General features: G+C 40.3%; 2 long non-coding RNA genes across 3 annotated transcripts; one reads left to right on the top strand and one right to left on the bottom strand.

The window, feature by feature from the left end:
• Window positions 1-101984: 101984 nt before the first annotated feature.
• On the bottom strand, window positions 101985-236629 carry LOC129634749 (uncharacterized). Its single transcript, XR_008705865.1, has 3 exons — window positions 235708-236629; window positions 129488-129664; window positions 101985-102888 (listed from the first exon to the last, which is right to left on the bottom strand). It is a non-coding gene; the product is annotated as an uncharacterized LOC129634749 (long non-coding RNA).
• Window positions 236630-245130: 8501 nt separating this feature from the next.
• Window positions 245131-249392, top strand: LOC129635305 (uncharacterized). Of its 2 annotated transcripts, XR_008706215.1 has the most exons (4): window positions 245131-245262; window positions 246243-246365; window positions 247753-247902; window positions 248231-249392. It is a non-coding gene; the product is annotated as an uncharacterized LOC129635305 (long non-coding RNA). The 2 variants fall into 2 exon arrangements; XR_008706214.1 differs by lacking the exon at window positions 248231-249392 and having other exon boundaries at window positions 247753-248113.
• Window positions 249393-288358: the final 38966 nt, after the last annotated feature.

The raw sequence follows: 288358 nt of genomic DNA, 5'->3' as shown, positions 1-288358 counted from the left end.
TTATGTAGTAACCTAAATGGAAAAAGAATGTGAAAAAGAATAGATACATGTATATGTATAACTGAATCACTTTGCTGTACACCTGAAACTTACACAACATTGTAAATCAACTATGGTTTAATTCAAGATAAATTTTTTTAATCATTCAATTTTATTTGATTCCACAGGTTTGACAACATTTCCAGCATCACTCTCCATCCCTTTATAACTGTAGTATCACGTGATAGCCAGTCCTTAATTGGCTTGTTTTCTTTCTTTTCTCATTAAAATAGATGCTCCATAAGGACAAAGACTTCACCTCTTTAGTTAATCATGTATCTCCATCCCTAGAAGATTGCCTGGCACACAATGGATTCCCAATAAAGCAACAATGAATGAATATGTAAATGAATCAATATCATATCCATCATTTTATGGGTGTGAGACTGAGGCTGAAAGCTTTAACTTAGTAAGTCCTGTGGCTCTGAGGTGGACTCTCCATTCATCTGATCAGCAAGTCATATCTCTGCTGAATTTGGCCAGTAGTGGAACCAAACAGTCTGTCTGGTGACTGGTAGTTCTGAGTTTTAGAAAGTTCTCCTTTATCCTGTGCTGACAGCTCTCTCCCTCTGCAAAAATGCAGTGTCTCCAAGTTGAAAGGGGCTTCAGGTAAAGATCCCAGTGCCTGAGCACCCAGCAGTTCCTGTTTGCCTGAAATGTCATGCTGGAGGCAGCATTTAATTCAGATGAGAAGTGACACCCACATCCTGATGCCTCAGCTGCCAGCAAAGGGCCAGTGACAACTTCCATTACACAGAAGGGTGAGCCAGGTGTCCTAGAAAAACTCCAGCTCTTCAAATCCCGTCTCCCTAATTAGATTCTCTCTGCAGAGTTAGCCAGATCCCTTCCTCTGTGTCAGGTCCTAAATTCTACTTTAAAATTGTGCTGCTTCAGTGCTGCAGTGTTGGAAAGAAAGAGCTTTCAGTGGGGACTGGAGGAATAGCAGTGACAGGAAGCACCACGGGAAAGCACTTGGGAGAGGGAAAAAGGAATATTGAAATGCACCCACTCCCATACTTAGCAGAAGATGTGTTGTTTTAAGACACTAATTTGTGGGAAGTGTTCAACCTTACCAAGTACATAATTTTGAGATTTGGGAGAAAAATAATTCTATCACGTCTTTTTTTTTTTTTTTTTTTTTTTTTTGCCTCATGGCATAATGGTTTTTTTTTTTTTTTAATTATTAGAGTATAGTTGCTTTACAATGTTGTGTTAGTTTCTGCTGTCCAGCAAAGTAAATCGGTTATACATATACGTATATTCCCTCTTTTTTAGATTTCCCTTCCATTTAGGTCACCACAGAGCATTCAGCAGAGTTCCCTGTGCTATAAAGTAGGTTCTCACTGGTTATCCATTCTATTATTATTATTTTTTAGTTACCTACTTTATATAGTATCAATAGTGTATATATGTCAATCCCATTCTTCCAATTCATCTGCCTCACCCCTAACGCCCTGGTAACCATAAGTTTGTTCTCTACTTCTGTGTCTCTATTTCTGCTTTGAAAAAGTTCATCTGTACCATTATTCTGGATTCCACATAGAAGCAATATTATATGATATTTGTGTTTCTCTTTCCAACTTACTTCACTCCATATGACAATCTCTAGGTCCATCCATGTCTCTGAAAATGGGGCTATGTTGTTCCTTTCTGTGACTGAGTAATGTTCCATTGTATATATGTGACACTTCTTTATCCATTCTTCTGTTGACTGGCATTTCGGTTACTTCCATCCTTGGCTATTGCAGTACATAGTGCTGCAATGACTTCAGACTATACTGCAAAGCTACAGTAGACAAAACAGTATGATACTAGCCCAAAAAACAGAAATATAGATCAACAGAGCAGGACAGAAAACAGAGATAAAACCAAGTACCTATGGTCACCTAATCTATGACAAAGGAGTCAAGAATATACAATGAGGAAAAGACAGTCTCTTCAACAAGTGCTTCTGGGAAAACTGGATAGCTACAAGTAAAAGAATGAAATTAGAACCCTCCTAACACCATACACAAAAATAAACTCAAAATGGATTAAATACCTACATGTAAGGACAGATACTATAAATCTTTTAGAAGAAAACAGGCAGAACACTTTCTGACATAAATTGCAGCAAGACATTTTTTGACCCACCTCCTAGAGTAGTGAAAATAAAAACAAAAATAAATGGGACCTAATTAAACTTAAAAGCTTTTACACAGCAAAGGAAAGCAAAAACAAAATGAAAAGACAACCCTCAGAATGGGACAAGAAATTGATCTCCATCACTTCTTGGGTTCTGGAGGATGCTCAGATGTTTGACTTTAGAAAAGCTTTAAATGAAGCTGTTATTTTAATTCTAGTCATCTAGGCTTTTTTTTCTTGTCCTGGTTCTGAGAACTGTGTGCCAGTAGTTGGAAAGATGTGTTCCCAGGTACATGAGGCATGCATCACAGAAAGAGCTACATATCTGCAGATAAGAAGGGATGGCAGCAAAGACCTTTGAGACAGTCACAAAGAAAAGCTGTACTTCTTTTGGCCTTTTTCACAGATGTTACAACACTGACATCCAAATTGTATATTTGTGTGTTTGCCTGCATGTAGGTTGGAGCAGCTACAAATCAAAAACAATTTAGGAAAAAAATAAATCAACAGTTGTTATGAGTTCAGAGTAGAAATAATACTTCCATGCTGAACAGTATGTTTTACATGAAGACAGATGTAAGACACTCATGTCACTCTAATATGCATCTAGAAGTCAAGACATATGATGTGGCAATGAGACATAATTTTTGAAATTGAGAAAAAAAATCTCAGAAAACCTGGGCCATATAGGAATGCCTTCTGTATGCAGAAATCCTCAGCAAACACAAAGAGCTCCTGTATTTCCAATCAGTCACTTCCAGTGAGCGAAGGTTTTTTTTTTTTTTTTAGCCATGTGTAAGTTCTCAGGAGGGGGAGATTCAGACATAAAAGGAATGTGCAGTAAATTACAGAAGTGATGCCGATGCAGGTAACCATAGGACATGGTCTAGTGATGAATGTGTTGTGAACCGCCACAGAGAAATTAGACCAGAACTTCCCAAGGGGAGAGATTATATGTTACTGTTAAGTGGTGACTGATGACTCATAATATAAGCCTATAAAAATCATTTTAATGTAATTAATTTAAGGAATGGAAAAGGAAGGTGCCCTGAGGGATATGCGAGTTACACGAGTGAAGGAGGCTTTTCCATGCACTTAGGTGTGAGGAGATCTAGCGTGGTGTTTGAATGCCAAGGATGGGAGTGGGTATCAGAGGAACAGGGCATATAAACAACAAAGCAGGCCTCCATGGAGAGAGTTTGAGTTGCCGGGCTGAGGACTCAAGCCCAGATGTAGGGGGTGCTGCAGGAGGCACTGAGGGCCTCTGATCAACAGAGCATAGGAAAAGCCTGTGTTGGGAAGGTACCCAAATCGCATTTATAGAGACCAGTTTCTGATTCCTCTGCCTGTTTCTGCCAAGTGAGGAAAAGACCTCTTTCTTGGAAGAGGTGACATTTGATCTGATACTGTGGTGAGCAGAGAAGATAAACATGAGATCAAGGAGAACAGAGACAAGTAAGGCAAGAAATACCTAGTCTGCATTCTCTTCAGTAAACTTTCAGTCAAGCCCAGGTTAATCCTCCAACATTGGAGTTGTGGCTATAAACACACTAAAATGGAAATAACTGCTTATGAGACAGAAGCAGCCTCTGGGGCTCCAGCCCTCAGCCCACTCAAATGCCTTGGATCCAAGCAAGAATCTGTCACCCTTTCCCTTAAAGTTCTTTGGTGGGAGATAAAAGAATGTTTTAAAATACCAATGACTCCTATGACAAAATTCAGATATAGGTTCAAATTAAAGCATCACTTTAGTTCCACGTACAGGAGGTGTGAATCACTGGGGCCCTGTGTTGCTCCCTTCTGACAAGGACCAATTCTATATTTCCATTTTAGGAAAATAAAGCTCTTCAAACTTTAAGAAAGGTTTAAAAGTGTTCCTTAAGAACAATCCAGGGTCTTCCCTTTTCAGCTGTATCAGTATCAAATGTCAAGTTCATCTCCTGGTGCTTATGCTTAGCAAGTCATTAGCGAGAAGATATCACACCTACTCACACCGTAATAATAGACTATCGTTTTTTACTGATGCGGTGTCACCTCGGCATATTAGCTTCCATTTTTATTCAAGGGCAAAAGTTAAGCACACATTCATATTTGAAATTAAAATACTTTTTAATGTAAGAAATGTATTGTATGAAGGAAATGTATCTTCGTCATGGTCAACAGGAAGCGAAATCTATGTGCAAGGAGCACATGAGGAGAGAACATATGTGTTGAAATCCTTTCTCCATCTCCTACCTTGCAGGTGGCATTAGCCAAGTCCTGGGGACGTTTCTGAGTCTCTGAAGCCTCACATAAGGACAGGCATCATCTGTCTCCCATGATTCACTCACTGTGGAACAGATTAAGGAGAAATTTCATGAAAAGCTCTTTCATAGTCACCTAGTAGATTTTCAAGAAAAGTGGGATACATCTGATCCATTATACCCACTACCTAGACCTGGAATGTGAAGTCAAGTGGGCCTTAGAAAGCATCACTACAAACAGAGCTAGTAGAGGTGATGGAATTCCAGTTGAGCTATTTCAAATCCTGAAAGATGATGCTGTGAAAGTGCTTCACTCAATATGCCAGCAAATTTGGAAACTTTGGAAGATTTCCAGTCAGCAGTGGCCACAGGACTGGAAAAGGTCAGTTTTCATTCCAATCCCAAAGAAAAGCAATGCCAAAGAATGCTCAAACTACCGCACCATTGCACTCATGTCACACGCTAGTAAAGTAATGCTCAAAATTCTCCAAGCCATGTTTCAGCAATACATGAACCGTGAACTTCCAGATGTTCAAGCTGGTTTTAGAAAAGGCAGAGGAACCAGAGATCAAATTGTCAACATCCACTGGATCATGGAAAAAGCAAGAGAGTTCCAGAAAAACATCTATTTCTGCTTTATTGACTATGCCAAAGCCTTTGACTGTGTGGATCACAATAAACTGGAAAATTCTGAAAGAGATGGGAATACTAGACCACCTGATCTGCCTCTTGAGAAATCTGTATGTAGGTCAGGAAGCAATAGTTAGCACTGGACATGGAACAACAGACTGGGTCCAAATAGGAAAAGGAGTACATCAAGGCTGTATATTGTCACCCTGCTTATTTAACTTATATGCTGTGTACATCATGAGAAACGCTGGGCTGGAAGAAGTGCAAGCTGGAATCAAGATTTCTGGGAGAAATATCAATAACCTCAGATAAGCGGATGACAGCACCCTTATGGCAGAAAGTGAAGAGGAACTAAAAAGCCTCTTGATGAAAGTAAAAGAGGAGAGTGAAAAAGTTGGCTTAAAGCTCAACATTCAGAAAACGAAGATCATGGCATCTGGTCCCATCACTTCATGGGAAATAGATGGAGAAACAGTGGAAACAGTGTCAGACTTTATTTTTCTGGGCTCCAAAATCACTGCAGATTGTGACTGCAGCCATGAAATTAAAAGACGCTTACTCCTTGGAAGAAAAGTTATGACCAACCTAGATAGCATATTCAAAAGCAGAGACATTACTTTGCCAACAAAGGTCCGTCTAGTCAAGGCTATGGTTTTTCCTGTGGTCATGTATGGATGTGAGAGTTGGACTGTGAAGAAAGCTGAGCACTGAAGAATTGATGCTTTTGAACTGTGGTGTTGGAGAAGACTCTTGAGAGTCCCTTGGACTGCAAGGAGATCCAAGCAGTCCATTCTGAAGGAGATCAGCCCTGGGATTTCTTTGAAAGGAATGATGCTGAAGCTGAAACTCCAGTACTCTGGCCACCTCATACAAAGATTTGACTCATTGGAAGAGACTCTGATTCTGGGAGGGATTAGGGGCAGGAGGAGAAGGGGACGACAGAGGATGAGATGGCTGGATGGCATCACTGACTCGATGGACGTGAGTCTGAGTGAACTCCAGGTGTTGGTGATGGAGAGGGAGGCCTGGCGTGCTGCGATTCATGGGGTTGCAAAGAGTCGGACACGACTGAGCAACTGAACTGACTGAACTGAGACTCTTTAAACTATGTACAAAACAGAAAAGGTAAAAATGCCTGTGATCACACAATTTATGTAATCCATGTGGATACATTTTCTAATTAAAACATGTCATGGTCAAGTTTGGAAAATTCAAATAATGTAGAAAAATACAAGTAGTGAAACAATGTGTCCTTCTCCACATTCCACATCCCAGTGTTTAAAGTCACCATGATAACAGACCCATGTGGTTCTTCCAAGACAATTTTTTTGTGCATGCACCAATGTACATTTGACTATGAATATACAGATAATTGTTCATATATGCAACAGATAATAGTGTACATCTTTGTTTATTGTACTCAACAATACATTTTAAAGATTTTTTCCATAAAACATATATACATATATACTTCCTGGGTGGCGCTAGCAGTAAAGAACCTGCCTGCCAGCGCAGGAGAAATAAGAGGCATGGGTTCAGTCTCTGGGTCGGGAAGGTGGGCATAGCAACCCACTCCAGTATTTTTGCTTAGAGAATCCCATGGACAAAGAAGCCTGGTGGGATTCACTCCATAGGGTTACACAAAGTTGGACACAACTGAAGCAACTTAGCTTGCATATATGTGTGTGTGTGTGTATATATATATATATATATATATATATATATACTCTTGCTATATTTTCAGGGCTATAAAATAATTTATTTAATATTTATTTAGATTTTAAAATACATTTATTTTATTTGACAATTTCTTCTTTTCTGTTATTCATTATATCATAAACAAAGCTATGGTGAACATTCTAGTTCCAGTAACATGGCCAACTCTTCCAGGAACAAATAAAGAAACTTGAATTGCTGAATCTAAGCACTAAGCTTTTTAATTGCTTCTGAAGAGAAATAATTCCTCATCTTTTCAGTAACAATATTATAAAATTCAAAAGTTTTTCCAGTTGAATAAATGAAAAAGTTTATCTCATTTGCTTTTGTATCAATGTCTTTAATTAGGAGTATTTTTAGCATATTTTAATTTTTTTAAATTTATTTAGTTGAAAAGCATTTAAGATACTTTCCCATTTATTAATTGTACCAGATTTGTATAGTACTTTTAGAGAGTCTTAGTAAAATACATGTTGCAAAATTTATTCTCTAGTTTCTCATTTATATTTTGATTTTGTGATGCTCTTAACATGCAGAGTTCAAAGATTTTATGTGGTTACTTTTGTTATTATTTGAATTTAAACCAAGAATTCTGGGTCTTATATAGAATACTTAGTCTACTTCAAGGTAATATATCAATTCAGTCATCCTTAATTTTAGCATTTTTGTGGTCTATTTTTCAGGTTAAAATGTGTCAAACTGAAAATAATTTTGGTAGAAAGTTAGAAATTCAACTTTAAAATATACTACCACAAACAATTAGAAAATCCAGGAGCACTTTTAAGTAATAAAATTTATAAATAATGACAAGCCTTCAGCAAGTACAATGGTTTTCTATTTACTTAACTATTAAGTGTGTGTTTAACAGAATTACAATTTTTTCTTCATATAAATTATTTTTGTTAAATATATAAAAAAGCATTGTTTATATGTGTGCATGAGTGCTCAGTAGCTCATCATGTCTGACTCTTTGTGACCCCATGGACTGCAGCCTGACAGGCACCGCTGCCAATGGAATTTTCAGGCAAGACTACTGGAGTGGGTTGTCATTTCTTCCTCCAGGGGATCTTTCTGGACCAGGGATCAAACCTGCATCTCCTGCATTGGCTGGCAGATTCTTTACCGCTGTGCTATTGTTTATATAAGTGACTGCTAAGTGCATAATTTGTATTTATTTTATCTTTGCTACATTGCTCACATAGACACTGTCTGAAAAAATGCTTTTTTAGCATTTATGTAGACAATATTATGTTCTTTTCTTTTATGACACATTCATATGGTGAATTATATTTATTACTGTCTTCACCAATCAGAGTACAGTTGTAGATAATGGAAACCAATGTTGTGATTTCAAGCAAAAATATTCAAAACCAGGAGACCAGGTCTGAGTTGGTCTGCTGATCCTCTCAGAGTAATTATGCAGAACTGACCCTCAAAAGCAGCTGCTGCCTTAGCCATTCCAGGCAGCAAGAGAAATTGAAAACCTCTGAGCCTGCAGCTGGCTTCAGAATCACATTACCTTAGCAGCGACCCTGTAATCAGAATGCTGCCTCTACTCCTGGTGACTTGAGAGAATCACCGTTGAAGCTGAGATATAGATCAAAGGTGGCTCTAGCATTAAAGAAATCTGCCAGAGATGCAGGAGATGTGGGTTCGATCCCTGGGTCAGGAAGATCCCCTGGAGGTGGAATTGGCAACCCACTCACAGGAAATATCTAGTATGCAAACAGACAAGAGAAGCACAGGAAAGACAGAGGCTCTTTCCTTCTCAATGATAAGGACTATATCTCATCATTTTAATTTCCTAGGCTTTTAGAATTGCCATGGTGGGCACTCACTCACACTTTCTGTATGTGTAATGTAGTATTAATCATATCCTTAAAATTATCTTGGACCAATCTGGCATCTTTTATCTCCAAACTGCCATTCACAACTCACACTACTCCATATTCTACAATCCTTCTACAATGCCATTGTATCTAAACATTTGATTTACCAGCCATGCTGTGAATGGGGTAGGGTTAGTTTTGTCTTAATTTGTGAGCTTTTATCCAAGAAGTTCAATTTTAAAAGGTCAGAGTGATTCCCTGCAAGCAGTCAAGATGGGCAGTCTGAAGATGGGCAGAAATCTGAAGATGCCTGGAGATGATTCCAAAGTGCTGGTTTTGGCCATGCTCTTCCCTTCCTCTCAAATATCCTGCATCCTAGTCTCTGTCTTTCCTGTCTCAGCTCTGTGCCCCTGCCTGTGCACAATCTCTTGTGATTTTTGACACCCAAGGAATAGAATCTATAGCTTCTGAAGCTCAATGTCAGCTGTGTGCCTCCTGTGTCCTGTTGTTGACTCAACCATGACTCTTTATAAGTTTGCGCATCTCTCTGATAGTTGATGATGCTAGCGGTAAAGAACTGGCTCAGGTGGCACTGAGCTAAAGTACTAAAGTACCCACCTGCCAGTGCAGGAGATGTTAAGAGACTTGGGTTTGACCCCTGGGTCCAGAAGATCCCCTAGAGGAGGGCATAGCAACCCTCTCCAGTGCTCTTGCCTGGAGAATCCCAGGGACAGAGGAGCCTGGCAGGCTCCATGGGGTTGCAAAGTGTCGGAAATGACTAAAGCAACCTAGCACACATGCACTGATAGTTAATAAATTCCTCATAGGCAATATGAATCCCTCCACAAAAATTCTGACTTTACATCTTGCATACAAAAGACAATACATGATGAAATTCAGACAGTAAGTGATAAAATTAATGGAATGCAACTTTTCCACAACAGACTCTTACAGGTATGGCACCCTCTATCCACCAATTTTATTTCACTAAAATTTGATAGTAAATATAAAAGCATCCTCCCAAGAGCTATAATTTTCAGTTAAAGAAGATTGTACTACATGAATTTTAATCATTAGTAACTTTTCTAGTTTGCAACATTAATTGAATTATTGATGGTAATTGTAACTGAAACAGCATCAAATTCTGTACATTTAGTTATATCACGCTTGCTATTTCCAGTGTGAATGCAAAACTAAGTGTCAGAAACACATTTTTGAGAGAGTTCAGTGATTTCTCTGCCCAGTAACACGTCACAGGTTTGGAAATCTGGATGGTATTATGTTCCTCTTTCCCAGAAGTGTGTTTTGAACTTGTTTCACAGAATCTGATAGAATGTCAAAATGGTCAAGGGATTAACACATGTTTAGCAGTTGTGACCCAATCTATTTCACTGCTTCACTCTTATTGTTTTTTTTTTTTTTTAGTGGACCAAAAGATTTTTTTGAGATAGTGAGAAAAATATTGCTCTGTTCAGAGCTTCTTCCTGACCTACACTGCAGCATAATGTCTGAACCATTTGAGGATGATTTTTGTAAGCCAGTCACCTAATAGAAAATATCCGCTGGTTGACTTTCATAGCATAGTACAAAACACTTTCCTTCTTTTTAATTTTCAGTCAGTGTAAATTACTGCAAATAATTTACAATCAGAAAGATTAATGTACTTATATTTAAAAGGTTGTTGGTCAAGAAAGCCTGCCCCAGACCGTGTAGCAGACACAGTGGTCATTACCAATGCCTTCCTGCAGCCAGATCTTTGCATCATCTGGTGAGATTATTACAAACACCCACCTGCCACAACAGGATGGTCAGCATCAAAGAACACACATGCTTGGAACACACAATACAGGTATTTTTTTTCTTATTTTCCCTTATCTTTTTAACTGCCTTTCTCAAGTCTTTTTTTTTTCCTTATCCACTTTTCAATTCTCAACCTAATTTTTCTATTTCCTATTTCCTTCCCACCTAATACTCTAAGTCTGTCCCCAAGTATAAATTTTACCATTAATCTTTTCATGCATCTAACTTTTTATCAAAGCTTTCTTTTGTTATGGAACCGAACGTGGGTCTGCTTTCCCAAGCAAAGCCCAGCTACTGACCCCAGATTGTTGTGAAGGAAAATACAGTTTGTTGCAAGGCACAGGGCAAGGAGAACAGGCAGCTCAGAAGACTCAACTCCCTGATGGCTTTCAGGGAAGAGTTTTAAAGACAGTAAAAAGGAGAGTATCATGGGGTGTGTGACCAGCTTGTGCACAGTTCTCTGATGGTGAGGTAACAGGATGATATTTCTGGAATCTTGAAATCATCAACCTTCTGGTTCTAACTGATTTGGGTTCTATGTGCTGGTGGTCACCATGTAGTTAACTTCTTCCATCTGGTTAGGGGTTTTAGTATCTGCAAAACAACTCAACATATGGCTCAGGATATCATCTAGAGCCCTTGAGGAGGAACTAAAGGTTTCTGACTTTGTCTTATGGCTAAACTATAACTTTGTCTTGCTTGGCTGTTTTCCTTTGCTTCTGCATTTTTTTTTTTTTCTCATTTATCTGATTAAATTTGCTCTTTGGAACTTGGCAAAGGTCTAGGAGACTAAAACTCTTTTACAAACAAAGTTGGGGTACTGGAATGTTTGTCCCTGAGAAGACCCTGCAAGGTCCTGCTCAATTTCATTTTCAGCCAGTGGGATGTTACTGATCTAATGGATATGATTCAAACAAGCTCGCACGAGGGGAGAGGATCCATCTCTGTGTCCTTCAAACTGGTAGCTACCTGAGGGCATGGGTTGGACAGCCTTGTCTGATTATTTCTATATTTCCAAGGCAGATTGGCAAGGATTGTATCAGGAAGATCTTATAAGCCAACCCAAGAAGAGTTGGCTTTCTGGAGTGCTAGAGTGAATATGTGAGTGCTAAGTCATTCAGTTGTGTCTGACTCTTTGTGAGCCCATGGACTGTAGCCTGCCAGGCTCCTCTGTCCATAGAATTTTCCAGGCAAGAACACTGAAGTGGGTTGCCATTTCCTCCTCTAGGGTATTCCTGACCCAGGAATCCTACACGAATCTCTTCTGTCTCCTGCAGTGGCAGGCCTGTTAAACAAATGTGTCATATCAGATTTATATTTAGAAGTCTTTTTACATCTTGAGGGCTTCCCTGGTGGCTCAAATGGTAAAGAATCCGCCTGCAATGCGGGAGACCTGGGTTCGATCCCTGAGTTGGGAAGATCCCCTGGAGGAGGGCAAGGCAACCCACTCCAGTATTCTTGCCTGGAGAATCCCCATGGACAGAGGAGCCTGGCAGGCTACAGTCCATGGGCTCACAAAGAGTCAGACCTGACTGAGTAACTAAGCACAGCACATTATGTTACTAATGTTCAGGTAAATTAAGGGTGTTGTAGTGCAAAGGTAGATATAAAAACACTGTTTAAAATATATTTTCATTAAAGAAAAAATAATTGTCAAATCTCAATTGTCAAATTGACTGAGGCAATAGTGGTCAGAATGAGGATGTGGGGAGACAGGACTTGCTACTGGTTGATTTGGGTATGGGAATGAGAGTGCCAGAGGCTCCTTGAGACGACCATGTAAGTGAAATTGCTGGACAAGTAGAGAGAAGGGACTTCTGGTTTCCTGTGGAATTAACAGTTCAGAAGAACCTGGGACTGACCCTAATTCCCCAACCAGGCACACATGATGGTCGTGCTATATTAACAATAATAAGACACAGTCATGGTGGGACCATCCTTAAAACAGAGTGAAGTTGAGGTTACTCTACAACCACAAAGATAGTTAAACACCTCCCTGTTCCACCTAAAACTGAAACACAGCAGTAAAGCAACTTGCCCAAGACGGCACAGCTAACAAGGGGTAGTGCCGACATCCATGCATGGGCATTTCGACTCCATATGCTTTCCTGCCTAGCCACCACTCCGAGGTACCTGTCACATCAGTGAGAGCCATGATACAGAGCTCACGGACAGGTTTTCAGAACGCATGGGAGGGACGCCTAAGCCAGCCTGTCACTGATGCACGTGAAAGGCAGATAGTCAAGAAAGCAGTGAGGTGCTCCCCTATTATTCCTCTACAAATTAGAGAGGCCATGATGTCTTATAACACTAAAAAATCTTCCCTGTAATGAAGAACTTCCCTTGCTTGACTCTTCTTGTTTAAATGACAGGTCAAAACCTTTCCATTCTCGCTAATGGTTGCAGATTCAATCGACCCAAGGACTTCTGGATAATGATGAGATGCCAGACTCAGTCCGCCCGAGGCACTGCCTGGAGGTTTTAGCTGCCAGGCCATCCTTTAATAACTGGGACAGCAGGCGCATTTTGGTTATTTTTAACCTGCCATCTTGACTCATTTTAAACCTTTTTAATCAGGAGAAGTTTCCCTAAGTGTTATAGTGTTCTAAAAATGCAAGCAGAAAGACAGGAGTAGGGGTATGCTAGGGCATGGGTGGACAGGCTTGTTTCCAGCAGAGAAGGGAACTCTGACCCACGTGAGGGCAAGAAATAATGAGAACTTACAGATTTCAAAGAGTAAAAAGTTAAGTGCCAGCCAAGAGCTGTTTAACTTTCCCATGATTTCTGCAGGTTTAATGAGAGGCCGAAAAGAGAAAGACATTGCAAATGTCTGTAAGTGGATGTCAAGAGCGAGGGTGGGCTTGTATCTCTGAGGCATTCCAGACTGATTCTCTTACATCCACCACTTCTCTTCGATGGGACGACGTGAGGTAGGTACTCCTGGCTTTGAGAGTTCTGCCTCCACTCAGTCTGAATAACAGGCAAAGCACTGTTCCAGACTTGGAATACAGGGGATGGTCTCTGATCCAGAGAGATGTATCTGGAAAGAGGAACACATAAAACAATGACAGGCAAAGACCCCCTTCTGTGATTCATTCATTTGTTCACTCACTAATTCATTCAAATATATATTGAATGTCTGCATTGTGCAGATCACTGGAACACAGATCAATGAATCACCAACCCTGTCTTCAGGAGGCTCCCAACCAGATGGGGAAGAACAATGTGTAAACAGATAATCACAAGACATGGTGGGAGATTGAAAACTCAAGGGTTAGGACAGGACAGAGAAGGGGTGATGAAACCAGCCTCGGCAAGGTAGGGTTCCTTCCCACAGGGAGGGAGCCTTAATGCATCATTCAAGCTGGATACAGTTGGCTGAAGAAAGACAGAAACTATTCCGGAAAGAGAAAGTAGATTGCAGAAAGGCACTTTCAGGGAACTTTCAGGAACTTAATAAAAATGCAGGGCTGGATTTTGTTTCCAACCAAGATTCATACCAGTGAGAATGTAATCTAAATGAATTGCCTCCATATCATTCACTGCACCTTTCAGGAATTCCTTATACCTGATGTGCTGCTGCTTCCTATGGAAATTGTTATTTATTTGGTTTCCCAAAAGCAATAATTTCTCAGGGATGTCTTATATAGGGTTTTCTACAAAATCATGTGTGTATGTGTGTTTAAGTAAAATACCAACATGAAGAAAGATGAAAAGAGAAAGAAAAAGAGATGCAGAGAGGCTAACATTTTTTGGGTATCTAATGTGAACTGTATGCAGAAATCTGTATGCAGGTCAAGAAGCAACAGTTAGAACTGGACATGAAACAACAGACTGGTTCCAAATCAGGAAAGGAGTACATCAAGGCTGTATATTGTCACCCTGCTTATTTGACTTATATGCAGAGTACATCATGAGAACTGCTGGACTGGATTAAGCACAAGCTGGAAGCAAGACTGCCAGGAGAAATATCAAGAACCTCAGATATGCAGACACCACCACCCTTATGGCAGAAAGCAAAGAGGAACTAAAGAGCCTCTTGATGAAAGTGAAAGAGGAGAGTGAAACAGCTGGCTTAAAACTCAACATTCAGAAAACGAAGATCATGGCATCTGGTCCCATCACTTCATGGCAAATAGATTGGGAATCAATGGAAACAGTGACAGACTTTATCTTTTTGGGCTCCAAAATCACTGCAGATGGTGACTGCAGCCATGAAATTAAAAGATGCTTGCTCTTTTCTTCAGAGCTTGGAAGAAAAGTTATGATCAACCTAGACAGCATATTAAAAAGCAGAGACATTACTTTACCAACAAAGGTCAGTCTAGTCAAAGCTATGGTTTTTCCAGTAGTCATGTATGGATGTGAGAGTTGGACTATAAAGAAAGCTGAGCACTGGAGAATTGATGCTTTAGAACTGTGGTGTTGGAGAAGACTCTTGAGAGTCCCTTGGACTGCAAGGAGATCCAACCAGTCTATCCTAAAGGAAATCAGTCCTGAATATTCATTGGAAGGACTGATGCTGAAGCTGAATCTCCAATACTTTGGCCACCTGACGTGAAGAACTGTCTCATTGGAAAAGGCCCTGATGCTGGAAAAGATTGAAGATGGGAGGAGAAGGGGACGACAGAGGATGAGATGGTTGGATGGCATCACTGATGGCAATGGACATGAGTTTGAGCTCTGGGAATTGGTGACGGACAGGGAAGCCTGGCATGCTGCAGTCACTGAGTGACTGAACTGAACTGAACTGAATGTGAACTGTGATCCTGAAAGTTTAAAAAATTATAAATACTTGTAATTTTATTAACACATTAGTGTCCCACAAAGTTAGCTCATATAAAACCAATTTGACTTAGTATAACAGACATAACAATAGAAACATGTTTAAAGTATAAAGATTATTCACAGGAATGACAGAGAGTAAGAAGGGAAGGTATTTAGGTTGGATTTTACCAGGAGGAATACAGAAATGAAATGTGGAGAGATATGGGGATATGCATGGACAAAGAAATTTGTTAGCCCAATGAGGTTCATTAAATGCAGAGTAAGACAGGAAAACTTAGAGTTGGAGGCAAGAGCCAGATTTTTAAAAAGTTTACATATCATGAAAAGCCATGTAGACTTTAATATAACTTTGATAGCTATATTGATGGGCTAGGAATTGAATCATATGCAACTGGGAAGAATACAGTCTTGAACAGGTGAAAAATAAGTGGGAAAGGGGTGCGAGATGAGAGGAGAGGACACCAACTCAAAGGCCATGTCAACAGTTCAGGTAAGATTTGGTGAAGGTCTGGTGTAAAAGAATGGCCAGGAAAGATGAGTAGATCATAGATTTAGAAGACATTTGAGTGGATAGAATTGAAAAAGTCTTACTGACCAGTAGGGTGTGAGAGACAGAAAACAGAGAAAGGGATGTCCCTGCTGGCCCAGTGGCTTAAACTCCAAGCTCCCAAATCAGGGGGCCTTGTTTTATCCTTGGTCAGGGAACTAGATGCCACATGTCCCATCTAAGACCTCAGTTCAGTCAGTCAGTTCAGTCGCTCAGTCATGTCCGACTCTTTGTGACCCCATGAATCACAGCACGCCAGGCCTCCCTGTCCATCACCAACTCCCGGAGTTCACTCAAACTCATGTCCATCAAGTTGGTGATGCCATCCAGCCATCTCATCCTCTGTTGTCCCCTTCTCCTCCTGCCCCCAATCCCTCTCAGAATCAGAGTCTTTTCCAATGAGTCAACTCTTCGCATGAGGTGGCTGAAGTATTGGAGTTTCAACTTTAGCATCATTCCTTCCAAAGAAATCCCAGGGCTGATCTCCTTCAGAATGGACTGGTTGGATCTCCTTGCAGTCCAAGGAACTCTCAAGAGTCTTCTCCAACACCACAGTTCAAAAGCATCAATTCTTCGGCGCTCAGCTTTCTTCACAGTCCAACTCTCACATCCATACATGACCACTGGAAAAACCATAGCCTTGACTAGATGGACCTTTGTTGGCAAAGTAATGTCTCTGCTTTTGAATATGCTATTGAGGTTGGTCATAACTTTCCTTCCAAGGAGTAAGTGTCTTTTAATTTCTGGCACAGCCAAATAAATCTTAAAACAAATATTTAAAAAAGAAAATAGAGACAAAGTGAAACTATTTTATAATCACCTCTCCCCCTCTCTCCCCCTCCTTTTTTTTTTTTAACAAGAACAGTGAGATGGAGAGAAGCTAATTGTTTTGCTTTATGTCATATAATTATTAATACTAAGTGGACAACTTGGGATTCAAACTAGGTCTCACTGACCAGAATCATGCTCTCTCCCAGGTGTTTGGTGAGATTACTGCTCTGGAGTTAGTGAGTAGGAACAGAGTGAAGGAAAAAACCATAAACATCCATGCTCATCAGACCATTTGAAGAATATAGGGCAGATAAAAATCACAAAGAGTCAAATGGGAAGGGAAGAGGTGCCCAGAGCTGGCCCATTAGTTTTATTATCCATGTTTACAGTTTGGGTTTCTTGGAATTACCCACCAGTGGCTTCACAAATCTTTTCTGGTTTGATCCTCTTCATCCTTTGATGCTCATCACAGTGACATGGAAAATGAAATATAATTAGAAGTAACTCACACTAATTATAACTGCTTTGGCTATACTAAATATTAAGAGTGGCATCATCTTTTTCCTGCCATGAGAACCATCTGTCCTCTCCTGTCCCTCCTCCCTTTCCATGTCCAGGAATGTTTAACCCATCAAAGAAGCGTTCCTGCTAAGCAAAATGTCATTTGAGAATTCTTTCTATCAAAATGCTGCTGCTAAGTCACTTCAGTCGTGTCCGACTCCGTGCGACCCCATAGACGGCAGCCCACCAGGCTCCCCCGTCCCTGGGACTCTCCAGGCAAGAACACTGGAGTGGGTTGCCATTTCCTTCCCCAGTGCATGAAAGTGAACAGTGTAAGGGAAGTCGCTCAGTCATGTCTGACCCTCAGAAACCCCATGGACTGCAGCCTACCAGGCTCCTCCATCCATGGGATTTTCCAGGCAAGAGTACTGGAGTGGGGTGCCATTGCCTTCTCCATTCTATCAATATAAGAAAATGAAATAAGAGGTGAGTGTAAGTTATAAATGAAGACCCTTTAAAGCTCACACATATTTCTATGCAACAAAATGAAGTCATTAATCCATGAGGACTTCATCCATTTATCTCTCTGCTCTATTCTCATTTCATAAACACAAATTTTCTGTTACATTCCCAATACATTTGTTGGAAGAGGGGGGTGAGAGATGAATTAAATGAACACCCACTCGATAATTCCTGACCTTTCCTTTAGCATGACAGTTTTATCAGTCAAGCAGAGAGATAATATGATGAGGATAAAAAGCTAATATTCTCTCCTGGTGAAAAAGAATCAATGACACTTTCACCCACAGCTTTATTGAAAAATGGATGATAATGGCTCAAGCACACCTACCAGAGTGAGCTGCTTGAAGCTACATTTAGCAAACTTCTTAGAAGATGAAATATAACTGAAATTGTAGGGAGGCCCTCAAAAGAGGTGCAGGGATATTTCTCAAAGTCAATGCAATAAACCCATTTCCCCCAAGCCTATGGAGGAGCAATGAAGTGCCGTTTATGGAAAGGAAGAATGAAGGTTGTAAATTGTTTGAGCTCACTGCATTTCACAGTGAAACATTCTTGTTTGGTAATCCTAACAGTTTTAGCCCTTGGGGAAACCTCATTCAACTTCTGGACTATGGCTATTAGACTGGGGAGAAGAGAGAAATGCAGTCACCTATAGACTCATTGGGGCTTCCCTCATAGCTCAGTTGGTAATGAATCTGCCTGCACTGCAGGAGACCCAGGTTCAATTCCTGGATTGGGAAGATACCCTGGAGAAGGCAATGGCAATCCACTCCAGTATTCTTTCCTGGAAAATCCCATGGACAGAGGAGCCTGGCGGGCCACAGTCCATGGGGCCACAAGAGTCGGACACGACTTAGCAACTAAACCACCACCACCACCATAGGACTCATTGGAAAAGACCCTGATGCTGGGAAAGATAGAAGGCAGGAGGAGAAGGGGATGACAGAAGATGAAATGGTTGGATGGCATCACCAACTTGATGGACATGAGCTTGAGTAAGCTCCAGGAGTTGGTGATGGACAAGGAAGCCTGGTGTGTTGTGGTCCATGGGGTTGCAGAGAGTCGGACACGACTGAGTGACTGAACTGAACTGATTATCATTGTTGAAAACTAAATTTTAAAGATTTATGTATATTATAAGAGGATATTTCTTCCTCCAGGGAAAAGAGTCAAGAGCATACTTTCTTTCTTCCTTCAAGATGCCTAATTAATTCACCTCCAGGAGTATTCATCTCATCGGTCAGAATGCAAAACATTGGTTGGGCTACATTCTTGTGTTATAAATAAAACTATTCTGTAACTTTTTTCTTGCTGCTAAAAACATGTAGGATCTGCAAAGTGTCTTAATTTAGGGAGGGGAATGGTTAAACTGGGGCTTCCCAGGTGGTGCTAGTGGCAAAGAATCCACCTGCCAATGCAGGAGACGTGGGTTTGATCCCTATGTCAGGACGATCCCCTGGAGGAGAGAATGGCAACCCCCTCCAGTATTCTTTCCTGGAGAATCCGATGGACAGAGGAGCCTGGCAGGCTACAGCCCATAGGGCTTCAAAGAGATGACATGACTGAAGCCACTTGTTTAAATAGCACACATGGTTAAATAGAGCTTCCACTTGTGTTCTTCCAGATTGCTGGAGATCTGTATTGGAGTTTGGGTCTAAAGACTTAGTAACATTAAACATTTAGACTAATTTCCTTATCTTCTTATGACTGTTCAGAAACTATATTGGCTGGGTCATAGGGTCTCACCTTCATTATTTCCAATCGGTTCTCATTTGTTGATAAAGTGTAAATCTAGGCAGTCCTATCTCTCTTCCTAAGTTTCTCTCCCCTCTTATTAGATTTCTGTATTGTAAGGGGGTGTCTCTGGCCACCCCAACTTCATGAGATTAGGAAGAACCCCAAAGTCTGACCTTCAGTGAAAAGTATGTGAAAAAGAAGGAACAAAGCAATCCTCAGAGTTTCTAACACCTCTAGATACAAGGGATGTGCACCTGTCATGTTCTGCTCAGGACCAGCTACATAATTTTCAGGGCCCAGTGCAGAGCAAAAACACAAAGCCCCTTGGTTCAAAAATGATTCAGGATCTCTAGATGGTGGCAGTAGAGCCTTAAGCCCTGCATTCATGGGTCACACGCCCACGAGGCATGGATCAGCTTCACCTGCAGCCTTGACCTTCACCAAGTCTCCTCTACTGTGTGTAGGCTAAAGGGATTGGAGGATTTTGGACTCATCATGGAATTTGTAGACAGTCCCTAACACTCCACTGTTCTGTGTTCTTGTTCCCATGATCAGCCAGAATTGAGGCTGTTTGGGGGAGGGGAAGATATTAGTAGGTTATCATAAAAAGTAAGTATATTTTATTAAATTGTTCTTACATTCTCCCCCTGCTCTTGTGCATCTACCTGGGACCAATGACACACACAGCTCACGTCTTTGTAAGTTCATGAATATAACTCTGACATTGACTCCAAAAACTTGAGGAATCAATAGGCTCATGTCTCCCTCTAAATTTGGTGCATGGTCATACTCCATACTAGGTAAAAAAAAAAAAAAAAAAAAAAAAAATCACCTCTTATTCCATTTTCTGTTGCAAATTTGATTTATGTCATTAAGTCATGTTATTTATATTAGTAATTGCTAAATATTGGGTTGGCCAGAAAGTTCATTTGGGGGTTTTCCATACCATTTTACAAAAAATGAACATTTGGCCGATCCAATATAATATCCTTAGAATATGATGGATTTTCCATCACCTCACAACATATAACACAGTAAGGGCCATCTGTTATCAATTCAATCCATTGTCCTGATAAAGAAAGTAATATACTCTATGCACAGACTACATAACTCATCCAAGCCAGTCCTGACTCCACCTGTGCCGTGACCTGGATCACAGGCCTCATCTTCACTAGAGCCTCCTTTGTCTGAATCTGATGCTGCTGCTTTAATTTTACTCCAAAATGGGCTACCCTATTTCTATCTTTTCCATCTTCCACATGCTCCCAATGACCCAGTGAGTTTTCGTAACACCAATTCTTTGTTCACCCCTCCATATCCTAAATTGAGACCCAGAACAAATGTGATAAGCACAGGACCTAACAACCTAAATCCATATAAACCACCAGAGAGCAAGTAATACACGTGAACATCTTTAAACACCTCACCCTACATCAAGCAAAAGACCTACTAGAGAGATTTTGGATACATTCTCATTTATGATAACAAAACAAGAGCAACCTTTCACACTGCTGTTGCTTAACATAATATATCTCATATTATGACATCTCATATAGTCAATATTGACTATAACATTTGTAGTCAATGCTATATATCTGAAAACACAGCAGAAATGTCAAATTTGGAAAGTAAGGGGTAAAATTCTCATTATTAGCTGATGATATGATCTTCTACATAAAAAAAACTCAATAGAATAAACAGTATCAAAACTAATAGAAGAATTCATTACTATTGCCAGATGTAATCAACATAGAATAAACAATTCTCTATTCCAACAAAACTCACTCAGAAGACAAGATAGAAAATATGATATTATTTAACAAAAAAGCTGTAACCATCAAGAAGTATTATAATAACATGTGAAAAGATACAGAATCTCATTAAAAACCATGAAAATTCACATAAAAGCACAAACAAGAGAGAGAATCAAGAAAAATTCTGCAAAGATAGCAAAGCTGGATGTCTTGACTAGGTTAGTAGTTACACAGATTTATTCATTTTTCTTTTTTTTAATATAAATTTATTGAATGCACATTTGAAATCTGTACTTTATATTGTTAGCTAATTATACCTAGATAAAAAATGAGAAAAAAGATACAATATTAAACCTTTGAGTTTATGAAAGATGACAAAGGCAGATAATATTCAGACCTGGCAAAGTTGTGAACAAGAACTACTATGTACTACTGGCAGTAATGTGAACTAACATAGCTATTCTGAAAACAATTCTGGGAAAATCAAATGACTTTACTTGTGCATATATATTAACCCAGATATCTCTCACCTGGATATGTAGTTAAATAAATACTCTAAGAGATCTATAAGAATGCTTTTAGATGGATGTTTAATATAATAGTGTTAATTTTTCATAGCAGAACACTGGAAGCCCCCAAGTTTAAATCAGTTAAGGAATGAAAAAATAAAATGTCGTGAATTTATGTCACAGAAAACCAGTAGTTAGAAATATGACCGGGAAAACAGTAAGATGAATAGATGTTAAATACAGTTGAAGTTTTTCTAAATAAGCAGAGGTGATTTATAGCATAATACCAAAACAAACTTTTGAAACAAACACAAACTAATATTCTTCTTACTCAAGACATGCATGCATATTTACAAACACATGTCAGACACATCAAAGTTGATGCTCATAGTTAGACTGGGGATCAGGAATGAAGGCAGGAGGAAAGTAAATAAAAACAGAGAGGGAACTTGACTAAGCAAATAATAATAATGGAACTGAGGAGAATGAAAAACACCCTTTTGTACCCGAGTTCCCACAAAAGAGAAATATAACATGAAGGAATAGGGTCAATGCAAAACGCGGGCCCAATTTGTCCTAGACTTCAAGTCCATAATCTTTCCATTTTAACAGGCCAATTTGCTGAAGTATTTTACAGTGTGCCATGGTTCCTAAAACTGTCACCTGTTTGGCTTAGGGAATTAGTATCCCATTTATCTACAATGTCTCTGTGTGGCTATATTTTATATGACAGAACCAACAGAGCCAGGATGCTGTAATAGAAGAAAAAAAAAAAAAATCACTGAGCTAGGAGTAGGAAACCCTCTCTATAACCAACTGCCTTTTGAGCAAGTCTTTTAACATCTGGAAAGATGTTGTCTTTAAAAAGATGCTCTTCCAGACTTTCTCTTCTAAAATATCTTTATATCCAGAAATAAAAACCTGGGAAAATCCAGCAAAACCATTCTTAACGTTCACACCCATATACTAGCATATGAACCCTCTGCTGCTGCTAAGTCACTTCAGTCGTGTCTGACTCTGTGTGACCCCACCAGGCTCCCCTATCCCTGGGATTCTCCAGGCAAGAACACTGGAGTGGGTATATGAACCCCCAGTTTTACCCAAAGTCAAGACACTACTTAGAATATGAAAGAAAAAAGTGTAAGTCTTGTCTGACTCTTTGTGACCCCATGGACTGTACCTGTCAGGCTCCTCCATCCATGGGATTTTCCAGGCAAGACTACTGGAGTGGGTTGCCATTTCCTTCTCCAGGGGATTTTCCCAATCCAGGGATCAAACCTGGGTCTCCTGCATTGCAGGCAGACTCTTTACCGTCTGAGCCACAAGGGAAGCTATTTAGGATATGAAAATATACAAAATTTCATCCTAAGAAGTTAAGAAATCCAGCATAAGAGAATGAGAGAAAGGGATTTTTAAAATATAAATCAGATTAATCTTGAATCCCTGTCAAAGTGACTCATCGAATAAAGTAATTTCAAGATCACAAAAAGATTTGTTGCTATTAATTTCTCTAGCCAAACATTCATTGATTTATTCTTTTAAGAACAAAAATCTCCTAAGGGCCAGGCACAGTTGAGAATTCAACATTGCAAAGACTCTGCCCTCATGGATTTTACAAGTCTAATGGGAAAGAATAACTAATCCAATTATTATACAAGTAACAAACAGTTAATTCACTGTGAAGCATGCTATGGATAAGGTTTTATAAGAGTACAAATGATCAGGTTCTTACCTATTTGGAATGACATCAGAGAAAACTTCCCTTATGACAGAGGCATTTAAGTTGAGGCCTATGGGGGAAGTATAAGTTGGCTGATTGAAAGGATTGCATAGTAAAGGGAGAAATGTTCCAGAGAGAAATATCAGACAGAAAGGAAAAGGTCATGCAGTTAAGAGTATTAGAAAACATTGTAAAGAAAATGGGAAACAGTTAAAGGACTGTTAGGAAGGGAGTTGATATGATTAGGTTTGCATAGTTCAAACATTTCTCTGGCTGTTGTATGGAGAGTAAATGCTATCTACAGAGTGTTTTGTAGAAGGAAAGAATGAGTGTGAAGAGATAGTTACTGAAGTCCCTTTTAGATACAATAGGATATATTAGAGATCATGGCAGTAGCAATGGAGAAGGTAAGAAGTTTATGGATTTAAAATATCTCTAGAAAGTGGGATTTACCTGACCTGGGTATTGCCTTGCTATACCCAGAAAAGAGAACAGAAGAGAGAAATTAGGAATGATTTCCAGGTTTCTTGGAATTGGGTGGATTCATTCAGTGAGATTAGATAAGACTGGAAGGAGACAAATTTAATGTCAATAGTAATGTGGCTCTTAGGAGCAGAAACATATCAAATGTAGCTAAAGTGCAAATTATAGAAACAAAGGATTCATAAGGATGCTATCCACCAACCCACTAACAATAAAGCCTGATGGAAGCAGTGACAGATTTTCTCTTCTTGGGTTCTAAAATCACTGTGGATGGTGACTAGAGTCATGAATTTAGAAGACGCTTGCTTCTTGGAAGAAAAACTATGACAAACCTAGACAGTGTATTAAAAAGCAAAGACATCGCTTTGCTGACAAAGGTCCACATAGTCAAATCTTTGGTCTTTCCAGTAGTCATTTACAGATGTGAAAGTAGGGCCATAAGGAAGGCAGAGCACCAAAGAATTGATGTTTTCGAACTATGGTGCTGGAGAAGACTCTTGAGAGTTCCTTTGACAGCAAGGAGATCAAACCAATCAATCTTAAAGGAAATCAGTCCTGAATATTCATTGGAAGGACTGATGCTGAAGCTGAAGCTCCAATACTTTTGCAACCTGATACAAACAGCCAACTCATTGGAAAAGACCTTGATGCTGGGAAAGATTGAGGGCAAAAGGAAAAGGTGGCGACAGGGGATGGCATCACCAACTCAATTGAGATGAATTTGGGCAAAGTCTAGGAGATAGTGAGGGACAGGGAGGCCTGACATGCTGCAGTTCATGGGATTGCAAAGAGTCAGACATGACTTAGTGACTGAACAACAACAACCACCAAAACAGTAACCCATTCCCCTCTCCTTCAGTATGGTGTTCCACACCCACATTCCGGGGACTCTCTGTAACTCCTCCTGTGTAGGTGAACCTGCATGCTTCTTGTCTTCTTTCTGTAGATTTCCCTCATCTTAGCACAACCAAGACTGCCACCTATGTTGATCTGCATATTTCTGTCCACTTAAGTCCATCTTTCCCTCTCCCTCCAATACTCTTATGCAATATAATTCATGTTTTATGGCCAGACAAGAAAAAATCTAAACATAAAACTTCTCTGCCCTTTGGCCTCCTCTCCCTCCTCTAGCTTGCATTGTGTGTCTACATCACACATGGACCAAATCTCCCCCAGTGGCAGGAATATCTGCTCAACCATAAAGAACAACATTCTCCCAGTGTCGACAAGACAACTCCTTAAAAGATAACATTCCTTCTAGATCTTGTACGGGGCCAGAGGACCCTCTAGGGTGATGCTTACATCTGGACTGTGTAAATGGTCAATAATAAACTTACATAACTGTGCCATTATTTCTAACTGGCAAAAGAATTCTGAGTTTTCTGAGATGCTCTTCCCAGTTTATAATCCTCAAAGTCAGCACACCTAGTTTTTCAATTCTTTCTTTGATCAACTAGTTTTTTTTGTTGACACTAAGTAACCTTAGCGTTCCCCAGGCTATCTGTCCTTTCTCAAGGTTTCAGTCATCTCCATGAGGAAATACATATAAATGCTCTCCAACAGGTCTGCATTTCCAGAGACCCAGGGGAAAATATGAGTCAGCAAAGTCTAATGCGAGTATTGTTTGACTGTTGAAGTAAATGAGTCACACTGTCCTTTAACAAAAATATTTTTAATATGGCAGTTTCCTAGTGGGAATGAGACATGGTCATTTATATACAATGGTGCTACTTTAGGAAGATCACAGTTACAATGGACATCCCTCTGAAAAGCGGCTTCTCTTGGGCCAAATATTAATTCTGTGGAACAGATCTTCAACAGCAGTAAGTCCCTTCTTATAATGAGATCTCGACTTCCACTTTTCAGTCAAGTCTCCTGGCTGGCTATTATACATGATCCATTGAGTTAGTGCCTACTGGTCTATGAGCCTGTCATAATGCAAGCAGCATTACTTTCTCAAACCTGAAATCTAATTTGTTTTAAAGTAGTTTCATTTTTTTTCCATAACAGAAGGATTTCTTTCTTTAGAAACGATGGTTCTTGTTGCAATGAAATTGTCTGCTAAACAACATAACCCATTAGATTTGCATGAGTCAATGATACGGAAGGCTGCATTTTCTCATTCTCCTAAGTGGATGAATCCTGAATATGGTTGAAAATGAAAGTCGCTCAGTTGTGTCAGACTCTTTGTGACCCCATGGAACTGTAGCCTGCCAGCCTCCTCTGTCCATGGAATTCTCCAGGCCAGAATACTGGAGTGGGTAGCCATTCCTTTCTCCAGAGGATCTTCCCAACCCAGGGATTGAACTCAGGTCTCCTGCATTGCAGGTGAATTCTTTACTGACTGAGCCACCAGGGAAGCCCCTGATTATGGTTAGTCTGACTCTATCTTATCGATTTTAATTCTTACATTTTCCTCATATGTGTATAGTTAACACTGATTATTTATTTAGCAGCATAATATAGGTAAATGAATTTTTACCTCTATATTATGGAGGGTGAACTTCTAATGGACATTAATATATAGTGAAAGACTGAATAGTGATTACGATTCCCAATAGAGAAGAGAAAAATGTATTGGTTAATAGTCTCCTGTTTATACCTCAGATAGTAAATAAAATGTGTTAGTTTTACAGCTCATGATTTGATTATAGGAATTACCAGATAAAAATGATGACAAAGCATCTGAATATGTGTTGAAGCTAAAGATATAATCACTTGCAGAGCCACAAATGCAGCTGCCTTTGCTAGAATACAGGCCTCATCTCTCAGGAGATGTGGCCCACAACTAAGGCCTAAAATGGGCAACGCTGAGTCCCAAAGGAGAAAACAGAAAATAACAATATCTGGGTAATAAAGCAGATGAAGAACTGACCTTTGGTCCATTTTGGCTCACTTGGAACCTCATCTAAAACCTCTTCTTTCTTACCAAGCAGGCTAACATTCCTCCCTATTTATGATTTTCTTTCCCCTGAGCACAAAAATGCTCAGTCTTCTCCTAACTTGAGAACAAAACAACAAACAACAAGAACTTCCTTGGTGGTCCAGTGATTAAGAATCTGCCTTCCAATGCAGAGGACATGGGTTCAATCCCTGGTCAGGGAATTAAGATCCCACAGGACACAGGACAACTAAGCTCTCGTGCCACAATTAGAGAGACCTGAGTGCTGCAACTAAGACCCTGCACAGCTCCAGAATGAATAAATAAATTGACAAACAACAAAAATCCCTCCAATGATTCCTCACCCACCTACCTCAGCTCCGTCTTTCCCTCCACAGTTAAGCCTATGTTAAGAAACCCTTCCTCCTCACTCTCCTACCCATGAACTTAAGCTACAGCAAAGATTTTGTCACCACTGAAACTATTCTTATCAACTGTGTTTATGACTCATGTGGTTATATCTTATCATTCAACCCAGATGGGAGTAAAAAGGGAAATTATTAATAATTAATCATCAACTTGGACTGCCCTGAACAAAGAGGGCATAAGGTCATGACACACCTCCTAGTAGTAAAATCTGATGGACTGATTCAGATCAGATCAGATCAGATCCGTTGCACATGAATCGTGTCCAACTCTTTGCAACCCCATGTATCGCAGCACGCCAGGCCTCCCTGTCCATCATCAACTCCCGGAGTTCACTCAGACTCATGTCCATCGAGTCAGTGATGCCATCCAGCCATCTCATCCTCTGTTGTCCCCTTCTCCTCCTGCCCACAATCCCTCCCAGCATCAGAGTGTTTTCCAATGAGTCAACTCTTCGCATGAGGTGGCCAAAGTACTGGACTTTCAGCTTTAGCATCATTCCTTCCAAAGAAATCCCAGGGCTGATCTCCTTCAGAATGGACTGGTTGGATCTCCTTGCAGTCCAAGGGACTCTCAAGAGTCTTCTCCAACACCACAGTTCAAAAGCATCAATTCTTCAGCGCTCAGCTTTCTTCACAGTCCAACTCTCACATCCATACATAACCACTGGAAAAACCATAGCCTTGACTAGACGAACCTTTGTTGGCAAAGTAATGTCTCTGCTTTGGAATATGCTATCTAGGTTGGTCATAACTTTCCTTCCAAGGAGTAAGCGTCTTTTAATTTCATGGCTGCAGTCACCATCTGTAGTGATTTTGGAGCCCAGAAAAATAAAGTCTGACACTGTTTTCACTGTTTCCCCATCTATTTCCCATGAAGTGGTGGGACCGGGTCTCTGCAAATACTGAATTTGTTGGCTGTCACCTCTGTAGTTCTGTCTTCCTTTATCTTAGGAGACAATCCAGTATTCTGGATTTCCTCCCAACTGTGTTGTTGTCTTCCTGCAGGATTGTTTTGGATTCTTTTTTTTTTCTTTCCATTTCTTCAGTGTTTCTGTTCCTAAGGCATTGTGCTAGTCACTCAGTCATGTTTGACTCTTTGTGACCCCATGAACTATAACCCGCCAGGCTCCTCTCCATGGGATTCTCCAGGTAAGAATACTGGAGTGGGTAGCCATTCTCTTCTCCAGGGATCTTCCCAATCCAGGGATCTAACTCAAGTCTCCCACAATGCGAGTGGATTCTTTACTGTCTGAGCCACCAGGGAAGCCCTCCTAAGGTATTGGCCCTGGAAAATTTCTCAGTCTCTTACTGCAGAAATTCTGGGGTATCCTCATTCACTCTCACAGCTTCAATTTTAGTGTATGTCAATAACTCCTATATCTATTTCCAGGTGTCTCTTTTTCTCTGGGTTCCAGAATCACATCCACATCCCCAACTGGCATTTACTTTTTGATGACCCACAGTCATATCAAAATTAGTTGATTAAATCTAAAGTCATCTCCAAAGAGAATAGATTTGTGGCTGCCAAGAAGGAGAAAGCACAGTGGGGAGGAAAGGATTGGGAGTTTGGGATTAGCAGAGGCAAACGCTATATATAGGATAGATAAACAATAAGGTCCTACTGTATAGCACAGGGAACTATATTCAGTATCCTGTGATAAACCATATGGAAAAGACTATATATATATATATATATATATATATATACACTTAAGCTGAATTACTTTGCTGTACAGCAGAAATTAACACAACATTGCAAATCAACTATGCTTCAATAAAATTAAAAAAAAATTAATATCTCCCATCCAAAAAAATTCATCCTACTGTGTTCCAGAGTTTGTGAAAGATATTATTCAACCACTTATGTTCTCAGGCCATAAATCTGAATGACAGCTGTATTAGTCAGGGTGATTACATTATAACTGCTATAAAAATTATACAAGTTAAAATTTTGAAGTTCACAGCACACACACACACGCACATACACTCTCATGCTATTTCTCATTCACATGAAAGTTCATATAGAGCAGCAGAGTCTCTGTTCCATGCATTTATTTGGGGATGCAGGCTGCTTTTATCTATTGGATCTGCTGTTCTCTAAATGTGGTTCCAAGGTCATCCTGACATCATCCAGTCAACTAACTGGGAATCAAAGACAGCCTGGAGAAAGCGTGCACTCTTTAACTCCTTTACCCACAAATCACTTCCATTTACAGTCCACTGCCAAGGATTTTTCATGAGGCTCCATCCTACTGCAGGATAATTAAAAACATCAATTAACTCTATGGGAAGAAAGACGAACAGGCTTAGTGAGCATCAAGCCTGTGTCACCATACCATCTTGCTCTCTCCTCCTTCTTTACCATATATATAATCATTTACCAGGTCCTGTGCATTATGTCTCTGTAAAACCTTAAAGACATTGCTATTTTCTATTCTACACTGCCAGTTCTTAAGATTCTCAAAACTCTTACCATGACGCTGCAATTGCCCACGCTTTACTCTTTGTTGGTACAACGCTGATCTTACAAAGTTTGAACTGATCCTATCATTATCCTGGTTGGAATCCTGAGACCTGAAAATAAAATTCTAACTCCCCAGGCTGGAGTAAAACTATCTTCATATTTCTCATAAGGTGCTGCACAAAAGTACTCAAGCCAGTCCAAAATTCCTATCAGACTCTGTGACTTGAACATCTTAATCTCTTCCTATGTCTTGACATGTTTAGCCACCATTCATCCATTCTATGTCCAATGTCACTTTCTCAAGGAAGGCATCTCTGAATTTTCCACTGACTCCTGGGTTAGACTCCCCATGCCATACAATTTCTCCAGTCATGTTTCTCTATAAATTATGACATTTCATTCATTTATAGTTGATCATAAGTGTTTATTTGGTTTTGATCTAGAATATGGCATGTAAAAAAAAGTGACAAAAGAACTAGATGAATGAATTAATCATTAAGAAAGAAGAACAGGGACTTGGCTGGTGGTCTGGTGGCTAAGACTCTGAGCTCCCAGTGCATGGGGACCAGGTTCTATTCCTGGTCAGTGACCTAGATCCCACACGCCACCACAGAGAGTTCACATGCCACAACTAAAGATCCTGTGTGTCACAACAAAGACCCAGTACAGCCAAATAAATACTACAAGAAAGAAAGAAGAACAGTTGGCCCTTTGGCCATTTTACCTCAATAGACTTTGATTTAACTTTACTTTGCCTCTACTAAAATTCAATAACCAGAAAACAAACAAATTATCAAATGCAGGATCCTGATTATCTATAAGAAAAGAACACAAAGAATCAGGGTATTTTTTAAAATGATTAAATGAATTCACTGAGTGACAAATTAATATTTTTTAGTTAGTTTAGTATCTTTTGATTCAAAGTTCTTTCTGACTATTCTATAACCAAATCATCTCTTTAAAAATCTTTATTTATTTATTTATTGCTTGTTTAAGCTCCCACCACCTATTTCCTGGTTTATCCTGTTAACCTATCTCTTTGCCTTCTCTTTTGTCCTAAATGAGTCCAATATGCATGCTGCTGCTAAGTCGCTTCAGTCGTGTCCAACTCTGTGTGACCCCATAGATGGCAGCCCACCAGGCTCCCCCGTCCCTGGGATTCTCCAGGCAAGAACACTGGAGTGGGTTGCCATTTTCTTCTCCAATCCATGAAAGTGAAAAGTGAAAGTGAACTCACTCAGTCGTGTCTGACTCTTCGCAACCCCATGGACTGCAGCCCACCAGGCTCCTCCACCCATGGGATTTTCCAGGAAAGAGTACTGGAATGGGCTGCCAATATGCATACTATTGCTAAAACTCTCCCAGGCATCACTTGAATCTTATCACTGTCACCCTCCCAATCAGTTATCATTACTGTTTACCTGAAGGATATATTGCCTCAAAGACAGAGCTCCATTCCTCTAGACTAGATGTTTGAAGGCATCCTAAACTGACCCTGTCTTTTATATCCATCAGTTCAGTTGAGTTGCTCAGTTGTGTCCGACTCTGCAATCGCATGGTCTGCAGCAGGCCAACCTTCCCTGTCCATCACCAATCCCACAGCTTACTCAGACTCATGTCCATCGAGTCAGTAATGCCATCCAACAATCTCATCCTCTGTCATCCCCTTCTCCTCCCACCTTCAATCTTTCCCAGCATCAGGGTCTTTTCTAGTGAGTCAGTTCTTCGTATGAGGTGGCCAGAGTATTGGACCTTCAGCTTTAGCTTCAGCATCAGTCCTTCCAGTGAGTATCCAGGATTGATTTTCCTTTAGGATTGACTAGTTGGATTTCCTTGCATTCCAAGGGACTCTCAAAAGTCTTCTCTAACACCCCAGCTTAACAGCATCGATTATTTGGCACTCAGCTTTCTTTATAGCCCAACTCTCACAGGCATACATGACTACTGGAAAAACCATAGCTTTGACTAGATGAACCTTTGCAGGCAAAGTAATGTCTCTGCTTTTGAATATGCTGTCTAGGTTGATCATAGCTTTTCTCCCAAGGAGCAAGCATCTTTTAATTTCATGCCTGCAGTCACCATCTGAAGTAATTTTCAGTTCAATTCAGTTCAGTCGCTCAGTCGTGTCCGACTCTTTGTGACCCCATGAATCGCAGCACGCCAGGCCTCCCTGTCCATCACCATCTCCTGGAGTTCACTCAAACTCATGTCCATCAAGTCAGTGATGCCATCCAGCCATCTCATCCTCTGTCATCCCCTTCTCCTCCTGCCCCCAAACCCTCTCAGCATCAGAGTCTTTTCCAATGAGTCAACTCTTTGCATGAGGTGGCCAAAGTACTGCAGTTTCAGCTTTAGCATCATTCCTTCCAAAGAACACCCATGACTGATCTCCTTTAGAATGGACTGGTTGGATCTCCTTGCAGTCCAAGGGACTCTCAAGAGTCTTCTCCAACACCACAGTTCAAAAGCATCAATTCTTCGGCACTCAGCTTTCTTCACAGTCCAACTCTCACATCCGTACATGACCACTGGAAAAACCATAGCCTTGACTAGACGGACCTTTGTTGGCAAAGTAATGTCTCTGCTTTTGAATATGCTATCTAGGTTGGTCATAACTTTTCTTCCAAAAAATAAGTGTCTTTTAATTTCATGGCTGCAATCACCATCTGCAGTGATTTTGGAGCCCCAAAAAATAAAGTCTGACACTGTTTCCATTGTTTCCCCATCTATTTCCCATGAAATGATGGGACCAGATGCCATGATCTTCATTCTCTGAATGTTGAGCTTTAAGCCATCTGACACTGTTTCCACTGTTTCCCATCTATTTCCCATGAAGTGATGGGACCAGATGCCATGATCTTCGTTTTCTGAATGTTGAGCTTTAAGCCAACATTTTCCACTCTCCTCTTTCACTTTCCTCAAGAGGCTCTTTAGTTCCTCTTCACTTTATGCCATAAGGGTGGTGTCATCTGCATATCTGAGGTTATTGATATTTCTCCCGGCAGTCTTGATTCCAGCTTGTGCTTCTTCCAGCCCAGCGTTTCTCATAATGTACTCTGCATATAAGTTACATGAACAGGGTGACAATATACAGCCTTGACATACTCCTTTTCCTATTTGGAACCAGTCTGTTGTTCCATGTCCAGTGCTAAATATTGCTTCCTGACCTGCATATAAGTTTCTCAAGAGGCAGGTCAGGTGGTCTGGTATTCCCATCTCTTTCAGAATTTTCCACAATTTATTGTGATCCACACAGTCAAAGGCTTTGGCATAGTCAATAAAGCAGAAATAGATGTTTTTCTGGAACTCTCTTGCTTTTTCGATGATCCAGTGGATGTTGGCAATTTGATCTCTGGTGCCTCTGCCTTTTCTAAAACCAGCTTGAACATCTGGAAGTTCATGGTTCACGTATTGCTGAAGCCTGGCTTGGAGAATTTTGAGATAGCTCAGTTGGTAAAGAATCCACCTGCAATGTAGAAGATCCTGATTCAATTCCTGTGTTGGGGAGATCTGCTGGAGAAGGGAAAAAGCTACCCACTCCGGTATTCTAGCCTGGAGAACTCCCTGGACTGAATAGTCTATGGGGTGACAAGGAGTCGGACAGGACTGAGCAACTTTCACTTTCTATCCATATATATCAATATTTCCAAGCATGGAAGTGACTCTTGAACAACTAAATAATGTTCTTCTTTCCTAAACCAACATACAGCCTTTTCATTCCCCTCCCCTCAATTTCATTGCTTGTATAAGACATGTATGAGGTCAGTTTTCATTCCAATCCCAAAGAAGGGCAATGTCAATGAATGTTCAAACTGCATGAAATGTTGTACTCATTTCACATGCTAGCAAGGTAATGCTCAAAATCCTTCAAGCTAGGCTTCAACAGTATGTGAACCAAGAACTTCCAGATGTACAAGCTGGATTTAGAAAAGGCAGAGGAACCAGAGATCAAATTGCCAACATCCATTGGATCATAGAAAAAACAAGAGAATTCCAGAAAAACATCTACTTCTGCTTCACTGACTATGGTAAAGCCTTTGACTGTGTGGATCACAACAAACTGTGGAAAATTCTGAAAGAAATGAGAATACCAGACCACCTGACCTGCCTCTTGAGCAACCTGTATGCAAGTCAAGAAGAAACAGTTAGAATGAACATGGAACAAAGCACTAGTTCCAAATTAGGAAAGCAGCTCCTCAAGCCTGTATATTGTCATCCTGCTTATTTAACTTATACACAGAGTACATCATGCAAAATGCTGGGATGGATGAAGCTCAAGCTGGAATCAACATTGCCAGGAGAAATATCAATAACCTTATATAGGCAGATGATACTACCCTTGGGGCAGAAAGCAAAGAAGAACTAAAGAGCCTCTTGATGAAGGTTAAATAGGAGTGAAAAATCTGGCTTAAAACTCAAAATGTAAAAAACTAAGATTGTGGCATCCTGTCCCATCACTCTGATAGCTTATGGTGAATGATGTCAGGTTCATGATCTCCAAAGAAGAGAATTTTGCTTTGGGACCCAAGACATAGATTCAGTCACTCAGAGCTTTGTGCAGCAAAAGTTTTATTACAGTGAAAAAGGGATCAAGAAAGTTTCTGACAGACATCAGAAGGGGGCGAAGTGTGCCCCACTCACTAGTTTGGGTGGAGTTTTATATAATTTTTCAACTGGTCACCAACAATAGGTCAAAAGAATATCTCAAGGTTGTAAAGGTTTTGCCAGGCCCACTCACACAACATACATCTTAAGACAACAAGATTAGCCAGAGGAACAGGTTCCTGTTAAGAAGGAGAAACATATCCTCGAGCAGCATGCATTGTTCTTATATAATCATTAGTACAGAGCTTAAGGAAAAACATACCCTTGAGCCTGATGTGTTGTTTTGTTGTGTAATCATTAGCTCTGGGCTTGAACAAAGTTAGTGTTAGGCAAAACAGATTGTCGCCATGACAACTCAGAGCTTAAGAAAAAATGTCTTATATGACTAAGAGAAAAGAATATAGAAAAAATGTTTGTCTTTTCCTCCTCCTCCTCCACCTCCTGCTCCTCCTCCTCCTCGAGGGTCCTGGTCTCCTTATTGACCTACCTAAGAATTAGCTCTCTCAATTTCATGGCAAATAGATGGGAAAACAAGGGAAACTGTGACAGACTTTATTTTCTTGGGCTTCAAAAATCACTGTAGATGATGACTGAAGACATGAAATTAAAAGACCCTTGCTCCTTGGAAGAAAAGCTATGACAAACCTAGAGAGCATATTAAAAAGCATAGACATTACTCTGCTGACAAAGGTCCACGTACTCAAAGTGATGGTTTTTCCAGAAGACATGTACAGATGTGAGAGCTGGACTATAAAGAAGGCCGAGCATCAAAGCATCCATGCTTTCGAACTGTGGTGTTGGAGAAGACTCTTGAGAGTCCCTTGGACTGCATGGAGATCAAACCAATCACTTCTAAAGGAAATCAACTCTGAATATTCCATTAGAAAGACTGATGATAAAGGTGAAGCTCCAATACTTTGGCCACCTGATATGAAGAGCCAACTCATTGGAGAAGATCGTGATGCTGGGAAAAACTGAAGGCAAGAGGAGAAGGGGACAAGAGAGGATGAGACTGCTGGATGGCATCGCTGACTCAATGGACATGAGTTTGAACAAATTCCAGGAGATGGTGAAGGACAGGGAAATCTGGCATGCTGCAGTCCATGGGGTAACAAAGAGTCAGACACAACTGAGTGGCTGAACAATAACAATAACAATAAGACATGAACATTACCATGCATTACCTTCTGATTTTCTTCATTACATTCTACTCCATTTAAGAAGGAAAAGTTCCCTAGAATAGAAAATGCTTATTCTTTTCTTATGCCCAAAGAGCAGGGCACATACACTGTACAAAACTGATGTCAATGAACAACAAACTAAAATCTAAACAAAATGCTTTTTTATAAAATATTTTTATATGGACCATTTTTTAAAGTACTTATTGTATTGTTACTGTATTGTTTCTGTTTTCTGTTTTTGTTTTTTTGGCCACAAGCTATGTGGGATCTTAACTCCCTGACCAGGGATTGAACCTACACCTCCTGCATTGGAAGGCAAAGTCTTAAGCAGTGGACTGCCATGGACGTTCCCTAAAAATGTTTTTTTATTTTAAAGCCTGGGACTGATTATTTTACTGAGTAAAGGAGACATGAATGGCACTGAACATGCACTAGCTTTAATCGAGTCAACAAGAACAATTCACAGAAAGGTTGCTAAATTAAAAATAAAAAGCCCTGAGTTACAATACACATGCTGTAATTTGCTAGAAGATAGGATCAAACTTTTCTTCAGATTCCCACTAACTTCCCCCAAATTCTATATTCCTATGTCCAAGGTCAGGGGCAGCAGCTGAAACAAGCCACCACAACTCCAAGGCCAGGGGCAGCGGCCAAGAGAAGCTACCCAACACCCGAGGTCAAGGAAGGCGGCAAAGAGGAGCAACCCCACGTCCAAGGAGTGGCAGCTGCACGGGTGCAGGACGGCCGAGAGGAGCTACTCCACATCCAAGGTCAGGAGGGGCGGCCGTGAGGAGATACCCCTTGTCCAAGGTAAGGAGCAGCGGCTGCACTTTGCTGGAGCAGCTGTGAAGAGATACCCCACGTCCAAGGTAAGAGAAACCCAAGTAAGACAGTAGGTGTAGTGAGACGACATCAGAGGGCAGACACACTGAAACCATAATCACAGAAAACTAGCCAATCTGATCACATGGACCACAGCCTTGTCTAACTCAATGAAACTAAGCCATGCCCGTGGGGCCACCCAAGACAGGAGGGTTATGGTGGAGAGGTCTGACAGAATGTGGTCCACTGGAGAAGGGAATGGCAAACCACTTCAGTATTCTTGCCATGAACAGTGTGAAAAGGCAAAATGATAGGATACTGAAAGAGGAACTCCCCGGGTCAGTGGGGGCCCAATATGCTACTGGAAATCAGTGGAGAAATAACTCCAGAAAGAATGAAGGGATGGCGCCAAAGCGAAAACAATACCCAGCTGTGGATGTGACTGGTGATAGAAGCAAGGTCCAATGCTGTAAAGAGCAATATTGCACAGGAACCTGGAATGTCAGGTCCATTAATCAAGGCAAACTGGAAGTGGTCAAATAGGAGATGGCAAGAGTGAATGTCGACATTCTAGGAATCAGCAAACTAAAATGGACTGGAATGGATGAATTTAACTCAGATGACCATTATATCTACTACTGTGGGCAGGAATCCCTTAGAAGAAACAGAGTAGCCATCATGGTCAACGAAAGAGTCTGAAATGCAGTACTTGGAGGCAATCTCAAAAATGACAGAATGATCTTTGTTTGTTTTCAAGGCAAACCATTCAATATCACGGTAATCCAAGCCTATGCCCCAACCAGTAATGTTGAAGAAGCTGAAGTTCAACGGTTCTATGAAGACCTAAAAGACCTTTTAGAACTAACACCCCAAAAAGATGTCCTTTTCATTACAGGGGACTGGACTGCAAAAGTAGGAAGTCAAGAAACACCTGGAGTAACAGGAAAATTTGGCCTTGGAGTACAGAATAGAGCAGGGCAAAGGCTAATAGAGTTTTGCCAAAAGAACGCACTGGTCATAAAAAACACTCTCTTCCAACAACACAAGAGAAGACTCTACACATGGACATCACCAGATGGTCAACACCGAAATCAGGTTGATTATATTCCCTGCAGCCAAAGATGGAGAAGCTCTATACAGTCAGCAAAAACAAGACCAGAAGCTGACTGTGGCTCAGATCATGAACTCCTTATTGCCAAATTCAGACTTAAATTGAAGAAAGTGGAGAAAACCACTAGACAAGGCAATGGCAACCCACTCCAGTACTCTTATCTGGAAAATCCCATGGGCAGAGGAGCCTAATGGGCTGCAGTCCATGGGGTCGCTAAGAGTCGGACACGACTGAGCAACTTCACTTTCACTTTTATGCATTGGAGAAGGAAATGGCAACCCACTCCAGTGTTCTTGCCTGGAGAATCCCAGGGACAGGGGAGCCTCGTGGGCTGCCATCTCTGGGGTCACACAGAGTCAGACATGACTGAAGCAACTTAGCAGCATTCAGGTGTGACCTAAATCAAATCCCTCATGATTATACAGTGGAAGTGAGAAATAGATTCAAGTGACAAGATCTGTTAGAGTGCCTGATGAACTATGGATGGAGGTTTGTGACATTGTACAGGAGACAGGTATCAAGACCATCCCCATGGAAAAGAAATGCAAAGAAGCAAAATGGCTGTCTAAGGAGGCCTTACAAATAGCTGTGAAAAGAAGAGAAGTGAAAAGCAAAGGAGAAAAGGAAGTATATAAGCATCTGAATGCAGAGTTCCAAAGAATAGCAAGAAGAGATAAGAAAGCCTTCCTCAGTGATCAATGCAAAGAAGTAGAGGAAAACAACAGAATGGGAAAGACTAGACATCTCTTCAAGAAAATTAGAGATACCAAGGGAACATTTCATGCAAAGATGGGCTTGATAAAGGACAGAAATGGTATGGACCTAACAGAAGCAGAAGATATTAAGAAGAGATGGCAAGAATACACAGAAGAACTGTACAAAAAAGATCTTCACGACCCAGATAATCACAATGGTGTGATCACTCACCTAGAGCCAGACATGCTGGAATGCGAAGTCAAGTGGGCCTTAGAAAGAATCACTATGAACAAAGCTAGTGGAGGTGATGGTATTCCAGTTGAGCTGTTTCAAATCCTAAAAGATGATGCTGTGAAAGTGCTTCACTCAATATGCCAGCAAATTTGGAAAACTCAGCAGTGGCCACAGGACTGGAAAAGGTCAGTTTTCATTCCAATCCCAAAGAAAGGCAATGCCAAAGAAAGCTCAAACTACTGCACAATTGCACTCATCTCACACGCTAGTAAAGTAATGCTCAAAATTCTCCAAGCCAGGCTTCAGCAATATGTGAACCGTGAACTTCCAGATGTTCAAACTGGTTTTATAAAAGGCAGAGGAACCAGAGATCAAATTGCCAACATCCACTGGATCATGGAAAAAGCAAGAGAGTTCCAGAAAAACATCTATTTCTGCTTTATTGACTATGCCAAAGCCTTTGACAATGTAGATCACAGTAAACTGTGGAAAATTCTGAAAGAGATGGGAATACCAGACCACCTGACCTGCCTCTTGAGAAATCTGTATGCAGGTCGGGAAGCAATAGTTAGAACTGAACATGGAACAATAGACTGGTTCCAAATAGGAAAAGGAGTATATCAAGGCTGTATATTGTCACCCTGCTTATTTAACTTCTAGGCAGAGTACATCATGAGAAATGCTGGGCTGGAAGAAGCACAAGCTGGAATCAAGATTGCCGGGAGAAATATCAATGACCTCAGATATGCAGATGACACCACCCTTATGGCATAAAGTGAAGAGGAACTGAAAAGCTTCTTGATGAAAGTGAAAAAGGAGAGTGAAAAAGTTGGCTTAAAACTCAACATTCAGAAAACTAGGATCATGGCATCTGGTCCCATTACTTCATGGGAAATAGATGGAGAAACAGTGGAAACAGTGTCAAACTTTATTTTTGGGGGCTCCAAAATCACTGCAGATGGTGACTGCAGCATGAAATTAAAAGACACTTACTCCTTGGATGGAAAGTTATGACCAACCTAGATAGCATATTCAAAAGCAGAGACATTTCTTTGCCAAAAAAAGGTCCGTCTAGTCAAGGCTTTGGTTTTTCCAGTGGTCATGTATGGATGTGAGAGTTGGACTGTGAAGAAAGCTCAGCACCAAAGAATTGACGATTTTGAACTGTGGTGTTGGAGAAGACTCTTGAGAGTCCCTTGGACTGCAAGGAGATCCAACCAGTCCATCCTAAAGGAGATCAGTCTTGGGTGTTCATTGGAAGGACTGATGCTAAAGCTGAAACTCCAATACTTTGGCCACCTTTTGCAAAGAGTTGACTCATTGGAAAAGATCCTGATGCTGGGAGAGATTGGGGGCAGGAGGAGAAGGGGACGATGGAGGATGAGATGGCTGGATGGCATCACTGACTCGGTGGACATAAGTTTGAGTGAACTCCGGTAGTTGGTGATGGACAGGGAGGCCTGGCGTGCTGTGATTCATGGGGTCACAAAGATTCGGACACAACTGAGTGTCTGAACTGAACTGAACTTACTCACTTCAAATTGAAAAAAAATGTTTTGGCTTGTTTGTTCACATGATATTCTCACATTGATTTAAATTTTGCTTACTTATTCTGCAAATATTAACTGAACATCTACTCTATGACATAAATTATTTCCTGAGAAACCAGTGTATGTAGTAATGAACAAGGGTAGGAAATATAAATATTCAGAAAGTTATCCTGCACACCACCTTGTTCCAGGTATCATGTAGGGACTTTGGCTTAGCAAATTCTTACTCAGTTCAGGCATCTTGGTGGTGGTTTCCTCTTTGCACAGACTGGGATTACTTTTGCTCTTGGAGCAAACTGCTCTTATGGAATCAGTGAGTCTATTGTACCTATGTACCCTGTCTCTTTCCCTCTAAGAATGCAGGCTTCATGAGACAATGGCCAAGATCTGAAATATAAAGAGGTTTCCAGTACATAATAGCCTTTCTCAGTGGTTATGTAATTAATATATGCAACTTTTTTGTATGGAATATTGTCCTATTCCATCCACATTGCTCCTGCAAATTGACACATTCATCATCTACTTTTTGGCCATGTCATGCATCATGCATGATCTTAGTTCCCCCACTAGGAACCAAACCCATGCCCCCTGCAGTGGAAGCACAGAATCTTAACCACTGGACCACCAGGGAAGTTCCCATCCTCTGTCTTTGTGACTCCTAGTTTATAATCAGAGTTGTGTTGCTTGCACCAATCACATACCACTCTGAATGTCCACCTGGGGCTTCTTCAGTTTAGCTCCCGCCTTCCTATTTTCTATCACATTTCCCAAAAACACTCAGCAACAAACATATGCACACAAAATTTCATCTCAAAGTCTGTTCTAAGAAACGCAAACTAAGGCACCTGACTTAAGATGTTTTCAGTTGAGGAAGCATACTTAAAAAAAAAACTATACAAAGGAAGGAGTTCAAGGAACAAATAAAGAAATAAAGAAAAAGTTCACAGAGAAGGGAGATTTCAATAGCACAATTATCAGATTGGCAATTACCATTCAGGAAAGCTGGAAGAGCTTTCATTCAACAAGGAGTTTTGGAAAAGCCCAGGACTTTGGTTCGGCCTGTGTCTGAGTCCAAGTTTTTATTCAATACTTCACTATAGCCTTTCAACCAAATGACCGACATTTCTGAAACACTACTCTTTCATTTGTTGTGTGGACATCACAGTATACGAATAGCAGGAATCTAGGCATGGTTAAAGATAATATGCAAAAAATTTCAGCCACATGATTGCCATTCAATTTGTAATAACTATCATAATTATTTAAGGAGTGGGACTGGAAAACAGAGGCTATAAGAGGCAAATGGTAAATCTAGGGAATGATGAAGAGACAAGGATAGTTGGATCAGGTTCTGTGTGTTATAAATAAAACAATAAAACAGATGAATAAACTTCTTAAAGATCTATTATTCTGTTTCTTCAATTTAAATTTATTTATTTTTAATTGGAGGAAAATTGCTTTATAGTATTTTATTTATTTCTGCTATATATCACCATGAATTGTACATATTACATATGTCCCCTCTCTCTTGAACCTCTCTCTTCTTTATTAGCAATCTTTTCCATTTCTGTCTTAAAGTGAAATTCTACTTTATATAATTTTAATAGCACCAAGAATGTAGAAGATGAAGAAGAAATGTTTACTTCACAAACTTGAAAGATGTTACTCAGTTACATGGCTTCAGTGTGCCAAGAAATATTACAAGATGGAAGTGAATTCTTTAGAGAAACCAGTGAATATCTTCTCTAATGATATTCTGAGAAAAGATGGCAGATGAATTAATGCCAAGAGAGGATATGGGATTCTTCTTGGACTAAAAAGACTGAGACACAAAACTTAGGGACACATCATTATGTAGAAGGTCACAGAAGAAATCCAATTCCTTTTACTTCTAATTTGAAATCTTTTAACTGCACAGGGTAATAGTAAGTGGATCAAGAGGATAAGGCCAGAAGTACAAGCTCAGGAACAAATCTTCCCTCATAGTGTGTGTGCTCTCTCATTAATGATAATGAGAAAAGTATACTGAAAAGTGATGTAAACTGATTAATCCAGTTCATTTATCACTCAGGTAGACAAAGCAAATTTTCTGTACAATATAACAATCACTGAATTTACTTACTTTCCTTTGGGAAAAAAGAAATTCTAAACACTTTCTCTTCCACCTCCAAAGGTATTTAGTTCCATTATACCTATGACCCTAATCTGAAATAATTTACATTAGTCATGATTACTCAGTACTGTTTTAACCATGAGATTTACCTCTCCTCTCTCTCTTTCCTTTAGTGTACAACTTTGCTAACTTTAACCAGCTGTCTTGAATAAGTTTTGCCCCTTCTGACTCTGACTATTAGAAGTTATTTGACATCTGGTTCTTATGGATAATAATTTACATTAAGTAGAAGTAGCCAGAAGCCATTTAAAACTAGTGAAAAAACAAAAGTGAGGAAATTCTTTTCCATGTCTTAAATGCAGACCTTATGATAATCTGAGCTGTTAGTCAAGCCAGTCAAAAACTGTAATATATATATATTCCATATATATATATATATATGTATGTATGTATATATACTTGAAGAGAGGAGAGAGGGTTTCCCTGGTGACTCAGTGGTAAAGAATCTGCCTGCCAATGGAGGAGATGCCAATGGTTCAACCCCTGGGTTGGGAAGATCCTCTGGGGAAGAAGATGGCAACTCTTTATTCCAGTATTCTTGACTGGAAAATCCCATGGACCAAAGAGCCTGGCGGCTACAGTCCATAGGGTCACAAAGAGTCAGACACAACTTAGCGACTAAACAACAAAAACAAATACTTGAAGAGATATTCATATGACAGTAGGTATTTCCCTTCTGTTGATATCGTTCAGCCTCAGAGCACAATTCTAGACATGAATTGGGCCTGTTAACTGTGAGGATAACAAATGCAGTGTTTTCCTTATTAGTTCATCTGGGTTCAAATCTCAAATCTATCTTAATTTCATTGTGGTCATAGGTAATACTTGATATAATTCTTTCATTTAACAGTGTTGTAAATTCCTTTAGGCCTCTTTTTCTTTTATGGCCTAGGGTACGGACTAGCCTGCCTAAAGTTTCATGTGCCCTAGAATTAATGAGCCACTGATTTCATCTTCTCTTACACAGATGCGTATGTATGGTGCTATTGCTGTGTGGAGTGTTCTGTAGATGTCTGTTAGGTCTAGTTTGTTCATAGTGTTGTTCAAGTCTTCTATTTCCCTGTTAGTCTTCAGGTTAGATGTTCAATCTGTTACTGAAAGTTGTATGCTGAAATCTCCAACTACTATTGTTGAATCTGCTTTTTCTTTCTTCAGTTCTGTCAGGGTTTGCATAATGTACTTTGGGCTCTGTTTTCCAGGGCACGTATGCTGATAATTGATTCATCTTCCTTTGTTTTTCCTCTTTTATCATCATAAATCACCTCCCTTTTTTTCTAATGAAATACTTTTATTTTAAAGTTGATTCTGTTTAATGTTAACATGGTGACTCCAGGGTTCTTTAGGCAGCTGTTTGTATAGTATGCCATTTTCATCCTTTCACTTTCAACCAGTTTATTTCTTAGACTAAAAATCATGACTCTACAGGTAGAAGATATTTGTATCATGTTTCTGCAGCCATTCTGCCAATCTATACATTTTGTTGGATTTCCCAGTGGCTCAGATGGTAAAGCGTCTGTCTACGATGTGGGAGACCTGGGTTCGATCCCTGGGTTGGGAAGATCCCTTGGAGAAGGAAATGGCGATCCACTCCAGTACTATTGCCTGAAAAATCCCATGGACAGAGGAGCCTGGTAGGCTACAGTCCATGGGGTCGCAAAGAGTCAGACACGACTGAGCGACTTCACGTTCACATTCAGACAGTAAGGAATCTGTCTGCAATGTGGGAGATTTGGGTTCAATCCCTGAGTTGGGAAGATCCCCTGGAGAAGGGAAGGGCAACCCACTCCAGTATTCTTGCCTGGAGAATTCCATGGACAGAGGAGCCTGGCGGGCTATAGTCCATGGGTTACAAAGAGTCAGACACGACTAAGTGACTACCACTTTCACATTTACATTTAATGCAATTAATTATAAAGTTGTATTTACATCTGCCATTTTGTTATCTCTTTTCTATCTATTTTATATCTTTGTTTCTCTATTACTATAACATTGCCTTTTTCTGTGTTAAGCACATACACTTTGGAGTCTCGTTTTTATTTTCTTATCTTTTTTGAACTATCTTTTTGATAGTTCAAACATTACCTTGAACATTACCTTAAACATACCTTTAGAACATTACCTTGAAAAAAAAGTGAAAGTCTTAGTTGCTTAATCATGTCCAGCTCTTTGTGACCCCATGGGCTGTAGCCCGTGAGGCTTCTCTGTCCATAGAATTCTCCAGATAAGAATACTGGAGTGGGTTGCCAGTGAGGGAATTTTCTCAACCCAGGGATTGAACCTGAGTCTCCTGCATGGCAGGCAGGTTCTTTACTATCTGAGCCATCAGTGAAGCCTGAACATTACCTAAGTCCTCATGAAAAGCAAGAATCCAACCTGCAGGAGACTTCCCTGGCAGTCTAGTGGTTAAGACTTTGTCTTCCCATCGCAGGGGCTGCAGATTCAATCCCTGGTTGGGAAGGTAAGATCCCACATACCTCGAGGCCAAAAAACTAAAACATATATCAGAAGTAATGTTGTACCCACAAAGAAATGATGATGTTTAATCTTCCTTTAGTCACTACAAGAACCAAGGATAAAGCTTCCAACAAACAAAAGTCCAGGACCAGAAGGCTTTACAGGAGAATCCTATCAAACGTTTAGAAAAGACTTAACACTTATCCTTCTAAAACTATCCCCAAAAACTGCAGAGGAAGGAACACTCCCAATTTCATTCTGTGAGACCACCAACACCCTGATACCAAAACCAGACAAAGATATTATACACACACACACACAATAAAATTATAGGAAAATATCACTGATGAACATAGATGCAAAAGTCCTCAACAAAATATTAGCAAATTGAATCCAATAGTACCTTAAAAGGACCATAGACTCAAGTGGGATTTATCCCAGGGATGCAAGGATTCTTCAACATACATAAATCAATCAAATGTGATACACCACCATTAACACATTGAAGAATAAAAATTATACAACCATCTCAAAAGATATAGAAAAACTTTTTTACAAAATTCAACACCCACTTATGACAAAAACTCTCCAGAAAGTGGACATAGAGGGAACATACCTTAATATAATAAAAGCCATTCACAAAAGACCCACAGAAAGCATAATTTTCAATGTCGAAAAACTGAAAGTACTTCTTCTAAGATCAGGAACAAGACAAGGATGTCCACTATCTCCACTTTCATTCAATATATAATTTTGGAAATTCTAGCCATAGTAATCAGAGAAGAAAAAGAAATAAAAGGAATCCAAATTGGAAAGAAGTGAAACTGTCACTGTTTGCTGACAACATGATACTATTATACATAGAAAATCCTAAAGATGCTATCAGAAAACTATCACAGTTCATCAATGAATTCGGTTAAGTTGTAGGATACAAAATTAATCACAGAAACCTCTTGCAAGGAAAGATCAGAAAGAAAAATTAAGGAAACAATCCAATTTACCATCACATTAAAAAGAACAAAATGCCTAGGAATAAACTCATGTAAGGAGGCAAAAGAGCTCTACTCAGAAAACTATAAGGTGAAAGAAATCAACCGTGACACAAACAAATGGAGAGATATACCATGTGCTTGGATTGGAAGAATCAAGATTGTCAAAATGACTACACTACCCAAAGTAACCTACAGATGCAATGCAATCTCTATCAAGTTACCAGTAGTAATTTTCACAGAATTAGAACAAAAAAATCTTAAAATTTGTATGGAGACATAAAAGACCCCCAGATAGCAAATGCAATCTTGATAAAGAAAAATGGAGCTGGAGGAATCAGGCTCCCTGACTTCATGCTATACTATAAAGTTATGGTAATCAAAACAGTATGGTACTTGCACAAAAATATAAATAAAAATCAATGGAACAAGATAGACCGTCCAGAGATAAACTCCTGAATTTGTGGTCACCCAATTTATGACCAAGGAAGCAAGAAAATACAATGAAGAAAAGACAATCTCTTCAATAAGCAGTCCTGAGAAGCCTGGTCAGCTACAAGTAAAAGAATGAAATTAGAACACTTCCTAACACCATACACAAAAATAAACTCAAAATGGGTTAAAGACCTAAATGTAAGACCAGATACTATAAAACTCTTACAGGAAAACATAGGCAGAACACTCTTAACATAAATCACAGCAAGATCTTTTTTTGATCCACCTCCAAAAGTAATAAAAATAAAAACAAAAATAAACAAATGGGACCTAATTAAACTTAAAACGTTTTGCACAATGAAGGAAATTGTAAAACAAAATAAAAAGATTACCCTCAGAATGGGAGAAAATGTTTTCAAACAAAGCAACCAACAAGGGGTTGACATCCAAAATATACAAATATACAAAAAATAAATAAATAAATAAAAAATGAGCAGAAGACCTAAATAGACACTTCTTCAAAGAAGAAATACAGATAATCAAGAGGCATATGAAAAGATGCTAACAACATCATTAATTATTTGAGAAATGAAAACCAAAACTACAAGGAGGTTATCACCTCACATCTGTCAGAACGGCCATTATCAAAAAAGCTACAAACAATAAATGGGGGAGAGAGGGTGGAGAAAAGGGAACCCTCCTCCTCTGTTGGTGGGAATGTCAACTGGTATATCCGCTATGGAGAACAGTATTGAGATTCCTTAAAAAACTAAACGTAGAACTACCATAAGACCCAACAATCCCACACCTGGGCACATATTCAGAGAAAACCTTAATTCAAAAATATATGTGCCCCCCAATTGTTCATTGCAGCACTATTTACAATAGCCAGGACATAGAAGCAGTCTAAATGTCCATCATTAGAGGAATGGATAAAGACAAAGGAATATTGTTATTGCTGTTATAAAGTTGCTAAATCATGTCTGACTCTTATGTGACCCCTGGACTCTACCCTGCCAGACTCCTTTGTCCATGGGATTTTCCAGACAAGAATACTGGAGTGGGTTGCCATATTCCTTCTCCAGGGGATCTTCCCGACCCAGGGATCAAACCCACATCTCCTGCATTGGTAAGTGGATTCTTTACCACTGAGCCACTAGGGAAGCCCACAGTGGAATATTACTCAATCATTACAAAGAACAAAACCATTTGTAGCAACATGGATGAACCTAGAGACTGACATACTGAGTGAAATAAATCAGACAGAGAAAGAGAAATATCATATGGTATGGCTTACATGTGGAATCTAAAATAATGTTACAAATGAGCCTATTTAAAAAACAAAAATCAAAAAATAAATGTGAAAAAGAAAAAAAAAATCAAGTCATAGATGTAGAAAAACTCATGGGGGAGGGAAGGGAGGATAAACTGGCAGACTGAGATTGACATATATACACTACTGTATATAAAATAGATAATTAATAAGAACTACTACATAGCACAGGAAACTCTACTCAATACTCTGTAATGACTGATATGGGAATAGAATTTTAAAATATTGTATGTGTATAACTGATTCACTTTTGTGTACAGCAAAAACTAACACAACATTGCAAATTAACCATACTCCAATAAAATTAATTAAAAATTTAAAAACTAAAGTTTACAGAATGTTAAAAAAAAAACAAGGAAACCAACTATAAAAGTAATATAATAGAATAAAATATCCAATTGAGAACCTGAGCTTCCATTCCCTCTACATCTCTTCCTCAGGCTATTGTATCTCAAGTCCTTAATGCCTTACTGTGACTCCTATTTATTGTTACTCCACTGATCTAACTGCAAAATATAAAGGTAGAATTGAAATGGAAAAAAAAAATTCTAAAAATAAAAAGAGAAAAGTCTCCCCTATGCAGACACCAGAGAGGTTATTAGAATAAATGAAAACAGTCACTTGATTGCAGAAAGCATGTCTTTTCACACAGAGGGCTGTTCATCTCAGGGCTATTCACACCCTGGGGATAAAAATCACTCAGGTTCTGGGCACTTGATAATAGAATGAACTCCAAAAATACACTCTTGTTCTGTCACATGGCTTACCCAATTCAGCCAGGGGCAAACCTTTTGTTCTTTGTATAATACGTGAACCTGTTGTCAACTGCATCGTTTGGCCTGCTCCTGTTACACTTGCTTCCAGCCCAGTCCTACACAGAAAATCACTGATGAAAATCACTTAGCAACCCTGGTTTCATTTCTAAAATATTGAGAGTCCATATTTCTATCAGTCAGTCTAAGTCAAGTGGGTAGAATAATAAATGATACTAAAAATAGAGAATGGAGATATTAAAAGGGTATTTTTCCTCCACATTAAATATTGATTATGGATGTGTTCAGCTCTGCTCTAGGTCACCTTCACTCAAGGACCCAGAAGCAGCCCCATTTTCAAATACTGCTTACCTCACCACTGAAGGTAAAGACCTCATGTAAAGTACACACTGGTTATTAAAGTTCCCTCTTAGATGTTAACACACATTGCTTATGTTCATAGCTCATCGGACAAAGCAAGTCGATGGCAGTGGAGCAAAGGTATACATAATTTTCTTGTAAAGAGTAGCACTATATGCAGCGTACCCCCAAGAAGAGACATATAACAGAGGGACAAGGAATATCATGTAAAGGAATATAATCTACCACAACATTCACTACGGGATATCTTTTCTAGGAAATCAAAGCTCTAAGGTAATGCTGCTCAGTGAAACTTTCAATGATGATGGAAGTATTCTACATCTGAAATGTTCAATATGGTGTGTGCATGCGTGCTAAGTTGCTCAGTCATGTCTGACTCTTTGCAACCATATGGACTGTAGCCCTCCAGGCTCCTCTGTCCATGCACAGGCAAGAATACTGGGGTGGATTGCCATACCCTCCTCCAGGGGGTCTTCTTGAACCAAGGATCAAGTTCATGTCTCTTATGTCTCCTGCATTGACAAGTGGGTTCTTTACCACTAGCACCACCATCTGAAATGTTCAATATGGCATCTGTATCAATTGTATCTAGTGAACTGAGAAACCCAAGTTTTAATTTTATGTGATTTTTATAAATTTAAGTACCCACATGTAGACAGCAATTACTATTTTGGTTGGTCCTACTCTAAAGTTTAAATTTAGAAAAAAGGAACCACAATGACATCAGGGCCTTAAATAAAATAAGCATCGTAACGATGCTTGAGGGAAATAGGATGGAAGGAAGTGGTAGGGAATCACCCAAGAATGTTTCCACATGGATGATAAGAGTTTAGTGACAAAGCAGAGTTTGCTCTTGACAAGTGCCTCTACAAGTTGTCGTTATGATTGTTGTTCAGTCCCTAAGTCATGCCCGACTCTTTGAGACCCCATGAACTGCAGCATGTTAGGCTACTCTGTCCTCTACTATTTCCCAGAGTTTGCCCAAATTCATGTACACTGAGTGGGTGATGCTATCTAACCATCTCAGCCTCCGCTGCTCCCTTCTCCTTTTGCCTTCAATCTTTGCTAGCATCAGAGTCTTTTCCCATATGTCAGCTCTTTGCATCAGGTGTCCAAAGTATTCGAGCTTCAGCATCAAGCCTTCCAGTGAATATTCAGGGTTGATATCTTTTAGGATAGACTGGTTTGAGCTCCTTGCTTTCCAAGGGACTCTAAAGAATCTTCTCCAGCACCACAATTTGAAAGCATCAGTTCTTCAGCACTCAGCTTTCTTTATATCCAAGTCTCACATCTGTACATGACTACCAGAAAAATCATAGCTTTAACTATAAAGACCTTTGTCAGCAAAGTGATGTCTCTGCTTTTGAATATGCTGTCTAGGTTTGTCATAGCTTCCCTTCCAAGGAGCAAGTGTCTTTTAATTTCATGGCTGCAATCACCATCTGCAGTGATTTTGGAGCCCAAGAAAATAAAATCTGTCACTGCTTCCATTTTTTCCCGATCTATTTGCCATGAAGTGATGGAACCGAATGCCATGATCTTAGTTTTTTGAATGTTGAGTTGCAAGCCATCTTTTCACTCTCCTCTTTCACCCTCATCAGAAGGCTTTTTAGTTCCTCTTTACTTTCTGTCATTAGAGTAATATCATCTACATATCTGAAGTTGTTGATATTTCTCCCAGCAATCTTGATTTCAGCTTGTGATTCATCCAGCCTGGAATTTCACACCATGTATTCTGCATAGACGTTAAATAAGCAGGATGACAATATACAGCTTGTCGTACTCCTTTCCCAACTCTGAACCAGTCAGTTGTCCCATGTTTGGCTCTAACTATTGCTTCTTGTCTTGAATACAGGTTTCTCAGGAGGCAGGTAAGATGTGCTGGTATTCCCATATCTTTAAGAATTTCCCACAGTTTTCTGTGATCCACACAGTCAAAGGCTTTGGTGTAGTCAATGAAACAGATGTTTTTCTGGAATTCCTTCATTTTCTCTACGATGCAGTGAATGTTATAAATTTGATCTCTGGTTCCTTTTCTCTGCAAACCCTTGTACATCTGGAAGTTCTTGATTCACACGCTGCTGAAGCCTAGCTTGAAGGATTTTGAGCATAACCTTATTAGCATGTGAAATGAGTGCAACTGTACTATAGTTTGAACATTCTTTGGCATTGGCATTGTCCTTCTTTGGGATTAGAATGAAAATTGACCGTTTCCAGTTCTATAGCCACTGCTGAGTTTTCTAAATTTTCTGACATATCGAGTGAAGCATTTTAACAGCATCTTCTTTTGGATTTAAAATAGTTCAGCTGGAATTCCATCACCTCAACTAGCTTTGTTTGTAGTGATGCTTCCTATGGCTCACTTGACTTCACACTCCAGGATGTCCGGCTCTAGGTAAATGACCACACCATTTTGGTTATCTGGGTCATGTTAAGACCTTTTTTCTATACTTCTTCTGTGTATTCTTGCCACCTCTTCTTAAACTCTTCTGCTTCTGTTAGGTCTACAAGGTAGCTGGTTGTTTATAGAACATGGGGGAAACATTGAGGAGGTATTGCAAAATGTTAAATTGACCCTGTAAAGCAAACTTGGAATGAAGACCAAGAACATGTCTCTCTAAAACCAAGAAGAAAACAAGGGATACCTTGGAATTTCTGGTAGTTACCCAGAGTCACAGAATGAATTTCTCTGCTTGTAAGAGGCAACACGGTCCTTTAGCTTTAAGCAATCCAAAGGTTGTATGCGTACCCTTGTTGAAACAGGGTTTCTAATCCATAGTCATTTCCCCAGTGTGAGAGTAACACTTGAGGGCTTCTCCTTATTGTGGAATATGCATTGCTTTAAGGTCTGTATTCTGAGGCCCTTACCATTTTTCATGTTTAATAGAAATACAGCCCTGTCTCAACCTTACTCCCAACACAGGTACACCTTATCTTCATTCCCAGGCCATTAATTAAACCCCAAAAAGCTAGTCTTGGAGTGGAGTCTGAGCTTGTGTTACAGAAGAGAGTGGTGGTTAAGGATGTGGCTCTGGAATTACAGACCTGGTTTGAAACCTATCTTTTCCATCTAAAGCTAAGTTGATGAACTTTTCAGAGTCCAACTTACCTCATCTGTAGAATATGTGGACAATAGGGCCCACATCATTCCTTCTGCAGACGGGAGAAACTAAAGCATCTAAGGTGCTTAGCTCATTGTCTGACATGAGAAAAATTTTCTTAGTGAAAGGCAAGTTTATGACAATAGTCTACTCCAACTCCTCAGTTTTAATGGGAATTGGCAAAAAGGGGAAGAGTAATTTAAAATTCATTTAAATTCAGTCATTTAACTCAAATATTACCACACTTAATAGATCGATAATATTTCATTTTTCTCCCCTTGAAATATGTCTGTTGTGTATTTGGGGTTTAATAGGGTGGCAGAAAGACCTGGAAATCAATCCCAGATCTAGCATTTCCAAGTTGAATGAGTATGCTTGCATTACCCTCCAAGTGAGTCTCTTTGGAGTGGAGACGATCATACTCAACTTGCCATGTAGGTGTGAGGATTAAATTATTAACCACACATGAAGAGCTTACTCTTCTGTCTAGAAAAGTTGCTCTATAAAAGAGATGGATTTTCTGGTTTCTTGTCCTGTTGTTGTATTCAGAGAAAAAGATTTCAGTTAGACAAAACCATTTAATATCCTCTAACCCTATAATTTTGAGAAGGTGATGGCACCCCACTCCAGTACTCTTCCCTGGAAAATCCCATGGACGAAGGAGCCTGGTAGGCTGCAGTCCATGGGGTGGCGAAGAATCGAACATGACTGAGCGACTTCCCTTTCATTTTCACTTTTCACTTTCATGCATTGGAGAAGGAAATGGCAACCCACTCTAGTGTTCTTGCCTGGAGAATCCCAAGGACGGGGGAGCCTGGTGGGCTGCCGTATATGGGGTCGCACAGAGTTGGACACGACTGAAGCGACTTAGCAGCAGCAGCAGCAGCAACCCTATGATTAACTCCTCATTTGTCAAGGACTGAAGATCACTGACCTAGAGCCAGACATTCTGGAATGTGAAGTCAAGTGGGCCTTAGAAAGCATCACTAGTGGAGGTGATGGAATTCCAGTTGAGCTATTCCAAATCCTGAAAGATGATGCTGTGAAAGTGCTGCACTCAATATGCCAGCAAATTTGGAAAACTCAGCAGTGGCCACAGGACTGGAAAAGGGCAGTTTTCATTCCAATCCCAAAGAAAGGCAATGCCAAAGAATGCTCAAACTACCACACAATTGCACTCATCTCACACGCTAGTAAAGTAATGCTCAAAATTCTCCAAGCCAGGCTTCAGCAATATATGAACCGTGAACTTCCAGATGTTCAAGCTGGTTTTAGAAAAGGCAGAGGAACCAGAGATCAAATTGCCAACATCCGCTGGATCATGGAAAAAGCAAGAGAGTTCCAGAAAAACATCTACTTCTGCTTTATTGACTATGCCAAAGCCTTTGACTGTGTGGATCACAATAAACTGTGGAAAATTCTTCAAGGGATGGGAATACCAGACCACCTAATCTGCCTCTTGAGAAATCTGTATGCAGGTCGGGAAGCAACAGTTAGAACTGGACATGAAACAACAGACTGGTTCCAAATAGGAAAAGGAGTTCGTCAAGTCTGTATATTGTCACCCTGTTTATTTAACTTATATGCAGAGTACATCATGAGGAACGCTGGACTGGAAGAAACACAAGCTGGAGTCAAGATTTCCGGGAGAAATATCAATAACCTCAGATATGCAGATGACACCACCCTTATGGCAGAAAGTGAAGAGGAACTCAAAAGCCTCTTGATGAAAGTGAAAGTGGAGAGTGAAAAAGTTGGCTTAAAGTTCAACATTCAGAAAATAAAGATCATGGCATCCGGTCCCATCACTTCATGGGAAATAGATGGGGAAACAGTGGAAACAGTGTCAAACTTTATTTTTCTGGGCTCCAAAATCACTGCAGATGGTGACTGCAGCCATGAAATTAAAAGACGCTTACTCCTTGGAAGGAAAGTTATGACCAATCTAGATAGCATATTCAAAAGCAGAGACATTACTTTGCCAACAAAGGTTCGTCTAGTCAAGGCTATGGTTTTTCCTGTGGTCATGTATGGATATGAGAGTTGGACTGTGAAGAAGGCTGAGCACCAAAGAATTGATGCTTTTGAACTGTGGTGTTGGAGAAGACTCTTGAGAGTTCCTTGGACTGCAAGGAGATCCAACCAGTCCATTCTGAGGGAGATCAGCCCTGGGATTTCTTTGGAAGGAATGATGCTAAAGCTGAAACTCCAGTACTTTGGCCACCTCATGTGAAGAGTTGACTCATTGGAAAAGACTCTGATGCTGGGAGGGATTGGGGGCAAGAGGAGAAGGGGACGACATAGGATGAGATGGCTGGATGGCATCACTGACTCGATGGACGTGAGTCTGAGTGAACTCCGGGAGTGGATGGACAGGGAGGCCTGGCATGCTGCAATTCATGGGGTTGCAAAGAGTAGGACATGACTGAGCGACTGATCTGATCTGAAGATCATTGATCACTCAAACTGTTGGTTTGAAACAAAACTAAAAAGAGTACATCTTTTTTTTTTTTTCTTCATGCAGAGTACAACTTAATAGTATGGAGGGAAGCCCTATACGATACATTTTTGTAACTATATTATTGAAACTCAACATACAGTACTGCACTGTAGCAATCTCTTTCAAAGAGGTAACATTGAAATATCTCTAAGAGATTTAATTGGAGAATAATTTCTTCATTTACTCACTTCATTATTCAAATATACATTAGAAGGCTACTGTATGCCAGGTGCTAGAGTAAGTATTATGGATACTAAAACAAACAAAACATATTTCTGGTTATGAAAGGGCTTTATGTATATTCAGGGATGCTTCCTCTGGAGAGGACAGGTAGGCACATGAACAAATAAGTCAGAAAACTATTACTCCAATGTGAAAATCAGTTAAAGAACAGTATTAGTAAATACTAGGGGAATTCAGCCTAACTTCTATCTATAAATCCCAGCTAAGTCTGTACAAATGCTGGGGCACCAATCCTCAGTCCAGCACACTATACTTTAACACAAGTCAAAGCTTAAGAACAAAAGTCAAAGCTTAAGAACAAACCAGTTCACTCAGTGTTTTTTTTTACATTTGCATTTGCTCTTGCACCTAAATTTTTATAATAGTTGATTCTAAAAAGGCAAATCATTGTAAAACTTATAAAATGTGGGAAATGAGTACTCCTCTGCTAGGACCACCAGAATACAATACCACAGAAAAGGTGCCTGAAACAACATGCATTTATTTTTCAAGGTTCTAGAGGGGAGAAGTCCAAGATCAAGGTGCCCTGGTTTGAGAGGGGGGGTTGGTTCTGGTGAAGGCTGTTCCTGGCTTGAGGACAGCTGCCTTCTCACTGTATTCTCACTTTTCCTTTCCTCTGGGGGTGCTTCACAATGTTGTGTTAGTTTCTGCCATACAACAACATGACTCAGCCATGTGTATACATATATCCCCTCTGTTCTGAACCTCCCTTCCACCTCCACATCCTACCCTTCTAGGTCACCTCGGTTCACTGAACTGAGCTCCCTGTGCTATGTAGCAGCCTTTCACTAGCTAGCTATTTTACGTATGGCCGTGTATATATATCAGTGCTACTTTCTCAATTCGTCCCACCCTCTCCTTCCTTCCCTGTGTTCACAAGTTCATTCTCTATGTCTGCATCTCTATCTCTGCCTTGCAAATAGGTTCAGAAAGATGAAATTTTGACATTGTTTTATGCTTGGGCCAGGAAGGAGCAGAATCTTAATTAGATGCCCATTCCAGAAACTATATCCACTAAAGACCTTTGTAATCATTTAACTGAAGTAACTCACTTTTTAAATAAGTTATAAGTAATACATTCCTCACCAGGGTTTTGAAAGTAACATTTGTTTTCTGTTCCCAGAGCTCACATTTGATTGTACTGGCAGGAAGTCAAGACTCACAGAGCCACCTCCTGTCTAATCAGAATTAATATATAATAATAATTGGAGGGAGACTGACATGTAACATTGAATGCCAGTTAGAAGCAAATATCGCATCGAGCTCAATGTGTATATTAAAAAAAAAAAAAAAGACTGGAGAAAGCCACTTTAGCCTCTGTGTCAAAGAGGAGAAATTCTTTTTGAAAGTAGAAAGAGAAGAATTACTGGAAATCTTTTCTCATCAGTGTATGGTTATGAGATTTCCAAGGTCAAGCTATCTCAGAGTCTGTAAGGTATCTCATGACCCAGGAAAATGCAAAATTTATGAAAAAAATTATTATTAAAAAGGCAAAATATCCTCACAGAACCAAAATGTCTTGAAGTTTTGCAATTTTTCAGCAAGTGTTTGCCAAGAGAAGAACCTGATTACAAATTCAAGTATAGTCTTGAGAAAAGGCATCTCCATTCGTTAGGGAAGCCAGGAATTATTCTGTATAAACTGAGTCAGCCATCTTGAGGCCCCTTCACTGATTATTAGAATTTTTAAATCAGTTTCATACAGTTTACATTAAAAGCAGGATCCATAAAAAGGACTGAGGACTACATGGACAAGCAACCCGTGTCCTGGTCAGAAGGGCCACACACATGGTATAATGCTCTGATATCACTGTCTTGTGATTCTTAATGCTTTTTAAATGAGAAGCTCCATGTTTTCATTTTGCACTGGCAAAGTTATGTTGATTGCCCAACTCCAACACCACCCAAAGGACGCATTCAGCTGGACTTCTGACTCTAGCTCAGGAAGGACTTCACAGGGGGAAAAAAAAAAAAACGCCCATTCACTCAACTTTGCTTATGTATTCCATACCTATGTAATTCATCATGTTCAAGAAACAATTCAGAAGAAACTAATGGGGACAATTGCTGTGACCCCTTCATTGGCTACTTTTCAACTAATCCCAACAGTGATTACTCTGCATCTTCCAACTCAGATATCAGCAGGCTGATGGAGTTTTGATTCCAGTTCTGATCAGAGATTGTGATCTGAATCAGGAAAAAAAATATCTGGTTTATTCTATTCACTACTCCCTCACTGGATCTCCTAACCACAATCCAACTCTGCCCAAGTTGAAAGGAAGGTTACCAGATTGAACTAGATATCTTATTTTTGGCTGAATGTCTGGGTATCATGGCTTCCTTGCTGGCTCAGACAGTAAAAAATCTGCCTACAATGCAGGGACCTGGGTTGGATCTCTGGGTTGGGAAGATCCCCCAGAGAGGGGAATGGCAACCCTCTCCAGTATTCTTGCCTGGAGAATCCCATGGACTAGGAGCCTGGAGGACCACAGTCCATGGGGTCACAAAGCATCGGACACGACTCAGGGACTGAGCACACGTGCACAGCCTGAAGTAACAGTCAAATAAACATTCTCTCTGAGAAAGTAACTTGACACCAAAACTAATTCTCTGTTTCATGCAAAAAATAAAAGCAATAATTACTAGTGAGTTAAATATCAGACAGTTACTATTTTCATCTTGTTCATCAATAAAGAACAAAACCCAAATGTCAAAAGAGTTGATGATGCATATCAATACCTGTATTAATTTCAAAAAACAATCTTATTTAAATTCAATTAAATCCATATTTCTTTGTGAAATAGCATATTAGCACAAAGATTCTTTAAGCAAGTGTCACTGACAGATGACTACACTGTTAGGAAAAGCTTATACATCAACAACTTAAACTATAATATGAAAGCTAGGAAGCTAGTTTTTAAAGAAATAGTGATGCTTATTTCTATGAGAGAATCTCGCATTAAAAAAAAGTTCCAAGAACTTCGGCATTCTCTAAATTTAACATAATATACAGGTTTTCACCCAAAGGTGGGGGGGAAATGTAACTTTTTTTTAAAAATGCAGAATTAGATGTCAGGCTTTCCATTAGGTGCAACTCAAAGTTATTGGAAATAATAAGAAAGTGATGTCTGGTTTCATTGAAGAGGACTGGCAATGTGGAATAGAGCAGGAGAAAGGACCAGGAATGTGGTACAAAACCTGACCAGGAGGACCAAACAGTTCCACCTGGGTCAGGAAAGACACACAAGTCTATCACGTGTGGGCCCAGCAAACAGGATGAGGGCAAAGGCAGAGCAGTTGTACGTAAACAGGGGAAGTAAACAGGGGAAGGATACCAGGAGGACGTAGGGAAGTGAGTTCAGGAGAGGAAGCCGGGTGCCAGAAACAGATCACACCAGAGGATGGAAGGAGGTAGAAGAAAGCAGGAGTGTAGTCTCTCACAGCTCAGAACTGTCTACAGACTCCTTCTCACCTGGGACATGTTGGAGAAGCAGAATCGTCAGCCCACTCAACAGCTAGTGAATCAGAACCTACAGGTAATGATGTGTCCAGATGATACACATGCACCTGAAAGTCTGAGAAGCACTTCTCTAGGTGTTTGGTCCCCACCCAGTCTTTTGAGAAGGTACTTCTGCTCTCTATTACAGGCTCCATGCCCTTGGACACTCAGTCTTCTGTCTGCTCTTCCCAAAACTACTTTGTTTCACCTTTACTCTTTAAGGATACATTTTCCTTCTTCTCTTAAAAAGTATATTCAAATCCTTATTGGAAACCTAAAATATACACTTATGTACATTTCTGATTTTGGTATCTAACTTTGGTTAAATGATAAGTGAAGAAAAGTATTTATTAATAGCTATGGGATTAAATAATTTCTCATTTGGAAAAAAAAATTATGAATTTCTCTCTCCACTTTACATGATATATAAAACAGTTGCCAGATAGATTAAAGTTGAATGTGAGCTAAAAAGGCATAAAAATCTAGATAAGATGTGTCACATTATTTCAAAGGAAAAAAGGCTTTTCCAGATATAAAATATATTTCTACATATGAGACAAAAGGAAAATATATATCATTCTTACAACATAAAAGTTGGAGACCACTGCAGGTCAAAATACAATAAGCCAAAGTAAAAGAAAAAATACAAACTGTGCATAAGTATAGTAACTAGAGGAATAATATAGGTATTAAATCAAAAGCTTTTATGCACTAGTAAGAAATATAAATACTGCAATAGGAACTTTTTTAATGAAACAAGTAATCAATTCATTAGGGAAAGAGTCATTTGCCCATCTCTGGAAAACCATTCAGGTCTGTTAGTTAAAATATATATATATAATATATATAAAAATATATATTTCAAAAATAATGGAGCACACTATTAAGACTATTATATAGTTACAGTAATTATGACAACAGGATATCAGCTTAAGTGTGTATATTAAAGGATTCTGGAAAAGAATAGAATCCAGAAAACCACACTTCTCTGGTCAATGGACTTACAAAGGGGCCACTGCAGTGAAGTGAGATAAGTATGGTCTTTTCCAGTAAGTGATATTGAATGACCCAGATATTCTAGTCAAAAAGAAAAATCATCCTACCTTCATTCCACAAATAAAAGTTACTCCACATAGATTGCAGACTTAAATGTGAAAGGCAAAGAAATAAAAATTGTAGGAGAACACATAGGAGAATATCTTTGTGTCTTTGGAATAGGCAAAGATTTTTTAAACAGAGCAAAGATCTGCAAATTATAAAATTTTATATATCTGACTTTATTAAGATTAACGCAGTTCAAGTTTATCATCAAGTACCATTAAGAGAGGAAAAGGGTAGGTAGGCTGCAGATGGAGGGAAGATATTTGATTGCATCTATCTCACAAAAGACTCATCTAAAATGTATAAAGAATTTTATAAATCAGTTCAAAAGAGTAGTTAAAATGAGCCAAAGGTTTAAATAGAAACCTCACAAAAAGGATATCTGAATTTTCAGTAAACAAGAAAATATGCATAACTTTATTATGAAACCCACAGCGAGGTATCACTAAAATTCCACCCAAAAGCCAAAATAAAAACAAAAAAGAAAGATCATGTCTCAAAGGCATCTAAGATTCAGGTTTTCTTAAGAAAAAATGGACTTCCTTGTATTTCTTCTCAGTTTTATTTTTTTTTTAGTATACTTATAAATTATGAACCTAAAGAGTGGAAAAGTTTGGTTTTATTTGAATCTTTACAACAAAGGAATTATGTCTAATATTTTAATTCATAATGTTACACTTAATATAGCATCATAAAAATCCATGTCAAAACTAATTTTTATCCATGCAATTAGTTAAAATCTTATTCTTAGCATGAAAGTGAGTTAATGGATCCAACTGTCCTGTTATTAAGTTAATCATCAAGTCAGCGGAAGATTAGCTGCATATCAAATGCACAGTACTATAGAACACACCTCTCAGTATAACTAGCCCAACAATTTAGATGATCAACCTCAGTTAAGTTCTTAAAAATGTGTGAAGGTAGTGTGGTAACATTTTAATTTGGAAAAGAATAGCTTTCCTAGTCTTTTTCCATACATTTTGTCATTAAATGATACTCTTCAAACCTCAGCCCAGAAATTAAATAGTGCCTTATGAAAGTCAAGACAGGAAACTTTTGACCCAAATTGCTTTGGGATCTTAGAAGATTACCTGATGGTCTGTCCCACATCAACCTAGATGTAGATAACTAAGGAAACCTGGAGATAAGAGTGGTCAGATCTCAAAATCCCAGCGGTTAGCTTCTCTGAGATGCTCTTGGTTCTGTAGAATATGGGATGACTCCAAAATTGAGTGTCAGTAATCCAGATAGGGAGAAATGAGTAAAACGCCTACCAAGGCTACCAAATGAAAGGCATGGCAGAGACATTTGGAGTGTCAGTAAAAGAGGTGGTGAGGTTGAATAAGCTAGGAAGAAATACAAGACAACAAGCTGAGAAACTAGAAGAAAATAATCATTTCAAAGGATGTACTGTTGTATAAGCCATGCCAAAACTTAGTGGTTTATTTGCTCGCAATTTCTGTGGATTAGGAATTCAGGAAGGGTGTCCTGGGGACATCTTATCTCTAATGAATGAAGAAGGCTGAATTCCGAAGAATTGATGCTTTTGAACTGTGGTGTTAGAGAAGACTCTTGAGACTCCCTTGGAGAGCAAGGAGATCAAACCAGTCAATCCTAAAGGAAATCAACCCTGAATATTCATTGGAAAGACTGATGCTGAAGCTGAAGCTCCAATACTTTGGGCACCTGATGAGAAGAGCCAACTCATTAGAAAAGATCCTGATGCTGGGAAAGATTGAGGGCAGGAGAAGGGGATAACAGAAGATGAGATACTTGGATGGCATCACCGACTCAATGGACATGAGTTTGAGCAAACCCCAGGAGAAGGACAGGAAAGCCTAGCATGCTGCAGTTCATGGGGCCGCAAAGAGTCAGACAAGACTTAGCAACAGAACAATAACAAAGGACTTCTGCAGAGGTGGCTTAAATAGAAGGGCTGGTAGGATTACTAGACGGGCTCATATGTATCTGAGGCTCATTCTAAACCAGCTTGTTCCTCTTCCAAGTGGCTTCTGCATACAGTCTGGACTTCTCCACATCACAGTGCTCACAAGGTAAAATGGAGTGTTCTAAGAGGACTAGCCCCGTGATACAGGGCTTATTAAGAATTTGCTGTGTCATACTGCTTGTGTCAAACTGCATGAACCAAGTTATACAACCAGTCAGTGTAGCCAAGTTACACAACTCTGTCAAGGCAGGAAGAGACCATCCAAAGATGGAAAGGGACTCACCTGGAGGCAGTGGCATGTTGGTAAGAGTTTAACAACCAGCTCTCTGAGAGAAACAGCTCTGACTTACAACATTTGCCAGTTTCTAGAATACAATTTCTCTTACTGTGGCCCTTGAAGGGCTTCCTAGGTGGTGCTAGTGGTAAAGAACCTGCCTGCCAGAGCAGGAGACATAAGAGATGTGTATTTGATCCCTGGGTTGGGAATGGCAACCCACTCCAGTATTTTTGCCTAGCGAATCCCATGGACAGAGGAGCCTGGCGGGTACAGTCCACAGAGTTGCACAGAGTCGGATACGAGTGAAGTGACTTAGCACACATGCACGCAGCACGACTGGCCCATGAAAGTTTACCAAAGTGACAAACCAAAATGACAAAGCATGGAGTTAGGAAGAGATGTACACAATCGCCTCTATAAACTAGTTCAAGGAGGCTCAAGCTCACCACCATCTGGAAAACTAAGCTGGGAAGGCACTTATTGGGACTAAAACCTAGAGGAACAGGAAGACAAGGAATACTGTTGATAAGATCAGAGGAGCTAGGATAAAAAGTGCAGATCTTTTCCGTCCACACTCCTCACCTACCTGCCCAAATGCCACCACTCAGAGGAGAGAGGTGGAGAGGATTCTAATTCTGAAAATATGAAATTTCATAAGTCTAACCCATTCATCAGACTAGATTCAATGATTAGAGTAAAAGAGAGCAATCCCTGTGCTCCAGTGGGATGCGGGTTTGTAACACAAATCAGATCAATTAGGGAAAAAAATTTAAAAATTGTATTTTGAATGAAGATTTTTATTAAAACAGACAGTGCTTCTCTTATGAAGTCTAGAACTAGTCCTAAAAGCAAAATTTGTAATTCTTATTCCAGCAGGTCTAGGTTGGTGGTGGGCAGGAAAAAAAGATTAATCACCTCTCTGAATAATAATGGGAATTAATAATTCCAAGGAAAAGAGAAACTATTGATACTAACTCTGAAGCAGTGAAATAACTCATTCCTTCTTCACTATGAATTTACTCAAGGATTTAGGCCTAAAATCCTGAGACCTGCATGCACGTGTGCATGCACATGTGTGCGCGCACACACACACACATACACACAGGCAATACATGACACTTCACACTTAACCTTAGGGCCTGGAAGATAAAAGGAAATGATGGAGATGACGTGGCAAAATAGAGACCATACAGCCAGTCTGGGCACCTATTTCTACCTAATGCGTTGTGAGTTTCTATGCTGTCTGATATTCTGCTTATCAAGAGAACCTGGGCATACAGATATTTAAATGAAATCACCAGGGCACTTCCCTGGTGGTCCAGTAGCTAAGACTCCTTGCTCCCCATGCAGGGGGCCTGGGTTCCATCCCTGGTCAGGGAATGAGATCCCACATGCTACCACTAAGAGGCAACTGAGAGTTCACAGGCCACGACTAAAAGATTCTGCATGGTGCAACAACAATCTCGCCGGTGACATCTATGACGCGGCAGAGCCAAATAAATAAATATTTAAAAAAGAAAAAATGAAGTTGCCAGAATTTTAAAGTGTGTTCAAGTAACTCAATTTCTGTTCTTTTCTTTCTTTCATCTTTCCTTCCTTTTCTTTAACATCAAATAGTTTCATGTTAAATGCTAAAACCAAGCAATTTTGCAAATTTTGTTCAACTGGTTTGACTTCTAGTTCAGATGGCACTACACCTGAGGATCGACTTCTGGGCTTTAAGGGGTGCGTCTGGACATTTCATCTAATCTCCATGAAAGTTTACAAACACATGTGCTCGTACCTCAGTAAGTGTGCTCATACCTTAGCAATTAAACTCAGGCTTGGGCAACTCCATAGCCAGTAATAGTTTCACTACCATTGGCTGTGCCTTAGGCTATAGAAAAATGATTTTCCTACTACTATTAAAAGGAGGCATCAAAACGTATTTCACAGGAATACCAAATGTAAGGTCTATGGTTATGATTAAGTGATGTTATGATTTAATTGATGTATTAGGCACAGAAGCAGAAGTTCTTCCATACTAAGATTGGTAAGGAATATTCTCTATCAGCCCTCTATTCTTTGTCATAGAGGATCACTCAAAGTTCAACAATGACACTCCTTCTGGATCTCAGGATCTTGGATGCTCTCTGAACCAGAGCAGCTGCCAGAATAAGGCTAATGATGGATCAAATTCCAACTCCAGTACTAACGAACGATAGGACTTTGACAGTGTTTCAATCTCCCAAAGCTCTATTTCCTTTAAGATAAAGGTAATAATAAATATTAGCCATCTCAATAATGTTAATTAACAGGAAAAAGGAAACAACAAATATAGAGAATTCAGAGTCTAACATATAGTAATCACTAAAAAAATAACATTGTTTTTGGTGTTATTTGATTCTATAATGCGAGGATCTGCTTTTGACAAAAATTCCAAACATGTGGATTACTCTAAGAATTGAGACAATTACATTTGGCATTCACATCACACTCAGTCAGAAGACAATGTAACTCCTGTTTTTACTGTTGCTGCTTTCCATTCTGATTTTCTGTATATATATATATATATATATATATATATATATATACATCCCTCCCCCTCAAAATGAAAAAAAAAATAGTCTGCAAGAAAGTCCTGTGATAAGGTAATTGTGTGTATGTGTAACACATATTTGTATTTTCAGACCATACTCAGAAGTTTTCTCATTTACATATAGAATATATTTCTATCTGCAGGAGGCCAGTTGGACCCTGTCTGAATTTGGAAAACCATTTAGGGAAACTCTAAGTCAGCTTAAATGTCAAACAATTCTTTCTGGATTGATGAGATTATAGGATGTTTTTAAAAAGCTTCTTCTTTACACTTTTTTTTTCACTTTGTTCTTTAATAAAACTTATATTTTTAAAACCAGGAAGTTGCTTAAAGTACAGATAATTAGCTTAAGAATTATAACATTTCCAAGTGTTTAGTTGTTCCTGATATGAATTCATATAATTAAATAAAACTATATTAGTACTTATAAATAGTATTAGGGTGTTCTTGGCTTTGAGAATTTGATCAGGATGACCTTGAACAGCAGACTGCAGTTTCCCTCCAGCAAAAGGGAATGAAAGTTCTGGCCAGCACCTTTACCTTGAACTGTATAACAAAAAGGCGGTATTTTTCTTGGAAAATATAACTTATATGGGTCACTACTCAGAACAAGTGTTTTAACTATCCTTGTTCATAACACACTAGTTTAAATTCTGCTTCATTTAACTGCTTCTGTGTCATAAACCACTCCAAGCTTCAACATAATTCAGTTTAGTTGCTCAGTCATGTCCAGCTCTTTGTGACCCATGGATTGCACCAAGCCAGGCCTCCCTGTCCATCACCAACTCCTGGAGTTTACTCAAACTCATGTCCATTGAGTCGGCAATGCCATCCAACCACCTCATCCTCTGTCATCCCCTTCTCCTCCTGCCTTCAATCTCTCCCAGCATCAGGGTCTTTTGCACAGGTGGCCAAAGTATTGGAGTTTCAGCTTCAGCATCAATCCTTCCAATGAACATTCAGGACTGATTTCCTTTAGGATGGACTGCTTGGATCTCCACACAGTCCAAGGGACTCTCAAGAGTCTTCTCCAACACCACAGTTCAAAAGCATCAATTCTTCGGCACTCAGCTTTCTTTATAGTCCAACTCTCACATCCATACATGACTACTGGAAAATCCATGGCTTTGACTAGACAGACCTTTGTTGGCAAAGTAACATCTCTGATTTTTTTTTTTTTAATTTTATTATTATTATTATTATTTTTTACTTTACAATATTGTATTGGTTTTGCCATACATCTATGCTATCTATTTCCTTTCAAGGAGCAAGCATCTTTTAATTTCATGGCTGCAGTCACCATCTGCAGTGATTTTGGAGCCTAAGAAAATAAAGTCTGCCACTGTTTCCACTGTTTCCCCATCTATTTGCAATGAAGTGATGGAACTAGATGCTATGGTCTTAGTTTTCTGAATGTTGAGTATTAAGCCAGCTTTTTCACTCTCCTCTTTCACTTTCATCAAGAGGCTCTTTAGTTCCTCTTTGCTTTCTGCCATAAGGGTGGTGTGTCTGCATATCTGAGGTTATTGATATTTCTCCCAGCAATCTTGATTCCAGCTTGTCCTTCCTCCAGCCCAGCATTTCTCATGATGTAGCCTGCATATAAGTTAAATAAGCAGGGTGACAGTAGACAGCCTTGACATACTCCTTTCCCTCTTTGGAACCAGTTTGTTGTTCCATGTCCAGTTCTAACTCCAAGTTTAATGATTTCAGCAGTAGGGACATTTTTAGCTCATGAATCTCTGGGTAGGATGGGTGGTTCTTTTGGTCTGGGCCAAATTGAGTTGATCTCAGCTGGGCTCACTCACACGTCTGTGTTCATCAGATGGGCAGTTGGTCTAGAGCGGCCTCACTCACATGTCTGAGTGGCTGGCTCTTGGTCAGGTGAAGGGTTACAAGTCTGTCCTCTTCTGGAAGGATAGCCGAGGATTGCTCATCTGGTGATTGCAAGGGCCCCAAGAGAGTCAACCCTAGGCTGACACATCATCGATTCTACTCCATTCTTGTGTTTCATGCAAGTTACAGTGCAAGACCAGATTCATGACATGAGGAAAGAAACTTCACTTCTTGAAGGTAGGAACAGCAAGTCATATCACAAATGACACAAATGACAAATGCTGTTGGAAGGCAGCAGTGAAAAGGCATATTATATATGAAACCTAGAGCAACAAACTGCTGCCGCTGCTGCTGCTAAGTCACTTCAGTCGTGTCCGACTCTGTACGACCCCACAGATGGCAGCCCACCAGGCTCCCCAGTCCCTGGGATTCTCCAGGCAAGAACACTGGAGTGGGTTGCCATTTCCTTCTCCAATGCATGAAAGTGAAAAGTGAGAGTGAAGTTGCTCAGTCGTGTCTGACTCCTAGCGACCCCATGGACTGCAGCCCACCAGGCCCCTCCATCCATGGGATTTTCCAGGCAAGGGTACTGTAGTGGGCTGCCATTGCCTTCTCCAGAGCAACAAACTAAAAGAGGATAAATTGGATTTTATTAAGGTTAAGAATATTTTGTTTCAAAGATACCATCAAAGAAGTCAAAAGACTATAGAATGGGGAGAAACATTTTCAAATATGTAATACAAAATTTGTATCTAGAATATATAAAGAAATAATACAACTGCAAAATAAAAATACAAAAACATTTTAAAATGAGACAGGAGCTAAACAGACATTCATACAAGGAAGATACAAAAATGGCCAACAGGCACAAGATGACCAACATCAATAACCATCAGGAAATGCAAATCATGACTATAAAATACCATTTCATAGGACAAGTATACAGATAATAATAAATGCTGGCAAGGATGTGGAGAAATTGGAACACTGACACATTGCCTGTGTGAATGTAACATGTTGCAGTGCGTTGCAAAACAGTAGAAAGTCCTCAAAATGTTAAACATAGAGTTATCATATGATCCATCAATTCTACTCAAGTATATACCTAAGAGAAATAAAACTATGTTCATACAAAAACTTTTAGATGAACATTCATATAATATATTGCTATAGCTATAAGAGCCCCAAAGTGGAAACAACCCAAATGTCCATGAGCTGATAAACGTATAAATTAAATATGATATACCTATACAATGGAATATTATTTGGCAATAAAAAGGAATAAATTACTGATACCATGACAGCATCAGCAATCCCCGAAAACATTATGCTAAGTGAAAGAACCCAGTCACAAAGGACCACACATTGCATGATTCCTCTTACAGGAAATGTCAGGAGAGGCAAATCTATAGAAACACAATAAATAGAGATGAGTGGTGGCCTAAGGCCTAGAGAAATGAGGATTGACTGCTAATTGGTGTGAAATTTATTTGGGATAATTGATGAAAGCATTTAAAACTGTGATGCTGACTGCAGAGCTCTGTGAGTGTATACAAATCATGGAGATGCACACATATATTCCACATTAGTGGAGAAAAATTTAAACATACAAATTACTAAAAAGGAAGCTACAGCTGGAGAATTAAAGAAGCAAACATTTTTTATAATAGTATAAGTCCAAATATATCTGTGATTATAATCAATATAGATGAATCACAATCATCTAATAAAAGTCAGAGATTCTCAAACTGCAAATAAATAAATAAGCAAAACCAAATAAACTTTAGAAATGATAAACTGATGGGCAGGGGGAGTAATAAATCAAGGGATACTAGGTTCTGAAGAAACATTTATAAGAAATCCACAAAGTTCAAGTATAATAATACAAAGGATGCATCATGCAAATACTAAGAAAGTCTTCTGAAATATCAGTATTAAGTACAAAGGCCAGTGTTAACGAAGACAAACACTACATAATATAGAAATGACTCACCAAGAAAAAAAGAGCCATGGACTATCACCTCACACTTTAAAAACTACAGAGAGCATGAGCTGAGGGATTTATAATGATCAATTCACCATTCAATAATCATATTAGGATATTTCCATACATCTCTGAGAAACTGATAGCCCAAACAAACAAAACATTAGGAGAAGTAAATGGGAATCAGATAAAAGTAACATTGTTCATATGGACCCTATCTCTGTCCCCACAAAGTAACGCACACAATTTTTGAGCTTATCAGCAACAATTGAAAGTGTTAACCATGTACTAAGCAGCGAAAGGAGTACCAAAATTTTGTGAAAAATTGACAGCACGCTGATCATATTTTCTAATCAAAATAAAGCTAAACGAGAAAAAAAAATAGCTGATAAAAAGTAGGAAATAATATGTTGGAAAATTGTAAATAACCCATCTAAGTAAGTCCTGAGTTAAACAGGAAATCATAATAAAAATTACAAAATATTCAGAGTTAAATAATACTGAAGTTATTACATTAAAAAATCTATAAGATGTATATAACAGAGTTGCTTATACTGGGATAGTTGTTTAGCTTTTAATGCATCGACTCAAAAAAAGTAAAAAAAAAATGAGTTAATATTTTAATTCGAAAGCTTTAAAAATAAATGTGGTACTTCTATAGAGTAGAGGCAAGAGAATAATAATAAAGAGCAGAACTTTCTGAAGAGCTTTTTAAAAATTGGAGAAGATGTATAAAATCAAAGGCTGAATATATTTCTATGTGTGAACAATCACTTAGAGACAGTTACAAAATATGAGCAAACCCGAATAAAAGAATAAATATACTGTTCTCATGGATGGTGATAGCTTACAGTGAACGGTGTTGGATAGGTGATCTCTGAAGAAGAAGATTTAGCTTTGGGACCAGAGACCAGGCTTGATCACTCGAGAGCTTTTGTGCAGCCGAGTTTTATTAAAGTAAGAAAGTCAAGTGAAGTCGCTCAGTCATGTCCGACTCTTTGCGACCCCGTGGACTGTAGCCTACAAGGCTCCTCTGTCCCTGGAATTTTCCAGGCAAGAGTACTGGAGTGGGTTGCCATTTCCTTCTCCAGAGGATCTTCCTGAGCTAGGGAGTAAGAAAAGGGACAGAGAAGCTTCTGACATAGACATCAGAAGGGGGACGGAGAATGCCCCCCTCACTAGTCTAAGCAAAGGGAGTTATATACTTTTTAAATTAGTTATTACAATAAATCAGAAAAATGTCTCAAAGTTGTAAAAATTTTACCAGACCCACTCCCACAATTTACACTTTAAGGTAACAGGATTAGAATTTAACAATAGAAAGATCTTACCAGACCCACTCCCATAATATACATTTTGAGATAACAGGATTGGTCAGCCAGGAAGGAGAAACTGTCCTCAAGCAGGATACATTGTTGTTATATAATCCTTAGTACAGAGTTTAAACTGAATTGTTTGCTGTGTAAACATCAACATCTTAAACATCTTAAAGTAAAAGTTTTATGTGACTAAAACCAAGGAATGTAGAGAAAGAAAAAGACACTTGTCCTTTCCTCCTCCTTGAGAATTCCAGACCCCTGTCTCCTCCTTGAGAGCCCCAGACCCCTTTCTCCTCCATGGGGACCCCAGACTTCTTATCAACTGCCTAGGAATTGACTCTATGGGAAGACATAATAGGTTGAAAACACAACATTTTCAAGCCTTAATATATAATACCAATGTAATTCCATTCAAAATCACACAGGGGTTTTCATGAAATTTAATATCACTGTGGATGGTGATTGAAGCCATGAAATTAAAAAAAAAAAAAAAAAAAGACGCTTGCTCCTTGGAAGGAAAGTTATGACTAAACTAGACAGCATATTAAAAAGCAGAGACATTACTTTGCCAACAAAGGCCCATCTAGTCAAAGCTATGGTTTTTCCAGTGGTCATGTATGGATGTGAGAGTTAGGCTGTGAAGAAAGCTGAGCACCAAAGAATTGATGCTTTTGAACTGTGGTGTTGGAGAAGACTCTTGAAAGTCCCTTGGACTGCAAGGAGATCCAACCAGTCCATCCTAAAGGAAATCAATCCTGGGTGTTCACTGGAGGGACTGATGCTGAAGCTGAAACTCCAATTCTTTGGCCACCTGATGCAGAGAGCTAGACTCATTTGAAAAGACCTTGATGCTGGGAAAGATTGAAGGAAGGAAGAGAAGGGGATGACAGAGGATGAGATGGTTGGATAGCATCACCGACTCAATGGATATGAGTTTGGGTAAACTTCGGGAGTTGGTGATGGACAGGGAGGCCTGGAGTTCTGCGGTTTACATAGGGTCGCGAAGAGTCGGACACGACTGAGCAACTAAACTGAACTGAATAAGCTTAATCTAAAGTTCATGTATAAAAAAAGACCACGAAGAACAAAGATATTTTGGAAGAAGATAAGGGAGGAGCATACGTGAGTGCTAAGTCACTTCAGTCATGTTCAACTCTTTGTGACCCTATGGACTGTAGCCCACCAGGCTCCTCTGTCCATGGGATTCTCCAGGCAAGGACACTCCTAAGGGAGGAGGGGAGGTGATTTATTATCTCAGACATAGAGAGAAAGAAAGGAGAATAATAGGCTCCAATTTCATCCACCTCATTAGAACTGATTCAAATGTATTCTTTTTAATGGCTGAGTAATACTCCATTGTGTATATGTACCACAGCTTGCTTATCCATTCATCTGCTGATGGACATCTAGGTTGCTTCAATGTCCTGGCTATTATAAACAGTGCTGAGATGAACATTGGGGTACACGTGTCTCTTTCCCTTCTGGTTTCCTCAGTGTGTATGCCCAGCAGTGGGATTGCTGGATCATAAGGCAGTTCTATTTCCAGTTTTTTAAGGAATCTCCACACTGTTCTCCATAGTGGCTGTACTAGTTTGCATTCCCACCAACAGTGTAAGAGGGTTCCCTTTTCTCCACACCCTCTCCAGCATTTATTACTTGTAGACTTTTGGATCGCAGCCATTCTGACTGGTGTGAAATGGTACCTCATAGTGGTTTTGATTTGCATTTCTCTGATAATGAGTGATGTTGAGCATCTTTTCATGTGTTTGTTAGCCATCTGTATGTCTTCTTTGGAGAAATGTCTATTTAGTTCTTTGGCCCATTTTTTGATTGGGTCATTTATTTTTCTGGAGTTGAGCTGTAGGAGTTGCTTGTATATTTTTGAGATTAGTTGTTTGTCAGTTGCTTCATTTGTTATTATTTTCTCCCATTCTGAAGGCTGCCTTTTCACCTTGCCAATAGTTTCCTTTGATGTGCAGAAGCTTTTAAGGTTAATTAGGTCCCATTTGTTTATTTTTGCTTTTATTTCCAATATTCTGGGAGGTGGGTCATAGAGGATCCTGCTGTGATGTATGTCAGAGAGTGTTTTGCCTATGTTCTCCTCTAGGAGTTTTATAGTTTCTGGTCGTACAGAAAAACACCAATACAGTATACTAACGCATATATATGGAATTTAGAAAGATGGTAACAATAACCCTGTGTACCAAGACAGCAAAAGAGACACTGATGTATAGAACAGTCTTATGGACTCTGAGAGAGAGGGAGAGGGTGGAAAGATTTGGGAGAATGGCATTGAAACATGTAAAATATCATGTATGAAACGAGTTGCCAGTCCAGGTTCGATGCACGATACTGGATGCTTGGGGCTGGTGCACTGGGACGACCCAGAGGGATGGTGTGGGGAGGGAGGAGGGAGGAGGGTTCAGGATGGGGAACATATGTATACCTGTGGCGGATTCATTTTGATATTTGGCAAAACTAATACAATTATGTAAAGTTTAAAAAATAAAATAAAATTTAAAAAAATAAATAAATAAAAAAAAAAAAGAAAGGAGAATAAGTAAACTAATCAGTAAGTAGGATAGAAATTCCAGAAGAAGACTCAAGGTAACTAGATAAACCAGAGTTGACTTCACAAATTATGAAGAAAGAATAAACACTTTACTATACTTTGCTAATATATTTCCATATCTACATGGGGAAAAATGTAAAATAAAATAGCTACTTCACATGGTAAAAAGAAGCGAAATCCAGGTACATCCAATTCCACAATTTGAAATTGAATACCTACTTTAGAAGGCAATATAGGACAATATCTTTGTGATCTTGACATCCCACATGATTCATTTAACAAAACATAAAAAATAATCACAAGTTTTAAAAAGTATTGCCATTAATCTCAACTAAAATATTTTAATGATATGACACACTATTAACCAAGTGAAATGGAAACTTATCCACTCTGTCTATTCATAGGAAAGACAAAGGTATATTCCAAAATAAGCTTTTCTGGAGCCAGGTGAACTGGTTAAATATTATGTATTTATCACTGACAGCTGTAGGATCTTAAGCAAATAACTTAATTCTTCAATACCTGAATTTCCTCATCCATTAAATGGAGACACTACCTACCTCATAAGGCTATTGAGACAATTACTGTATTGATATATCCAAAATACTCAGAAACACAAAAGGCAAAGCTCTATAGAGGTTAGTCATTATTGTTGTTGCCCAGAATATGTATATAAAGAATTCCTACAGATAAATAAGAAAAATATAAACAATTTCAACTTTAACATGGTGGAAGCATATGAAGATGCACTTCACAGAATGTAAAAGTCAAATGGCCAATATACATAAGAATATCCTCAAGCCTCCAGAATCAGACAAATACAAGTTGAAAGAACATTGAATTTCCAGAGCATAGCTCTCAGATTGAATGAAAAACTTAGGTATGGCAGCACTGAATGCTAATTGACATAATGTCTTTGGAAATGACTTTGAAAATATATAATTAAGGAATTGTATATGTACATTATTCATAACCCAGAAGTTCCATGTCTAGATTCATAACATAGAAAATCTCACAGTGTGCTGAAGAAGATATATACATGGATACAAAATCGACCACTTAGTTGCTCATTAATGGGAGAATAGGTAAATCAATTTTGAAATAACAGAACTCCCAATCATGATTAAAATAAATGAAATACAGTGCAGCCCACTTTGGAAGATAATTTGGCAGTTTCTTACAAAACTAAACATACTCTTACCATACAATCCAGCAATCCACTCCCTGGTATTTACCCAAAGATGTTGAAAACTTATGTCTACATAAAAATCTGCACATGGATATTTATCACAGTTTTATTCATAATTGCCAAAACTTGGAAACAACCAAGATGTCCTTCAGTAAGTGAATGGATAAATAAAATGTAGTACATCCAGACAATGGAATATTATTCAGTGCTAAAAAGAAATGAGCTGTCAAGGCATGAAAAGACGTGAAGGAACCTTAAATTCATATGACTAGTGAAAGAAGCCAATCTGAAAATGCTACATACTGTGTGGATTCCAACTAGAAGACATTCTGGAAAAGGCAAAACCATGGAGACAGTGAAAAGATCAGCGGTTGCTATGAGTTTGGTGGGGAGAGAAGGTGGGATGAATAGGATTTTTACGGGAGTGAAACTGTTCTGTATGATATAGTTATGGTGGATCGTATGTGTGTGAAAGTCGCTCAGTCGTGTTGGACTCTTTACAACCGCATGGACTATACAGTCCATGGAGTTCTTCAGGCCACAGTACTGGAGTGGGTAGCCTTTACAGTTAAGTATATAGTATAGTTATTGTATCATAACTATACTGTCATGGTGGGTATATGATACTATGCATTTTCAAAACCCATAGAACCAACAAAAAAAAAACAAATCTAATGTAAACCATGGACTTCAGGAAACAATAATATACCAATATTTGCTCATCACTTGTAAGAAATGTACCACCCTGGTACTAATGTTGATTGTCGGGGAGGCTATGTACATATGGGGGCAGGAGGTGTAGAGGAACCCCTGGTACTTTCAGCTCAATTTTTCTATGAACCTGAGAGGGCTTTGAAAAATATTAATAAAAGTCTACTTAAAAGGGAGAAATGAATGAAATAGAATTCATGTATGGATTTGGATAAATGTCCAAAGTGTTTGTTTTGCAAGTGGAAAATATATTGCAGAACCCTCCATTTAGAGCAGAATTATGATAAAATTTTGAAAATTGAGAACATTATTTGTTGTTTTAAAGTATACTTATGAAGTGTAATAATATGAAGTTATGCAAGGGCTGAAGAAATATCAACTTCAAGATGGTGGATTTTTCCATGAAAAAAGGCATATGGAATAGAGGACAGGTAACCAGGAGTCCTCAAAGAATATATGTCATATTTTCATTCTTTAAAAGAAAATCAGAAGGCAGAGAATTATAAAACCTTGCTTCAGTGGTTGTAAGACAATAAAAGTGGAAACTTGGGACTGTGCCTGACTGTGCCTAATTAAATGTTCTTCCCCTGACTCTCCATCCAGTCCTGTTTCTTCAAGGTCACACTCCCTCTCTCTCAGACCTGTGGTTCTGCCGAAGCAAAGTGAAAAGTTGGTTAAATGGAAGCAGAAGGGAACCAGGAGAAGCCGATCTAGACTGGAGCATCAGACTTGCCACTAAGTGTCTGTGTGCCCCTGAGCAAGCCACTTAACCCCACAAACCACTCTGAAATTTGAAGGTTGCCTTGGGTCATGGGTAGCATTTCTTTTACCTTTAATAGTCCTCAGCTCTGTTAAAAGAATCCCACAGCTGCATTTAGGGGTTCCTCCATTTCAGTAGGTTAGAGATTCACAGAATATTCAACATTTCAGAATTGCGTCTGTTAGGCTGTCGAGTTACTGATGGCACTCTACCATTTAACAACTCTCCTTCAGGACAGTGTTGTGATCAAGACCGGGCATCTGCACTGGCCTGAGAACCATATTTCTGAGACTGTTCATCTGACATGAGAAGATCCGTGTGATCTATTCAATGATACATATACCCATATCACGCATCACAAACACCATATCCTCCTTCCTGGCTTTATCCTTTTTTCTCTTTAGCACTCCAAAACGTATCAGTGCCATTGTCCAGTCACTAAGTTGTGTCTGACTCTTTGTAATCCCATGGACTGCAGCACGCCAGGCTTCCCTGCCCTTCACCAACTCCCTGAGTTTACTCAAACTCATGTCCATTGAGTCAGTGATGCCATCCAACTATCTCATCCTCTGTCTCCCCCTTCTTCTCCTGCCTTCAATCTTTCCCATCATCAAGGTCTTTTCCAATGATTCTGTTCTTCCGATCAGGTGGCCAAAGTATCAGATACATGTAATATATTTTAACTTTTTGCCTTGTTTATCGTCTATTTTACCTTACTATAATGTAAGCTCCATGCGAATGGACTTTTTTGTCCATTATAATCTCCCCAAAGATCTAGAAAAGTATCTGGCACAATAGATGCTCAATAACTTTTTGGAGAAGGAATGATTAAGTGAACATATCTGTGGCTAACTTCAACATGAGTGGTCTTGGGACTGACTACCATCTGCACCACAAAGATGTCTCTGAATTTTATCCACCATTGCCTGCCCCTCTCTTGTTACTTTATAAGCACAACATTAATTCACCCTCAATTTTGTTCCCCAAGTATCACACATGTACCTCGTACAACACTTATCACACCATGTGTTACATTGCAGTCGCATCATTGTTCCCCAGGAAGAGAGTAAGTTAAACTGGGGTCAGAGCAGTTTTGTTTTCTATGCAGCATATACTTCACAATAAATCTTTTAATCTATAGTATTATTATTGACATCCCTGTTCCCCTTCACTATTTCTTTCTCCCTCAATATCTTTTTTTTTAATCTTTTCTTGCATACACTCAAAGAGACCTTATTTGGAGCAGTCCAATAACTCTCTCTTCTATTTCAATTTTTCAGTTGTAGTGAACAAAATATATAAGCATGATATCATATGAGTGGTGTTGTATGCTGCTGCTAAGTCACTTCAGTCATGTCTGATTCTGTGCGACTCCATAGACAGCAGCCCACCAGGCTCCCTCGACCCTGGGATTCTCCAGGCAAGAACACTGGAGTAGGTTGCCATTTCCTTCTCCAATGCATGAAAGTGAAAAGTGAAAGTGAAGTCGCTCAGTCATGTCTGACTCTTCGCGACCCCAGGGACTGCAACCTACCAGGCTCCTCCATCCATGGGATTTTCCAGGCAAGAGTACTGGAGTGGGGTGCCACTGCCTTCTCCGTGGTCTTGTATAACATGATCTTATAAGAAGTGGCCATTAAACAGTGCTTCTCTCAAAATGAAAATTTTCTTTCATAGAATGGAAGAAAATATTTGCAACTGAAGTGAATGAGTGACAAGGGATTAATCTCTAAAACATACAAACAACTCATGCAGCTCAATATAAAAAAAAAAAAAAAACAAACAAACCCTAATCAAAGAGAGGACAGAAGGTCTAAATAGACATTTCTCCAAAGAAGACATATGGATGACCAGAAAACATATGAAAAAATGCTCAACATCACTAATTATTAGATAAATGTAAATCAGAACTACAATGATTGGTATTACCTCACACCAGTTGGAGTGGCCATCATCAAAACGTCTAGACCAACAAATGCTGGACAGGATGTGGAGAAAAGAGAACCTTCCTACCTTGTTGGTGGGAATGTAAACTGGTACAGGAAAACAGTATGATGCTTCCTTAAAAAAACTAAAAATAGAACTATGATATGATCTAGCAACCCCATTCCTGAGCATATATTTGTATAATATCATAATTTTTAAAGATACATGGACCCCAATGTTCATTGCAGCACTATTTACGATAGCTAGGACATGGAAACAACTTAAATGTTCATTAACAGAAAAATGGATGTGGTACATGTGTACAATGGAACATTACTCAGCCATAAAAATGAATTAAGTGATGTCATTTTGCAGTGGCATGGATGGACCTAGACACTGTCATACTGAGTAAAGTAAGTCAGACAAAGACAAATGCCATATGATATCACTTAAATATGGAATCTAAAAAATGTACAAATTAACCTATTTACAAAACAAAAATAGAGTCACAGATGGTTACCAAGGGGGAAAGAGGGAAGGATAAACTGAGAGACTGGGATTGACATATACACACTACTCCATGGGCTTCTCACATAGTGCTAGCAGTAAAGAACCCATCTGCCAATGCAGGAGACACAGGGGACCCAGAATCGATCCCTGGGTCTGGAAGATCCCCTGGAGGAGGGCACAGCAACCCACTCCAGTATTCTTGCCTGGAGAATCCCATGGACAGAGGAGTCTGGTGGGCTACAGTCCACAGGGTTGCAGAGTCAGACATGACTGAAGTGACTTGGCCACACATTATTACATATAAAGTAGATAACTATTAAAAAGCTACTGTATAGCACAGGAAGTTTATTCAATACTCTGTAATGACCGATGTGGGAACAGACTCTAAAAAAGAGTGGATATATGTATATATATATGTATATGTAAATATGTATATTTACATATGTATATGTAAATGTACATGTAAAACAGATTCACTGTGCTGCACAGCAGAGACTAACACAACACTGTAAATCAGCTATACTGTAGTAAAAATTAATTAAAAAATAAATGAACAGTTCTGCCGTGTCATCAGATAGTGATTTCTTCACAAGTCCCTGATTATATCCATCCCGTCCTAAGGACGCTTTTCAGATGTTTATGTCTTTCATCAACAGTTGGTAAAAGTATAAATGTAGACATTGCTGGTGAAGAAAATAGTAACAGACTTTCATGAACTGTTGCTAACAAAATTAAGAACCAATATGTATCAAGTCACTTTTACGTGGTCAACGGGGTCCAAAGTACCTTGTAATATTAATTCCTTTTATCCTCATAGCCTACTCCTGAGTTACTCTTTATCATTCCCACTTTACCAATGAGGAAACTGAGGCAGAGTAGTTAACTAACTTTCCCATCATCATGTAGGCTGCAATAGAGCTGGATAATCAATCTGGCTACAGAACCCATAGCAGCATATACATCTGACCACGTCTCATCCCTTCTGTAGCTCAGTAGTCCATGTCTTCTATAAGACTAACACAGGTCCTCTCTCATCCGACTCTTAAAGAAACCCTCTCCTGCCCTACTTCTACACCGTACGACGGACTCCTCAAATCCACCAGGTCCTTTCTCCCACCAAGGCGCTAATGTTCCTGGTTCCTCTACACAGAACTGTTCTCCCCACACGGGTGTGAGCACCAATGCCTCTCTCTCCTCTCAGCTCTGAGGAGATGGCAGCTCAGGTACCAAGGGGCACCCAAGGACCACCTTACGATTGCCTGATTTTCCTGCCTACCTGCTCCTTTTAGACTTCAGGTTCTTTTCCAGTGTTTGTACCTTTATCATCTCTCACTGTTACTCACTTTAGCCTTTTTTTGTTGTTTACTGAAGTCTACTATAATTGATTCTAGAATTCTTCAGGTGATAGATGGTTGAAAACATACATTTTAAAAAAATGGGACATTTTAAATTTCCAAATCAGGTAACTTGGGAGAGGAAATAAAACAGATATTCAAGTCATCAGACTTTGTCACCAAGCTATTTTAGTGACAAAGCAAATTTAAAGATGTGATAATCTTGCAGTTTTCTTTATCCTTTGGTGAATCCTTTGGTTTCCTTGTGAAAGTAAAGGCAATCTCTGGTTGTCTCCCATCACCACGGTGTCTTGCGCTGTTGGGAGTGAACCAGTCACTGAGTCTCCACGTTGTCGTTCCCTCAGCCATCCTTCTTTCTCCAGACATATTATACTGTGTATATTGACTCTATTAAAAAGTGATTTCATTCATGTTTTTATTCTGAGAAAGAAGGTGACAATCTCCATTCTAGGGTTGAGGACTTAAAAGTAGAGGTGGTAGAGTATTAGTCACTCAATTATGTCTGACTCTTTGCGACCCCATGGACTGTAGCCCTCCAGGCTCCTCTGTCCATAGAATTCTCCAGGCAAGCATACTGGAGTGGGATGCCATTCCCTTCTCCTGGAAGTCTTCCCAACCCAGGGATAGAACCCAGGTCTCCTGTATTGCAGTTAGATTCTTTACCATCTGAGCCATCAGGGAGACCCTCTGAGCCACCAGAAAAGGAGCTGGAACCCTAAAGGAGAAACCTGGAAGAAAGAAAGTGAGGCTTAATTTTGCATCTATAAAGGGGTGATGCTGGGGTCCATCACCAGTCTGTCTCTGGGTCAGGGGGCACTGCCCCAGCTCTCACACACAAAAGATGTCTGCTGACACAGTGCACAAAGAACAAATACTGTATGTAATCCTGAAATTGCAGGATACTTTTTATACCTTTTCATATCCATATCTCTTCCCCTCACAATTGTAATGGAAAATTCCTCAGTAGGATTGGAAGTCATTTTCTCCTCTCCTTTTGGGGGGATTTCAGGAAGAAGCTAGAGGGGTGCCAACCATTATCTGAGGATCAGTATTAAGCTTTTAGGGGAGATTTTTCTATAGACGTTCCAAAGCGCTTGAGCAGTCTTCTTAGAAAAAATGTCCAGTTTTGCACACTGCCTGAGTTTAATTATGGAGGCAATTAAATACATTCTTTTTTATCTCTTTCATGAAATAGAGTCACTCACTACAGCTTTATTTAGGAGAATCCTATATAACCTAACTCCTACCATCTTTCATTCTGCCCTAACCCCTCTCTGAATTCCTATCACGGACAGCAATTGGAATATAGAAAACTCTGGATATGCCTAACTAACTGTACTTTCAGACTTTTCCACAGAGCTGGAGTTGGAGCTGGAAGGAAAATAACCATTAAATTATTTCAGTAACTAACTCACTTTTCCAATTCTGACCAAGTTTAACAGTGTCAGGAGGTCCATAGTAATCAGGAAATATGAGTTCCTCCAAAAACAGACACTTTACCACATCTCTTTGGACATTAATTTTCTTTTCTCCAGGTAATAGAAAGCCCTGTCCTAGATAAAAACGTGTGTTATTGATACTGGCTGAGCAGCAAGACTGTCAGAGAGACACCTTGATCATCGTTGAGAGGAAGAATCACTGTGAGACACAAAAGGAATAAATACCAACTGGGGAGACTCATGTGGTTTCCATTTCAATAACGGAGCATTGGACAGATCATTTGGAATGACTTTCCCATTGCAGGCAACTTAAGACCTGGACCGAAAACATAGGCTTAAAAACATTTTCACATGACAGCGGAGAATTATAGTTTTAATTGTGGGCTCTGCCTTTCTTCTGGGGACACCTGCCAATCTTGAAAGGGGCAATTTAGACAACAAATTGTGATTATGAAGTGCATTGAGGGGGCTTCTGGGCTATAGATATGTCTTGTGTCTTGACATGGGTCATGACATGTGAGTGAGACATAAATCATTGATCTGTTTGTTTAAGTTACACATTTCTTTCTGTATATGTGCTCTATCTTAAATATTTTTAAAAATATCTTCAGTCCATTAGTCCACAACCCCTTTAAAGCAACTGAGTTCCATGGGAGAGAGAATGAGGAATAATTTGCCTTTCAGGTTAAGCTGAGAAATTAAGAAGATGCAAAGTGAACTTCCAACCAACTTCCTCTTCCAGATTTTTTTGTGTCATGAATGTTGAGTCCTCTGAAAGATATATTTTATTTTTCAGAGAAAGTAGATGGTTTTGCCCATTAACAGGTCAAGAACTTGAAAGTACAGGTGATAGAACCTTAAAGAGGGAATTTGGAAGGAAGTTAAACTTGATTTTCTTCTGAAAACGAATAATGTTTAGAACCCATCACTTCCCTGATGAAACCAGCCCAGGGTGAGAGGTCTGTCTGCTGCCAAAAGTGGGGCTGTGCTTTATTCCATCTCCTGGAATACAGGATATAGTGCCAGCATTCATCCAGATGCAGGCTGCCTTGGCCACTTGTCAATCTGTTATCAGTGCTCCAGCACCTTTCAGGCTTGTCATCTGGGTCACCCTCTGAAAAGGAGCCCCATTCACTCCAAATTTCAGAACTACCCTTTGCCAGTTCTCCTGGCTGTTTTGGATGGGGACTTGAGTTCTGAACTCTGCGGATGGACAGTTACACATTGATGGACCCCAAGAAGGGGTCTGCAAGAAGAAGAACTGAAGCATCTTGGAGGACATTTTAAACCGAAGATATTTTTTTAAAATATTTAAGATAGAGCACATATAGAGAAAGAAGACTGGCCGTCTTGAATATATTGTGGGGCTGAGCGCGGAAGAATTGATGCTTTTGAACTGTGGTGTTGGAGAAGACTCTTGAGAGTCCCTTGGACTGCAAGGAGATCCAACCAGTCCATTCTGAAGGAGATCAGCCCTGGGATTTCTTTGGAGGGAATGATGCTGAAGCTGAAACTCCAGTACTTTGGCCACCTCATGCGAAGAGTTGACTCATTGGAAAAGACTCTGATGCTGGGAGGGATAGGGGGCAGGAGGAGAAGGGGACGACAGAGGATGAGATGGCTGGATGGCATCACTGACTCGATGGGCATGAGTCTCAGTGAACTCCGGGAGTTGGTGATGGAAAGGGAGGCCTGGCGTGCTACGATTCATGGGGTTGCAAAGAGTCAGACATGACTGAGCAACTGATCTGATCTGATCTGAGCCAGATGTTCTCCAAGTTCTCTTTTTATAACTATGACTTTTCACAGACCCAGCTTCTTCCTACCACTTTTCCTTCCCTATCATCACTTTTCTTTTTCTTTTCAGCTTTCTTTACCTCAAGTGAGGTTAAAATTTGAGATCTTCAGTAAGAATTGACAGTGTTGATTCATTACCATGTATTTGGTTTTTTCCCCCCACTTTAGCTTTTGCTACTATATTTAAAAGACTCCTTCTAAGACATAGTGAGGAGGCTGACTTAGTCCCTCAGAAATGTCAAATGGTCCATTTCCAAGTGGTAACCTTTCCAAATAATAAAACTTATTGGACTATAATTATCAGATGTAGATTATTTGTGGCTGTCATTATTAATCTAAATTTAACCTGTGAAAAATAGCTATAACTTGGGGGAATAGAGAGTGTGTCTAATATTTACCATTAAAAGTAACTGTAAAGTTATGTCACTTCTCTGCATTGGTAAGGTTTGTATTCTAAAAATAATTGCATTGAGTTCTGATAATTACCATTAATGCTATGAGTCAATCCGAGTTATGGCATCATTGTTGGGTAGTAATGGAAGATGGAGATTCAGCCTAACAAATCTCCATCTAGTACCTGCTACCACACTACTCAGCCACAAGATAAATTAAGTAGACCTTCCCTTTCAAAGAGAGAAATATCTATACATTTAACAATAAAATGATGTAATAAGCATTTGCTATGTAAGTTATGTGAAGAAAATAGTAAGAGAGCCTGAAGAAGGGAAAGACTGAGCCATCTCTGTGCATATGTTACAGAAGGCATGGACCAGTCTCAGTGCTGGTTGTCAATGTATATTTATTGAGGGATAAATTGATTAAGTTTTGGTTGAATGAATAAAAACTAGTTTGCTGAGGGATAACTGACTTATGAAGAAATAGTAGAGGAAGTAAAAATGTTGTTAGCCAAATGGTGCCAGGAGCTGGGGGATGATGGTAGAACACAGCGAATATCTGGAGAGACTAAAAACTTGGTAAAGAAACATTTTCAATAAAAACTTTAGCTGATACAAGTTGAAATACTGCCCAGAATATTCCCTACATATCTGAAACAAATACCTAAGCACATTGTCATAAAACCATAACACTTCAGAGCAAAGGAACTTAAGAGTTTATCTCAAACAAATTTTCTGTTTTATATCAGAGGACCCTAATACACAGAAAGAATAAATAAGAGGTGCAAAAATTAAGCCACACAGAAAACTAGGAAAATACACATTCATAAACTATTTTAAATTAGATCCAGGTGACTTTTGCTTTTTCTATGCACTTTGTGTCACTTTGAAGAGTTTTGTAAATGTTGTATGGTAGTCCTGAGAGAGTCAATTCCTAGGCAGGCTGATAAGAAGTCTGGGGCCCCCCAGGAGGAAAAAGGGGTCTGGGACTCTCAAGTAGGAGATAGGGGTCTGGAATTCTTGAGGAGGAGAAAAGGACAAACATCTTTTTTTCCTCTACATTCCTTAGTCTTAGTCACATAAAACATTTTTTTTCTTTAAGCCCAAAACTGATGATTACACAACAAACAACTCAGTATCCTGCTTGAGGATAGTTTCTCCTTCCTGAAAATCTTCTGACCAATCCTGATATCGTAGAATGTATAGTATGGCAGTGGTTCTGGTAAAATCTTTCTATTGTTAAGTTCTAACCTTGTTATCTCAAAATGTAAATTGTGGGAGTGGGTCTGGCAAAATTTTTACAAACTCGAGACATTCTTTTGATTTAATGTAAGAACTAATTTAAAAAGTGTATAATTCCCTTGCTAAAGACTAGTACTTGAATACAATCTTAAAAACAGCAGAATGATCTCTGTTCATTTCCACGGCAAACCATTCAATATCATGGTAATTCAAGTCTATACCCCGACCAGTAGTGCTGAAGAAGCTGAAGTTGAATGGTTCTATGAAGACCTACAAGACCTTCTAGAACTAACACCCCCAAAAATGTTCTTTTCAATATAGGTGACTGGAATGTAAAAGTAGGAAGTCAAGAAACACCGGGACTAACAGGCAAATTTGGCCTTGGAGTACAAAATGAAGTACGGCAAAGGCTAACAGAGTTTTGCCAAGAAAACGCATTGGTCATAGCAAAAACCCTCTTCCAACAACACAAGAGAAGACTCTACACATGGACATGCCAGATGGTCAACACCAAAATCAAATTGATTATACTCTTTGCCACTGAAGATGGAGAAGCTCTATACAGACAGCAAAAACAAGACCAGGAGCTGACTGTGGTTCAGATCATGAACTCCTTATTGCCAAATTCAGATGTAAATTGAAAAAAGTAGGAAAAAACCACTAGACCATTCAGGTATCACATAAATCAAATCCCTTACGATTATACTGGGGGTCAGAAATAGATTTAAGGAACTAGATCTGCTACACAGAGTGCCTGAAGAACTATGGACGGAGATTTGTGACATTGTACAGGAGACAGGGATCAAGATCATCCCCAAGAAAAAGAAATGCAAAAAAGCAAAATGGCTGTCTGGGGAGGCCTTACAAATAGCTGTGAAAAGAAGAGAAGTGAAAAGCAAAGGAGAAAAAGAAAGACAGAAGAATCTGAATGCAGAGTTCCAAAGAATAGCAAGAAGAGATAAGAAAGCCTTCTTCAGTGATCAATGCAAAGAAATAGAGGAAAACAACAGAATGGGAAAGACTAGAGATCTCTTCAAGAAAATTAGAGATACCAAGGGAACATTTCATGCAAAGATGGGTTCGATAAAGGACAGAAATGGTATGGACCTAACAGAAGCAGAAGATATTAAGAAGAGGTGGCAAGAATACACAGAACTGTACAAAAAAGAGCTTCATGACCCAGATAATCACGATGGTGTGATCACTGACCTAGAGCCAGACATCCTGGAATGTGAAGTCAAGTGGGCCTTAGAAAGCATCACTATGAACAAAGCTAGTGGAAGTGATAGAATTCCAGTTGAGCTATTTCAAATTCTAAAAGATGATGCTGTGAAAGTACTGCACTCAATATGCCAGCAAATCTGGAAAATGCAGCAGTGGCCACAGGACTGGAAAAGGCCAATTTTCATTCCAATCCCAAAGAAAGGAAATGCCAAGGAATGCTCAAACTACCACACAATTGCACTCATCTCACACGCTAGCAAAATGAAATGAAGTGAAGTGAAGTCGTTTAGTCGTGTCCAACTCTGTGATCCTGTGGACAGAGTAGCCTGCCAGGCTTCTTCATCCATGGAATTTTTCAAGCAAGAGTACTGGAGTGGGTTGTAATGCTCAAAATTCTCCAAGCCAGGCTTCAACAATACATGAACCATGAAATTCCAGATGTTCAAGCTGGTTCTAGAAAAGGCAGAGGAACTAGAGATCAAATTGCCAACATCCACTGGATCATTGAAAAAGCAAGAGAATTCCAGAAAAACATCTATTTCTGCTTTATTGAACACGCCAAAGCCTTTGAATGTGTGGATCACAACAAACTGGAAAATTCTCCAAGAGATGGGAATACCAGACCACCTGACCTGCCTCTTGAGAAATCTGTATGCAGGTCAGGAAGTAACAGTTAGAACTGGACGTGGAACAACAGACTGGTTCCAAACAGGAAAAGGAGTACGGCAAGGCTGTATATTGTCACCCTGCTTATTTAACTTATATTCAGAGTACATCATGAGAAATGCCAGGCTGGGTGAAGCGCAACCTGGAATCAAGATTGCCAGGATAAATATCAACAACCTTAGATATGCAGATGACAGCACCCTTATGGCAGAAAGAGAAGAAGAACTAAAGAGCCTCTTGATGAAAGTGAAAGAGGAGAGTGGAAAAGTTGGCTTGAAATTCAACATTCAGAAAATTAAGATCATGGCATCTGGTCCCATCACTTCATGACAAATAGATGGAAAAAAAAGTGGAAATAGTGAGAGACTTTAAATTTTGGGGCTCCAAAATCACTGCAGATGGTGACTTCAGCCATGAAATTAAAAGACACTTGCTCCTTGGAAGAAAAGTTATGGCCAAGCATATTAAAAAGCAGAGACATTACTTTGCCAGCAAAGGTTCATCTAGTCAAAGCTATGGTTTTTCCAGTAGTCATGTATGGATGTGAGAGTTGGACTATAAGTAAAGCTGAGCACCGAAGAATTGATGCTTTTGAACTGTGGTGTTGGAGAAGACTCTTGAGAGTACCTTGGACTGCAAAGAGATCCAACCAGTTCATCCTAAACGAAATAAGCCCTGAATATTCATTGGAAGGACTGACACTGAAGCTGAAACTCCAATCCTTTGGCCACCTGATGCAAAGAACTAACTCATTTGAAAAGACCCTGATGCTGGGAAAGATTGAAGGTGGGAGGAGAAGGGGAAAACAGAGGATGAGGTGGTTGGATGGCATCACCAACTCAATGGAGATGAGTTTGAGTGTACTCCAGGAGTTGGTGATGGATAGGGCGGCCTTGTGTGCTACAGTCCATGGGGCTGCAAGTAGTCGGATATGACTGAGCTACTGAGATGAACTAACTGAACTGAAAGACTAGGGAGGGGGACAGTCTCCATACCCCCTCTGATGTCTATGTAGGAGCTTCTGTGTCCCTTTTCTTACTTTAATAAAACTCTGCTGCACAAAATGAGTGATTAAGCCTGGTCCCTGGTCCTGAAGCTAAATATTCTTCTTTGGAGATCATGAATCCAACATCATTCACCGTAAGCTATCAGTCTGAGCAAAAATGCTGCAGCTATGAACTTCCTTTGTGGTCCAGTGGTTAAGAATCCACCTGCCAAACAGGTAGAGGCAAGAGATGCAGGTTTGATCCCTAGGCCAAGAAGATCCCCTGGAGGAGGGCATGGCAATCCCATGGACAGAGAAGTCTGACAGGCTGCAGTCCATAGGGTCGCACAGAGTTGCACACAACTGAAGTGACTTAGCCAATGCAAGGAAACCAGGTTTGACCCCTGATCCAGGAAGATCCCACATGCCGCAGAGCAACCAAGCCTGTTCGCCACAGCTGCTGAAGCCGGTGCGCCCTGGAGCCTGCGCCTGGCAACAAGAGAAGCCACCGCAGCAGGGAGCCTGTGCACTGGAAGCAGAGTGTAGCCCCTGCTTGCTGCAACTAAAGAAAGCCCGTGCACAGCAATGAAGACTCAGCGCAGCTGTAAATACATAAAATAAAATTAAGTTACTGTTAAAGGCATTTCTTTGACAATATTTCATGGATGAGCAAGTGGAGCACTTATGCTAGTATCTAAAATTTCCAATCTCTTTTGCAAAACATAAATCTTATTAACGTTTGCACCCAGAATCATATAATTGGCATAAAGGTCACAAAAGTTCAAAGAAAAATACCATCCATCCACCTTGTAGCTTTCTCCAATTTTGAAAAAGAAACCAAATAAATGAGAAGGGAAGAGAAACTTCAGTTGCCAGGTTATATATCAAGAAAAATAATGTCTCTCTTCTGCTTTGCATGTAATTCTGCTGTTACCAGATGGAAATTTGATGACAAGTAGTCTATTAGCATCAGATTTTATGATGGTTTATCTAATACCTGGAAACAAACCTCAGTAACTGCTTTCCCTAAATGTGGCCTTTCTATCTACATACCTGCTAGAATGCCACACTGCCCCAGGCCCATTGCTATAGACAGAGAGTTTTTTAGAAAGTCAGTTCATAAAGCACAGTGCCAGTTATGTTCAATGGTCTCCAGAATGACCGTAACATGTGTCTTTATCAGTAAGGCAATAGCGCCACAGAATAAGTTCACCTCCTTGATTCGTGCTTATTACAAGCTACCAACATTTGCTAGGGTACTAGTATAACATGTGTGCTGCTGCTAAGTCGCTTCAGTTGTGTCCGACTCTGTGCAACCACATAGATGGCAGCCCACCAGGCTTCCCCATCTCTAGGATTCTCCAGGCAAGAACACTGGAGTGGGTTGCCATTTCCTTCTCCAATGCATGAAAGTGAAAAGTGAAAGTGAAGTCGCTCAGTTGTGTCCAACTCTAGTGACCCCATGGACTGCAGCCTACCAGGCTCCTCCATCCATGGGATTTTCCAGGCAAAAGTACTGGAGTGGGGTGCCATTGTACTTTTAAATAAACGGGCTTTCCAGATGTCACAGTGGTAAAGAATCTGCCTGCCAATGCAGGAGATGCAGGAGACAAGGGTTCTATCCCTGGGTCAGGAAGATCCCCTGGAGGAGGGCATGGCAACCCCCTCGAGTATACTTGCCTGGAAAATTCCAAGGACAGAGGAGACTGGTGAGCCACAGTCCAGGGAGTCGCAAAGAGTCAGACATGACTTAGCGACTGAGCATGCTTTCAAATAGATACAAAAATAGAAATGTTAAAAATTAGATAAAAATAAATACCAAGAAGAAGTGGGCTATTTTCTCACTGCATGCTATCAGAGAAGTTCACAGCCTCCTTGAGGAGGCTCTTCCCCCATAACCTGCTATTAGAAAGATGTTAGAAGCACTGACTCTCCAACTACATTGTAAGCTTCTTGGGGTGATGAGGCCTCATCTTATCTTGATTTTTCTCTGCATCTCCATGAAAAATATCTAATACAAATGCTTGTGTCTCATTGGCACTCAGTTTTGCTGAGAAGAGATTTCACGTATGGACTCGCTTTGCACTGATGGACAAGAGGATAAATTGTGAAGAAAAGGTCCTCAAGCATTTAGTTGGGCTGAGTTTTCAGGCAGAAGACATACGTAGATGCCTGAGGCTGGGCGAGTGAATGGTTTCATTTTCAAAGCACGGCAGTGTCTGCTGCCTTTCTATGGGTACAATTTGCTTTCTCCAGAAAACTTTAAACCACACTTCTTTCTTAATGGGCTTTAACTTCAAAATCCGGGGAATTATATTTCAGAAAATAACATCTGTCAGTCTAGTAGATAAAGAAAGTCATTAAATCTGCCATAGTCTTTTTACTCTCTTGGTCTCTCAAAAAGCAGGGAAGGGATTATATAGTAAAGATGCTTCACATTGACAATAATTCATAAGCTCTTTCTTCACCAGGAAATAATTTTTTGGCTTCTAGATTATTTTTAGTCATATAAATAATTTCTCATTTTATTAAGATAGACATTTATTTTAGTCATCTGTGACAAACTATGAGATGTCTGCTTCATCAGCCCATAAAAACAGGCTTCTTTGTTCATTCCTAGAGGTGACAAAGCTAGATCAATGTCTTTAAAAGAATAAAGCTTAAAAAAATTAAAATCACACCCGAACTTTTTAGGCCTTGTTCTTACACTGGGGGATTTGTTCACACACCAATTCATAAATTTAAGCACCAACTGTGTGTCAGGTTCCGAACTACTTCCCAATTAACCATTAACCTTTGAACATAAGGGTATGAACAATCTCACTCTAAAGGAACAATTTACCCAAATGAGAAAAAGGAAGATGCATGCAGCGCACGGAAGTTCTGCCATTGCCTTTCCTCTCTATGTGCCAGATGTGCCTCCTTTTATCTTTTTCTTCTTTGTTGGAGTCAAATTGCTTCACAATGCTGTGGTTAGTTTCTCCTGTACAACATGAATCAGCTATATGTGCACATGTATCTCCTCCCTCTGGCACCTCTCCATCCCCCCATCCCACCTCTCTAGGTCATCACGAGCACCAAGCTGAGCTGCCTGTGCTATGCAGCAACTTCCAACTAGTTATCTATTTTAGACATGTCATGCACAGCATTAAATTGTTTCTGATTCTTTGCTATCCCTAGAACTATAGCCCACCAGGTTCCTCTCTCCATGGGATTCTCTAGGCAAGAACACTAGAGTAGGTTGTCATTTCCTCTTTCAGATTTTATACATGGTAGTATATATATGCCAATGCTACTCTCTCAGTTCCTCCCATCCTCTCCTTTTCTAACTGTGTCCACTCTATACATCCATATATCTATTCCTGCCCTGCAAATAGGTTCATCTGTACCATTTTCCTGGATGTTTAACAGCAGAAGAAGCTTCTTAGGCACAGGCTCTCCTCAGCTCATGTCTTCTTGCCAGGAATATGGTAGAAGACTGGAGAATCAGATGGTTAGAACAGTAAACCTGAAAAGGTCATAAAGTGGAATCTTTATTTTTCATGCTCTGTACAATGCAGTCTTCACCTGTAGAGTGAAGCTTCTGGAAGGGTTTCCTCTCCAAGATCAGTTGGCAAAAGACAGACCTTTAGGCAATAGCTTCCAGTCTCCACTTGTTTTCTGCATATTTCAGCAATTGTTTCTTATCTCCATAAGGGTCATTTTCCATAAAAACGTCTCAAAAAACTGGTATCCAACAGTTTAGTTGTACTCTGATTTATTCATTAAACACATATTAGGTGCATATGAAGTGTCATCCCATAAACTGTTCTAGGACTTAATTATATGCTTTGTTCAGTTTAGTTCAGTCGTTCAGTCATGTCTGACTCTTTGCGACCCCATGGACTGCATCATGCCAGGCTTCCTGTCCATCACCACCTAGTGGAGCTTTCTCAAACTCATGTCTATTGAGTCAGTGACACCATCCTACCATCTCATCCTCTGTCGTCCCCTTCTCCTCCCACCTTCAATCTTTCCCAGCATCAGGGTCTTTTCAAATAAGTCAGTTCTTCACATCAGGTGGCCAAAGTATTGGAGTGTCAGTTTCAGCATCAGTCTTGCAATGAATATTCAGGATCAATTCCTTTTGGATGGGCTGGTTGGATCTCCTTGCTGTCTAAGGTACTCTTAAGAGTCTTCTCCAACACCACAGTTCAAAAGCATCAATTCTCTAGTGCTCAGCTTTGTTTATAGTCCAATTCTCACATCCATACATGACTACTGAAAAAAACATAGCCTTGACTAGATGGACCCTTGTTGACAAAGTAATGTCTCTGCTTTTTAATATGCTGTCTAGGTGGGTCATAGCTTTTCTTCCAAGGAGTAATAATTTTAATTGCATGGCTGCAGTCACCATCTGCAGTGATTTTGGAGCCCCAAAATGTAAAGTGTGCCACTGTTTCCCCTGTTTCCCTATCTATTTCACATGAAGTGATGGGACCAGATGCCATGATCTTCGTTTTCTGAATGTTGAGCTTTAAGCCAACTTTTTCACTCTCCACTTTCACTTTCATCAAGAGGCTTTTTAGTTCCTCTTCACTTTCTGCCATAAGGGTGGTGTCATCTGCATTTCTGTGGTTATTGATGTTTCCCCCAGCAATCTTGATTCTAGCTTGTGCTTCTTCCAGCCCAGCGTTTCTCATGATGTACTCTGAATATAAGTTAAATAAGCAGGGTGACAATAGACAGCCTTGACGTACTCCTTTTCCTATTTGGAACCAGTCTGTTGTTCCTTGTCCAGTTCTAACTGTTGCTTCCTGACCTGCATATAGATTTCTCCAGAGGCAGGTCAGGTGGTCTGGTATTCCCTTCTCTTGAAGAATTTTCCACAGTTTATTGTGATCCACACAGTCAAAGGCTTTGGCATAGTCAATAAAGCAGAAGTAAATGTTTTTCTGGAACTCTCTTGCTTTTTCAATGATCCAACGAATGTTGGCAATCTGATTTCTGGTTCCTCTGCCTTTTCTAAATCCAGCTTGAACATCTAGAACTTCATATGCTTTGTAATATATACACTTTTGGGGCTATTTTTTTAAACATGTATACATTCTTTATGGAGGACATACACATCTCATTCAGGCAAGAAGAATGATGTATATTGTTATTACCTTAAAATTTATATTTTATGTTTTTAAAATTGTTTTTATAAATTAGTAAGCCTTCAAAACAAAAGTAGAAAATCCAAGAAAACTGACCAAAAGGGAAAAAAAATCCTCCTGAAACTAATAAGCAACCATAGCACGCTTGCAGGATATGAGGTATATTATTTTGCTCTAGCTGCCATAAAAAAATAATCACAGACTTGGTGACTCAGAAAACAAGCATTTACTTTCTACATTTCTGGAGCCTGGACGTCCAAGACCAAGGTGCTGGCAGGAAGGGTTCATTCTGTCTATTCTCTGTAACTTACGTACGGCCCCGTTTGCTACATCCCCACATTCTCGCCTCTGCGTACACGCGTCCTTGGTGTCTCTCAGTGTGTCCAGATTCCTTCCGAGGACCATTAAATAAGTAAGTGAAAATGAAATCTTTAGAGTTGGCCCTAAGCCAATGTGGCTGGTGTCTTTATAAGAGGAGATTATGGCATCTGGAGAGACACCCAGGCTGTTCCTTCACAGATCAAAGATCACAAGAAGTGGCAGCAAAATGGTGCCCATTGGCAAGCCAAGGCAAGAGGTCTCAAATGAGACCAAGCGGCTGGCACCTTGACTTTGGACTTCTGGCCTCCAGAACCACAAGATAATAAACCTCTGTATTCTAAGGCACCCAGTCTGGTATTTTGTTATGAGAGCCCTAGTAACATAATACAACAGTCAACACAACACTGAAGAAGTAAAACAAAGTCAGAGGACTGACTACTGGACTTCAAGACATGCTCTGAAGTTACAGCAATGAAGACAGTGTGATATTGGTGAAGGAATGGACAAATAGATCAATGGGACAAAATAGCACTCAAATTGATAAACACAGATAGAGTAAATGGGTCTTTGACAAAAGAGCAAAGATAAATAAATGGAGGAAAGATAGTCTCTCTAACAAATGGTACTGGGACAACTTGATATCCACACACAAAGAGATAGAAGAATCTAGTCGCAAACCTTAGACTCTTCACATAAATTAACTCAAAATGGACTTAAATGTAAAGTGCAAAACGATGAAACTCCTTGAAGATTATATGAAAAAAAAAATCTAGACGACCTCGGGTTTGGTGATGACTTTTTAGATACAGTACCAAAGGCTTGAGCCATGAAAGAAGAATTGATAAGTGGAGTTCATTAAAATTTAAAACTTAAGCTCTGTGAAAGATATTCTGTCAGAATAAGAAGACCAGCCACAGACTGGGAGAAAATATTTGCAAAAGAGATCCTGATAAAGGACTGTTACCTGAAATAGTCAAAGAACTCTTAAAATCCAAATCTAAGAAAATGAAGTACATGATTTTAAAATGAGCAAAAATTTTAAACAGAAAGAAAACAACCTCAGCAGAGTACAGACTATGTGATTCTAACCATAAGATTCTGGAGAAGGTAAAACTATAGAGACGGTAAAATGATCTGTGATTGCCAGGGGTTTGGCAGGCAGGGAGGGGTGAATAGGTAGACTGTATGCAGGGGGGCGGGGTTTCATGGTAGTGAAATTATTCTCCATGACACTGAAGTTGTGGACGTAGACCACGCACACGTCATTATGCGTGCATGCGTGCTAAGTCTCTTCAGTCGTATCCAATTCTTTGCAACCCTATGGACTGTAGCCCGCCAGGCTCCTTCGTCTGTAGGATTCTCCAGGCAGGAATACTGGAGTAGGTTGCCATGTCCTCCTCCAGGGGATCTTCCTCACCCAGGGATCAAACCCCTGTCTCCTGCATCTCCTGCACTGGCAGGCATTCTTTACCATTAGCGCCACCTGGGAAGCCCAGATGACATTTACATTTGTATAAAATCCATATGACATCCAACACTGAGAGTGAACCCTAATGTGAACTATAAGCTTTGATTGATAATAATGTGTCGGTGCTGGCCCATTAACTGTAACAAACATATCACTCTGATGCAAAATGATGATGGGGGAGGAGACTGTGTGTATTTGAGGTAAGAGGGTAAATGGGAATTTTCATTCAGTTTTGCTGTGAACCTAAAACTGTTGTATTCTAAATATTTTTTGGAAGTTAGCGTCTTGCTCTTCTGACCCTCACCAACACTTGAAATAAAGAGAGCTCCAAATTTTTCTTGAATTTTCTTCCAGTTAAAAATATGTAAGTACAAAATACACACACTCACACACAGTTTATCTACACAAATGAGATCAGTCAATTCAAGTGACCTGTACCTTGCTTTAATCATTTATTAATATATTTAGAAAAATCTATTAATAATACTAGATACCAATGTAGCACACTTTTGAAAGCTGTATAGAATTTTGTTGTTTGGATGTATTATATTTTATTTAACCAATACCCTATAGATTATAATTACATTGATTTTTAAATGATAGGCTCCATATTCTATATTCCATATCATGGTGAAGTTTTGAAAGAAAGTCCCTGGGGCAAATTCTGGTAATGAAATTCTTGGGTGGAAGGATGTAAAGATTTAAAATTGTTTTAGATATTGCCAGATCACTCTTTGAAATGATATAGTTTGGACTTTAGTCAAATGAGAGTGCCCATATTCCAAGACCTTTGTTAGAATTATATTATCTATATCAATTGTATTATCAATTATATTCAGTTTTTTCAATTAGAGAGGTGTAAATGCTGCATAATTTTATTTTTACTCATTTAATATAAATGAGGCTAAGTATTTTTATTAGCTGTCTGTCTTTCTGCAAAAGAATTAATTTATGAGTAGAATATTCAATAATTAAATAGTATTAATTATTTTAATCACACTTACAAGGCTATTGTATATATTACAAATACAAATATTTTAGGCACTTTACTTTGATTTTCCAATATAACCATGCTTTGCCATGATCTAGCTTTTAATTATTTTAAGTAACCATTTTTATCAATATTTCTTTATAAATTCTGTGACTTTTTCTTTTACCACCCACATCTGTTCTTAATATTTTTACCACCCATGGTATTTTTAAGATTTTTGTTTTTACATTTATACAATTAAAACACCTCATATTCATACTAGCACTAAAGCAGCCACCCAGGTTTATCTTCTACAAATGTCAATTCCACTTTCACAATAACCATTATTTTTAGCCAATACATCTTTCCCACTGAATAAAATACCATCTTTAGTATATATAACATATTCATGCACATATGGATGAATATTTTCTAGATTCCTGATTTTGTTTCACTGAAACTAATTTTTCTTTTTTCAGAATCATTGTAGCAATTTTGTACATGTATTGCTCAAAAAAACTTCATTTTGCAAAGTCTTCCACAAAACATCTCATTGGTATTCTAATTTGGTTGGCATAGGCTCCACAGATTACTTTTAGAAGATAATATCTTTATGATATTGAAATTATTTATCTAAGAATAAGTTATGACTATTTTTCTAAGTCTTTTTTTATAATCCTCACAAGAGTTTTAAAGTTTCCCTCACATAAACCCTGAATGTTTCTTGTTCTTAGGATTTTTTTTTATGTGTTTTTCTTGGTATTGTAAATGGGCTATTTCCTTCATTAAATTTTCTGTTTATAGTTGGTACATAAGAAAACTAATGATTTTTATATAAATTTTGCAACTAGGGAATTTCTGGATTCTCTTTTTTATTTCTAATAGTTTTTTCAAACAATTCTCATAAATTCTAATAGTATGCAATCATATTGTCTGCAAATAACAATAATTTAATGTCTTCTATTCTCACTTTTATAGTTCTTCTCCTCCCATGTAACTTCACTAGCTAACACTTTTAGAGCTCTGATAGTCATAATATTGACCTCTTTGCCAACATGGCTTTAAATTACTTTTTAAAGTTAGAGCATATGGGCAAGGTTTTTCAGAATTTGTCCCACTCACCTGCTTTCCCTTTGCAGTGCTTACGGGGTGGAAACATGATTAGGAACATCTTCAAGCTTTGGGCGTTTTTTCACTCTTCTTTCTCTGGCTTATACTTTTCAAAGACTTTGTGCAGAGCTGTGCCATTCCCTGTCTTTGATTGTGGCCCATACAACAGGGGGTATCCATTTCTGTTAGATCTTTTAGGCTACATGGATGGAGGTTGTGACCTAACTTCTCTCATTCATCCTCAGGCAGAAATGCCACCCTGATCTTGACTGTATGCTTATTAGCTACAGATCCTTCATTGGCACATTTAACAATCACAACAAGCCTAAGAGATGGTTATGATCCCTAACCTACTGATGAAGCCTAGAAAACAACTTGTCTTAGTTATATGGTTAATCAATAGCAGAAGCAGGACTTGAAGACACATGTCTCTGTTTCCAAGCTCCCCAGTCTTGCTGCTACATGTCCTTGCATCTCAAGAAGGCTTTGACCAAACAAGGGATGGTCAAAGTTCTGGGTAAATGTGAATGAAGGAGAGATCAGTTCTGCTTAGGGAGGGTGGAGAAGTGATGCCTCTGCTAAAGAGTGACACTGAAAAGGATAAACAACAAAAACCTGATCTCCCTCCATGATTCAGAAAACACCAGCCCTGCCTTCCAAGAGAAGTAAGCACATCACAATCTCACAACAGCCCTTGACTGATTTCCCTCTGGGGTCCCTGCAGTTCCTCATTTTCAAGCAAGGTCAATCATTTTCAAGTCCAAGCTTACTTGTCCTAAGAGTGGGCCCATGCTCAACAAGGTTCTTTAGGGAGAAAAAATATACTTGTTTTCTCCCAAGGAAACTTAATTCAACTTTTGAACTCATTTCTTCTTTCAAGCAGCTCCTATTGCAAACCCAATTCTGTGGTGGGATTTATTAAAGAACAGAAAAGACATCTGCTCAGAAGTGACTCAGGAATATGATGTGGATTAGAACCTGGAAAAATAATAAATCATAAAGCTACTGAGTCCTAAAAACACGGCCATATTTGAAACTAGACAGAGATTTGAACCAGTGAGGTATTGTTAAATGAACATGAGTATGTCAAGAACTATATGAGTCATTTCCAATTTGAGAAGTTTTATTTAGCCTCTAATTTTTCTCTTAAGTATTTTTAACCCTATTAAAGGAAACATTAGCATGTCCTTTCACTCTCTTTTATAGATGAATAAATAAAAGGATAATTGAATTTCTAGGAGTTATTCAGGGGATAACTAAAGGTCTTTAATTAGAATGGATAATTCCTGATTACAGGGTCCTTAATTCATTGGTTGAGGATTGTATTTATCGTGCCTTATTAAGAGGATCCTGGGAGTCTGGAGTTTATCATAGCCATTTTCCTTGTTCTTTCATAACATCCAGCCTCTAGAGCTGCAGCTAATCAGAGCTTAGTTAGCTTTACAAGTTCAGTTTAGTTCAGTTGCTCAGTCGTGTGCGACTCTTTGTGTCCCCATGGACTGCAGCACACCAGGCCTCCCTGTCCATCACCAAAGCCCGGAGTTTACCCAAACTCATGTCCATTGAGTCGGTGATGCCATCCAACCATTTCATCCTCTGTCGTCCCCTTCTCCTCCTGCCTTCTATCTTTCCAAGCATCAGGGTCTTTTCCAATAAGTCAGTTGTTCACATCAGGTGACCAAAGTATTGGAGTTTCAGCTTCAACATCAGTCCTTCCAATGAACATTCAGGACTGATCTCCCTTAGGATGGACTGGTTGGATCTCCTTGCAGTCTGAAGGACTCTAAAAAGTCTTCTCCAACACCACAGTTCCAAAGCATCAATTCTCCAGCGCTAAGCTTTCTTTATAGTCCAACTCTCACATCCATACATGACTACTAAAAAAACAATAGCCTTGACGAGATGGACCTTTGTTGGCAAAGTAATGCCTCTGCTTTTGAATAGGCTGTCTAGGTTGGTCATAGCTTTCCTTCCAAGGAGCAAGTGTCTTTTAATTTCATGGCTGCAGTCACCATCTGCAGTGATTTTAGAGCCCCAAAATATAAAGTCTGTCACTGTTTCCACTATTTCCCCATCTATTTGCCATGAAGTGATGGGACCAGATGCCATGATCTTAGTTTTCTGAATATTGAGCTTTAAGCCAACTTTTTCACTCTCCTCTTTCATTTTCATCAAGAGGCTCTTTAGTTTTTCTTCACTTTCTGCCATAAGGGTGGTGTCATCTGCATATCTGAGGTTATTGATATTTCTCCCGGCAATCTTGATTCCAGCTTGTGCTTCATCCAGCCCAGCATTTCTCATGATGTACTCTGCATATAAGTTAAATAAGCAGGGTGACAATATACAGCCTTGCCATACTCCTTCTCCTATTTGGAACCAGTCTGTTGTTCCATGTCCAGGTCTAACTGTTGCTTCCTGACCTGCATACAGGTTTCTCAAGAGGCAGGTCAGGTGGTCTAGTATTCCCATCTCTTTCAGAATTTTCCACAGTTTATTGTGATCCACACAGTCAAAGGCTTTGGCATAGTCAATAAAGCAGAAACAGATGTTTTTCTGGAACTCTCTTTCTTTTTCAATGATCCATTGGATGTTGGCTATTTGATTTCTGGTTCCTCTGTCTTTTCTAGAACCAGTTTGAACACCTGAAAGTTCACGGTTCGCATATTGCTGAAGCCTGGCTTGGAGAATTTTGAGCATTACTTTACTAGTGTGTGAGATGAGTGCAATTGTGCAGTAGTTTAAGCATTCTTGGCATTGCCTTTCTTTGGGATTAGAATGAAAACTGACCTTTTCCAGTTATGTGGCCACTGCTGCATTTTCCAAATTTGCTGGCATATTGAGTGCAGCACTTTCACAGTATCATCTTCCAGGATTTGAAATAGGTCAACTGGAATTCCATCACCTCCACTAGCTTTGTTTGTAGTGATGCTTCCTAAGGCCCACTTGACTTCACACAGGATGTCTGGCTCTAGGTGAGTGATCACACCATCGTGATTATCTGGGTCATGAAGAGGTCAAGTCAAAAGCCTTTGAATTTTTCATTGGAAGGACTGATGCTGAAGCTGAAGCTCCAATACTTTGACCACCAGATGTGAACAGCCAACTCATTGGAAAATATCTTGATGCTGGGAAAATTGAGGACAGTATTAGAAGGGGGCAACAGAGGATGAGATGGTTGCATGGCATAACCGACTAATTGGACATGAGTTTGAGCAAACTCTGGGAGATAGTGAAGGACAGGGAAGCATGGTGAACTGCAGTCTGTGCATGCATGCCTGCTAAGTCGCTTCAGGCATGTCCAGCTCTTTGTGACCATTTGGACTATAGCCCACCAGGCTCCTCTATCTGTGAGACTCTCCAGGCAAGAATTCTGGGGTGGGTTGCCATGCCCTCCTCCAGGAGAGCTTCCTGACCCAGGGATCAAACCCACACCCCTTATGTCTCCTGCATTAGCAGGCAGGTTCTTTACCACTAGCACAACCTAGGGAGCCCATGCCCATGTCTACGGGGCCACAAAGAGTCAGACACGGCTTACCTACTGAACAACAACAGCAGATAGGCAGCTGGAGAACCTCACCTTTACACTCTGAAAAAGGGTGAAATAATCAATCGTTCATTTACTGGTAAGAAATGCAGTGGTTACTTATTGATCACTTCACCAGCCCTGACATAGGCATAATCTTGCCCAGAATACGTAAAGGAAAATTTGATACATGGCCTTCTCTAACAGAACTTCTAATCTAGTGTGGAGACAAACTGTTACCCAGAGAATATAGAGAACCATGAACATAGACTAGTAAGAGTAGGCATTTAAATGTGTCATAAATATCAGAGTGTGATTCAGAGCTAATATAGGAGAAGATGTCAAGGTATCTACCATTGCAGTTATAAAGAATACCTGCAAGGTTGGGATTTGTTTCTAAAACATCAAGTATTTTGTTTTTGTTTTCAGTAAGAGTCAAATTCTGAATTATTAGTTTATTTCTAGCTTACGTTTCTATCATGAAATTGAGTTTTCTGAATAATGGGGACATAAGATTCATAGTTTTATTTCCTCTATTGTAAAGGAGAGTTTTATATTAAGTGGTTTAGATAGTTTTATCATGGACAGTTATGGAAAAAACAAAGGACACACACAGATTACACCAATGAGGAGACCTTGCTGTATATTTCCAGGCAGAAGTGATTCCTACAGTTCTCCCTTAGATGTCCAGGTGTCAGTGACTCCATCCTTGTAGAATGAAGTTCTGACCACAGTGAGAATCTCCACTTTCCCATTCTCAAGGGAGATGTATAATCATCTGAAAAATCTGGCTAAGCATCATTCTAATCAACAGGTTCTGCTGCTGCTAAGTCACTTCAGTCGTGTCTGACTCTGTGCGACCCCACAGATGGCAGCCCACCAGGCTCCCCCGTCCCTGGGATTCTCCAGGCAAGAACACTGGAGTGGGTTGCCATTTCCTTCTCCAACGCATGAAAGTGAAAAGTGAAAGTAAAGTTGCTCCGTCTTGTCCAACTCGTAGCAACCCCATGGACTGCAGCCCACCAGGCTCCTCCGTCCATGGGATTTTCTAGGCAAGAGTACTGGAGTGGGGTGCCATTGCCTTCTCCAAATCAACAGGTTCTAGTGACTATGAAAACCAACCCTGAAAAACTTAACTTCTGAATAAGTCAAAATTGGCTCCCTAACCTTGCCAAAGATCTGAATTTCTACAAATATCAAACTTTCTTGCTTTCTTTTCTTTTTTGTTTTTCTTATTCTTACTAATTCCCCTATTTCCATGTCTTTATGTAGTTTTATCATCTTTTACTAAATGCAATCTTTCAAATGCCCTCAAAATCTTATTATAAAAATATATAGTAAGAACAAAAATATCCATAGGAAATTAGATTAGGGTAATAGTCTGAGAATACATGCCTCTATCATTTACTTCCCTAGAGGAGACATAAAAAAATTTTATTAGAGAAAGCAGAATTATAACAGTAGCAGTAAACAATAAAGAGTCTCTTCAGTGAATCACACTTGCTGAAGAAACCTTGAAAGTAAAACGCAGGAAGAATTAGCTTGACAAAGAAGTGTGTGTGTGTGCTCAATTGCATCTGATTCTTTGCAACCCCATGGACTGCAGACCACCAGGCTCCTCTGTTCATCGAACTTTCCAGGCAAGAATACTGGAGTGGGTTGTCATTTCTTACTCCAGGGGATCTTACCGACTTAGGATCTTAATAGTGAAGATCACTGATCAAAGAACACAAAGAAAGGACAGCTGTTAAAGCAGGAGTATTTCTAGGGTTTGTCATGTCAGAGGTAAAAGATATGAGAAGCAAAAAAGTATGCTAAGGACAACTGTCAAGGTATTTTTTTCATGGAACTAAATTTATAGCTGTTGGTCTTTCCTACTTTTGTAACAGACAGTTTGGGGCAGTGATGTGGATACTTGTGTGGGAGAAGCCAGAAAGTGCCAAGATGGGCTGTGACATCCTGAAAGAACACAGAACATGCTCTTTTCAGTTTCCAGCTACTGGTGACTCACACGGATACACTTAACCCATAACAAACCCATAATCACTGTACGTAGGCTTTAGTTTAAACTGAAATGGAATTCCAGAAAAAAAGATGAACAAATATTAAAAAGCATATTTTGAACAAAACCAAGAGTATGACACAAAGGAATGAAAATGTAAATAAATAATATTTCACTTACTACTTTAATAAAAATTTGTTTATTTAAACAGTATTTATTTAATTGGGAATATTTAATAAGCTAATGCATAAGAAATTAGATTTATTATAGAAAATATAGGAAAGGACTTACTAAGAAAGGTCTTAAGAAAAATATTCTTAAGTTTAATTTCACAAAAGTCATAAAATCCTTTTATGAATTTTATCATATGTAAAATAATATTAAAATAAAATTGGAAGGTCTGAGAATATAACCTCAATGTATGTAATAAATAATTTATATGAATGCTATTTGAAGAAATTCTATAAATGAAAAAAATTAAAAAAAACCTAAGTCCCTGGCAAAGTTACTTAGGAAACTTAAGAAAATGCAACTGTACAAATTACCAAGGAAATAAAATGAAAACAATGAGATAGTTTTTTCACCCTCTAGACTGGCAATAAGGACTACCATAAATTTCTTTCTTTGTGTAGCTCCTGATATTTAAGAAATTTTCTGTCAAACACTATTTAAATACAAGAGAAAGTAAAGAGACATCAGTGACCTCAAATGACAAGGAATACAGTCTTTGCAAAAATAGTCTGGCAAAGCCAGTTAGTAAATGAATCAGGACAGCCTCCAATAATCCATTCTTCAAGAAGATACAACAATTATAAATATATACATGTACAAAATAACTGTGCCTCAAAATATATGAAGGACATATTGAGAGAATTACAACAGAATTTGGAAATAAACATTTCTAAAATAATAGTTGGAGACTTTGATGCCCGTACTTTCTATGATGGGTTGATGTTCTAGATAGAAAATCAATAAGGAAATAGAAAACCTGACACTATGTTAGAAATCATTAGACCTAACAGACATTTATAGAATATTCCCTTCAACTACAGTAGAATACACAGTCTCAAGTGCACAGAGCATACACAATCTTCTTTATCGAAAAAGAAACTAAACTCAAAGTTAGCAGAAGGAAGTAATAAACATTAGAAACAAATTAATGGAAAGTAGAAAAATAAGAGATAACTCACAAAATTAAAAGCTGATTATGAAAAAAAAATCAATACTTTGACAAATGCAAAGAAAACACAGTGAAACACCACTTCGAACCTGCTAGAATAACTATAATTTTAAAAAGTGGAAGTAAATGTTGGTGAGGATGTGGAGAATTTAGGACCCCACCCCTTGCTGTTAGGAATGTTAAATGCAGCTACTGTGGAAAAGAGTTTGGTAGTTCCTTAAAAAGCATTAAATTCTTAAACATAGAATTACCGTAAGACTCAACAATCACACTCCTAAGAATACACCGAAGAATTGAATTCAGGGATTCAAAATGTACACAAATATTGATTGCAGCTCTGTTCACTACAGTCAATATGTGAAACAACCCAGGTGTCCATCAACAGATGCCTAAACAGAATATGGTACATACATATAATGGAATGTTGCACAGCCATGAAAAGGAAAGAAGTTGTAATACATGCTACAACAACAAAGAATCCTGAAAATGTATACTCAGTGAAATAAGCCAGTTACAGGTCAAATATTGCAAGATCAACTTAAATGTCTAGAATGGGTAAATTCATACAGAGAGAAAGCAGGGTGGACATTGTCAGGGGTTAGGGTAATGTGAGAATGAGGAGTATTATTTAATAGTTACAGAGCTTCTGTTCGGGGTGATGAAAAAGTTTTAATGGCAATAGTTGTAGGACACTGTAAATATAACTAATGCCACAAAACTGTAGCTTTAAAATGCTTAAAATGGCAAATTGTATGTTATATATATTTCCACATAATAAAAATTTGAGGAAAAAATCAGTGCTATTATAAAGTGAAGAAATTAATATTAATACACAGGAAGGTACTTCTTGATACATCTTGGAGGACAATTTGTCACTATCAAAATATAAAATATTTATGGATGGACACAATGTATTTTTCTTTTTTGATAGATTTGTAGGACCTGAAACATACCAAGTTACTTCCAGTCTGGAAAAGCGCAGCCTTGAGTGTAAAGTTCAATGATTCACCACAACCTCTTTCTGCCTACTGGTTAGGGTGAAGGGTGTCATGGAAAGGGGAATCATATTAAATGAAAATCACTTTCTTCTAATGACTCAAAATGGTTACAATGTGGCAAGTATGCATTTTATCTCTTACCTCATTGCCTTCCTGGAATAAGACCATATTCTACCAACTCCTCCTGGGGCAAAATACAAGACCAGCCAGAATAACAGTTGCAATGCAAATGAAAGCCAATAATTGGGGAGTTTGAGGCTGTTGTTTTATTTTGGTTTTCTCTTCTGTTTTTTAACATAAAATACTTGGCAATAGGAAAAGTCGTCTTGTATTTATTTGGCCCAGGATAGTCAGTTTTCATTTATCCCTCTCCTGTATTCTAATAAATTGGAAACCATCAGTGACAATGTACAGGGAGAAAGAAAAAACCACAATTTGAAACACAGTCGAGAACAGAACCTGAAAGCTAAATTGTGGGTCAGAGACGGAAGGAGCAGAGGGATTTAAGATACTGAATGTCCTCTGGGAAAGAAAAGTGAAAGTGAAGTCGCTTAGTCGTGTCGGATTCTTTGCAGCTCCTCCATCAATGGGATTCTCCAGGCAGGAATACTGGAGTGGGTTGCCATTTCTTTCTCCAGGGGATCTTCCCTACCCAGGGATCGAACCCAGATCTTTCTCATTGCAAGCCGACGATTTAACCGCTGAGCCACCAGGGAAGTCGAAGCTAGATGTACTGAAAACAGGGAGTAATTCAGGAAGCCCAGGATCAGGCGAAGATACTTGATCAGCCCAAGAGTCAAGAAAAACCTTTAGGGCCCATCTAGGGAAGAACAGACCAAGATTTTTATATTTGACTACTTACATCAGTTAATTTTTTCCTGAGTACAAACCATCTCAAAACAACCTACTGTATAGCACTGGGAACTCTGCTCAGTTACACAGCAGCCTGAATAGGAGGGGAGTTTGGGGGAGAATGGATACAGGTATGTGTATGGCTGAGTCCCTTTGCTATCTATCTGAAACTATCACTATGCTAAGTCACTTCAGTCGTGTCCGACTCTATGCGACCCCATAGACGGCAGCCCGCCAGGCTCCACCGTCCCTGGGATCCTCCAGGCAGGAACAGTGCAGTGGGTCGCTATTTCCTTCTCCAATGCATTAAAGTGAAAAGTGAAAGTAAAGTCGCTCAGTCGTGTCCGACCCTCAGCAACCCCATGGACTGCAGCCTACCAGGCTCCTCTGTCCATGGGATTTTCCAGGCAAGAGTACTGGAGTGGGGTGCCATATCACAACTATTCACTATTATTAATCATCTATACTCTAATATAAAATAAAAAGTTAAAAAATAAAAACACACACAGTGACTTTAAACAACATTCATTTAGTTGATATATCCGTGGATTAGCCATTTGGGTTGGGTTCAGCTGGATGGTTTCTCTGGTCTCATCTGCATTAATCACGCGTACGTGTTCAGCTGCAGGATCATCTCCAGGGCTAATCAGTGGGTAAGACTCAGACAGCTCCAGCTAAGATGTCTTCTGGTCTACGTTGTCCCTCATCTTCCAGAAGGCTCGCTCAAGATCACTCACAGAACAGCTGGGCAACTTCCCAAGAGAGCAAGCACAAGAATTCAAGTCCTTCCACTGTGTTTTATTAGTGAAGCAAGCTCCAAGTTCAGCGCAGATTCAAACAGCAGGGAAACAGACTTCACATCTTACTGAGAGAAGTGCAAAGTCACAGGGGTATTGATACAGAACAGGAATAACTGTAGCCATGTTTGTAATCAATACAAGACTTTGTAATCAATACAAGACTTCATGTCCTCAAACAATCAAGAAGCAGAATCTGAATTTATCTGTGTATAAGACTGTCCCAGGAACTATGATTTTTAAAAAAGTAAAAATAGGTTTTTATTGCTTTTTGGTGAGTGCCTGTTCTCTGTGCAGATTTTTCTCTGCATACCTATGGAGAAAAATAGTGGTCTGGGATTTATGGAAGGCACATATGTTCCTCTGAATGTATTCCAAACAGCTATGATTTTGGAGCTACAGCTACAGAATGAATGCCCAGTTGTTGCCTTTTAGTGGTTTCGAGTCTTTGGGGAACCCCAGATGGAAAATGTGCCTGGGAAAAAGAAATGAAATAAGGATCCATTCTCTTTCAATAAGGTGATGATTTGATTAGAAGTTTAAGGATTAGCAGAATTTGCCAGACCATTAAAATCAGGAAAGGTAGTCCCAATAAAGAGGAGAGTGTAGTAAGAGATAACTAAGTACATTGTACTCAGCAAAGGGTGAGTGATTCAGTGCAGAAGGCTCAGCTATAAGAGCCCAAGAAGCAGTGAAGACTGGCTATAGACTTTTACCAAGTGCAGAACACAGGACTCTCTCCCACCAGATGCAAAAGTGTCTGCACAGGCTCCCACACCTCACTCTGACCACTTGTTTTATTAATGGCATAGTTCATGTCAGAGACTATATTGTTCAGCCACTAAGTCATGTTCGACTCTTTGCTATGCCATGGACTGCAGCATGCCAGGCTCCCCTGTCCTTCACCATCTCCCTGAGATGGCTCACATTCATGTCCATTGAGTCAATGATGCTATCCAACCATCTCATCCTCTGTTGCCTGCTTCACCTCCTGCCTTCAATCTTTCCCAGCACCAGGGTCTTTTCAAATGAGTCAGCTCGATTGAAAAACCCACAATTCAAGCGGAACACCTTCAGGTTTCCATGAAGGCAGGTACCCTGCTGCCACATTGTTCTGTCTACCATTTTATCCCTCATCTTCTGCAGAATGGGGATACTGTTGGCTTCACATGTGTCCATGTGTCTCTCAATATTAGACATCCCAAAGTTGAATGATCCACTTGGGAGCTGGAATGATACTCTTTTATAGCATTTCCCACACTGTCACTTCATGCCAGAAAAGTTACTTCTCTCCAGAGATTTGTTTTTGGTATAAAATTGCATCCTGGCACAGTCTTGATTCGTATTGACAAGCTTCCTTGTTTACTGTTGTTCATCCTTAAGATGCTGCCTCATTAAAGACAGAAAGGTTAACAACTGAACCCTGTTTGCCTCAAGTAAATCACTCAATTTTCTGGAGCTCACTGCAAACAATCTGCTCCAAAAGAGCTAATTAGGGCTGAGAATACAAAATGGGAGTCCGGATGGCACCATTTGCATCATCTCAATTGCAGGCTTCTTTTTCCCCTTCACATCAAAAGAGTCATTCTGTGAAAGTCAATCTCCTTTTTTTTTTTTTTTCCCCTTGAAAGGTAAATGTGCACTGAAGATGGGCATCCATACACTGTGGCATTCTGATGTCAGTGATGGCTGCAGAGGCAGAATGAGGGCCATAGAATGTAAGAAAACACTTCTCAGCTTCCTCGAGCTGAGCTCATGGTGGCTGACAGGCTCTTAAAGGTGCTGGGACGGCCATCCATGTGCTTAGGAACCACAGAGTGGGATTTCTGGATGCAGCCCTGGTAGAAACACCCTGCTTTCTCTGTGTGTGTGTGTGTGTGTGTGTGTGTGAAGGAAGGGAGAGGCCTGTCAATAGATAGAAGTAGCTCTTTTCTCATGTGTCAGTTTGGTTTTGTGATGAACACACCAGCCCAAACAAACTGGTTTGACTCAACAACACTTTATTAATGCTTGATGTCTATAAGGTGAAGGGGTAGTTCTGCTGATCCGAGCCTGGCTCAGCTAACCAAGGCTGGGCCAACTCATGAGTTTGCAGTCGCCACTAGGTCCAGTGGAGACAGGGCTCAGCTTGGATGGCTCATCTCTAGTCCATATGGAACTTCATCCTCCTACAGGCTAGCTCAGGCTAATTAGCATGGCAGCTTGGCAGGTTTCTCCGGGACTGAACCAAAGCATGCTAGGCTTCTTGGCCCAGATTTGGAACTGGCAAGGCATTCCACCTACCACATTCCATGGGCCAATGCAAGTCCCAGGGCCAGGCTGGATTTAAACAGTGGGGAAAATGACTTCAGCTCTTGAGGAGTTACAAAGTCACTGAAAAAACGGGCATAGAGATAAAGATGGAGAATTTACCAAAGTCATAAGGGATTACTAACTTTGTTATGAGCAAAATCTCAAGATGAAACAAATTATATGTACTTTAGTTATTTTGATAAACAAACAAAAAATAAATGTGTTCTTTAGTTATTATATCAACAAATAGGGTGGGTTAGGGTTGTGTGGGAATCTGAAGCAGGGTAGGTTGATGTACCATTCACTTTTCCAACTTAATCTTGCTCACTGGTTTGGGAAGCTCTTTGATAAGATTTTTAACGTACCAAATTGTGATAGATAACTTTAGTAGGTGTGAATAAAGGGTTTCTCTCCCTAACAGCACTTAATAAACCTTTTGTATTCATTCAGACACAAAACAGCTCAGAGAAGCAGGTGAGGATAGTTTTGTGAGACAGGGCATCTGAGTGAGCAATCGCTCAGACAGCATCGGCCCTTTGCCTGTATCTCACTGTATTAGAGAAAGAGGTGGTGAGGTCCTGAGGCTTTCGGTTTTAGGGAGTCCAAACGAATGTATAAGAATAGCTAAAGGCTGATACCATTGATTAATTTAGACAAACTTCAGGAAATTCAAAATTGAATCTTTAGAAGATCGAAAGGATTATGGCTAGTTTCAGTTGCTTCTCTCTTCAACTATGGTAAGCCTTGGAAAAAAGCATCATGGCACGATGGGAAAAAGATAAGACACCAGTTTAGAGTCTAATCTACACTGAGTTTCATCAGTTTTAATTCTAGGAATGACACTATACTTAGATAGAAGGCAGGGAATTCTGAAAAGTAAATAATAACAGCCAAATAGAAAAAGAAAACTTATTCCAAAATATCCCTGAACCTAGAGTGATCATCCCTCCCTTGACTCTGGTATTCCTTGGCCTGTATTCAAAGCAGCCCCAAATGCAGAAATACTCATCACACAAACAGAAAAAGCTCCAGGAGAAGCCTTCTAGTTTTGTTCTCAACTGTCATCCACATGTTAAATTACTCCAGAAGAGTTCTATTACATATATTTAGAAATTTATCTTTTTTTTATTTCTCTTCTTTTATTGCTGATGTTCCTAGTTTCCTATTTTCTGATGTCATTTATCTGCTGTCTAAAGAAATTCCTTTAGTCATCTTTTTTAGAGTACATCTATGGGAAGGACTTCTTTTAGATTTCCTTCATCTAAGATGTATTTATTTCAGCTTTATTCCTGAAGGATACTTTTTCTGCATATAAAATTATAGGCGAACCATTCTTTTTTTTTTTTTTTCAGCATCTTAAAAATGTTATTTAACTTTGTTCCAGACTCCATCCCTTTTTATGAGAATTCTGTACTCATTTGAATCATTATTCATTTATAACTGAGGCATGTTCTTTCTAGCTTATTTCTAGAATTTTTCTTTGCCTCTGATCTTTGACCATTTTTTTAATAATATATCTTGGTATTGATTTCTTTGCATTTTTCCTGTTTGAAGTTTGCTGAGCATCTTGAATTTGTATGCTTATATCTCTCAAAAATGTGGGCTATTTTAGCCATTATTTCTTCAAATAGTTTTTTTACCCTTGTTCTTCTTTTTTAATCATCAAAGATTATAATTGTGCAAGATTGAGAAGTGTAGAACAAAATACAAGTACTGGAGGACAATTGCTCTACAATGTTGTGTTGGCCTCTGCCACACATCAACACGAATCAGCCACAGGTATACACATGTGCCCTCCTTCCTGAACCCATCTCCTTCCCCATGCTGCCCCTTTATCACAGAACACTGGGTTCAGCTCCCTGTCTTACACAGCAAATTATCACTTGCTATCTGTTTTACATATTGATAATGTACATGTTTCCATGCTATTCTCTCAATTTGTCCCACTCTCTATGTCCCCCACTGTGTCCACAAGTCTCTTCTCTATACCTGCATCTCCACTGCTGCTCTGAAAATAGGTTCATCAGTACCTTCTTTCTAGATTCTATACACATGGGTTAATATACAATATTTGTCTTTCTCTTTCTGACTTAATTCACTCTGTATAACAGGCTCTAGGTTCATCCACCTAATTAGCACTGATTCAAATGCATTCTTTTTTATAGCTGAATAATATTGATGCCTTTGATCTGTGGTGCTGGAGAAGACCCTTGAGAGTCCCTTGGACTGCAAGGAGACCCAACCAGTCAATCCTAAAGGAAATCAACCCTGAATATTCATTGGAAGGATTGACGCTGAAGCTCTAGTACTTTGGCCACCTGATGTGAAGAACCAACTCATTAGAAAAGACCTTGATTCTGGGAAAGATTGAAGGCAAGAGGAGAAAGGGATGACAGAGGACAAGATGGTTGGATGGCATCACCGACTCAATGGACATGAGTTTGAGCAAGCTCTGGGAGATGGTGAAGGACAGGGAAGCCTGGTGTGCTGCAGTCCATGGGGGTCACAAAGAGTCAGACATGACTGAGTGAATGAACAACAACAATATTCCATTGTATCTATGTACCACAATTTCTGTATTGGTTTATCTATCAATGGACACCTAGATTACCATGTCCTAGCTATTGTAAAGAGTGCTGCAATGAACATTGGCGTGCATGTGTCTCTTTCAATTATGGTTTTCTCAGGGTATATGCCCAATAGTGGGATTGTTGGGTCAATTGGTAGTCTATTCCTAGAACTACTTTTGTTATTATTTCTTCAAATAGTTTTTTAATATTCAGTCCATCTTCTTTTCCTTTTTTTGGGGACACAAATGCCATTTCACGATTTAAGTTGATTATCATCTTTTGTATTTTAATATAGTGCTACTAGATTATGTCTTATCTGTCACCACATACTTTGAGTTTTACTTCTCACTTTTCTCCATAAATATAGACCAATTTGCAACCAAGTTGACCCTTTTAGTCTTTTTTTCTTTGACCACACTGCATAGCATTCAGGCCCCAACCAGGGATCAAACCCACGTCTCCTGCAGTAGAAGCACAGAGGCTTAACCACTGGATCACCAGGAAAGTCCTCAAACTGACTCTTTTAGTTTAGATAAAAACTAACTTCTAAGATTAGGGTTAAAAAAATGGAAGCATGTGGAAGATATTAAAAAACTGAATATTTTTTTAAAAATATAAATTTATTATTTTAATTGGAGGCTAATTACTTTACAATATTGTATTGGTTTTGCCATACATCCACGGGTGTTAAAAAAAAAAATGTAACCCCATTTAGATTAGTGCCTGGCACAGAATGGTGTCTCCGTGAGCCAGAGAACATGAGGGTCTTTTCTGTACATTCCCACTATAACTCTCCAACCATATTGTGAACAACACTATCATCTATACTGGTATTTTTATTAACAGACTATTAGCATTGAAAAATGAGTAGCCAATAAAAACTGAGAATAAATTAGCATGCATTCATATAATGAAATACTGCAAAGTCACAGAAAAATATTCTACTCTTTGAGACTATTTAAAGATAGGAGAATTTTCTACAATGTATGTTGTTAAGCAACTAAGGAAGACACGAAATTTTTATATCAGATAATTACAATTTTCGGTAAAATTTTGTAGGGGTTTTCTGAAAGCAAATAGCCCTAGTTGGTTACAGGATAATGAATTTTCTTTTTTTTTATTTACCTTTCAGTTTTTTCAAATGTTCCATCTTGAACATATATTACTTTCTAATCAAGAAAATGAACAAAAAATAAATAACATTCAATACATTAGTGTCTGAAGTGATTAGGGTATTCTGATGTTGTTCTGTGCTGCTGGTGTCCTGTGGGTAAATACATAATCCATTTTAGATGGACAGCTTTGTTCTGCTCTGAAGGGTCCCTAAGTGCTGAGGATTCTCACATATAGAAAAGTTTAAAGATTTTATTTCAGAAAAACCTTTTTGTCATCTGTCCAGTGGGGCACGTAGATTGATTCTTGGCCTGGAGTCCAAGAGGGCACAAGTGGACTGCCTTCTCTGAGATCTTCCAAGTTAATACTCCAAAGCAGTTGGTAACAATAGCTGGCCCTAGGTCTGGAGACAAGTATTTTGTGGCCCCAGGATAATATTAATAGTGCAGACCCCACACCTGCTCTGATTTCTAGAAGTTCTTTATGAACTAGGAGATTGGACATTTGTTGTGATGTGAGTTATGAACATATTTTCCAATGACATTTATCTGTTGACATTGTTTAGTATGTTTTCTTTCTGCAGTCAATGTAATCAATTATTTCTGAGCTGATTTCTGCTATATGAGTGATGGTTTAAAAAGACTCCTACATTCTAATGTGTCTATGTTTACATCTGATAACATTATGCTTTCATTTTTGTGTTTAAATTGTTGAACTTTCTATTGCAGAATAGATACATATGTGAATGTATATAAACTATCATTATAAAGCTGACTGAGTTTTTAAAATGGAACATACCTATGTGATCAGCACTCAGATGAAGAATCAGCACGGTAACAGGATGCCTGAAGCCCCCAAGACCTCTCTCAGTCACAAGCACCCACCTCTCAAGGTTAAACACCATCTTGACTTTAGAGAAAACAATCTTGAGATGCCTCACAGAATTCCCCTCGCTTCACACTCTGAGTGCCCAGAAAATTATTCAGCCCTGGATAATAGTTTATTGAGCAGAACCACTTACAATAATCAGAATAATTACCCATATTGCCAATAGGAATGGCTTTGTACACACAGAGGAGAGGGTATGGCAGGCATTTATGGATGAATCAAACATTTATATAAAACATCTGGGACACTGTAAAGATAAAAATTACATAAACTTAAAGATTAAAATAAAATCCTGAGGAGGCTGCCTTTCCCATCCCCACAAAATAATTTTTATTCTTATTGAGTGTGCCATTCCTTTAATGAATGACAAGATTTTTACTACTTTCATTGTTGTTTAAAATGAACCAAAATTATTAATAATGTATCTTTCCTTCCTTTAATGTCCATCTAACTTGCACGGCAAACTCCAGAATTTAGGGAGGCTTACTGATAATACCTTGAAGAAAGCATGGTTTATATGCTCAAAGAAAGGCAAGAAAACCAATTTTAATGAGGCTGGAAGTTAGTCATTTTTTGCTGTGTAAAGTCAGAGGAATCAAATATTTAGAGGTTCACAGATAAATAAAAGGAACTGGAAGGGAGTATAAGATAAGGTCAGAGAAGTGGGCTGGTGAGCAACTCCTGAGAAAGTGGCATGTTTTTATCATAAAAGGGGCAAAATAAAATGTGGGAGACAAAAAGAATACGGTTAAATTGTGTTTCACAATTATTGAAATATTGAACAGATGACTTCTCTGAGTGGATCAAAAATGTTAAAGCTTATAGCCTGTATATGGAGATAATAAGGAATTTTGTAGCTCAAAACTAGAGGAACAGCAGTTTTGAGCAAATTTCAACAACTTAAGAAAAATCTACCTTCTTCATTGCATTGACAGTTCTATTCCAAGGTTACCTGTAACCTTCCAATTACTAAATTTGATTCTTTTCAATTCTCATTTTACTTGACCTCTCTCTAGTTCTTGATGCTATTGATCACTGTCTCTTTCTTGGAATTTGTCCATCCTTTCAGTTCAGTTCAGTCGCTCAGTCATGTCCCACTCTTTGAGACCCCATGAGCTGCAGCACACCAGGCCTCCCTGTCCATCACCATCTCCCGGAGTTCACTCAAACTCATGTCCATCGAGTTGGTTGGTGATGCCATCCAGCCATCTCATCCTCTGTCGTCCCCTTCTCCTCCTGCCTTCAATCTTTCCCAGTCCATCCTTTGGCTTTTGTGAAATTACTTTCTCCTTTTCTTATCACTTCTGCTCAATCCCTGTTAGCAAGAACTTGTGTCCAACGATTACTCAGAAGTGACCCAGGGAAAAGAAGTAACAGGGGAGGGTCGAGTAAGGAGGCAAAGATAATAAAAGGAAATGTGACTTAGTTTACTGCTATGGGTTGCTAGAGGGCTTCCCTGGTGGCTCTTTGGGAAAGAATCCACCTGCCAATGCAGGAGAGGCCAGTTCGATCCCTGGTCTGGGAAGATACCCCAGAGAAGGAAGTGGCTACCCACTCCAGTATTCTTGCCTGGGAAACCCCATGGACAGAGGTGTGTGGAGGGCTACAGTCCATAGGGTCACAAAGAGTCAGACCTGATTGAGCACAAGCACATACACACACACGCACACAGGATGCTAGGCTCAAATCCATTTGATACTATCTTAATTGGGTTTCTCCCAGAAGCAGGGTCAGACATAAGGATTTGTGAGCAGGTAATTTAACTTGGAGTTTTCCCAGGAGATAGGAGCAAAAGACTCAAGAGACAGAGAGAAAAAGAAAAACCTCCATATGAAGGTCACCACGGAGGGTAACTTGGGCTTGATTCTTTCTGGAACCCTCTAAAGAACACACAGGACACTTCTCAGAATTGTCCACCTGAGGACTGTCCAAAAGAATTTAGCCATCAGCTCCTATACCATTATCTATGTATTAAAGGTTACCTTGGGGTCATCAACTCCTTGCATTTCCAGACTGTGCACAGATAAAAATTTGACAGACTCTTACCAGTGTCTGAAGTGTTAGAGAAACCTGGAATATGAAGTGGAACACAGGTGGCCTAGCCTGAAGGTGGAATGCTGTCCACATGAGGTCCACAGGAACTGTCTGCTGGAGGACAGCTAAAATCAAGTTGGGTCTGGTCACAACTTTTCCATAAGATGGTATGAAAAATACCCAAATGAACTTTTTGGCCAAATATAGGAATATATAAGTATATATAAGTATTCTAAAAGAAGGAAGTCAAGAGATACCTGGAGGAATAGGCAAGTTGGCCTTGGAGAACAAAATGAAGCAGGGCAAAGACTAACTGAATTCTGCCAAGAGAATGCATTGGTCATATTAAATACCCTTTTTCAATAGCGCAAGAGATGACTTTACACATGGATGTCACCAAATGGCCAATACCAAAATCAAAATGATTATGTAACAAGACCTGGAGCTGACTCTGGCTCAGATCACCAGCTTCTCATAGCAAAATTCAGGTTTAAACTAAAGAAAGATGGGAAAACCACTAGGCCAGCCAGGTATGACTTAAATCAAATCCCCTATGAATATGAAGTGGAGGTAACAGACAGATTTAAGGGATTAGAACTTGTAAACAGTGTGCCTGAAGAACTATGGATGGAGGTGCGTAATATCGTACAGGAGGCAGTTAAAAAAAAAAATCCCAAAGAGAAAGAAAAGCAAAAAGGCAAAATGGTTATCTGAGGAGGCCTCACAAATAGCTAAAGAAAGAAGAGAAGTGAAAAGCAAGGGAGAAAAGGAAAGGTATAGCCAAATAAATGCATATTTCCAAAAAACAGCACAGAGAGACAAGAAGGCCTTCTTCAATGAACAGTGTGTAAAACTAGAAGAAAACAATAGAAGGGGAAAGAGTAAAGATCTCTTCAGGAAGATTGGAGATATAAAGGGAACATTTTGCCCAAAGATGAGCACAATAAAGGATATAAAAGGTAGAGACTTAGTAGTTGCTAATGAGATCAAGAAGGGATGAAAAGAATACACAGAAGAACTGTATAAAAAATATCCAGATGAAGTGGATGACTGAAATGGTGTGGTCAGCCACCCAGAGCCAGACATTCTGGAGTATGAAATCAAGTAGGTCTTAGGAAGCACTGCTGTAAATAAAGCTAGTGGATGTGATGGAATTCCAGGAGAACTATGAAAAACCCTAGAGGATGATGCCATCAATGTGTGGCAGTCAATATGTCAGCAAATCTGGAGACCCAGCAGTCACCACAGGACTGGAAACAGTCAATCCCCATCCCAATTCCCAAGAAGGGTAGTACTAAAGAATGTGCTAACCATTGGACAATTGCACTCATCTCCCACACTAGTAATGTCATGCCTAAAATCTTGCATGCTGAGCTTTAGCATTATGTGAACCAAGAACTTTCAGATGTCCTAGCTGGATTTAGAAAAGGAAGAAGAAGCAGAGATCAAATTGCCAACATTCTCTGGATCATAGACAAAGCTAGGGAATTCCAATTTATCTACCTCTGTTTCATCAACTATGCCAAAGTCTTTGACTGTGTGGATCATAATAAACTGTGGAAAGCTCTTAAAGAGATCGGAATACCAGACCATCTTACCTGCCTCCTGAGACACGTGTATGCGGGTCAAGAAGCAACAGTTATAACCCTGTATGGAAAAACTGATTGGTTCAAGATTGAGAAAGGTGTACGACAGGGCTATCTGCTGCCACCCTCTTTGTTTAATCCTCACACTGAGCACATCATGAGAAATGCTGGGCTGGATGAGTTACAAGCTGGAATCAAGATAGGCAGGAGAAACATCAACAACCTCAGACATGTGGATGATACCACTCTAAGAGTAGAAAGTGAAGAGGAACTGAAGAGACTCTTGATGCGGGTAAAGGAGGAGAGTAAAAGAGCCAGCTTAAAACTAAATACTAAAAAAACTTAGATCATGGCATCTGGCTCCATTACTTCATGGCAAATAGAAGGGGAAAAGATGGAAGCAGTGACAGATTTCCTCTTCTTGGTCTCTAAAATCACTGCAGATGGTGACTGCAGCCATGAAATCAGAAGATGTTTACTTCTTGGCAGGAAAGTGATGACAAAACCTAGACAGTGTGTTGAAAAGCAGAGACGTCACTCTGCCGACAAAGGTCTGTGTGGTTAAGGCTACGGTCTTCCCCGTGGTCACATTTGGTAGTGAGAGTTGGATGGTAAAGAAGCCTGAGAGCCAAAGAATTGATGCCTTCAACTATGGTGCTGGAGAAGACTCCTGAGAGTCCCTTGGACAGCAAGATCAAGCCAGTTGATCTTAAGGCAAATCAACCCTGAATATTGGTTGGAAGGACTGATGCTGAAACTCCAATATTTTGGTCATCTGATGTGAACAGCTGAATCATTGGAAAAGTCCCTGATGTTGGGAAAGATTGAGGGCAGAAGGAGAAGAGGGCATCAGAGGATGAGAGAGTTGGATGGCACCACTGGAGTAATTGACATGAACTTGGGCAAACTTTGGGAGACGGTGAGGAACAGAGAGGCCTGGCGTGCCACAGTCTATGGGGTTGCAAAGAGTCAGACACGACTAGGAAACTGAACAACAACAAATACATATATATATTTTTTTTCCCCCTTTCATTCACCAGTCAATCAAAGCATATGTGCTGATTTTTCTATCTATGGTCCTGACCAACGTCCATCTTGGAGTAATTATTTCATTAAGCATATTTATGCTTCTGTAATGAGGATATATATTAATGATACTAAAATGCAACTGTTTTGTTGAAATATCTCTCCAAATTCTGTTGATCTTCTGCAAACTGACGAACTAGTTCCTTTTATATAGGAAAAAGAAAATACTTTTATGACAATTATTATGAAGAGTTGACAACCATAAAAACATATTCATAAACTCATAATCTTCTTGCCGTTGAAGGATGGATGCTAAAGTGGTCTAGACAACATGTTAGCAGTTGGAAAAATGGAATCTGAAACTCCATATTTGTTTTAATTCTTGAGTATTGGTCACTGGGGTAATAATTGGCTGAGGTTTCCTGCTTCTTGCTTGCTGATACACCAGATTTTGAACCTCCACTCCTTTTCTCTTTCCCACACATCTTCTTTCCTCCAGAGAAGACCTGTCTCCAACCTACTAACATATTTTCCTGTTTTGTTTTGTTTTTTTTTTATGCTGGATTTTCTCTCACTGTCCTGTTTTCTAATAGGGAGGGTAACATGAAGAATGCTATCTGGATTCTGATGTAAATGATGTCTCTTAAATATATGTACAAGACACTAATTAGGTTTCCCCAATGACCTATCAAGTTACAGTTAAGCACATACTGTACTAAATATGTCAGCACAACATACTCAGGAAAGTCCAAATGAATGTAAGGGTAAGGAATACAAACCTCATATAATACTTTCAGTTCAGTTCACTCCCTCAGTCATGTTCGACTCTTTGCAACCCCATGAATTGCAGCACGCCAGACCTCCCTGTCCATCACCAACTCTCGGAGTTCACTTAAACTCACGTCCATCGAGTCGGTGATGCCATCCAGCCATCTCATCCTCTGTCGTCCCCTTCTCCTCCTGACCCCAATCCCTCCCAGCATCAGGGTCTTTTCCATATAATACTTTTGCAAAGGCTTAAATTACAACAACCAAGATGCACAGGGTGAGAAAGAGCATTTTGTTTGGGAGCAGAGAAAGATGAAGGAAAGAGATCAATAAAAATATCATCTGGAAGGGCTGCCTAGCTTAAAGGATCAGTAGTGATTTGTGGAGATTCGAAGGGATCCCTAAGACAATGTCAGCCTGCTGTGCCTTATGTAAAAGGAATCGTGATATATTTTTATTTGTGAGGAACTGTGCATCTTCTTTGCCTACCAGGAGCTTTTCTGTATATGTCGCTTTGAGATCATCTTCTCTCAGGACTGACACCTTCCAGAATAGCTCCCTGATGTGCTGATTATTCTCTGGGTTTATCCACAAAGACTTGTTTCATGTCCTCTCTTTTCTTGCTCTTGAAAATGAAGAATGCTTCCTTTACCTCTTCCTCAGACTTCTCCACGTGGTCTCTGAAGATTAGCTTGTCTTTGAGTCTGGGTTGGTCTGAGTGAGATGCCTCTCGAGGGGACTAGATCCGACCCAGAGGAAAGACAAACAGACCACATCCGGGACTAACGTGCTGTTCCCAACTATGGCAGCAGAAAAGGCATGAACGTCAAGGCTGGAGAAGGTGGATGCTGGCAGTAGCTGCAAGGAGCTGGTATTTGTCAGGGCTCCTGCGAAAGCAGAGCCTGATGTAAAAATGTGAGTTCGCAAGATTTGCAGACGGAAATGTCCTTCAGGACTACCCTTTGAGAGTGATGGGGAAAGGAACTGCATGGAGAAAGAACCAAGCAAGCTTGTGATCTGAGATAAAGTCATAAAGTGTAAATCACAAGGCTGCGGGCTTGGGTTGTGAACTTCCATATCACTCATGCATGGCCCCTGGTTGCCCCTATGTTTGGAGGTAGGACATCACCTCCAGCAGTAAGGCAGTTTCCCACTGGTCGAGGCCAGTTTGACCACAGAGGGGAGGCAGCTGGAAGTCATCAGCAGCCCATATTCACACAGCTGGAGGATGGGAGCAGCCACTGGCCTTGGGGATCAGCACTTCCCAGATGCAGTTTCACATGAGAAGTTGACGTCCTCTCTGTTGAGGGCCTTGAAAGTCCCTGGCTACACCCTCATTATTGCAATGAAGCAACCTACGGGACAGTGTTGAGCTCAGCACTAGGACTCAGAGCTTTCCCTCCATCCATCCCCAAAAGGATATTTACAGAGATTTTTCAAGCTGCCCCTAACAGTGTGCTGTCTAGAGCAGAACTCTCTACTCAGTTCCATGTGAGCAATCAGACTAGAGCCCAGATCAATCATTGTTCCTAAAGAATTCAAATAGTACCTGAGACAGGGTAGGAAAAGTTTTGCTAGTTAAGAGAAGAAAGTGATTCAGAGAGCAGGTTGCCTAGGATTTGGAGTAGGAAATGGCAACCCACTCCAATATTCTTGCCTGGAAAATTCCACGGACAGAGGAGCCTGGAGGGCTATAGTCCATGTGGTCACAAAGAGTCAGACACGACTGATGACTGAACATGCATGCAAGCAGCAGGAAGAGGCAGAGGGTGCATTGTGGGGTCATACCCCAATCACAAGATGGGTGATAACCCAAAGCCAATGAAAGAGAAGGACAAGGGTCTAAAACACTTGACTTTGCTGTTGTTTAGTCGCTAAGTTGTGTCCGAATCTTTGCAACCTCATGGACTGTAGCCCGCCAGGCTCCTCTGTCCATGGGATTTTTCCAAGCAAGAATACTGGAGTGGGTTGCCATTTCCTCCTCCAGGGATCTTCCCGATTCATGTATTGAACCCATGGCCCCTGCACTGGCAGACAGATTCTTTACCACTGAGCCACCAGGGAAGCCCCAAAATACTCAGCTCAGGAGGACTATATCTCAAGTCTAGTTCAAGTTCATGACAGCAGAGATCCTGCCAAATGTCTGGGCTAAAGAAGAGCCAACACACTGAAGACCTCACCTGTAGCACCAGCCTGAGCTTATCCCATCTCCTGCTGGGGCTGTTCACAGGAGGAGGGGAGGGGCACAGGAAATAAGCCCCGCACTGGCCAGAGCAAGAAAGGGCTGAGCACCTCTGTTTGTAGTCACTGCCTTTGGGGAGAGAGGAAGAGGAAGGGGAGGTTAGAATGGCAGTAGTAGCCTATTTTGATACCTCAAGCAACCTGCTTCCTCCATCAACTTTTCCATTCCAAATTACTCAAATTAATTTGAATGATCTTCTTGGAATCCCTGGTTACCATTAGGGGAGCCAAAAATTATTCTATGGCAACAGGACGTGATATTTGGTGAAAATGTTTAATCAACATCAATGTATTTTAATGAGAAAAAGGCTTGAAACCCAGCAAAGTCATAATGCACATATTAGCTTTGGGTCTAAACAGGAAAAAAAAAAAAAAAAGCTCCAGAAATACAACTAATGGGTTCCATGGGAGCTAGAAAGCTATATTTAATAGCCCTAATACTTGCTTGCCAGCAGCTCCAAATACCAAGCTACTCCCACTACCCCTTGAATGTTCTCTGATTATGACATGTTTGTGGGCTTAGAGTGTAGCTCTATTATTTAAGCATAATTGATCTCTTGGTACAAAAGCTGTCCTCCTTCTTCCTATCTTGTGCTTATGGCCCAGAAGGGAAGGCTCTGGGTCATTTGGGGGTGTGATCCTTCTCTGATGAAGATGTGTCTGTTTGTTTGTTTGTTTGTTTTTTCTAATAATCACATTTGTGAATCTTACCTACATCTTTGGGGACTTAGAATGGCTGGAGGTCCCCATCACTTTAGAAGTAATGCACAGGTCACCTTGTGGTAACTAACATCTCATGGATTAGGGGCTTGCTCTTTATTTTTAAGAAAAAATTCTATTTTTTAAGCTTTTAAATATTTCAAAAAATTCTACAGCATAGTTTATTACTGTTGTGCAGCACTGTGAATTTTGCTAAATGTTTAGAGCCATGAATCCACCATCACAATCAGCATACAGAAACACCTAAAAGTGGTGTCACTGAATCATATGGTAAATACATGTTTTACTTTATAAAAAGCTTTCCAACAGTTTTCCCCTGTGGTGTTCTCATTTTGCATTCCCCCCAAAATATAGAATTTCAGTTGCTCTGTTTTCTTGGAAGCATTTGGTTTTTTCATATTTTTTTTGGTTTTTCTATTAACTTGTAATCTGCTGAATATTTGTGCAGTGGTATCTCATTGTGCTTTTGATTTGGAATCCATAATAAATAATGATGAAGGGTACATTTTTGTGGATATATATATATAAATATATAAAACCCTCTGTCCATGGGATTTTCCAGGCAAGAATATTGGAATGGGTTGCTATTTCCTTCTCCAGGGGATCTTCCTGACCCAGGGATCAAACTTGGGTCTTCTGCTTGTCAGGTGGATTCTTTACCAGTGAGCTATCTGGGAAGCCTAACATTACATTTTGATTATGTCCAATTTATCATTTTTTTACTAGATTGTGTTTTTTGGTATCTGATAAAAGAACTTTTTCTCTAACCAAAGATCATGAAGATTTCTTTGAGAAGTTCTATACTTTTATGGTTTACATTTAGTCTTTGAAGAGAGAGATTATCATGCTGAAGTTGCCCCATATTGGGCCTACGTTAAATGGTTAGGTTATATACACATTAAAAATAATGACGCACTCTGTGACATGCCACACCATTTTAGATGATAATGTCACAAAAACAAAAAAGAATTGTAAATATTAGAGATGTTGACAAGAAGTTCCTTTAATGTTAAACACACACACACACTGCTTTATCTCTCCAAAACTTCTTCCAAGCATAAATCTAGTCGTGATTCTAATGTCACCATGAATTTTCCCTCCATGATGGTGCCCAAGATCATGTCAGATGACAGACTACAATCTGATCTAATCTAACTCAGCATATATGTCCCTTTACATGATAGATTAAAATAAAACAGGATTTTGAAACAGTTTTTAGAGATTAACGAAGGATTTGTTCCATACCAGCTTCACTTTATCAATATGTCATCTCTTTCTGGATTTATTTTCACCCTTTCCATTGCAAGTCCCAGGTATCATACCCATGAATTGGCTATGATCATACCCATGAATTGCCTATGATCAACATTAGAGAATTCTTAAATGATTCAGATAAAGTTGAAGTATGGAAATTCAATTTCATTAAATTGCACAAATGTTCATTGCACCTCTGTTATTTAAGCTAGGCTAAGTGGAAGACTAGGCTTCCCCAGTGGCTGAGTGGTAAAGAATCCTCCTGCAGTGCAGGAGACACAGGAGACTCAGATTTGATCCCTGGGTTGGGAGGATCCCCTGGAGGAGGTCATGGCAACCCACTCCAGTATGCTTGCCTGGAGAATCCCATGGACAGAGGAGCCAGGCGGGCTATAGTCCACGGGGTCGCAAAGAGTCAGACACGACTGAATCAGCTGAGCACATATGCACACAAGTGGAGGATAATCATGAGTAAAACTCTAGCCCTGTCTTGACAAAGCTGGTAAACTGGGGAAAGAGACAGATACTTTATGGTAAAGATAAGTTAGCTCCTTACTAGATTTAAATCCTTTTCTTCTTGGGGAGAGGACAGTATTCCATTTCTCAATCTCATTTTCAGTTAGATGTGGCTCTATGCTTGAATGTGGCCACTGGAAAAAAGTAGAAGCCATATATGCACTTTCATACCTTGCCCACGAAAAGCTCCTACAAGAACCTCCAGCTTTTATCTCTACTCCATCTTCCAACTAAACACCAAGACCTGGGGTGATCTTGGAATCTAGGTGTTCAATATGGCAAAGGCTCTATCAAGTCAGCCCCTGGATAACTGACTCTAAGCTTCCCTGCTGTGGCACGCCCTCATGCCAGTGAACTTCACAGGAGTAAGAAATCAGTTTCTACTGTGTTAAGCCATCAAGATCTTATGGTTTGTCTCTGAAGGCAAGTAATGTTTCCCTTAAATATTACAGACTTTCATAAAAACAACTTTAATATTGAGCAAATGGATTGACCCTAATGAAAGTTCAAGGCATTATTTAGAGAACATACATTTAGAATTTAGTGTGGTGGAAGCTTAATTTTCAATTTCCTATTTTTTCTCCAAAATACATTGATGGAAAAGTTAAGAGGCAGAGCAATTCTGTAACCTCCAGGTTAGGTGACCAGTAGTTCAAAAAGTCTTGAATTCAAGAGAAACAGCACAAGAAGCCACAGAGTTAGATCACAAGTGGACAGGGATAACAGGTAGGGCCCTGGTCATGGAAGGTTCCACACATCACTCGGTAGCATTTATCTACTGAAGGAGAGGACAAACCCTAACTCAGAACTGCCATGAACTGGGCTGTGAATGAACAAAGCATGAGCATCTGGGGAGAGATATGACACAGTAAGTTTCCAGGAGGCCCAGAGGTGCCAGTTCTCAGCAATGATCACCTTCTAAAAGAGAGAAGGAAACTCTGGAAGGCAATGGGAGTCTTCCTTGGAAATAGCTGCTGGTAAAAGGAATTTAGAAAATTCAAGAAAGGTGGTAGACGCCGTCTCAAACCAGGATCTAAGGCAGAAGGTGCCATACAGAAAAGAAAAGAAAAAAAAAAGGCAATTTTGATTAAGAAACCACTTAGGATATTTGGCAAAACTAATACAATTATGTAAAGTTTAAAAATAAAATAAAATTTAAAAAAAAAAAAAAAAAACCACTTAGGTAAGCTTCTCTAATATAACAGCTGCTGCCGCTGCTAAGTCTCTTCAGTCGTGTCCAATTCTGTGTGACCCCATAGATGGCAGCCCACGGCTCCCCTGTCCCTGGGATTCTCCAGGCAAGAACACTGGAGCGGGTTGCCATTTCCTTCTCCAATGCATGAAAGTGAAACGTGAAAGTGAAGTCGCTCATTCATGTCTGACTCTTAGCGACCCCATGGACTGCAGCCCACCAGGCCCCTCTATCCATGGGATTTTCCAGGCAAGAGTACTGGAGTGGGGTGCCATTGCCTTCCCTGAATATAACAGCTAGGTAAGGAAAATTCAACACATTTAATAATTCTATATAAGTTTTTTTAAGGTACAACACATCTAAAGACACCATAAGAGAACCACCTAAAAATGACCATGAAAACATCTCTTTAGAGAACTCTCACTATAAAGTAGAGAAAATGTGTAACTCAACATTTTAACATGAAAAACAACAATAGCAACAATTGACTTTATCAAGAATTTCAGCTATGAGGAGACCACAAAACAGAAATATAAAAATTTTGGAAAATAATAACCATGTAAAAAGAGATGATGGCCAGTCAAAAGTAGGAGGTAAAGTGGAAGCTAAATAATTTAAAAGAGAAATGGAAACAAAAAATAATCAAAATTAAGAATGACAACCACATTTAAAAGAAAACAAAGGACAAAAGAAAGCTGTCCCCCCAAAACCACATAATTTAAAAAGACACATGCGCCCCAATGTTCATTGCAGCGCTGTTTACCTAAATGTCCATTGACAGATGAATGGATAAAGATGATGTGGTGTATATATATGTATACAAGGGAATTTTACTCACCCATAAAAGGAATGAAACTGGGTCATTTGTAAAGACGTGGTTGGACCTAGAATCTGTCATACAGAGTGAAGTAAGTCAGAGAAAAACAGTACATATTAACACATATATGTGGAATCTAGAAAAAAGGGACAGATGAACCTATTCGCAAGGCTAGACTGGAGACACAGATGTAGAGAATGGACATGTAGACACAGTGGTGGGGGAGCGGGGATGAATTGGGAGATTAGGTTTGAGATACAGACACTACCATGTGTGAAACAGGTAGCTAGTGGGGAGGTGTCCCATAACATAGGGAGCTCAGCTCTGTGCTCCATGATGACGGAGAGGTAAGGCAGGGCAGTGGGAGGGAAATCCAAGATGGAGTGGATACATCTATAAACATGGTTGATTCACTTCATTGTACAGCAGAAACTAACACAATATTGTAAAGCAACTATATTCCAATAAATAAAAAAATAGAAAAGAAAAAATAAAGAAATACACTTGCAAAAAAGACAAGGAGAACAGAGACAGCAACAGAGAAAGAGTCAGTTGAAGAAAGAGGAGAATGCTTAAGAGACAGAAGAGTAATATACAAAGCAGGCAACACAGAGACTTGAGATTCCTGAAGGACCAAAGTCAAAACAAGGGTACAGAGCCAATATTTAAACTAAACAATTTTCCTAAAATAAAGGGGATTTCTAATCTATATATAATAAGAGTATGCTGTAGTCTAAAAAAAAATGATGTCTCAGAATTCAACACAAAAATAATTCAAATGTATTAAACCTGAAAGATAAAGAAAAACCACAGAGATACAAAGATCACATTATTCTGAAAGAAATAAAATTGAGCTAACCATCAGATATTAGAGAGATACTAGGACAACACCTTCCAACTAAAGAAAAGAGACTGTGTGAGCCAAGAGCTTTATATTCTGCCAAGTAGTAATAGCTACAGGCAATTTGGCTTTGCAAAGTCTCAGGAAATATTGTACTTACATGCTACTTTGAGGAATGTGGAGTTAAATGATAAGAAAATCTTTAGTTAGATGACCAATGGTGAACACTAAATGGATTTATCTACCTAGAGAATTAGGAATAAGCCAAAGAACTACAAAATAAAATGCAAATAGACACTTCTCAATTACAGAAAACAAGAAAGAAAATAGACAATATTGACAATGATGTAATGAGCTCTTAAAGAAAATACATTTTTAGGTAGAGTTACAGAATAAGTCACAATTCTCTGTGCGATATGTAAGAGACACCGACAGCAAATGATCAGACAGTCTAAAAATCAAAAAGTAGACAAGGCAGGACAACTGCAAACCAAAACAAGAAAGCTTGGGGCTTGATCTTAATATTAAACAAGGTAAATCTGGGGCAAAAATACGTTAACGTTATCAAGAGAAGGATTAAACTGCTACAAGGTACCACACTGTGGAAGTCTAAATAATACTACCCCTGGAAGATGTCTATGTCCTAATCCTGGGACTTTGTGAATAGATTACATTACATTTCAAAGACATTGCAGATGAAGATGTTGAGATGAGAAGATCATCCTGAATTTCCTGGGTGCGCCCAACGTAATCACAGAGGTCCTTACAGAAATAAGGCAGTTGGTACACATTCAGAGGGAAAAGTAAGGATAGAGATTCTTAAATACTTCCCCGGTGGTCCAGTGGTTAAGAATCTACCTGTCAATGCAGGGGACACGAGTTAAAATCCCTGGTCTGAGAAGATCCCACATGGCGTGGGGCAGCTCTGTGCCACAGCTGCTGAGTCCACGCTCTAAAGGCCATGAACTGCGACCACTTAAGGCGGCATGCTCTAGAGCCCATGAGCATGTGTGCATGCCCTAGAGCCCATGAGCATGCCAAGTTGCTTCAGTTGTGTCTGACTCTTTGTGACCCCATGAACTGCAGCCCGTAAGGTTCCTCTGTCCGTGGGATTCTTCAGGCAAGAATACTGGAGCAGGTTGCCAGGCCCTTCTCCAGGGGATCTTCCCAACCCAGGGATTGAACCTGTGTCTCTTATATCTCCTGCATTGGCAGGTGGGCTCTTTACCACTAGCACCACCTGGGAAGCCCAAAGGAGGGGTAGGTTTCTGGCAAATTTTGGCTTGACTTACATATCTACTGTTGACTTACATAGAGTTGCACAGAGTTGCTTACTCTGTGCAACATACAATAATAAATATTATTTATGGCTCAAAACAATACCAAAAGGTATGTGTTGTCACAATGTAGAGTAGAATAAAATAGAATACTGCTGTTCATAAAAGGGAAGTAATTTCCCCCTAAAATAAGCTAGAAATAAGTGGAGCTAGACTTTAAACCTCTCTCTGCTTGGCATCCACAGTCATGCTCTCTTCAAATACTGTGTATTTTAAGTATTTGCATTTTTCCTTCTATCCCGATGCTTACATCCTGGATGAGGACAATGTGGGGTGGTAAGGAAGGAAAGATTAATTGAGCTAAGGAATGTCTTAGGCTTTTTCACATGCATGTAATTGTATTCATTTCTCTAATTCCAGAAGTAAGCTTAATAAAACAAAAGAACTCTGGATTAAGAGGTATATCATCTATGCAAGTGACCTCAATCTAAATCTATAGCTCACAGCTCCCAAAACCTTAGTGAAATAAATTCAATCTAATGGCACATGACTACAGAACTAGGGAAGGGTGTTAGCCACTCACCCGAAGCTTAAATGAACTTCAGAAAGAAAAGCATAAGATACAATAATATCCCTACCAGCTGCCACTAACCCAGTATGGAGCAGAACAGTGGAAAACAAAAAAAATGGGGGGGTGGCAGGAAGGGACCTGAAGGAGGCCCAGCCAACACTCTGGGTTCGGCGTTCCAGAAGCCAAAGGGCAAGTGGCTGAGGGGCAAACCTCAGAGTTCCTGGAGCCTCTAGCTTAGTCACCAAGATTCACCTGGCTCAAAAGCTCGAGAGTAATAATATTCACAGCCTATGCTTGCAACCCACCTCAGCAGATCTACCTGTGCAGGGAAGAGGCTATGCTTTGAATCTGGCTTCTTCCAAGTAACAGAGGGCCTTTGGAAAGGCAGTGACACTCCAAAGAGCTTGGTGCTATCAAGGCAGACCAGATGCAGCAGTTAGACCACTGAGGCACCTCCCTCCAAACATAGCCATCATCCTGGATCTCTAAGTTGGCAACAAAACATTATACTGGATTTAAACAGCTCCTAACTATGCAGTGATTTCCCCAATACTATGCTAGACATACATGGGCTAGAAATGTAAACCCAGCTCTGCCTGATTCTTAAGCCCATGCTGTTTTCAATATTCTCCTCTTTAAACATTCTTATTTCTTCTTCTATTCTGATGCTCAAGGCCAAGGACTCTGGAAGAAAGAAAGAAATGAGAAGGGAAGAAAAAGGAAGGGAAGAGATATCCTCCCACAGCCTGAAAGAAACTATGTGAGATCCCAGTGTTTCAGACAATCCTTGTCACTCCCCCTTACACAGATGAAAAGAACAGGCAGAGAAAAACCGTCAAATACACGTAAAGACGCAACATATCAAGAAAGAGAAAGTGTGAACAATGAAAATTTTCTCCCAAAAAGAATCACCCTTGATTCCACGGTTGAAAAAGAAAGTCCTTGACTTGAGAGAGAGCCAGGGAAAATAAGTTATTAATTCACGTAAGAGGAAATAGATGGTGGGGGCAGTGGGTAGGAGAGAGAAGTACATATGAGTTTGAATTCAGACTCCATCATCACCTGACTAGCCTTGGACAAAGGATTTAATTTAATTGAGTATCAGTTTTCTCAAATTAAAATGAGAATAATAACACATGACATTACTTTTGGGTTCTGGCTAATGTAAGCAGAAATGCACACTTGTTAGAAGGATATTAATACTTTACAGAATGAATAAAGAAGCACAGGGAACAAGATGATGTTGTGGGCAAGTTAGCAGGAACAGGACAGCCTCAGTGAGAACTGCTATGAAACAAATACTGACAATTTTCAGTAATTGCAAAGCTCAGCTGAAGATTGATCTACCCAGGGTTAACTGTGAGTGGCCTGATTGGGTTCACAGTGCTAACATGGCTATGGCATCTTAATTTACTGTCTAACTGGATAGTATAAAATGGGGAAAAGGTAATTTGCTAAAAGGAAGTAAGTGCCCCCAAAAGGGTGGAATGGATGTTTCAGTTCGGTTCAGTCGCTCAGTCGTGTCCGACTCTTTGTGACCCCATGAATCACAGCACGCCAGGCCTCCCTGTCCATCACCAACTCCCAGAGTTCACTCAAACTCATGTCCATTGAGTCAGTGATGCCATCCAGCCATCTCATCCTCTGTCATCCCCTTCTCCTCCTGCCCCCAATCCCTCCCAGCATCAGGGTCTTTTCCAATGAGTCAACTCTTTGCAAAAGGTGGCCAAAGTATTGGAGTTTCAGCCTCAGCATCAGTCCTTCCAACGAACACCCAGGACTGATCTTCTTTAGGATGGACTGGTTGGATCCCCTTGCAGTCCAAGGGACTCTCAAGAGTCTTCTCCAACACCACAGTTCACAAGCATCAATTCTTCGGCGCTCAGCTTTCTTCACAGTCCAACTCTCACATCCACACATGACCACTGGAAAAACCATAGCCTTGTCTAGATGGACCTTTTTGGCAAAGTAATGTCTCTGCTTTTTAATATGCTATCTAGGTTGGTCATAACTTTCCTTCCAAGGAGTAAGCGTCTTTTAGTTTCATGGCTGCAATCACCATTTGCAGTGATTTTGGAGCCCCCAAAACTAAAGTCTGACACAGTTTCCACTGTTTCCCCATCTATTTGCCATGAAGTGATGGGACCAGATGCCATGATCTTAGTTTTCTGAATGTTGAGCTTTAAGCCAACTTTTTCACTCTCCTCTTTCACTTTCATCAAGAGGCTTTTTAGTTCCTCTTCACTTTCTGCCATAAGGGTGGTGTCATCTGCATATCTGAGGTTATTGATATTTCTCCCGGCAATCTTGATTCCAACTTGTGCTTCTTCCAGCCCAGCGTTTTTCATGATGTACTCTGCATAGAAGTTAAATAAGCAGGGTGACAATATACAGCCTTGATGTACCCCTTTTCCGATTTGGAACCAGTCTGTTGTTCCATGGATGTTTAGGGGCTAAATAACAAGGGTCTAACATAACATCCTCCTCAGGTAGCTATAAGTTAGTAAGAGTTAATAAGAGATTGTTGGCAGAGCACCCAATAAATGAAAGCTGAACTGAAACAAAGTAGGAGCCAGATTTTACAGTCCTGTTAGTTAGAGGACTTAGCGACTTTGACTATTTAAAACAGCACCTGTGAGCTTTTGCTTTCAACTAAGCCACTTCCGTGGGACCAGAGTTGGTTTAGCCATTTTCCTTAAACTGATCTGAAAAGAATCAACACAATCTGCTTTAGAAACCTTCCCCCTTCTCTTCTAACATGTATGTAGCAAGAACAACTTTTCCTCTAGCCCTTCCCTTTCCATGGCTTTGTTTTAAAGTCCCCCCAAAATTAGACACAAATTGATTGGCAGGCAACAATTCTAACTGTGGTAGTATCCTTGGAAACCACAGAAAACTGGCTATTTTAGGCTAATTTGTTATTGTGATTTTCATGACAACAGCCAAGGGTATATTTTAACTACTGTTTTTACCCTAATGCAATTAGAAAATAAAAGATGTTTAAAGCCAAACAGCCCTTAGACTCTCTAAGGCTCTTTCTGTGTTTTTATATGCCTCAGTGGTGAGCATATGAGAAGCCAGAAGCTGAAGCCAATTCAGATGCCTCTTGCCTTTCTGGGTTTAGCTACAAGCAGGATATCTAAATTATTTGGTGAGAACAAGGTGATTTACGGCCAATACTGTTTCCAAACCCTATGTGGGAGGTTCAGGGCCATGGATCCAGACCTGCCCTGGCCAGTCATCTATCTCCCGAGGGTGTGTATGACTAAAAGGAAACCATTTCCTCTGGAGGTGTAAGTTTGGAGTCACTATCAAATTCTTCCAGGCAAGAAATATGCAATTGTTGCCAAATACCAGCTGAAACCCACCCTTCTCAGTCTAAGATTGCAGCACTGTCTGGATTGGAGGGATGGACTCCATATCTTCTCAGGGTTCATACTAATTCATCAGCATGAGGAAGGGGGGTTAATAGCCACGAAGTCTCGTTAATTATTGTCCACATTTCCACCCAGCCAGAGGGAAAACTGGGGGAAAAGAAAAGGAACGTAGTTATCCTTTTACTGTGAATATACAACATCATGGGCCTTCTCAGGTGGCGCTAGTGGTAAAGAACCCACCTGCCAATGCAGGTAGATGTCAGAGACTCGGGTTCAATCCCTGGGTCAATCGCCTGGAGAAGGAAATACTCCACTTCAGGATTTTTGCCTGGAGAATCCCACGGGCAGAGGAGCCTTGTGAGCAGCAGTCTGTAGGGTCGCACAGAGTCAGATACAACTGAAGGAACTTAGCACTCATGCACACATACATCATTGCTTCCCAGCTGGTAAATCTCAACATAAGTTGAAGGCAGGGTCCTTCCATCTATAAGTTCCAGAAAAGAGACATTCCCTTCACCAACCCCTAGCATAGGAAATATAGACACATTTCTTAACCCTGGTCTGTCCACAGCTCTCACTTGTGAACCTGAAACTCTAGGGTAGGATGCAAAAGCACAGGGTCAGTTGGAGATGAGTCGCCTAGACTTCCATATGTAGTTCAAAGTCAAATAGCAAAGCAGCAATTACCCTTTTCAGCAGAGCTCAATGGTGCATGGTCTGTGGCCACCGCTCCAGTGATATTTTCAGCTGTGGTGACGTGGCTCCAGGGGTGAATGCCCTAGCATAACTTGCTAAGCAGTGATTCCTGCAGGGGGATGGGTGTAGGTCTCTGCCTCCATGACTTCCCAGCCCTGCTTCTCCAGTCTGAAAAGAGAAGGAAGAAAAGGTAGGGAGGGTGAGAAAAAGAACGGCTAGTTTTTGTCATAAGTGTTTTATACTCTGTGGATATTAAAAAGTTTATGGATACAGCTTTAACAGAATTAACACTTAGTGATCAAAAAGGCCTTGGGAGACAGAAACGAGGGAGTCGGTTTATTTTATACAAACTGTTCACTCACTCCTAAATGTATCCTACAAAATCCAATAAAAAGGACCAGAAGGAACTCCCCTCATCGAGTATTCAAGAAATGGGAGGAGAGAAAACCAGCATTGCTAACATATATTCTTAACGTTGCTGGTAGCAGACGCTGATTTTGAAATGGACCACTTGACTTTCAGTAGGGCTGGAGGCTGCTTGGATGGTATAACTGTTTCGGAAGGCGTAACTGCCTGAGGGGAAAGGTGTGCATGGCTAAAATAAAAAGCAGTGCGGTAAAACGAGGATGACAGCGGTCTGAACCATAGGAATATATGGCTATTGCTGATTGATAATGGTGTTCTGTGTGACAGGAAAGGATAGGCAGGCAGCGTGCTGACCTTCTGCTTGAGATTCATTACCCCCAATATTCTGTGTCCATCAGAAGCAAAACCTGAGCCACCAACATAGAACCCCTTTACACTCGAGTTACTTGCCAGATTCAGACCTCTAAGAGAAGGCTAGATATCTAGGAGGGAGGATTCTGTAATAACACAATAGGTAGTTACCTTGAATCTTCCTCCTTGCCTTCCTCAAAGGGTCTTATAGCCATTAGCCATGCCAAGTGGGCATTGAGTAAAAAGTTTCACCCAGATGAGGAGGTTGTGGAAGTTCGATTTAAATCAAAGCTTATCCTTAGGGACCCAGAGTGTCATGGTGATTCATAGGAACTAATGAGAGCTTTACAGAGGTCAAGTATTAAATAGACTGTGACTTGAGTGTACCTCAAAGTAGTTCCCGGAGAAGGCGATGGCACCCCACTCCAGTACTCTTGCCTGGAAAATCCCATGGACGGAGGAGCCTGGTAGGCTGCAGTCCATGGGGTCGCTAAGAGTCGGACATGACTGAGCGACTTCACTTTCACTTTTCACTTTCATGCATTGGAGAAGGAAATGGCAACCCACTCCAGTGTTTGTGCCTGGAGAATCCCAGGGACGGGGGAGCCTGGTGGGCTGCCGTCTACGGGGTCGCACAGAGTCGGACACGACTGAAGCGACGCAGCAGCAGCAGCAGCAAAGTAGTCCCAGCTGGGTCTTCATCTCCGTCATGTGTATTTCCTTGGTTCCCAAGTATATTTTAGACTAGTTATTGTCAGCAACTGGCATAATCACAGTTGTAATCTGACCCATGGAGGAAGGTTTATTTTGGTAGAAGTTGAATGAAAGTTTCTAGAACTCCATTTCCATATGAAAACACTAAACCCAAATATAATGACATCCCTGGGGAGACCTCAGAAGTATGTGCCACCAATGAGATTTTAGAGGGTTGATTCTTCTCATGGAGTCATCTGACTCACCAATTTGGTTGATACAAAAGACAGATGAGTCCTTAAAGGTTACAAGCACTAGTCTCATGTTTAAGTAGATGAGACTCATCTTACGACTGGTTTGCTAGATATGGTCTGCTTACCGGAAGAAATATTCTGTAGTAGCCAGCATGCTGCTATTAATCTCATCAATTATTTAGTCTTACCCCCAAAAGAAGAGACACCAGGATCCATTGCTTTTATCTAGCAAGAAGAGCCAAACAACTTGACCCTTCAGACTTAAAATTGTTTCGCTATTCTGTGTCTGTTTCACAATTGCACTGTCAGGGACCATGATCTTTGTGCCATCCCAGAAAACATCATGCTGGCTCATCATGTGAATCAGACTAGGGAGATAAAAATAGCAACTACAGCAAAGGCCTTGGAAATACTTGCACAATCGTTCTGAGAAGGTACACTCCTTACAAACACAGAATGCTTTTCATTTCTGGGGGTGCAGTGATCTGGGGCAAAGCAGGATATTCTTTCTTAGGAAAAAAGGTCCTGAATCTTGCATTCCCTATCATCACTAAAAAGGAGGCAAAGTGGACTTGTGGGTTTTATAGGCAACATATACTATATTTAGTTGTGCTTTTCCAATCTATTTGCCAGGTTATTAAAAACATTCAGTGCTGACTAAGTGCAAGAGCAAGAGGAAGCTTCCAGCTGATCCAAGTTGCAATGCGAGCACCCTTGCCACTTGGCTCCCAGCTCAGCTGAACCCAGGCCACCTTGAATCCGTGGTAGACAGGGATGCTCTTTGGGGTCTGTGACAACCCTGATGGGAAAAGCACAATTCTTGGGATTTTATGAATAAAAATCCCCTATGTTCTTTACAAAGTATTACCTGGAAAAATACTCTTGCCTGAGATTATGCTCTGGTTGACAATCTGTGTGCCTGTGCAAACAGGTAGATGTCCTGGACTGTGCATTATCTACAGTCTCTGGGGTGTGAAGTCAGACTCACACACCAGCACACACCTTCATCAGATGGAGAAGGTGTGTGCACAACTGGACCCATGCAGATCCTGAAGCATGAGAAAGTCCCAAGAGCAGATGTCTCACATCCACAGCATGACTTCTCTAGGCACACAACCACCCCTCCATCAACCCACACGTTTGATCTCATGGGGAGTCTCTTATGACTAGAGCAACTATAATTTATCATATAAACAGGGACACATCTGAGCTAAAAAACAGGCCAGGGCAACAGGCCTGAAACGGGGCCGTTCTAGTCAAATGATTTTGCATTGTCACCCTACTTTAGTCATTTTCAACTGGGGGCAATCTTGCCCTCCCACAGGAACACTTGGTAATGTTCAGCTCCACTTTTGGTTGTCACGACTCGGGGGAAGGTGTGCTGTGGGCATCTAGCAAGTAGAACGCAGGGATGCTGCTAGACATCCTAAAACGCACAGAAACATCTCACCCACAAGAAAGAATGAGCCAACCTAGAGTAAACAATAATGCTGAGACTGAGAAACTTGTCTGTAAGTATTAAACAATTAAGATTTATGGAAAGTTTCACCACAAGAGAACGTGGACAGCTGTGGCATGATAACCACACTCGGCGGTGGACTGGATGTGAAAGAGTTCAGGAAAGAGAACTATCCCTAGGAGGCAGAAATGTAAGGGTTACAATGCAAGGAGGTATGCAGAAGTAACACCAGGACTTCCCTGGTGGCTCAGACGGTAAAGCATCTGCTTACAATTCGGGAGAGCTGGGTTCAATCCCTGGATTGGGAAGATCCCCTGGAGAAGGAAATGGCAACCCACTCCAGTGTTCTTGCCTGAAGAATCCCATGGACAGAGGAGCCTGGTAGGCTACAGTCCACGGGGTCGCAAAGAGTCGGACATGACTGAATGACTTTACTTTCACTTTTCTTTCATGCAGAAGTAATGACCCACATAGATCTGTAAACACAGGGTCCATCCATCCCTTGGAAATAAAAAGCCTGGAAGACTGCTGGTAAGGCAATTTGGGAGCGATATAGATTAATGGACCACTTGTAAATGGGCCTTAAGACCTTACTGCAGAAGAGGCCCTTAATTAACAGGAACACCTATTCTGAGTCATGTGTGCGTGTGTATGTAAAATAATTTATTTTTTGAATATCTATTTTATTGGAATATAATTGCTTTACAATGTTGTGTTAGTTTCTGCTGTCTGCTACAACAACATGAATCAACCATTTGTATACACACGTCACGTCCCTCTTGAGCCTCCCTTCCACCCCCCAGCTCACCCCTTCAGGTCATCAGAGAGCATCAAGCTGAGCTCCCTGCGCTATACAGTACCTTCCTGCTAGCTAGATGTTTATACATGGCAGTGTGTATATGTCATGCTACCCTCTCAATTCATCCCACCCTCTCCTTCCCTCACTGTGTGCACAAGTCCATTCTCTTTCAACTGACCAATTTCAACTGACCAGTTGGCCCAAGGTCCCCAGTGTGGGTCTAAAAATGTGACCATAGTAACAGAGATGATGTCTATACATAAGCTTTAAAAAAAAAAAAAAAAGGAGGGGGTGCTTATCTGTACACCAAAATTCACTCTCAACTCATCCACAGCAGTGACCACTAGGGGTCCCAAGCATGGTACCATACTCTGAGATCAACCAGTCTCCTGGTGGCAAGGTGATTACATTGGATCCCATCAATTATAGAAGAGCCAGTGATTTATCCTCATTCTCTACAACACTTACATTGGACTCAAGCTTTCTTTACCTGCTAAACATGCTTCTGTCAGCATCATTTAAAAGGGTTAGAACATTAACATGTGTGCTTCCAATCACAAACACAATGATGCTTCCAATCCAAAACATAACAAAGTGAATGGAAAACCGCCTGTGGGATTGGACTTAATTGCATGCACCCTATTATCCAGAAAAAGCTTGTCTCAGAGAATACAGCCTACTGAAAAGTCAGTTGCAATACCAGCTGGAAAGTGACCCCTTGCAATTTCAGGGCAGTGCTCCAGAGGAAATGGTATATATTCTGTGCTGAAGATAAACATATGGTGATTTTGTTTTCCACAAAGCCAGAATAAACAAGTCTATGAATCAGAAATTTCAAAAAGAAACATCAATTCAAAATGTTATATCTAGTATTATTTTATCTTTGTATTTATTTCTGTTTTCTGCAAGCCAAATTAATCTCTTCCTCAAACAATATTCTATTTGGTTCTTTCTTGTTGTAATTACCATATTTAATAATGAATGTATCCTATAATGTTCTATAAGTAATTTTCTATAGGTACTATATCTTACCTGTTTTCACAGTACTTAGTGTAGAGTGGAAGTACTCAGTAAATATTTATTTAATAAATGCATGGATAAAAAAAAAAGCTGAGTCTATAAATAATAAATAAAGCCAAACCATATATTCCCATTTTTTTCAAATAACCTCAGAGGAAATTTGCCTTCATTTGTGAATGTTCTTACCCAAGCCAGAAGAATTATTAAGTCAAGGATATAATCACTTGTGTTCATTGATCTTACTCTTCACTTTTAGAGAAACAAAATGAAAAGCAAAAATGCAGTGTGAAGGCTTTTATAACATAACCTTCTCACTATGATTTGGTTGCATATAAATATAAATTATTATTATTATTATTTTTTTTTTTTTTTTGCCATTTAGCATGTGGGGTCTTACTTCTCAGACCAGAGAGTGAATTCACGTCCCCTGCATTGGAAGTGTGCAGTCTTAACCATTGTACCGCCAGGGAAGTCCTTCAATCTGAATTATTTTAGTACAATCAGAATGCCAATGGCCTAATACAACTAGAATATAATTTATCAAACCTGGAGTTACACTGTTTATCTGTCACCTTTCTGTCCATTTTGGTTAGCAAACAGCATGGAAGTGAGCAGGCAATAATCACATAATATCACTTCCAGTCACATTCTTCCGTGACACTCAGTGCACTCTTTCCTTCCTCCACGACCTTTCTGCCTTCAAAGAAGCCCTTTGTTACTGTAATGTGACATGATTGGCAAATCGAAACAGGGAAAGTGAACTCTACCTAAACTTTGGCAGAGCAGAATTTTCAATTTAAAGAAGAGAGAGACTCAAAACTTGGAGAGTCCCCTGCTCCAGAATTATTTTCAACGAGATACTTTGAACACATGTGAAGTAGAATCCAATTTTACTGGATACCTCTGAAATAACAGAAGTTCTTCAGTAATCACAGTGAAGGAGGAGAGAGGGATCAAAAACGTAGGTGCCTAAACAGTCAAGTGACAATATTCAGCACCCTGGTGAGAAACTTAGCTTTTGATGCACAGTAAACCATCCCCAAACTTAATAGTTTAAAAATTAAAGCTTTCCTTAGCTCATACTTCAGCAGATCAGCAATTTGGGTTGGGTCTATCCCGATGGTTCCTCTGGTCTTGGCTGGGCTGTCATGCACCTGCAATCTGCTGTCAGAATGGCTGCTTACCAACTACCCTAGGACGCCTTCTGCAGGACGACTTGGGAGTCTTTCAGAAGACTATCTCAGACTTGCTCACAGGGCAACTTGAAAGAGCCATCACAAGATTGCAAAGCCTCTTGAGACCTAGGTTACAACATCGTTATGCTGCATTCTGTTGGTCAAAGCAAGTCACGTAGTTCAGGCTAAAGAGGAGGAAAAAATACATTTCAGGCTTTTATGGGAGGAGCTGCAAAGTCATGAAATAAACTGCATATTTTTGCAATCTACTGTCCCAGGATTCTGAGAGAAGGCTGACTGATTTATAGAGCACCGTGGTCCATTGGTAACAAGTGACATACAGAGTCTCATCTTGATGAATTAATGGGTAGAATCTGGAGTTTAGAGTAAGAAGACTCTGCTGAGACCAGATGATTGACCTTGAAGTTACTTAACCTCCCAGAGCTTCTATATTCTCATAGTTAAGGGGGGATAATGATACTATTTAACTCCCATGATTACTAGGAAGATAAATTGTGCTAACTAATGAGAAAGCAGTTGAAATCTGTTAAACATCAAGTCAAATATTAGCATAAGCAGTGAAGGGTGAGAGTTAAGAGCACTGACCTTGGAGTCAAACTGTCTAGGTTGGAATGCTATGTCAATTGCTGATTGACTTCTTACCATTAGGCAAGTCCTTTCTTTTTTTATTTTTATTACAGCATAGTTGATCTACAATGTTGTGTTGGTTTTAAGTATACAGCAAAGTGAATCAGTTAAACGTATACATATATCCACTCTTTTAAGATTCTTTTCCCATATAGGTCATTACAGAGTACTGAATAGAGTTCTGTGCTATACAGTAGGTCCTTATTAGCTATCTATTTTATATATAGTAGTGTGTATATGTCAATCCCAACTTTCCAACTTATCCCTCCCCCCGACTTACCCCTGGTAACCATCAATTTGTTTTTTAACATCTGTAACTCTATCCGTTTTGTAGGTAAGTTCATTTGTACCCTTTTTCTTTATTCCACATGTAAGCAACATCTATGATATGTCTTTGACTTCACTCAGGATGACAATCTTTAGGGCCATCCATGGTGCTGCAAATGACATTATTTTATTATTCTATGGATGAGTAATATTCCATTAGGTGAGTTACTATACTCTCTGGGACTTAGTTTACTCATCTTTAAGTGATAAGTATTATAATTTTTACTGTTAGAATAGTCAGTGAGGCACTCTGCTAGAATTTGAGGACAAAGAATGTTAATACTTGGTGTAAAACTTGACATCTCCCTCTTGTTAACAAAGAACATTATGCAGACTTTAGGCAGGTCACTATTTTTTCATGTATTAAATAGGAAAGCCTCAACCTTGCTACTTGCAGATATATAGTAAGAAGTAATTAACACATGGTAGTTATCGATGCTGAGTGATGAAAATATGCTCCTTTAGATAAATCTAGGTCTGAGGAAGAGTGTTCAAAGGAACATAGCCTACTCCATGCTTGCTGGGAAGTGGGTTGCTGTCAGTTTAAGAGGCTCACAAGTTCTAAAAGCCCTCAGTGATGATGGTAGAGCTCTGGTCTGGAGTACCCTCATGATTTCAGTAAAGGTAGTCAAAGGAAAGAGTCAGGCTTTAACGTCTCATGGAGCTGGATTCAACCTCTAAATATTACTTAGCTTTATGTGACTTCTGTAAGATGCTAAAAAACTCCCAGATCTTTAATTTCCTCATTTGAAAAATGAGTTCTGGGACCCTGGGTGTTTATTCAGGGTTTCTACACTTCCCACCTTTCCTAATACTAATATCTTAGCTTCTACAGTAGTTCCTATGCTTGACAACTTGATAGGCTTTCAACTGGCAGTCTGAACTCCTTGAAAAAAAATATGCCACTAAGATCTACTGAATATCTCTCTCTCTCTTAGCCAAATGACATAGCTCTGTGGCCCTTCTGACACATCTTTTTGGTGTGGTTCATAAGCGAGAAGATTGGTGCTAATGCTGATATAACTGAAGCCCCATGGAAATATTAATTACCGAACTCCATTAGATCTCCACCCAACCTGAGCTACTTTCTAGTAAGTGAGTCTCCAGAGCCATTTTCTGTTAATTTATGACTTAATCAAATGTTCCTTCTCCTTTAACCCTTATCATCTCCAATCCCATTCCAAACCTACTGCTCATGGCTCCTATGACAGAGGCTTACAACACAACTTCCCTAACAAGTAATCAGTTCTAATGAGGTGGATGAAACTGGAGCCTATTATACAGAGTGAAGTAAGCCAGAAAGAAAAACACCAATACAGTATACTAACGCATATATATGGAATTTAGAAAGATGGTAACAATAACCCTGTGTACGAGGCAGCAAAAGAGACACTGATGTATAGAACAGTCTTATGGACTCTGTGGGAGAGGGAGAGGGTGGGAAGATTTGGGAGAATGGCATTGAAACATGTAAAATATCATGTATGAAATGAGTTGCTGGTCAGGTTCGAGGCACGATACTGGATGCTTGGGGCTGGTGCACTGGGACGACCCAGAGGGATGGTATGGGGAGGGAGGAGGGAGGAGGGTTCGGGATGGGGAACACATGTATACCTGTGGCGGATTCATTTTGATATTTGGCAAAACTAATACAATTATGTAAAGTTTAAAAATAAAATAAAATTAAAAAAAAAAAGAAAGTCACGAGAGACATGGGATAGATCTAAGGTCCTGCAGCAGCCCATGATATGCCTACTAACATTTCCTTACATCACTATTTGAGTACACTGACCCAGACTTGAGGGAGAACTAGGCTGGTGATGGATATTCCTCAAAAACTTCCATCCCCCTCTAGTTTGTCTCCTACAGCATAAAATTATCTGGCTTCAGAGTTCTGGTTTTGTTATTTTCTGCTTGTGTGCAGGGACTCAAAAAAAAAAAAAAAAAAAGATTCAGAATCAGATTTAGTCATATTTGGAAAAGTTAGATAAGTATGATGATAGTACACAATTATTTACCTTTATTCACAGGGCTTTGATTCTGATAAATGTAAAGTTTTATGAATATTAAAGACACAACTGAAGTTCTAATGGGTTAGATTATGCAGCAAACTCTGTAAGTGCAGTGTTAAGAGGAAGCAATAAATCTAGGCTTAATTGTCATTATCTCTTTAGAAGAACTTTCAAGTTGAACCTCTTTGCCCAGGCTCTTGATTCCGTGCTCTTAACTGTCCACGTTTTGCTTTTCTCAATAATTATATTAAATTAGATAAATTAGAGTCTAACAAAAACTAATTTTGCATAATATCTCAGTCCATTTGTGTCTCTAAAAACCTCTAAGCTATTTCTCCAGGCAGTAGGGTAGCTAATTATTTACCCTCCCAGCAGCCTTCAAGGCACTTCCGATCCTATGTTTGGAACACAGAATGATCCCATTCAATTAGGAGAAAAAATACCCACAGCTTTCCTAAGATAACATGAAAATTCCATCTGTCCAAGGGGACTAAGTAATTTACTCTCTGCAGATTCCTCTGGATCCGGAAATAATGCACAGTGATGCATAGACACGTGGTCGTTATGCCCCAGATTTCCTCATTTAGGAAATCAATTCTTAGACATTGGGGATATGCAAATTCAATTAGTCCTGAACTGCAGAATGGTAACCATGCACTGAAATCTATATTAGCATAACCAGGTGGAGCAGGCTGTTTCTCCCCCAGGGGTCTCTGCCACCTGTTGAATTAATTTGATCTCATCCCTCGACATCCATCAGGTTCCACATATGACAGGAGCAGACAGATTTCACCTATTGTCAGAGGAAACTGCAAAGTTACAAGAGAGAGTCACATCTCAGCAGAATACTACAGAGAAGAGGCAAAAATTGGAACAAATGCTTAGCCAACCAGTCACCAGATATCCTTGAACAATGCACCTTGGCAAACAAGGATCATTGAAATCTAATTAAGAAGTTTCCCATCTGGCCCGCTGGAGAGCTGCACAGCGACCCTAGAGCAGTGCTTAACTGGCATGGTGCTTGCTAGGCAAGCGTTGGGGAACACATTCTTTTCTCATTTTTTTTTTTAATACTTCTGAACCACAGGGATATTCTGTTGTCTTGATTCTAGAAGAGCAGAAATAAATTTCATTCTCAATCTGATTGTAATTGACAGGCAGAGGAAAACATCTTGTATTATAATCATCACTCTCTCACTGATTCAAAATCTTCCAAAGACTTGGGACACTTGTTACGTATGTACAGACATACAGATGGACAGATAGATGACAGATAGAAGGAGAGACAGTTGATAGATAGATCACATAACATTTCCTGTCCCAAAGAGTTTTCATATGATTATACTTGGCAGTAACTGTCTTGACCCATTTTGGTGAAAAAATTTAGTTACCTAATATCCACTTTCAAACACAGTATTTTCTCTTTGTTTCCCCAACAAAACAAGTTCCTCTCTCATCAGCCTTTCCCCTAGCTCCCCTGCTGTAAGGAGCCTACCTCTGACCAATGATAAACCCCATACAAATAGCTTCTTCTGAATTCAAAGTGCAGACTGATACTAAGAAAAGACTGATACTAAGAAAACCATCCTCAGTGGATGGAGAAGCCCCATGAGCTCACATTTGTTATTTAATACTGAACTCAGCCACACCCTCCTTTAGAAATCTGCTATAATAGCCTGTGGAAGTTTCCACCCATAGTATTGTATTGTTATGTCCAGTTATGTTACAGGGCTACTCACTAAACTGTAAGCTTCTTGAAGTGAGTTATAAGCTTCTGATTGATCTTTGTATCTCACAAGTGTAGCACATATAAACAGAATTAATTCTGTAATAAATTAAGGAAACTGAGTTTACAGATGGTAAGAATAATAAACTATATAATTCATGACAATATATTACTCATTCTAGCTTGTTTCCATATAAATGACACTATATTATACCACTACAGTATCTTCTAGAGGTATAAACAAGTATAACTTTAATATGATCAACATTTGAAATGTTGGAAGACTATGAGAACTTCATTTAGACTGATTTCAGAGAAGAAATAAGTCTTCTGGCCTCTTATAACCTGCCCTAGGTTTCTCTAGCTGATAATCACAGTCATGTCTCCATTCCAGTATCAAACAATTGTTTTGCTTTTTTTTTACCCCAATCCACCCAGGCACTGATTCCCTTTTCTCCTTTCAGTGCAGCTATAGCCTGCATGTCCCACTTGTGTTTTTGTCCACTCTGATATTTTTATTTTCCACCAAAGCCTCTAGTCTGTGCAGTAGTCTTCATATATTCCTTCAGGTACCTTCATTTCTGAAAAATCCATTCATTACACAATCGCTCAAAGCTTTGTGTGATGGAGATGGTTCTTTTTCAAATATATGAATGACTTTTTTTTTCTTTTAAATGTTTGTGTACATTGTCTTTTCCCTAAGCAAGAGGCAGACTGCAAGAGGTAGAGATAAAAACATACAGTTAAAAAAAATAATTTTGGTTATCTAAAACAGACATGAGAGTTGCCTGCAAAAGAGTAGCTGAGAACTAGGTTTTATGGCAAGAAAGAAGGAATTTCTGTTTCTCTCTTGCAAACATATCTATAGAGTGTCTTGGTGGATAAGATCATAGTGTTTACTCTATGCCTGGGGTAGGGAGGATAAGGGTGTGTGGTGGAGGAAACCTGGCCTTTCTAGCTTGAAAAATTATTTGGTGGATTGAGTAGGATGCAGGTGGAAAGGAATGTATCATAGATTTCGATATAAAGTATAGATTTTTCAACAAAAGAAAAGAGACTATCTTCTCAATCCTGGGGTAGGCAAAGATTTCTAAGATAGAATTCATAAGGCACTAAGTGAAACAGAGAAATTGAGAAACTGATGAAGTAGTCATGCAGAAAGGACATCTGTTAGGTCTCCAAGCCTCCCTTAACTTCCATGTTGTTTGGGAGCCTCAGAATTTCCTGTGTGACCCCTGACAGAGTGGACAGTATTGTGGCAGCAAGTCACACCCTCTGTGATTAGGGTGAGCTGATCAGACAACAGAGGTGAGCCTGGAGCTAAGTGGAGGATACGGTCAAGATCCTAGGACTCTGCAACCCTTGAGATTGCTGCGGTGATGAGCTCATTAGAGGAATCCTTGACTGAGCTGAGTTACATCACTCAAAGGCTTCAGTGACAAATACCAAGAGAACACCCAGGGATGGAACCAGCCCTGCTTTATAAGCCACAGGTCCAGTGAGCAGCCTACACTATGTCTCCAAGGCACAAGTCAGGAGGAAAAGGCAACATCATGTGGTTCTAATGTCACCTGGACCATGTATCCCACATCCATGTAAACAGCATATTAAAGGAGTGTACAAAAAGGGTGTGGAATTCATACAATTAAAAAAAATAAATCCTGAGTCATCTAACCAGGGTCTAAGATACACATAGAGATCAATTTAAATTGTGGGATTGGAGTAGGATTACTGAGTGAATGAAATGTTGTTTTTGTCCCTTTGAATCCTCAAGCAAAGGTAAAGTTTAAAACCAAGAACCCTAGGGACTTCTCTGGTGGTCCAATGGCTAAGATTCCCTGCTCTCAATGTAAGGGGCCTGGGTTCAACCCCTGGTTAGGGAGCTAGATCCCACATGCTGCGACTAAGAGTCTGCATGACGCACCTAAGAGATTCCCCATGCCTCGATAAAGACCAAAGATCCCAGGTGCCACAACTAAGACCCGACACAGCCAAATAAATAAGCAACGAGTAAAATAAATATTCAGTTCGGTTCAGTTCAGTCACTCAGTTGTATCTGACTCTTTGCGACTCCATGGACTGCAGCACACCAGGCTTCCCTGTCCATCGCAAACCCCTGGAGCTTGCTCAAACTCATGTCCATCGAGTCGGTGATGCCATCCAACCACCTCACCCTCTGTCGTCCCCTTCTCCTCCTGCCTTCAATCTTTCCCAGCATCAGGGTCTTTTCCAATGAGTCAGCTCTTCACATCAGGTGGCCAAACCATTGGAGCTTCAGCTTCAGCATCAGTCCTTCCAATGAATATCCAAGACTGATTTCCTGTAGGATTGACTGGTTTGATCTCCTTGAAGTCCAAGGAACTCTCAAGAGTCTTCTCCAATACCACAGTTCAAAAGCATCAATTCTTCAGTGCTCAACTTATATTAAAAAATAAATAAAATCAAGAACTCTAGGACTGGGGGGAGGGAAGGGAGGCTCAAGGCTCAATTATTATATGTATAATTATGGCTGATTCACATTGTTGTATGGCAGAAGCCAACACACCATTGAAAAGCAATTTTCCTCCAATTAAAAAATCAATTATTAAAAAAACAACTCTAGGATCGGTTTGCTTGAGTCCAAGCCACTGATCTACGGTTCATTAACAGCATTACCTATGTAAGTTATACCACTTTTCCAAACTACAGTTACCATCTAATCCAGAGAGGTTATATTAATATTTATAACATAAAGTTCTGCAGTAACACAGTTCCTGGCATACACTATGTGCTTGGTGAATGACCATCGGTAATATTCCCTGATGATAAAATAAGCAAACCATGGAGAGAAATTAAAATCAGATTGGAAGGTATGGAAGGTGTCTCAAAGAAGGTGGCATAAGGGAAATACTGAAAACTATGTGGAAGTGGATGACAGGAAGAGGCTGTATGGGAAACTGAAAGAGTTCACTCAGGATGGAGGAATGTGTACCCAAGTACTGCTGGGAGACGACAGCAGATGATAGAAAGCTTTATGTACTAGAAGATTCTGACTGTACATTAAGATGATTTGGAAGGACAACTGACCAGTATGTAGATCAATGTTTTTTCAAAGTGGTAGCTCTGAACCTGGACCGATGTAGCAGATCCTGATTGACATATTCTTGAATAAAATAGAATAAAAGGAAAGGAATAGACTATATTGTTTCTGCATATAAATTAAAAGTATGTGTGTGTACCAGTTGGTGGTTCATTGACATGTAAAATGTATCTATTAATATAGATCAATCATAGTGACTGGAAAAGAGAATGGACTGGAGAGAGACAGTGCTTACCATATCAGAATCTGAAAAAGTGGTTAGATCTTGGGCTTTTTAATCAAATAAGAGGAAATGTTTTACTTTGGTTTCTTTTGCAGTCCAGCACCAGCTTTAAAGTGGTGAAATTTGCAATTCTACCCTGAATCGATCAATATGCCTAGGAAATGAAACTTTATCCATACATGAACGTGCTTTTCCCCTTTGATGCGTGTGAAAGCACTGTGTTCCATACCTAAAATATTGAGACAATATGACCTAGGAAGGCTGAACCTTGGATCCTAGACTTGTTCCCTCCTGCCAGCTGTATGAGTTGGGCACCCTCTCTGGACTTCAGGGAGAATACTAAACAGTGTGATCTAACAGGTCCCTTCCAACTCTCAACAGGTGCTTCTACTAGGCCCGTTCGTTCATGAATGCAAATACGCTGTGTGAGAATTCAGATTAGAACTTGGGGTATTTGTGCTGCTAACCCCTGGCATCATCAAGTTAGGCAGCCATTCCTGTCCAGCATGCAGACAAATATAAATGTTTTGATAAAGTGTCCCAACATGGGTTCTCAGTGGAGTGGCTGACTCTTCTGATCTCTGATTGAAACACTATCTGAATGTAATAATGTATGTTATTATGTCTCTAACACCTCATCAGATGGACTCTCTTTATAGAGAATGGGACAGTTCATCATCCCATTCACAGTATATAAGACAATGATATATTTATAGTAGAAGCATACAATTAGCAGTCAAATAAAACAGTAGCCTTTACTTCTAAACCTCCAGGCAACAGGGGAGCTGAATTTTGAAGACTCTGGAAGGGATTCAAGAATAACCAAGGCATCTAGAGGGCTTCCTAGGTAGCACTAGTAGTAAAGAATCAACCTGCCAATGCAGGAGACACAAGAGACACAGGTTCTATCCCCAGGCTGGGAAGATCCCCAGAGCAGGAAAAGGCAACCCACTCCAGTTTTCTTAACTTGGGAAATCCCATGGATAGAGGAGCTTGGTGGGCCGCAGAGTTGGACATGACTGAGCATGCGCACGCCACACACACACACACACACACACACACACAAGGCATCTAAGAATTGAGGGAGTCAAAATGCCAGGTTGATAAAAACCTAAAATTCTTTTCAGCACTTCCCCTAGAAATGTCCTTCAGTGATTTCTACTTGGTGACAGAATATGATTCTAAGACATCCAGAAGATAGTTGCAGCTAAATGTAACTGTATGTACAGTTTTCAATAGTCTCAAAACATTGAGAATGTTATTAGAAAATAGAGTTCAAGGCCTGGTAAAGAGGACCAGTCTTTCTGTACACCCAAAATTTTAGCCCAAGTATTTAATGTTCTATGCCACCAGAGCAAAACAAACTGAAAAGGGGCCAGCACTTACCAAGAATTAAGCCTTAGATTAGTTCTTATAAAAACCTCTTAGCAGACCATTAATGCAAGAGAAGGAACTTCGTTAACATGATAGAAGTTATATACCAAAAAAACAACAACAAAAAGCCCACACATATAGCAAACATGCTTAATGGTAAAATATCTAGAGATTTCTTTCTGATCCAGAATGAAACAAAAATGCCCCCTCCAACTATTCCTATTCAATATTGTACTGAAGGTCCTAGCCAATACTAAAGGCAAAACACACACACACATTGTATATACATATATATAATAATTACATATATATGTACACATATGTTTGGAAATGAATTGAAAAGGAAGAAATAAAACTTTCACTTCCACCAACATGGTTATATGCATAGGACATATTTAAATATATATAGATAAATTTAGAAATATATAAGTGCATTTAGCAAGGTCATTGTTTTCAAAGTCAATATAAAATGTATGTTTTTATCTACCAGTAAGAGACAATAAGGAGAAGGCAATGGCACCCCACTCCAGTACTCTTGCCTGGAAAATCCCATGGACGGAGGAACGTGGTAGGCTGCAGTCCATGGGGTCACTAAGAGTCGGACCTGACTGAGTGACTTTACTTTCACTTTTCACTTTCATGCATTGGAGAAGGAAATGGCAACCCACTCCAGTGTTCTTGCCTGGAGAATCCCAGGGACGGGGGAGCCTGGTGGGCTGCCGTCTATGGGGTCACACAGAGTCAGACATGACTGAAGTGACTTAGCAGCAAGAGACAGTAAGAGAATAAAAATCTTAAATGAAGTAAGCCAAAGATAAATAAATATTGATTATATGTGGAATCTTAAAAAAAAAAAAGATACAAATTATATTATTTAACAAATACAAGTGGACCCATAGACATAGAGAACAAATTTATGGTTACCAAAGGGAAACAGGGGGGAAGGGATAAATTATGTGTGTTTGTGTGTGTGCACACATGTGTGTAGACATAGCTGAATCACTATGCTGTATGCCTGATACTAACACAAAATTGTAAATCCACTACAGTTCAATTGAAAGCAGTAAATATATAAAAAAATGAAAATCTTAAATTATTTTCAAAAACATCAAATACCTTAGGACTCAAGCTACCAAAATGCATGCAGTATCTCTACATAGAAAACAAAACACCTTTAGGATAAATCAAAAATCTTAAATAAAAGGAGAGCTATGCTATGTTCATAAACAAGAATATTTAAAAATGTAAAACTCACCAAATTAGCCAATAGAGGCAATGCAATCCCAATCAATATTCCAGCATATGGATGTGTTTGCATAAATTTACAAGTTGATTCTAAAATGTATATGGAAATGCGAAGGACCAAGAGCAGCCAAGACAATCTTGGAGTGGAGGAACAAATGGAGAACACTCACGCTACCAAGCATCATGTCTTATTATAAAGTTCTGCAGGGAAGTGAAATTCACCAACTCAAAATGTGTCTTTCTGGCATACTAACATATTTCAAGCTGGTTATTTTCTATGAAAGAGTAGACATGGGGAAAACTCTGAAAACCAAGTAGGTTATCCCTATTCTTTTGTAAGAAACGTTTACATTTATAAGGGAAATCCATTTGTAAGGTGGTCTCCCTCCAAGGGAAGAGGAGGAGGACCAGACCTCTAGAAACTCTCTCAAGTGGGAAGGTAATGATTAAATCTGCAAAACCACACCTTTATTTTCGGTCATCGACTCTGTGCTTTCCTGCTCACCTCCCATAACAGACTCTTCCCCACTCACAACATCGCAATATCCTCTTTTTTGGTGAGTTATTCAGTTCTCCTGGGCCTCTCCCATTGTGTGTGTGTGTGTGTGTGTGTGTGCACGCTCACACATGCAGATGTACTCAGAATACTGGAGCTGGTTGCCATTTCCTTCTCCAGGGGATCTTCCCAACCCAGGGATCAAACCTGCATCTCCTGCAATGGCAGGCAGATTTTTTACCACTGTGCCTCCCATGGTATACATGTTATTAAACTTCATTTGATTTTCTCCTGTTAATCTGTGTTATGTCAGTTTAGTTCCTAGACCAGCCAGAAGAAGGGCTGAGGAAAATTACTTCCTCTCCAACAGTTCCAATAATCAAGAATAAATACTGACACACATTGTAAATAAATATACTTCAGTTACAAATAAAAGGTTGAATGGCTTTGGCATATGGTTAAGCAACAAGGTGAAGAGAACAAAACTGCAGACCCAGGCCATATACATATGGTCTCTTGATTTATGTGAAATTGACTCTGCAATGCATTGAGAGAAATACACATATCAAAAAAGCATGCAGATCCAGATGATAATAATACCTGTGGGTCATTTAAAAAAAGGCAAAAGCTACAATTAAAAAATAGGGAAAAGTCTTAAGCAGACATTTCACAAATAAAAGAGTATCTAAGTGTTCATGTAAAAATGCTCACCCTCTTCAGCCATGTCAAAGAAAAACTGCACCAATGTAAGTGAAACAGGCAAGGAAGGTTTCATGCAAGATTGCTGTAACAGAGGCCAAGACAATTGCAATAGGGGAGAGAGACTGGACTCAACTCTGCTGAAACAAAAGGGAGAGGAGTTTCTAAGTAGCTGGGGCCAGAGATGGAAAAGTGCTGGAGGACTTGAGGAGGGAGATTGGTCAAGGTGATGAGGCCACCTGCCTTTGTTTTTTCAATTATTATTAAATTTTATTAGAGTTGCTGTACAATGTTGTGTTGGTGTCTGCTGTCCAGCAAAGTGAATCAGTACTCATATACATATATCCACTCCTTTTTAGACTCTATCCCTGCATACATCATTACCAAGGGCTGAGTAGTGTTCCCTGTGCTATACAGTAGGTCCTTGCTGGTTACCGACTTCATATATCAATCTCAATCTCCCAATTTACCCCTCTTCCCCTTTCCCTGTTGGTAATAATGTTTGTTTTCTACATCTGTAACTAATTCTGTTTTGTAAATAGGTTCGTTTGTATCATTTTTACAGATTCTACATATAAGCAGTACCATATGATATTTGCCTTTCTCTGTCTTATTTCATTCAGTTTGACAATCTTGAGGTCCATCCATGTCACTGCAGATTACATTATTTCATTTTTATGGTTGAGTAATATTCCACTGTATGTATCATATCTTCTTTATCCACTTCTCCACTGATGGACATTTAGGTTTCTTGCATGTCCTGGCTATTGTAAATAATGCTGCAGTGAACACTGGGGTTCATGTATCTTTTTAGATTACATTTTTCTCTGTATAAGAGATAAGCATTTGTTACTTATCCATTTAGGCTTGTACCTTCCCATGGATTCCAGGAAACAGGGACCCTATCTTCCTAATTACATTTCAAAGGTCATTGAGACATTCCTGGCTGTGAAACTGGAGGAGATTGGAAGAAGGTTTACATCTTAAAGGACCTAGAACATAGGGAAAGGGGTTATGGTCAAGAAGAAACCTCAGTAAAGTTTAGCCAAGCTGAAGGGAACTTGAAGGCCACCTTGATAAGTAATCTTTGGCTTATTTACTTTTTTTTTTAATTTACTTGTCTGGTTTTACCTCAAAGCTGCTGTTGAAGTTCTGAGGTTGGTGGTAGAAATCTGAGTGCCCACCACAGTATCTAGCTTTAGGCATGTATGTTGAATAAAACAAATGAATGATTGGATTATAATTGGGTTACTAGTAAGTTTTTACACACACGTTATTAGCAGAATTTAACTTGGGGGAATAAGGTACCATAAATATGTGTTAGTCAACTTCTTAAATATTCGTGAAATAATGTGCTCCACATAAAAGTTAATCAAAGAGTGGAAAATTGGAGGAAGATGATGATCTAGTTGGGACTGCCTCCTTCAAGCCATAGGATGCATTTTCATCTGGATTGTAAATACTAACTGGGGTATTGGAAAGGCACACGTAAAAAAGACAACCAGGAATTGACAGCTTGCCTTTAAAAGACAAATATTTAATCCCGTCCCTTCTCACCATCCCAAACCACACCATTACTTCTAAGGTATAGAAGGAGTCACAGCCAGGAAGGTTAAAACAATATTATTTTAAAATTCACATTCATCTTGAACAGAGATTGTTTTATCTACATATTAGTAAGGAAACCATTAGTCAAAATGTTATTATTACTTACAAAGCGCATGTAACAAAGTTAAAGATGTGGGATTTCAACCGTACTTTTCTGATGTGAGCCAATGTTCTTTCTCTAAAGATAGTAAAAGAAAAAAAAGGGGGCAGGGGATGGGGGGAATTTCAGTGTTGTTTTACTGGGAGCATCTGAAAGGAAAACTAGGAAGTGCTCTATTTCCACTGTAATGTTATAGCTTAAAATAAGCAAAGTGAGGAAATGCAATAAACTCCAAGCTCCAGAAGTTTTTTGCCTCTAATTTTAGAATGCCTACAATAAAACAACAGTAACAACAGAAGTGACAGTGATCATCACCTTCCCTGGTGGAGTGACGGCTCCCTGTTTGTAAAACAAGTTAAAGTGATGATTACTCAAGAACTGGACTTTTTTTATACACAAGTAGCCTGCCTGATTGTGATAAAAATGAGCCGACAGTCTTTGGCTGTTTTTCACTTAAAATCTGGGTCTAGATTGTCCTGAGTTAACAACAGTTAACTTTTAGGCCATGTGATTTTTTTTTTTTCCAATGTAGGAATAAGAATTCTTAGACTCAGCAAGTTCATTTTTGGGCTATCACATACATACAGAAAAATGGACAAGTCCTAAGGATACATTTTCACAAATGGTAACCACTTATATCAATTATAAATACCAGTCAGATCAAGGAGAGAATATTGGAAAACACCCGAAGCCCTCCCTCAGGCTCACTCCCATCATGACTCACCATCTTCATTAAGTTCAGTTGAGTTCAATTGCTCAGTGGTGTCCAACTCTTTGTGACCCCATGGACTGCAGCATGCCAGGCTTCCCTCTCCATCACCAACTTCCACAGCTTGATCAAACTCATGTCCATTGAATCAGTGATGCCATCCAACTGTCTCATCCTCTGTCATCCCCTTCTCCTTCCACCTTCAATCTTTCCCAGCATCAGAGTCTTTTCAAATGAGTCGGTTCTTCGCATCAGGTGGCCAAAGTATTGGAGTTTCAGCTTCAGCATCAGTCCTTCCAATGAATATTCAGGACTGATTTCCTTTAGGATGCACTGGTTTGTTCTCCTTGAAGTCCAAGGGACTCTCAAGAGTCTTCTCCAACACCACAGTTCAAAAGCTTCAGTTCTTCAGTGCTCATCTTTATGGTCCAACTCTTGCTCCATACAGGACTACTAGAAAAACCATAGCTTTGACTAGACAGACCTTTGTTGGTAAAGTGTCTGCTTTTAAATATGCTTTATCTTCATTAAAGCAAACCACAATCCCAACTTCTATGCCTATATATTAGTTCTGACTGTTTATGAATTTCATATGGTTGCAACCGTATGGTATACACTCATCCATGATTTGCTCTGTTTCATTTGATATTATGTTTGTGTTCATTCACTTACATTACTGTATTATAGGACTATAACACCATCAGTTTTTCCATTTTCCTACTGGGGTTGTTTTTCAAGTAAACAACTACTATGAATAAACTCACTATGAACATATTCCACGATGTTCCGTGTACACACATACATGATGTGTTTCTTGAATATATACCTAGGGGCTGAATTGCTGGGTTTGGTACACATGAATATTCAGCTTTAGCAGATATATCCAAGCACCTTCCTGAAGTGCTACACTCTGACCAACAATTTAGGGACATTCCAGTTGTTTCACGTTCCCAACAAAACAACGTTTCCTGTACTTTACTTATTTAAAAATAAAAATGCTAACCCTTCTAGTGGCGTTGTAGTTAAATCTCACTATGGTTTTAGCTTTTCATTTTTCTGATGTCTGACCAAGTTGACTTTAACTTCATCTCAATTTGACTAGTCTTTATAGGTTTCTTCCTGACTACAGGGTCGTTCCCTCCATTTCCTGAGAGAATTTCTATTCCTTTGAGATGGAATTTCTTCTCCCAGCCTCTTCTCATTTTACAACCCCAAAACAAAATGTCTCTCTCAGGGACCTGGGAGCCATCCTGTTGAAATGTTAGCTTACGATTTTTTTCCCATTTTTTTTAACTGTATTTTTTGTCTGTTTCATCATGGCTTGTAGGTCTTCTTATTATCACCTCGATTTGAATTCTTTGCCTGATAAGTGTATTTCCTCCACTGCATTGTGAAATGAAGGGAAGGCCTTTCTAGAATGAATTACAGCCATTTGCCTCTGGTCTTTTGGCATCTCTGATAGGACTGGGACATTAACAAACATCAAGGGACTTGGCGGCTTTGGCTTGAGTCTACAAGGGACCTGTGTTGAGTCTTCAATGTTCCTTAAAGGTAATTTCTATTCTCTCACTTTCTGCATTTCATGAGGTGATCCACATTTTCTCACTCTAGATTGTCATAAAGCCTCCAGTCAGCACCTGTGCACTCAACTCATGGTCATTGTCAATGCATTATCTTTTATTTGCTTGTGCAAGAGCCTTAAAAGAAGGACTCAAGGTCAAAGCTCTATCTGCTGGAGGAATTATTTGTTTATTTTAGGAAAAATATTTGTTCTTCATCTGAGTCACAGTGCCCGAGAGAAATTAAAACTTTTATTTACTTTAGTGCATGGAGCCAGATTCAATTAAGATTCCTTTTATACGTGCTATTAATTAAGAACTAAGGTCTTTTACCTAAAAGCTGATTTTAAAAAATGAGTAAAACACAGAAATAGTCATTACATGAAAAAGAGATAAATTGTCCTTTAACATACGAAAATTTGTGCAACTTATAATTAAAAGGAACGCAAATTAAAACTAAACTGAGACATCATTTTCACCTACCAAATTGGCAAAAATTCAAAAGATTGACTAGCACAGCTCACTCTGTTGATGAGTCTCTGATGAGAAAGGCATATTCACAGATTGCTGATGCAGTAAGAAATGGGAAAAAACCCATGGGGGTGAGAATTGGCAATGTTTGCCCAAAGTGCATATTCATTACTTAGTCTTTGAGCTATCCCACTTCTGGAAATGTACCTTCAAGTTTCACCTCCGCAGTGAGAAATAATACAGGCATACCTGTGTTATCACACTTTGCTTTAATATACCATGCACATATTGCATTTTTTTTACAAAGGAAGATTTGCGGCAACCCTGTGTCCAGCAAGTCTATTTGCACCATTTTCTAACAGCATTTTTTTTTTTTATGTGGTGTCTCTGTGTCACATTTTGGTAATTCTTGCAATATTTCAAGCTTTTTCATTATTTCTATGTTGGTTATGGTGATCTGTGATCAGTGATTTTTGATGATACTATTATAATTGTTTGAGGGCTAGGTGAACCACGCCTATGTAAAACAGTGAACTTACTCTAGGATTTGTATGTGTTCCAGCTGCTCTACGGACCAAGCCATTCCTCCATCTCACTCCTTCCCCTATAGCTGTTCAAAATATGACTGCTTATTGACAATGTATTGTCAGTTGCTTATTGACAAGACTTCTGATGGAGATGTACAAAGAGATTGCTAATATAATATCCATTCTGCAGCCCATGAATCAAGGAGTCATTTTGACATTCAAGAGTTGTTACTTAAGAAATACATGAAGCTACAGCTGCCATAGATAGTGATTCCTCTAAAGGGTCTGAGCAAAGTCAACTGCAAACCTTCTGGAAAGCATTCATCATTCTAGACGGCGTTAAGAACACCTGTAATTCACAGGCAAAGGTCAAAATATCATCATTAACAGGAGTTTAGGAGAACCCTCATAGATGACTTTGAGAGGTTTCAAGACTTCAGTGGGGGAAGTAACTGCAGATGTGGTGGAAATAGCAAGATAACTAGAATTAGAAGTGGAGCCTGAAGATGTGACTGAATTGTTGCAATCTCAAGATAAAACTTGAACAGATGAGGAGTGGCTTCTTATGCATGAACAAATGCAAGTGATTTCTTGAAATGTAAATTCAAGATGGTGAGGCTGCCGTGAAGCTTGTTGAAATGACAACAGAGGATTAGAATATTATGTAAACTTAGTTGATAAAGCTGAGCTAGGGTTTGAGAAAGTTGACTCCAATTTGAAAGAAGTTCTACTGTGAGTAAAATGTTATCAAATAGCATTGAATGCTCTAGAGAAATTATTCATGAAAGGAAGAGTCAATCAATGGAGCAAACTTTATTGCTGTCCTATTTTAAGAATAAGACAGCCACCCGAAACTTCAGCAACCACTACCCTGCTCAGTCAGCAGCCACCCACATTCAAGCAAGACCCTCCACCAGCAAAAAGATAACGACTCACTGAAGGCTCAGATGATGGGTAGCATTTTTTAGCAATAAGGCATTTTTTTTTAATGAAGATAAATACATTTTTTAGACATAATGTTATTTCACATTAATAGACTGAAGTACAGCATGAAAAACTGGGAAACCAAAAGAATCTGTGGGACTCACTTTGTTGACGTAGCAAATATAAACAAAAACAAAGGAACCTGGAATATGCCACATTGATCAAATAACTACAGGGGAAAAGGAATTAATTAAATAACTTGAACTCAGTACCCAGTCTACAGTATTGATGTATTTTTGAAATCGCTTGGTATGTATTACAGGAAAGAACAAATGAGTAAATATATAATTTTTGTTGGAAAACTGGTTTTCTTTGCAAAAAGGGAGTTAAAAATGCATAATGAGGGAAAGTCATGAAAAACTTACGGTGCTGAAATTGAATTGGTGGTAATAGTATGCTCAATATTACTTTCAAAATATATTTCCTTAGCTCTATATGCTGAGAAACATTGATTGGAAAACATTTTTTTTTTTTATATAAAGAGACACTCAATGAATTCTTGAGGCTTCAAGGGCAATATACAATATCTGTTGCACACTCTTCTTTTTTAAAAAATATTTCTTTGTATGTTTGCTTGTTTTTGTTACATTTTGCTTTGCTTTTGCAACCCTTTAAGAATGTTAAAATCATTCTTAGCTCACAGGCTGCACAAAAATAGGCCATAGGCAGGATATAGCTTACAAGCTATAGTTCTCTGAATCAGGGCCAAAAAACAAGAATACCACAGTGGCAATGAGCATACCATAAGCAGTCAGATATTGATTCCAAAAAATGGTTCCCATGTAAAGAGATCCACGACCCTGTGGAGCAGCCAGAGGTTCCAGGTTTAGAACCAGGAAACGGCAAGGTAATCCTGGGACAGCTTGTGCTAGATAGCAAGGAAAAATAGCCAGGACATAGGAAACAAGAGACAGTGCTTCCAGGACTTACCAGGTGGTTCAATGGATAAGAATCCACCTGCCAATGTGGGGACACAGGTTCGATCCCTGGCCTGGAAAAATTCCACATGCCATCAAGAAATTAAAAACCTGTGAGCTGCAACAACTGAGCCCCCGTGCTTCAACCACTGAAGCCTAAGTGCCCGAGAGCCTGTGCTCTGCAACAAGAAAGGCCACTGCACTGAGAAGCCCACGAACCACAGTGGAGAGTACCTTCTGCTCACTGCAACTAGAGAAAGCCCTCAGGGAGCAAAACAAAAACAACAAAAACCCAGTGCAACCAAAAACAAATAAATAAATTTTAAAAAGAGAGACAATGCTTCCACTGGCAAAATTAGTATAACTTAAGCATGTGAATGAATTACAATATAAGCATCCATGAGAGGCACCAAAACAGTTATGACAGAAGAATAAAATCACCATTTTGTGGCTAGAACATGATGATTAATTCTGGTAGTGATCATCAACAGAAAACAAATGAGTAAAGGTTGTAGAGGAGTAAGACAGTCACATATCTCAAAATGATCACACACATATCTCATCAATTACAAAGGATATAAACTATGATGAAGTGAGCTGGGAAAACCCTCTTAAGTGAGTCATCCTCAATAATCCTAGAACCTGAAATCCCATTGCCTCCTGATGGGATGCAATGAGAAGTAACAACATCGTCTATGCGATATTCTTGCAAGAAACTTTTAACTTGAATCTAACCCTGAGGGGACAAAAAGAGAAAAGTCCAGACAGTGGGATGTTCTATAAATAACTGGCCTAAACATTTCAAGCAAGTTATGATCATGATAGCAACAACATGAAATATCCAGAGAACTGTCCTAGATTGAAGGAGGCTTCCCTGGTGGCTCAGATGGCAAAGAATCTGCCTGCAGTGCAGGAGTCCTGGGTTGGATCTCTGGGTCAGGAAGATCTGCTGGAAAAGGGAAAGACTACCCTCTCCAGTATTCCTGCCTGGAGAATTCTAGACAGAGGAGCCTGGTGGGCTACAGTCCATGGGGTTGCAGAGAGTCGGACACGACTGAGTGACTGACACACACAGACTAAGAAACATGCCAATTGAATGCAATGCCTGGATCTGATGTGAAGAGCAATAATAATTGCTATAAAGAACATTTTTTAAAATAATGAGAAAATCTGAATATGAGCCATACACTAGGTAATATTATCATATTGATAATTTCATGTTGAATTCCTTGGATATGTCTATGGCATTATGGTTATATAGGAGAGTGGCCTAGTTCTTAGGCCATGGTGAAGTATTGAGCAGTGACATGACATAATGTGTTAAACTTACATTCAAACAGTTCTGTAGGATGTATAAATACCAACACATAGTTAGAGAGAAAGAAAGGAAGCAAAAATGGTAAAGTGCTTACCTTTGGTACTCTAGGTAAAGGAAATCTGGAAATTATGCTTTTCTTTCAACTCTACTATAGCTTTGAAAATTTATAAATAAAAAATCAGCAGCAAAAAAAGTATGGCTTTTACTCAATTTACAAAATAATGTCAATTATGTGTTCAAGGGTATTTACAGATTTAGTAACAAATAAAAAAATTTAAAGGGATTTCCCTGCTGGTCCAGTGGTTAAGACTCCATGCTTCCGCTGCAGGGGGCACAGATTTGATCCCTGATCAGGGAACTAAGATCCCACATGCTGTACTGTATGGCCAATAAATCAATAAATAAAAAATTTTAAAAACCTACTGTACCTCAACAGAAAAGTAGTTGAATACATTACATGATATGCATGTGATAAGATATATAGCCATTAAAATATAAAGTAGATTCTGTATCTGCATGTATGTACAATCCCATATATATATGAAATATATATTTTTATATATATTTAAGGGGGGAAGGAAAGGTGCAGAAGAGTGTGAATAGCTGTTCATCCCTATTACAATAGACAATATCTAGTGGGATATACATGAACCCATTAACAGCAACTTTCCCTGGAGAGTGAGATCAGGGTCAGGGAAAGGATTTTTAATTTTCACATTACTCACTTCATCAGTATTATAAATTTGTTTACCATGAGCATATTATCACTTTTATAACAAAAAGAAGTAGCTACTCCTTCCCCTGAAATGAACAAGATCTTATTACTCTATATAAAATCTTTAAAATAGTGACCAAAACCTTCTCTCTTACTTGCTAGTGGTTTTGTTCTGTTGATGAATTAGGCAGTCTTTGGTCTCTGGCCACACTGGGAGTTCAGCCCACAGCTACAGAAACAGTTGGCATGTGCTGCTATAAGTAAACACACATAATTTAGTGCTCATACGCGCTGCCTGGCTAAATTAAAGGCTGTGAACACATCTCATGTCTAGATTCTGAATGGTCCTAAAAATAAGAAGGGAAGTGGTCAGCTTCAGCCTCCCCAGGTATTGCAAAGCCCTTTAAACTGTAAATTATACCACACATGCACTGCTCTCATTTTCTTGGGGCTTTAGTGTGACCCTGAAGTCAAAGCAGTTATTATGGTCTCCCTTGTTTGGAAATGGAGAACATGAGTTCAGAGAGATTCAAGAATTATTCAAGACAGTGTTTGTTAAGATGATATCAACTTCCTCCACAATATTCTTGGCTCCCACTAATGGTTGGTAAGTATCATCAAGAGTATCAGAGATATTTTTACCATGGAAGCCAGAGCCCAAGAAATATGAGAGAGGTTTGGTCCTCAGCTTAACTTAAAGGGGAATATATGTCTCCTTTCAAAGTGGCTTTTTCATTTTTTAGGTACTCATAATCACATCCTCAGATGAAGCAACTAACTTTCAACATTGTCCAGGAGCCTGTAATACATGTCAGGTACGTGTAGGGCAACTAACTTCCATTGCCACTTTCAAGACTTTATGCAGTTTACAAGAGAAGATAAGTAGTACAAAAAGTATAAACATCACAGATTTAATACCATCTTTTGTTCATTTGTGGGGTTTACCTGATAGCTCAGTTGGTAAAGAATCCACTTGCAATGGCAGGAGACCCCAGTTCAATTCCTAGGTCAGGAAGATCCGCTAGAGAAGGGATAGGATACCCGCTCCAGTAGACTTAAGCTTCCCTGTGGCTCAGGAAAAGCTGGTAAAGAATCTGCCTGCTAGTGGGAGACCTGAGTTCAATCCCTGGATTGGGATGATCCCCTGGAGAAGGGAAAGGCTACCCACTCCAATATTCTGGCCTGGAGAATTCCATGGACTGTATAGTCCATGGGGTTGCAAAGAGTCAGACATGACTGAGCAACTTTCACTTTACTTCACTTTGTTCATTTGTGCATACATTTCAGTGGGCCAGGGAAGTTTAGGCAAACAAAGTGAGGTAGTTGAGATAATTCATATAAAGAGTGCGGTTCAATAACATTAGTTCAACCAAAAGCAGCTAGGCGCCCCTGAGCAAGAACAGCTAGGGCTGTAATCAATATGTTACCTTTGACATTTGCAAACACCCTTTAGAACAAAACACTATTTTAAAACTTTTTAATGTCATTTTATGAAGTTGGCTTGCCCTTTAAATGTCTCTTCATTCCTCCTGAGAATTAAATCAGTTTCAGGGAGGGTCCCTTTTTGATTACTTGAACAGCAGTTGGGGGTAGAAAACAAGAAAAGGCTCTTCACCTGTCTGTAATAGCCTACTGTCTTTGTGATGCCAACCTTTCATCTCTTCTGCTTTCCTTCTCTCAATGATTCATGAGAGGCAGAGACGGCTTCTTTCTCTGATGGAAGTTTCTGCTTGAGAACCAATTGGAACTGCGGATCGATACCAATAAGGCTCTTCTGAATATGAGAGAAACATGGCCCTGCCAGTTTCTAGAACCCATGAGATGTTCATTATCTGGGTGCAAAGTGATACATCCTAAAATAGTCTGCAAAGGCAAGGATCCCTCTGGTGAATATGGGCATGTGTTATACAAAACACTGCAGTGAAGTCAGGGGGACTGAACAGAAGCCATTAATGAGTGGAACAAAGGCTGGGCATGCCAGTTGTGGCCTGTGAGTAGGATATACATTGGCATTAATAGGCTTAGAGGTATCCAGATTAAATGTACCAGGCCCTACATAAGTGAGTACATGATGCTGATCACAGCCTGGAAGCCTGGAAGCTCACTGTCTCAGAAGAACTCAACACAGAGAAGATGCATATCCAGTCTCCTGAGGATGAAGCCAACAAGGGCAAGACAAAGTAGCTGAACTGCTTTAGCAAATTGAAATAGGGTACTTGGTATACATATGCAGGTTCAAAGTAAGACCCACAGCTCCCCGTTTTAAACATACAGCCAACACTAGGCCCTCCAGAATGGATTTCTCAGGACTCTCCAGATGAATAAAAAGCAAGATCTCTGTGCAAGAAAACTGAGACAGAAGCCAGATCTAAGCCAACCATCAGGATGGGATTTAATAACTTAAACCCAAACACCATGCTCTGCCCTGAGAATCTTAGATCAGGGTCTTCAGCAAATAATAAAGGATAAGGATATCCCTGGTGGTCCAGTGGCAAAGACACCACATTCCCAATGCAGGTAGCTGGGTTCAATGCCTGATTAGAGAACTAGGTCCCACATGCACAACTAAGAGTTTGCATGCCAAAACTAAGAACGCTGCCTGCCACAAGTAAGGATCCCACCTGTCACAACTAAGACCCAATGCAGCCAAAAAAATAAATATTTGAAAATAATAATAATAAAGAATGAAACTTTCAGGCTCTATCTGTTCTAGTTAGGTACATTAGGCTAACAGCTTCTCTATAAAGACACAGCCCTGTAGAAGTATAAGCATATGAGCAACAAATCAGCTACTGCTACATTAGACAGATCTATACTCAGGAACAACGTCTGGCGACCTTCAAGTGGGAGAGTCTGTCTTGGAGTAACTGTTTGTGTGTGCATGTGCCCTTCCCAGGTTAACACTACTGAAGACCAAACCTTAGTTGAAATCCAGTCTGGCACTCAGGATAACTTGTAATAATTACTGGACCGGGATACACTCTCATCTTCGTCATTTATTAAGGGTCATACTCATATTTATCAGTAACCTTGTCAGTTAATTAAGCTGCACTTGCCTCCCTCTGTTGGCTTAGATTTTGAACCAGAGAATTTTAAAAATCATTGGTTCTATACTCATTTTATATATAAGGAAATTGAAGCCAGTTCAAGGACAGAATGATTTGCCTAAATCTCCAGAGTCAATTCGACTAGGAGAAGGTGAAGTATTTCTGATTTCATAATTCCCTTCCAGTACCACAACGTTATCTCAGTCAATTGTCACAACTCAAGGTTCTTGAATTTCAACTACCAGTGAGGCCAGACATATTAAGCGTGTTTCCTTTAAATAGAGATTTCATTTTAAAGAAGTGGCAAGGATAGGAAGCAAGCTATCCACTACTATCAAACCACTGATATGAGAGATCTTGTTTTGTTTTTCCTATAATTTCTCCTCTTTGAGTTCCCTTTGATTCCCTGTGGTTTCTTTCCACATATGACCCCCTTTCCATATGAAGTTTGCCTCAACTGCACTCAGAGCTGAGTGAAATGATGAAACAGAAGGGTACAACGTACAGAATAAGAAATGAGCTCAAGTCTAGATTCTGAGGCTCTATGTCTGCGGCATCATCTAAATGATAGAAATTATTCCGAATGATGGATCCAACATATAAATACATGTGTACCCACTACCTGATCTATTTAAATAGGATGCACATACATACTCATGCCGGAAACAAGAAGGGGAGCCATCAATGGACCAGAAAATTGGAGAAATGTCTAGAAGACAGAAAACAAATACAAGATATCGACAGGATAAATGAAACAGAAAATCACAACTTAAAGTATCATCACAGCTTTGGGAGCAAGAGATCTATTTCAAAATGGAGTCTCAGAGAAGCTTCAAACATTATCAACTTATGCTGAGGAGGGCTTATGCCCTGGGCTACTCAGCATGGTAAATAATTAGGTGCTTGGTCAGAAAAACAATTGTCTTCCTGTCCCTCCTCCTCTCCATGTTTAAGGAGCACGTATAGCAAACAGTAATTTAGAATGTCAGGGTGGATTTCTCTCTAAAAAAGAAGGCAATGTGCGTGGATCCTGGAGCCTGAAAGAAGCAGGGTGAGACTGAGATAACTCTGGACTTACACTTCAAACAATGAAGAGAAAACTACATAAATGAATAAATAAATAACTCCTCCTAAAGGCAAAAGCACTGACATGCCCACTAGTTCAGTTCAGTTTAGTCAATCAGTTGTCAGACTCTTTGCAACCCCATGGACTGCAGCATGCTAGGCTTCCCTGTCCATCACCAACACCCACAGCTTGATCAAACTCACGTCCATCAAGTCGGTGATACCATCCAACCATCTCATGCTCTGTCATCCCCTTCTCCTCCTGCCTTCAATCTTTCCCAGCATCAGGGTCTTTTCTTCACATCAGGCAGCCAAAGTATTGGAGCTTCAGCTTCGGCATCAGTCATTTCAATGAATATTCAGCACTGATTTCCTTTAGGATGGACTGGTTTGATCTCGTTGTGGTCCAAGAGCCTTTCAAAAGCCTTCTCCAACACCACAGTTCAAAAGCATCAATTCTTTGGCACTCTGCTTTCTTTATAGTCCAACTCTCACATCCATACACGACTACAGGAAAAACCATACCTTTGACTAGATGGACCTTTGTCGGTAATGTAATGTATCTGCTTTTAATATGCTGTCTAGGTTGGTCATAGCTTTTCTTCTAAGGAGCAAGCATCTTTTAATTTCATGGCTGCAGTCACCATCTACAGTGATTTTGGGCCCCAGTGAAATCTCTCACTGTTTCCATTGTTTCCCCATCTATCTGCCATGAACTGATTGATGGGACCAGATGCCATGATCTTAGTTTTCTGAACATTGAGTTTTAAGCCAAAATTTTCACTCTCCTCTTTCACTTTCATCAAGAGGCTCTTTAGTTCTTCTTCACTTTCTGCCATAAGGGTGGTGTCATCTGCATATATGAGGTTATTGATATTTCTCCCAGCAACCTTGATTCCAACTTGTGCTTCATCCAGCCCAGCATTTCTCATGATGTACTCTGCATGTAAGTTAAATAAGTAGAGTGACGATATACAGCCTTGATGTACTCCTTTCCCGATTTGGAGCCAGTCTGTTGTTCCATGTCCAGTTCTAACTGTTGCTTCTTGACCTACATACAGATTTCTCAGAGGTGGGTAAGGTGGTCTGACATTCCCATCTCTTTAAGAAGTTTCCACAGTTTGTTGTGATCTACAGAGTCAAAGGCTTTGGCATAGTTAATGAAGCAGAAGTAGATGTTTTTCTGGAACTCTCTTGCTTTTTCAATGATCCAGCAGATGTTGGCAATTTGATCTTTGGTTCCTCTGCCTTTTCTAAATCCAGCTTGAACATCTGGAATTTCATAGTTCACATACTGTTGAAGCTCGCTTGGAGAATTTTGAGCATTACTTTACTAGTGTATAAGATGAGGGCAATTGTGCAGTAGTTTGAGCATTCTTTGGCATTGCCTTTCTTTGGGACTGGAATGAAAACTGACCTTTTCCAGTCCTGTGTCCACTGCTCGGTTTTCCAAATTTGCTGGCATATTGAGTGCAGCACTTTCACAGCATCATCTTTTAGGATTTGAAATAGCTCAACTGGAATTCCATCACCTCCACTAGCTTTGTTCATAGTGATGCTTCCTAAGGCCCACTTGATATCATATTCCAGGATGTCTGGCTCTAGGTGAGTGATCACACCATCATGGTTATCCAGGTCATGAAGATCTTTTTTGTATAGTACTTCTGTATATTCTTGCCACCTTTTCTAAATATTTTCTGCTTCTGTTAGGTCCCTACCATTTCTGTCCTTTATTGTGCCATTTTTTCCATGAAATGTTCTCTTGGTATCTCTTTTTTTCTTGAAGAGATCTCTAGTCTTTCTCATTCTACTGCTTTCCTCTATTTCTTTGCATTGATCTTTGAGGAAGGCTTTTTTGTTTTTTTTAATCTCTTCTTGCTATTCTTTGGAACTCTACCTTTGAATGGGTATATCTTTCCTTTTCTCCTTTGTCTTTTGCTTCTCTTCTTTTCTCAGCTATTTGTAAGGCCTCCTCAACAAACATTTTGCCTTTTTGCATTTCTTGGGGATGGTCTTCATCAGTGCCTCCTGCACAATGTCATGAGCCTCCATTCATAGTTCTTCGGGAACTCTATCAGATCTAATCCCTAGAATCCATTTGTCACTTTCATTGTATAATCGTAAGGGATTTAAGTCATACCTGAATGGTCTAGTGGTTTTCCCTACTTTCTTCAATTTAAGTCTAAATTTGGCAATAAGGAGTTCATGATCTGAGCCACAGGCAGAGCCTGATCTTGTTTTTGCTGACTATATAGAGCTTCTCCATCTTTGGCTGCAAAGAATATAATCAATATGATTTCGGTGTTGACCATCTGGTGATGTCCATGTGTACAGTCTTCTCTTGTGCTGTTGGAAGAGGGTGTTTGCTATGACCAGTGAGTTCTCTTGGCAAATCTTGGTTAGCCTTTTCCCTGCTTCATTTTGTACTCCAAGGCCAAATTTGCCAGTTACTCCAGTTACCTCTTGACTTACTACTTTTGCATTTCAGTCCCACATGATGAAAAGGACATCTTTTTGGGGTGTTAGTTCTAGAAGGTCTTTTAGGTCTTCATAGAACTGTTTAGCTTCTTTGGCATTAGTGGTTGGGGCATAGACTTGGATTACTGTGATATTGAATGGTTTGCCTTGAAAACAAACAGAGGTCATTCTGTCATTTTCGAGATTGTATCCAAGTACTGTATTTCGGACTCTCTTGTTGACTGTGAGGGGTACTCCATTTCTTTTAAGGGATTCTTGTCCACAGTAGTAGATATAATGGTCATCTGAATTAAATTCGCCCATTCCAGTCCATTTTATCTCACTGATTCCTAAAATGTCAATGTTCACTCTTGCCATCTCCTGTTTGACTACTTCTAATTTATCTTGATTCATGGACCTAACATTCCAGGTTCCTATGCAATATTGTTCTTTATAGCATTGGACATGTGCCCCCTACTCCCCAGTGGAAAGCTTTCTATTAGGCCACTGTGGTACCCCAGCAAATTGTTCTCTGTCTAGGCACCCTACAAAGATACCGCATCCCATGGTATAACAGAACTCAAAGGCAGTCCTCTCAACCAAGGAAGAGGAGGGTATGGGAGAGGGAGATCTACACAGCCCCAGGGAAATGTCCAGCCTCCTGGGTGTACTAATTACTGTCTTTCTTTAGATGCTCACAAAGTGGAACTTGATACAAGAACATAGGTGCAGGAACGTATGTAGGAGATGATTTTAGGCAGCAGGCATGAACAGACAGAATAAGTCAGGAATGAGAAGACTCAAAAAGAGTGTATAATTTGAGGGTTGCTACTGCAGGTGATTGGGAATCCATCCTGCCAGGATCCTCTTGGGAACAGAATTGCACCCCTGAAGAAGAAGAAGCTGAAGCATTTATCCTCTGCCCCCTCCACTGATACAACTGATAAGGAATGCTCCTGGAGGCAATACCCAACCCACGTTTCCATGCTATCCAGCAGGTTTCAAAAGCCCCGAGGCAGAACTATGGAGAGAAGAGGCAGGCCTTCAGGACTTCTTGGTGGCCCAGTGATTAAGACTTTGTCTTCCAATGCAGCGGGTGTGGGTTCCATCCCTGGTCAAAGAGCTAAGATCCCACATGCCTCTTGGCCAGAAAAGAAAAAGAAAGAAAGAAAGAAAGGAAACAGAAAACAACAGAAGCAATACTGTAACAAATTCAATAAAGATTAAAAAAATTGTCAAGCCATTGGCAGGGTGAAGGTCTTGTCCACCAGGGCAGAAGCTAAAATCTACAGGAGGCAAAGGATGTGGTAGGGGGCCCAGAAAAGTATCTGTTCATTCATGAAATTGAACCAAAAACTAAGGATCCTGAGATATTTGGGGGAAAATTATAGCACAAAGAAAGCAAGCTCCAAATGGAAAATAAAAACAGTATTTGACTCCACAGAAATTAGAGCTGATCAAGGAAGAGCACTTTGAAATTATTCTAATAAGTATCTTCAGACAGAACAAAAGTTGTGTCTTCCAAAAACAAAAATAGGCATCTGATCTGGGGAAAGGAAGCAAAGAAAAAAATAATTTTATGAAAGTAAACATATTAGTGGGAAAAAAAATTCAGCAATTAGACTGAATAATAGACTAGCTAGGACTAGATGCCAAGATGAAGCTAGAAGAACATTTCCTTGAACTGGGGAAAAAAAAAAAAAAAAGACAGTTTCAAATTGATTCAAATGACCATCAAAATCTGTGGAGGGAAAATCCGCACACTGAAACCACTCGGGGAACTTCAAATTTCCTAGAACAAAGAGGAATCATAAAAGCTTCTGTTAGGGGAAGCACACTGACTGAAAACGCCCACCCTGGCCAGGCACCATAGTAACCATTTGCATGAGTTGTAGGAGGTCCTGGTGAGGAACAGGGAACTAATAAGCCTCCACCAACCAGAAGAGTTCGGGAAAGGTCAAAAGGAGACACCACCTGTCTGACCACCTCCCAGAATCCTCCTCTCTGGCATCCATCTTGGCTGAACAAGGCGCGCACCACCAGGAAGGACTCTGAGTCAGAATGATTGGCCAAAGACAACCTGGACACTAATCCCATCACCATAAAACCCAAGACTGCGAGCCACGTGGCAGAGCAGTTCTCTTGGGTTCCCTTACCCTACTGCTCTCCACCCGGGTGCCCTTTCCCAATAAAATCTCTTGCTTTGTCAGCACATGTGTCTCCTCAGACAATTCATTTCTGAGTGTTAGACAAGAGCCCAGTTTCGGGCCCTGGACATGGTCCCCCTTCCTGCAACACTTCTAGAATCAGAGGGGAAAAAAAATCAAACTAACATCAAATCTCTCATCAGCAATGGATGCTGAAAAACATTACAACTTTTTCCAAATTTCTAATTTTTAAACCCTGACATCTATATCCAACCAAATCATTAAACGAGTATTGAACAAAATGCTTTTCAGACCTTCCTGATCTCATAAAACATAAAAATCAGATAATTCATCTTTAAAAAGAAACCCATCGGGACTTCCCTGGTGGTCCAGTGGTTGAGAATCTGCCTTTTAATGTAGGGGATACGGGTTTGACCTCTGATTGAGAAACTAAGATCCAACGTGTTGTGGGGCAACCAAGCCCATGCTTTGCAACTAGAGAAACCGGCAAACCGCAGCAAAGACCCAATGCAGCCAAAATATACATGAATAAATAGAAAATCCTCAAAGAGGTACTCTAGGAGGGGAAAATGTAAAAGGAAGAGGAGAATGTGAGATACAGAAATAGCAGCACTGTGTAGTACCTAGAAAACATGAATAAAAACAAACAAAAAATCAGAATCTACTAGATCTTGACATTTTAGGAATGTTTGTGGTGCATAGCACAATGATTTAACTTACACACATCCTAAATGATCACCATTATAAGTTTAGTGACCATCCATCAAGTCATATAGACAAACATTAAAGAAGTAGAAAAAAAAAGGCATTTTTTCCCATTTGATGAGAACTCAGGATTTATTCTCAATAACTTTCACATATAATGTATAACAGTGTAAATTGTATTTAGGTTGTACACTACATCCCTAGAACTTTTTATCTTTTCACTAGAATGACTAACATGTAAGTAGTAATGATAAGCCTGGTGACCGTCACCGAACTAAGATGATGTAATTACTGACTCTGTTCCCTAGGCTGCACATTCCATACCATCAACGTATTTCTTCTGTAACTGAAAGTCTGTACCTCCTAATCTCCCTCACTTATTTCTTTCCTCCTACATCCTCCCCTCCAGCAACCACCTATTTATTCTCTGTTTCTGTTTAGTTATGCTTGTTTGTTTGCTTTTTAGATTCCACATATAAGTGAAAGTGTCTGCCTTTCTCTTGTCTGACTTATTTCACTTAGCACAATTCCCTCTAGATCCATCCATGTTTTCACCAATGACAAAATTTCATTCTTTTTGATGGCTGAATAGGACTCCACTGTGCATATATACCACATCTTCCTTATCCTTCCATCTACTGATGGGCACATAGGTTGCATCCATATCTTGGCTACTGTAAATAATGCTGCAGTGTACATAATGGCACATATATCTTTTCTAGTTGGTGTTTCATTTTCTTTGAATAAATACCCAGGAGTAGAATTGCTGAATCATATGGTCATTCTATTTTTAATTTCTTGAGGAATTTCCATACTGTTTTCCACAGTGTCTGCACCAATTTACATTCCCACCAACAATGCACTAGGGTTCCCTTTATTCCACATCCTTGCCAACACTTGTATTATTTGTTTCCTTTTTAATGACAGTCATTCTAACAAGCAAAAGACAATCTCATTGTGGTTTTGATTTGCATTTCCCTGATGAGTAGTGATGTTGAGCATCTTTTCATGTGCCCATCAGTTATCTGACACCTTCTTTGTAAAAGTGTCTATTCAGGTACTCTGTCCATTTTTCAATCAGGTTGTTTGGGTTGGGTATTTTTTTTTTTTTTTTTTTTTGATGCTGAGTTGTTTGAGTTCTTTGTTTATACTGGATATTAACCCCTTATCATATATGTCATTTGCAAATATCTTCTGCCATTCAGTAGGTAGCCTTTTCAATTTGTTGATAGTTTTCTTTGCTGTGCAAAAGCGTGATGTAGTCCTATTTCTTTATTTTTGCTTTTTTCTCCCTAGCCTGAAGAGATATGCCCCCGCCCCCAAATATAAGACCAGTGTCGAAGAGTGTACTACCAATGTTTTCTTCTAGAAATTTTATGGATTCACGTCTTATATTTACATCTTTAACTCACTAATCTTCTATCTGGGGAGAATTTTAATTGTGATAATTAACCTATAGACAAATAGCAGAAAATAATTTACAGATATTGAAGAAAAATATAAGTATAAGTGCTATGAACTTTGACATTATACAAGTTAAATTGCCATCACCAACAACAATGAAAGTTAGTAAGTGAAGGGAAGAGAAGAAACCAAAACAATTATAAATGTATGAATTTATTCTCCCTTCAAAAGTATTTTTGGAACTTCATGGTGGTCGCATGGTTAAGACTCTGCTCTCCCAATGCAGGGACCTCAGGTTTGACCCCTGGTCAGGGAACTAGATCCCACATGATGCAGCTAAAAAAAAAAAAAAAAAAAAAGGATCCTACATTCTGCAACAAAGATCCCACATGCAGCAATGAAGACCCTGTGTCCCACAACTAGGACCCAGCACAGCCACAATATAGAACACCAAAATATACACACCCCAAAAAGTATTATCTAAAGTTGATAAATCAACAAATGCAAAGATGAATATTTATCACTTTCAGTTACAGAGGGAATTATTAGAAGAACTCAAATAATTATAAAATGACAAAATTTAGGTATGGATCAAGAAGATGAGGTACAGAATAGTAAAAATGTTTCCAAACTCTTGATTCATTGTACACAGTAGGTGGGTGTTATCTAAAGATGGTATCTCAAGCAATAGAAGCAGAAAAAGCATTTAAAATTCTAATGTGCTTAGTCACTTAGTTGTGTCCCACTCTTTGTGATCCCAGACTGTAGCCCACCAGGCTCCTCTTTCCATGGGGATTTTCCAGGCATGAGTAATGGAGTGGGTTGCCATGTCCTCCTCCGGGGGATTTTCCCAACCCAGGGATCAAACCCAGGTCTTCCACATTGCAGGCGAATTCTTTACCAGCTGAGTTGCCAGGGAAGCCCAAGAATACTGGAGTGGGTAGCTTATCCCTTCTCCAGGGGATCTTCCACACCCAGGAATTGAACTGGGGTCTCCTGCATTGCAGGTGGATTCTTTAAAAGCTGAGCTACAAGGGAAGACCTAAAATTCTAATGGGAACCTCCAAATGTACTAAAAAGGATAATGGTTAAAAGATATTTGCCATTAGAGTGTGGGGGGTGGGGAAGGAGCAAGTAGAGATTAATTCTTTTATACTTGACTTTAGACAGTTTTCACAAATTAGACCCCCCCCCCCAAATTCAGGCATTGTTTTTAAAAAGAGGACTGTGATAGGCTCATAACCCAACAGTGCTCCATCTGCAAATGGAGTTTCCCCACCCCAGCCTTGGAGTCCCTGTGATTAATAACAATCTAACCAGTGTCTAGGATTTTGGAGAATAAATAACCTTGTCATTTCCAAGCCCCAAGCTGTGGCATCATTTTATACAGCCATGTTAATTCCACTTGTAATCCCCATGAAGTGCAGGGACTTCTGTTATTTCTTATCTTTAAGCCTCTTTTATCTCAGCTGAACGCAAAAGGATCTCTTTTTAAAAGAGCTGATGGGGTAGAGAGAATAAAAACAATAAGAAATGACTAAAGTATTGGGAGATGAAAAGGAATAATGATGATTAGGTGAAAATAATTAGATATTTATTCTTCCATGCATAATTCAAAGGGATCAACATTTCTCTTGTGATAATGAGAATTTCATATATCTCTCAATTACTTTAAAAAAGACTTGTTTTCACTAAAAGTACATCAAATCTTGAAATATTCAACAATATACCAAGTCAAAAATATATAAATTTGACTTCTTACTTCAGAGGGGAGACCCTGTTCTTAACCTTCTATATCTTTTAGGAGAAGAGGGAAGAAACAGAATTCAGACAATGCTGAAGTGGACAGTGAGTCTCCGGTTGAAACAGAACTCAATTGGTTCTCCTAGTTGGTTTTGAGTGTGCTCAGATGACTCCAAAATCTAGTTCCCCACTGGCATTAAAGTAGAAATGAATTTCATGAATCTGATGATCAAATATTGATTTCCCCCATTAATAAAAATCATCTGGCTCTTGAATTATCTGGGCTTCTACTCCTTGGGGCTACCAGAATTTAGAAATAAATGTATTTTTCTATGAGGCCACCAGATTTAGGAATAAATGTGTCTTTCTTTGAGGGAGGGAAAGATGGAGAGGTGATAAATATGTCGCTGCCAACTGTTCCCTACTTGCTTCTTGGAAAATGGGAACTAAATGCATGAAGGCACTTGAATGTCACTCTGCCCCTAACCTTGTACCTTGCATGCTTGTTTCCTCCCCACACATACACCTCCCCCCTCCCCCACACCAACTAATCTCTCACCTCCACTGCTTGTGGACAAGAAGCATGTTGGCCTGAAAAGGTAAGTGACTTGAACAGTGATGTCAGCAAAATAGTGACCATGAAGCTCCAAGTTCTAGTGCCTGGAAGAGTCATATCCAGCTGGAAAAGACTGAAGGCAGGAGAATGGAATGAGATGGTTGGCTGGCATCTCTGACTCAATGAACATAAGTTTGAGCAAGGTCCGGGAGATGGTGAAGGACAGGGAAGCCTGGCGTGCTGCTGTCCATGGGGTCACAAAGAGTCAGACATGAATGAGCAACTGGACAACAATAGAGACTGAAAGTAGACTAGTGTTTACCAGGTGCTGGGGAGAAGTGGGGATTGGGAGTCTTTATTTCATGAGTACAGAATTTCAGCTTGGGATGATGAAAACGTTCTGGAGACGCATAGTGGCTATGGCTGTGCAACAACGTGAATGTACTTTAAATATCTTAAAATTTTGTCAATTATAACTCAGTAAAACTGAAACAAAGGGATTTATCCATCCTAAGTGAAAAAGCAAACCACACAAAACAATGTGAATATACTTAATGCCACAAAACTGTAAACTTAAAAATGGTTAAAATGGCAACTCCTGTGTTTTGTGTAGATTATAACAAGAACAACAGTGAAGCTTGGTGACTTGAAGCTGGTTCGTGTAGGCAAATCATTCTACTTGCCTCACTAGAACTTAGATATATCACAGTGCAGTTTCTATAATGTATGTGTATTCAGAAAGCATTAACAGTTTAGTAGGGCAGGACAAGTACAATATACCAGTAATTTGATCAGGTCAAATTATTTTTCATTTAGGAGTCTGGAAATGGAAAGTGTATAATTCAGATGCCTGGAAAATTCACAAATGTGTGTGTGTGTGTGTGCGTACAGAGAAAAAGACAGAAAGACACAGAGACAAGAGATTCAAGGCAGAAAATTACTGTCATACTCAGAAGCTCTAGAAATAGGCAAATTATATTTTAATTCCTAGCCCCTCCCTGCCTAGTTATATGCACTTGGGCACATCTTATACTTTTCTGAATATCGTTTATTCAACTGTAAAATAAAAACCCGTAATATATATTATATGAGTTGTTATAAAGATTAAATGCATGTATAGTACTTAATACAAGGGCCAAGCTCTTCATACAATGAAATGTAACCGCCAATGTCACCGCCACTTTCTTCTTGTCTATCCAGCAACTGAATCACAAAGCACAGCCTCTTGGACAAAGCCAGTGTTGGTAAACTCCTCTGAAAGACCTGTGACCCTGAAAATCAAGTCTCTGTCAGCTCTAGGGCAGAGTTCCTATGACCTGACCTCCCAGGAGTCAGCTCACCTACCCAGGGGGTGAAGATTCAGAGCAGGTTGTCACATGGGAAGATGAAAGGCTCAGATGGAAAATCACGGGTGGGTACCACTCAGGATAGCAGGCTTCCTTTCTTAGCAGATCAGCTGCAGTGTGGCTGACCCCTCTGCTGGCTCCTAGACATTATGTGGCTGGTCTAAGAAAGGGGAAATGAGAATCTGAAGAGCTGAAAATGATGTTATGTTCCTCCACTATAATGAAGGGAAGAGGAGGAGGGGAGAATGGAATTCATGAGAAAAGACCTTGGTCTCCAAATCTGGAAATTAGATTCAAGTGACAACATAGTCTGTATCTGTACTGTTCAACACTAGCCAATGTGGCTACTTATGTCTGCATTTAAATTTCTTAATATTAAATTAAATTTAAAAATCCATTCCTCAATTATACTAGCCCATTTCAAATGTTCAATGGCTACGTGTAGCTACTGGCTACCATGCTGGATAGCACAGCAAAAGAAAAGTAACATTTTCATCATTGCATAAAATGTTATTGGTCTTTGCTGACCTATAGGGAAGAGACCAAAAGAAACTCTATTAAATATATCTAGCCAAGCAAATTTTCTTGACTTCTTCTGCAAGAATCTTGGTTCTCATGTGGTCTGGGAACTATGAGAAGCCTACAAAGAATTCAATCAGAATTCTTGGCAAGTAAAATCCTCTTGACTTGTGACAAACTCTGCAGCCCTTAGTCAAGACAACACGAAGGAGGACTCCGGGCTGCCAGATGGAGAGCCATTGATAAAGGAGCCATTTTTCAATCAATTCTTTAATTTGCAAGGGAATCTGCAGAGAACACTTTGAACACCTTTCCTTTCCTGGATGATATTTCCATTATGCTCGGCAGGTGGGACTCCCTCCTGGGTTTCAGTACTCTTGGTGGAAGGAGGACAGAGCTCCTTGGTATCACTTCCAGTGTTAACTTTCCTCTGGATATTCTTCCAATGTGATATCAAAATGCCAGCATTAAAGACTCATTCATAATTTTCCTGGAGGCTGGAAGAAGGATTCAGGGTCTTAGTAGGCAATTTATCAGCAAGGTGGCCACTTCAAAGACCACCGGGCCAGTGAGTAAAAGATGTGGATTCAGGAGTCAAATCATTCTACAAGAAAAGTGGTTTGTGCTCTTTAAAAAAGTCAGTCTCATGGGAAAATTGGGACAATTGTTTTAGGTTAAAGACATTTTTTTGAAAAGACATAACTGAATGTAACATTTATACCTTGATTGGAAGACTGGTTCAAAGACTAAAGAAACATAACTATAAAAAGCCAGTTGAGAAATGTTGATTATGGATTGGATTTTAAGTTAGGATGTGGCATTAATGTTAATATTCTCAGAAGTGATAATGTCCTTAGGCTGATAAAGGAAAGTGTCCTTATTTTTAGAAAATGCATGCCAAAAAAAATTTATGCAGAGATCTTATGCTTCTACAACTCTTAAATGTTTAGATGCCTATATTTTTAAAAGCTACAAACATGGAGAATTAGAACAAATATGGCAAAATATTAATTGTTGACCATAGATGGTATAAAAATGGTCATTGTTTTATTTTGCAGCTTTTCTCAATGTCAGAAAATATTTAGCATAAAAGTCTGAGTTGTGGAAGAATAAGAATGACTTTCATAGGAGTCAAGGTCTAAGCAAGAAAGTGTCCAAAGAGGATCACAAATCTAGAAAGATGGAGTATATAGAGTAACAGATGCCATAACCTGATCCAGAAATAAGCCAAATCCAATTGCATTATTCTACTGAGTATTTGTTGGATATTACCATGTGCCAAACTAGGCACTCCATGTACATTATTTAACTCAATCTTCATGATTCTTCCCAAAAGAATCATTATCCATATTTTGCTGATAGACAAAAAAACTGAGGCTGGTAGAATTTTAGTACCTCAACCAAACTTACACAACCATGAAGAGGCTGAGGTAGGATGCAAATTAAAATCTGTCCAGTTCTCAATCCCATGCTAATTGCTTCTTGTTAATTTAACATCAATAGTAACTCTTCTCCGTTAGATTCAGTAGTGAAAGAGAATGAATTAAGTCTTAATTATATAAGAGATAGAGACAGATGGAGAGAGTAGGGGAGATAATTGATTCTGGCTACCAGGTTTCAGTAAATATTCCAGATTCTGGTCCTTGGCATTTTATGGGGAAAGCGATAGGTTCTCAATGCATATTGAAGCTCTAGTACTCTTTATCAAGCACCTGGGTGCCCCATGGATTGAAACTGTCCATGGTATTTTAGAAGTCTAAAGTGGGGGTTGCCAAAATCAGCTCTTCCCCTTTCTACTCTAGAAATGAGTCAGGTTATTGCCTGTATGCCAGGCACAGCTCCAATTTACTAACAGCTACACATTCTCTTGAGACCTTTTTCTCTTTCTCTGACAAGCGAGCAACTTCTTGAGATATATCCCTTATCACTGAATGCTGCTCTTTCCATTTTTCTTTTAAATATGAAGGCTTGGAAATGGAAAATTCTGAAAGAGATGGGAATACCAGACCACCTGACCTGCCTCTTGAGAAACCTGTATGCAGGTCAGGAAGCGACAATTAGAACTGGACATGGAACAACAGACTGGTTCCAAATAAGTAAAGGAGTACGTCAAGGCTGTATATTGTCACCTTGCTTATTTAACTTATATGCAGAGTGCATCATGAGAAACGCTGGGCTGGAAAGAGCACAAGCTGGAATCAAGATTGCTGGGAGAAATATCAATAACCTCAGATATGCAGATGACACCACCCTTATGGCAGAAAGTGAAGAGGAACTAAAAAGCCTCTTGATGAAAGTGAAAGAGGAGAGTGAAAAAGTTGGCTTAAAGCTCAACATTCAGAAAACGAAGATCATGGCATCTGGTCCCGTCACTTCATGGGAAATAGATGAGGAAACAGTGGAAACTGTGTCAGACTTTAGTTTTTGGACTCCAAAATCATTGCAGAGGGTGATTGCAGCCATGAAGTTAAAAGACACTTACTCCTTGGAAGGAAAGTTACGACCAACCTAGACAGCATATTAAAAAGCAGAGACATTACTTTGCCAACAAAGGTCCGTCTAGTCAAGGCTATGGTTTTTCCAGTGGTCATGTATGGATGTGAGAGTTGGACTGTGAAGAAAGCTGAGCACCGAAGAATTGATGCTTTTGAACTGTGGTGTTGGAGAAGACTCTTTAGAGTCCCTTGGACTGCAAGGAGATCCAACTTGTCCATTCTAAAGGAGATAAGTCCTGGGTGTTCTTTGGAAGGAATGATGCTAAAGCCGAAACTCCAGTACTTTGGCCACCTCATGCGAAGAGTTGACTCATTGGAAAAGACTCTGATGCTGGGAGGGATTGGGGGCAGGAGGAGAAGGGGATGACAGAGAATGAGATGGCTGGATGGCATCACTGACTCGATGGACGTGAGTTTGAGTGAACTCCAGGAGTTGATGATGGACAGGGAGGCCTGGCGTGCTGCGATTCATGGGGTCGCAAAGAGTCGGACACGACTGAGCAACTGAACTGAACTGAAATTTTATTTTATTTATTGTTTTGTTTATTTTTGGCTCTGCTGGGTCTTTGTTATACATGTAGGCTCTCCAGTTGTGGCATGTGGGCTTAGTTTCCCCAAAGCATGTGGGATCTCAGTTCCCTGACCAGGAATTGAATCTGCATCCTCTGCATTGGAAGGTGGATTTTTCACCACTGGACCACTAGGGAAGTCTCTGATTTGTTCTTAAGATAAAACTTTTAATGGGATAATTTGGCCAAGAACCTCTTAAATTCTAAACATTTTCATTGAGCCTTTGCCATAAATACCTTTTATGCACTGTTTAGTTTCTATAACTATAGTAAGGCACAATTTTATAATCTTATCAGCATATATGTCAACTTGCATTCCAAGCACAAGAAGTGAAGGAGATGATCGATGAGAATGTTCATATACCAACAAGTCCTGATATTCTTGGAATGTAAACACTTTGAGACTTCTGAGGTTTCTAATCAATGTGCAACCCTGCACAAATTGATCTTTTGGATTTCCATTAATAAATAGCTTCCCCATAGACACAACCTTGTACTTCAGTTCAGTTCAGTCGCTCAGTCATGTCTTACTCTTTGTGACCCCATGAATCACAGCACACCAGGCCTCCCTGTCCATCACCAACTCCCAGAGTTGACTCAAACTCATGTCCATAGAGTGGGTGATGCCATCCAGCCATCTCATCCTCTGTCGTCCCCTTCTCCTCCTGCCCCCAATCCCTCCCAGCATCAGAGTCTTTTCCAATGAGTCAACTCTTCGCATGAGGTGGCCAAAGTACTGGAGTTTCAGCTTCAGCATCTGTCCTTCCAATGAACACCCAGGACTGATCTCCTTTAGGATGGACTGGTTGGGCCTCCTTGCAGTCCAAGGGACTCTCAAGAGTCTTCTCCAACACCACAGTTCAAAAGATCAATTCTTCGGTGCTCAGCTTTCTTCACAGTCCAACTCTCACATCCATACATGACCACTGGAAAAACCATAGCCTTGACTAGACGGACCTTTGTTGGCAAAGTAGTATCTCTGCTTTTTAATATGCTATCTAGGTTGACCGTAACTTTCCTTCCAAGGAGTAAGTGTCTTTTAACTTCATGGCTGCAATCACCATCTTCAGTGATTTTTGAGCCCCCAAAAACTAAAGTCTGACACTGTTTCCACTTTTTCCCCATCTATTTCCCATGAAGTGATGGGACCAGATGCCATGATCTTCGTTTTCTGAATGTTGAGCTTTAAGCCAACTTTTTCACTCTCCTCTTTCACTTTCATCAAGAGGCTTTTTATTTCCTCTTCACTTTCTGCCATAAGCGACATTCTAGGAATCAGTGAGTAAAATGGACTGGAATGGTTGAATTTAACTCATGACCATTATATCTAGTACTGTGGGCAGGAATCCCTCAGAAGAAATGGAGTAGCCATCATGGTCAACAAAAGAGTCCGAAATGCAGTACTTGGATGCAATCTCAAAAATGACAGAATGATTTCTGTTCATTTCCAAGGCAAACCATTCAATATCACGGTAATCCAAGCCTATGCCCCAACCAGTAACATTGAAGAAGCTGAAGTTGAACGGTTCTATGAAGTCCTACAAGACATGTTAGAACTAACACCCAAAAAAGATGTCCTTTAAATTATAGGGGACTGGAATGCAAAAGTAGGAAGTCAAGAAACACCTGGAGTAACAGGCAAATTTTTGGCCTTGGAGTACAGAATGAAGCAGGGCAAAGGCTAATAGAGTTTTGCCAAAAGAACACACTGGTCATAGCAAACACCCTCTCCCAACAACACAAGAGAAGACTCTACACATGGATGTCACCAGATGGTCAACACCGAAATCAGATTGATTATATTCTTTGCAGCCAAAGATGGAGAAGCACTATACAATCAGCAAAAACAAGATTGGGAGCTGACTGTGGCTCAGATCATGAACTCCTATTGCCAAATTCAGACTTAAATTGAAGAAAGTAGGGAAAACCACTAGACCTTGAATGTGGCATGCAGTAAACATTGAGATTACTCACACTATGTAGAGTATGATTTCTTGGTGGCAGAATACCCCTTCTTCTCGCAACTGGTTAACTCTTCATGAGCTTCCATGGCTGTGCTTATTAGTGAACTATCACCTTTTCACAGGACAATGACTGGGACCCTTTGGCTTCTGTGCTACCATAGGTAGTAAAGGACCAAGCATACATTCCCATTTGGCTGAATGAACCAATGGGTTCGTGGAGATCCATTTTGCTGGAAAAGTTGGGATACAGTATGACATGTGAAGAACAGTATAGATAACAAGTTTCCAAATTCTTGCTTCCTAGTGTTGGCATTTGGATGCCTCTTCTGCTACATCAAGTTGCCAATATCTTTTACCCGGATTGCTGCCGCAGCCGCAACTACTTCTGCCAGCCCACTGGCACACACGTTCTCCACAGAGTGGCCACAAGAGCCTCTTTTCAAAATGCAAATCAGGGATTTTTCTGGTGGCCCAGTGGTTAAGACTATGCACTCTTAATGCAAGGAGCCGGGCTGATCCCTGGTTAGGGAACTAGATACCACATGCTGCAACCTGGCACACCCAAATTAAAAAAAAAAATGCAAATCATAAACTTGACCATGTGATAAGTTTAAAAACACTTAAAACTTTGATGCTTTCACACTGGACTTGAATAAGATCCTAACTCCTTGTGATGATTTCATCTAAAACCTGTCCTTATTCCTAGTAAACACCAAACCTCATTTCTTACCCCTCTCTGCCACATTTGCCCCCTCCACCCACTCTGCCTTCCTTTCCATCATCAGAAACTCTCTCCCCTGCACAGCTTCGTGTGGCTTGTTTCTCATCTGTCATCTCACATTAAATGTCACCATCTCAGAGAGACCATACGTTACCACCCAAAGGAACAGGACTCATACATTTTTTTCTCCACTGCCGTGCCTTGACCCTTTTCTTCATGGGACTATTTAACTTGTCCTTCTTATACTTGCTCATTTTTTGTCTTTGTTACCACAGGTTTGGCTTTATGAGAGCAAGCACCATGCCTGTGCTCAGCCCATGACACACAGGCCATGACACACAGCTCATGGTTCATATTCAGGGAATAGTTATGGCCACTGAAGATCAGTGACATGCTAACAGGCAGTGTATGTCATATGTGTATATATGTCAGGGGCTTGACCAAAGCAGATGGAAAGAAAGGAGGCAGGATGAGACCTGGGAACACTTACTCATCAGAAGAAGATGGAGCCATTCTGCCTCCCATCCCACCTCAAATCCCTCAGGGAAGACTGGTGTTTTCATGCCCCAAGTAAATAAAGGGGTTAAGGCAATCTTATGCCAGGAGGCAGCAGATCCCATGTCTAGCAGCTTCTCTTGTCTCTCCTAGGAACTCTGTGTTGCTAGATGCTGTTATTCCAGCTCTTTTGCCAGACTTTGAGGTCTGTGATAGCAGGGACTGCTCCATTTCTGTAATGTCAAGACCTAATTCAAGGTCTGATCCAGAGGAGGTGCTTAGAATATGTTTGTGGAGATGATCACAATATAAAATTGCTGTTTCTAAAGGTTCCTATTCCAGTGGATGATGAGACAGAAGTCAGGAGGAACACAGGAATCAATAAAGTCAAAACAATTAGAGAGTATGTGTACTTACATAGCAAGTCTTGAACTTCAGATAAACAAAGGAAAATTCAGACTTCTTTTAATAACTCATTGCCAGAAGTATTTTAACCTACATAGAATATTTTCATACTCAAAGAAGCAAATAATGATTGAAACAATCTTATTTTCTGACTCTGAGGGGGCCTTATTAAGTCTACAAATAAAGTCCATTCTAAGTTGTGCTAGAAAAGAAAAGAAAGACCCCACTGTGGCAAGAAAATGGAGCCCTATGGATCTTAGTAATGTCAGAAATCAAACAGTGCATTGAATAGGAACCTGATTGGAAAGGCTAAAAACGAAAATTTGCTTGATTGTAATCCTTGTATATGACGGAAGTTGGATTTTCTCTGTCCAATTGTGCTCTCTGGGTATCTGACAAGTCTAAACTGCCTGCTTAAAGGCATTCAATAAATTTCAAGTTGTTTTTATGTCAAAGGGTTGAATTTAGACAAGCTTGTGTTGACTTGAAATTGGACAGCTGGAATTTATATTTTCAGTCATTGGAAATTTCAGTGTCAATTTGACAAGTATTGATGATTCTTTATTGACATAAAGCATTTGGACAAATCATGGGATTCTATAAAGTACCATTCTTTTTGCCTTTTGCTTTGATGTTTCTGCTACCAAAAAAGCCCATTTTTCTACTAACTCAAAATAATCTTCAGAATAGAAGATAGAATACATTGGTAAGGAAGTCAAGATTCTGTGTAGCTTAGAAGGAGCTAAACTTATAATGAAGCTGTTATAAGTGGAAACTTCCATGGTAGCTGTTCTCTGTGCACTCACAAACTATATACTTTGTCTTCTGTTTCTAAGCTGAATTTACTGGTGCTGCACTGTCTGTAGTGTGATAAGAGCTGTGATTACGAACACGAATGTGTGATCATGAATATTCTGACCACAGCACAGGTCAATGTTTCTTCTAGAAAGCCAGAGAGAGGGAAGATGGAAGTCTCCCTTCCACAATGTCTACACATTAAGCAAGGCTTGTTTGCTCCTGCTGAATAGGCTCCCAGATAAAAACTCTTCCTTTGGGGCATTCTTCCCCACTTCTTCCTGAAACACGACTCTCAGAGGAGGGCTGAGATTAATAGTGCATCAGGTTATGCTTAATCTTCTCTCAATATTTCATTTTGCTTTAATCCTGTAACATTTGCATTTCTGAAATTAGGGTATCTGATGCATTGACATGGGACCCAGAGGCCTTGTTTGGGTTAGATTTATTATCTACTAAATGACTTTCTTAGTGGATCTCTTTGTCTCCATGTCTGGCAGCTAATCTCAATGTTCTATCATAAGCAGATTCTATTATGTGAAAATTTATTACTTTTTTTTCAATCTTCTACTTTGCTCTCAGATACTTTATTATTAATAGTAAACCCTAACTAGCACATTGCAACATGGTAAGGAAAGATGCATAAAGTACTCACTTGGGGATGAATATATGTAAGAACCTTTTGAATCTTCCCAAGTCCCCAAGCCCATGGTTTCAGAAAGAGCTCTCAGTATCATCTCTAAATTTTTTTTTTCAGGCTCAATGAGTCAAATTCCTGGAACAGGGTCATCAATAGGAGTTGTGTTTCTTGGGAAACCTCATGCCTGGGAAAAGAATAATGGAAACACAAGCTAGGGAAAGTGGTTTAGGTCTTAGGTGAAAGAAAAGCATGGAAAAGTTATGTTTAAAAAATGTGTGAACAGAGACAGAGCTGAGAGTCACAAGTGGCAGGAAACAGAAGAAATAGAAAGGGATGGGGGCAGGGTGGTAAGCAGAGGAGGGATACTGGGAAGCCAGAGCAGCACCAAAGCAGCTTTCTGATTATCTGCTGCTCAACTAGCTTAACCTTGGATCTACCAGGTGACAGATTCCACAGCATATACAATACTGAATGCCAAGGAGCTTGGTTGGGAATTTCAGGACAGGTTAGCACCTGGGGGAGGTAGGGTACAGGAACCCACAACCAGTATTAGCAGATGGAGCTGAGGATGGTAGTATGGATGGAGGCAAAGATGGAGATGAAGATGGGTGTGCGTTGAAGATAAGAAATGTGATATAGATAAGGATGGAATGATGGAGCTGATCAACACTGGCTATGGGAAGGAAAGACTAAGCAGATCTTTAACCAAAAGGTCTAAATCATGGAGAAAACCTCAGTGAAGAGAGCATAGGACAGATTCTGGTTTCAAGACAGAAGCTTCTAGAATGAGCTAGTCAGAATATCAGCAGAAAACAAATGACTTATTGCTCAGGGAAGGGCTCTAGACCTAGTGAGGAAATTGGAGTGCCATAGAGAAAGATGAGGCTAAAACTAAGCCTTTGTATTGACCAAAAAGGATGAATCACATTGTTGCTGGCTGGATACCAGATGCTAACTTTCAATCTACCCGGCAGCAGACCTACAGCTGCACAAGGAATTCAAGTCTGATGACTAGAAGACTGCTAAGCCCTTCTGCTGGGTCCGGATAAGCTCAAGACATGGGACAGGATGAACTAGAATTTGTAAAGGAGAAGCAGATGTGTGAAAAGTGTTGTATGTATGTGGTATATTTATATGTCCATTCTCAGACAGTTCCAAGGGCAAATAAGTCATGAAATCTGTTTCTCATTAAAGGCAACTTTATCCAACAGGAACATCCTAAAACACATTTGCTCCTATATGTGCTGTGCTATGCTTAGTCACTTAGTCGTGTCCAACTCTTTGCAACTTCATGGACTGTAGCCCACTAGGCTCCTCTGTCCATGGGAATTCTCCAGGCAAGAACACTAGAGTAGGTTGCCATGCCCTCCTCATGGGGATCTTATCTCTTGCATATACCTGCCTAATTCCTAGATTAGGAATCGTTTTCAGTAACTGTAACCAGAAACTATTTGTAATTGCATTTTCTGATGAAGCAAAATGAGGATAGACAAGGGTTAAGTCAATTTTTTAAATGCAAGCAAAAGATATGAGCATATTAAGGGGAAAAAAAGGCCTTTCAAATATTTAAAATGGAAATATTCACTGGTTGTATTCCTGAGAATAATTAAAGACTCTCACTTGGGGGAATGTGAACCTAACTTGAAGTTAAATTCTGTTGAGCAGCTACATGAAAACAAAATATGACTCAGGTCTCAAGTGGAATATACATTTTCAAGGGCTGCCATTGTTAGAGCAGACTTCTCATAGATATAAATTAATTGTTCCTTTTGTGTCTGTGTTTCACAATAAGGAAGTCAACATCTGTTTGCTCTTTCCATCAAGCAAATACGCTCGTGGAAGACTAATGGAAGACAAAGATACAGAGATGGAAAAAAGGTATGTGTCAGAAAAAAGAGAAATGAAACACAAAGGAAGAGACAGACCCGAGAGAGAAACCAGAAAGGAGAAAAAAAGGATTCACAGCCCCGAACTGTTAAGAAAAAATTCCTAATCAGAGTGTAGTTTACTAAAGATTTGTGGCTGCTGATTGCAGTGACTTTCAAATGACAGCAAAGTGAGAGACTCGTGGTCAGCACACCTTAAGTGGTTTGGCCGTTATGGACGTGTACCCCTCCTGCATTTTTTGATGGAATGACAAAATCAGAGGTCTTTTGTGGTCCTTTATGGTAACGCTTATTCTAGGCAAGTAACAGTTAGAAAATTGGACTGGTAGAAATCCAAAGAACAAACTGTTAGCTTTCCTCTGTTCCCTGCTGCTTCAAATATGAAGTCTTCAAGGACAAGAAGAAGGAGCAAGTGAATTTTTAAGAACAAAGTGCTTTTCTCTCATTGATAGAGATTAATATGCAGCTCAGACTTCAGGGTCACTTTGGGTGAGAGTCCAGTTTCTCGAAAATGAAATGTTCACATCCTCCTGGGAAACACAAGAAAAAGGTAGGCAGCCAGGCAGCTGCTGGAGACCATATGCAACAAAGCTGCATGCTCCTCCCACCCATCCACCATCTCCTAACCTGCCGAAGTTAACCCAATGCCTCCCATAAGTCATACTGAAGAGCCAAGTGACTTCAGGGAAGAAAAACACATTAAGAAATAACATAGTCTGGCTTCTGGCCCACACAGAATCTCATTTCAGAAAGCCATGATCCTGATTTTGAAGACCCCTAGTGGAGATTTCCTGTAGAGAGGCAACTTAAAAAAAATAGTGATGGCCTAGTAAAACATACAGAGAACTAGATTCAGAAGTCTTGGGTTCTGTGAAATGGGGCACACTCACTTCATCTCTCTGCACCTCAGTTTTTCTCATCTGCGAAGGAGAAATAACAACAACTCTGCATTAGGGGGTCACACATGATAAAGGAGACTATATAACCTCTGTGAAATATGCTTTGCCAATGCCAAAGATGAGGGCTCCTGCTTTTCTCTCACTGTACTTCATCTTTGCAATATAAATCCAAGGATATCAACAGGGATTCTCTCAATCATTTAAAAATAGCTATTGTCCCCCATAAATGTTCTGTCTGTGGTCCTACTCTGATTCTGTGACTAAGCGTGGAACACGATTCTATGTGGGGCATGTGAATCCTGAATCTGTGGTGAGACAACTTACCAGGCTGCCAAACACACCCCTACTAAGAGGTCTGTGTAGGAGCCTGGGCAGTTATTTGGTCTTTGCTATTTTTGGCTTCAGTTTATATTTCTCATCTCTGAGTATGCTCGAAGAGCCAACCAAAGAAACATTTTACCATGCAAATCACTCTGAAAACCAAAGCCACATTCAAAGTTGGTTTAGTTGCAGTAAAATCACATAAGAATGCTCATCCTAACGAGTCTACTGTGTCCCTAACTCAGTGCCCCCTCCATGAGAAGCACAGCAGGAAGACACAAACCCCTGTCTTCTCAACACGCCTCACAGCTCTGAGCTTCTCCATTAGTAATTGTCAGTCTGACGGTCTTCATCTTTCACTTGAGAGGCTGAACAGAAACAAGTAGTTCAAAGTGCAAACCTCTATATCACATGTTCAAAGGCAACACCTCTTACCATGACTCAATGACTCTTTATGCAAAGACCCATAAGAGAGGAATCTTTCTATATCCACAACCGAGAAAGCATGCATCTTCCACGAAGTCGAGACAAACTGTTCTTTGTTAGAAAGAAGTAACCCATCTGGCTGGGCGTTGGCCCCTCATCTGTGCCTCCAGGAAACAGAGAGTGCAGCCTGTGCTTGTGTTATTTTCTGCAGCTTTATTATGACTGCCTTTCCCTCCCTGTCTTTATGAGCCTTTGACCGTCATCCTTACTATATACCTCATAGAGATATTTGTATTTTTAAAACATGTTTTGAAAGATACATAGATCTTCATATAGAAATAATCAAGAATGACTGTCCAAGAGGTAAAAGCCAAAGTGCTAGCTGGCATTCCAGAGCCTCATGACTGGTCTTGGTCACCCTGCATGTTCCATAAATTATTGCCATACTGACCTCACTTGCAGTTTTCCTCCTGTACCAATCTGTTCATAGCAACATACCTTTGTCCTCATTTTCCTCTCTCCTCCCTCTGACACTCTTATCCTTAAGCGATGTGCCAGATTACTGCTGGTCCTTCAAGTTGTGGTTCAGATTGAGCTTTCTCTGTGAATACTCCTGAACTGCCCTAGACAGAACTGGGATTTGGTTTCTTGGTTTTAAACCCTCTGAGATATTACTGCATTTTGAAATTCTGTTATGATGCTTTTAATGGTTCATATATCTGTTCACAGGTCTTTTTTTCTTCCCTAGACTAGAAAGTCCTATAGAACTTATAAGACATGAACCACGTCTGTGCCTCTTTTATCCCGAAGGTTAGCAAAGAGCCAGACACAGAGGAGGGTCACAATTAAAACACAAAGTAGATAATTCAGAAAGATACGCACACCCTTATGTTTATAGCAGCACTATTCACAATAGCCAAGACATGGAAACCACCTAAATGTCCATCATGAGATGACTGGATAAAGAAGCATGCATTCAACTGACTATTGCTCAGCCAGAAAAAAAAAGAATGAAATAATGTCATTTCCAGCAACAGGGATGGACCTAGAGATTATCATACTCAGTGAAGTAAACTGGAAAGAAAGGCAAATACCATATGCTATCAATTGTATGTGGATCTAAAATATAAGACAACTGAACTTATTTACAAAGCAGAAATAGACTCACAGACATAGAGAACAGACTTGGGATTGTCAAGTGGGAGGAAGGGACAGGATAGATTGGGAGGTGGGGATTATATATAGAATGGATGCAAACTTATATAGAATGGATAAAAAAACAAGGTGGTACTTCATAGCACAGGGAGCTATATTCACTATCCTGTGATAAACCAATATGGAAAAGAATGTATATATAGGTATAACTGCATGACTTTGCTATGCAGCAGAAAATAATACAACATAGTAAATCAACTCTACTTCAATAAAATAAAGTTTTTAAATAAATTTAAAAACAAATTAGTTTAAATAAATTATTTTTTAAATTTTTAAAAATTAAAAAAAAACATTTAAAATTGTGTTTTTTAAAAAAACCACACATTCCTTCAAAACTGTGCTACAGTCCCCTGAATTTCAAAAGATGTAAAATTTCAACAATGGAATAAAGGCATCTACTTCCCTGTCATTTGTGACATCTTTACTCTTGGCAAGCTTCATGTATCTGGCAGGAATGGGGGGAAGTTATTATTTCTTGCATACTTATGGCTAAAAATCTCATATGACTCAATTGAGAAGCTTCAGGTAGTTTTAGTGCCAGATGGGAACATGCCCAGAAACTGTACTTTAAAAAGCTTTAGGAAAAAAAAAAACAAAACAGATACAGCCTGCAGAGGAGGTTCAACAGGGTGCTTGGAAGCTAAATGGAATAAACAAGATCAGGACCTCAGCATTTGGGAGAGTCCTTGGTCAGACTTCCGTGAATGTTCATCTACTCTTTGGCCACCTTAGTATTCACATAGTGTCTGCTGTACCCCGGACGCTGAACACCAGGCACAGAAGGGAACAAGAGGGCCAGACACCTTGGCTCTCATGCCGCTTCCTCCTCCCTGCAATTGAATCATTTTGTGCATTATTTCACCTGAGGAACTTGTTTTCAGATTTTTCAGTGGAATGTCTAGAAAAGTCATTCCATCTGATTCATGGATACACAATACATACCAAGACACAATAAACAGATAATAAAGAGTGAACACAATGAATGAGATAATTTTATAGCAGGCTAAACAGGGGTAAGTGTTATGAGAAAAGACTGTGGAGGAGCATTAGGCAGCATGATTGAAGAGGGTGATCAGGATTGTTCTCAGGGGAAAGCAATGGCGTCAGAGAGAGCAGGTAAGGACAAGTCCTAGGGCTGAAATGTGCTTGGTGCATCCAGAAAAAGGCAAGGAAGCTGGTGGGCTGAGAGAGACTGACAGGGGAGGAGGTCAGAGAAGGGGCGGGAGGTGAGGGAAAGGCAGTTGTCTTCGCAAGGACTCTGACTTTACCTCTGAGAACAACTGGGTACCACTGGGAAAATCTGAGAAGAGAAGTAACATGGTTTAATTTATACTTTACAAGTTCTCACTGGCTGTTGTGTTGGGAAGAGACCACAGACAGGGGCAAGAGGAGGACCTAGGACTCTGTGGATGTCATTATCCAGGGAGAAATGGTCAGCAAACTGATAGTCGGGGAGGGGAAGACTCATCCCATTCTAGATATTCTGAAGCTAGTGCCAAAAGGACTGGATGCAGAGTGACAGAGGAAGTGGTTTCAAGGAGCGGGCGCAGACTGAAGGATGGAATCGTCATACACTGCAAGCAGGAGAGCTGAGGAAGTGAATGAACGATCAGACAGAGTTCTAGGGCAGGAGGTGAGGAGAGAGAAAGCTGACTTACACTTTGTTTGAAGGTAGTCAGATTTAAACAGCATTTAAATGTATTAGACTCAGGGATACTACCTAGACAACATCATTAGGTAGAGAAGAAAGGCTGTCCAAGGCTTGAGTTCTGGGCACTGTGAACCTAAGAGAAGGAACCATAGTGAAGTCTTAGAAAGTACTGCAACTAAGATGTGTGAATAAAAAAAGGAGGGAGGGGAGAGGGAGAGCTGTGTCTTGTAAAACAAGTGAAAAATGTATACCATCAAGGCAGGAGTGATGTATTGTAACAAATCAGGGATGGCTGAGACTGAGCCGTGGGTTTAGGGATGTGGAAATGGTCACTAGTGATATTGATAAGAGAACTTTCTGAGGAGTATGTGAATATGTGCATGTGTGTGTCAAGTGGTGGGGGTGGGGTTGCTGAGATGTGATAGAAGTGAGTTAAAAGCCAATGAGAAGAGAGGAATTATAGAAAGTGAGTTTAACAATTGCTTGAGGAAGTTTTGCTTAAAAGGAGCAAAGAATTGAGGTGGTATTTGGTGAAACATGCCAGTTGAGCCTCTATAAAACAGATACAAAGATAGAATTTAAAGCAAAACTATGACGACTTCCCTGATGGTCCAGTGGCTAAGACTCTGCACTCCCAATGCAGGGGGTCTGGGCTCAATCCCTGGTTGGGGAACTAGATCCTGCATGGCGCAACTCAGAGTTCAGGGGACACAATGAAGTCGAAGATCCTGTGTGCCCCAACTAAGACCCAATACAGCCAAATAAAGAAACAAGCAAATAAATAAATACTTAAAAAATAAAGTGAAACTATGAAATTCAAAGGGGAGTTAGTAGAAGTAGAAAGAACTCTCAGCTCACGATGCAAGTCTGAGACCTATGAAAGATTGGGGAAGAAAAGAGGGTTGGGTAGTAAGAGCCTTGGGCTAGAGCGCAGCTCTCAGAAAGTCACAGCGAGCCCACCCTAGGGATGTGGTACAATGACTGCCATCCAGGAAGCCTGTGGTGTGAAGCCTTAGGAGCCCAGCGTGCTGAGTCACTGCCTGGGCTGTGCATAGGAAGAACAAAACTTTGGCTCGAAAGCGAGGAATGTCCCCGACGGTGCTGCCCCTGAAAGTTGTAAACCAAACGAACTCCTCATCAAGTTCTGTCTTGAAGGAAGTTCCAAGAAGCACGCCTCCAAGTCAAGGGGATTTTTTGAGAAGAAAAACAACAAACTTCTCCCTGGGATTTTGCTGTTCAAGTTCCCACAGTGTCGAAAGCTCTGAGCTCCAACATATGCTTCATCAGCCCAATACGGCTGCCTCTTTTTCTCCTGGGCTCTGTTTCTCCCCATAGCAAACTGGAAAATGTTTAGTAAAAAAGAAAAAAAAAAGCTGCAGTGAGTGAGAACCTCATCTCATCTGCTTCCTCTCTCTCAGTGAGTGTAGTCCCTCAAGTCCTGCCTGGGTTGGTTATAGTCAAATGCTTTCAAACCATACTATGTATCAGTCCCTTTCATTTATGGTATCCATCTTTCTGAACTGTTCTCAGGGGGAGTCTTAGTTCAGTGAAAGCCATGGTCATCATCAGAGCCAGAAGGGAGATCAGTCAGCATGGTTGTCAGTCTGTCTTTCTCTGCCACATTCTGTTGCATGAATTCAGTTGTGAAGTGACCACAGAATTGAGTTTGACCAAGGCTGTGGTTTTTCCAAGTGAGTTGAGTATAACCAAGTCAGAGGACAAGTGAGGAGAAGATCTAAAGAGAGAGACTAAAATTATAGACCATGCAACTGGCCAGCTCTTATGTAACAAAGATATTTTATATTATCTTTGTCCTCAGGACAAAAATAGCTTTTGTAATCAGGGAATAGAGTCATGAGTGCTCAAAGTGTAGTAAACATTCCTCCTGTAAGAGAATCATCTGTAGCATTTATGTAAAAAGCAGATTTTTTTTTACCACACTATGGTTTTTCCAGTAGTCATATACAGATGTTGAGCACTGAAGAATTGATGCTTTTGAACTGTGGTGTTAAAGAAGACTCTTGAGAGTCCCTTGGATAGCAAGGAGATGAAACCAGTCAATCCTAAAAGAAATAAACCCTGAATATTCAGTGGAAGGACTGATGCTAAAGCTGAAGCTCCAATACTCTGGCCACCTGATGCGAAGAACTGACTCATTGGAAAAGACCCTGATGCTGGGAAAGATTGAAGGCAGGAGAAGGGGACGACAGAGGATGAGACGGTTGGATGGCATCACTGACTCAATGGACATGAGTTTGAGCAAGCTCCAGGAGATGGTGGATGACAGGGAAGCCTGGTGTGCTGCAGTCCATGGGGTCGCAAAGAGTCGGACACGATACAACAACAGTCTCAATCAGAATTTTCTGAGGGGTGAAGCTTAGGAATTTGTATCAAGTTCCCCATGTGATTCATTTGTGGTCCTTCTCCTTTCTCTACTTTTTAGTGAGGTTTTGTGTTTCTTTGGTAATGATCCAACTTGGTGATTAGATGCTGGATATCAAGGAGGACACACATGGGCAGTATCCTTTGCTTTAAGACACCCAAGCTTCGGATCCACTTGAGGATTATAATACAGCATTGATGGAAATAGGCTGCATCTCACAAGAGCTTTCCCCTTCCCTCCTCCACTCCTCCTCCACCACAAACCATTCTAGAACCTAAAAAAACCCCACTAAAGCATCCCACATCTTATCTCTCGTGAAAATGTCTTTAACTTTTCTTTTTAATACATATGAGTTGTTCTAAAGACGTTTGACCTAAATTAGAAAGAGAACAGAACAAAATATATACATTAACAAAGAAAAGGGGCCTGGCTTATTCCTTTGAGCTGGATTTGATATGACACCTTGTCTGCCCTTATGGTGTTCTTATTATCAAAAGGCAAGAAAACATTCCCAAATTCTGCAATTCAGACTTTATAAGTAACATCAAGGAGTCATACTAGGTGGACTTGAATAAAAAAGTGAATGTGACCTCAAGTTCACAGAAATTCTGTTTTGCCCACTACCTTTGAACCATTTTGTATATTTTTTGTTTGTTTGTTTGCTGTGCTTTCAGAGTTTAGGCAGGTTTTCTAGAAGAGTTATGCATTCTAATTCATTCATCCATCAAACAATTTCTATGATAGATGTAGGTTCAAAGGGTTCTGGTTGCTCAGAAGGAATACAATCAGTATGTAATATATCCTGAGGTAGAAATGATATTAATATGGTCAAGATTCACTCCACAAAGAGGTGAAGATGAAGGTGAATCATGAAAGATGATTAGAAGTTTACCAGTGACAGAATATAAAACAGGACACACCAAGTGGCGAAAAATCATGCATTCAGGACCATCAGGGCAAGACTCCTGGCTTGCTCAGCAAACAGCCTGTAGCTCAGTCCAGACCCAGCAGAAAGCAGAGGAAGAACCATGCTGGAAAGGCATTGGAGACCATACCAAAAGATGCCTTTTATGTCATGCTAGGGCTTCCCTGGTAGTTCAGCTGGTAAAGAATCCACCTGCAATGCAGGAGACCCTGGTTCGATTCCTGGGTCTGAAAGATTCCCTGGAGAAGGGATAGGCTATCCCCTCCAATATTCTTGGGCTTCCCTGGTGGCTCAGATGGTAAAAAAATCCACCTGCAATGTGGGGACACCTGGATTCAATCCCTGGGTTGGAAAGATCCCCTGTAGGAGGGCATGGCAACCCACTCCAGTATTCTTGCCTGGAGAATCCCCATGGACAGAGGAGCCTGCTGGGCTACTGTCCATGGGGTCGCAAAGAGTCAGACATGACTGAGCGACTAGCTAGGTAGTCTGAATTTTAACTTGTCATCATAGGGGAGGGAAGAATTTAATCAGAGCAGTAACAAGATAAGAATTAACTTTTACAAAGTCAATCTGACCATCATGTGGAGAATGGATTAGAACAGCGGTCCCCAAACATTTTGGCATCAGGGACTGGCTTTGTGGAAGACAATTTTTCCAAGAACAGGGGCGGAGGGGTGGTTCCGGGATGACTCAAGCTCATTACACTTCTTGTGCCCCTTAATTCTAACCTAATGCTGCCACTGATCTGAGAGCAGGTTGGATCTGTGACCCAGAGGTTGGACACCCCTGGATTAGAGGGCAAAGACTGAGGCAGGATGCTGGTGAGGAGCTTGATGGGGAATATGAACATTTATATGCTCATTAACAGCAGACCTCCATTTCACCAAGGTTACTGAGGCTCCAGTGGAGACATGGAGGTAGGCAGCAGCCCTTTTGAAACAATGGGTCCTACAATATGCCTTCATCATTACATCTCACAGAGAGAAACATATTTTGGGACAGCAATTGTACACACACACACACACAAATTCCTGGACTTACTAGGATGTAAACATCATCCAAGTTTCATAGGGTCTCACTGCATTAGATCTTTGGTCCAGATGGGCTCACATCAACATTAATAATCCCAGTGTAGGAACTTCCCTGGCGGTCCAGTAGCTAAGACTCTGAGCTCCCAGTGAAGGGGGCCTGGGTTGGATCCCTGGTCAGGGAACTAGGTCCCACATGTTGCAACTAAGACTTGGAGCAGCCAAATAAATAAATAATCCCAATGTTGCTGGTTTCCTTCTTCTCCTACTTACACATAGCCTTCTTCCCCCTGTCTTTTCTCCAAGTCTCAGCCAGTTATGTCTGAGAGTCTTTGGGGTGCCCCTCACAGGGAAGGTTAATGATTCTAAACATTTCCGGCCTCACCACTACTCAGCCAGCCATCCTTCCATGGCCTGTGGGTGCTGCTGTCCCTCAGCTAGAAACTCCATCTATTACCCTGGACCCACCCTCCAGCCAGGGCCTTTGATGAAGAAGAGAATGCCTTCCCCACTTTCAATCTGCTTCAGCCACAGGGCTATCTTAGTTGGGGCTAGAAGCGGAGCCTGAGACAGTTTAATTGCACATGATTTATTGATGGTGTGCTCTCAGGAGGTCACGAGTGAGGTCAGCAGGAGAAAATGAGGACCAAGGATGTAGTTTCAGCCAAAGGCTAAACTCAGGCTGATCCCATGGGGAGTTCTGGATCTCCAGTTACATGACAGAGTTGGCTTCCCCTCCAGGAAAGAGGGCAGTCTTTTATATTCTCATTTCATCCATCCAGCCTTGGCGAAAGTCTGCTGAAGTGGGAGGTGCATGTACGTGCCTAACTCTTGAAGCAAGACAGCCTTGGCTTGGCTAAGATCCTCTGGAGAAGAGGCCTGCCACAAAGCCACTAGTAGTCCACACTCACCGTATGTGGGGACTGGGATCTGAGTGGGGCACCAACAGCGTCTTCACTCTCTGGGCTTTGGTGCCATGCTGCTTGCAGTCAGGTAACACGATTTAAGGAAAAAACTTATACTTCATATAAGGAATGCAATGCAGGAGACTCAGGTTCAATCCCTGGTTCAGGAAGAACCCCAGGAGAAGGAAATGGCAAACCAACCCAGAATTCTTGCCTGGAGAATTCCATGGACAAAGGAGCCTGATGGGCTACAGTCCATGGAGTCACAAAGAGTCAGACATGCCTGAGCAACATGCCTGAGCAACTAACACACAAACACATACTTCCTGTATACATTAGACCACTGCTTCTTTCTGCACAGAGCTATGGGGCCAAGAAACACTTGAGAATGGCATACACAGTGACAAGTCCAGGACTGTGAAAGGAAGAGATTCGTGTGTATCACATGGTAGAAGAGGAGGCTTAAGCTTAAAGAAACTTTGGGTTTCTACAAACATGTATGCAGAATCGGCATAGAGTAAGTGTGGTGGATTGCAATGATGATGCTAACTTTTTACTCCTTTCCTGTGCCCTTGTTAGATTCCATGTGTTCTTCTCACTAAAAAGAGAAAGTCTACTTTCCTCTCCTCTCCTTTGAATGTGGGCTAGTCTGTGTCTCCCACTGGCCGCAAAAAGGTGACAGAAGCACCAGTGTTCTGGTTCTAGACCTGCATCTCAGGAGGCTCTGTGTGTTTCTGCCTGCCCTCTTGAGCTCTACCATAATGATGAACCAACATAGCCAGGCTAGACCAGTGCAGGATGAAAGACATGTGGAGGAAAGTCAACTCAACCCAGCTGGCCCAGCTGGTGCCATTCTAGATCAGCCAACAGTCAAGAGTCAGCCAGCTAACCTGAAGACTCATGAGTGAGCCCAGCCAAGATCAGCAGTCCCTGAACTGTCCTCCAGACACAGCAGACACTTATTCTGCTATACTACTGCGATCTGCGCTTATTTCTAAACATCACTGTATTAAGAGCTGACGGTCACAGTAGGTGGCAATAAACATTCATTGCATATGGATCAGTATGTTACACCATCATGGAAGAGCTGGGCTGAGGCAGAGAGGAGAGATTTTTATTTCCTCTTCCCACCCCCAAAACTATGCCCAACTGAAGCCTCTCAAAAAGGCTGGGAGATACTGAATGATACTTCTGGAGAGAGTTAACTGATAGAATTCCCTCAAATATCCCCTGCTCTAGCAATCCATGATATCTGAGCATTGACCTGAGCCTGACCAGAAGGAGGGTGCAGAGCTGGGGCAGAGCTCAACTGCAGGAGGGCAGCCGCCAGCATGCACAGAGCACGATGCTGGCTTGAGACCTTCTGCAGGTATTTCCAGCCAGCCCTGCCTCTTCCCCTTCTCTTCCCCTCCATAGCTGGCAACAATTCAGGGGAAAGACACTTAAGAGCTGAGCCTCTAAAGCAAGCTTTACATCTGTCTCAATCTCCGTAGTTTCATGGGCCCACTTTTAATTTTGTCTGGCAGCCACTACAGGAAACAAGGAAGGTAAATCAAAGAGTTACTTTTTATGAGGGCTTTGAGACTCCAGCAATAAGTAATCCCTGCCATTTTTTATTTCTTCTCTTGCTGAAGACAATTTAGTTTTTTTCTCTTGGATTCTTTCCTCCTGTCATTTTGGCCCCACCTTTTCTCCACTCTCAGCTCCATTATTTCCAAGTAGAATATGGTTTTGGTTAAAATAAAGACAACACACACCACCTCCAATAGTTCATTCAAGCTGTATTAGCAATGTGGCCCATCTCTTCTGGCTGTGCCTATTAGGGTTCATACTGAGGAGGTTTGAAAAGAAAATTTCCTCGGTGAGAGATAATTTTCTACCTTATAACTCCCCCTACATGGTGACTCTTGTGAGCATCCAGCCATAATTTTTTTTCAATTTTTTTTCCCTAAAATTAGAATTGGAAATATGAGTTTTCCAATTTATTTATTGATTTTTTTAGTCCCAAATGATGCTGCCTCTGTGTGAAGGCACGGAGTCAGAGCATGGAAGCACTAAGTGAATAATTAGTCCTGGTAAAACACAGGTCACTGTGAAAAACTCTGTGATTTTAAAACTGTAGAAAGAAGAAATGCATACCAATCTTCTATCCCACCTCTTTCCCTGCATCTGTCTCCTGCTGCTGTTAACTTGTTCTTAATCTAACTGATAGGGACTCCAGACCAGAATGAGAGCTACCAGAATACTGCTGTAACCCAGGTCCTTGGCAAACATCACAAACACACGTGTGCACGTGCCCTGAAACACTGATAGGGAAGGGTACCCCCTCTGCTAAATCCACAGAATAGACGGGAGAGAGCAGGAAGGCAAAGACCCGAAGTAGGGCCCTGCTTGGGAGGAGAGAGAAGCACACGGAGCATGAGGCTGCCTTCTCCCAGGTGAGCATGGCCTGGGAGCAGACAGCTGTCCAGGCCACTTCCTTTGCTTCCTGAACCCACCATACTCTTCCATCACTTCACTCCCATCTGCAGCGGGGACTGCAACCTGTCATGAACACACGACACTCTTGGAGACTCTCTGGAAAGTCATAGACATGATCTGAAGACACACAGTATATGACACCAAAAGTCTTCCTGCTACTTCAGTTATCCCATGAATCAATGGCACAAAAAAGCACCTTCTGGCCCAAGAACAGCACACAGTCATCGTTCAATGAATGCCATGGATGTCATCACCCTAGAGCCTATGGAAAAGGACTTTCTCCAGAACTTGGGATCTGCACAGCACAAGACTCCCTTCAGGGTGCCAAATGATGGAGATTTTACAAACTGAAATTCATTTCAAACATGAGAAGAGTCTCTAGAGACAGACTGCCTTGGTCTAAAATCTTGCACTACCACTCTCCAGCTAGGATATATACCCACTATGGCTCAGATTCCTTATATTTAAGGGGGGGAATATATGTATACTGTATATATAAATGTATATAAATATATAAATAATATATCAGCATTTATATTTATAAATGCACATTATATAAACAATAGCTCTCACCTTGTATTTTTGTGATTAAATGAAATAATGTTAAAAAGTGAAGTATTGTTGATTTACAATGTTTCAAGTATATAGCAAAGTGATTAAGTTATACATATATACATATATCCTTTTTCAGATTCTTTTTCCTTATAGGTTATGACAAAATATTGAGTCAAGTTCCCTGTGCTCTATAGTAGGTTCTCGTTGATCATCTATTTCATATATATTAGTGTGTATATGTTTATCCCAACCTTCTAATTTATCTCTCTCTGCTTGAGACCTTTCCCTTTGGGTAACCACAAGTTTGTTTTCTGTGTCTGAGTCTACTTCTGTTTTGTAAATAAGTTCATTTGTATTTTTTCTTTTTTTTTTATAAATTTATTTAATTGGAGGTTAATTACTTTACAATATGGTATTGGTTTTGCAAAAAAAAAATAGTAAGTTCATTTGTATTTTTTCTTAATATTTCACCTATGAGTGCTATCATATGGTATTTGGCTTTCTCTGTCTGACATGTCACTTAGTATGATCATCTCCAGGTCCATCCATGTTGCTGCAAATGGCAGTATTCAAATAAAATAACTCTTGGTAAGGAGCCCAACATAGGGTCTAGCAACAAATGAATACTAAATGAACTTTATTATTTTACTATTGTTGCTGTTGTTATCATGGAAAGTCTTTAAAAATTAAATTATATTTAGTAATAAAACAAATAATTAAAATAAATATCTATGTGCTGTGCTGTGTGCTGTATTCAGTCGTGTCCAACTCTTTGCAACCCTATGGACTGCAGCCCTCCAGGTTCCTCTGTTCATGGGTGTCTCCAGGCAAGAATACTTGGATATAAGAACATGTCAGTGGTGATTACATGTGGGCAATTCCCCTAGCCTTTGGAAGAAACTGAACTGAAATGTCTCAGGACCCTTTCCTGCCTGTGGAACTTTAATTCTTCTGCTCATAATCTGTCTCAAGTTGGTTTTTTTCCTTGTGCTCCCATTCTAAGGTCTTGGAATGAAGGTTGTGTTGGCTTTTGAAAATAATTTGGAAACTTTCCTTTTTCCTCTCTGCTTGGGAACAATTTAAACAGTATTGAAGTTTCTGTTCCTTGAAGGTTGAAAGAATTCACCCAGGAAACCATCTGTGCCTGGCACTGTTTTGAGGGAGAAAGAAGTCTTTAAAACTTTCTCAATATCTTGTATGTTGGCCCATACAGAGTCTTCTGCATATCTCAGGTTTAATTTTAGTAAGTTGTATTTTCCTAGAAAATTATCCATTTCATCTAGCTATTCAAGTTTATTTCAAGAGAGTTTTGTAAAATATTCCTATGGCATTCTCATAATCTCTTCTGTATTGATGGTAATTTCTAAGTCTATGTATGTATACTTCTCTCTTTACTTGATTAGGCAAGCTTGGGGTTACCTACTTTGTTTCACTTGGTTTTCCAAATAAGCTCTAGGGTTTACTTACTAATTCTGCTGTTTGCCTATTTTTTAAGAAACCAATTTCTGTGTTTTAATTTGATTATTTCCTTACTCGTGTTTTCTCAAAGTTATTTGGTCTTCTTTTTGCTAACTTTTTGATAGATATGTTTGTGCGTTTGTTTTCATTCATTCTTGTTTCCTAATAGCAGCTTCTAGCTGTTCTACATGGCTTTTAATGCATAGTATCATGACTATTACAACTATTGTTATTTTTTATTATTATGGTTACATGTCTAAAATGCCCACTTTTATTACCTTTGCAGTGAAAATTATTTGAAGGAATTTAAAATTTTTTTGAAATAATAGTTTTAATTATTTTTGTTTCCAAACTAATTTCAAGTTGTTTTTGCCTTGCAGTCAAAGAGAAGAGTTTGAACTATTCCCAATTATGGTGTTTATTGGGATTATGTTTCTGTTAGATTAATTACGTTTCTATTAGATCAACCTTATTAATTATGTTACTCAGATCCTCTATAGCTTTTCTACTTTTGTTTCCCTGTATTTTATTAGTCCTGGTCTAATTGCTGAACTCTCCTCCCACCATGGGGTTTTTGTCAGTTTCTTCTCTATTTCCTAGAGATTACACTTTAGGTTGTTGAAGCTCAATAACTCAGTGCATGAAGATTCATGAGACTATATTCTGAAAACACCTATCATTTATACATTTTATACATTTTTTTCCCCTTGAATTCCATACAGAGTTGGAACTAGGTCTAGAAGGACCTGAGGCTTTTGCTATTTTGTGAACCCTTCTTAGGAAATGTTTAAAAGCACTTAAAAATTTTTTATTGTTCTTTAAACCTAAGTAATGTTTTGTTTGTTTTTAATTGAAGTATAGTTGAAATACAATGTTAATTTCTGCTGTACAGCAAAGTGATTCAGTTATATACATATATACATTCTTTCTTATATATATTCTTTGATGTACTCAATTTTGAGTAAAAGTTTAATTACAGATTCTTAGAAGAGTCCTATGAAGTGAGGGGCCCTGAAATTTCAGCTTAATGTCATGTGGATATTCTGAATATCTTTTTTTGTTTTCTAATTTATTTCCCCCATTCTTCCTTCTTTACCCCTTCATTTATTAGCTTGGTGCAAAAGTAATTACAGCTTCGGACCCGGTAATTATTTACCAATGAGAAATAAGTTTGTTTATTCCTGCAGCATAAAAATCCACGCTTCAGGATTCAATGAACTCTTGGAAAGCATTTTCTGTGTTCTCCTGGTTGTGGAAGCATTTTCCCTTCAAAATGTTGTCAAGATGCTTGAAGAAGTGATAGTCTGTTTGTGAGAGGTCAGGTGAATATGGCAGATGAAGCAAAACTTTGTCGCCCAATTCACTCAACTTTTGAAGTGTTGGTTGTGCCAAGTGCAGTCGGGCATTGTCACGGAAAAGAATCGGGTCCTTTCTGTTGACCAAAGCCAGCTGTGGACACTGCAATTTTTGGTGCATCTCATTTGCTGAGCACGCTTCTCAGAATGCAGTGGTTTCACTGGGACTCAGAAAGCTTCAGTGGATCAGACTGGCAGCAGACCACCAAACAGTGACCATGACTCTTTTTTTGATTCAACTTTGGCTCTGGGAAGTGTTTTCAAGCTTCCCCTTGGTCCCACCACTGAGCTAGTCACTGCTGGTTGTAGTATAAAACCCACTTTTCATCCCATGTCACAATTCAAACCACAATCAAGAAACAGTTTATGGTTATTTCAAAGAATAAGAGAAAATGATGCTTTAAAATGATGATTTTTTTGATTTGTGGTTAGCTCACAAGGTACCCACTTATCGAGCTTTTTCACCTTTTTAATTTGCTTCAAATGCCAAGTGACTGTTGAATGGTTGACAGTGGTTTTTGGGCAACTTCTCATGTAGTTGTAAGAGGACCAGCTTCGATGATTGCTCTCAGTTGGTCATTGTGACCTTCTGATGGCCGGCCGCCACGCTCCTCACCTTTAAGGCTCTCATCTCCTTACAAAACTTCTTGAACCACCACTGCACTGAATGTTCATTAGCAGTTTCTGGGCCAATGCATTGTTGATGTTGTGAGTTATCTCCACTGCTTTATGACCTATTTTGAACTCAAATAAGAAAATCGCTCAAATTTGCTTTTTGCTAACATTATTTCCATAGTCTAAAGTACATGTAAAACAAGCAGCAAGGAATAACTCATTAGCAAAATCCATAAAGCAAGAAATGCATTAAAATCATGTATCACATCACCACATTTATTTAAGAATGTATTCCAATATCAAATAGCAAAGTTCAACAGTGCAAAACTGAAATTACTTTTGCACCAACCTAATTTTGTTGTCGTTCAGTTGTTCAGTCATGTCCACCTCTTTCCAACCCCATGAACTACAGCATGCCAGGCCTCCCTGTCTTTAACCATGTCCTGGAGCTTGCTCACTCATGTCCATTGAGTCAGAGATGCCATCCAGCCGTCCCTGTCATCCCCTTCTCCTGCCTTCAATCTTTCCAGCATCAGGGTCTTTTCCAATGAGTCGGCTCTTCCCATCCAGTGGTCAAAATATTGGAACTTCAGCATCAGTCTTTCCAATGAATATTCAGGGTTGATTTCCTTTAGGAATAACTGGTTTGATCACCCTGCTGTCCAAGGGAGTCTGAAGAGTCTTCTCCAACACCAGTTTGAAAGCATCAATTCTTCAACACTCAGCCTTCTTTATCATCCAGCTCTCACATTCATACATGACTACTGGAAAAAACATAGCTTTGAATATATGGACCTTTGTTGGCAAAGTAATGTCTCTGCTTTTTAATGCACTATATAGATTTATCATAGCTTTCCTTCCAAAGAGCAAGCATCTTTTAATTTCATGGCTTCAGTCACCATCCATAGTGATTTTGGAGCCCAAGAAAATAAAATATGTCACTGTTCCCATTGTTTCTCCATCTATTTGCCATGAAGTGATGGGACCAGATGCCATGATCTTCGTTTTCTGAATGTTGAGCTTTAAGCCAGCTTTTTCATTCTCCTCTTTCACCTTCATCAAGGGGCTCTTTAGTTGTGGTGTCATCTGCATATCTGAGGTTACTGACATTTCTCCTGGCAATCTTGATTCCAGCTTGTGCTTCCTCCAGCCCAGCGTTTCTCATGATGTACTCTGCATATAAGTTAAAGAAGCAGGGTGACAATATACAGCCTTGATGTACTCCTTCCCCAATTTGGAACCAGCCCATTGTTACATGTCCGGTTCTAACTGTTGCTTTTTGACCTGCATAGATGTTTCTCAGGAGGCAGGTAAGGTGGTCTGGTATTCCCATCTCTTTAAGAATTTTCCACAGTTTGTTGTGATGTACACAGTCAACCTAATATCAGATACTTAATGGCGTGCCTACCCTGAGCCGTGCACTTTCCTTGGTGTTAAGTGTGCTAAGACCTTTTTGAAGGAGTCCTTCCCTCTACTTAACCTTTGAACGTTGGTGTTCTTCAGGATTCTGTCCTACATGTATTCTATCCACACTCTACAGTTTTGGTCAAAATCTCATTTGATTCAAAACTATCCATATACTCTACACTGATGGCTTCCAAATCTTTGTCTCTGGTCCAAATCTACATACCATCTCTCTGCTAATGATTGTCAAATTGCTAGATCCCATCCAGATTCTCCCAATTGAGTTTGAGACTCACAATAGTCTACTCTTGTCTGGACATATCCACTGGTCTATCACAGATAGGTCATAGTCAACATATCTGAAGCCTGTTGCAATTCACTTCTCTCTCTCTCTTTTTTTTTAATCATCATCATCCACTTGCCAAACCTAAACCTTGGCATCATTTCCAACTTCCTCTGTGCCATGGTCGCCCACGTAAGATCACCAAGTCAGCCGCAAAAATCTACCCTCCTCTTCAGCTGACGACCACTGTTAGTGCCCTGGGTTCTTGGCCTCCCTTTAATCAACAGAAAGCAGTAAGGGGTCAGATGAGACTGTCAGGCAAGGCTTGTGTTGCAGCGCAAGGATGTGAAAACAAGAAATAGGTGTTCTCGGTGTGATTGTAATTAGCCTCCAATTAAAATAAATAAATTTAAATTAAAAAAAAAGAAATAGGTGTTCTTGCTTGCCCGCCAAGAGGACCTTCTTGGATCCTTAAAAGGGGAACAACAGCAGTGGGCCTGTGGGTGGGACAGGAGGAATAGCTTTGTGGTCTGTCCACCCCCTCAGGGCTGCTGTGAACAGGTATCATGTGCAGGACCCTGCTTTTCCTCCCAGCACCGCAGAAATAGAAGTTGGTCTGTGGCCTCTTTGTACCTTGCTGCTGTTGTTTGTTGTTGCTCAGTCATGTCCGATTCTTTGGGGTCCCGTGGTCTGCAGCCCGCCAGGCTCCTCTGCCCATGGGATTTCCCAGGCAAGAATACTGGAGTGGGCTGCCATGTCCTTCCTGTTCATTACTGTCCCAACTGCACATGTATATAGTTATCTCTAGTCCCTTATGGCTCTTTGTATTCTGTTGCCCCAGGAGACATTTGTCCAAGCACTGCAGTAAAGGATCCCAGGCCCCAGCCTGCCTCACTGTGCCTCTTCAAGAACACAACAGCCTCTCCCTCCACTCTTCCACATCTGCCTTCATTCTATTTTCCAACCACTAGGCAAGAAAAGCATCATTCGACCCAAGTCTGATCATTTCTCTCTTACCTGAAGCATTCGGGGACCTCCATTCACCCTTAAGAAGAAGTCTGAATTCCTCAATGTGACGTAAAAGACCATCTCTCACCTGGCCACTCACCCAATCAGCCTCTGTCCAAATTCTCACCCCTGTCAACGCCAGGCTGCTTTCAGGGTCTCCAACCCGCCTCTGTCTCTGCCTCCAGATCTTTTTGGAAGCCATCTCCTCCATCTGGAACGCTCCTCTCTCCTTATTTCTATTCATGTTGTATTAATATGGTTCGCTGCTTCTATTATCCTATTATTCTCTGTTCTCGTGTCCTTACTTTTCATTGGTTTACACCTTTTGCCATAGGCTTGCACAGTTTTAATTATTTTGTCTAGAGATTAGGAAGGTAGGCTTCTCCTAATGGTACCCTTAAGTAGCAGTGCATTAACAGGCTCTCGGGAATTAAAACGGGCTCCCTGACTTGTAGCATCTGTGAGTTTATTGGTATAAATATTAACACTGTGGCCAACTTTAAGCTACCAGCACAATGTCATTGTGTGAAGAGATACACACAATTGGCTCTCAAAAGCCAGCACAAGCTTCAGCACCTCACTACCTTTAAGGTTTATAAAATGTAATTGAACCTACAATTCTCTAATAACTGTATGAAGAATCAACTGGTAGCTATTGAACTCACCCATGCAAAAAGAAGAATTTAACACACAATTTCTTTCCTAACTGCTTTTCCTAGCTTCCCAAGTTTCATTATTTAATTTGGGAATATAGATTATTATTATGTTTACATTATGCTTTATCTTTTCCAAGTAATATTATTTTTGACAGTGGCATACAGACTGAATACTCTGTTTAAAGCCATTATTTTCAGACGTAACTCTGTGCTCGACTGATCTGAATTAGTTTTGCCATAAAGAAGACAGGAGATCATTTATACAGACTCAGTCTCTCCCTAATTTATCATCCAGCTTCTGTATGATGCTGGCAACATTGTTTTTCTTTCTCATGACTTTGTCCTCAGTTCAGTTCAGTCACTCAGTCGTGTCCGACTCTTTGCGACCCCATGAATCACAGCACACCAGGCCTCCCTGTCCATCACCAACTCCCAGAGTTCACTCAGACTCACATCCATTGAGTCACTGATGCCATCCAGCCATCTCATCCTCTGCCGTCCCCTTCTCCTCCTGTCCCCAATCCCTGCCAGCATCAGAGTCTTTTCCAATGAGTCAACTCATCGCATGAGGTGGCCAAAGCACTGGAGTTTCAGCTTTAGCATCATTCCTTCTAAAGAACACCCAGGGCTGATCTCCTTTAGAATGGACTGGTTGGATCTCCTTGCAGCCCAAGGGACTCTCAAGAGTCTTCTCCAACACCACAGTTTCAAAAGCATCAATTCTTTGGCGCTCAGTTTTCTTCACAGTCCAACTCTCACACCCATACATGACCACAGGAAAAACCATAGCCTTGACTAGACTAGGGGGAGCAAAATCCAAGCAACAGGTTACATCACTGTTTTGACTCACAGCCCAATCATCTCTCCCATTGTGTTTTGATTAAAACAAAGAAAGCCTAGAACACATTAACAAAAATGGATGCACAGCTCAGTTCTTAAATTGAAATTTTGTTTCAAAGCACTCGACTTGGTCTGTGTAATTGCTGAGTCGGTCATTAAGTTAAATCAGATTTTGTGTTGGAAACCTTTAAAATGTAGGTAGATACTTTATGCTTTCTTGGCATCCTCTGGTAACTTGGCTATGTCTGACAATATCCTGCCTAATAAAATAATTTCTATACCTACATGTTTCCAAAACAATCTGTTAGAGCCACTGTTGGCCCACACTGAAATCAAATATTTCTTCACCTTGTTGATATAAACTTTGATTCTGTCTCATTTTTCTCTTATCTCTGATAATGATAACATATATTATAGACAATTTACCATTTAAGATAGAATTATTCTTGCCCATTATTATTGACTAAATATTTATGGTATGTACTTGACTACTTGTAAGATACTAAATTTCTGGAAGGTAATAGCAGTATAGTTTAGTGAAAAGAAAAGAAAATGTTTTAAATCCAACAGAACTGGGTAAATGAATGCCTATGTCCCGTTTTAGCTGTGTGGCTTTGGGCAAAGTGATTTATCTCTCTGATCCACAAAGAAATTAAAGGAGATTTTTAACATTACTTTCTGGGTAGTTATAAGGATTATATAAGATAATATATGTAAAACATCTATCCCTGTGCCTAGAATCCTTATCACTAAACATGAGCTTTTTTTTTTCTCCCTTCCACATTTGAATTCTCCTTCAGCATATCTCAATTGATTAATGAAAGAGCTGTTATGAGATCTATTTTATAAAACTTCGGAATGTCCTTTTGGAGCCATGTTTCAGGGTGAAGGATTTGACAAATAATCCTAAGTCCACACGGTATGAACTGGGTCACCCTAAGAGAAAATACTCCTTTATGCTGTCTGCCCTGGCATAACTCCACTCGGTGCAGGAGTTCACTGATTAATAATGCTTACTTGCATTTGCACACCTAGCTGTATAGTCAGCAAATTATTTAATTCCATTAAGAATTACATACCCCTTTATTAATAGTGAAAAATCTGAGGCTCAGAGAGGTTAAAACATTTCTTTAGGATCCCACAACTTGAAAGGGTCAGAGCTCAGATAGAATTCGAGGTCTCTTGGCTCCTAGTCCTAGAACCTGCTCCTCCTGTAACCTGCCGTGTTCATGCATTAGTTACTATTATACCTAAGTATATGACAATTTCAAAGCTGGCTATTAGCTTATTTTTGCATGCAGTCCATTTCTAGAATGTTCTACCACTTCTTCAGCATCAGCATCTGTTACTGCCATGCTAGGTGGAGTTCACCCAGTCAAAGAATGATTGCTTGAACTCCACTAGACTCACTCATCTCTGCTGAACCCTGCTAAGCCATAAACCAGATATGCTTTTTTCTGAAGAAGAAAAATCTCCTTGCAATTTCTTTGTGCTTATGCTGCCAGTAATTGCAGTGCAGGTGTTGTTATATAACTAGAAGAGCAAACAAGCCTGAGATCCCTAGAAACTTGGAGTTAGGCATTCGAGAAACTCACAGCATCAACTTTTCAGCCCTACCCTGGCCAGACTCACTAGGTGAGCACGGTAGCCAATTGAATTATCAAAAACAAAAGCAGGTCACTGGTTAAATTACTCGATATTTTTTCACAAGGAGACAATTATACCTAATTACAAGCAAGGCTGCAATGTTGCTTTCCTAGTGAAACTAAGGGGGCAGGTATAAGTTCAAGATCTCATTATCCAGCTTCAGTAAGGCTTCTAAATACACCACTAATATACTCCTGCTGGTATTTTATTGCTGTATTGATCTGGAACCAGTAAGGTCTTCACGAGCATTTGCTGAAATCAAACTCCACTCTGGGGGTTGCTTCCTATGTGTGACTTTTGGAATTCTGCTGATATATATAAAACAGAAATAAGGGGGGAATAGTTATTACACTGTCAGCATGTCTTCTTGCATTTGTGGCAAAGAAAGGGTCCTGCTTCTATCTGAGTAAGCTCGGTCTCATGAGCTATTTTAAGTAATGATGCAATAGATTTCCTTGTCCAACTTTATTCCCTAATTTCACTTTTCCAGCTAAATATTTGATTAGAATTTTTTTTTATTGGGGAGCTACCAAAGAAAGAAGACACTTAGGTACCTGGGCATGAGATGAATACATATTAGATAACGTGCATAAAAACTGAAGATCAGATTTAAGTGGTTCTGAACACTATTTGCAGGAATGGTATAAAGATTAAGCTTCTTTTTATCTGGCAAAGAGAAGGATGCACAAATACAATGGTAACTCTTGGATCCATGAAGAATTTTTTAAAATACAGACTTTTTAAATCCAATTCTACTTAAAATAATATTGTTTATCATTGAAATCAGACGTGAAAAGGGGAAGTAATCCAAGGTTAAAGGAGAAAGGAACTTGCATAAATGGGAATAACCCTAGATAAGAAGGGCTTTTAAGAGGCTCTGAAAAATAAGAAATTTTGGAAAGGTCTGGATAAGTATAATTCTGGCAGGCAAAAAATGGGGGCATGAGATGGAATACATAAGAAAGCACAAACACATGGAAACTTTCATGGTTACAGAGGGAAAGAAGAAACCCTCCCATGAAAAACAGAATTGTGGGGAATGGATTTGGACCTAATCTATTCGTACCTAATATATAGAAAGAAATGGAGTCAGATCAAATCAGATGCTGAAAAACAGGTGTCAACCCTTGAAAAGAGAGGATTCATAAAATAAACTTTGCTTCAACCTACGGATTTCCCTGGCAGTCCAGTGGTTAAGACTCCATGTTTTCACTGCAGGGGGAGCAAGTTCAACCCCTGGTTGGGGAACTATGGTCCCAGATCCTCTGCAGTGTGGCCAAAAACCAAAACAAAGAAATGAACAAAAACCAAAATGATGAACTTGGCTCTGAAGGGCAAGTCCAGAACAGACCAAAGGGGAAGGCTGAAGGGAAGGGTGCTTGGGGGCCTCTGTCATGCTCTGAGGCAGGCTAAGCAGAGCAAGGGTCCAGATACGATTTGTAAGGGAGGAAATCTCTGATGGAGACAGACCATGAACTTCAGCAGAGAGAAGAAGCATCTGAAGGTCATGTCAAGACTTGTCCTGTGGAGGATGAGAGTTCATTTCTGCTCAACAGAGGTGTCCAGAGAGAGAAGCAGAGAAGAGTAAAAATGACCCTCAAGACTGGTGAGGTCCTGATGGGCTTTCAGGTGCTGAGAAGGCTATTATGGGATTGTAGGTCTTGAACATTTAAATTAGGGTTCAGACTCACTACTGTGAGAGGGGTGAGACGTGAACTGAGTCTGAGAGGGGATGACGGCAGTGAGACAGCATGATCTAGCCTGAAAAGTTGGCTTCACATCGTGAGGTTTTGAGTTGAAACAGACTTCTCTGAAAGAATAAGGGCCAGAAGGGTGCCGGGGGTGACAGGGTATGTAAGTAGTGCTTTTCTATGAGGAATCTTTAGGCTAGGTGAACGCAATTCAAGATAGGTATGCTTCTAATAATTTGGAGTCTAGTAAAATTGGAAAAGATGGATTCTCTGCCCAAGTCTAGGGTCGCCTATAGGAGGTGAACACAAGAATAGACCTCAGAGAGGTCACACGTCAGAGCCCTCCCCCTTATCCTGTATGTTGGTGCAGTCTAAGAAAAGGAAAATATAACCCCACTGTAAAAAACAGGTAACTTCTACATCCTGGGAGCAGAACAGTGCCTTCCCAATGCATCCTTTTGTTTTGAGTTTTTTCCAAAACAGTGGCCGAGATGCAGGACATTAAGCTGAAGGCAAGAGGAGTGGGCAGACCACAGGTCCACTCCAGACTCAAAGATGGTAGATGAATGGGATCTCTATCTCTGGTTACCCGCTCTTGAAGCTAAACTCATAGAATTAAATGAAACTTCAACCATTATTTTCAGAGTTTTTCATTTCCAAAAAATACAGTTTGTATTGCTCAAAATGGAAGGGAGTCCCTAGATACCTAAACTTCAGAGACATAATACCCACAGAAGGGCAATCCTTCTAATTCCCTCCCATGTGTGGCCACACAAAACAAATGATGAGGAAGAACCTGCAAGAGAACAGAAGTGGGGAAAAGGAAAGGAAGATCAGGGATCTCATTCCATAACCAAGGCAGTGAGTCCTGGTTATTCCCGCCAGCATGACATATCTGTTGCTCACCACTTTCCACTGATTTTGTTCTCCATCCTCTTTCTTTTCAAAATGGGAGATTTTGTTACAACTACTATTTTTCCCTTAGGGAGGCATATTAGGTTGACAGAGCAAAGTAAACTTCTATTGTAAGTTGCCAGACCATAAAACAGAGTTATCTAGAGGATAACCAAGTCCAGAGACAGAGCTAAGTTTACATTCAACTTTGAAAAAAGATGTTCATGCCATCATACTATAAGCAACTGTTCCTCCTGGCTACAGTCACCTACAGATTTGTGTCATTCTTCCACCTTTTTAGTTGTTAGCTCCACTACAGCTCATAATTCTTGGTGAGCCATTTATTTTTCAGAGATAAATTCAGTTTCTTGACCTCCTGTCTCCCAGTAAACTTATTCTTCATCCTACTTCTGTATTTAGCCCTCTGGGCACACCCTAGACCTTTGCAGTATCTAGATTACACCTAAAACAAGGTAGGCAAACTCTCAGCACCACAAACCTAATCCATTACGTGTAAGTAATAAAAACTCTCTTGTATATATTTTTGAGAGTTAAATAGGATAATGAAATGATCTTAGCACAGTGCCTAGCATATCCAAGATGCTTAATCAAAGTGATCTCTGTTATATTTAAATTATATAAGGTATAAAAGTCATACAGCTTACCAGCAGACTGTTTGCTGACCACCAATTATATACAAGCTGGACCTATGTAAGGGAATTCAGTGATAACCTGGTATGTTACTGTCTCTTTTCTCAAGAAATCTACATTCTAACAGAAGAAATACAAAACAACCATGCAAACAAATACATAAGGAAGATAATCTGAGGCTGTAAAGAAACAGGAGTGTGATGAGGACAGGAGAAAGACATTCTAGTTTGGATGGTTGTGGAAGAACTTTTAGAGGAAGCACTTAAGATCAAAGACTAAATGGTAGCCGTTACAAAACAGAGGAGGACCTTTCCAAACAAAACTGCAAAGAACCTGGGTCAAGAATAAGCTCAGTGTTGGATGTTCAGAAGGAAGTCCAGTGTGGCGCAAAGGTTGCATAAAAAGGACAGAGGACATGATGTTTAAGAAGTCAGAAGTCAGATCAAGTAGGGGTTTGTTATGTTAAAGACTTTTCAGTTCAGTTCAGTTGCTCAGTCGTGTCTGACTCTTTGTGACCCCATGAACTGCAGCACGCCAGGCCTCCCTGTCCATCACCAACTCCCGGAGTTCACTCAGACTCACCTCCATCGAGTCAGTGATGCCATCCAGCCATCTCATCCTCTGTCGTCCCCTTCTCCTCCTGCCCTCAATCCCTCCCAGCATCAGAGTCTTTTCCAATGAGTCAACTCATCGCATGAGGTGGCCAAAGTACTGGAGTTTCAGCTTTAGCATCATTCCTTCCAAAGAAATCCCAGGGCTGATCTCCTTTAGAATGGACTGGTTGGATCTCCTTGCAGTCCAAGGGACTCTCAAGAGTCTTCTCCAACACCACAGTTCAAAAGCATCAATTCTTCAGCGCTCAGCCTTCTTCACAGTCCAACTCTTATATCCATACATGACCACTGGAAAAACCATACCCTCGACTAGGCAGACCTTTGTTGGCAAAGTAATGTCTCTGCTTTTGAATATGCTCTCTAGGTGGGTCATAACTTTCCTTCCAAGGAGTAAGCATCTTTTAATTTTATGGCTGAAGTCACCATCTGCAGTGATTTTAGAGCACCCCAAAAATAAAGTCTGACACTGTTTCCACAGTTTCCCATCTATTTCCCACGAAGTGATGAGACCAGATGCCATGATCTTCATTTTCTGAATGTTGAGCTTTAAGCCAACTTTTTAGTCCTTTCCTAATAAATGGTGGGAAGTGTAAGAGATCTCTTTAGCAACCAGTGAATTTCAGAGTGGCAAGGATGAAAGCAATACACCTTGTATTGCTTTTCAATATAGTTTTAGCAGGCTTTAGTAAAAATACTGTTAAGAGATAATGGTGTTTTGAATTTTTATGGGATGTGCTAGAAAGTGTCATAAGGGTATAGCCAGGGATGTATTTTGAAGGTAAAGTTGACAAGATTTTCTGATAGATCGAATGTGGGGTATGAGGGGGGAAAAACAGGGTCTAGGATGACCCTGAGATTTTTTTTATCAGAGTAAGTAGATAAGTGAAGACATCTTTTACTGAAGTGAAGGGGATGGGTGGAGAGCTCTGCTGTATGCTAACTTCAGGGAGTTCTTGAAATTATTTTAAATTGATAATTTCAATTCCAAAATAATTATTTAAGACAATTCTTATTGTCAAAGAATAAAACTAATAGAAACTCAAGGTTGAAGACAAATCTGTGTGTTTCACCAGAGAGAGGTTTCAGGGAGGATGTAATAAGAATAAAGAAGCAGCCAAAGAGATGCATTTCTAAATTGCTGTGAAAACAGAAGGTAAAGATTCTCCTTAATGCACATTCAGTGTTTGCACCAAGGAGAGGATAAGGGAAGAATGTCAATGCAGATCCCCAACGCTGACTGAGAAAAGGGTTGTTATCTAGATCACTGAGTTCAGATCATCCTAGAAAAGAAGTGTTAACCTGATCCCCAACACCTGTCCTCCCAAACTTTTCAGACCATGACTGACAGGTACAGATGACAGGCTATTTTGGGAGGCCACGAATCCAAAGCCAGCATACCAATTATCTTTTGCAGCCACACATGCTTTCTGCTGCACAGCACCTCCAGGATCATGTGAAAGTGAAGTTGCTCAGTCGTGTCTGACTCTTTGCGACCCTGTAGACTGTAGCCTACCAGGCTTCTCCGTCCATGGGATTTTCCAGGCAAGAGTAGTAAAGTGGGTTGCCATTTCCTTCTCCAGGGGATCATCCCAACCCAGGGATCGAACCCGGGTCTCCCACATTGTAGGCAGACGCTTTATCATCATGTGGAAGATAGCAAACATTTGGAAGATGTAGATAGTTAGGATTTCAAAGAGTTTGGGATTCAAATCCACTCAAGGCTACTAGTCTACTGTAACTGAAATCAATACACACTTTTTGCAACACTCTTCACTGAAATCAACTCTCAGATCAACCTTAGCTTCAATGTGGTCCCTGGGGAATGGTACAGAGAACACAAGGCTATATAAGCTTTAAAGCTTACAACCCCAGCTTTAAATTCCTTTGTGTGACCTTGAGCAACTTCCTTAAACTCCTGAGCCTTGATCAACTCAACAGTAAAATAAGAACTATTTTATCTCCCGTTCAGAATCGCCCATGACTGTGAAAGCTATAAATAAAGTGTCTGATATGGTTCAAGGCACAGAGCAAATGCTCAAAGGATGTTTATTTCTCCATAGCCCTTTGCTCTATTTCTACAGCATAATGTGTGTGCCTCTGCTTATTTCCTTTTATCTTGCATCCTAATTAGTCCCCTACCTTCATCCTTCCCCACTAAAGAGTAGCCTCCTAGAGGGAAGACACCCTGTTTTCACTCAATTTTAGATGTCCATGCTGTGGCATGGACACCTCACCCCGTGATCAAACACCAGTGATCTCCCCACTCACTGTGTCTTTACATACCAGCCATCTCTTCCAGATGGAAGGAAGAGGATAGTTGCATGGGGGTATGTCAGCATACATATGAACTTTTCTCCCAGGTGCTGTTGTGCCCTATTTATTTAACATACTTGACTTCCACAGAAACAACTCTTTCTGAGAGTTGACAATATTTCTGGGATTGTGACAATATTTCTTGGATTCTGACAATATTTCTCTTGATCCCTAAACAATCAGCTTTCCTTTCAGATGCTATAGTCAAGTTTCAACTTCTCCTTTTATTTTTAAAGTCCCCATCACCTATTGACTCTGCGAACTCTATTGAAAGTGCCTGATGAGACAAAAGGTTCATAACTTTTTGTCCAGTTCAGCTTCCTCTCAGTCAGTGGGGCTGGAACCCTGTGAACCTTTCCCTGTAGCACTGCATGGAATGCACAGGCTGAATATTTAAACAATTCACACAGTTCAAGAGCAGCTGCTCATCACTGCTTCCCTGAAAAGCCAGGCCATGTTCCTTAGATTCCAGCAAAGTCTTCTACTTCTCATTGACCTCACTCCTCCCCCTACTGTAGGAAACATCAAGTGACAAAGATGGAAAAACTAATCAAGGGATGCACTGATAACTTGTCCCTCATCTGCCAAGGGAGAATGATGGACCTGGTAACCTCTGAGACCTGGCAATTCTATACTGCTCATGCTATGCTATGGCATGCTAAGTCACTTCAGTTGTGTCCGACTCTGTGTGACCCCACAGACGGCAGCCCACCAGGCTCCCCCGTCCCTGGGATTCTCCAGGCAAGAACACTGGAGTGGGTTGCCATTTCCTTCTCCAATGCATGAAAGTGAAAAGTGAAAGTGAAGTTGCTCAGTCGTGTCCGACTCTTAGCAACACCATGGATTGCAGCCTAACAGGCTCCTCCGTCCATGGGATTTTCCAAGCAAGGGTACTGGAGTGGGATGCCATTGCCTTCTCCGATACTGCTCATATACTCACACAAAACTAAAGTGTGAAGGGACCGTAGAAATGTCCATGCCTAACAACTTTTTTTAAGGAACATGAAACAGAGGGCAAAAGATATTTTTGATGAGTCATCCAGCCATGAAGCCTATATCTAAGCATTAAAATAAAATGTTGACAAACATGTTGTACACACAATGGAATATTAAAAGAAAGGAAATTCTGACACACGCTCCAAATGGGTGAACCTTGAAAACATTATGCTAAGCTAAAAAAGATCAACTACCAAAGGACAAATACTATATGATTTCACTTAATGAAGTGAAATTCATAGAAACGGAAAGTGGACTGGTAGTGGGCAGGGGCTGGAGGAAGGAAGGAATCAGTAATTGTTGTTTAATGGGTACAGAGTTTCAGTTTGGGGAGACAAAAAGAGTTCCGGAGTTGAATGCTGGTTATGATTGTCTAACAGTGTGAGTATACTTAAAGCCACTGAATTGGACAGTTAAGGATGCTTAAGTGGTGAATTTTAAGTTATGCATACTTCACTACAATTAAAAGATACATCATTATGTTCAGCGTCTGCCATGTGGCAGGAATTTATATCCCTGTTTATAGGTGAGGAGACTGAGGCTCGAGAATGCACAGATGACTTTTTATGGCCCCAGAAGGGTCACAGCTAGGCACACGTTCTCCTATGCATCTACATTTATTCTATTCTATTCTATTCTAATTAACTGGTAATCATATTTTTCTTCCTTAACAGAAAGAAGCATCATTTTCTCATTTTAATTTGGAAGTCAGCAAATAAGGTCATACCTCAGTGCTTTCTTCTGGTGTGTGATTCATTTACTTCCCCCCAGTTTGTGTTTATTTAAAGCTTCATTAACCAGGCACCCTCATGAGCCAAGAGCAGATGGACCAAACCAATGAACAAATTCAGAAGAGGGAGGATGGGACTATGTGAGCATTCACCTGCTCTTCTTCTGAGTGGCTTGCGGTCTTGACCTGACTGTATCTGGGGGTTTCACTCCTCCCTGGATGCCCCCATTACAAACTGAGGTGATGCCATGTGTGCAGTTCAGGGTAAGGAGAGATGCATGGAGATGCAGGCATCTGCATGTAAATATGACTTATGAATGACACTAGCCTTGGTTCTTCCCAAGTTTCTGCTCAATTACTATGGCTAGTGGTATTCCTTGATCTGAGAATCACAGCCAGACTAGAGGATGGGAAAATGTCAGCGAAATGCTCTCCCTGAGCTGCAAAGTTTAAGGAACATTGTCAGGTATTGTGTTCAAAGATTAACGTGGTTTTACATTTTTTATATGCACAAATATATCCATTACCTAAACTACTTTCATTTTGTATGGTACTGATAGTCTATAAAGAATTTTCTTTTGTGTCCATTCTTTTTTATCTTTACATTAACCCTTCAAGATAAACAGTTTGTAGGTCAATTTATATGTATATGTATATAGGTTAACAGCAATTTTATAGATAAGAGCCTGAAAGTCAGAAAGATTAAAGAACTTACACAAAGTCACATAGCTCATAGGTAAAAGTTAGGATGAGACGTCCCAGGATTCTGCCTTTTAGTTTGGTGTTCATGTTGTTGTATTTTCACACACACACACACACACACACACACACACATCAGAGAAACAATTAGCCTGCGTCCATAACTACAACATATACATCACATTATTGTGAATGTTAGCACATTCATTTTGTTTGAATGTCACAAGAAATAAGTATTATTTCTGCCAAAGGTAAAGTGGAAATTAAAAGTCGGACATCAAACAATAGCTGTAGTTCAGTCATAGAGGGGCCTACTTTTGGAAGGATTTCTCCTCCTGTACCTTCAGAGGGCCAGACAATACAGTGAGCTGTGCAAGACTCACATCTGTATGAGAGCTTAAGTGCCTTTAAATTCTGCAATTAATGTTTATACCCTAACCATTTCTGCTAGGGCCTGACATTTCTCTTTTTTGAAATTTGAAACTCATACCAAGAGACTATGTATTCTTTCACAAATAATGTTTATTTTGCCTTTTCAGAAGGGTATATCAACTATCCTATACAGCAGAGAACAGAGGTCAAAATGTTTCAATGTGATCCTACTTGATACCCCCAAGGACTTGGGTTTATATCTGGATTTAAAATGTGCTCCATAGAGCATTTTTACATTCTCTTATCTCCAATAACTTGATTGCAAACTTAAATATTTAAATAAACCTAAAAGAAAAAAAGACTTCAAGGTGCAAAAAAACCTCTCAGTTTCTGATACGTAAATTCCTACTCCCCTGCTTGTGTGTCTCCTGGTTTTATCATTTCCCTTCTGACATCTCTAGTTCCCAATCTTTGGAGCCTAGAATAAAAATATCATCAGGTTCATGGAGTAATACCGTTATTCTCTCCTACTTTGTGTATTATGTCTAAAGAACATCCACGGATAGTACCTTCCCCCTATGATGCTGAATACCACAGGTATATGAAAATGGCAGAAAGAACTGGACATTCTTGTATAGTCAAACTCAAGGTTGATTCCTCATCAGCATCAGCAAAAGCAACAGCTCCTGGAAATATCAGGATCAGACAGCCAAAGGTCTGGGAATGGAACTTGTGACTCATAAAAATGAAACACATTACAAATACTGTGCTAGGAATTCTCACATACAAATTCATTTGATACCCATATTGACCAAATTTAATAATGATTCATATAATCTATGATGAGCTTCCCTGGTGGCTCAGAGGTTAAAGCATCTGCCTGCAATGCAGGAGACTGGGGTTCGATCCCTGGTCGGGAAGATCCCCTGGAAAAGGAAATGGCAACCCACTCCGGTATTTTTGCCTGAAGAATCCCATGGACGGAGGAGCCTGGTGGGCTACAGTCCACGGGGTCACAAAGAGTCGGACAAAACTGAGCAACTACACTTTCACTTTTCACTTTCATGCATTGGAGAAGGAAATGGGAATCCACTCCAGTGTTCTTGCCTGGAGAACCCCAGGGACAGCGGAGCCTGGTGGGCTGCCATCTATGGGGTCGCACAGAGTCGGACACAACTGACGTGACTTAGCAGCAGCAGCAGCAATACACCAGATGGGCTTCCCTTGTGGGCTCAGCTGATAAAGAAACCGCCTGCAATGTGGGAGACCTGGATTCTATCCCTGGGTTGGGAAGATCCCCTGGAGAAAGCAAAGGCTACCCACTCCAGTAGTCTGGCCTGGAGAATTTCATGGACTATACAGTCCAAGGGGTCGCAAAGAGTTGGACATGACTAAGCGACTTTCACTTCACTTTACTGCAATACACCAGATATTGATTCTCTAGTGAGACACTTACATATCCAAAAGCCTTGTCAAAGGACTTTACCTTTCTTCACATGTCTATCCATCTCTCTGATATGTGTCTCAGAAATCTACCACGGGTTGCAAAATGTTTCAACAAATTTTAGAAGTTACAATGTGAGACAATGAAAAAGTCTCTAAGAGAAACAGCATTTCCTTTCCTTCCAGACACTGAAGGAATTTAGTTTCCAGTATCAATTTTATCCTGCAGCTTTAATTAAGGTCCCTGTAGCCTATTGATTCATGCAGTATGAAGATTTGCCTTGGGGGTAGAAGAATCATAAGCTAAATAAACAATAGTAAGCAGGATGTCAGGAGAATCAAAGAAAGACTCGAGCTTGATCCAATCGATGTGTTAAAGACAGAAGCAGGAGCTGCAGGAGGGGAAGGATGAGCTTGCCAGCTTCCCCAGTGCCCTTATTTGTGTGTGAATATTCCCGTCTGCTTGCCCTTCTGTCTTCATGTGTCATTGATGGAGATGAGACATGGCTGGTCCTGAGAGGACCAGTAGCTTGAAGTCTTCCCCTGGGAAGCTCATGGGGAGTCTTTCACAAGCACTCCTGACTACTCAAGGTTTACTGGGACTGTCATCTCAGGCTTGTTCGCTGTACCACTAACACACCACCACCAAGCAAAACTCCTAAGGAATTCTGTCTTCAATCTTAAAGAGATAGAGTAATCTTACGTGTGTTTGTTTGTGTAGCCTTACTGAACCAGGGTGACAGTATGTATGGTCAGAGGATGATCAGAAGGCCTGGCTCATAAATCAAAAGAGGTTTGAGTGGTAACATCCAAGCACCTTCTATGCAGATCATTGTGTCAGGGCCCTACAAGATATAGCCTTCAGGGGTTTCTACCCATGAATGAGCACTTAGCCATATGACATTATGCACAGATGGGCCATAAGCATGTACGTCAAAAATGATATTGAGAAAATTTACCCTTTGAGAAAGAATTGCAGTAACCCTGTAATTCTTGTAACAGGGTAACCCTGCAACCCTCCCTGAGGAGGCAAAGGCCTCTGGTTTAGGGGGAAAAATTAGAACTGCACATGAAGTACAGTTCAGGTAAAAAGGCTGAATTCAGCCTTTAACTCTAAAGCCAACACTCTTAACCATTATCCGTAAAGAGAAAAAGAAGAAGGAAGAGGAAGAAATGGAGGGGGAGTTAAACTTAGACATTTCTGGGGGTTAAAATATTTCAAGAGATTTTCATCTATGTCAGAGCACTGTGAAAAGAACTCTGACACAATATACTTACTATGTGACTTTTTACAAAAAATGTGTGCCAACCACTAAGATAATGCACATGATACTTACAAAGAAAGGTAGTGTAATGTCTCTGAACAGGTATCACCTAAATCCTTCCTGTTTTCCCTTCTCAACATGTTAGGCAATTCAGACAGAAATGCAAATACGTGGTTATCTATGAATTTTTTAAAAGCAAATGCATGCTACATGACCATGCAAAACTCTAGAGCAGCTGAAATCACACTTTTGATTGTGAAGTAGCAACTTTCAAAATTCATGTTTCTCTTCATGCAAAGTCCAAGAAACCTGTCTCTCCTCACCAGTTTTTCTGGGACTGGAAGTCACATGGGTGTCATGGGAATTCCAAACAAACTTTAGATCAATAGAGTTAATTTCTGAACACCACTACTTCTTGTACAAACTTCACCTCTTTGAGTCTGTTCCTCCCTCTACATATGAATTTTACCCACTTCTGAGCCCAAATTTAAATCTTCCATAGAGCTTAACTTTTGGCAGCTTCTGTAGAGCCATAATTAATGAAGAACAAGTTTGTAGCAGCAAATGCTGAACATATGGGTATTCCAGAGACATATCAACATCATTATCAGGAAAAATGAGATGTCACTCAGGGTAAGCATTGCAGTTTTCAGATTCAATCCAAATGAAAATTAATATCCCTCCCTTTGGTACAATATGGGCCAAATATTATCTGCTCTAATATCAGCATGATAGGTGGCTGGGTATACTGCAAAAAATATATATATAATGGGACATGGCTGTATGCCCTTTCTATGTTTCTAAGATGTAGACAATCTCATATGCCTGTATTGATGCCAAGAGCAAGGACATGAACTAAAGAATTTTATTAATTTGCCCAAGTTTTAATTTCTTCAAATAATTTTTAATTTCCAGCAAATATATATGTGTGTGTGTGTGTGTGTGTGTGTATACATATATATTTGCACCATATATACCTTTGGGCAATCCAGTAATATATTTTAAATAAACAGAGTCATTAAAAGATTTGTCACATGCTGAGACACCAGCTGGATGGGGGTTTCTACATGCAGCTTCTATGCCCTCACCTGAAGACACAGCTGTGCAACGAGGAAGCTTGCTCTGCATCTTCTTCCAAAATACACCTGCCCCAAACACTCAGTTCCTAATGGAAAGGAAATTATCTTTGTTCACAACTTTCTGCTTGCCAAGCATCCCACAAATGCACTATAATTTTCCCCTCATTATACCCAGGTTTACAGATGCAGAGCCTGAGGTTCACTGAGATAAGGAACTGGCCTAAGATCACAGGAGAAGAGATTAAAACAAACAAACAAACAACAACAAAAAAAACCTACTTCTGTTTCTGAGATGATAGGCCTTCAAGTATAGACTGAATCGCTCATGGGAAGACTCATACACCCATGACATGAAGTGGAGGGTTAGAAGTACCATTTGGGATTAAGAATGCTTACTTGGAGATCCTCAATGTATGCAGGGTTCTATTTCTCTTTCAAGCAATGTATTTGTGTCAGCCCAGGATATCAGATTTTCTGATTCTCTTGGTGGTTGGAGGAGAAGGATGGGCTGGTTCAGCAGAGTCACCAGCAGGAAAAAAGACTGAGTGAAAGCTCTCTGGACCCTACAGCAAGGAGAGCTGGGCAGTATCCTGCACCCCGTGCCCCTCTTTGAAATCAGTTGTCAAACCAGAGAGAAAACAGCAAATACTGTTTTTGTTTCTTACAAAAGTAACCATGGAGATAGGACCTGGAGAAGGGGACTGGGATTCTGGACTTTGGTTTAGGCTTTTGACTGTCGATCTCTGTCCCAACACACAGTGGGCAGTATACTATAACAGTATATAAATCTTAGATAACCAAATGATTGAAATATGAATGAAAAAGTTCATGCAAAAAGTGAATGAATGAATGAATGAATGAAAACTTGCCCAAAGCTATAACCAGCAAGTCAGATAATCCATAGACTTTTAGCTAAAACCAGGGAAGGTCTATAATGATGGTAATGAAATTTAAATTTCAGAAATCCTCACTTGCACAGGGCTCTTTCAAGGCCCTAGGAGGCCCTACAGAAATTTGTTCACAAGACCTTAAGCTTTTGCAAAATTTGCAAAAGATGGTTAAACCACAAGTGCTGAATAAAGATGATGTGGTACACATACACAACGAAAGGTTACTCAGCCATAAAGAATGAAATAATGCCATTTGCAGCAACATGGCTGGACTTAGAAATTATCAAACTAAGTGAAGTTAAGTCAGACAGAGACAAATATCATATGATATCGCTTCTATGTGGAATCTAAAAAAAAAAATGGTACAAATGAACTTATTTACAAAATAGAAATAGAGTCACAGATGTAGAAAACACACTATGGTTACCAATGGGGAAAGCAGGGGAGAGATAAATTGGGAGATTGGGATTGACATATATACACTGCTATACATAGAACAGATAGCTGATAAGGACCTACTGTAGAATACAGGGAACTCAACACTACTGTAGCGACCTATATGGGAAAAGAACCTAAAGAAGTAGAAATATGTGTGTGCAAAACTGATTCACTTTGTTGTACACCTGAAACTAACACAACACTGTCAATCAACTATAATCCAGTAAAAAACAATTTAAATAAATACATAAATATATGATAATGATAACTCCCCCCCCCCCCACAATTGCTTAAAACTTCAGTCTCTGCTCTCTCAGGCAGAGTGACCTTAAGGTGGTCATCTTTATTTTTAAATCCAGTAAGGAAAGGCACACAGTTTGTTTGGGTTCAGTAGGACACAATTTATGTGGCTCTCAGTCCTTTTCATGTAAAGTTATTGCTGTAAAAAAGTGGGAAGAACTTCCAGGAATACTTTTGCTGTGTTGAACCACCTGAAATCAAGACATGGGGCTCAAGATGGAAATGTAATACTCTCATGCTTCAAAGCTCTGGGCATCAGAAGTATGTAGGCAATGGAGAAAAGAAAAACGGGTGTAAAATGTGCTAAGTCAGAAACTAGTCAGTGGAAAATTCTTCCAGCTAATGGACATGCAAATTTGTAAGCAAAAGATTTCATTCTAATGAAACCCGTGTCAAAATGAAAATGTTCTCCTGTCAGGGATATACTTGCTAATGTATCTTAAACAATTACAAATGTATTCTTTATGCAAAATTAAATAGAGCAAACCAGATCCCTTGGTATGTATGTACAAACTTAAAGCTGTACAACAATGGATATAGCACTGTGTCCAGTTGCACGTTGTATATATCCCAATGAATCAATTCAGATCTTAGCATATTTATACATCAAACAAAGTCTGCTGATCTCAGACAAACAGGCACATAAGAAGGTCTCTGATACCACAAGTCTACCTGAAGAAATAGTGTTCCAATGACAAACCGCCTACACATCTCTAACCATATGCCAAGAGATATAATATGAGTTATTTGATAACCTAATTATGGATCTCAGTAAAATGTGGCAAAAATTTTAATGTACTTATTTGTATCCATTTATGCCTTAATTTCTGAAAAGTTTGTATATTTTATAGAATTATCTTAAAATATGCATATATAAATATGCAATTGCACTTAAAATTATTAAAAATAAAAATTGGCAGGTAGTCAGTAAAATTGATATTTTCTGGGTTTTATGTGTTTGTGATGTTTTTCAGCATTTTAATGCTATCATCTGTATAACTTACTTTCCTAATAAAAGGAAATATTTATTTCTATACCTAATTTTGGATTTAAAAGGTTATTCACTTTGAGAGACCTGCACACGTGTGCATATACATACACACAGACTATTTATATAAGCATTCAGCCCAACAAAATCAAAACCTGTGAGCTCAGAGAGGTAAACTCTTTAACAATAGTGAAGACTAAATTGTTTTTTTTGTTTTTTTTGTTTTTTTTGCTCTTCCTGCCTTGAGTAGCAGATGATTTAGAGTTTGTTTACAACAAAGAGCCAAGGCGTGTGCTGGGAACACTGGGCTGGCCACTGATGGACCAGCCAGTGGGGAGGAATATGTGGTCCTTCTGACCCTTTTTTCCCCCTCCACCTGTTCCAGAAAATCCATGCCTGAAAACATTCCAGATCCATGGAGCAACATCCCACGGCAACTGTGTTCCTGATTGGTCAGCTCTCTGTCCCATCCTCCCTGACACATTTCTGTGCAGGCTTTTGCACATGTCCTGGTTCATGTCCTAGTCACAGACGATTCCTGGTTAAAGGTTGCTGGCCCAGGGTAGCATTTATTAGCATCAGTTTTCCTTCATAACTGGAAGAAGTCCTCCTGAGTCTGGGGGAGGAAAACAGCTACTGGAATGAGTCAAGGGGACCTTGGGCGGTATGAACAGAGTCACACACAAGCACAACCATCAGGGTGGCATGCCTTTTTCACCAGCCAGCCTCAGAACGATTCTCTTAGCAAAAGAAAGTGATGAAACAAAATTTCTCCTTAAACATTCTTTTCTAGTAGGTATAAGCCCGTGTCTCATTTTTCCTATGTACTTCCGTGTTCCCCAGCAACTCTGCACAGGGGGAGTTACTGACAGAGCCCCAAGGGCAAATTTAACCTGCTGGATGAGGTCAGTGGTAGAACTGGTTTGGTTTTGATGCTTAACAGGTGGAAATTACTAGTTAAACGGGCCAAAAATTGCACTGCATGATGGTTGTATTGGTACAGGTATAAGCTACAACTTTCTTCTTTATAATTCAAGATGGGCATAGACTCTTTCCTGGTCTTTGCTACTGGGTCATTTAAACCTGTCCTCTCTGGAGAAATACAGTTTATCACTGTGAATGTACCACATGAGGATACAATGCTAGACAGAAGTATCAAGGAGAACAAAGTCCATCTTCAGAGTTTCAACTGTGTTGGGAAAAAGATAGATAATCAGCAATCCCAAGACAGTGAGTTTTCAGATTGTGTGACATGAGAAACTGTGTCTGTGTGTGTGTGTGTGTGTGTGTGTGTTAGTCACTCAGTCATGTCTGACTCTTTGTGGCCCCATGGACTATGACCCGCCAGGCTCCTCTGCCCATGGGATTCTCCAGGCAAGAATACTGGAGTGGGTTGCCATGCCCTTCTCCAGGGGATCTTCCCAACCCAGGGATCGAACCTAGGTCTCTGTCATTGCAGGAAGATTCTTTACCATTTGAGCTACTTGGGAAGCCCATAAGAAGCTATGGTAGGAAGTAATCACCTAGGGTGCTCAGTGGTGCTTCAGTAAGAAGGAAGCACAGGAAGTTTTCTTAATAATCAGTGGAATTCACCAGGCAGACAAGGAAGAAGCATGCCCTGGGAAGACAACCACAACACACAAGAGAAAAGGCACAGGACAAAAATAGTTCAGTGTATTCCAAGGTATATAAGGAATCTGATGTGTCTAAGGTGCAGGGTGATGCCAGAAGACGCTGCTGTGGGTCTAGGCACATCTACATCACCTAGTGAGGGCATCATTTAAGGCATGGCCCATGTGCTCAACTCACAAGCCTGACAACCAACAGCTATGTTTGGGGAGGGAGGAGGAGGGAGGAGGGTTCAGGATGGGGAACACATGTATACCTATGGCAGATTCATTTCGATATTTGGCAAAACCAATACAATATTGTAAAGTTTAAAAATAAAATAAATTTTTAAAAAAAACAACGTAAGATAGTTAGAGCCCTCAACTTGCTGGGATTCTATTCCAGAAGTTACTTTGTCCAGTTCAATCAATGATCCCTTTCAGCTCCATCTGGCAATACTTCCTTACTGGAGCGCCTCAAATAACTGACTCAAGCTTCAATTAAATGAGGAAATTGTAAGCACAGACAACACAATTAGAGGGCAGCCTGGGTGAAGTAAGGTGGGTAGGATTACTTCTCTAGACTGAGCCTTGGATTCAGGGTCAGTTAATTAACTCCATAGAGTTATGGCTTCTTTCTTTGTCTAAATGTAATCACCTCCCCACTAGTCAACAGAAACACAAGAAAATAAGATTTCTCAGAGGCATAATAGACCTAGGACAACTTGCATTAGGCATGTAGGCAAACCTTGTGATACCACAGTTCCCTATTTCAGGCCTCAGCCACTACTGTCCTAGTCTGAACTAGGTAATTATTCCAGTATTGGAGTCTCTCTGGGATTCCTATAGCTGAGACTGCCAGCAAATCTGAGTGGGTATGTGAATTGCATGTGTATAGAGGAGAAATATTTTTGACAAAACTGAATCCAGGGATCCTAATGAGTTTTATCTCCAAGGAAATAATTTCCATGAGAGATACAAAAAGAATACACTTACTTACTCCAATGGTGTTTGCATGATCAAATGTGCTAACTTTGTCTTTTATTTTGTTGTTGAAAGGTGTTTCCTTCTAGAGCCTGAGAATTCTATTGAATGCCATCAAAGATGAAAATCTTCCATTCTCATCCTCCAGATAAGTCTTAAGTCCTTGAGAGTTCTAAGTCCTTGAAGCCTTAACTGAGGGAGCAATTTTGCCCCCCAGAAGATGTCAAGCATTATCTGGAGACATTTCTGGTTGTCACAACTCCTGAGGATGTACTACAGCCATCTAGCAAAGCAAGTGATACTGCTAAATAGCCTCGTACACATAAGACAAGCTAAGAACTGGTGGGTGAAGGAGCATGGAAATGAAAAGACAGGCAAAGTAGAAACTGGCACAGTCCATCACCATGAATGTGGATGATAAAGGAGAAGTACAGAAGTACAGTCAGGTCTCTGACCTGAGTGATGAAGAAGAAAGTTGTATAATTCTCCAAGAAAAGTAATTCAAGCAGAGGTGCAGACCAGACCTGCAGGTGGTGGGAGGTGGGAAGAGGAAAGACAGCTATTGATCCCCATTCTTATCTCATGACCTTTGGGTCTTAGCTCCAGAGCCGCACTTTACAGCTGCTTGGTTCTTCCATGAATCCTTCAGTCCAAGCTTATTAGTCATGTTCTGCTAACTGCTAAAGCAAATAACCTACAAACCTTAGTAGCTTAAGATTATGAGTTTTGTTTTATTTTGTTTTTCCTCACTCATGTCACAGTCCAATTGTCCAATGCAGGGATGGTAAGGAAGAGAAGTCTCTTCTCATTTAAGGACAAAGTCCTTCCATTTTGTGGCTTTACTATGCCCTGGGCTCAAAGTCTTCTGCTGAATCTGATGCATATGGTGAGCTGACGAAGAAGACAAACTGCATGGAAGGTCGTACTTGGGGGAGTCATATCTGGAAGTGGCATACTTCACTTCTAACAGAATTCCACTGACATAAATTAGCACCATAATCCTTCCCAATGCAGGAGAAAATGAGAAATGGTCTTGCTGTGCCCATGTAGAAAAATAAAGAGCTTTGAGGAATGCACAGGACCCCTGTGCCACACTGAGCATTACCAAAGTGGCACCCATTCTTACACTCCCAACTTGGTGAACAACTTGGGGGCCAGGAAGCCTGAGATGGATTTCCCTTCTCCAGCTTGGCCACTACACACATAAGTCCTGTTGAGTCTTCCTATTGGACATCTGTCAAATCTGTCTCTTCCCCTCTACCCATTTCAAAAAAAAAAAAACAAACCTCTGTGTAGTCCATGCCCTACTTGGAAAGTTTCAGAAACTTTTTACCTTGTCTTCTGCTCAGAGTCTTATCTCCATCTTCAGTATAGTTTTCACGTAACACTAGGTGAAGTTTCAAATAACCAGAGCAATCCTGAGAAAGAACAAAGCTGGAGGCATCACACTTATTGACTTCAAACTATACTACAAAGCTACATTAACCCAACAGTACAATATTGGCACGGAAGCAGTCATATAGACCAATGAAACAGAATGGAAAGCCCAGAAATAGACCCTCACACCTATGGTTCAGTTAATATTTGACAAGGGAACCAAGAATACTCAATGGGGAAAGGACAGTCTCTCCAATAAATTGCAATGGGAAAACCGGATAGACACATGCAGAATAAAGAAATGGGAATGATATTTCCACTTGCAAAAATAAACTCACAGTGGATTAAAGACTTAAATGTAAGACCTGAAGCTAAAAACTCCTAGAAGAAAACACAGAGAAACCTCCTTAACATGGGTCATGGCTAAAATTTCTTGGATATGACACTCAAAGCACAAGCAACAAAGCAAAAATTACTAAAGACTACATTAAACCAAAAGCTCCCGAGTAGCAAAAGAAACTAACAACAAAATTAAATGGCAACTCAGATATTTTTCCTTATCTGTTGGAGCTCATGTTGCTAGATACCAGGTAGACCCGAAGTACAGAAGAGTCACTGACCCTGTAAGTAGGTTACAGGTATGTAAGTACTCTGGCTTCCTCAACCTATAGATGGGGAAAATGCAGTATATTCTACACTGTCTCCTCATGTACTCCACTGGAACTGAGCTCATCACCCACAAAGGGAAACTCTATTGCTTCCTTCCCTCTCCTATCTCACTTCCTCACTTTTTTCTTCAGAATCACCTCACAAATAAGCTACTTACAATAAAGTCCTTGTCTTAGAGGCCGCCTGCAAAAGGACTCAATCTAAGATATTTGATAAGCTTAAAGTCAGCAAACTTTTTCTTAAAAGGCCAAATAAGAAATATTTTAGACTTAAGGGTCATATGGTTTCTGTCACAACTTCTCAACTCTGCAGTTGTATCATTAAAGCAGTTGTAGGCAATATTTTAATGAATGAACATTGATGCTTTCTAATAAATGTTCATTTCAAAAAAAATAAGTGGTAGGTCAAACTTGGCCTTACTCCTGTGATAACAGGCTAATAAAATAACTCTAGGTAACATATACAAAAAGGAATTAATTGGAAAGGTACTTTACAACTCTTAATCAATGGAGAACTTAGAAAAGTAGGATTATAAAGGTGCAAGAATGAAGCTCTAGGAAGCAGAAAATGATGGATGGTCTCTTCAGGGCATGCCACTAGAACTAATCTGTTCCAACTGATTTTTCTATCATTGAATCTTTTTACTCAGGATTCAGAGAACTAGGATGAAGAGACCAATCATCATGGCTTGGGTCATGGGTCTTTTTACCTAGGGAAGAGCAGTGCAACAACCCTAGACTGATAATCCCAACAGATCACATGCCATGGAGGAAGAAATATTTCCCCTATGGAAATCAGAGTGATACTGCAAAAAAAAAAAAAAAAAAGTGAATAATGAATGGCCAACACACAAAACAACGCCCACCACATTTACTGGTCTGCAGTTTTGCTCATCTCCCATATTTTGTTGGTTCCACCTTAATAGCTGTGTTTTACAACTGGCCATGTGGTCATTAATTTTTTCCTTCTCAAGTTTAACCTATTATTTAATTTCCTTAACATTTTCACTAGTACTTAAGGAAGTTTATCTATTCAGTTCAGTTCAGTCGCTCAGTCATGTTCGACTCTTTGCGACCCCATGAATCACAGCACGCCAGGCCTCCCTGTCCATCACCAACTCCTGGAGTTCACCCAGACTCATGTCCATCAAGTCAGTGATGCCATCCAGCCATCTCATCCTCTGTCGTCCCCTTCTCCTCCTGCCCCCAATCCCTCCCAGCATCAGAGTCTTTTCCAATGAGTCAACTCTTCACATGAGGTGGCCAAAGTACTGGGGTTTCAGCTTTAGCATCATTCCTTCCAAAGAAATCCCAGGGCTGATCTCCTTCAGAATGGACTGGTTGGATCTCCTTGCAGTCCAAGGGACTCTCAAGAAGCTTCTCCAACACCACAGTTCAAAAGCATCAATTCTTCAGCGCTCAGCCTTCTTCACAGTCCAACTCTCACATCCATACATGACCACTGGAAAAACCATAGCCTTGACTAGACGAACCTTTGTTGGCAAAGTAATGTCTCTGCTTTTCAAGATGCTATCTAGGTTGGTCATAACTTTCCTTCCAAGGAGTAAGCGTCTTTTAATTTCATAGCTGCAGTCACCATCTGCAGTGATTTTGGAGCCCCAAAAAATAAAGTCTGACACTGTTTCCACTGTTTCCCCATCTATTTCCCATGAAGTGATGGGACCAGATGCCATGATCTTTATTTTCTGAATGTTGAGCTTTAAGCCAACTTTTTCACTCTCCATTTTCACTTTTATCAAGAGGCTTTTTAGTTCCTCTTCACTTTCTGCCATAAGGGTGGTGTCATCTGCATATCTGAGGTTATTGATATTTCTCCTGGCAATCTTGATTCCAGCTTGTGTTTCTTCCAGTCCAGCGTTTCTCATGATGTACTCTGCATATAAGTTAAATAAGCAGGGTGACAATATACAGCCTTGACGTACTCCTATCTATTAAGTAATATAATTCATTTACTACATTGGCAAGCTTGACTTTTTATTTTATAGTAATGCAAACATTAAGATGGTGAATTCACCAATAATTTGTCCCCTACATTCATCCCTTGACTTGTATCTATGTCATTCTCTAGTGTAAGACTCATAGAGGGCAACTCTGGGCTATCCTAGCTTACACTGTATTTTAATGGACCACATCAATATTTTCTGATTCTACTAATGAATCAGTGTGGAGATCCATAGGCTCTCCTGAAGATTAGTGACTTGACTAAAACAGAGCTGTCAAAATATTGATATCAACCTCCTGTTCTAGCCCAAACAGTTTCCTCTAATTATATTATCAATAACAATACAGAGTCACAGTTCTGTACAGACCAATCTTAGGATCTAAACCCTCTGTGTGGCAATGCTCCATAAATCTGTGACATTTTATAACATTTCTTAAGTGACTTAGGATATATGTCACTAGGTTATTGGAAAAGTAAATGAATGACCTTTAAGTATGATCATTAAGTAGCTCTTTCCTTGTCCAAGCATGACTTTCTGCCCTCCTACACAAATTCCAGATCTGAGACCTATCTGAACCTGACTACCTTAATTAGCATAGGCCAAATCTGGCTGTGATCATCTAGTGTTCAGAGCTTGAGACGCTGTCTATCAAGTGTCATGGGACTGGACTTTTGCAATTCATTCAGCACGAGATTTTCATTTTGTTCATGAGGAAACTTAGGGTGGTTATAGATGGCTAGAGATGTATTGAGAAAAGGTGTTTTTATTGTATTAAATCAAATATACTATTAAAATTAATTTTGCCTGTTTCTTTGTACTTTTTAATGTGGCTACTAAAAAAATTTTAATTACATATGTGGTTCACATTACATTTCTATGAGATAGCACTTCTCTGGGCTATCGAGAGAATAATTATTTTAGAGGATCTGTGAACTGTGGGCACATTTACAAAGTACATAAAGGCTTCTGTTTATATAGGACAGCTACTGGCTGTACACCACTCAGAGCTTCAGCTGCTACTCTTCCCAAGGGTGTTTAGTCATGTGGTGGATAAACTAATTTAAAAAGAAGTCTGTGAACTCAACTGGAAACATTTCACAGGACCCTTTCAATGTTGGTAAAGGAAAGAAGGCTGAGATCATAGCCAGTTGCATGATTAATAATATTCATTATAGCAATTACACAATCACAATGCCATCTGTTAAGTAATGACAATGTGGAACACACTACAGAAAAAAAAAAATCTTCCTACTGCATTAGTCATAGGACTGATCTTTTCTGTTTGTTTTTTCCCAATGCTTACAAGGCTTATTTTGGTAAAACGCATAAGCAGAGCTGAACTTATTTTTGGTTAACCTATGAATTTAAGGGTTTTGATAAATAAAAATAACAAATCCCCAAACCCAAGAAGAATTTCAGTGTGAGAACTGTGAGCTTATGGAGAGGAACTAGCAGATGAAGGAAAGAAGGAAGGAAGGAAGAAAGGGAGGAAGGAAGGGAAGAAACAGTCAAACCAGTGTGTTCATGTTAAAGATAGTTGAGACTTGAACGGGAGCTCTAAGGTAGCTTTAATCTTTGGACTCTTTGTTTTTAAGGAAATTAGCCTCAAAACAATCCTTTCAAGAGTGTTTTACTCAAATTTGTGAGTGAAAAGATGTACTATAGGAAAGAAAGTGAAAAAAGTTGAGAATTCAGTAAGGAGAGAAGAGAGAGGGGGAGATGTGGGGGAGATGCAGAAGATGGAGAAAATGGGCATCTGTATCTTCTCCATGTCAGGTCACACTCAACCACCACAATGATGTTACACCAACCACTGGCTTACTGACGCCTCTTCCAGTCCAGGCAAGTCTTTAATCCTCAACCACACCATGTAAACATTATCTCATTTCCCATTTGAGGAAACAGATTCAAATAAATTGGGGTTAAATACATTAGCCAAGATCATTAAAGTGGAAGAATGAGAATTTAAATCCAGGTCTACCCACTACAACATCCACTATTTCCCCACTTCTCCTAAAAGATATACCCATGTCTTCTTGCTAATTCCTCAAGTGTATACCATACAGAAAAAATATAAGCAAGATTTGTTGTTTGATTAGGATCTGACAACAAGGTGGTGCCTTTGAAGTCAACCACCCATTTAGACTCTGACATCCAGTGCTGTCCAATATGGTAGCCACTCATGCGAAGAGTTGACTCATTGGAAAAGACCCTGATGCTGGGAGGGACTGGGGGCAGGAGGAGAAGGGGACGACAGAGGATGAGATGGCTGGATGGCATCACCGACTCGATGGACATGACTTTGAGTGAACTCTGGGAGTTTGTGATGGACAGGGAGGCCTGGCATGCTGCAATTCATGGGGTCACAAAGAGTCAGACACAACTGAGCAACTGAACTGAATTGATCCACATGAAAAATCACCTTAGATTTCAAAGGCCTACTTCAAAAATAAGAATATAAAATATCATAAATAATTTTATATCAATTACATGTCAACATGGCAATGTTTGGCTATATTGAGGAAAAATGAAATATATTAATAACCCTAACTTTACCTGTTTTGCCTCACTTGATTTTTATAAGATTTTTTTTTAATGTGGACCATTTTTAAAGTCTTTAGTGAATTTGTTACAAATATTGTTTCTGTTTTATGTTTTGGTTTTTTGGCCAAGAGGCATATGGGATCCTAGCTCCCAGACCAGGGATCGAGCCTACACCCGCTGTAGTGGAAGGTGAAATCTTAATCAATAGATAACTCAGGAAATCCTGATGCTTGACTTTTTTAATGAAGCTATTAGAAAATTTTAAATTACATACATGGTCCATTTTACGTTTCTAATGGACAGCGCTGTACTGGGCTATCAATAGAATGCTTGCCACTGGCAGAAAAACATCTGACATAGTATGGCGTGGCTGGCACATGTCATAAGACATCGCATTTTCCAAAAAGTTAATTCATCCACCTCATGGTGGGTAGGTTCACAGCACCTCCTTTCTCTGGAAAATTCTCCCTGGCTGATAGGGGACACCTGGCCAGGGAAGCCACAAATCTCCCTTACCTCCCTACCCACACAGGAGCAGCCAATGACCCATGCTAGATTTAAGGGTCAAAACACAGCCAATCACAAGAGCAGGTTGTCAGCTGCGCTTCCGATCAACTGGCTATCAATCAGATGTTTCCAAGACCCCCTCCTAGGGTTTGATTAATTTCCTAGGCTCACAGAACTCAGAGAAATATTTTACTTACTAGATTGCCAGTTTATTATAAAGGAATATAACTTAGGAACAGTCAGATGGAAGAGACGTCCAGGGTAGCAGGGCAGGGTATGGGGCAGGGGTGCAGAATTTCCATGTCTGCTCCAGGTGACCCACTCTCCCAGCACCTCCACATGTTTACCAGGTTGAAAGTTCTCTGTAATTGCTTTTTATGCAGGCTCCAATACATAGGCACAACTGATTAAAACTCTGGCCATTAGTGATTGAACTCAACCTCCAGCACCACTCCCCTCCCCAGAGGCCATGGGAGGACTGAAAGTTGCATCCCTCTAATCACTTGTTTGTTTCTGGTTAACAGTGCCACATCCATGGGTTACCTAAAGGCTTTCCCAAAGTTGCTCATTAACATAACAAAAGAAATATTTACCACTCTTATCTCAGGAAATTCTCAGAGTTTAGGGACCTGTGAACCAGGAACTTTGGAAGAAAACCAAATATATATCAGAAATATATAAATCACATAAAAAACAGTGACCAAGGACCCAATTTTTTAAACAATGTATTTCTACAGGTTTCTAACATTCTGTAAATGTTATGCATGTATTAGTACCAATAACAATGTGGCAGGGATAGCAACTGTCTACTGAAAGTAAAAAGTGGAAGTGAAAGTCACTCAGTTGTGTCCGGCTTCTTGTGACCCCATGGACTGTACAGTGTATGGAATTCTCCAGGTCAGAATACTGGAGGGGGTAGCCTTTCCCTTCTCCAGGAGATCTTCCCAACCCAGGGATCAAAACCAGGCCTTCCGCATTGCAGGCAGATTCTTTACCAGCTGAGCCACAAGGGAAGCCCAACTGTCTACTAGCAACTACAAATAGCTTCAAGGACAAAAACCCTTTTTTCTATGCCTAACTCCAGTATGAAAGATACATTTCATGATGACTGCCAGCCTCCATTCTGGTTTCAAATGAAATAAGAAAAAATTAAAGAAAATTACAAATACCTTTCTGGGATTTATTTTAAAATCACCTTCCTAATACTGGATTAGAGAAACAAACCTATTATAAATTCAAAACAGGACTGACTAAACAGGAAAATTATGAAAGCTAATACATTCTTTTGGAGAAGGCAATGGCACCCCACTCCAGTACTCTTGCCTGGAAAATCCCATGGACAGAGGAGCCTGGTAGGCTGCAGTCCATGGGGTCGCAAAGAGTCGGACACAACTGAGTGACTTCCATTTCAATTGTCACTTTCCTGCATTGGAGAAGGAAATGGCAACCCACTCCAGTGTTCTTGCCTGGAGAATCCCAGGGATGGGGGAGCCTGGTGGGCCCCCATCTATGGGGTCACACGGAGTTAGACACGACTGAAGCAACTTAGGAGAATACATTCTTTGCACGCAAATTATGCCACAAATGAAGCTAGATGCCTTAAAACTATCTCCTTTAATCTCTGAGACTACTGTCCCTATTTTACAGATGAGAAAACTGAGTTGCAACAATGCTCTGTAACTTGTTCTGTTCATCCATCCAACAAAGATACAGGCCTAGTACAAACACAAATCTAACTCTAAAATGAATGGTTTCTCTGCTCTACCAGTAATTTTGAATTTTTTCATAGTGTTCACCCAGTAAAAAAGTATTAAACAGAAGCCTCAACTAAATAGAGTTGGGAGACCAGAAGCCTGACAACCAGTAAAGATCCCAAAAGGAAGAAGAAAGATGTCTTTTTCTTTCCTAGCAAGCACTCAGCCAATGAGACACTGCCACAAATCAGCCAATAAAAAAAACCATGGCTTCTGTTTACTATAGCCCTCACAACTTCCTTTTTCCCTCTATAAAAGAGTTCTCCTTTTCATTTTTGCAGAAGACTTGCAAGGTGGTTTGCCTGTTGCAGACCCTGAAGTGCAATTCTTGGTTGATCCCAAGTAAACCTACTTTTGCTGGAGAAAAATTGGCAGTCTATTTGTTTTAGGTCAAATCATTTCTAATAAATAATCTCCATACTTAATATATGAAATTCCAATTATTTTAGGACATTTTTAGAATACGAATAGATTTTTTTCAATATCATAATATTGGTGAAAGAGTATGAGTAAAAGCCATATCATCGTGTCATTTTGTCCTTGTTTACTCTGCTTATGTGGTTAGAATCCTCTTTAATCTAATCTTTACAGTCTAATCTTTACCATCACATCAAAAAGAATAAAATATCAAAGAATAAATCTACCTTAGGAAGTAAAAGACCTATTCTTAGAAAATTATAAGACATTGATGAAAGAAATTAGACCAAAATGTATACCATGTTCATGGGTTGGAAGAATTAATATTGTTAAAATGACCATACGATCAAAGGCAAGCTACAGATTCAATAAAATTACTGTCAAAATGCCAGCAGCATTCTTTGCAGAACTAGAATAAATAATTCTAAAATGTGTGTGGAAACAAAAGACCCCAAATAGCTAAAACAATCTTGAAAAAGAAGAATGAAGCTGGAGGTATCACATTCCCTGATTTCAAACTATACTACAAAGCTATTGTAATCTAAACAGTATAATACTGGCACAAAACCAGACACAGAGACCAATGGAAATAGTGAGGCCAGAAATAAACCCACCCTTACAAGAGCAATTAGTCTCCAACAAAGGAGGCAAGAATGCACAATGGGGAAGAAACAGTCTCTTCGATAAATGGTGATGAGAAAATAGGGCAGTTACATGCAAAACAATTAAACTGAACTATTCTCTCACATCATGCACAAAAATAAATTCAAAATGAATTAAAGACTTAAATGTAAGACCTGAAACCATAAAACTGCTAGAAGAAAACATACGCTCTCTGACAATGGTCTTAACAGTATTTTTTTGGATATGTCTCCTCGGCCAAGGGAAACAAAACCAAAAATAAAAAACTGGGACTACATCAAACTGGAAAGCTTTGCACAGCAAGGGAAACTATTTCAACAAAATGAAAAGGCCACCTGCAGAATGAAAGAAAATAATTGCAAATGATATATCCAATAAGGGGTTAATATCCAAAATGTACAAGGAACTCATACAACTCAATACCAAAAGAAACAAACAACAGATTTAAAACATGGGCAGAGCTTCTGAATGAACATTTTTCCAAGAAACATACAGATGATCGTCAGACACATGAAAAGATGCTCAACATCACTAATCATCAGAGAAATGTAAATCAAAACCACAATGAAGTAGAACCTCACACCTATACGGCTATGATCAGAAAGAAAACAAGCGTTGGCAAGGATGTAGAAAAAAAGGAACCCTCATGCACTGTTGCGGAGAAGGCAATGGCACCCCACTCCAGTACTCTTGCCTGGAAAATCCCATGGATGGAGGAGCCTGGTAGGCTGCAGTCCATGGGGTCACTAAGAGTTGGACACGACTGAGCGACTTCGCTTTCACTTTTCACTTTCATGCATTGGAGAAGGAAATGGCAACCCATGCCAGTGTTCTTGCCTGGAGAATCCCAGGGATGGGGGAGCCTGGTGGCTGCTGTCTATGGGGTCATACAGAGTCAGACATGACTGAAGTGACTTAGCATAGCATAGCATAGCATGCACTGTTGGGCTTCCCTCGTGGCTCACATGGTAAAGAATCCACCTGCAATGCAGGAAACCTGGGGCCAATCCCTGGGTTGGGAAGATCCCCTGAAGGAGGTCATGGCAACCCACTCCAGTATTCTTACCTGGAGAATCCCCATGGACAGAGGAACCTGGTGGGCTACAGTCCATGGGATCTCAAAGAGTCGGACACGACTGAGCGACTAAATCCAGCACAGCATATGCACTGTTGGCGGGAATGTAATTTGATGCAGACACTATGGATAACAGTATGGAGAGTCCTCAAAAAATTAAAAATAGACCTACCATATGATCCATCAATTCTACTTCTTTGGCATTCATCCAAAGAAAATGAAAACACTCACTGGAAAAAATGCATGCCCCACTATGTTCATTGCAGCATTATTCACATGGGAGCAAACTAAATGCCTATCAACAGATGAATGAATAAAGAAGATGTGGTATTTGAATACAATACCATATTACTCAGCCATAAAAAGGAAATGATATATTGCCATTTATGACAACATGGTTGTATCTAGAGGGTAATGTGCTAAGTAAAATAAGTCAGACAGAAAACAAACACTATGATTTCACTTGTATGTGGAACTTAAAAACAAAACAAATGTTTTGTTAAACATAACAAAACAGGGTTATAGATCCAGAGAGCAAACAGGTGGTTGCTAGAGGGGAGGAGGGTGGGGAGGAAATAAATAGATGAAGGAGATTAAGAAGTTCAAATTTCCAGTTGAAAAATAAGTGGATGAGGGGTGTGCAGTAGTCATGTATGGATGTGAGAGTTGGACCTTACAGAGGCTGAGCACCGAAGAATTGATGCTTTTGAACTGTGCTGTTGGAGAAGACTCTTGCGAGTCCCTTGGAGCAAGCAAGGAGATGAAACCAGTCAATCCTAAAGGAAATCAATCCTGAATATTCATTGGAAGGCCTGATGCTAAAACTGAAGCTCCAATACTTTGGCCACCTGATGCGAAGAGCTGATATTAGATAAGACCCTGACACTTGGAAAGATTGAAGGCAGGAAGAGAATGGTACAACAGAGGATGAGATGGTTAGACGGGATCACTGACTAAATGGACATGAGTTTGAGCAAGCTCTGGGAGATGGTGAAGGACAGGGAAGCCTGGCATGCTTCAGTCCATGGGGTTGAAAGAGTTGAACATGACTGAGTGATTGAAAAAATAAAAGGGGATATGAAAGGGAAAAAAAAAATCTCTGAAATAAGAATCTTCTCTAACCTACACTTTTCTTTGTAGAAGTCTTGTAAAGTCAGTTGTCTATTTCATGAGTGTTGGTTTGGTTGAAACTAAGCAGCGGCTAAGAATCCACACAGAACTGCACAATACTGACAGCAAAGGAATGCACAGGGCTCACCCTCCCCTCACTGGGCATCTCACATACAGCCTGAATGAAGGCATCCTTCTCAATCTGTACATTAAACATATATTAGAAAGGCTTTGCTATGCTTATGTACTCCAGATAGCAAGAGATTTTAGATAGAGCTTCTATAACCTACTTTTGCTGAAGACCTTTTGTGCCTGAATCTTCCCACTATATAGACCACTCTCTATCCCATAATGCTTCCCAGGAGTATTAGCAACCAGTCATTGCTTTGCAATCCCATCATTTGATTTCAGCCATTAGATCTTTTCCCTAGAAACAGTGTTTGGGTTTCCCTGCTGCCTGATAGGAACCAGTAAGATCTTCTGCTTCATTCAAATGTATGGAATCAACCCACCTCCTAATACCATGGGGCAGAGACTGAAACAGAGGACTAGTCTGATGACCCACTCTAATGTCTTTGTTTTCATTTGATTTTTAAAGCTGAAAGAAAGAGTGTCGATTCAGTGTTTTGTGATTTTTCATCATGTCGAAAAATGGAATTGAGATGGTTGCAAAAAATCTCAAAGGTTTTTTTTTTCTGTTCTCAGAGCCCTGAGCAATGAGAACAGGTATATGCAGTCTTCTTCACTGGCCATCTTAGGGCCTCCCATCCCTTGGCCCTTGGGCTGCCTACTACCCTGAACAAAACTTCCTCTCAAGGACTCAATTCAATATATTTGTGTAATGGCATACATGAATAATAACAGCTGAAGGTGCTGCCCTTACCCAGTGAAATGTTCACTTAATAGAGTATCAGAATTCTAAATCCAAGAGCAGGGAGCATAGCAATCACCTCTGAAGAGAGGTCTCAGAGTTCTGGTTTAGCAGAATATTAACCCTATCAAAAATCTTTACAAAACAGTTCTGTTTGCAAGTATATTTGGGAAACCCTGAACTCCAGGTTTCTCTGCTGGATATTCATGCATAGAGCACATCTGGGTGTGCAGTTAAATCCCACTTAGTAACCATGTCAGAGAAACCAGTTAAATTTGTTTAATTATTTTTCTCCCAAACTTACTGAACCACATGATTATCTTGTCCCTCCCCTGCCCTACCAGAACACTAATAAATGTCACAGGTAATCTCTCTTGTGTAGAATGCACTGCTTGAAAGGTTAAGGGTCCAGTTTTAGATAGTCCATGAGGAAAGCACTTCTCTCAGGCACATCTCCCCGGGCCACGTGGAGAATCATTTACTCTGCATTTGAGAGCTTGAGAACGTCAAAGACAGAGCTTTGAGGGTGGCTCTCAGTGGAGGCATAATATCAGTCTGCAGAGTAACTATGAGGATTAAAGGATATCTCTAAGTCAGCCACACACAAAAAATTTGCTAGGCCATATTTTATATTTTTACTGTTATTGCTTTGTTATTTTTAAATAAGAATGGGTTTGGGGATTCTGGTCAATCTTCCAGAGTTTAGGTTACACAAAGCTCTTTGTTTACAAAAGTACAAATATCAACATGATAATTCAGAAGTTCACAAGTGAGTTCCACCTCTGTTAGAGGCCACACAGTCCCTCTCCTGCAGCCTCTTTCAACTCTGCACTCATTTCTGCTAATTGTCCTTCGGTCTCCCTTCTCCCTATAGATCCTTTACCTTTAATTCACACAGGTTGCCCTCTAACTGCTCAGGTGTTCTTACTGTTCCTTTGATGGGGCGGAGAGAAAGGAGCCTGGGGAAGGGGGAGTGGGAAGGGCCAGGGCAAGCACCCAGCATCATTTTCTGACTCCACCACTCTTTTCGGTATGAAATTGAAGTGAAAGTGAAAGTCGCTCAGTCGTGTCCGACTCTGTGACCCCATAGACTACACAGTCCATGGAATTTTCTAGGCCAGAATACTGGAGTGGGGAGCCTTTCCCTTCTCCAGTGGATCTTCCCAACTCAGGAATCAACCCGGGGTCTCCTACATTGCAGGCGGATTCTTTACCAATATTATGCAACTTACCCCAGCCTCAATTTTCCCTCCCCTAAAACGTGGTAATGGCAGTAGAAAGCAATTGGCAGGTAGTTGTTTCTTTCTTAATGTTAGTTCAATCTAGAATTCTCTTCTCTCCACTATACACACACTTATTTTCCAAAATACCATTCTGCCTTCTCTCCTTATGACCATGCAAGTACTGAACTTTCTCCCAAAGCTTTTATGTCTTACCAGTCAGTGATGGGTAATGCAGAGGAACACAAAGCCAGCATCCTTGCCTCAGTGTGAACCAGCTCTGTGATGGGCTACACTCTGTGATGGGTTGGGCTACACGTCAGTCATACCTGCATCTTTGCCCAGCTTCCTCCTGACCACATCCTGTTTCCCTCATTTGCTTATGAGTTTCACCTGAAATCACTACCTCACTAAACTAATTTTATAAGAATCCCCACTTCAGGCTATTTTTAGGGAACCTAAAGTGAAACAATTTCCATCAATGTTTGTCTTTTATTAACCATTCCTCTTCATTTGGTCCTCTATTGTTGATCTTGCAACTGGTAGAACACACATTTTCTCCCTCTAGACACCAGTGGTAAATAGAGAAATAGACTATATCTCTTCTGAAGCTTTGCCTCTTGAAATCTTTCTACAATTTCAAGATGCTCTAAAACATACCAGTTTTGGAGTCGTTCTGGTTCAAGATTGTGGAATAAAAGGTTGTATGCTCATCTCCTCCTGCAACAGCACCAAAATTGCAACTAACTGTTGACTAACCATGAACAGGACGATGCAGGAACCCTACAAAATAAGATATCCCATCTCCAAAGGCAAATAAGAAGCCACAGTGAGATGGTAGGAGGGCCACAACCACAATAAAATCAAATCCCATACCTGCCGGGTGGGTTACCTACAAACTGGAGAACAATAATACCAAAGTAGTTCTCCCACTGTTGTGAAGATTCTGAACCCCATGTCAGGCTTCCCAGCCTGGGGATCTGACAAAGGAACTGGGAACCTGACCTTGAAGCCAGCAGGATTTGATGATAGGACTTCCACAGGACTGGGGGAAACAGAGACTCCAGTCTTGGAGGACTCAAACAAAATCTTGTGCACACAAAGACCCAGAAGAAAGGAGCAATGAGCCCACAGCAGACTGAACCAAAATGACCTGCTAGTTTTGGAGGGTCTCCTGCGGAGGCGTGGGTCAGGAAGGGCTCACCACAGAGATCAGGGCACTGGCAGCAGCTGGTCTTGAAAGGTCCATCTTGGCGTAAGCGCTCTTTGAGCTCACCATTAACCCTGCAGCCCAGGGCTGGGTCACCTCAAGCCAAAAAACTAAAATGGAGGGAGCAGCAACCCCACCTATCAGAGATAATTGGATTAAAGCTTTACTGAGCAAGGCCCTGCCCGTTAGAGAAAGACCCAGTTTTTCCCACCACCAGTCCCTCTCATCAGGAAGCTTACACAAGCCTCTTAGCCTCTTCCAACAGAGTGTAGACAGAAGAAGCAAGAAGAGCCACAATACCACAGTAGCTAGAACAAAAGCATATTACAGAAAGTTAATCAGGATGAAGAAGCAAAATGTCACAGATGAAGGGATGAGATAAAACCCTAGAAAAACAATTAAATGAAGTGGAGATGGGCAACCTTCCAGAAAAAGAATTCAGAATAATGCTAGTGAAGACGATCCAGTGCCTTGGGAAAACAATGGAGAAGATGCAAGAAATGTTTACCGAAGAACTAAAGAACAAACAGAGATGAATAATACACTAGAAGGAATCAATAGCACAATAACTAAGGGGGAAGAATGGATAAATGACCTGGAGGACAGAATGGTGGAAATCACTGTTGCAGAACAGAATATACAAAAAAAGAATGAAGAGAAAATGACGACAGCCTAAGAGACCACTGATGCTCAGACGCTCAGCCATGTCTTTTTGGGACCCCATGGACCATAGCCTGCCAGACTCCTCTGTCCATGGAATTTTCCAGGCAAGAATACTGGAGTGGGTTGCCATTTCCTTCTCCAAAGAGACCTCTGGGACAACATTAAACACACCAACATTCACATTATAGGGGTCGTAGAAGGAGAGGTGGAGAAGGCAATGGCACCCCACTCCAGTACTCTTGCTTGGAAAATCCCATGGACAGAGGAGCCTGGTAGGCTGCAGTCCATGGGGTCACGAAGAGTCGGAGATGACTGAGCGACTTCACTTTCACTTTTCACTTTCCTGCATTGGAGAAGGAAATGGCAACCCACTCCAGTGTTCTTGTCTGGAGAATCCCAGGGACGGGGGAGCCTGGTGGGCTGCCGCCTATGGGGTCGCACAGAGTCGGACACAACTGAAGTGACTTAGCAGCAGCAGCAGAAGAAGAAGAAAGAGAAAAAGGACCTGAGAAAATATTTGCAGAGATAATGCAAATATTTCCTGAACATGGAAAAGGAAAATATTCAGTCAAATCCAGGAAGCCCAGAGAGTCCCAGGCAGGATAAACCCAAGGAGGAACACACCAAGACACACAGTAATCAAGCTGACAAAAAATTAAAGAGAGAGATAAAATATTAAAAGCAACAAGGGGAAAATGACAAAAACATGCAAGGGAACTCCCATCAGGTTATCAGCTGATTTCCCAACAGAAACTCTACGAGCCAGAAGGGAATGGCATGATATATTTAAAGTGATGAAAGGGAAAAAACTACAACCAAGACTACTCTACCCAGCAAGACTCTCATTCAGATTTATTGGAGAAATCAAAAGCTTTCCAGACAAGCAAAAGTTAAGAGAATTTAACACCATCAAACCAGCTTTAAAACAAGTGCTAAAGGAACTTCCCTAGTCAGGAAACACAAAAGAAAGAAAAGACCTACACAAAATAAACACAAAACAGTTAAGAAAATGGTAATAGGGTCATGCATATCAATAATCACCTTAAATGTAAATGAATTAAATGCACCAACCAAAAGACATAGACTGGCTAGGTGGATGAAAACATGTGCATGAAGGCACTTCTATTTACCACTTCACTCTGCTTGACCCCTCTAAATTGTATGTAATTATCTTATATTGTTAGATTAATCATGTTCCCATTATGGCTTGCAATTGTAATTATTTTTCCCCCCCAATCCCCCAGGCTGTTGATTGTGAAAACTGATAAGCATCTTTTACTATGTGATCGAAAGTGAAAGTATTAGTCACTCAGTCATGTCTGACCAAGCTCCTCTGTCCATGGAATTCTCCAGGCAAGAATACTGCAGTGGGTTGCCATTCCCTCTCAAGGGTATCTTCCCAACTGTAACTATTACTCACTTAATACCACTGTATCATAATCAGTTAACAGAAAAATAAATCTAGATCACCAAAACTACCATTTAATAGAAAAACCTCTAATCATTTTTTTTATTTATTTTTTATTTTATTTTATTTTTTAACTTTACAATATTGTATTGGTTTTTAAAACAGATGCATATCAGAATTATCTTGGAATTTTTTGAAAAATACAAATGCCCAAGTATTGCTTTTTCTCCAGAGCTCCAGATATGTTTCTAATGAGCAGCCATATTTAAAAACAACTGAACTACTATGATGATCTTTTACTTTTAGGTAGTTTGTTTAACTTTTTCTATTTCATATTCAGTGCTCCCATTTCATTTAGTTTATGCTTTCCAATTTCTCCATATCTTCTTTCCTTTTGATGTTCTTTCTCAAACCTTTATCAAGCATAGTAGAAAAGCTTTATATACATATATAGTGTATATAATATATATATTTTAGAAAACTCATGAATTTTTGCTAACCAAAAAATTTATGACATTTTGTTTCCACTTGTGTGACTTAGTATGAATAGATTGCTAGACCTCTAATTTTAAAAAATGGATATGCAACAAGCAACAAATATTTAATGTATAGCACAGGGAACTATAGTCAATATCTTATAATAACCTATAATGGAAAATAATCTCAAAATAATATATGTGTATATGTATAACTGAATCATCTTGCTGTGCCCCTGAAACATCGGAAGTCAACTATATTTTAATAAATATATAAAGAAAACAAATAAAATGCATTGGCTTGACAGAGCTAGTTAAGCCCTACTTGACCAGCAAATCCAGAAACAGAAAATTTAACTCTCAATATAGTTGATAGAACTAATTTAAGTTCCAAAATTGCTTTTCAGATTTGTGCTCACCAACCTTATACTGGAAATCCACATGCCCCGCTCCCTCCCCTCCCACCGCCAACTCGACTCAGAAGAGCCCTAGAGGAAAGACAATCTGCCTGTGTAGGACTCTATCATCTTTGTTCCTTCCAGCATAGATAACCCCCAGACTTCACTGTCTCAAGTCTCTGATCCACTGTTACCTGGTAGCTCTGCTTTGCACCTCTCTGAGGTCCATGCAGGATCTGATCTGTGCCTGGGGCACCTTGGCAAATGCATTCTGTTTTCAGGTATTTATAGGAAGCTGTGTAGCCAGATCCCTCCATTGTGTATACCCTCCATTACTCTATACATGCCCAAGTCAAATGCACCGCAGTCGTATTCTCAGATGGGATCGATGTAGTGGGGGAAGAGAGTAGGAGACCCAGAGTCTCTCATTTTGCTGTGGCCATTGATCTACTCCACCAGACAAGTTTCCAGTTTCTAATCCAATGATACTGAGCTCAATACCAAATGAGGCTTGGCCTCTTGTCTCCTAAGCTACATTGTGGATCTGTATGAATTCAATCCCTACGGACTTTTGGAAACTTTTTCTGACCTGAAAATCTCTTCCGAACAAAAATCAGCCCCCATTGCTTTGCAGACAAATGACCTGAAATCATCACCCTTCGAGTGCTTGAGGAGGTGCACTGACCTTTGACACACAGCTCCTTTGCATTCAGACCATGGCCCACCTTCTCCTTGCAAAGAATAAATGTAAAACCTGTTTTCTTTCACCTTTGTTTAATTAATAGGAACACTTCCCAGAGGATTAACTCCTTTAAAATTTTAATGGAATTGCTGAGCTCTTGAGCTGCTTTGCCAAGATTTAGCTCTGTAATTGTTATGTTGCTTTAGTTCTTGCAATCATTTGACGACAAGGTTCATACACACTAGAAGGTTAAATGGGCTGAAACATAACAAAAGAAGTGGTTAATGAAGAATAGAGTTTATGGGCCCAGCCTTTCTCCTAACCTACCTAGATGATAAGTGCAGGATTGTGTATCTCTGAGATCCATCACTTTTCTGTCCAAGGTTGGGGTGGGACTGGAGGAATCACCCCACATTTGGGAACATAGTTTAAGTGAAAGTATAGCTTTCTGCTCCTTGTGAGGATTGAAGTTCTAGAAGCCAGGATTCCCTCTTCCTGGTTCTGCAACTCTGAGTGCACAATCAGTTCTTCCCATTCTGTGAAGTTTAAGTGGGCAGATTATATTTTGTCACATCAGAAAATGAAATCAATAAGGCACTTATGCAATGTATGAACAAGGAATGAGGATGACTTGCTTGAATTTGTCCAAAGATCTGACTCTTCCTTACTAGATAAAAAATTTTAGCATCATTAATTGTGTGACTAGGGTGTTCCTATTTTTAATGAGAATAGATGTAATTTGGTTTCAGTTAAAAGGACTTCGCTAGTGGCTCAGATGGTAAAGCGTCTGTCTGCAATGCAGGAGACCCCGGTTCGATCCCTGGGTTGGGAAGATCCCCTTGAGAAGGAAATGGCAGCCCACTCCAGTATTCTTGCCTGGAAAATCCCATGGACCCGGAGCCTGGTCGGCTACCGTCCATGGGGTCGCAAAGAGTCGGACACGACTGAGGGACTTCACTTTAAAAGGGGCTAAATTTTGTTTCAAAAAATTTAACAAACACTTGGATAAAATAGTGACATTTAGTTAGGATAGAAGTGAGACCCTGGAAGAAGATGATGGCTATCTTAAATATCTGGAAGATGTGTCTAGAGGGTAGAAATAATCCAGTGATTTAAAGTTGCATTGAGGTATATTTTTGCTCATTGTTTAGAGCCCTTCAAAAGTGAAATGGTTTGGGTAGTTAATGAGTTCCTCATTAACAAAAGTAGTCAAGCACAGGCTGGATACCATCTTGCAAGAGATTTTTAATGTTGAGGAGGTTTGTCCAAGATCGTTCTACAGTTACCATTCCAGGATTCCAAGTATGGGCAACAAGCATAAGGCTACTGTTGAGAGGGGGCAGATACACCACTGTATCTGTCTTCAGATAAAAATCAGCCGTGGAAGTCTTCCCTGGAGGTCCAGTGGCTGAGAGACTTCACCTCAATGCAGGGGGTGCAGGTTCAATCCCTGGTCAGGGATCTAAGAACCCACAAGCCTCCCAGACCAAAAAAAAAAACACCATAAAACAGAAGCAATATTATAACAAATTCAATAAAGACTTTTAAAATGGCCCATATTAAAAATCTTTCAGAAAATCAGTTATAGTATAAAAAAGTTTCAAAAAATTATTTTTAAATCTACTTTGTGCTTTTACTAAGAAATAATATAATTCCAGGTGCCTTCATGGCTTGGAGCAAAATTATGTGTCCTGGAATATGCATTAAACTAAGTACCTATGAAACCAGCTCCTAGGCTGTCAGAGAACCAACACCTATCCCTTCCTATGTCTCCAGTATTGTCCTGAGGATTCCCACTGGTGTAACTGATAATTTAATCCACTCTTTTTCTCATTATTTCTTTTGTTGACTTCATGGACTTCAACTGAGATTCTTCTTGGCCAGTTAAGATATCTCTATGGAACAGTGGGCTCCAGCAATGGACTCATCTCAAAGCAGTAACCTTGTATAAATAGCAGTAGAGCAGAAGCAGAAGACTAATCAGGTACCCACAACTCTCTAAGATACTATCAGAAACTATATGTGGCATTGATGATACAGTCTTTATCCTTAAGAAGTTTATGGAAGATCTGCTAGATAGTACGAGTTAGGTTCTAAAATAAGTAGTACAAATTTTACATCTTCAGAATTAATCCTGAAAATATATCATACAACCTTAAACATTAGAGACACCTATCTTGGCAAAATGTTCAAACTTTGAGAACAGCGGCTAGGATCCCAAGTCCTTGTCTCTCATCCCAGCACTCAGCACACAGTGGCACTAAATGGAGTGGAGGGAATCTCTCTTCTTTCTCTTTTCTTTTTTTATTTAAAAGTCAATTTAGATGAATTCAAAGTCAGCAAATATGTGTATAATGTAACTTATAATGTTTTAAATAATGTAATAAATTGGTTCAAGTAGTGCATATGGATATTTCATATGAAAAAAGCAGAATAACAAAACAGTATTGGTAAAGAAAAATAAGCTGTAGGACTCACACTTTCTGATTTCAAAACTTATCAACACAGTCAAGAATTGGGAAAAAGACCTAAACAGACATTTCTCCAAAGAAGACATACAGATGGCTACCAAACACATGAAAAGATGCTCAACATCATTCATTATTAGAGACGCAAATCAAAAGTACGATGAGATACCAACTCACACCAGTCAGAATGGCCATCATCAAAAAGTCTGCAAAAAATAAATGCTGGAGAGGGTGTGGAGAAAAGGGAACACTCTTGCACTGCTGGCGGGAATGTAAATTAATACAGCCACCATGTAAGATGGTATGGAGATTCCTTACAAAAACCAGGAATAAAACCACCATATGACCTACCAATCCCACTAGTAGGTATATACCCTGAGGAAACCAAAATTGAAAAAGACACGTGTACCTCAATGTTCATTGCAGCACTGTTTACAATAGCTAGAACATAGAAGCAACCTAGATGTCCATGGACAGATGAATGGATAAAGAGGCTGTGGTACATATATACAATGGAATACTACTCTGCCATAAAAAAGGAACTCATTTGAGTCAGTTCTAATGAGGTGGATGAACCTAGAGCCTATTATACAGAGTGAAGTGAGTCAGAAAGAGAAATATAAATATCGTATACTGACACATGTATGTGGCTACTAGAAAGATGGTACTGATGAATTTATTTTCAGGGCAGCAAAACAGAAGCAGACATAGAGAATAGACCTATGGACATGGGGGGAGAGGAAGAGGGAGAGAGAGAGGGTAAGATGTATGGAGAGAATACCATGGAAACATACAATACCACATGTAATATAGATAGCCAATGGGAGTTTGCTGTATGACTCAGAGAACTCAAACAAGGGCTCTGTAATAATCTAGAAGGGTGGGATGGAGAGAGAGATGGGATGGAGAGAGAGATGGGACAGAGTTGCAGGAGGGAGGGGACATGGGTGTACCTATGGCTGATTCTGGTTGATGTCTGACAGAAAACTACAAAGTTCTGTAAAGCAATTATCCTTCAATTAAAAAAAAAATGGCAAAAAAAAAAAAATCAAGACTGAATGGTACTGATAGAAGGATAGACATCAGACTAACTGAATAGAACTGAGAGTCCAGAAATAAACCTTGACATTAATAACCAATTAATTTTCAAAGATAATTCAATGAGGTAAAATGCTTTTTAAACAAATGGTGCTACAACAATTAGATTTCTTCATGCCCTCCCCCCAAAAAAGTTGTCATTCCCCTACTTCATAACACATGTGAAAATTAACTCAGAATTATAGACAATGGAATTATAGACAATTATAGACAATTGGTTTATCATTTCTAGCTTTCTATTACAACAAAATGCTAAGCTTCATTTAGTATATTTTCTCTCTGAACCAAGAATCAACTATGTCTAGGGAGTTCTGGTTCCATTAGTGGGGAATAAATACCACAGGTGTGCTCTCAAGGTGTCTATTACTATTTTGCTGTCTTTGATTCTAGAACTTTATAAGTCTAGATAGATTAGTGGACAGACTAATAAGTTGGTATTATTAAGACAAAACAATCATGAAATAATATACAGTTCTGCTTCAAGGTTTATGTCACAGGGTGTTTATTCAATTTCTATTTTATTTATATACCTTTTCTCTTATGTCAAACTATCTTGATTCCTTAAAAGATCAACATAATTACTTACTACGAGGAGAGCTGAAAGATCAATGATCTCATTCCTTCACCAAGTCAATCAGCATGAGAAAGGATACAGAATGGAGCAGACATTGGAACCTGTTCTGACCTACATGTGGGGGTAATGTGCCTGTGAGTATGATTTAAATGAGCTATAACCTTCAAATGAAAGGGTACATAAAAGAAGTGAGGCCAATCTCCATCAAAGGAGCCCTCCACGGAGGTGGGAACCTACCCTGAAAACTGGCAACAGTGTGAGCCTCCTGTTTGAGGACATGCTGTCGCACTTAGAATACATCCCTGAAAACCCAGGAAAGGGGGTTAAAAGGGCTGGTGGTGGTGGTTTAGTTGCTAAGTCGTGTCTGACTCTTGAGACTCCATGGACGGCCAGGCTCCTCTGCCCATGGGATTCTCCAGGCAAGAATACCGGAGTGGGTTGCCATTTCCTTCTCCAGGGGATCTTCCCAACCCAGGAATCGAACCCAGGTCTCCTGCACTGCAGGCAGATTCTTTACCAACTGAACTACAAGGCAAGCCCTAAAAGGGCTATACCCTTTGATTTTATATAAGTCCTGGGTGTGGTTCTCTCTGGACTAAGCCCCATGCTGAGAACAGGGTGTTGGTCTGTATCCAAGAGGTCTGCTGCTTTGGACTTCCCCCAGCCTGTCCCCAATACTAGCATTGGCCACGCAGTCTGTGTCTAAATGCCAGACCAGCAGGGTGAGCTGCATCATCCTTACGCTTACATCTTACACTGCTAAGAGCAGGGAGCTGTGAAGGCCTTTGAAAGTGGTAAGTAGAACTTCCTGCTGACATGTACATTTGGATAGTTGAGGCCCTGCATTTGGAGACCACAAAGGAAAGTCCCCACACCGCAAACTCTAACCTTGAAAGAAAATGAGTTTCCCATTTTTTTTATTTTCACAAGAGAAAACCTTACGGCTTCCTTCCATTAGTTTGCAACACCCTTTCAAACAATGAGTTGGATTCACAGGAAGAGATACAATGATCGTGAAGGAAAAGAGATTAAAATCAAAAGACTCCAGTTCCGATTATGCCACTGCCCTTCAAATTGTGATATGACCTGATGTATGTACGCCCCACGAACTTGAGCAACTATTGCTTCTGCCTACAAGTGGGACCTCCCAGTTCAAGGGCGTGCCTTAAGGATTAAAGAGGGAATGTGTGTGAAATACCCATACATACTGAGTAATCAATAAACTCCCACTGAATTATAATCTCCCCTATAAAGAAGTCTGCAGCTTCCCATAACTTCTCAGGTGTCTCAGTGGCAAAGAATCTGCCTGCCAAAGACACAAGAGACACGGGTCCAATCCCTGGGTTGGGGAGATCCCTTGGAGAAGGGAATGGCTACCCTATCTAGTATTCTAGCCTGGGTAATTCCATAGACAGAGGAGCCTGGTGGGCTATAGTCCATGGGGTCACAAAGAGTTGGACATAACTGAGCATGCAGCACACACACACACAGAAAGAAAAATTTCATTTGGCAACTTTTGGGGGGGTCCATATCTAGGACAGACTATTCCTGAGGGCAAGTCAAACATAATAATATTCCCCTCCCTTCCTTCCTTCCCCATGAAGAAAATAGCTGTATTTTCCCAGTGGCTAGGTTGCTCTGACATGTGTATTGTAGGGTCTTTCTCACAGCTCTGGCATAAACTCTTGCATGATAAACACTTTGCATGCATATGATAATCAAACAGTTTTGATGTTTTCATTTATAATTTAAATAACCCTACTATTTTCCTTAGGAAACTGAGTATGCCCCCATGTCTACCATATCTGCTGTTTGAAACAAAACCAGAGATCCAATAAATGGCTTTCAAATGGGCCTGATTTATAATGTAAATGATGTGCACAGAATTCTGTAAAAGGTAATAATAAATTAGAACTTCTACATCCGGTCATATATTCTGATGACAGCTACAAGGAAACGTCTAGCCCAAATCTCTTGATGATTTTGTGTGAATATGCTGAGCCAATCCATTAAGCCTTGAAAATCATCCAATTAATTGTTTAGAAACATCACCCCCAGCTCCTGTGTGTGGTTTTTCTTGCAGAGAGACAAGGTGTCTGTTTATGTCATGGGAGGAATGACTGAGTTAGATATCAATATTCTCCACGAGCAAGCTCTCTGAAATGGATTCACAATCGATCCATCCGTTTGCTATGGTTAGCAATCTTCCTCTACATTGTGAGGCCTCTGAATTTTTTTACCCCTAGTTGGTACTGTGAATTATTCCTCCTCTAACCAACCAAAAATAAAATTAACCTCTACCTAGGCTTCTTTTCCACAAGTCAAATACTAATTTGGCCCCCAAAGTGTTCTCTTCTTATGCTTTAACAGCATACAGATTTTTGAGGATTTATATGTGCTATTTAAACTAGTGTCACATTACAAAACAGAAACAGACTCAGAGACAGAGAGAACAAACATGGTTACAAGGGAAGCGGGGGAGGGATAAATTACGGTTGGAATTAACATACAGATGCTACTAAATATAGAACAGATAATCAACAAGGACTGACTGCAGAGTATGGGGAACTCTACTCAATATTCTTTAATAACCTATAAGGGAAAACAATCTGAAAAACAATAGATATAGATATATATGCATAACTGAATCACTTTGCAGTACAAAATGAAATTAACATGACATTGTAAATCAATTATACGTCAATAAAATTTAAAAAACTTTAAAAAACTAAGGTCGCGTCATAAGAGTTCAGAGTAACTGCAAAACGATGGAAGGAGAAAGCATGTCCTTCCTCTCATTTTACATGTCATGAGATTGGGAATCAAATAAACCCGAGAGACCAACGCTTTGGAGTCAGACCTGCATGGAACTCTGGCCCTGACACTGATGGCATACTTGCTGTTTCTGTTCTTTCTTTCTTCTTCTTCTTTTTTTTTTAATATTTATTTATTTATTTGGCTGTGCCTGGACTTGGTTGCAGCAGGCAGGATCCTTGCTGGGGTGCAAGGTCTCTCAAGGAATGGCGCATGCACCCGAGTAGGCTCAGGAGAGCTAGGCCTCCTGGCTCCAGAGCACGCAGGTTCGGTACTTGCCACACTTGGGCTTACTTGCCCCATGGCTCTCTGGAGCCTAGATCTGCAACCAGGGGTCAAGCCCACATCCTCTGCATTGCAAGGTGGATTCCCAATCATTGGACCACAAGGGAAGTCCCATCCTTGCTCTTTCTAAGACTCGGTTTGCTCAGTCACTTCAGAATGGGAATAACTCCAACTTCTTCCTCCAGTGATTCACATAAAGCTCCTGGAGGACGGGAAGGACCTGTTACTTCTGGATACCCTGAGCTACAGAGCTGCTGTTGCTTCCCTACCTTGCCTCTTCCATGGAGCACACTGAATCACGTGAAACATCTGCCTGTTTTTGGAAATCGAAAATGGTACACTGTAATTTCTTTTCTGCCTACTGACAAATAGACTTAAGATTTCAAGGCAACAGTGGTATCTCCTTCACATTCATACACTCTGAGAGCCTGACACACAGTAAGCACTCAATGAACCACTGTAGAATGCAAATAATGTAATATAAATAATGTAAAATGTGCATCGTATGTCTTTTTCACTGCATTCCGAATTACTGACAATACACCTCATCATAGTCTTTTTTTTGGTACATCCTATTGCCAGGAGGTGAAAAAAAAAAAAAAAACAGCTGTGTAGGTTAGCTGTGAGATGACCCATGAATATGAAAGTGTATTTTGTCTGCAGGCTATTTCATGCTTAGCTGAAGAGCGTGCAGGAAGCCTGAGCAGTGACAGCGCCTGCACGGACCCCAGAGACCTTCACACTATGAGCTCAGGAACCACCACTGCTCACATAAGCTCCAGGAACTCGGGCCTCGGGGCCAGGCTGTGTCGAGCAGAGACAGTAGAGTAGGAGAAGATGAAATATCACTGTCAGTGACACTGCATGGGGCCGGATGTCATCTTGGCAGCCCCTGCTGTTCTTGCAAAGAAGAGGGACTCTTGTCAAAGAACTTGAAGCCCGATTTCAGGTACACACCCAAAGCTGCCCCCAGGGACAGCAAAAATCAACTGAAGAAATAGGGTTGCATTTACTTTTGTCACTTCGTGAGTCACTTACCCTTCGTCATTTGTAAAGGCTAGTATGATCTCTACTTTTCAGGGTTGTTGTGAGGATTAAATGAGATTATGCCCCCCAAAAGAGATGCGGGAATAATACAGTCTGTTGTTGGAGTCCACCGTGTAAACATGAGGCAGGTGCTTGGAACAGAGGCGCTTCCGCACTGCTGCAGAGCATGGCGGGGAAAGAAGCACAGAGGCTGTGATTTTTCAGAAGTCCCCAGACTCCCCCCATACATCCCTTCCTAACTACCAAACGTAACTCGAGCACAAAGCCCATGTTTCTGAGATTTGGCAAAAATGGGCTTAGAACCACTGGATCTTAAAAGAGTCATAGAGAAATGTTAATGCTCATTGATTCTGGAGGTCGTGTTTTCTCTAACTCTTGAGCCAGGCAGAATCTTCCCTGCCTTCAGGTCTCTCCAGCACTTTGTACTTTCCCTGTTACAGAACATATACCCAGGTTTCAATACACCTATTTACCACTTACTGAAATCCAATTTGGGGCTACGTTCTTTGGATGTCACATTTCATTTAAGTCTCACGACAATTCAATTAGATATCTTTATTCTCATTTTGAAAGGAGTCAGAGGCTCTGAGAGCTCTCGGAGAGATTTTTTAATAACATGCCCAAGTTCACACAGCTAACAAGCAACAGCTGAGGAAAGTCTGTCTCCACACTTGAGCCTCTGCCGCTGTGACAGGCTGAGAAAATATTTTATTTAAAGGCTGCTTTTGGGGGATCGCTGTGTCTTATTCACTGCTGTGGCCTCGGTGTCTAGGCACTTAGATGCATTTTCATTGAAGAACGAATAAATGAACAACGAACCACTGATTTTCCTAAGATTCTAAAGCACTTACAAGGTTCATAAGCAGTATTCCAGTTTCCAGGATTGCAGCTACAGGGGAGAACCATAGGAATATGCCCTGTGAGGTGCACGGTTGAGCAAGTACCTCTGGGATCTTGGTCTCATCTGGATTTTGCACCAAAAGATGAATCCAACTGTGGAATAAGTGCTATCTGACTTGATGCTTTCCCTAAAAAAGTCCAATAGACTGACTTTAGTGCAATAGGAAGAATTAGATTCTACACCCTTAGGCTACATGTAGTCATGTGGCCTTGGATAAGTGATTTTGCCCATATGGGCCTCACCTTCCTTGGCTGAAAAATACTTTCCCTAAAAATGATGTTCTCTGATCACAAGAAGACATTTGGAGCAAGTATCTATCTTAGCTGCCAGAAGTCGGGTGCAGGTTCTGGAGCCTGACCGCCTGGGTTTGAATCTCAGCTCCAGCTTGAACCAAACATACAATCTTGGCAGCTTCCTTCATCTTTCTCATCATGATAAATGATTGTCTCTCATGTCTCAAAGCTGTATTTTGACACAGTCACAAAGAAAACAATGTCATGAAACATTACTAAGAATGTCCAAAAGAATTAACAAAAATGTCCATTAAAACAAAACAAAACAAAACGGTATGGGATACTTGGTGATGTGTGAAGAGGTAAAGGAGGGGGGCATTTGCCAGTGATGGAGTAAGGAAGATCGTTCTGACCTTTGTATTTAAGTCTGGGGGATACTTTCCACATGGATTCAAGTTTTAGCTGCTTGAGCTTCTCAGAAGCATAAAAAACATGGTGTGGGGCCATCTTGTATCTACTTACTTGTGAACTATCATAAGACTTCTAATAGAAGATAAACAATTGGTTGTACAGACATTTGTATTAGTAGTTCAACCAAGAATATTAAAAATAAAGATTATGGAGTTGGTGTATTTATTTAGGATAAAATCACTACATGAAGTTTTTAACCAAAATAGAGTGTTCATGATTATTCATTCCTAACATGTTAATTTTATGAATAATTAAAAGGAAAAATACTTCTCCTGCCTTAAACTGAAAACAAAATAAAAGAAACAGGGCACAGTAGGTATTGATAGTCTCCTAATTGAGTAGTATTATCATAACTCCAAGCTTGCTTTTTTAGAAACTTGCAAGAAATTTGAATGCTAACCTCAGTGAGAGAAGATTTTCCTCTGTTATACTGGTTTCCTGTTGCTGTTGTAACAAATTAGCACAAACTTTAAAACAACAAGCTGTATTACTTTACAGTTGTGTAGGTCAGCAGACTGTCAGTGGCTTCCGTGGACTATAATCAAGATGTCACCAGGGTTGCATGTCTCCTGGAGGCTCCAGGGAGTACCTGCCTCCTTGCCCTTCCAGTTCTTGGGGCTGCCATGACCTTCAGCTCCCATCTTCAAAGCCAGGGCAGTGGAGTGAGTCCTTCCCAGACAGCATCATTCTGATCTTCTCTTTCATGTCCTTCTTCCACTTTTTTTAAAGAAAACATTTATGTATTTGGCTGCGAGGTCTTCAGTCTTCATTGTGGCATGTGGATCTTCAGTTGCAGCGTGTGGGATCTAGATCCCTGACCAGGGATTGAACTTGGATCCCCTGCATTGGGAGGGCGGAGTCTTAGCCACTGGACCAGCAGAAAAGTCTCCTTCTTCCACTTTTAAGGACCCTTATGAAGAGTCCACCCAGATAATCTAGTGCCATCTCCCCATCTCCAGAGCCTTATTTCAATCAAGTCAACAGAGTCCCTTTGGGCATGTAAAGTAACATGTTCACAGGTTTTGGGGAGCCACTATTCTTCCATCTACATATCTCTTTTGAACCTCTGTGTAGGGGTCAAGGGCAGTACTCTGGGGGCAGACTGTTTGGATCTAAATCCCAGTTTTTCCAATGACCAACTCATAATCAATTGACTCAACTTCTCTGGCCTCTATTTCCTCATTTTCAAAAAAGCATTAATAATACAAACATATTTTATATAGTTTGTGAGAATATGAAATTAATTAATAAAGATGAATTTACTGGGCATATTAAGTGCTACATAATTGTTAACTGTTAGGAAAGAGGTATGTTATTTAAGATAAGCTAAAGAGTTGGATCATAAACAAGGCTGAGCACTGAAGAACTGATGCTTTCAAATTGTGATGATGGAGAAGACTCTTGAGAGTCCCCTGGACAGTAAGGGAAAGCATGCCAGTCAATCCTGAAGGAAATCAATCCTGAATATTCATTGGAAGGACTGATGCTGAAGTTCTAATACTTTAGCCACCTGATGTGAAGAACTGACTCATTGGAGAAGACCCTGATGCTGGGAAAGATTGAAGGCAGGAGGAGAAGGGGACGACAGAGGATGAGATGATTGGATGGCATCACAGACTCAATGAACATGAATTTGAGCAAACTCCAGGAGATAGTGAAGGACAGCGAAGTCTGGCATGCTGCAGTCCATGGGATCGCAGAGAGTCAGACACCACTTAATGACTGAACAGCAACAACTTCTATAATATGCAAACCCCCACATTTTGGTGGCTTACTACAATATGCTGATTTCTTGCCCTGAAAAGTTCAGTTAAAGTCAGAATAAAAGGACAGGCTCTGCATGATGCGGTTATTTTATCTCCACCCTCCTTTAGGGCCTGAGTCTTCCCCATTCAGCCACTGGGAAACGAAGAGAAGAAATGCAAAGTCTCCAAGGAGGTGCTCACCAATCTAGTCTGAAAACTTATATCACATTCCAACTGTTATATTCCATTCCAGTCACTGCAAGCAGGTGGGTAAATGCAGTCCAACTATGTTGCCCAAATTAAAAAAAAAAAAATGGATTTGATGTAAAGCTAGGCAGTCCCTGCCATGGGGAGCCATAGGATCGGTATGGAGCATAACAATCCGGGGACTCCTGGCCCCTTCTGCAAGCAGATGAGACATCATCCCAAGAACACCTTGGTCACCTTGTAAAAGAAGACATCTGGAATCTGGAGGAGACAGGGGGCTGGGTTGGAGATTTGTACAGCCCAGACTGTGTGCTGCTTTGGATAAGGTGGAAGCTGAGACTGTCAATATAAGGGCAAACATTCCAGTATAAACATAACCACGTGGTTACTGAATGAAGCCAAGACCACTGTAGAGATGACCAGATCTAGAGACATGGATCTAGAGACAAATGTGGGCTCTAAGTATGGATCTAATCGTTATGGACATAACAATTAAAGGCAGTAATTGAAATCAAGGGGTGTTAAAGAGCAGGTAGAAGGAAAGTGAAACCAGGGAAGAAGAAGGAGAGGAAGTCACAGTCACTGGGGATACGACCAAGAAATGAAATGACGATCAGTTTAAGAAACAGAGAGGTCACAGGCATCACGACAGGAGCAATAGCCATGGAGTGTGTCATGGAAGAAGGTTGCCAAACAAGATTGTGATGTGATAGGGAGCAAAGAAGAAAGAAAAGTGAGGGACAGGAGGGCACACAGGCAACTCATTCAAGAAGTAATACTGTTAAAGGGAGGAGAATGCTAGGGCAGCGGAAGGACATGGTGACCGAATGGTTTCTTTTCTTTTATTGCCTTTCATTGCCATAGGATAACCTTGAGCATGTTTGCAAACTGAGGGAAGAGAACCAGTGAGGAAGGGGTTGAAAACAGAGAAGACAAGGATAACAGACAGGCAGGAGGTGGGGGTAAGTGAAGAACCCCAAAGCCTCAGCATTGGCAGTCCCATCCTCGTTGGGATATTGTGGAGGAACATGGGGACAGTGGAGCCCACCCCCGCAGTGTTTGGGGACCTGAAGAAGGCTCTTTGAAGGATATATAGAGCTGATTTTATATCACATGGCATCATTATCTGAAACTATGAAAATGAGCAAATCACCAGATTCATATGCTGCCTTTTTAAAAACTGCAACTTTTGTTTTCATTCAATAACCTGAAATTTCTCACAGTACATCAGAGAACAGAACAGAGCCCAGTCCTAATTAGGAGGCTCTTTCATTTATTTATACCTACGTTGACCCAGAAGGATTTAAGATGATTAATTTTAAAAAATAATCCAGCTCTTTCCCTTCTTTCCCCAGATAAGGATTTCATGTTAGAACAATGATAGTAAGCATGGGGTGTAGAGCATGAGGTACGTGGAGCACAGGGGCGTTGGAGATACTGCACCCCCAACTCCATCACCAGACTACAAGGAGACCACAACTGAGGATTTCCTGTGACTAAAGCAGGAAACAGGAGAAACACTACTCCTGTCCCTCACTTTGGTTTCTTTTCTAAGGGATAAGAAACATTCAGTGTTTAACGATGCTGACATGAGAGATTTAGTAGAAGGGTTTGTGTATGTTGAAATCTAGTTCTATAATATGGATGACAGTGTTTAGAAGTCACAATTAGTAATAAACCCATGATTTTTTAAAACAAGAAAAACAAACTGCCTCTGATGTTACATGTAGGATGGCCAAAGAGGGCTAAAAGGGTCCAGAGGACCTTGTGAAGTTACCCATGCAATTATAAACTCCAGGGATCAGACCTCATATGAAAGCCACAAATTCAAATAAAGTCAGAGTGGCTGGGGAAGAACATCACATGGCTTTGTCAATTTAGATCCTAAAACAGAATTGCAGAGTGTGTGACTGACAGGTAACATGAGCTGTGCTTCCATATACCTTCCCCCGAGTTGTCAACATCTCTCTCCCAAGATTCACTTTTCTCCATTTTATTTGGTTGGCCAGAATATTCACTCAAGTTTTTTCATAAAGTGAAAGTCACTCAGTCATGTCCAACTCTTTGTGATCCCATTGGAATTCTCTAGCCCAGAATACTGGAGTGGGTAGCCTTTCCCTTCTCCAGGGGATCTTCCCAACCCAGGGATTAAACCCAGGTCTCCTGCATTGCAGGCAGTTTCTTTACCAGTTCAACCACAAGGGAAACCCAAGAATACTGGAGTAGGTAGCCTATCCCTTCTCCAGTGGATCTTCCGACCCAGGAATCGAACCAGGGTCTCCGGCATGGCAGGCAGATTATTTACCAACTGAGCTATCAGGGAAGCTTTTCTGTAAACTCATAACTAACTACAATTGAAAATGCTGTATATTGTCCTCAATGATCTTCACTGTCTGTCTCCCCACTATAAGCATGTACACTCCTTGAGAGGAGGGATTTTTGCCTGGTTTGGTATTATACCTTTAAGGCTTTTGCCACAGGTAAGCACTTAGTAAACACCTTTTAAGTGAAGGAATGAGGGAATCAGTAGAATTGGCTAATATTTTAGTCCACCATTTTCTGCCATTTCAACCTCATTTTCCAAGGCTCCCTGTGCTCCAGCCACGTGCAAATGCCTCTGTCCTCAAGTGACCCCTATAGGTTCTTTCACACACTTTCTTCACTGGTTTGGCAACTCTCCTCACCTCCCACCACACACAGACACACACACACACACACACACACACACACACACACAGCATACATCTTCATCTTCCCTGAAGATTCTTAATCTTGAGACATTAAGTATCTTCTCTCACATGGCAGTCCTACTCCTGGGCATATTTTTTGCTATTGCTATTGCTAAGTCACTTCAGTCGTGTCCGACTCTGTGTGACCCCATAGATGGCAGCCCACCAGGCTCCCCCGTCCCTGGGATTCTCCAGGCAAGAACACTGGAGTGGGTTGCCATTTCCTTCTCCAATGCAGGAAAGTGAAAAGTGAAAGTGAAGTCGCTCAGTCGTGTCTGACCCTCAGCGACCCCATGGACTGCAGCCTTCCGGGCTCCTCCATCCATGGGATTTTCCAGGCAAGAGTACTGGAGTGGGGTGCCATTGCCATACCTACAGAAAACCATAATTCAAAAACACATGCACCCCAATGTTCATTGCAGTGCTATTTACAGTAATCAGTAAATAGAAGCAACCAAAATGTCCATGCAGTATTATTCAGCCATAAAAAGGAATGAAATTGGGTCATTTGTAGTGACATGGATGGACATAGACACTATCCTACAAAGTGAATTAAGTCAGAAGGAGAAAGACATGTGGCGTCTGAAAAATCAGTATAGGTGATCTTATTTAGAAAGCAGGAATAGAGATATAGACATAGAGAACAAACATATGGACATCAGGGAGGGATAAAGGGAAGTGGGATGAATTGCGAGAGTGGGACTGACACCTATACACTACTGATAGTATATATAAAATAGATAACTAATCAGAACCTACCGTACAGTACAGGGAGTACTCAATGTTCTGTGGTGACCTAAATGGGGAGGAAATCCAAAAAAAGAGGGGATATGTATACACATATAACTGACTCACTCTGCAGTACAGCAGAAACTAATACAACACAGTTAAGTAAATATACTCCAATAAATTTTTTTTTAAGTATCTTAGCACAAACATTTTGGTCTCAACAAAGCCTTCCTTCAGCACCCAGCTCTTTTACTCAATATTGACTTATTCAAGTGATATTATTGAGGCGTTTCCACATGCCTGTTACTTTGATGAGCAAGAAGCAAACACAGGGTGGACCCTGTGCTCATGGAGGGAAGAGCATCCCCACCCTGAGCCTTTCCCACCTCTGCGACAGTATCCACCAACCTCCAACACAAATGCGTGTCTATGTCTATCTCCACAACTGGACTCTACAGTCCTGCAGGGAAACACCATTGATTATCTGTTTCCATTTCCCCAGCACCTGGGCTTCCCTGGTGGCTCAGTGGTAAATAATCTGCCTGTAAACCGCGGGTTCAACCCCTGGTCCAGGAAGAGCCGCTGGAGGAAATGGCAACCCATATTTAGTATTCTTGCCTGGGAAATCCCATGGACAGAGGAGCCTGGCAGGCCACAATCCATGGGGTGGCAGATGAGTTGGACACAACTTAACGACTAAACAACAACAACCCCAGCATCTAGCACAGTGTTTGCTGTTTAATAAATGTTTGAATGAATGAAACAACCTAATGGCCAAAGGATATGAAACATGCCAGTTCTACCCTTCATGTTGACAGTCTGCTTCTTTCACTCCTGCACAAAAGATATCTGTACTGTTGTCGTGTATGTTATTTCTACTCATTTGTTTTCTCCCTCTTCCTCTATAGCTCCTAGAAGCTCCTCATTCATGATCTCCTTTGTTCCAGGCACTGTACTAGACAGACACTATGCATAACATAATATTAAGCACCTCATCGGATACTCACAACAGCACTGCCAGGCAAAAATGATCATCCCTATTTTAAAGAAGATCTCCTTTTTCCTCTTCTCAGCCCCTTTCTTTTCGGGAATGTCCTCCCTTCCTTTGTTTTGCCAAGGGCAACTCAGCTTCACCCTTATTTGCCCCCACCACTGGAAGAAGGCTCTAAAGCCTCCATGTTTTACAGGGAGACTGAGATACTTGCATCAGCTCTGCCCCTTCTGCTCTCTTGTTAGCCTTTCCTTGGACTATAAATTGTCCAATACAGATCTTGGCAAGGTAACAAGTCTAGACTATATTGATTTCCTTGACAAGTGACAAATAGAACATCATGATGAGTTATTTCAGTAAAAAACAGAAAGAGTTACAACTTAGGACAGCTGTCACTGAGCCCAGTGCCTCCTAGAGATTGATACCAGGAACTCCGCCAAAGGAAAAGCTCAGTCAACCCTCATTCCCAAGCCCCTGATTGCCAGTGTTTATGGGCATTTAAGTTATTGGACAGCATCTATAGTGGCCTTAGTATGTCACAGCTCACAAAGACATTACCCTGCACACAAAGTGTTTAGTAATTGAGGTGTGAGAAGAGCCTTACTATACCCTAGCCTCATATGTAGCAGTATATACAATGTCTGATTCTATGGGGGATAATTCAGAGTATCTTCAGGTTTTGAATGTAGCTAGAATTGTTAGGATCTCAACTCTTCCATTTGCTGGCTATGTGACCTTGAGGAAGCTATTGAATTTTTATTAGTATCTTCTACTGTACTGGTAAAATCAGAAAATTCTACCAGGTTCCATAGACTTCTGGGGAAATTAGATGAGACAACATAAATAGAATTGAGCACTTCTTAATAGAAATTCCCTTTCCTTCCTTTGGCCTATTCTCTGCTCCTTTCACTTTACATCATGGAAATCTAGAACCTTAGAACTGTAAGGGAATGAGATATCATCAATATCAAATATCCAAGTACTACAGAAAGAACTCCATGAGAAAAGGACCTCTAGCTGCCATGACTCAATCCTCCATAAGGGCTGAAAACTGACTACTGCACCAGGTGATTGATGCTGAATGAAGGAATGAGTGAGTAAAAACATGAACACACAGAAACAAAACACATTCAAATTCTTTCATGTTTCTTTGGATATGACCCCATTGTCCTTGGTAACCCAAATCCACCTATTTTAACATGAGCCTTTCTCTATTATAAGTGGGTGCTTGTCTCCCACATTAGACAGAAGCAACTTCCATCACAGGATCCATTTTCTCTGGCACCTATTAGAGTGCTTGGACAGAGGACTGGATCTATAACTATTTGGAGGAAAGATGAATGAATGAGATATTTGAAGAGTTCTAGAAATCCTTCTTCATATTAAATAAACATCTTACTGTAATGACCTACTTGCCTGCTGCTGCGGGTGTATATTTTGTATAGTTACTTCACTGTAACTATATTTTGTATAGTGCTAATCAGCACCATGGACAAAGCCCTATTCCACTAGACGGGGGACGCAGTCTCCCCAGAACAGGGTGGATACTCTCTGTGTGAGTCATAGGAGCTAGAGGTTGATAGTCAGTCAAGAAACTCAGAAGTGGATACCAAAAGTGTCTGATGCTGCACCAGCCTCTGAATAGAGTAAGGGCCTGATAAATGCTAATTGATGACTAAAGGAAAATGAAAGAAATCCCATTGCCTCTGATCTAAATTATACATTAAGACTGTCCCAGATCTTTGAGACTGATAATAAATGGATAAAGGAAAAACACTTTGGAGCATAAATTCTTAAAAGTACAGGAATTTTCTTGCTCTAAATCTTTCTCTAATTCTTTCCTTTTTTAAAGGTTTTCTTCCTTTTTAGTGACAACAATCTCAGTTCCACAGGTTCTATTTTAGGGTGAGTCATAAAATATGGTCTGTACAATGTGTCAACCAAATATTATTACGACATACACTGAGCCAGCCCCAGGAGTAGGTGGTCTGGGTGCAGAGAGGGGATGAGGTACAGCCCTGCCTTTGAAAAGAACTCAAAGTTTCATAAAGTAGACAGAGAGCAAAATGGCATAATAAAGACTATATTCATTTTCTAAAGCTACTGTAACAAATTATCATGAAGTAGGTGGTTTAACAACAGAAATTAACCTTTCACAGTTCTGGAAGCCAGAAGTCTAAAAATGAAAGTGTCATCAGGGACACAGTCCCTCTGGAGGCCCTAGGGGGACTCCCCTCCAGGCTTATTCTAGCTTCTCATGGTTGCTGGCTTCTTGTTTGTGCTGGCATCACACCCATCTCCACCCCCACCTTCACATTGCCTTATCCTCTGTATCCAATACCCTTCTACGTGTTTCTTTTTTTTAACTTATTTATTTTAATTGGAGGCTGATTACTTTACAGTATTGTAGTGGTTTTGGCCATACAAGAACATAAATCAGCCATGGGTGTACACATGTTCCCCATCCTGAACCCCCATCCCACCTCCCTCCCCATCCCATCCCACCTCCCTCCCCATCCCATCCCTCATGGTCATCCCAGTGCACAAGCCCTGAGCACCCTGTCTCATGCATTGAACCTGGACTGGCAATCTATTTCACATATGATAATATATATGTTTCAATGCTATTCTCTCAAATCATCCAACCCTCGCCTTCTCCCACAGAGTCCAAAAGTTTGTTCTTTATATCAGTGTCTCTTTTTCTGCCTCACATATAGGGTCATCATTACCATCTTTATAAATTCCATATTGGTATTTTTCTTTCTGACTTACTTCACTCTGTATAATAGGCTCCAGTTTCATCCACCTCATTAGAACTGATTCAAATGCATTCTTTTTAATAGCTGAGTAATATTCCATTCAGAGAAGGCAATGGCACCCCACTCCAGTACTCTTGCCTGGAAAATCCCATGGATGGAGGAGCCTGGTAGGCTGCAGTCCACAGGGTCACGAAGAGTCGGACACAATTGAATGACTTCGCTTTCACTTTTCACTTTCATGCATTGGAGAAGGAAATGGCAACCCACTCCAGTGTTCTTGCCTGGAGAATCCCAGGGATGGCGGAGCCTGGTGGGCTGCCGTCTATGGGGTCGCACAGAGTCGGACATGACTGAAGCGACTTAGCAGAAGCAGCAGCAGCAACATTCCATTGTGTATATGTACCACAGCTTTCTTATCCATTCATCTGCCGATGGACATCGAGGTTGCTTGCATGTCCTGGCTATTGTAAACAGTGCTGTGGTGAACATTGGGGTACATGTGTCTCTTTCAATTCTGGTTTCCTCGGTGTGTATGCCCAGCAGTGGGATTGCTGGGTCATAAGGCAGTTCTATTTCCAGTTTTTTAGGGAATCTCCACACTGTTCTCCATAGTGGCTGTACTAGTTTGCATTCCCACCAACAGTGTAAGAGGGTTCCCTTTTCTCCACACCCTCTCCAGCATTTATTGCTTGTAGACTTTTGGATCGCAGCCATTCTGACCTTCGTGAGATGGTACCTCGTTGTGGTTTTGATTCGCATTTCTCTGATAATGACTGATGTTGAACACCTTCTCAGGTGTTTGGTAGCAATCTCTATGTCTTCTTTGGAGAAATGTCTGTTTAGTTTTTGGGCCAACTTTTTTTATTGTATCGTTTATTTTTCTGGAATTGAGCTGCAAGAGCTGCTTGTATATTTTTGAGATTAATTATTTGTCAGTTGCTTTGTTTACTGTTATTTTCTCCCATTCTGAAGGCTGTCTTTTCACCTTTCTTATAGTTTCCTTCATTGTGCAAAAGCTTTTAAGTTTAATTAGGTCTCATTTGTTTATTTTTGCTTTTATTTCCATTACTCTGGGAGGTGGGTCATAGAGAATCCTGCTGTGATTGAGGTCAGAGAGTGTTTTGCCTATGTTTTCCTCTAGGAGTTTTATAGTTTCTGGTCTTACATTTAGATCTTTAATCCATTTTGAGTTTATTTTTGTGTATGGTGTTAGAAAGGTTCTAGTTTCATTCTTTTACAAGTTGTTGACCAGTTTTCCCAGCACCACTTGTTAAAGAGATTGTCTTTCTCCATTGTATATGCTTGCCTCCTTTGTCAAAGATAAGGTGTCCAAGGTGCATGGATTTATCTCTGGGATTTCATTTTGTTCCATTGATCTATTTTTCTGTCTTTGTGCCAGGACCATACTGTCTTTATGACTGTAGCTTTGTAGTATAGTCTGATTCCATTCTTCTTTCTCAAGACTGCTTTGGCTATTTGAGGCTTTTTGTATTTCCATACAAATTGTGAAATTATTTGTTGTAGTTCTGTGAAAAATACCATTGGTAGCTTGATAGGGATTGCACTGAATCTATAGATTGCTTTGGGTAGTATACGCATTTTCACTATATTGATTCTTCTGATCCATGAACATGGTATATTTTTCCATTTATTTGTGGCATCTTGATTTCTTTCATCAGTGTTTTATAGTTTTCTATATATAGGTCTTTTGTTTCTTTCAGTCAGTTTTCAGTTACTCAGTTGTATCTGACTCTTTGCGACCCCATGATTCGCAGCACGCCAGGCCTCTCTGTCCATCACCAAGTCCCGGAGTTCACCCAGACTCATGTCCATTGATCAGTGATGCCATCCACCCATCTCATCCTCTGTCATCCCCTTCTCCTCCTGCCCCCAATCCCTCCCAGCATCAGAGTCTTTTCCAATGAGTCAACTCTTCACATGAGGTGGCCAAAGTACTGGAGTTTCAGCTTTAGCATCATTCCTTCCAAAGAAATCCCAGGGCTGATCTCTTTCAGAATGGACTGGTTGGATCTCCTTGCAGTCCAAGGGACTCTCAAGAGTCTTCTCCAACACCACAGTTCAAAAGCATCAATTCTTTGGCGCTCAGCCTTCTTCACAGTCCAACTATCATATCCATACATGACCACTGGAAAAACCATAGCCTTGACTAGACGAACCTTTGTTGGCAATGTCTCTGCTTTTGAATATACTATCTAGGTTGGTCATAATTTTCCTTCCAAGGAGTAAGCGTCTTTTAATTTCATGGCTGCAGTCACCATCTGCAGTGATTTTGGAGCCCAAAAAAATAAAGTTAGACACTGTTTCCACTGTTTCCCCATCTATTTCCCATGAAATGATGGGACTGGATGCCATCATCTTCGTTTTCTGAATGTTGAGCTTTAAGCCAACTTTTTCACTCTCCACTTTCACTTTCATCAAGAGGCTTTTTAGTTCCTCTTCACATTCTGCCATAAGGGTGGTGTCATCTGCATATCTGAGGTATTGATATTTCTCCCGGAAATCTTGATTCCAGCTTGTGCTTCTTCCAGCCCAGCGTTTCTCATGATGTACTCTGCATATAAGTTAAATAAGCAGTGTGACAATATACGGCCTTGACGGACTCCTTTTCCTATTTGGAACCAGTCTGTTGTTCCATGTCCAGTTCTAACTGTTGCTTCCTGACCTGCATACAGGTTTCTCAAGAGGCAGGTCATGTGTTCTGGTATTCCCATCTCTTTCACAATTTTCCACAGTTTATTGTGATCCACACAGTCAAAGGCTTTGGCATAGTCAATAAAGCAGAAATAGATGTTTTTCTGGAACTCTCTTGCTTTTTCTGTGATCCAGCGGATGTTGGCAATTTGATCTCTGGTTCCTCTGCCTTTTCTAAATCCAGCTTGAACATCAGGAAGTTCACGGTTCATGTATTGCTGAAGCCTGGATTGGAGAATTTTGAGCATTACTTTACTAGCGTGAGAGATGAGTGCAATTGTGCGGTAGTTTGAGCATTCTTTGGCATTGCCTTTCTTTGGGATTGAAATGAAAACTGACCTTTTCCAGTCCTGTGGCCACTGCTGAGTTTTCCAAATTTGCTGGCATATTGAGTGCAGCACTTTCACAGCATCATCTTTCAGGATTTGAAATAGCTCAACTGGAATTCCATCACCTCCACTAGCTTTGTTCGTAGTGATGCTTTCTAAGGCCCACTTGACTTCACATTCCAGGATGTCTGGCTCTAGGTCAGTGATCACACCATCATGATTATCTGGGTCGTGAAGATCTTTTTTGTACAGTTCTTCTGTGAATTCTTGCCACCTCTACTTAATATCTTCTGCTTCTGTTAGGTCCATACCATTTCTATCCTTTATCGAGCCCATCTTTGCATGAAATGTTCCCTTGGTATCTCTAATTTTCTTGAAGAGATCTCTAGTCTTTCCTGTTCTGTTGTTTTCCTCTATTTCTTTGCATTGATCACTGAGAAAGGCTTTCTTATCTCTTCTTGCTATTCTTTGGAACTCTGCATTCAGATGCTGATATCTTTCCTTTTCTCCTTTGCTTTTCACTTCTCTTCTTTTCACAGCTATTTGTAAGGCCTCCCCAGACAGCCATTTTGCTTTTTTGTATTTCTTTTCCATGGGGATGGTCTTGATCCCTGTCTCCTGTACAATGTCACGAACCTCCGTCCATTGTTCATCAGGCACTCTATCAGATCTGATCCCTTGAATCTATTTCTCACTTCCACTGTACAATCATAAGGGATTTGATTTAGGTCATACTTGAATGGTCTAGTGGTTTTCCCTACTTTCTTCAATTTAAGTCTGAATTTGGCAATAAGGAGTTCATGATCTGAGCCACAGTCAGCTCCTGGTCTTGTTTTTATTGACTGTATAGAGCTTCTCCATCTTTGGCTGCAAAGAATATAATCAATCTGACTTCAATGTTGACCATTTGGTGATGTCCATGTGTAGAGTCTTCTCTTGTGTTGTTGGAAGAGGGTGTTTGCTATGACCAGTGCATTTTCTTGGCAAAACTCTATTAGTCTTTTCCCTGCTTCATTCCATATTCCAAGGCCAAATTTTCCTGTTACTCCAGGTGTTTCCTGACTTCCTACTTTTGCATTCCAGTCCCCTATAATGAAAAGGGCATCTTTTTTGGGTGTTAGTTCTAAAAAGTCTTGTAGGTCTTCATAGAACCGTTCAATTTCCGCTTCTTCAGCGTTACTGGTTGGGGGCATAGACTTAGATTACTGTGATATTGAATGGTTTGCCTTGGAAACGAACAGAGATCATTCTGTTGTTTTAAGATTGCATCCAAGTACTGCATTTCAGACTCTTTTGTTGACCATGATGGCTACTCCATTTCTTCTGAGGGATTCCTGCCCACAGTAGTAGATATAATGGTCATCTGAGTTAAATTCACCCATTCCAGTCCATTTCAGTTCGCTGATTCCTAGAATGTCGACATTCACTCTTGCCATCTCCTGTTTGACCACTTCCAATTTGCCTTGATTCATGGACCTAACATTTCAGATTCCTATGCAATATTGCTCTTTACAGCATCGGACCTTGCTTCTATCACCAGTCACATCCACAGCTGGGTATTCTTTTTGCTTTGGCTCCAACCCTTCATTCTTTCTGAAGTTATTTCTCCACTGATCTCCAGTAGCATATTGGGCACCTGTTTCCTTAGGTAAATTCATTACTAAGTATTTTATTCTTTTCATTGAAATGGTGAATGGAATTGTTTCCTTAATTTCTCTTTCTGTTCTCTCATTGTTAGTATATAGGAATTCAAGGGATTTCTGTGTGTTAATTTTATATCCTGCAACTTTACTATATTCATTGATTAGCTCCAGTAATTTTCTTAAGGAGTCTTTAGGGTTTTCTATGTAGAGAATCATGTCATCTGCAAACAGTGAGAGTTTTACTTCTTCTTTTCCAATCTGCATTCTTTTTATTTCTTTTTCTGCTCTGATTGCTGTGGCCAAAACTTCCAAAACTATGGTGATTAGTCGTGGTGAGAGTGGGCACCCTTGTCTTGTTCTTGACTGTAGGAGAAATGCTTTCAATTTTTCACCATTGAGGATAAAGTTTGCTGTGGGTTTATCATGTATGGCTTTTATTATACTGAGGTATGTTCCTTCTATGCCTGCTTTCTGGAGGGTTTTTATCATAAATGGGTGTTGAATTTTGTCAAAGGCTTTCTCTGAATCTATTAAGATAGTCATATGGTTTTTCTCTTTCAATTTGTTAATGTGGCATATCACATTGATTGATTTGCGCTTGTTGAAGAATCCTTGCATCCCTGGAATAAAGCCCACTTGGTCATAATGTATGATCTTTTTAACATGTTGTTGGATTCTGTGTGCTAGAATTTTGTTAAGGATTTTTGCATCTATGTTCATCAGTGATATTGGCCTGTAGTTTGTGTGTGTGTGTGTGTGTGTGTGTGTGTGTGGCATGTTTGTCTGGTCTTGATATTAGGGTGATGATGGCCTCATAGAATGAGTTTGGAAGTTTACCTTCCTCTGCAATTTTCTGTAAGAGTTTGAGTAGGATAGGTGTTAGCTCTTCTCTAAATTTTTGGTAGAATTCAGCTGTGAAGCCATTGGGTCCTGGGCTTTTGTTTGTTGGAAGATTTCTGATTACAGTTTTGATTTCCGTGTTTGTGATAGGTCTGTTAAGATTTTCTATTTCTTCCTGGTTCCGTTTTGGAAAGTTACTTTTCTAAGAATTTGCCCATTTCTTCCAAGTTGTCCATTTTATTGTCATATACTTGCTGATAGTAGTCTCTTATGATTCTTTGTATTTCTGTGTTGTCTGTTGTGATTTCTCCATTTTCATTTCTAATTTTTTTGATTTGATTCTTCTCCCTTTGTTTTGTTTTTTGTTTCTTGATGAGTCTGGCTAATGGTTTGTCTATTTTATTTATCTTCTCAAAGGACCAGATTTTAGTTTTGTTCATTTTTGCTATGGTCTCCTTTGTTTCCTAATTTTTAAGATTTCTTTCCTTCTACTAGCCCTGGGGTTCTTCATCTCTTCTTTTTCTAGTTGCTTTAGGTGTAGAGTTAGGTTATTTATTTGATTTTTATCTTGTTTCTTGAGGTAAGTTTGCATTGCTATGCTGCTGCTGCTGCTGCTGCTAAGTTGCTTCAGTTGTCTCCGAATCTGTGTGACCCCACAAACGGCAGACCACCAGGCTCCGCCATCCCTGGGATTCTCCAGGCAAGAACACTGGAGTGGGTTGCCATTTCCTTCTCCAATGCATGAAAGTGAAAAGTGAACGTGAAGTCGCTCAGTTGTGTCTGACTCTTCATGACCCCATGGACTGCAGCCTCACAGGTTCCTTCGTCCATGGGATTTTCCAGGCAAGAGTACTGGAGTGGGTTGCCATTGCCTTCTCCAGTATTGCTATGAACCTTCCCCTTAGCACTGCTTTTACTGAATCCCATAGGTTTTGGGCAGAGAAGGCGATGGAACCCCACTCCAGTACTCTTGCTGGGAAAATCCCATGGATGGAGAAGCCTGGTGGGCTGCAGTCCATGGGGTCGCTAAGAGTTGGACACGACTGAGCGACTTCACTTTCACTTTTCACTTTCATGCATTGGAGAAGGAAATGGCAACCCACTCCAGTGTTCTTGCCTGGAGAATCCCAGGGATGGGGGAGCCTGGTGGGCTGCCATCTATGGGGTCGCAGAGTTGGACACAACTGAAGCGACTTAGCAGCATAGGTTTTAGGGTGTTGTGTTTCATTTTCATTCATTTCTATGCATATTTTTATTTCTTTTTTATTTCTTCTGTGATTTGTTGTTTATTCAGAAGTGTGTTATTTAGCCTCCATATGTTTGTATTTTTAATAGTTTTTTTCCTGTAGTTGACATCTAATCTTACAGCATTGTGATCAAAAAAGATGCTTGGAATGATTTCAATTTTTTTGAATTTACCAAGGCTAGATTTATAGCCCAGAATGTGATCTATCCTGGAGAAGGTTCTGTGTGTACTTGAGAAAAAGGTGAAATTCATTGTTTTGGGGTGAAATGTCAATTAAGTCTAACTGGTCTATTGTATCATTTAAAGTTTGTGTTTCCTTGCTAATTTTCTGTTTAGTTGATCTATCCATAGGTGTGAGTGGGGTATTAAAGTCTCCCACTATTCTTGTGTTATTGTTAATTTCCACTTTCATACTTGTTAGCATTTGCCTTACACATTGTGGTGCTCCTATGTTGGGTGCATATATATTTATAATTGTTATATCTTCTTCTTGGATTGATCCTTTGATCATTATGTAGTGTCCTTCTTTGTCTCTTTTCATGGCCTTTATTTCAAAGTCTATTTTATCTGATATGAGTTATTGCTACCCCTGCTTTCTTTTGGTCTCCATTTGCGTGAAATATCTTTTTCCAGCCCTTCACTTTCAGTCTGTATGTGTCCCTTGGTTTGAGGTGGGTCTCTTGTAGACAGCATATATAGGGGTCTTGTTTTTGTATCCATTCAGTCAGTCTTTGTCTTTTGGTTGGGGCATTCAACCCATTTACATTTAAGGTAATTATTGATAAGTATGATCCTGTTGCTATTTACTTTGTTGTTTTGGATTTGGTTTGAGTTTATAAACCTTTTGGTTTATAAACTTTTTGGGTTTGGATTTGAGTTTATAAACCTTTTCTGTGTTTCCCATCTAGAGAAGATCCTTTATCATTTGTTGAAGAGCTGGTTTGGTGATGCTGAATTCTCTGAGCTTTTGCTTGTCTGTAAAGCTTTTGATTTGTCCTTCATATTTGAATGAGATCCTTGCTGGGTACAGTAATCTTGGTTGTAGGTTTTTCTCTTTCATCACTTTAAGTATGTCCTGCCCTTCCCTTCTGGCCTGAAGAGTTTCTATTGAAAGATCAGCTGTTATCCTTATGGGAATCCCCTTGTGTGTTATTTGTTGTTTTTCCCTTGCTGCTTTTAATATTTATTCTTTGTGTTTGATCTTCATTAATTTGATTAATATGTGTCTTGGGGTGTTTTGCCTTAGGTTTATCCTGCTGGGGACTCTCTGGGTTTCTTGGACTTGGGTGGCTATTTCCTTCCCCATTTTAGGGAAGTTTTCAACTATTATCTCCTCAAGTATTTGCTCATGGCCTTTCTTTTTGTCTTCTTTTTCTGGGATTCTTATGACTCAAATGTTGGGGCATTTGACATTGTCCCAGAGGCCTCTGAGGTTGTCCTCATTTCTTTTAATTACTTTTTCTTTTTTCCTGTTTCATTTATTTCCACCATTCTACCTTCTACCTCACTTATCCTATCTTCTGCCTCAGTTATTCTACTGTTGATTCCCTCCAGAGTGTTTTTGATCTCAGTTATTGCATTATTCACTATTGATTGACTCTTTTTTATTTCTTCTAGGTCCTTGTTAAACATTTCTTGCATCTTCTCGATCCTTGTCTCCGGACTATATATCTGTAACTCCATTTTGTTTTCAAGATTTTGGATCATTTTTACTATCATTATTCTGAATTCTTTTTCAGGTAGACTCCCTATATCCTCCTGTTTTGTTTAGTATAGGGGCTATTTAACATGTTCCTTTGCCTGCTGAATATTTCTCTGCCTTTTCATCTTGTTTAGATTGCTATGTTTGGAGTGGCCTTTCTGTATGCTGGTAGTTTGTGGTTCCTCTTTATTGTGGAGGTTCCTCCCTGTGGGTGGGATTGGACGAGTGGCTTGTCAAAGTTTCCTAGTTAGGGAAGTGTGTGTCAGTGTTCTGGTGGGTGGAGTTGGATCTCCTCTCTCTGGAGTGCAATGAAGTGTCCAGTAGTGAGTTTTGGGGTATCTATGTGTTTGGTGTGACTTTTGGCCACCTGTATTTTAATGCTCAGGGTTATGTTCCTGTGTTGCTGGAGAATTAGCTTGGTATGTCTTGCTCTGGAACTTGTTGGCTCTTGGGTGGAGCTTGGTTTCGGTGTAGGTATGGAGGCTTTTGGATGAGCTCTTGTCGATTAATGTTCCCTGGAGTCAGGAGTTTTCTGGAGTTCTCAAGTTTTGTATTTAAGCCTCCTCCCTCTGTCTTTCAGTCTTATTCTTACAGTAGCTTCAAGACTTCGCCATCCATACAGCACCAATGATAAAAACATCTCCTTTTGAAGAGAATGGGCTGCCTTTCTGGGTGCCCAATGTCCTCCGCCAGCTTTCAAAAGTTGTTTTGTGGAATTTGTTCAGCGTTCAAATGATCTTTTGATGAATGTGTGGGGGAGAAAGTGATCTTCCTGTCCTATTCCTCCACCATCTTAGGCCACCCTATGTGTTTCTTACATGAATACCTGTCATTGGCTTAGGGCACACCCAAAACATCCAGGATGAGTTCCTTTCCTCAGGACCCTTAACTCAACCACATCTGCAAAATCTTTGTTTCCAAATAAAACCATGTTGCCAGGTTCCCAGGCTTGGCATATGGACACATATTTTTGGGGGGGGGGTGCACAATTCAAAGCTACTGCAATAACCAACCATGCTAAGTGTGGTTGTTTTCTGGGAAGAGCAGAAACTGAGTTTCTAAAAGGTTAAGTAACTGGCACAACATCACTGAAATGGAAAATAGCAGAACTGGGACTCAGACCCAGGTCTGACTCAATGTGTCTGGTCACTTTTTCTGCACCATGACTCAGCCATGAGATTATGTGTTATCACACAGGGTCTCAAATCATCCTGAGATCTAACTAATATCAAGTAAGGCAGGACTGCAAAAAGCCTTGCTGAGTCTTGTCTTGAAAGATGGGTGAGTAGTAAACATGTTATCTATAAAATTTGATGATACATACCTGAATAAGAATCAAATATCACATAGTGTAAAGCCTGCCAAAATTAAGGTGAAGTGCTTTGGGTGCAGGGTTCCGAGACTGACATATTTCAGAAAGAAAGGGGATGCCTGGAGACAAGAAAGGAAGGAGCTGAAAAGGCTTCCTGGGAGGATAGGATCCCAGTTGAAAGGAAATGAAAAGGAGGAACTGGACTTGGATACACCAAGAAAAAGATATCATAGGCAGTGAATATGTTAAGACAAAAACTTGGAAGAGAAGAGCCATAAATACAACTTGGCTACAATGTAGGGTTTACCCAAAGGGGATTAATGAAAGAGAGATAAGACTGGAGCGTTTGGTAGGGGCATCTGGTGAAGCATCTTAAGGCTACACTTAGGAACTAAGACTTGGCTCTAAATGGTGAAAACCACTAAAGACTTCAAAATACATGGTGAGAGATGCTGATGCAAAACAGAAGTCAAGGAAAGTGAGATGTGCCTCTGGTTCTTCCAGCTTCTCTGCTTGTGCCTTCTTTATACAAAGTACAATCCTAATTAGGCCTCCTTTCACTTTTCCTTTAGGGATGAATTTGGTAAGAGAAAGACTGGCTCTGAAGTATATTCCAATCCTAGGAGTTTAAATAGTACCATATCAGCCATTTTCTCCCTAGTAGAACTCTGATCAGGCTTCTCTGTTGGCTCAGATGGTAAAGAACCTGCCTACAATGCACAAGAACTGGGTCTGATCCCTGGGTCGGGAAGATCCCCTGGAGAAGCCTGACTGTTTCTGGTTCCAGGGAAGAAACCTGTGTCAGCTCTTGTAAGCTGTAGAACAGGTGGTCTATTTCCAATGACCAGCTCTCAACCAGAAGACCATTTCTGTTTAAATGCTGCACTGAGGTCCAATGTCTAATGGACTGGCACATCTAAATGAAATTAGAAATCACATCTGAGCACAACTTTTCCACAGTGAAGAGGGTATAGCCTTCATATGCAACAAAAAGAATGTGGAACAGGATGAAACAAGATGAACAGGATACCAGGAGTCCATTCCCCAAAACTAGAGAGACCGGACTAATCCCCACCACTGGTCTCTCTCCAACCCTGGATGAGACCACATGGCTGAGGAAAAGTGACTGCTCACCTCTGAGAGCATGTTGAGGCCATTCCAGCAGCTCATAAGGTCAGAGGCAAAGAAGAAACTGAAAACAAGAACCTAAAAAAGACCCCTTCCAGAACACAATCCCACAGTCCCATGAGCAAACCTGCCTACTTCTCCCATCACCTTTTCCTACTTAAAAGTGCTGAGTGAGAGAAAGCCTGCTAGTGCTTCAACATAAATTTACGTCTGATAATGGAAAGCAGGGAATGGTCTCAAATGAATCTTAGGAGGCTCTACAATAGAGGAAAATACTAATTATGCCTAACATTTGTAGAGCATGTGAGAAAGCACTTTTACAAGTACAATTCCATTTTATCTTTCCGGAATTAATGAAACCATACATAAAACATGCTTAGAATGGTGCCCAGAACATAGCAGGTGTTCAATAAATATCACTCTCCTTCTCATTTACCCAGGAGCTCTCTCTGCTGTCATCTTTCCAGCCTGCCTCTAGGCTGTCACTTCCCATTACTCTCTGCTGTGAAAACTGGGGCAACAGTGTTCTCTTCCTTTCCTGCTCACAAACAGAATCCTACCAAATCCCTTTCAAATGAACCAGCAGAAGCACAGAGTGACAGTTTTTTTGTAAATCAGTTATTATTTCTCCACTCGACATAAACACAGCCGGGGTCTGTTAAACTGAAATAATCAAATGTCAGCCGTCTGTGTCAGCTGCCTAAGAACCACACTGCAACAGGACATACTTGGTCCAGATAATTGCCACATAATAAATTATGCAGATGATCAGAAATATTAGTAAAATCACTTTGTCATGGCTTTGTGCCATGCAGGTGGGAGGCCAGTCCCTTAAGACTAAGTCATGGGGAAACTGAAAATAAACCTAATAATTAGTCTGGCTGGAGTCCTGCCAGGCATGAGATATTTCTTTCCCTTGCATCTCAGTGAATCTTTTCTCCACAAAAAGAAGATCTATACATGCTAACGTATATGTGTAGTTCTCCTGTCGGAAAACTGTTTAAGAATGGCTGCTTCCTCTTTTCTGTTGTTGCTGCAGCAGTAAATAGATCAGATCAAGCCCTTCTTCTTGTCTATCAGCATTGTGCTCATCCTTCAATGTCACTTCCAAATCCCCTGCAGTCAGAATTAACCACTTGTCCTTCTGGGTTCCCACAGCTGGGTGCAGGAATGACTAATTAGCCCTCGATTCTTTCTGCCACATGTAATACTTGCTTGTTTATTTGCTAAGCTTCTCTACAAGAAAGAAAGCAAAACATCTTCTTTATCTCTATAGTCTCCCCAGGGCCTCATGTGGTGCCTGGCATGTGGTGGGTGCTCAGCAAATGTTTGTAGAATTTCAATGGAAGTCAGGTAAAAAGCCTAGAGCAGACACAGTCACTTCCTGAAACCATCTGTAGACCCCATGGTTTTCGAGCCCTCCTGCTTCTGAACATAGAAGCCTCACATGGAGACCATGTTTCTTGTCTGATGATGTGAGTTCAACAGGCCTTCTGATGAAGGAATCTTTCTTGATATTACATTGATGATTAACAACATGCATTATCCCAGCCCCAAGATGCTAGGAGGCCTTTCTAAATTATGAATAAGAGACTGGATTGAACTCAGCATGAGAATCAAGGTGATCAGCCTCCATGAGCAAGGAGTCACAGGGACCCTCCACTGGTATATGTGAGTCAGGTCTGCCAACCGCAGAGCATTACCAAGTTTCCCTGTTCCACGTTTCCAGTCATACACGAAGTTCTCTTTGAGCAACAGTGTGCTGTGGTAGAGAAGACATGGGCCTGTGTCTAGAAAGGCCTGATTCAAATCCCAAATCTACCAACTGACAAGTTATATGAGCTCATGCAAGTTAATAAAAGAAATGGGCTTAGTACCCTTACCTCTGAAATGGGGATAATAGATCTTCCTCATGTAAAAATATGGGCACTGCCTCCTGTCCCTGGCTTGAAAGTGAAATGAAAGTGTTATTGGCTCAGTTGTGTCTGACTCTTTGTGACCCTATGAACTGTAGCCCACCAAGCTCCTCTGTCCATGGAATTCTCCAGGCAAGAATACTGGAGTGGGTTGCTATTCCCTTCTGCAAGGGATCTTCCTGATCCAGGGATTGAACTCCAGTCTCTTGCATGGCAGGCAGATTTCCTACTATCTGAGCCACCAGGGAATCCCTTAGGATGTATTAATAGTATGCACTCTGGGCCCAAATAAACCCATATAAATTCCATTCACCCACCTGCTCTGCTGGTATCTGGTGGTCTTCTCAGGGCCTGTGAAGCTGTTATAGCATAGCAGAGAGACATTCTCATGGGTGGCAAAGACTGAAGCCAAAAAGCACAGAAGGCATCAGCACCACTTGGTGTAAAAACAGACAATTGCTGTTATAGATGGAAGGAGCAAGCCTCTCAAGTGGTGCTCAGTCAGAGCTCTGAGTCACTGGTCATGGGCTGTGCCCTCATATCTATAAGCCCTTGGTCAAGTGGCTCCACGAGCCATGGTCCATCATTTGGGAAAGGGGCAGCTGTAAGCCTGGAACATCCAACACTCATGGAAGCCAGCAATAGGTGTCGTGGAAACCACTGACCACACAGATGAACTGTGCCTACCTGAGAATTACTGATGAGTACTTGTCCCCTCACGGTTACCATGACCCCACAACTACCTGCCCCAGATCTGAACACCTCCAGTCCCAACCTTATAGCCTGACAACACAGGACATTCTAAACATAACAGACTCTGTCAGAGCTCCAAGCATACCCCTTCAGCATTCACCCTTCTACTTCATACCTGCTGCAACCTAAAGCAAGCACCTGCCCCTCTTTTCCCAGAATCTCTCTCCTGGCCCACAAACTGGGAAGGCTACGGATTCAAGGGGTTAGTGTTCTGGGAACAGCCCTCGGTGATAACAGACAGGATCTGGAGGATAAATACCAGTTTCCTCCTCCTTGGGAGGCATAACTCGGGGATGTGTTCTGTCCTGTCTTCCTACAATCCCCAGCAGCGCTGAGCTCAGGTGCCCAGGTGGTTACTGCCTGAAAAATGTACTGTGTTTTGGTGATCTTCCCTTTCATGCCTCCCCTTTGGGTGCTTCTGTTGATAACATCTCAAATAGGCTACTTTCTCTTTGGTTTTCTGGCTGTGCTTGGTCTTCATTGCAGCACGCGGGCTCTAGGGGAGCAGGTTCAGTAGTTGTGGTGCAAAAGCATGGTTGCCCCATGGCATGCATGATCTTAGTTCCCCAACCAGGGATCGAACCCATATCCCCTGCATTGGGAGTACAGAGTCTTAACCACTTAACGAAATTTAACAGGGAAGTTCTGCTCAGTTCAATTCAGTTCAGTTCAGTAGCTCAGTTGTGTCCAACTCTTTGTAACCCCATAAATCGCAGCACACCAGGCCTCCCTGTCCATCACCAACTCCCGGAGTTCACTCAAACTCATGTCCATCAAGTCGGTGATGCCATCCAGCCATCTCATCCTCTGTCCTCCCCTTCTACTCCTGCCCCCAATCACTCCCAGCATCAGGGTCTTTTCCAATGAGTCAACACTTCACATGAGGTGACCAAAATATTGGAGTTTCAGCTTCAGCATCAGTCCTTCCAATGAACACCCAGGACTGATTTCCTTTAGAATGAACTGGTTGGATCTCCTTGCAGTCCAAGGGACTCTCAAGAGTCTTCTCCAACACCACAGTTCAAAAGCATCAATTCTTCAGCCCTTAGCTTTCTTCACAGTCCAACTCTCACATCCATATATGACCACAGGAAAAACCATAGCCTTGACTAGATGAACCTTTGTTGGCAAAGTAATGTCTATGCTTTTCAATATGCTATCTAGGCTGGTCATAACTTTCCTTCCAAGGAGTAAGCGTCTTTTTAATTTCATGGCTGCAATACCATCTGCAGTGATTTTGGAGCCCAAAAAAATAAAGTCCGACACTGTTTCCACTGTTTCCCCATCTATTTGCCATGAAGTGATGGGACCGGATGCCATCATCTTCGTTTTCTGAATATTGAGCTTTAAGCCAACTTTTTCACTCTCCTCTTTCACTTTCATCAAGAGGCTTTTGCGTTCCTCTTCACTTTCTGCCATAAGGGTGGTGTCATCTGCATATCTGAGGTTATTGATATTTCTCCCGGAAATCTTGATTCCAGCTTGTGCTTCTTCCAGCCCAGCGTTTCTCATGATGTACTCTGCATATAAGTTAAATAAGCAGGGTGACAATATACAGCCTTGACGGACTCCTTTTCCTATTTGGAACCAGTCTGTTGTTCCATGTCCAGTTCTAACTGGTGCTTCCTGACCTGCATACAGGTTTCTCAAGAGGCAGGTCAGGTGGTCTGGTATTCCCATCTCTTTCAGAATTTTCCACAGTTTATTGTGATCCACACAGTCAAAGGCTTTGGCATAGTCAATAAAGCAGAAATAGATGTTTTTCTGGAACTCTCTTGCTTTTTCCATGACCAGCGAATGTTGACAGTTTGATCTCTGGTTCCTCTGCCTTTTCTAAATCCAGCTTGAACATCTGGAAGTTCACAATTCACGTATTGCTGAAACCTGGCTTGGAGAATTTTGAGCATTACTTTACTAGCATGTGAGATGAGTGCAATTGTGCGGTAGTTTGAGCATTCTTTGGCATTGCCTTTCTTTGGGATTGGAATGAAAACTGACCTTTTCCAGTCCTGTGGCCACTGCTGAGTTTTCCAAATTTGCTGGCATATTGAGTGCAGCACTTTCACAGCATCATCTTTCAGGATTTGAAATAGCTCAACTGGAATTCCATCACCTCCACTAGCTTTGTTCGTAGTGATGCTTTCTAAGGCCCACTTGACTTCACATTCCAGGATGTCTGGCTCTAGGTCAGTGATCACACCATCATGATTATCTGGGTCGTGAAGATCTTTTTTGTACAGTTCTTCTGTGTATTCTTGCCACCTCTTCTTAATATCTTCTGCTTCTGTTAGGTCCATACCATTTCTGTCCTTTATCGAGCCCATCTTTGCATGAAATGTTCCCTTGGTATCTCTAATTTTCTTGAAGAGATCTCTAGTCTTTCCTGTTCTGTTGTTTTCCTCTCTTTCTTTGCATTGATCACTGAGGAAGGCTTTCTTATCTTTCCTTGCTATTCTTTGGAACTCTGCATTCAGATGCTTATATTTTTCCTTTTCTCCTTTGCTTTTCACTTCTCTTCTTTTCACAGCTATTTGTAAGGCCTCCCCAGACAGCCATTTTGCTTTTCTGCATTTCTTTCCCATAGGGAGGGTCTTGATCCCTGTCTCCTGTACAATGTCACGAACTTCCACCCTTAGTTCTTCAGGCACTCTGTCTTTCAGATCTAGTCCCTTAAATCTATTTCTCACTTCCACTGTACAATCATAAGGGATTTGATTTAGGTCATACCTGAATGGTCTAGTGGTTTTCCCTACTTTCTTCTATTTAAGTCTGAATTTGGCAATAAGAAGTTCATGATCTGAGCCACAGTCAGCTCCCGGTCTTGTTTTTGCTGACTGTATAGAGCTTCTCCATCTTTGGCTGCAAAGAATATAATCAATCTGATTTTGGTACTGACCATCTGGTGATATCCATGTGTAGAGTCTTCTCTTGTGTTGTTGGAAGAGGGTGTTTGCTATGACCAGTGCATTTTCTTGGCAAAACTCTATTAGCCTTTGCCCTGCTTCATTCTGTACCCTTAGGCCAAATTTTCCTGTTACTCCAGGTGTTTCTTGACTTCCTACTTTTGCATTCCAGTCCCCTATAATGAAAAGGACATCTTTTTTGGGTGTTAGTCCTAGAAGGTCTTGTAGGTCTTCATAGAACCGTTCAATTTCAGCTTCTTCAGTGTTACTGGTTGGGGCATAGGCTTGGATTACCATGATATTGAATGGTTTGCCTTGGAAAGGAACAGAGATCATTCTGTCGTTTTTGAGATTGCATCCAAGTACTGCATTTCAGACTCTTTTGTTGACCATGATGGCCACTCCATTTCTTCTAAAGGTTTCCTAGCCACAGTACTAGATATAATGGTCATCTGAGTTAAATTCACCCATTCCAGTCCATTTTAGTTCGCTGATTCCCAGAATGTCGACATTCACTCTTGCCATCTCCTGTTTGACCATTTCAAATTTGCCTTGATTCATGGACCTAAAATTCCAGGTTCCTATGCAATATTGCTCTTTACAGCATCAGACCTTGCTTCTATCACCAGTCACATTCACAACTAGGTGTTGTTTTTGCTTTGGCTCCATCCCTTCATTCTTTCTGGAGTTATTTATCCACTGATCTCCAGTAGCATATTGGGCACCTACCAACCTGGGGAGTTCCTCTTTCAGTATCCTATCATTTTGCCTTTTCATACTGTTCATGGCGTTACTTGCTCTTAAATCCTGAACTCAGGGTCTTCTGGGGAACCCGGGCTAAGACCATATTTAACCACTAAGACTCAATATCCATATTCCCAGCATAGCCTAATTCTTACAAAGCTTGACTGTATTAACAGGATGCATGATAATTCTTTGTCACAACATTATTTGATTAACTACACATATCATTTTCCCACAGGGCTGGAAAATAGAGTTAAGTGTATTTGCATAGACACACACATGCACAGGCATGTGAATTCATTCATTCTGAATGTTATATTCAAAAGAAACCTTTTGAAGTAGATGGCTCTCTGAGGTTCCCCTGACTGATGGTTGTACCCCCAAGTCTTGTCAAGGCTCCTCCAAGGATGAGTGGCATCTGGAAACTCACCTTTCTCCTTCTCTTCTTCCCCTTCCTCATCCTCTCCCTTCTTTCTTTTTTCTCTTTCTCTTTTCCAAGTCAAATAAGCCCTGTAAAATGAAACAGACCTATTATTTCCTGTACTGAGCTGAGAGAGTGACAAATGGGGGACCAAAACACCATGGCAGTTGGCGTTAATTAATACTAAATTTACTGAATTAAACAATGAATTTTAAAGAAATAATTCTAAGATGTCATTTCAATTAAGGCACTGTCACTGGGATGATAGATGCAGATGGCGTCCAGGAAAGTCGATCATGGCAGTTACAGGAAGAAACCATTAACTCCAAAGGAGCAAGCAGATGAAAAAGAACGAAAAGAAACTCATGCTTCCCAAGGCTTCTGGAAGGTACTGCAGAGTTGCTAGGCTAATCACACCTCTGTACCTCTCCGGGAGCTCAGCTAGTAAGGAATCCACCTGCAGTGCAGGAGACTCTGGTTCAATTCCTGGTTCTGGATGATTCCCTGAAGAAGGGATAGGCTATCCACTCCAGTATTCTTGTCCGGAGAATCCCAATGGACAGAGGAGCCTGGTGGGCTACAGTCCATGGGGTTGCAAAGAGTCAGACACAACTGAGCAACTAAACACAGCACACAACACCTTTTCAATCAAGGAAGGTGTATCTTGATTAAGCTCATTCATCTAGAACAAGTCATCTTAGTGGTTCCCCATTTTACTAAGGCAAAGCAGAAGCAATCACTTCCCTGGATTTGAGCAGAAATCAGAGCAGAGTATTTAGGGTGAAAAGTTCTAATAGACACAAGCCTTGGCTTTTCTCCCCAAAAGGATTCCCTGTCTTGGGCCCAGAGAAATGAATGAACATCTTTATGACATTTGGAAAACTGGAACAGGAAAGGGACAGGAATCACGGCCAAAGAATGAAGAGCAACAAGAATCTCTTTAATGCCCATCTAGTTCAACTACAAGATTGTCCAAGCAAGAATGAGGATCCAGGGCTTCCCTGGTGGTCCAGTAGTTAAGGTTTGCCTTCCAGCATAGGGGTGCAGGTTCGATTCCTGGTTGGGGAGCTAAGACCCCACATGCCTTGTGGCCAAAAAACCAAAACATAAAACAGAAGCAATGCTCTAACAAATTCAACAAAGACTTTAAAAATGGTACACATCAAAAAAGTCTTTAAAAAATAAACTGAGTATCCAGAAAAAAGGCTTCACCCAAGGCCCCATAGTTCAGACTTCAGACCTACAACCTGTCCGTTTCTTCCTCTAGAACAATGTGGGTCTCTGTGAGTGCTAACTACAAAGAAATATCCTGAAAAGACCCTTTAATTAAAAAATAGACATAAAAATAGGAGAATAAATCGAAGATGTCACTAAGAACAGCAGGTACAACAATCTCAGTCTTAGTTTCTCAATTACATGGTTATAGTAACCACTAACTAAAGGCTGACTCCTCTAGAACATCCTACCCTCCCTCTATGTTTCACTTACTTAATATATGCCTAACCCACTATATTGAATTTTGAAGAGGCAGAGCTACAGTATGTCTGGAAAACAAGATGAGTGTGAGTGTGTGTGTGAGCTATAGTGTTGGCCAGAGGCAGGGTGGCGGGGTGGGATACGGAGTAAGCAGCCAGGACGTATTTTCAAAGCTCTTTCCCTCCCCAGAGGAATACCTCCTACGTCCTCTGAGTCACACAAAAAGCATGGAAGGGGCACCCTCAGTCTAACGGTGTTTCACCAACCTTTGCCTGGCATCTGTTACAATTTTGAATACATAACTTTGGAATCTTAGAATTTCCTTCAAATTTTTCTTAAAATGAACAGCTTTTCTGGCCCTGGCCACCCCTGGGGAGTTCTGTTCACTTTCACAATCTGAAAAAAAGGACAATTTCATTTTTAATTATGAATATTCATGTGCTCAATGGAGACTGTGCATGTCATTATAATTCCCAATTTAGTTCAGAAAGAAACTGACATTTTATTCAAATTCTTTTATTCTTCACTGAAACAGAATAGGGTGACATTTTGCTCTGAAAGGAAATGGAAATTTTTCTCTTGTCTTTGTCACCTAATTTCCCATTTCCAATAAAATCCCATTTGCAATCCCAGTGTTACTAGAAGAATCCAAGAGATCAGGAGGGTGAGGAAATTCCAGTCTGTAAGGGAGGAACTGACCTGGACAAGATTAAAATGCAAACAGGAGGTGACAATATGAGTCATACACAGTAGCTCATTTAGTCCTCACCCCCAGCCTGTTATGATCCCTCACTCTAGAGGTTAAAAAAACAAACAAAACCAGGAATCAGAAAAATTGAATGATTTGCCTAAGATCATATGGCTCTTAAGTAGAATAAAAATATAAACATAGTTCTCTGGACGGCAAATCCCATTTTCTTTCCAATCGATCATAGCTGCTTATCCATTCCATAAAACCCCTCGATTATTAATCTGTTTGCAGAAGCCCCTCACCACCCCCAGGTTCCTGGTGAGTGCCACCTGTGGGCCCACTGCCACGCCAGCCACAGAGCCATTCCTGTTTCACAGGGGAACCAAGGAAGCCATGAGGAAATCAAGTGATTTGAGAAAATATCATACAAAGGCATCTAAAGTTATGTATGTTCTTGTTCTCAAATATCATCACATGAAAAAAAATACATTCACATTTAAGTAGAGAAACAAAAAATGAAAGAAATTAGGTATAAGACAATTCGTCAGCCACACAAGGCATGGCCTAAATTCCTTCCACAAACACGGGAGCTTTTTTAGTTTTCTAGGCTGTGTGACAAATTACAAACTTGGCAGCTTAGAACCCGTTGATTATCCCATGATTTCTACAGGGTAGCTGTCTGGGCTCAACTCTGCTGAGTCCTCTGGCAAGGCTGTCATCAAGGTACTGGCCAGCCTGGAGTCTCACTTGAAGCTCAGATTGTTAGCAGAATTTATTTCCTTCAGGTTGAAACAACTCCAGGCCAGAAGGACAATCTCTCTGACTTCAGAGAAGTCCTAAGCCATCTTTGAAAGGACTCACTTTGATTAGCTCAGGCCTATCCAGGGAATCTCTCATTGATTAACTCACAGTCAAACTAATTAGGGACTTAGTGACATCTGTACCATCCCTTCACTTAGCTGTGTAATGTAACCATGGGAGTGGCATCCATAACATTCACCAGACCTGCCTGCAGTGAAAGGGAAGAGATTCTACTTGGAACGTACACAAAGAGGTGGAATCTTGGGGACCACCCAGAACTCTGCCTACCACACTAATACCACCTTTCAACAGGCAGTGTGCTGAGGTTCGTGTTTGATATTCTACTGCTAATCCACACAGCAATGTGGCAATCTCCCTGGGTTCTCTGCAGCTCTTTAAATGGATGCCAGCTCACTACTCAATTAGGTAAGCCAGGATAAGTGCCTACTGTCATGCCTGGCACAGGACAAAGATGTCTAGAAAGGTCAATGTCAAAAGAAGACTCGGTTCTTTACCAGCAGACACTTCCAATCCACATTGCAGAAAGCTGGAAATAACTGCTTGTAAAAACTAGGAGTTAAAATTATGTTTTTTAAAACTGATAGGTCACTTCCATCCTCATTGCCTGAGTTACTAGTGAAGAACACAGTGACTCACAAGAAAAGAAGCTCAGAATAAATAAGGAGGTGGAGTTCGGGGTCTGCAAGATTAGATTCCAGAGTAATGTGGCCTTTGTAAAATTTTTATAAGAATCTGCCTGCGAAGCAGGAGAGCCAGGTTTGATCCCTGGGTTGGGAAGGAAATGGAGAAGGAAATGGCAACCCACTCCAGTATCCTTGCCTGGAGAATCCCATGGACAGAGGAGCCTGGCGGGCTACAGTCCAAGGGGTTGCAAAAGAGTCAGACACCACTGAAGCTACTAACACATTTAGGAAGAACTGGAAAAACAAAACCCAAAGACTGAGCATGTGGCCCGAACTTGCAGCACAGCCTGTATGACCTGAATTTCTCTTTTCTTCTCTATGAGTCACAGCACCCCTACCTTTCAGTAAGAGTGACCTGCACGAGCTGAGAGAACATCCCAGGTTGGTCCTCCTCACAAATACACTGATTTTTCAAACAGCATGGAGGGGACAGCCCCTTGGCACCATTCAGATTCACCCGGGTGACAGATCTTACTTCTCAGACATCACGGCCACTCTACAGTGTGAGGAATAGAGGGAAGATGTCCAACTTAAGAAAAGCACCTTTTTCTCAGCCATCAGGAACAGTTTTGGCAAGCCAACATCTTCTCTCTTCTTGGTGTTTTTTTATAGGTCTCTTGTGCATTCCCCTCTTCAAACAAAGTCGTGATTATTCATGAGCCCAGGTGTAGTCGACAGCTCCTGTTATGGGCCTCCTCTCTCCTTATTCACTTTTCTATGTCCGCAAGCAAGTCATTTAACCACCAGAGTCTGTTTCCCACTTAAGTGGACATAATGATGCCGAGACCCAGGGACAGGGTAAGAGGATTAACTGACTTGATGCACAAGTCAGCTCCCCAGCAGGGGTCCTGACACAGTGGATGCTCTGTCCCACCCTCACCCCCCTCCATCCGCCTAAGAAGGCAGATCTCATCTGGAGGGCATTATTTATAAAAGGCTAGAAGCTGTCTGCCTGCTAAGTGAGCTTACAGAGAATTCAAGTCTGATCATCAAAATTAATAATGGTATTCAATCTAATTTTCCAAGCCAGAGGAGTGGAAGGCTGAGCTGTAATCAATCTTTAGAGGTCAATTCACAGGGGATTTACCAGGTAAAGGGCTTAGCGCCCCCTTGTGCAGGAAAAACGCCGTGCTCTTACCAGTTCTGCGCTCTCTGAGCAAGATGCCTGTAGCTCCCTTAGATGATTGAAAATAGATTCCCCCTCTCTCACCTGCCCCTAGGCAGCCAACTCTAGGTTAAATTGTAATTTTTTCTTTTAAGGATTGTGAATTGTTTGATTAGTTTCCAAATAGGATAGTCTTGCCTTCCCCATGGAATAAAAATCACAAGGGTTTACCTTAAATTTCCTTTCTATTCCTGAGTCCAGACAATGAGTTTCCTTCCCCAGAGGCAATCACTGCTGCTAGATTCCTGGGACTCCCACCACAGATCGTGTGTGTGTGCATACACATATACATACTGCATATCTAGCGCATACACATAAGTATTTACAAATATGTGTATATATCCTTCCACAAAGGATGAAAGGCTATACACATAGCACCTGGCTTTTCTCTACACCTTCCTTTTTCACAGTATATGTTGGCAATCATTCCATATCTGTCTGTTTCACTGCCTCATTTTTTCGTGATTGCATAGTATTCCACCGAATGAATGAAAAATTTATTTATATAGTCTTTTTGATAATTGTATAGTATGTACATACATGTATTAATTGGAGAAGGAAATGGAAACCCACTCCAGTATTTTTGCCTTGAAAATCCCATGGATAGAGGAGCCTGGAGGGCTACAGTCCATGGGGTCACTAAGAGTCAGACATGACTGAGCATCTGAGCATATATACATATACATGTGTGCATTAACATATGTACACATATAAAAATATTTGTATAAATTTTCTTAATCTTTTGCTCTTTCAAACAAGCTACTGATATCAACAAACTGTGGAAAGTTCTTAAAGATATGGGAGTACCAGACCACCTTACCTGTCTGCTGAGAAACCTGTACGCAGGTCAAGAAGCAACAGTTAGAACTGGACATGGAATGGCTGACTGGTTCAAAATTGGGAAAAGAGTATGACAAGTCTATATATTGTCACTATGCTTATTTAACTTATATGCAGAGTACATCATGTGAAATGCTAAGCTGAATGAATCATGAATCACAAGCTGGAGTCAAGACTGCTGGGAGAAATAGCAGTCTCAGATATGCAGATGATACCACTCTAATGGTAAGTGAAGAGGAACAAAAGAGCCACTTGATGAAGGTAAAAGAGGACAGCGAAAAGCTGGCTTAAAATTCAACATTCAGTTATGTAAAGTTTAAAAATAAAATAAAATTAAAAAAAAAAAAACTCAACATTCAAAAAACGAAGATCATGACATTCAGTTCCATCACTTCATGGCAAATAGAAGGGGAAAAAGTGGAAACAATGACAGATTTTATTTTCTTGGGCTCCAAAATCACTGTGGACAGTGACTGCAGCCATGAAGTTAAAAGACACTTGATCCTTGGAAGGACACCCACGACAAGCCTAGCCAGCATATTAAAAATCAGACATCACTTTGCCAACAAAGTCCATCTAGTCAAAGCTATGGTTTTTTCCAGTAGTCAAGTACACATGTGAGAGTCAGTCCACAGAGAAGGCTAAACCCCAAAGGACTGATGCTTTCAAATTGTGGTGCTGGAGGAGATGCTTGAGAGTCCCTTGGACAGCAAGCAGATCAAACCAGTCAATCCTAAAGGAAATCAACCATGAATATTCATTGGAAGCACTGATGCTGAAGCTGAAGCTCCAATACTTTGACCACCTGCTGCAAAGAGCTGACTCACTGGAAAAGACCCTGATTCTGGGAAAGATTGAGGGCAGAAGGAGAAGCGGGCAACAGAGGATAAGATGGACAGTGAGCATCATCAGTTAAACGGACATGAATTGGATCTAACTTAGGGAGACAGTAAAGGACAGGGAAGCCTGGCGTGCTACAGCCCTTGAGTTTGCAAAGAGTTGGACATCACAGCGACTGAACAACAACTGTTTTCAACAAGCTATTGCTATTTCTGTAATTAATAATCTTTCTGTTGGTTTATATTATTGTGAATGTATTTTTTGGATCGACTCCCAGTAGTGAAATTGTGTCCAATGTTCTTCTAATTGCTTTATACATATTCACTCAGTGAATATTTATTGAGAATCTTATCAGGTCTTATTGAAGGTGCTGAGAATATATCATTGAATGTACTAGAAAAAATTATTCTTATCGTATTTTACATTATAGTGATAATAATTTTTTAACTCCTTACAATAATTGTCTTATATACCCTAGTGGTAAAGAACCTGTCTGAAAATGCAGGAGACATAAGAGATGTGGGTTTGATCCCTGGAGAAAAGCATGGCAACCCACTTCACTACTCTTGCCTGGAGAATCCCATGGACAGAGAAGCTTAGTGGGCTACAGTCCATGGGGTTGCAAAGAGTCGGACATGACTGAAGTGACTCAGCATGCACACAGGGACTACCAGTCTCCCATTTTATAGGTAAGAAGACTTGCCCAAGATGTACAGTTAGTAAGCAGTGGAGTTGGGATTAAAACCAGGTAGTTTTGTTCCAGAATAGTTGCACCTTGCTACAAGCTATATTTTTACAACACATCTTAAATATGCTACACGTCTCAACTCAGCTCAGCCTTATAAGAGGCCCTATTATTTTTTAAAATTTTTATTGGGGTAGCATTGATTTACAATGCTGTGTTAATTTCTGCTATAGAACAAAGTGAGTCAGTATACACACACACACATTCACTCTGTTTTAGATTCTTTACTCATGTAGGTCATTACAGAGTACTGAGTAGTTCTTTACTCATGTAGGTCATTACAGAGTACTGAGTAGAGCGCTCTACTATTTTTTTTTTTTTTTTAGAATAGGTTTCACAGAAAAGAACTTGTTATGCCTGGAAACAACCTATCCATGGGGACACCTTCTAAAAGGCTCTTAGATCAGTTTTCCTCGAAGTAGCTCTGGTCTGAGGCTCTTGTGCTTGTGATTTCCTGAGAGAGGAGGGGATGGGAGCATCAAGTTAGGGCAGGGGAAGAGGCTGCATAAAGATGTGAACTCAGTGGAACTCTGTCCTCGGCTGAGCTCTTGGGGAGCTCAGAAGCATAAACGGCATCACAGAGCTGTCCTCCCTGGTAGCAGGGGGATGGTGATCCGCAGCCCCATGCTCAATCAGTCATGGGCTATGAGCTGCCTCCAGAGAGAGGTACAACCTCCCAAGCTATTCTGGGTGAGGGAAATGTCCAGAATAAGGATGCAGGTGCAGACAGCCGGCCACCCCTACAGTTAAGGCAGGTGGGGCATGGATTGGCCCTGTAAAGGGAACCTGGGCAGAGCACCATGGTGTGTGTGTGCCACGTCACGGAAAAAGCATCTCCACTGGATTCTCCTGCAGGTACTTCTGAATCAACAAGTTCAAGGCTGGATGCATCAATGGGCACTGCTTCTGTATCCTCCACCACGTTAAACAGCACCACCTCCCACAATGATGCCCAGTGCAGAAGCCTCCTGGTCCTTTCCCCGCTCAGCCTCTTCAGCTAACCAGACAAAACTTGTAACTCACAATGTCTTACTTTCTCCTAAGGAAGAGCTTTCCTCATCCCAACTCAACTGCATCCTGACTCCATTATTGCCTTCTCAGATCTGTCTTCCACAACCTGAGGGATCTTCCAATGCACAGATCTCATCCTGAAACTCCTTGTTTATTAGACCTTCAGTGATTCCACTTCTTCTATTCATTAAAGCCTGGAGAGTACTGGCCATTGTTCAACTCTAGACTCTCTGTTCCACTAGCCACACACCTCAACCCACTCACGTACACTGCTGTTCAACCCAACTGCTTGAGCTTCCCCAAACACTAAAACTCTTGACTGACAAGAATTAGTCTACTTTTGTCCAGAGTCAGGCTAAACTTTCTCTGCCCTGGGATAAAGTCCCTCAAGGGCTCTCAAACTTGATAAATATTTAGTGTGTGGAATCTAGTCTCCAAATTTGTCCCCCAGTAAGTTATGCTTCTCAGTATTTATGCTCCTGTGCACCCCCACCCTTGAATCTGAGCTGAACTGGAGATTTGCTTATAACCAACAAAATGCAGAAGTCACACTTTGATTTCTGAGGGTTAGTCAGAAAAAGCTTCATAGCTTCCAACTTTCACTCTTGGGAGGTTTGCTCCAAGGGAAACCAGTCACCAGGAAGAAATCCATCTGTCATGGATTGACAGATGCTGTGAGGAATCCCAAGCTAGCCAAGCAGAGAACCCATGTGAGGAGACAGAGAGAGAACAGCCCCCCCACACACACATCCAGCATCACAGGCACCAGACACATGAATAAAAACGTCTTCAGATGACCACAGTCTCAACCATGGTGAGTGGGCAAAAACATGAGGGGTCCCAAGATGAGTCTAACAGTCGTAGAACCATGGGAGATTTTCGGAAATTCCCTGGTGAGAATCCCAGGTGGTGCGATGGTAAAGAATCTGCCTGCCAATGCAGGAGAGAGATGCAAGAGATGTGAGTTTGCTCCCTGGGTCGGGAAGATCCCCTGGAGGAGGAAATGGCAACCACTTCAGTATTCTTGCCCGGGAAATCCCATGGACAGAGGAGCCTGGTGGGCTGCAGTCCATGGGGTTGCAAAGAGTTGGACATGACTGAGCAGGCACACGCAGCTGGTGGTCCAGTGGCTAAGATGCCATGCTCCCCGTGCAGGGGGCCTGGTTTCAATCCCTGATCATGGCGCTAGATCCTGTGTACCACAACTAAGACCTGGTCATCAAATAAATAAACAATATTTAATGGCGAGGAAAAAAGACTAAGCTTTTGGTGAATTGTTACTTAGCCACTGATCACTAGAACATGTCTGAATTAGTATATAGGCTACTGTACTTGGAGTGTTTCTCTTTGTTTTCCTGACTGTGCAGTCCAGGATAAGAACTATACATTGTTCATCTCTGAGTCTCATAGTGTAGTGTAGAGACAGACATATCAATCAACTCAAGAAGTGTTTGATGAATGAATCAATGAATGAGGTAAGAGTGGGGATTCTGGGGATTATTACTCTCTCATGCCCTGTGCTCATCCTCAGTGAGGTCACCATAACTGCTTCTATAAAAGTTGAGTTTTATAAACATTTACTGGGTGACTGAAGTGTGACCTGTGAGGTCCCACTCATGAGCTCTAGAGTCAGACAAACTCAGGTTTAAATTCCAGCTTTGTCCCTGATGAGTTGCATCCCCTTAAGCCTTGATTTAAACTCTTTGAGCTTCATTTGCTTATCTACAAACTTTGGATAACGAAATTCCTAACTTCTTGATATTGAGGTGAAGATTGCAATGAGATGATATTTTAACCCTCACAGTAAATGACTCACTCCATGTTTTCATTAATGTGTTAACTGAATTGACAATGTAAGTAAAATGCTTTGTCCAGTCATTAGTAAAAGAACAGATGAGTTAACCAGCACACCTTGCAAAGTCTCAGTATATACATCCTTTCCTTCATGCCTTTCCTTCATCCTTTCCTCATTTCCCTCTATTGTAAGGTCACAGATGACCTGTGCTAAGACTAAACATCCATGGTACAACTGAAAACTGGGGGTGACCAGATTTACTTTTGAGTAGTTCCTATATGTCCAGGCATCAGCAGCAGTGAATCAGTGTTCATACCTGTAACCAACATCAAATTTCACATTCTGAACCAAACTTTTCTGAGAAGTGAGTTTCCCTATGAGAAATAAAGTCTGTTCTCCAATATTCCTCTGCTTCCTCTTCCAGGGAAACATTGGGAAGACTGTGTTCCAGCCACTTCCTTGGCAAATTTCATCATTTGTTTCTCCTCTGTAATGAAGCAAGTTGTTGAAATTAGGGTCATTTCTCCAAAAAGAGAAACCTACTAAGCCCAACATTTCTGTGCAGTGGGGATGTTTATCAGCAAAGAGCATTGGTTCCCAAAGCAGCAAATGACCCCAGGAGGTAAAATTATGAGGTGATCTCATGCTCAGGCAGAACAGGAAGGGGATATGTCAACAGGGACATCCAGAGGACTGGGGTCTCTGCAGTGTGTGCTCCCCATTGTGCCCTTAGCATGAAAGAGCTGCTTCTACAAGCATCTCCAGCGTATTCTACGGGGTAACACATACCTGGTCATCATAACATAAATACTCCCATCATCTTAGGGAGAAAATAACAAGGGCTTTGATTTCTGGAAAGAAATGTACTCATTACTATCAACGAGAGGAACACTGGACTGATTGAACATATAGAAATTGAGGACCTGTCTAGAGGCTAATACATCCTCTTCTCTCCATTAGTCTATGGCTGCACTTTTAAAAAATCCATTTCCACAGTGCTGTTTAATAATAAATATAAAATAAAGTGAAGGTGAGTCTCCTTTCCTAGCAAACACAGAAAAATTATGTCTTGTCTCCCACTATGGAAGGTATATTGCCCACATACCTAGTTCTCTCCCCACCTTGGAGCCAACACACAGATGAAAACTAGTGTTTGATTACAGCAAACAGTTAATCTCAGAAAAGCAACATGAGCTATGGGGATAGTGCTGGTCCGAAAGTCTAAGAGCCTTACAAGCATTCCTTTTCTGTCCTCACCCTGG

The sequence above is a fragment of the Bubalus kerabau genome, chromosome 20 (assembly GCF_029407905.1).
Source record: "Bubalus kerabau isolate K-KA32 ecotype Philippines breed swamp buffalo chromosome 20, PCC_UOA_SB_1v2, whole genome shotgun sequence".
In the NCBI taxonomy this organism is placed as follows: Eukaryota; Metazoa; Chordata; class Mammalia; order Artiodactyla; family Bovidae; genus Bubalus; species Bubalus kerabau.
This window is presented reverse-complemented; position numbering and strand designations above follow the sequence as displayed.